Here is a 269,131-nt window from a genome sequence, read left to right as displayed (position 1 = left end):
CTTTCCTAACCTGTAAGAACCACTGGGCCCAAGAAACTGTATCTCTGCTTTCTCATTGATGCATACCAGCATGCAAAGTGTCCGGGTGGTGGTTACTCAAACAGTAAGCAGACTGTGACTTTTATGCCTTTTGAGGACTCTGGACACAGATCTGGGCAATATAGCACTCTATTTTCACGGCTGTGGTCCTGAGGTCTTCAGGAAGCTCCGAGGCACTCTCCCACTCAAAGCCAGCAACAGGGCCCTCGGCTACGTCCTGCTCAACTCCCCCACCTTACAGTTCATCAGCCTTCCCGACACAGCCACCCTCGTGCTCCAGCAAACCGCATTTGGAGTGGTTTCTATCGTGGCTGTTTGCACTGTTACGGCCCAAACCATCACTGTGGCCTTGGTCTTCAGGGTCACTGCACCAGGGAAGAGAGGGCGGCTCCCTGAGCCCCAGCTCCCTGTGGGCTCCGGCTGGGAACCTCGCCCCGTTCCCTGACACAGACACAGCCCGAGCCTGGGTATGTCCTCCTCCTGTGCAGCAAGGGCTCCGTCATTGTCCTCTACTGTGTCCTGGAATGCCTCGGCTCTGGGCCCGGGGCTCCATCACTGCCCTCTACTGTGTCCTGTGATGCCTCAGCTCCCGCGCCCCGGGGCAGTTTCATGGTGGCTTTCCTGACGCCTCCAGCAAGTTCCTGACATCCAGCACGCTGGCGTTCTGTGGCATCCAGGCCACCCTCCTGCCTGCCTCCCATAGCACCAAGGGCAAGGTCACGGAGGCCAGAGAGATGGTCTCCATCCGGGGCTTCAAGGCTGCATCTGTGCCCCCAGGTGCTACATTATCCCCCTGAGGCCTGGCCAGAACACCCCAAGAGGGGTGTGGCATAAAGACATCTTCTATGGGCAAATAAACATTAACAGTTAACAGTAAGTCACCCATTTGGCAAATATTTAATGTTTTTTAATGTTTCTTCTCATTTTTGAGAGAGAGAACGAGAGAGAGAGGGAGACGCAGAATCTGAAGCAGGCTCCAGGCTCCAGGCTCCAAACTGTCAGCACAGAGCCCAACGCAAGGCTCCCAACCCACGAACCCTGAGACCATGACCTGAACCAAAGTCAGACGCTTAACTGACTGAGCCCCCCAGGGCCCCTGCACTTGTTCAGTACAAAAGTCAAACTCACGGGTCACCTGGGTGGCTCAGTCGGTTGAGCGTCCGACTTCGGCTCAGGTCGTGATCTCGCGGTCTGTGAGTTCGAGCCCCGCATCGGGCTCTGTGCTGACAGCTGGGAGCCTGGAGCCTGCTTCGGATTCTGTGTCTCCCTCTCTCTCTGCCCCTCCCACGCTCACGCTTGGTCTCTCTCTCTCTCTCTCTCTCTGTCAAAAATAAACATTTAAAAAATTTAAAAAAAGTCAAACTCACTGCTGACAATGTCATTGAAAAGGTGAGCTCTGGATGCTCTGCATCATTTGAAGGCACCAGCCTCTTGGACGCACGCAGGGTCCACCACTCGCAGTGCGTGCCGCTTCTTGAGCCACTGCTCTGGCCCAGGCCCCAGGTTTGCCTCAACTTCATTTTCTGTTTTCCCCAATTACAAAAGCCTTCCCTATACTAAGATTTTGATCATGTCTCCTTTTTAAAAGCATGCACTTCTCACGGTTAGTCTCCATCTATTTTACGTCTATTTCACTTTGGTGAATGGTGGGGAGTCGCCATTCCCGGACTGAGTAGGAGCTGGTTCCGAAGCCCCAGGTGAGTGACCACAGGGGAAGAGTCAGGACAAAGGAGCTGCAGCTTTGTGAGCCCTCCAGGAACGCAGGATGTGGACAGACTCAGAGCCCCAGGAACCCCAGGTATGTCGGTTAAAGGTGGGGACTTCCGAGATGGGAAGATTTAAGGGCAGGGTCCCAGTCAGTTGGAGGGGATCACCAAGCAGAAAGGGGGATAAGGAGCCCAGTGCCAGGCCCATGCCCCACGTGTGACCTTTCAGGCTCCACCATAGGAGGCCTGGGGTACAGCTCTGCAGATTCCGGCCCCTCTGACTATACCTTAGCCATAAGTGAATTTCTTCCCAGCAGTTTCCATTTGAGGACCTCTATTGGGGGAGCAGGATGGGGGAGGGGTGCTTTCAGTAGAGGCCTCCCTATTGTGAGGGGAGAGCCATGAAGACACCTTTCTCCACTGACTCGGCACTTGGGGTTTCCCCAATCCTAGCCCTCCGCCTGGGCCCAGACACCTGCAGGAGCCTCGTGCTGCTGCACCCGACCCCTGACCCAAGCACCGTGCCATGGGGAAAGTGCACCAGGCAGCTGGTGCATTCTCCAGCTTCCCCTTGCTGATAGGACCAGAGGAAGCCAGTAAAGGCCTGGCTGTTACTTTCATTTGTCTTCTTGACTAAATGGATTCATAGACAATTCTTTCAGTTTCTGGACCCAATTTCAACATCCAGGAAGTGCCCCTCCTCAAAAAAAAAAAAAAAAAAAACCACCACAAAGCGATTCTTGGACACCACTGGGGTATCCAAGAACTCAATTCTGACACTGTCTACCTCAAGACAGCATCAGATTCTACAGGTTAAGGACTCTGTCCCACCCCCCACTTCAGATGCCAGTCACAAGCCCCAGGCTGTTACCTGTGCTTCTAACCCACTGACTAGACCGGAAGGTCCCAATGACCTCCTCCTTAGGGTCTCTATTTGCTGGAGTGGCTCACAGAAATCAGGGAACACTTAGGTTTGCCAGTTTATTAAAGGGTGTGATAATTATAAATCGACAGCCAGATGAAGAGCTACACAGGGTGAGGCCAGGGAAAGAGGGTACCACTCTCCCCGCATCTCCAAAGGGCAACATTGCCACCAGCCACTTTGACTCCTGAGCTCAGCTGAGCCCCAAGCAAGGCAGTGTCTCCCCCTCTGCTGTACGAACAGTGCTCAGAATGGCCATAAGGGATAGAGACTATCATCAGTTGTCGAGCAAACACTCTATTTTGCTCAAAGTCCACATATACATTACACTTTACAAAAACAGCATCTAGCTGGGTCTCTTGGTCCCCCTCTAATCCAACAAAAGGGAGAAAAGAGGACAAAGTCCCTCTTTTAAACGCTGGGGCTGCCCTGTGCACCCCCAGACCCCTGGTCCAGTGCACAGCAGGCAGGGTTAGTGGAACGCCCACCAGTGGCCAGCACAGGGCACCTGGAGCCCTCACCACCAGGCTAGCGGAGGTCCCCGCCAGGACCATGAACACGCAGATGCACAGAAGGAGCCCGCCTCAAGAGGAGGAGACCGGGTACCCATAGTGGTTGCGGTCAGCTTCACCCAGGGTCAGCGTCAGTGACAGGCTGGGCTTCCGTCCCAGCTCCTCCTCCTCCAGGCAGCGCCGTGGGGGCCGGGACTTAAAGAAGTCCGAGACGTAGCGAACCTAGGAGACAAGACAAGGGCTGATGGGGGCAGGGGAACGGGAAGGTCGTGGGGGGTGAGGGATGGGCTCTGAGGGGGAAGAGTGGAGTGGGGAGGGCAAGAGGATCCCCCCACCCAGGGTGGGTCTCCTGACCCAGGAGCTCACCGTGAGGCCGGCCACCAGTGCCCCCTGCAGGAGGCCAACAAGGACATCACTCCAGTGGTGCTTGTGGTCAGACACGCGGGTGTAGCCGACGTAGAGAGCAAAGGCCAGCAGGAAAAACTGCACTGTGGGCCGCAGAAGCCGCGCCCACTTCCAGCAAAGCCGCGCCTGCACGTAGAGCTGGGGGCCGGAGGGCAGCCATCAGCCCAGGAGCCCGCTGGGCTCACCCCACACCCAGGGCACAGACGGGAGTGGAGGCCAGGAACACAAAGCCAGCAGGCCGGGAGCCTCCAGTTTCTAAGAACAAACCAGTCACCTCGACCCATCACTACCTCCCCTTCCCCCTTTTGCAGAAGGAGAAACTGAGGCCCAGTCCCACAAGCCAATCCTGGGAAACAGACTCACCGCCAAGAACATCATGCAGTACATCCCAAAGGAGGAGTGTCCAGAATAGAAAGACAGTCTAAGAAAGGAGAGCACAGGTGTCAGGAGGGGCTGCACAGGGAACAGAGCCCAGGGCCCAGGCTCAGAGACTGGGAAGCTCACTACTGACATCTCTGCCTTCGAAGTCCCCGGGCCCCTGGCCCCCAGCCCCCTGTGTATCCCACAGTCTGGGACCCAGCATAGGGAGGGTTTTATGGGGAGACGTGGCCCCTTTTCATTTCCCTGACCACACAAAACAAAGTCTCCAACTGGGGCTCACAGTCTTTAACAAGGATACCGTAGGCCACAAACTCAGAACCAGGGCAGACAAACAGATAACACCACAGTTTGGGGATCATTTCCCATCTGTGGTTCTTGATGCAGGAATTAAGCTCAAGGTTTAGCAAAAAGGACACCAGTGGACAAGAGAATGGCAGATTAAGGAACTCCAAAGGTCCAGCCCTCCATAAACATAATGAAAACACTCGTACGAACGGAATCACACTGGCAGTGGCCACCACCAGGACTAGCAAAACAGACCTCTTTGCACGGATTTGTGATCATCTGGACCCATCTGGTGGATCTGCAGAGCTACGCCACTCTCCTGTGGCCGACGCAGCTACCTGGGGAATTGCTCTGAAGCCTTTACAGCAAATGTCGGTCACTGCTGCCCAGGGCAATGCGTGGCAGCCGAGGCACAGGGACCCACCAGGACGCTCAGGAAAGGAGCCCTTGGCTCTCACCTCTGGCTGACCTTCAGGTGCTGCGCAAACAGGAAGCCTGCCTGAGCTCGGAAGGCAGGCCCCGACACAGCACACACAGCCCATCGGCAAACTCAGAGAGAGGTCTTTCTCCCAGTGCCAGATGTTTAAGGAAATCTCTATCCAAGTACTAGCTGATCGTGCAGCTAACAGAAAGAACTTCATGGCCACACATGACAAAGAATACAGAACTTACAAAATTAGTTCAAAAGGTCGCTAACCAACCGACCGACAACTGCAACAAACAGCAACGATAATCGCTGGGTGGGAGAGCACAAGATATTTCCAGAGTTGCTACAACATTAAAGATGCCCAGTTCTCAACCAAATAGTCACAAAGCATACAGGGGGAAAAGTGTGGCCGATACACAGGGTGAAAAGAAATCTGTTAATAGAAGCTGTCCCCAGGATGCCCAGGTGCTAGACTTACTGGACAAAGACTTTTCTCTGGCCATTTAAAATCTGTTCAAAGAGGGAAACAATGTCTCACTAAACAGAGAATATCAACAAAGAGACAGAAGTTATCCAAAGGAACCAAACAGAAATTCTGGAGCTGAAAACAGTAAGTAGTATGTGAAATGAAAAATCACTAGCAGGTCTGAATGGGCAGAAAGAACCGTGAGCATGGACACAGGTCAACTGAGACAATTCAACTGGAGGGGCACAGAGTAAGAAGGGAGAAAAAGAGGTAGGCACCAGGGATGCCCACACACACGGGGGAGCCCAAAGAGGGGAGGAGAGACAGACAGGGGCAGAAAGAGTATTTGAAGACATAATGGCTGAACACTGCCCAAGCCGGATCAAAGACACGAATCTACACATCTAAGAAGCTTGAGAACTCGAACGGGAGAAGCTCAGAGACACAGCGTAATCAAACTGCCAAGGACAGTCAGCAAGAACCATGCACACAGCAAGAGAAGAGACCGCTGTGGTACGAGGGTCCTCAGTACGATTAGCAGCCAGTTTCTTGTCAGAAGCCATGGAAGCCAGAGGCAGTGGGGTGATACTTTCAAAATAACCAAGAATTCTAGGTCTGGCAAAATCACCCCCTAAAAATGAAGGAGAAATTCGGACATTCCCAGATAAACACAAACCGAGAGAATTCATTACTCAAACACCCACCCTATAAGAAATTCCAAAAGGGAGTCTTTCCAGGAGAAATGAAGGGTGCTAGACAGTTAGCTCAGGCTCTCACAAAGATCTGAGATACACGAGTCAAGGTAGTTACACAATACAACCATCAGTATTCATGTACTTGAGCTCGTAATTCCTGATTTTTTTCTAACAATTTTATGGGATGCCTGCGTGGCTCACTTGGTTAAGCATCTGACTTTGGTTCAGGTCATGATCTTGCAGTGTGTGAGTTCAAGCCCAGTGCTGGGCTCCATGCTGACAGCTGAGAGCCTGGAACCTGCTTCAGAGTCTGTGTCTCCCTCAGTCTCTACCCCTCCCGCCACTTGTGTGCTCTCTCTCTCTTTCTCTCAAAAATAAATAGGGGCGCCTGGGTGGCGCAGTCGGTTAAGCGTCTGACTTCAGCCAGGTCACGATCTCGCAGTCCGTGAGTTCGAGCCCCGCATCGGGCTCTGGGCTGATGGCTCAGAGCCTGGAGCCTGTTTCCGATTCTGTGTCTCCCTCTCTCTCTGCCCCTCCCCCGTTCATGCTCTGTCTCTCTCTCTCCCAAAAATAAATAAATGCTGAAAAAAAATTTAAATAAATAAATAAATAAATAAATAAATAAATAAATAAATAAATAAATTGGGGCGCCTGGGTGGCTCAGTCGGTTAAGCGTCTGACTTCGGCTCAGGTCATGATATCACGGTTCATGGATTCGAGCCCCACATCGGGCTCTGTGCTGACAGCTCAGAGCCTGGAGCCTGTTTCAGATTCTGTGTCTCCCTCTCTCTCTGGCCCTCTCTTGTTCATGCTCTGTCTCTCTCTGTCTCAAAAAAATCAGTAAACGTTAAAAAAAAATTTTTTTTGAATAAACAAATAAAAATTTAAAAAAATAATTTTTTAACTGCACATACAGATGGGTGTTAGCTAGATTTATTGTGGTGATCATTTCAAGGTAAATACAAATGTTGAACGATGTTGCGCACCTAAAACAAACATCGCATCATATTATGTCAATTATGCCTCATTTTTCAAAAACCTGAGTAAAACAGTAATTACAAATCTGAGTTGATGAACACACAATGTATAAAATATAATTTGTGAAAATAATCTCATAAGGGGGGCAGAGCTATGTAGCCACAAACTTTCTGCACAATCAGTAACTAACGTAAAAGAAGGCAGTAATGAAGAAATTCTAAAGCCAGGAAAAAAGAATATGTAGAAAACAAATAACAAAACACCAGAAGCTCTTTCTTATGGGGGATTACATTAAATATAAATGTATTAACCTCTCCTATTAAAAGGCGGAGGTTGCAAAACAAACTTACAAAGTGACGTAACTTTGCATATGCCGTATACCTTCAGACGCACAAACAGGCTGAAAGTACGAAAGTGGGAAAAGCATTCCATTCAGACAGCAACCAAAAGACAGCCAGAGTGGCCACGCTGCTATGGGACAAAACAGACGATGAAAAGAAAAGAAAAAAACCGTTCGCAGAGACAAAGGACGTTACACAGTGATCAAGGCACATGTGTCAAGAACACATCACAATCACAAAGAAAACGCACAGAACAAGAACCCCGAAAGAAGTGAGGCAGAAACGCACACACCTCACATGTGAGCACAGACACTGGAGAGGCCAGACAAAAGGCTGCACGGTGTGTGACCCCACATGCGTGAAGCGTCAGAAGAGGCACACCCACCCACAGGAAGGGGGTTCGTGGGTGCCAGGGGCTCAGGGAGGAGGCAGTGCCGGGGGCCTCATAACTAATAGACACAGAGCTTCTTTCTTGGGATGATAAACATATTCTGGAATACGAGAGTGGGGATGGCGGCACGACACTGTGAATGTACTAAGAATCAATGAATTGTATGTATTAAAATAGTTAAATTCGTGATTTTTAGGGATGTGAATTTTATTTCAAAATTTTAAACAGGAAAATAGATGCCAATTAATTGAGAAGTTTATCAGAGAATGTGAGAGCACAGAGCAGAAGCCGGACAGTGGGGCCTGAGGTTTGGGGGGCTGTTCTGCTCGGGACCCCGCATCCCGGCCCCACCTCACATCCCCACACCTCCCCAACCCAGGCCCACGCGCCCCACCCGGCCTCACCCCACCTTACCCTCCAGGAAGCTCACCCTTCCACATCCAGCGCCTGGGGGTCCTGCTCTAGCCCCGACTCCTCCCCCAGGGGTGGGAACAGCCGTGGCTTAGGGTCCCCAGCATCGCCCCGAGTGAAGGCGGCCGGTCCAGCACCCACCTGGACTCGGTGACGTTGGCGGGGCTTCCCCTGCACACCTTCTCCACCTGCACGTACACGGAGCAGTTGACGCGGCTCCAGTCAGGGTCACACACCGCCAGGAAGTTGGGCCGCAGACGGCCGATCATGTACTTGGCCAGGTCGGTGAGCGACTGACTCACCGCAGCCCCAAACAGGAACGTCCCCAACACCTTGTAGACGGCCGCCACGTAGTTGTTGAAGTCGGAGCGGGAATAGAGGCGGTCTGTGTATACCAAGTAGGCCTCCCCGGCAGAGACCTGCACAGGGAGCCGCTGAGGGCACTCATGGCTGGGCTGGGGAGGCAACTGTGAGGGCCTCCACCAAGCCCTGGCTCGCTGGGCCTCGGACTCCCCACAGAAAGGGCTTCGGGGTGCCTGGCCTCCCTGAGTCTGCTGGGATTCTGGGAACTCCAAAGGGGGGGCCCCCTTCCCCACATACCATTCAGGGCAAAACTTGGCCCCACCCCCAGCACCCAACCTACCACCCTCCAACCTCTCCTGCCTTACGAGGATGATGGTGGCTGTGATGGTGACCCCAGCCATGAGCCCGTGGGTGATGGTGTCTGGACGGTAGGGGTACCGGATGGAGTCATCTCCACAGTAGAACCCTCGCTTATATGGTGCGTTCACAAGCGTCAGGATGGCAAAAGGCAGAGAGGCTGGGGGCAGGGGAGAGAGGCCAGTGGCCACACGGTTCTCCCCATGCTGTGTGGTCCCACCAGCCAAGCCCGGGGGCCACAAATGCCAGCCTTTGTCGGGCACTTGGCCACCTGCCTCGGCCTTCCCTCCCTGGTTTCCTCACCTCCGTGTCAACCTGACGGCGAGAAGGAGCTTTCCCCATGGCGAATGGGAGTCTGCTCCCTCATTAAAACCCCCTCATGGTTCCCCATCATCCTCAGATAAACACCAAAATCCTCCCCGGGCCCATTGTACAGCCCCCACCCCACCTCCCCCCTCACTCACTCCCATCCAGCCTCCTTTCTCCTCCCTGAGCAAACTCCATAAGCATGCAACCGAGCTCCGTCCCCGAGCTACCTTCCCATGCAACCAAGCTACCTTCCCTGAGCTCTGTCCACCCTTCCTGACTGCCCACACTGGCGCCCCTTTCACAGAACAGAATTTCTGTTCTCCACGTCTCTGGGCCTGTATGCACTTCTGCAACATAGTGTGATACTTGATTGTCAGCCCCACCCAAAGGGCTTGACGGACACCTGAGGGGGGCCCACCATGTTCAAGGCTGTCCCCGGAGCCTGCCCGGGGCTTGGCCTAGGCAGGTGTTTTAATAAGCATCTTTTAAAAGAAGAGAGGCCCTCCCTGCCCTTCACTGTAAGGCAGGCCAGAGAGACCAGGAACGCACCACAGAAAGGGCCAGAGCTGAGACACCTGCGTTCCTGCCTTTAACCCTGAACGGGCCAAGGGCCTCGACGCCTCAATCCAAAGACATATTCAGGAGCCACAAGTTCTGGCAGAATAATGAAAGGCACTGCTGTAGTACTGGGGTCCCAGGACCCCGCTGAGCCAAGGGTGACAAACGAAGGCAGGGTGCCCTTTGCCCCCCAGCAGGGCAGGTGACAAGTGTAAAAGGGTGTGACTCTTCTTTGGCATGAATACCGCGGGAGGCAGGGCCAACTCCTCCTCCTAAGACACCGAATTTAGTGCTGAGTCAAGGGAAACACAGAGGTCTGCCCATGGAGCCGAGTGTTAGGGATAAAGAATCATGGGTCAACGTGACTGGAATCGGGGAGGCCACACAGAAAAGAAGGTGGATCAAGGGAGCTGAGGAAGTTCAGGGCAGATCTGGGGAAGAGCTCCAGGCAGAGGGAAAGGCCGTCCCAGAGAACAGCAAAGGACCCTGCCTGGACGGCTGGAACACTGGGACTGGAGGGTGTTGTAAGAACGGGAATCTTGCTGTGAGTGAGGTGGGAGACACCAGAGAGCTTGGAGCAAAGGAGCAGAGCATGCGTTCAACGGGTTCCCTCAGGCTGCTGTGAGGTAGGGCAAGGGTAGAGGCAGAGAAGCCAGGCAGGAGACCCCCAAAGTTGGGGGGGAGCGGGGAGGCGGGGCCTAGAATATGCTGAGCCACCAAGTCAAGCCCTATCCTTGCAACCCAACCACGGCAGGGGCTGGCGCAAGGGGCCTCGGCCGCAAGGTTAGCCTCCGCCTCCTGTCCCCCAGCCCCAGCCCCAGCCCCTTCCACTGGAGGCTCATCACCCTCAGCTGGAACCAGAGCTGTGGATTCAGGAAGCAGAGCTCAAAGCACTGAACTGGGGGGGGGGCTTTCCCTGCCTGGGAAACTCTGGTTCACACCCTCATGGCAGACACTTCCAGAACCTCCCTGCCTTTACATCATCCCCGCCCCCCATTTTTTCATCAGGGTCCTTGTCACCCAATGAAACCCAACTTCTTATATCGTGAAGCTTCAAGAATGGTAGCGGGGTCTGCCTGGGCCTCGAGCGCCTGGCACAAAGAAGCAACATTGCCTGCAGCAGGTGCCTGAACCTCTCTGGGCTGAAACAGCACCTCCCTTAGACTGTTCCGTGGAAAAGACTTAATTATTTGCATGTCACTTAGCTCCTGGGATACAAAAGTGCCACACGGATGTTTAAATGTAAATAACAGGTGCTCAATAAATGATGGCTAGGGCTAGCTGATGGCTAGTCCCCCCTGTGGACCTCTTCCCGTTACCACCTGGCCCACTCCAAAGAGCTTAGGGTTAGGGTGAGGGTTGGGGCTGGCGCGCGATCCTTCAGGGCATTACCCCTCCGCCCTTCAGCGACCTCCGTCCCGGCGGAGGTGCAGGAACCCCACAAGGAGGGGGTGGGGGTGCGACTTAGGCCCGAGGGGGCCCCTCCACGCGCCGGGGGGTAGAATTCCGGGGCCATTGTCCGCACCGCCCCGGAGCAAACACTCAGCCTTTGTTCCCGGGACCCTGGGGGAGGGGCGGGGAGGGGGGCGGCCTCGGGCCACCCCCTCCCCCAGCCTGGACCGCAAACCCGCCCGACAGGTTTGGTCTGCGCCGCCGGAGGCGACGGGTCCACCCGTAGCCCAGGGCCCAGCCTTTCTCTCCACCTGTGCACCCCCACCCCACCCCGCCTGGGAAGGGGGTTCGAATCCCACCGAGCGGCTGAGTGTGCCCATGGGGAACGCCGATCCTGGGAGTGGGGGTGGAGGTCCTCCCGGCGGTGCCCCGCCCCCGGCCGCGCCCCTGGCCGCCCAGAACCTGGACCGCCGCCCGCGTGAGTCACCGCCCCGGCCGGGGGACGCAAACCCTCCGCGACCCGGGACGGCCGAGGGGGTGGGGGGGGCACGCAGGCCGATGTGGGCGCGGAGGTCACCCCAGAGCTCCCCCGCCTGCGGCCCCCACCCCACCCCACCCCCGCTACAAACCAGCCCTCGGGGCGCCTGGGCGCGCACCGCCGGGGAAGGGGTCCGCCCCGCCACGCGCGGGGCCCCGCGGCTCTTACCGACCAGCACGCACAGCACGTCGAGCAGCACGAAGACCCACCTCCGCTCCATGCCGCCCCCGCCCCGGGCCGCGCCCGCGCCCCCCGACGCCGGTCCCAGCGCGTCCCGTCGCGCCCCGACCTGGCAGCGGGGTCACATGGGCGCCGAGCTGGGCCCAGCAGGGGCGGGGCGGGGCGGGGCGTGCAGGGGAGGGCAGCGGAGGGCAGGGGAGCGGCGGGAGGGCGGGGCGGGGCGGGGCGGGGCGGGGGCAGAGTCCGGCCGCGGCGGGCAGGGAGGGGCCGGCTGGAGAGTTCCTGCGCGTGGGGGCGGGAGACCCCAGCCCGGGTCTGGAGGGCGGGGAGGGGTCGTCCGCGCCCTGGCCGGGAGGCTGAGGGACCGAGGCCCAGAGTCACCCTCAGACTGGGCCGGCTGAGTCGGGGAAGGGCCGGGTGGCGAGAAGGAAGGAAGGAACCAGCGAACCAGCGAGGGAGGGAGGGAGCGGGCGAGGGGCCAGGCCCCTCTCTGAGCATCGGTTTCACTGGGGGGGCGGCGCTCGCGCTGCGCACATCTTAGTACGTCTGAGTCAGGAAGTGCCTAAAAAGTATGAAAACCGATGGGGTGTCATGGCTTAATCGCGGGTTTTTTTTTCTCTCCTCCTAATGCTGGAAGAAGCCCTGGCATTCCGGTGATGCGTGGCGTTTCAGGTCAGGCCCCTCAGCACCCACCGTGGAGGCTGTTGGCGCTGTCCCCACTTTACAGAGGAGGAAACGGAGGTGGCAGGAGGTAGACGTAGGAACTCGCTCACAAGCTGGTTAGGTTCTGTGCCCCGCGCCCCCACTAGGTCCCAGGAAGCCCTGAGCTGGGAGGCGCCCAGGAGTCAAGAGCATCTAAGCTAGGGAAACTGAGGTCCAAGGGGCCATCACTAGATCCTTTGGGCTGAAACCATCTGAGAAGCCTTGGTGAGAGCCCTGCTTTGACATGGCAGGAAACATGACACAAACACGAGGTTCTGTCACTCAGGGTCACACAGTGTAAAGGGGGAGGTGGGGGAGAGTCGAACCCAGGGGGCCTGGCCCCAGGGTTTGCTCCCTTGACTTCTCAAACACATTCACCCTCCAAGCCCCTCCAACAACCCTAAAACAGGATGTTTCCCAACTCTTTAAAAATTTTTTTTACATTTATTCATTTTTGAGAGACAGAGCATTAGCGAGGGAGTCTCAACCCTTTTTAGAGATGAAGGGAGCCAGACCCAAAGAAAGACAGGGAGCCCCTGATCCAAAGGCGGCTGGGGCTTAAACTCAGAGTCCCACTGACCCTGCTCCCTGGGAGGGTGACCAGGCACAGGCACTTACAGGGTGCGGGGGACCCAGGAGGGAGCCGGGGACCTTGGGGAAGAGGGGCAGTGTGCAGCAGACCTGGAGCTCCTTTGCTATTAGGGTTGGGGGCGGGTGTCTGAGCGCCAGCTCCTCTGCGCCCTGGGACAACTTCCCTCTTCTGAGGGGCCGGCAGAGACACTCCCCCACACACTCACTCAAAATAACTCAGCCCACTCCCAGGACCTGGCAAAGGCTAGCATGGAAACTTCTGGACCCGGATTTTCCGTCTGTGGTGTGCCGGAAAGATAGTGTGATAGGCATGTCCCCAGTATGGCTTCCCCTCTTTCCAACCGCATTCGTTGTTGGGGGCGGGAGTGATGGGCACATCCTAAAAAAAAAAAAATCCAGCTTCCTCCCTCGCCCCTAGACTTCTTCCGGTGGTGGGGGGGTGGGGAGATCATATTTACTTGCCCAGAGGGATTTTCCAGTGTCTGGGCCGGGGTGGGGCTGTCCCAAGGGTCCTGTTTCAGGCTCGGCTGGATCCAGCGCTCCTCGAGCAGGTGCGGGCCCCCCCCCCCCCCCCCGCAGGTAGGCTCTGGCCCTGCTCACTGGCTTTTCCTGCCGCCACTTGGGGGGGGGGCGCCCCGGGGTAACGCAGGTCCTGGGCTCCAGCTCCTGTCTTTCATTTGTTCACTCATTCAGGCAATGCCTAATGAATCACGGTTTTTGTGCAAATTACCTGACTTACATGCGATCAGCATCTGCGATGCCCAGCAAAATGTTCCATAAATGCTAGCTAGCCTCCTCATTGCTGTATTTAACTCACTTTAACCTCAGGGTGACTGCCCAGACATGTTCAGTTAAGGTAGACGAAGGGCAATGCTATACCAGAGTCCAGGAAATGCGGGGTTCTTACTGAGCCCCTACTACTCGCTGGGGGGAGCGTGCCAATGGGAGCGTGGTCCTGGGGGTGACCTGGGCCGGGGCTGCGAGTGGGACCCAAGCAGTCTCTAGGGGAGGCTCCTGCGGGCAGAGGCCAGGGGTAGGAAGAAGTATGGCCTGTTCTCTGATGAGCCATCAGCCCTCCCCGCTGACCTCAATCCCACCCTGTCCTTAAAACACCTGGATAGGGTCAGGATTAAAATCTAATGTGGGCAGTAAGGATTAGGATTAAGGTTAGGAATGGGGTCTGCTAGCTGGGTTCCTTCACACTTCAAGGAGGCTTTGCACTTGGAATCCGTCTTACTTCCTTCTCGGAGACAATCCGAGGCTAGTGAGGCCTGCTCTGGGGACAGAACCTGGGCTGGGAGCCAGCCCTGGAAGGCTTCTCCCCACCTGCAGGTGCCAGGGACTTGCCTATGTCCCCTAGAGACCACACCAACCCCTTGGTCCCTTATGGTCTACCAAGGAGTGGCGGTCAGTTCTCATCAACCTCGTGGGCTCCAGGTGATGGAAGTTGAGGGCGCGATGCCCGGGGGGTGGGCAGAAAGGTGCCGCCCACACAGTGGGTGCCACCTGAGTGCCGCCATCGCTCCCAGGTCTTACTACACTTCTCTCAGAGGCTCAGGCCGTACTGGGAGTTCTTCCAGAACTGGGGCTTACCCCCTGCTAAGGGTCCCAGAGCCGTACACCTGGGGAGCTGGGACAGGCCGGTCCGCGAGCATGTCTGCCCACCTAAGCCCTGAGGTGGCACTGAAGTACTTCACCAGGAACACCTGACTCACTAGGAACCACCCCGGAGGGTTAATCAAACAGCAGTGGGGAGGCTGCTTCAAGTCCTGGGGAGTCCCCTTCAAGTTAGAATCCAGCAGCGGTGAATTCTGAATCCCAGGTTAAGCTGCCACCTCAGGCAGACCACCCTGACTGCACAGTCACACCCCCCCACCCCCCCACCCCCGCCCAGACACACACGCACCTCCGTGTCCAGCAGCCCCTTGAGCTCTGGCACTATCTGTGTCTGTGTACCATCCTCTCCTCCCCAGCCCTGAGCACCAGGGGCAGGGGCCGGCACACAGCAGGCCCCCAATCAATGCTTACCCAATAACGAATGACTGAGGGCCCACAGCCTGGGGTTATCAGGGTGACTCCCACTCCAGGGCCCTTCAGCCTGAGCACCCCTCCGGACTGAGCTGCCGCTCCTGCCCCCACGTGCTCCCTGCTGCTGTCACCCCTCCACCCAGACCGACCGCCAGACCCTGCCTGGGAGGCCACTTCTGCCTCCGCGGGTGAGCAGCTGACACAGGCCTGGCCGATAACTAGTTCAGTTACAGGACACTAGAGGACATACTATTCAAGGGCTTCTGCTGGCGCTACTGGGGGAGGGAGCACAGACACAAGGCCCGGTTCCCTGCAGTTTCTGGTGCCACCGCAGGCACCAGGGAGGAAAGCGCACCTAAGGGTGAGCGTACAGGAAGCAGAACACCGCACCGGCAATGCCCGGCCTGAGCGCTGCCCACACCGCTGGACTGTCCCAAGAGCACAACTTCCAGCGCTGAGAGGTGCTACCGTCTCAAAGCTGAGCAAGGCAGGAGGAGGACAGCTGCCACCACAAACAGGGCATGCTGAGCAGTGCCACGGTCACAGGGAAGACTGGCAGGGGCCTCTGTGTGTCCAGATCAACACTAGGAATAGGACTCATTTACAAACAACAGGCAGGGCTGGAGAAAGGGGGACCCCCAACCCAGAGGAAAGTGCATCCAGAAACGACCCAGAGGCTGAAACAGCAAAGATCCCAGGTGACTATCATAAAAAAGTTAAAGTTTCAACAGGAGAAGGTAGAAAATGGGGAATTTCAGTAGAGAAATGGAAAAACCCAAGTACACATACCGGAACCAAAACATACGAGGTGTGAGCGAGACAACGCTGGGGGACGGGCCACACGCAGTGTGCGTAGCAGCTGGGGGTCCGCAGGAGGGAAGGAGACACGTGCGAAGGCCTGCGGGGCAGGGAGCACCCAGCGGTCTCGTGTGTGGCCAGACACTCGGGGGCAGCAGAGATGTCAGGAGAGACAATGGCCAAGACGTCCCCAAACTTAGGAAAGGCACTAACCAGCGTGCCCAAACAGCTCCGCATAAAAGCCACACCTCCGTGCACCCCAATCAGACTGGGGGCGCCACATACGAAACAAAAATCACCGTCAGAGGAAAGAGACAGGCTCTACCTGGGGAAACACTGGAGTTTTTCATCTGAAGCAACAGAAACCAGGGGTAAATGGACCATATTTAAAATGCTGAAAGAAAATAAATCAACCCAGAATCCTGTATCCAGCAAAAATAAAACACAGCTAGGAAGTACTTCAAACACGGAGAAATCAGGGCCTGGTCAGGCCAGCAAAGCTGCCACCCACAGACACTGAGCGCAGCGCCTCACAGTGACAGACAAGGAGCCCGCCCGGAAACCCAGAGTCCAGTGAGGAGTGAGCACAGGGACAGACACCCACCTTCAAAGGCCATGCAGAACAACGAGCTCCCACGACACCCGTCTCCAAAGCCTGGAATGCAGACACCAAGGGCTGGGGATTTCTCACAAAACTGGACACGCTCTTGCCATTTGATTTACCCAAACGAGTTGAAAACGTGTGCTTGAAAACAAACGTGCACACGGATTTTGCAGCAGCTGCCTCCAGAAGTGCCCAAACTGGATGCGACCAAGACACCTTCAGCAGGAGGGGGTGCCAGCCGTGGTCCACGCAGAGGCTGGAATACTACTCAGCACTAACAGAAACGAGCCATCAAACCACAGACGTGGAGGCGCCTTCAATGCACAGAGGGAAGGAAGCCGGGAAGGCCACACTGCACACACACACCAAGGGACACCCTCATCAAGCTGCTCAGAACCAGCAAGAAAGTCCAGTTTTAGGTTTCAGTACAATCACACACTTATCTGTGAAGCCTTCACTAATCTCCCCAGAAAAGCCAAACATTTTAGGATCCACTGCACCAGGATTAGAGAGCCGTGTCAGAATGCTGCAATTACAGGTGTATCTGCAAGTCTCTTCCCTCGTGTAGACATAAGCACCCTGAGATAAGAAACATCTTACTCATTTCTTTACCCAAAATATAATTTAGCGCTGACCATACAGGAATGACCAAAAGAACAAACAGGTGAGTGACATTAATAAGACACCCCAGGGCCTGGGCGGCTCAGTTGGTTGGGTGTCCGACTCCGGCTCAGGTCACGATCTCACGGTTCGTGGGTTTGGGCTCTGTGCTGGGCTCTGTGCTGACAGCTCGGAGCCTGGAGCCTGCTTCAGATTCTGTGTCTCCCTCTCTCTCTCTCTCTCTGCCCCTCCCTGGCTCTGTCTCTCTCTCAAAAATAAACAAACATTAAAAAAATATATATATTTTTTTTCAACGTTTATTTATTTTTGGGACAGAGAGAGACAGAGCATGAACGGGGGAGGGGCAGAGAGAGGGAGACACAGAATTGGAAACAGGCTCCAGGCTCTGAGCCATCAGCCCAGAGCCCGACGCGGGGCTCGAACTCACGGACCACAAGATCGTGACCTGGCTGAAGTCGGACGCTTAACCGACTGCGCCACCCAGGCGCCCCATGAAAAAAAAAAATATTTTTTTTTAAAGATACTTCTAACCTCTAATTCTCCAGAAACAAGAAACAAAGAAACAAAAGGCATGTTATTGAATACGAGGAAGCAAAAAAAAAAAAAAAAAAAGATAAAAATCTTAAAAGCTGGATAAAAAAACTAAGATAAGCAGATTTCTTGTTGTAAACAGAGCCAACCAGAAGACAGCAGAGCAACTTCTCTAAAGCACTCAGGAAAATGTAACTATGAAAACGCCTCAATCAAAATCATTCTCAAGTCCCTCTAGTGCCCTGGCCCCTGTGCCCTGGCTTCCAACACTGGACAACCAACCCTGCAGGAATAAACCCCAGATGCTGAGACCCTGACTCCCCCGACCCTCCCAACATACCTGGTACCTGATTCGTCCTCTCTTGGACTCCACCCCCGTCCCAGCCAGGCTGCCCCCCTCCCCGCTGTCTCCCGCCCCCCCTCCCAGTAAGGCGCCCCACCTGACTCTGCCTCCAGCCCCCTCCCCTCTGCAGTCACCACAGGCAACTACGAACAGTGGTCTTAAGCCCCTGCTTACTCCCCCAGGGACTCCAGACCCAGAATGAAGCCAGCCATCCCTGACCTGCCCAGCCTCTCCCACTACCCTCCAGCTCTCACCCTGGGCCTCTTCCCCGGGGACCTGGGGCTTTTCTGTGGCCTTGGCCCTCATGGTGGACCGGCCCCCCACAGCCTGACTGCTGCCAGCACAGGGCCCACCAAACGACCCACGGTCCCCAGCACCTCCTCCCAACAGCACAAGGCACCCGTGGGCTTCAAATCAAGTTTAATAAATAAAACAGCAAGGGATTCAAGGCAGTTATCACTTCACAGTGTGGTCCTTGGTGGGGTGAGGGAAGGTCGAGGCCAACTCTGCAGACGGGCTCGAGCCAAAACCCTCTCCTGGTGACACCCGGGGGTTGGGGAGCACTGCCCTGGCCCCATGGAGGACCCCACTCCAATTTGTAAACAGAAACATAAATAAAATGAGGAAAGCTGGGAAAGAGAAGGACCGGGCCCCCAAACCATCTTGCTGGGGAGCTTCAACAGAAATATGACCCACAGGGTCAGGGGAACGGACTGGAGCCAGCCCCCTCGGTGCCTTGGTACCAAGGGGGCGGGGGGGCGGGGGGTCACCTGTCCCCTCAACCCCACCCCCAGGCTACTCCTGGCTGGAGAGAGGGGGTAGGCAGGTGTGGGGTAAAGTGCGGCTTTTCCTGACGAGGAGAGCAGGGTGGAGGTCGAGGGTGGGCGGGGCCGACATCGAGGTATATGGCTCTGTGCCCCAAGGGGTTTGGCACCGAGTAGCAGCTGCCCACGACCCCCCGAGCTGGGGCAGCCTGAGGCCCTGCCAGGTGCAGGGAGACAGAGCCAAGCGGAGGGCTGAGGGCGCCCCGGGCGGAGGCTGCTGGTGGGGCAGCATCCCGCCCCATCTCCCACCTCCCCGATGGGGCAGGGACACCTTCCTCTGCTGGCTAGACGGGGCCGGGCCCTCTGCATCCAGCTGCCTGGCGGGTCCTGCGGTGGGGGCAGCGGCCTGGACAGCACGAACAGTGGTGCTGGGCACTGAGAGCGCCAGTCTGTGTGTGAGGAGGGCAGGGCAGCGTCCCAGCCACCGCTCACCCCCGTCCTTGACGCGTTCTGAAGCAGAGGCGGCGTGACCCGGGACCCACAAGGAGGGGAGGGGTCGGGAAGACTGGCAGAGGCAGGCCCCGCGGTGGCCCCGCGTCCTGTCCGGGCCACACGTGCCGCCCGCGGCCAGAGCTCAACACGTCATCACGTTACAGCTGCAGGGGAGAGACCGAGAGAGGGTGAGGGTCAGTCCAGTCCCACTGAAGGCACGGCCTCGGCGCCGTGGGCTGAAACCGTGGCTCCCGACCTTGCCGCCCCCAGCAGACCGTGTTTTCACTCGTGCTGGCTGACAGGCTCCCCAAGGCAGCACTGTCCTTGGCGCCTGGGGAGGGCTGGTGGCCGGGGCAGGGGTGGGAGGAGCCTGGCACTGGCCCCGTTTGTACCTTTTTGGGTTTTGAACCATATGAGTGTATTACCTAGTCAAAAAAATAAATAAGCCAAATTAAAAGTAGAGAATAAAAGTAAAGAAACCAACAGAGCCTGCTCCACATGGCCATGCCATCCTCGGGCCCTCGGGGGCACATCCCTCCCCTCTCCAAAGCTCAGCCTAAGGCTGGGGGACACTCCAGCTGGGCATGGGGACCCGGGGCAGGGGCCGCACTCACTGTGACAGGGGCTCCGAGTGCAGCCCGGGGGCTGGGCACGCTGGGTGGGCGGCCAGGAAGGGATTCACGTCCCCAATGCCGATGAGTCCAAACTCAGTGACCGACAAGGCCACCTGTGCTGGGGCCACAGCCTCCTCAGACTCTCCATTCATATCCACGTGGCTAGAGATGAGGGGCAGCTCCTCGGGGAGGGCCCCCGGCAGGGCCAAGTCCACAGCCAATCTCGGGCTGGTGCTGGGCTCCGGAGTGGCTGTGGCCGGGGGGTAGAAGGCTGGTTCGGCCAGGGCTGGGGGCCGCCTGGGCAGGGGCACAGCTGGGGGCGTGTCCAGCTGCTGAAACGGACAAGGCCCTGGCTCCGAGGACGGGAGGCTGTCGGAGCTCTCCCCAGGCTCACCGAGACTGCCGGCCGCGCTGTCTACACTCAGCGGCTCTGCGGGGGAGAACACAGCTGAGGCCGGGCCCCCGGTGGCACCCCACACCAGCCCTCCTGGGACCCAGAGCCATCCTGGCTCACGTGCACTCAGTTAAAATCACACTTATGCCTCCTACAACCTGTGCAGGGCTCCTGCCCAATCTTTGCAGGGCCCAGCAAAGCCTGAGGACCCCTCTGCAAAAAGGCGTTTTCACGCAAAGACAGAAAATACATACAGACACAGAGGAAACCGGTCGTACTGAAACTGTGTGCCTGGGCTAACAGCCCTGCCCTGGGAGGTACTGACCCCCATTTTTTAAACCAGATCAGAGCGAAACAGGTTCAAAGGAAAACGCCTGGATGCCAAGTACAGCTAAACATTGAATTTGAGAACCCTTTGTGCACAGGTTCATGACGAGCAGTCCCGGGGGCTAGGCAGATGTGGTCCCCCTTTCAGACAAACCATGGAACGTGCCAGATTCAGGAACGAGGGACAATCTAAAGCCCACGGGACCACAGGCTCCCAGAACCAAGGTCCCCACCGTTATCTCTGTGGCCTCTGTCAGAAACTCAGTCCTGAGCCAGACCCGGTCTTGCTCTCGTGTGGCCCTAAGCCCAGGATGCCAGAGAGGCTTGGACACCCATCTGACCTCCCACATGGCACCTGGGGCCTGCAGAGGGGCCCCCACTTCAGGCCGTGGGGCACAAAGTTCCCCTCCACGTAACAAGTCCCCACGGCCACTCGTGCGTGTGGCTGCCCACGTATGGTAACGTACTGGGGTAGATGGGCACTGGCTGGCTCCCCGAGCCCAGCCCTGAGAGCTCCTGGGGCCCGTGTCAGGGCACCAGTGAGGAGGGGGCTCCCCCAAGAGCAGGGACCCACCCCGTATTCTCACCTGTGTGCATCCGTGCCAGGGGGTCCTGCTCAGAGCCCAGGCTGTCGGCAGCAGGGGGCAGAGGCGGTGAGGGGTGGGGGCGGCCATCAGGGTCACTGCTGTCCAGGTCCTGGTCTACATCCCTGTGGGGGGGGCATACGGTGAGGGGCTGTGGGAGACACAGCCTCAGGTGGGAGGTGTCCGCCTGGGATGCCCACCCCCGGCACGCACGTGGCTCCAGACGGGCCGTATTTCCTCCGGCCCAGCCTCGTCTGCTGGGAGAAGTAGTCGTAGCGCTCGGACTTCTTCCACAGGTAGTAGTACTCCACACATTCGCCCACGGACCGCGTGCGTACCTGCGAGCGAGCCCAGCGGTCACCGTGGCCCCCAGACCCCACTGTCCTCACCTGCCAGCCCCTTCTGCCTCCAGAACAGCAGGGACAGGTCCTGGCCCCTGCCGCTCCTGGACAAAGCAAGACTCTGCCTGCAGCCCCCATCGCCTGCTTCCAACCCGCCCCCGGGGGGCATCCCCTCTCCCGAAGCAGGACGGCGCCCCATCCCACCACCTAACTGGTGTGGAGCCAGAACCCCATTACTCACCCCAGATCCACACATCCAGTGCCCACCTCCCTCGCTCCAGACCACTAGCTCCCAAAGGCAGCGGCATCCACCTTGTCGCCCAGCAGAGAGGGGGAGCAAAGGTGCTGGTACAGACACAGGGACGGAAGCCTGCTTTTCCCACCAAGTGCAAAGGGTCACGAACAGCAGGGGAGAGCTGCCCACGAGGGCAAACCAGACACCACTAAGGCACACGCCACAGGTTCGTGAACCCAGCTCAACACCACAACAGGGAAAAGCGAAAATAACTTTGTGTGTATGGTGTCCCGGGAAGGGAAGCACACAAATACGTCTGGCGGGGAGCTGGACCCTCCACTTACAAAACCTCTTGTGGGGAAGAAAAGTCACAGGAATGAAATGCACAACCCAGGGAACACGGTCAGCGAAGCGTAACAAAGTTACAGAGCAACAGAAAGCAACTATGTTACTGGGGTGAGCGCTGACTGACGCACAGAACTGTCCAACCCAAAACCAATACGATATCATGTGCCAACTATACTTGCGTTAGAAACAAATGTTTAAAAACCCTCTCTTGACAACACAGGGCATCTTCCCACTTTGGAGGACCAGCCCACGGCAAGCCCAGGGCTGTGCCTGCAGAGGGCAATGGCACCAGAGTCCACACCACTGTTGGCCAAGATGAGGGACCAGACACTGGTGCCCAGAACGAGTCTGGAAACCAGCAGGGACAGGGGCACACGTAGATGGTCTCATCTTCTCAGTGAGACCCCTTCGCACACCCATCTTGCCAGGGGATGAAGTCCTGTGCAATCTCCCTGGGGCCAGCTCCAGCAAAAACCGGAAGTGCCCGGAGAAGGCGGCCACAGCCGTAACCAGGGTGGGCAGGCACGTGGCTGACGGCACGCAAAGGAAACAACGGCACCGTGCCGACAGTGCCGTGCTTACGAAAGCGGCCTGGGCTGTGGTGAAAACGCAGTGAGCAGAGAGCTGCATCAGGCCACAGGGCACAGATGTGACAAGAGAATCAAGCACTGCCTGTCACAGCGCTGGGCATGGTCAGCTGAGCACCATCAGCCCCCTGACCCTCCACAGGCCCCTGGCCCCCAGCAGGCACCTCATTCACTCCAACCTCCCGGGAGAAGACGCCGAGGCCTGAATGCGAGCCTGGCCTCAGCCAGGCCCTTCTCTACTACATACGTCCCCATGAGCAGCGGGAAGGAGCCACACTAGTAGCCCTAGACAGAGGACAGCGGACTGGATGACGGGTGAGGTGGGGGAGCCACGGTGAGACGGAGCCACAGGCATGTGCCCAGGTAGATGTCCCCCAGGCTGCACACCAGAGGGGCCAAGGCTCTGCCAAGAGGTCAATCTGGGAGTCATGACGCATGAAGCCACGGGCAGATGGCATCACCAAGAGATATGCAGGGACCAGCAGAGACCCAGGCCTGGGGGGGGGGGGGGGGGGAGGCAGGGGAACCTGGCACTCGGCTGTGCCCCCGGTCATGAGTGTTTGCCGTGGGTGGGTCCTCTGAGGAAAGCAGAGACCCTCAGACCGCAAGGCAAGCGGTGGAGGGTGGAGTCCAGGCTGGGGGTGGGCACCACACCAACCAACAGGCTCTACTTCAAGGAACAGCAGGGCAGTACCGAGGAATCGCGAGCAGACAAGACTGCTAGAGTCCACCTCGAGGCAATGTCTCTCCCCAAACTGGAGCCTTCTCTTGGGGACCAGAAGGTGGCCCAGCAAACGTCAGCAAAGGAACCAGAGCAAGACATCAAGGGACATGTGGCAAGCCAGAGGCAGGCGACAGGGCTTCAGCCACGGCTCAGAGGGGCCCGCCCTGGGCCTGGTGAGTCTCAAGCTCGCTAGGGGGTGAAGGTGACGTGCCTGGGCTCCCAAGCCGCTCGCAGCCCCAAGGCGTAGCTGGTGGAGCCCCGGCGGGAGCAGGGCAGGCCACACCCTCACCTTGTTGGCCTGGATCAGGTGGAAGTTCTTCCCGTGCACTCGGAAGCCATGCTCAAAGTTCCTGCACTCCTCCTCGCTCCAAGCACAGAACCCATCTGCAAGCAGGAGGGAGGGCACAACGGCATCAGCAGTGCCCAGGACGTGACAACAGAGCGAGCGGGAAGACCTGGCGCTGCACGCTCACCTCGGATCACCTTCACGTTGAATCGCAGCCTCCGCAGAGCCTCCTCTGCGTTGAAATTGCATTTCACCAGCTCATAAAGTGCCTGGGGGGAAGCCACGCTCACTCTTCCAACCTGCCCGCTTCATCCCACCCAACCCACCCCGGAGTAACAGCCAGGGACGTTCACACCACCACAGGGCGGGGACGACATCAGGGGGCATTCAGACCACCACGGGGGCGGGGATACCGGGAGCACTCACACCCCCACCAGGGTGGGGAATGTCAGGGACGTTCACACCACCACCTGGGTGGGGGGGACGACATCAGGGGGCATTCAGACCACCATGGGGGTGGGGATACCGGGAGCGTTCACACCGCCACCGGGGTGGGGAATGTCAGGGACGTTCACACCGCCACCGGGGTAGGGATATCGGGGTGTTTATACCATCATTTCCCCCTTGACAAGTTGTTTTTCATTTCAATTTGCCACCATCACACGACCACACTGGCGCACCTCCCAAACCCCCTCCCGCCCTTGCGTGGGCCCTGCCCTCTGACTCAGGGTGCTACAGCGCCACCGCCCTCTGCGCCCCTGTGGCAGCCCCACCTGCTCGCTGTCTTTCACCGTTTCTCCCTCCGGGAGCTGAGACCCAGCCATCTCGTGCCACCTGCGCTTCACTGCCCGGTACAGGAACTCCTCCACCTCCCTCTCAGGGAGGACGTTGGGGTCCCAAAGCAGCTGGTCGTCATTCTCATAGACTGTGGAGAAGGAGAGCCAGGGTCACATCACAGGCACGCGGCCTGCACCCACCTCCGGAGCTCACGCGCCCCTCTTCCAGCGGCCCCGTCAGAAGCACCTGTCAGGGCAGGCCATCTCAGCTCCTTCCAGGGGACTCCCCTGGTTCTTCCACAACGAAGACCGTACACACAGATATCAAAAGATACTATTTCATGACCAACTAGCGTTTACTCCAGAACGCGAGGTTGGTTTAATGTTTGAAAATCTATCAATATAAAGCATTACATGAACAGGATGGAAAAAAAAACAACCATCTCAAGAGACTCAGAAAAAATACTTGACACGAGTCCAACTTGTTCATGGTAAAAACTGTCAGCTACTAACAGGAGGGAACTTTCTCCTCTACAAATAAAATTATGTTTGTTTATTTATTTATTTTTTGAGAGAGCATGAGTGCAAGTGAGGAAGGGCAGAGAGGGAGGAGGGAGAGAATCCCAAGCAGGCTCCAGGCTCTACACTGTCAGCACAGAGCGCAACACAGGGCTCGAACTCATGAACCATGAGATCACGACCTGAGCTGAAACCAAGAGCTGGACATGTAACCGACTGAGCCCCACAGGCGCCTTATCCAATACAGAGCACCTACAGAAGCTTAGAGCCAACAGCATACTAAAGGGGTTACTGAACACTTCCCCCAACTTTGGGAACAAGAGAAAAACGTCCTCTATCACCTCTAGATCCTAGAGGAAAAACCAGTACGACAAAGCAAGGAAAAAAAATAAAAATACAAAGATCGCGAAGAAAGAAAGCCATCGCAAGTTATGCCACTGAATACCTAAGAAAACACAAAAGAACCTACAAAACATTAAAGTTGGTAAATGAGCTTAGCAAAGTCACTCCGTACAAGATCAACTAAAACAAACTGCACTTCTACTAACAGAAATCAAGTACAGATGAAACTTCTGAAAACCTCTCGTAAAGCAGCACAAATAGGAGCACAAAGTATGCACAGGACTGCTGCAAAACCACGGCTGGCCCCGCTGGGGTTCGAGAGGGAACCACACGTGTGGACGGCAAGTGTCAATACCACAAAGATCAATTCTGCACAAATTCATTTCAGGGTCCAGGGCACCTCTGATCACAATCCTGGCAGGCATCTTGAGGCAGCTGACAAGCTGTGCACAACTTGTGTGGACAACAAGGCTCCAGAGGGTGGAGGCCTGGCGTCGTCTCCCACTTCCTCTGAGCGGCAACAGTAAGACAGCGTGCTGATGGCCAGGGTCCCGCTAGAGAGACCGGCAGGGCAGCAGCGGACCATTCCAGAAGCAGTGCTGGAGCAGCGGCACACCACATGGGTTAAAGCAGTCCTGACCCACACCTCCAACCACACCCTGGACATGAAGCCAAACCTCGGCTTTCTGTGCAGCAGGGAAACAAAGCAGAACGTCTTGCACAGAAACTTCTCACCGGCACACACACTGTGGGCAGAGTGAAAGCTTGGCCGCTGCCTCCCGGGAGGGACCGTGGCGGCACACGCGGCAGATGACAGACTCGTACCCGGAGCGCAGGAGGGACTGCCACAAATGAGAGAGAGAGAGGCACACCGGTTCGAAAGAGGGGAAAAGCCTTGAGCAGGTGCCTCACAACAGACGCAACGGCCAGTAAACGTGTTTGCCCTCAGAGAAACGCCAATTACAGCCACAAAGAGACGCCCCTCCACACCCGCTAGGAGGGCTCCAGTCAACATCACATTGTCACGTGTGCACAGGGACGCGGAACGTCGCCGGAGGGGCCCCTGACAAGGGTCTCCTGACCAAAACATGAGCCGACAGTGCAGCTCCCAGCCATCTGTCCGGGAAGAGAGAGACACACACGTACACGTTTCGCGGCCACACGTGCCAGCCGTAGCTATCGACCAACAATAGAAGAGATGGGCCACGCGGTCCGTCCACACAAGGAAACAGGGCACAGCGCAATCGAGGTTCTTCTCGGGTGCAGCACAAAGGGAGATGCCAGCTCCCAGCCCCTCGGGGTCAAGGGCCGGCTTGCAGAAGAGGAAAAGGCCCAAAGCCCAGACGCTACTGAGGCTGCGGTTCCAGACTGGGGTCCACCCGTCCTCAAGACCCTCCAAGGGTGTACCTGAGGAGTGCGCACTGGTGCCTCTTTCTGGCGGACAGTCTCGGGTTCTCTCACAGACTGACCTCCACCTGACCTCCCTGTGACCCAGCCGACCTGAGCTTTCCCGGCCCCTCCTTTACCCAAACTGCTTATGGTGCAGCAACCACGTGCCACCAAGCCCACATCCCAGCCACCAGCCAGAGCCCCTGACATCTCCCCTGCCTGCCCCGTCTCTCCACCAATCTCAGCTGCTGAATCAACCTGGGAAAGACCCCTGGCCATGAGTGCCAGCCCCAGGCTCACAGGGGCTTTGGGGCCCGGAAAACAAGACTCAGGCCAATAGCCAGGTGACTTCACGTCCCATTTTCTTCACCTACAGCTGGAGGTGTCAACGCCTATCTGGAAACACAACAAGCCTCATCCCATGTTCTAGGGGGATCGGGGACAGACAGACATCAGGTCCGGGACGGCGAGCATCCTGAGCCTCACCCCATGTTCTAGGGGGAACAGTGCAAGGCACAGAGACCCTAGTCTCTGGAGGACACTTGGGACAAGGTCCAGACACATGAAGGGCCAAGCGGGGAAAGGTGTGCATGCCCAGAGAGACGAGGACAGTGACCTGGGCAGGGAGGAAAGGGGCAGAAGGGGTGAGCCGAGGGCAGCAGAGGGGTACCAGCTGCACAGGGTGGCAGGACCACACAGCACTAAGCTGGAAGGACAGTGAGCAGGATGGGGCGTCAACTGACCCACCCCTTCCTGCCCTGGCCTTGGCCCCAAGTGTCCTATAAGCTCAGGGTGGTGCAGGGGGCACCTGGCCTGAGCCTGGCCCCTCAGATCCCCCCACCAAGAAGGCATGCAGCAGGTTCGATCCTGACTGGACTGGGGCTCTCCTCTCTTCTCCTCCTTGTAGCCCACACTCACCAGGCCCCACTTACTTTTCTCACCATGGCGGTCCAAGTGCAGGCTGCTGAGGTCAGCTTGGAACTGAGGCCCAACCATGATCTCCTGCAAAGGCAAAGGCCCAGGACACTCAGGGATGATGGGAGGCCAGGCCACAAGGTGATGACATGGGCCCCTGGGTGGCTGCCTAGAGCCCAGGGCTCATCTGTGCAATCTGCCCACAGATACCAAGTCCTGTGATCTTGAGCACAAGAGGCAGAGGTGGATGTGTGTGCGTGTGAGTGACTCTGTCTACATCCACTTATCCATCTGTCTGCTATAGCTGTCATGTGGCCGGGGCGGGAGGCTCAAAGACCCAAGGGTTCTGAGGTCCAGTCTGAAGGCCCCAGAAGGACCTCCAGGACAGGACCTTGGGCCACATCACAGGGACAGGACTCCAGGGACAGGTCCTCAGGCCACATGATGGGGACAAGAGCAGCAGGTGTGAGTCTCAGTCCCCAACAGCACGGTCAGGCCGCAGCCCAGCTCCCCTCTCAGAAACCACGTGCTCAGCCTTGCCCCCAAGGGGCACAGATCCAGGTTCAAGGCACCGCTGGGTCAGAGCCACTCACCTTCTTACACTTGTTGGCAGGAAGAGGGTCCTCCTCTGTGTCGGACGAGGTGGAGGAGCCAGGCTCTTTGTCTCCGTCAGCCAGGAAGCAGGCTTTGGGGAAAGGGGAACAGCTGAGTCGCGCCCACAGCAGTCTGAGTGGCCTAACTGGCTAGTGGGCCCTGGAGGGCCACTGCCTGCACTTCCCCCTGACTCTCCATCCACCTGACCCCACACTTTGCCCTTCCAGAAAAGGAGCCTGACCCTGGACAGGCGATGGGTGTGAGATGGGCACAGGGCACAGGACAGGGGACTCAGGAGGTACCTCACACTGCCAGGCCTCACAGGCAGGCAGAGTCGAGGGGACGGGCTGTCAGCTACAAGAACCCACACATTCCCTCCTCATGTAAACCAAAGCCATTCGTGTCAGCTCACAGGCCAAGGCAAGGAGACAGGAGCCCCTGAGGAGCTCAGACTGAGATCGGGACACATCCAGGTGCAACAGACATCCGTGCACAAGTCCTCGATCCCCAGCATCCCGGGGCCCCTTCCCCTGCATCACCAGAGCTGTGTGTGGCCCGCCCCCAAGGACAGTGCAGGAGCGGCCGGGACACCTACGTCCACTCCGGTTAGGAAACAGATCGGAGGCCGCATGGGAGGTCACGGACGGGGTAAGGTCATCAGCCGAGGACTGTGTCTCTTCCTCTTCTTCCCCTGAAAGCAAATCCTTCGCTATTTGTTCCTTTTAACAAGAAAGCAAAGAACGTTTTTGTGGTTTGTTTCAACAACCTCGAGACGACGCTTAATAACAAGTGACCGCGCTAACTCAGCGACTACCAGCAGCAGCCTCACGCTGGAAACGCCCCGAGAGCGCCCGTGGGTGGTTCCTTCCGCTCTGAAGATGAAGGGACCAGGCACGAGGACAGGCCGGCAAGGGGACCACTCCTTACACCCAGGGTCAGCAGAGCCCCTCCCTCCTGACACCTGCCCCAGAGGGCCCGGCCCAAGGGCATTTCTCCACACCAGTCTCCACTCGGCCCCTTCTCTAGCCCCTGCCCGTGGCCACCCAAGCCATGGGTGGGAAGCCACAGCCACTGAATCAGCTCTGACTCTGGGGAGTGGGGCGGGGGAACAGACAGGGCTCTTGAAGCAGTAGGCCTGGCCTGACGCCGCGACAGCACATCTGTGAGCGCCAGGGCCTTCTCGCCTGTCCTCCCTGAACCCTGCTCCCAGTCCACTCACCTTGTCCAGGGTCATGTCAGGGAGATTGGCTGTGGTGTCACTGCCCTCGCTCTCCCGCTCCGAGATGGGGTCTGACGCTTCATAGCCATAGAGGGCAAGCAGTTCATCAAGGGGCATGTCGCTGCTCTGCAGGGGCCAGGGCTGAGTCAGGAGGCTGCTCGGGGTTCCGAGCCACGTTGGCCACCACAAGCAGAACCACCTCGTCACACTCACAGCAGCTAACTCCAGCCAGACCCCAGGCCCAGTCCTTCAACCAAAGACTCCCTTACGACCCCCAATAGATGCAGGGACAAGACACCTGTTCCCAGAGAAGTCAGCTATTTGCCCAAGGTCACCAGCCTTGAAGGGTGGGGCCAGGATTGGCCTCTCCATCCTCACGGCACTGCCCAGGCTTAACTCCAGCAATGCAAGGATGGCTCGATACCTGTAAATCTACCCTCACAACTTATGATGTCAATAAATCAGACGGGGAAAAACAAGACCATCTTAATAAACGTGAAAGAAACATCTGGGAAAATCCAACATCTGCTTCTGATTGAAAAAACCAAAACAACAACTACAACGACAACGAAAACTCAAGATGCTAAGTAGAGAGATGTCTGCCTCATCAATGTAACAGAGGTGCCGTGAGCCCTCAAGGGGTTGGTAACGAGCCACCAGAGCAACCCCATCCCATCTGAACAAGAAGGGAGGCTCAAGCCCACCGTAAGACACTACACGCCAATGCAACAGGACAAGAAACAGGAATGAGACATTTGATGACTGGGAAGAAAGAGACAAAACTACCACTGCCTTCCTCTCTAGTGCTGGTCGCTGTTCCTCACACCCACCTGTCTGCTCCTGAAGCCAGTGTTGTCCAGCCACACTGCACCCTGACCCTGCGGGTCACAGCCAGCCTCCAGCTCCCTGGACCTCCCTCTCATTCTCTCAAGATGCCTGCCTCCCCTGTACCCCAGTTCCTGCCCTGCCCTCACCCCGGGGGGCTCCAAGTCCACGTGGAAGAACACCCAACTTGTGCCCAGCCCCCTCCCAACTGACCCCGAGGTCCCCCTTCCACCCTCACGGGACCCCACTGACAGGGACATTCGTTACCTCCACCACAGTTTCCAACCGTGCATTTGTTGGGGGATTAACACAGTGGCCCAAAGACCCCCTGGGCTCCCGGGACCCTTTCTGGGGGGTCCCAGAGGCACGGCAACTTTCACGGTAATAGGACGTGACTTCCGGCTCTCGCTGTGCTGGCGCTGGTGCCAAGGGAGCGAGCCAACGGTGGGGCACAGCACCCTCCGGTTGAGGCAGGAGCACAGGGTGTGCGAGCGGTTAGCGTGCGCACCTCCCACCACCCACTCAGCTGTAAACGTGCCATTCTCGCTCCAGAATATCCTGTACAAAATCACTGATTTCATCAACTCTCCCTCTGAGCAGCCGTGGTTCAATTTGCCGCGTGAGGAGACAGGAAGCACGCGGAGTGGCCGCCACACCCTGCAGTGAGGGTTTGTGCAGAAGCACCAGGGTCACAGCCGTGCCGGACGCACACCGTCCTGAGCTTGCCGCTGCAGCATACCGGACGGCATGGCTGGCAGGTGACAGTGGTCTGGCCCGGCGCAGACGCCTTCGGACACGGGCCAAGTTGGCCGTTACGTCCAAACAAACAACTATGTGCTACAAGGGTGAAACTCTGGTCCCTGACGAAAAAATTAGAATTTTGGGAACTCTGGATCTGACAACGTGTGCCTGACAAATTCACGATCCTGTTAGGTAAGGTCATACAGAACGGCAGTATTTCCACAATTACCTTGGATGTTATATTCTTTCCTAATCAGTTTTTAAAAATTACGTCTGAAGAAAACCTAGATAAGGTATTCAACTAATAAATGGCTGACTTTAGTTTTTGGTTAGATTTGAGAAGTTTTAAATTCACGTTAAACTTTTGTTTTTTTCTTTGATGTTTATTTCTTTATTTTTGAGAGAGACAGAGCATGAAAAGGAGAGGGACACACACAGAAAGAGAGAGAGAGAGAGAGAGAGAGAGAGAGAGAGAGAATCCCAAGCAGGCTCTAGCTGTGAGTGCAGAGCCCCAATGTGGGGCTCAAGCCCAGGAATCTTGAGATCATGACCTGAGCCAAAGTCAACAGTCAGATGTTTAACCGACTGAGCCCCCCAGGTACCCATGTTTTCTTTTTTGTTTTGTTTTTAACTTTTTTATGTTTGTTTATTTTTCAGAAAGAGACAGACAGAGTGTGAGCAGAGGAGGGACAGAGACAGAGGGAGACACAGAATCCGAAGCAGGCTCCAGGCTCCGAGCTGTCAGCCCAGAGCCCGACGTGGGGCTCGAACTCATGAGCCGTGAGATCATGACCTGAGCCGAAGTCGGACGCTCAACCGACTGAGCCACCCAGGCAACCTCCGTGTTTTCTTTTCTGAAGAGAAGACTTGCCTTTGGTCTTAAGACCAAATTGGCACCGAGCGATACATAGCACCAAACTGCATAAAGTGCCCGCGATTATTACGTTAAAAAAAAAAAATTCCCAATACTTGAAAGATGTTTGATGAGATCAGTGTAGATACTGAACAAACCAAATGTTCGTGTCTCGCCAAGATGCACATGCCAGAGCCCCAACTCTCAATGTGACTGCACGTGGAGATGAGCCTTTACACAAGGAATTACAGGGAAATGAGTCGTGAGGATGGGGCCCCGACCCAAGAGGGTCAGGTCCTCAAGAGAACGGGCCCCAGACAGCCCGCCCTCGCTCCGACACGAGCACAAGGACACAGCGAGAAGGCAATGAATCGGAAGTCAGGATGAGGGCCCTCGGCAGAAACCACCATGCCTGAGCCTGGCTGCGGCCTTCTGGCCTCCACGATTATGACAGAAATAAATCTCTTGTGCGGAAGCCCCCCCGGTGTCTCGGATCCTGTGGTGCACAGGCTGCAAACACCTCACGATGAGGAGGATAAAGAGCCACCGCAAGGTCACCACCAACAGGTCCTGACACAACCAAGCACGGAATGTCACAGGGCATGTGGCAGAAGCCCCTCTGCAATCCCCTTTACAGAACCACCACTGACTGACTCTGGGGGCAGCGTCCAGGAATGTCCACCACGATCTGGGAAGGCGCTCTCCTCTTCCAAGAACAGACGTGTATGAAGCTAGGTTTACACTCCGACCAAGAGGACAGATCACTGCTCATCAACATCTGCCTTCAAGACAGTAGCTGGGCTCTCGGATCCGCTTCTGCATTTACAGAAACACAAAGCGGTTCCACTCTTCTCCCCAACTTGCTTTAGTTGGGGAAAAGCTGTTTTTTCATTTTCACAAAAATACGCTATTTCTATTAACAATGGATTTACTGCATAACCCGCACAAAACCCCTTGAGATCCTCCAACGTTTGAAGGCCATAGAGGGGGTTCTGAGGCCAAAAAGTCTGACGACAGTGGGTTTTGTGCCTAGAACCCTAAAGCCCCAGAGGCACGACCGGGTCTGGCCCGGCCCCCACCATCTCAGCTCCTAGCACAGTGCCTGGCGCTTTGCAAACAGATGTGCACACAGCACTTGTCCCTGTGAAATCTGAGCTTCAAGACTAATTCAGCAAATGAAGAAACCGTGACCTTGCCCGGGGGCTCCCCCTACACAGGGGCACAGGGGACGAGCTCAGCCAAGCACCTGGGAGATGAAGTCCTTCTCCAACTCTCCCTCCGGCTTCCCTGGGTCTCCTGCAGCCTGGTCGCACTCCTGCCGAATGCCGTAGTTCTGTGACAGGATCTCAACAAGGTTGAACTGATGGTCTGCAGAGCCCATGGACACCACTGTGGAGGAGACACCCGCCTGCGTGAGCTCCCCACCCCTCACCCCACGCACACCAGCCATCGTGCAAGGCTGAGGACGGCTGGGGTAGGACGCAACAGTGGCCCGCTGTCACCTGGGACAAAGCCCACAGCCTGCAGGTATGTGCACGTGTGGGTACATGCATACACATGCAGAAGGCTGTGTGTGTGTGTGTGTGTGTGTGTGTGCGTGCACGTGCGTGCACGTTCAGACGCGTGTGCACACCAGTGGCCAGCATGGTCAGTCTACCACGTGGGAACTCCCAACAGAACGACCCCTGAGGGAAGAAGACACCTGGCTAACTGGACACACGGATTCTGGACATTTGGGGGGGATGTGTTCTCCTGGGCGCTTGCTTGGTCCCCCAACCACAGACACTGGTGAGGGTGTGGGCAAGAGCCCACACACTGGGAAGAAATGGGCACCAGGCGAGCGAGGGCAGGAAGAGCGGAAGGCCTGGCGGGGCCCTCAACTCCGGAAACGCACAGGTGACTGCGCACCCACGAGGGCCTGCGGGGCCAGCACGGTGCGGGCAGGACGCCCGCAGGACACACGCAGCAGGCCCGTCCAAGGCCAGTCCTTTCTGCTGCCTCGGCAGAGCAACACCAGTGCCACCCGCACAGGCCAACGTGTGGTGCACGTCACCGGATTTCTGGTTTTCCCAGAAGAAGCAGGATGTGATCATTGCTCTCTCTCTCCCCATTCTGGTCTTCAGTAAGTCAAATTTAAAGAAAACAAACACAAAAGGAAATGGCTAGAGCTCAATCCCCCCAGGCAAGGGAGCGACGAAGACTGAGGCTGGACGGGAAGGGGGCCAACAGCCAGCCTGGGAGGGGTGCACAGCACCCAGGAGCTCACCCACAGCAAAGCCCCCAGTTTTCCTGCGGCCAGCGGCTCCAGCCCGAGGCCTTGGCTAAGGTGCCTGCCAGGCCAGCGGGACATGCCAGGAGTAAGGCACTCTGGCCCTCTCCTGGGCAGCCCTGCCCGCACCAGAAAATGGGGAGAGCCCTGGCCACTCTGCCTACATACCTGTCCCTGGACCCTGGGAGCCAGCACACTGTGTCTGGCTCTGCCAGGCTGGGTGGGACTCTGTCTGTCACAACCACAAAGGCCCTGGTGGCCCTGGGCAGGAGGAAGGAAGGGGCAAGGAATGTACCTGCTGTTGTCTGCAAGCTGGGCTCCCCGGGGCACAGGCTGTGAGTGAGGCAGGAGGCCACGCGAGGGCTCTGCCTCTCCAGCGAGGAGGCCTGCGGAGAAAGAGAAGCAAGGTTAGCCCGGTGGGCCCAGGACCCGCTGGGGCACATCTCTGCATCCCGCCTGGGAGCAGGTTCAGGTCAGAGCCCAACTCCCTAGGCAGCCTCAGAAGTGGCCTCATATGGGAGGAATCTCAGCTGGCTTCTGTGCAGAAACTGACAGAGTCCAAAAATCACATGAGGAGGGGCAGACAGCGAGGGAGACACAGAATCTGAAGCAGGCTCCAGGCTCTGAACTGACAGCACAGAGCCCAACGCAGGGCTCGAACCCACGAACCATGAGATCATGACCTGAGCCAGAGTCGGACACTGAACCGACTGAGCCACCCAGGTGCCCCAAGACATAAAACTATGAAACTATAGAAGTCTTAGAGAAAAACACAGGAATACATCTTTTGTTACCCTGGACACAGGCCGTGGCTTCTTAGATAAGGCACCAAGAGTTAAACTACATGAACCAGATTTCATCTAAAGAAAAACTTTTCTGTTTGAAAGGCCATCACTGAAGAAGGCAATCCACAGAGCAGGGAGAGGCCTTCGAACCGTGCAGCTGAGAAAGGACCTGTGTCGAGAACACACAAGGAACTCTTGCAACTTGTTAATGAAAAGATAACCCAATTTAAAAATGTGCAAAGCATCTGCACAGACATTTCTTCAAAGAGATACACAGACGGCCAATGAGCACATGAAGAAATGCTCATCAGAAGAAAGCAAATCAGGGGCGCCTGGGTGGCGCAGTCGGTTAAGCGTCCGACTTCAGCCAGGTCACGATCTCGCGGTCCGTGAGTTCGAGCCCCGCGTCGGGCTCTGGGCTGATGGCTCGGAGCCTGGAGCCTGTTTCCGATTCTGTGTCTCCCTCTCTCTGTGCCCCTCCCCCGTTCATGCTCTGTCTCTCTCTGTCCCAAAAATAAATAAATGTTGAAAAAAAATTTTTTTAAATAAAAAAAAAAAAGAAGAAAGCAAATCAAAGGCAGAAATGCAAAACGGAGCCAGCACTTTGGGGAGCAGCTGGCGTAGGAGTTCCACTGCTTGCTAGACACCTAGGGGTCAGAGTGTGTCACCCCAACGTGTGCCACTCTGGCGTGAGGGCCACTCTGGGACGAAGACACTGAGCAAGAACAGACACAGGACGACCTCTGTAAGTCACTGTGCGGGTGCCTCCCCTCCCGAACCAGGAAGGGAGCAGGTCAGCACTGAAGATGACCGGGCACCCAGCTCACTGAACACACACACCTCACTAACTAGCCTGACCTTCTAGTAGCTCCCTGCACATCCGCCTTCCACGACTTGTTGCCTGGACAGACTCAAAGTCCTCCTGTGTCGTAACAGTCCATACAAGTTTATCGTTCTTTTGTGCAGACGCTCTCAGAAGTCCAAGCCCTAGCCACCCCCTTGGGTTACTCATCTGGCTTCTCCGGCACATGTGCTGCTGGGTTAATAAACTGTGTATGTTCCTCCTTTGTTCATCTGTCTCTTGACAGTCTAAGTCCCCACCTGAAAACCTAAGAGGGGAAGGGAAAGGGTTAAGCCCTGCTTCCCCTAAGACACCCAAGGGAGAAGAAACCACACATCTACACTAACACTTGCACATGAGCATTCGTGGCGAAACCATTCACGAGAGCCAAAGATGGAAAGAACACGAATGTCCATCCGCTGATGAACAGACAAACCAAAGCTGAAAAATGGAACGTCCCTTGGCCCCGAGCAGGAGCAAGGCGCCCACACCCGCCACCCCGCGGACGGACCCTGAACACACAACGCTCAGGGAGGGAACCAGACACAAGAGGCCACACAAGGTGTGAGCCCACGTGTGTGAACGTCCAGAATAGGCCCATCCACGGACAGGAAAGGGGCTCGTGGGGGCCGGGGGTGAGGAAAGATCAGGGGTGATGGCTGATAGAGACAGGGTTTGCTTCAGGGGAGATGGAATGTTCTAGAGTTGACTGCCGATGGTCATACAACTCTGAATGTACTTAAAACCACTGAATTGTACACGTTAAAATGAGCGAACTGTATACGAATTATACCTCCTTAAAGCCATCTGTACGTGCACACACACACACACACACACACACACACACGACTGGAGTATTTAATAAAACTTTTAGAGCTTAGAACAGCAGTTTAGTAAGAATTTCCTCAGAGTCCTCAAGAAAACCTCAAGAGGTTGTGTAACCCTCCTCCTAAGAGAAACAAAGGGACTGAAGCTCAGAGAGATCGAGCCACATACCCTAGCTCACACAGCACATAAGGACAGCGACTACAAACTCCGACCGAGGCCCTTCAAAAACCTGGCAGCATAAATGAAGGAACAGCACAGCCAGGAGAGAGAGCTGGTAGGCAAAGCCAAGCCACAGGCACCGGAGCACAGCAGGCAGGGGCTCACAAGGACCGTGGTGCAGAAATGAGGGGCACAGGGCTGGTGGGCATGGGGCCCCAGCTTCTCCAGGAGGAAGTGTAGCATGGTACACGGCCTCTGCCGGGAGCACTGGGAGGTTCTGGGCTGGAGCAGGGAGTAGGGAGTTAGGGAGCCCGGTCGGGGCAGCAGAGGCAGCACAGACAGAGGGGAAAGGAGCCAGTGGGGTGGAGCTGAGACACGGCAGCGGGGGCTGGAAGCAGGCAGGGGACACAGAGCACCGTGGCCTGCGTGGCCTGCCACAGATGGCTTCACCTTCAGCCTGCACCCTAAGTGTCCTCTGAAATCACACGGACCCTCTCTAGGACCCTCCGCAGTGATGAGTTTCCAGCCTCCCTGGGCTCCCTCCCCCAGTGCAACTAGGCTGGCTTTCTGTCTCTTGCTACCAAGAGCTCTGATGGGCAGGCCGAGAGAGGCCAGCGTGTGGACGGCTCCTTTTCCAGACAGAACGCTGCTCCCAGTCCAGACCTGAGGTGCAGGGTCTGAGAAGGATGTGGCCCTTATGTGACTTGCCCTCTGACAGAGGAGCTCAGGCAAAGGAGCAAAGACAAGTGTCTGGAAGGCTCCTTCCCACCCACCCCCCCCCCCAAGGAGGGGGCAGGACTCTGAGCACCCTGCTCCCCACAGGGGACTCAGTGGCCTCAGATCCCCAAGTTCATTTCCAGAGGACTCCAAGTTCCTCAAAACTCACCAAGAAACACTGACTTTGTGGATTCTCTTCCCTCCCCCCGTCCCAACATCTGACCTCTCAGTGCAAGCCCTGGGGTTCCCAGGGGTTCTACTTCCTCTGTTCAGAACACTCTGGATGTCTCCATCAGAGTCAAAGCCCTCCACTCTGCCAAAATGGAAGAAGAAACAGGATGGGGAGTGGGTGGAGGACATTCTGGGTAAAAAACAAGGAAAGGAGGGAGGAAGAAAAGGAACTCTAAAGACTTGATCACAGAGGAGTGGGCGACCCCAGCCTCGGGAAGGACAGGCACGGTCACCAGTCCTGACTCAGGGGACCCTGACTGCTCAGATGTGGAGGCCAGGGCAGCTCTTCTCCCGGGACAGCGTATGACTCCTCCCACAACTTCCAAGCAGAACCCACAATGATGCCGTGGCAGATTCCACTCTGCAAAATAGCTGCACCCACACATCCCGTCCCGCAAGCTCTTCTGGGACACTGACACGCCACCCCCTCCAGAAGTGGGATTCTGTGCCCCTTCCCTGGGGATCTGGATGGGCCTGGGACTTCAGGCAGGGTGGGGGACGGGGGCACACTCCATGTGACTTCCAAGGCTAGGTCTTAAAATGCAAGTCAGGTTCCATCTGGTACCTTCTGGTAAAGCCATTCAGCTGCCATGCTGTGAGGAAGCCCAAGCTACACAAAGGTCGTGTGTCCGTGTCCCAGACAACAGCCAACACCAACCACACGTGAGCAAGGAAGCTTGCCTCCATGGGGGTCGGCTCCAGCCCCGGCCACCAACCATTGCAACCGCCAAGAGCAACCCTGAGTGAAAACCGCCTGGCTGAGCCCAGCCAGCCCTCAGCACCACAAAAGACAGCAATGAAACAACTGTAATTTTAAATTGAATTTCAGGGGTGCCTGGGTGGCTCAGGTGGTTAAGCGTCTGGCTTCGGCTCAGGTCACGATCTCGTGGTCTGTGGGCTCGAGCCCTGCGTCGGGCTCTGTGCTGACAGCTCGGAGCCTGGAGCTGATTCGGATTCTGTGTCTCCCTCTGTCTCTCTGCTCCTCACCCACTCACACTCTGTCTCTCTCTCTCTCAAAAATAAATAAAAGATTAAAACAATTTTTTTTCAATAAACAAATAAACAACTGACTTTCAAAGTGATTCCTTACACGGTGACAGCTACCCAGAACACCTTCCACCCACAGCCAGTTGCACTGCCTGGTTCCCCACTGACTGCTGGGGCGCCACCCTCCCCCAGCTGACCAACGCTTACTGAACACGTGCTCTGGGCCAGGTGCACCACAGTCCATCAACAAACAAGTTCTGCCCGTCTCCTCCCACACACGTCACCAATCTAGCTGGGGACACGGACAGCAAACGAGTGGGAGTGGACATCCACAGGACTGAGGGGACATGATGGGGTTCTGGGACAACACCAGGGCAGCGGAGTCTCCCCAAGGGCATTACGCCGCAGGAGGGAATGGAAGGAGTGGGGGCGGGGGGAGGTGGTCTGTGAGGGTCACATCACTGGGGTGAGATCACAGGGAGGAGATGCACTTTACCCTAAGGACAAAGGAAAGGCGTGGAGGGTTTTAAGCACGAGACAAAGTGTACTTGGGTCTTTCCAAGACCAATATCCAGGAGGAAGACAGTGTGAAATGCTCCCATCTTTTCTCCTGATGCTGACAACCACTCCAGCAACTACACCAATCAGGCGGCTAATACCGATCAAGCACGTACCAGTAGCTTACAAACTGCCATCTGTACCGGTTAGACACAGCCGATTGCCAGCAGCTTCCCCGTGCCAGCCACGGAGCTGAGATCTTGGGAGAGCTCTCGACTGGAGGGTCTCATTTCAGAGATGAGGAAACCAAGGCTCTGAAACATTCAGTCACCTGCCCAAGGTCACACAGAACTAAGAGGTTCCAGCGCTGCAACAGGTCCCCTGGGCAGAGACTGGCTGTGGCTCACCGCTTCTGACATCTGCACACTTCTTGGCCCTTTACTGACCAGGCTCTCTCTGACCAGACTCTAAGGCCCTTCATTTAGGACAGGCACCATCAGGTTTGTGCTCACGGCCAGACGCTCGGGCCTTGCACCGAGCCAGGCACGTGGGGGATCTCACACAAAGACCTTCTCCTAGGAAACCAACTCAAATCCACTCAAATGCACCACTGCACACTGTCAACATGTGGGACGGGGACACCCTGGGCAGCGGGCTGCTGTGAGGGTCTAGGGCCTTCGCACCAGGCAAGGCAGAGTCAACAGCCAAACCCAACAGCTCCCAGGGGAGGCCAGCTGGGGAGTCTGCCCCGTCCATCCACAGCACACCTGCCAGGCCGAGAGTGCTGACCCAATGCGGGGCTGACCCAGCCCCTGAGCCGGGAGCACACACAGACCCAAAGACACTACCGCCACACCCCGCTAGGCCACTGAGACACCTAGCTTTTCTGCCTTTGACTCCCAAGACCAGCTTCCCTAAATGCAAAGCAAGGAGAACTAAGAAACCTTCGGGTCCAGCCACCCCACACAACTGGCTGGTGAGGCCCCGCCTTGCACCCAGACACCCACACCACCTCTAGCGCAAACCAGGGCCTGTTGCTGCCCCTCAGAAGGTCACTGGTGGGAGAGAATGGCCATGTCCGCCCTGCACAGCATCTACCCACGTCGTGCCAGGACAGAGAACTCACCTTGGCCCCACAGCCATGCCGAGTATCCCACGACCCTGCTGCGCCTCACTGGGTGGACCCCTTCTCCTCTCTGGGTCTCGGGGAGGGGGGGGCGGGGCTACCCATTTGATGAGGGTTGCGTGCTGAGTCTGACAACCGGCTGCATCCCCAGACTAAAACGTCGCGCGCTGAGAGTCACATTACTGAGCCCTGGCAGCTGCAGTCTCCTTTAATCCTCAGTAGGGCCCCAAGAGCAGAGCAGTGCACCCAGTCTTATCCAACATTCCAAAGTTTAAAAAAGACCCAAAAGGGAAAGTTTCCCGTCCCTGGTTTGACAGGACTTGAAACTACTTGCTGACTGTGTTTTCCCAAACGATCCCAGGCGTTATCAGATCAGCCCTCACAGCTCCACACCCCACAAACCCTCAAATCGGAAAACCTCTGCATCGGAAAACACATCTGGCCCCAAGGACTTCGGGGAAGGGTTCGTGGGCCTGCTTCACGGCCCGAGACAGGAGGCTCCGAGAAGTAACTTGAAGCAGCCGGGCCAGGCTGGTCTGCCCGCCGGGGAGGCGGGGGGGAGGGGGGGGGGAGCCCCGACGCCCTAGGCCCTCCCAGCGCACCCCGGTGCCGGCGCTACGCAGGGCGGGCCCTATGTCGGAGTTCGAGTCCCGTTCGGGACCCGGTGGGAGCGAATGCGCGGTGTCCAGCACGGAGCGGGGGGGAGGGGCTCACGAGCGGGCTGCGGTGCCCGGTCTCACCCGGGGTTCCGACGGGAGAGCGCGGCGCGCCACGACCGCGCGCCCGGAGAGCGCACTCCGCAAAGTTGGCCAACGCCGGGAGGGCAGGGCTGCGCGCCGCCGGGAGCCCCCGGGGGTCCAGGGCCTAGGAACGAGGAACCGGGGAGGGGGGTGGGGAGCGGGGTGGGGGTCGAGTGCCGGGGAATCCCGGCCGGAGAGCAGGGCGCGTGCCCCCACCCCGCGTCTGCCCTCTCCCCGCAGGCCCGCCCCTCCCCTCCCAACTCCGCGCCCCCGCCCCCTGCCCGCACATGCGCACTGCACCCCGCGATGTGGCAGCCGACCGGGGCGGGCGGGGGGGGGGGGGGGGGGAACAGAGCCGGGGGCGGCCGCCGACGGAGCTCCGCGCCCCTCGGGCCCCGACGGGCGCGGCGCCCCGAGCCCAGCCTCCGCGCCCCGGGGCAGGGGCCTCCGCGCCCGGGGCCCCCGCACGGCCGGGCCCAGGGGCGGGGGGTGCGGGCGCGCGGGGGCGGGGGGCCGGCTCCCCCGGCCCGCTCACTCACCTCCGCCATGGCCGTGTGTGCGCGGGAGGCGGCGGCCGCGCCGGGATCCCCGGATGCGGGGCCGCGCGCTCATTGGCTGCGGCGCCCGGGAAGGCGGGGGCACCGGGCGGGGCCGGGGCGGGGCCGGGGGCGGGGCGCGGGCGGGGCGCGGGCGGGCGCGTAGTAGGTGCGCGGAGCTGGCTATGCGGGGAGCGCGGAGCGGGCGCGCGGACGGGGATGCGCGGGGCCGTCGCCGGACCCCGGCCTGGGCCGCGCCTGGGCGGCGGGCTGTGGTGGAGGGAGGCTGATCCCTGAGAGCCACACCTACGCAGGGAGCCCTGTCCCATTTCCTCCTTCCGATCCCAGGGCCGAGTGCTGTCCGCGCCCCGAGTTAGGGATGGGGAAACGGGCCGCCCGTGCGCCGGTGTTGGACCCAGGATGGAAGGCTGGGCAGCGTGGTTCTGGAGCTTTCTGCACTTTTGGCCCGGGGATGACCCACCTCGTGTGCCGCAGAGTCGACTGGGGCTTGCGAAAATGTGCCTGAAGACGAGCTTTGAGAAGGCGGCTCCCTGTGCCGGGAGCCGGTCCTGGCGGGGTGGGCGAGAGGGGAGAATCCCAACGCAGGGCCATTTGGCTCCGAAGTCGTAGTTGTTGTGTTTAGTTTATTGATTAAATGTCTGTGGACCTAATGCACTTCCCGAACCTTTGCTAGGCACGGGGGCAGAGTTTGAACGTGACAGCCCCAACATTTTAAATTTCGGACTGACGAGGGCTCTGAGCACGAGGGCAGAAGGTGTACCAAGAGTGTTGTAATCAAAAGCAAGAGAGGACGGAGGCAGGCCAGTGGCAAGGCCCTCAGCCTGCAGAGACGTCAGCTGCTGACTAGGATGGAGGGGTGGGGACAGAGGTGGACAGCTTGGAAAAGTAGACCCCACAAGACCCCCTGATGCAGTGAAGGTGGCGAGAATGTGACGATGGCTCCCAGATTTCTGGCTGGCGCAAATGAGCGGGTGGTGGTTCCAAGACTGAGGAGGTGGGGAATTCAAAAGCCTAGTTCTTTCCCAGCCGTCGGCCAGTGGGGTACTGAGAAGTCGAGATCCACCAGGCATGATGCTTGGTAAAAAGCATTATCGGGGCGCCTGGGTGGCGCAGTCGGTTAAGCGTCCGACTTCAGCCAGGTCACGATCTCGTGGTCCGAGAGTTCGAGCCCGGCGTCAGGCTCTGGGCTGATGGCTCAGAGCCTGGAGCCTGTTTCCGATTTTGTGTCTCCCTCTCTCTCTGCCCCTCCCCCGTTCATGCTCTGTCTCTCTGTCCCAAAAATAAATAAACGTTGAAAAAAAATTAAAAAAAAAAAAGATTTGTTAAAAAAAAAAGCATTATCCCCAGCCCTCTGAGAGTCTACCAGCCAGGAGACAGAAGAACCACTTTTGAAAGGTCTACCCTGGGGCACCTCGGTTAGTTGGGCATCTGACTTTAGCTCAGGTCGTGACCTCACCATTGGTGAGTTTGAGCCCCGCATCGGGCTTTCTACTGTCAGCACAGAGCCCTCTTCGGATCATCTGTCCGCACCCCCCCCCCACCCCACTCTCTCTTGCTCTCTCAAAAATAAATAAAAACGTTAAAAAAAAAAAAAGTCTACCCTGCCCTTCACAGTTATATGAGTCAGTGGGCTCCCTACTCCTTGTGTTAGATATGCCTCATTCAGATTGGAGGTTCAGGCACTTGTGTCTGAGAGTCCTCACTGATACCTAGAGCAGTTGATCATTCATTCATTCATCCATTTATTCATTCAGTTAATCAATGAACTAAGCGCATGGCCCCTACAGCCCTCAACTAGGTGCTGGGCTTGCAGGGATCCAGTGAGGCAGGGAGACGGCCAATAGATACAACGAGAGGGGGGTGTCTGTGTTTATAACATGTGCAGAAACCAAGGCAAAGGGTTTGAGTCAGGCTGAGAAACCAGAGAAGACTTCTTAGAAACGGCTTGGACAAGAATCATCAGAGAGATGCGAAGGGGCAGCAGGGGATCCAGATGAAGGGAAGAAAGTTTTTAAGGTCTGAAAGCCTCTCTCCACATGCTGATTATTACAGTTACAGTGTAGAAATGAGGCAACATTGGCCGGCTGATAAAAAATTAGCATGGTAGTGAAGGGCAGACGAACACCATGTACCTTCCAATGTGATGCCCTTAGAAGGACACTACATCACTTAATCTGGCCAGGAATGCGTATCCTGCATATATTTGAGAAAACTGTAGACAAACCCTGAATAAGGAACATGCTGCTAAACAAACAGAGAAGGACTGTATTCTTCAGAAATGTTACTGCCATAAAAGACCACTTTTTCCGACAGGACAACTAAATGCAATATCTGATCCTACTGGATCTGCCAGTGCAGACGGAAAGACTATAAGGACCATTATTGGAAACATAACTGGAACATGAGTGACAAAACTGGAATTCAGACGTGGATTAGATAAACGTGTTACATCAATGTTAAGTTCGGGGAAATTGATAACAGTCCTGTGGTTCTGTAAGAGAACCACAGTTCTCTTACAGTTTATTCTCAAAAAATTTACACGGAAATATTTAGAGGTTAACATAGACTGAATGTCCGTGTCCCCCCAGAATTCATATGTTGAAACTGAATCCCCGATATGATGGTATTTGATGGTGGAGACTTTGGGACGTCATGAGGATGGAACCTATGTGAATGGGATGAGTGCCTTATTTTTCTTAAAATTTTTATGTTTACTTATCTATTTTTCAGAGAGAGACAGAGGGGAGGGGAGGGTCAGAGAAAGAAAGAGAGAGAGCCTCCCAAGCAGGCTCCGTGCTATTGGCACAGAGCCCAATGTGGGGCTCGAACTCACAAACCTCGGGATCGTGACCTGAGCCGAAACCAGGAGTTGGATGGACACTCAACCAACTGAGCCACCCAAGTGCCCTGGGATCAGTGCCCTTATGGCAGAGACCCCAGGGAGCACCCTTGCCCCTTCTGTCCCCATGAGCACATGGTGCAAAGACAGCCTCTGAACCAGGAAGCAGGTCCTCACCAGTGACCAAATCTCCTGGCACTTTGATCTTGGACTTTCCAGCCTCTAGAACTATGGAAAATACTTTTCTGCTGTTTATAAGGCACCCGGTCTATGACGTTTCTGTTAGAACAGCCCAAAGGGACTAGACAGGAGTAAGGAGCCATGACACCAGCAACTTAGGTGGTTCGGAACAAATGATAAAGCAAACGGAGCAAAATGCTAATAGCGGAACCTGGGAGAGGGTATGTGAAGATATCTTCCTACGCTTCTTCTTGCAATCGTTCTGTATACCTGAATGGTTTTCAAATAAAAAGTAAAAGTAATAAAGCTAAGAAAATAAAAAGCAGTGTCTTTAGCCGAGTCTTAAAGGAGGAAGAAGAGGCTGGGAAGGTGTCCTCCCAGTAGGGACCATGAAGACAAAGGCCTGGAGAGCTGATGATTGGGCACCTGCAAGGGCGCAGGCCCTCCTGGTGCAGACGGGGAGTGCACAGCACCCTTGGTCTGACGGTTGCTGACAAAGCACTCGGGCCCCTCGGGGACTGGGGTCTGGGCCGGGCTGCCCCAGCAACTCAGCCTCGGAGACAGGGAGAGAGGGAGGAGGGTGTGGCTGCAGGTGGGGGACGTTGAGTCCAGCCCAGGGTGGCGCTGGGGGCTGTAGCTCACCACACTAATCTTTTTCTTACAAGTTTCCCTGCAGAAAAAGAAGCCTAACAAGGTCCTGGGTGAGGTGTTTCCAGAACATACATCGAGCTGAGCAGTTCTGGGCAGACTGTACTGGATGCTGTGTGCACCATGCAAACCCCCCAAACATACAGAAGCAGCATTTCTCTCAGCTGCTAGGGGTGCCAGTGGCTGGTGGCTCGAAGCTGAGTGTCTCCCAGGTCCCCCCTCCTTCACAGAGGCTGCCCACACCAGGACTTCTCCATGCAAACGCATAAAGGCCAGCACCTGTGGCTACCGGGGGACAACTGTGTAGCTCCAGAGGCCCCCGTAGGGTCAGCTGAGACCATCTTCTCAGCCCCCTGTCCCTCTGTCCAGCCCTGCTTCCTTCACTGCCTGGCACGCTCCAACCACAAGGGCGGTCCCCAGGAACCCCCCTGTCCGTGATCCCTGTCTCAAAGTCTGTTTCCCGAGGGCATAACCTCCGAGTCCTATTCTGAACGATTTAAAGAACAAACAAAAGGAGTTATACAATTTAAAAGCGTAACGTAAAACTGAGGAAGAACTAAGACCAAATGTCCAGTCAGGAGATGTAATAGGCCAAACTCAGAAGGACTCTCAGAACAGGTGACAGGGCAAATCCCAGCCACGTGCTCTACATGCTGTCTAGTAAGGACAAGCTGCATGGAGACAAAGCTAGTCACACTCTTCCACCAGTTTACCATGTTCTAGAAAATTCCAAACCGTGGGGACAGAGAACAGATGAGTGGTTGCCAGGGCCCCGGGGTTGGAGGGACCGGATGACAGCAGAGCAGCGTGAGGGAAGTCCAAAGGGGGACAAAACCCGTCTCTGTCAATAGTGGTGGCAGTTATACAGCTGCCTGTGTCAGTGCTCGTCAAACTGTATCCACAACAGTCCGTACATCTCGATAAAGCTGACCACAAAACACAGTTGTGACATGCAACATATATGATTCTTCATTCATGCCTTAAATCACAAGATAAGAATTTAAACAGCGCTATCCACAATAGCCAAAGTATGGAAGGAGCCCAAATGTCCATCGACGGATGAATGGTATATATGTACAATGGAGTATTACTCGGCCATCAAAAAGAACGAAATCTTGCCATTTGCAACTACGTGGATGGAACTGGGGGTATTATGCTAAGTGAAATTAGTCAGAGAAAGACAAGTATCCTATGACTTCACCCATAGGTGGAATTTTAAAAACTTAACAGATGAACATAGGGGAAGGGAAAGAAAAATAATATAAAAACGGGGAGGGGGGCAAAATACAAGAGACTTTTTTTTAATGTTTATTTTTGAGAGAGACAGAGACAGAGTGGAAGTGGGGTGGGGCAGAGAGACACACACACAGAATCTGAAGCAGGCTCCAGGCTCTGAGCTGTCTGCACAGAGCCTGACGTGGGGCTCGAACTCAAGAACCGTGAGATCATGACCTGAGCCGAAGTCAGACGCTTAACCAACTGAGCCACTCAGGCGCCCCAAGAGACTCTTAAAGATAGAGAACAAACTGAGGGCTGCTGGGGGGGTTGCGGGTGGGGGGATGCACTAAATGGGCGAGGGGCATTAAGGAGGACACTTGTTGGGATGAGCACTCAGTGTTATACGTAGGGGATGAATCACTGGGTTCTACTCCTGAAGTCACTACTGCACAACATACTAAGTAACTTGGATGTACATTAAAAAATAAATAAATAGGGGCGCCTGGGTGGCTCAGTCGGTTAAGCGTCCGACTTCAGCTCAGGTCACGATCTCAAGGTCCGTGAGTTTGAGCCCCGCGTCGGGCTCTGGGCTGATGGCTCAGAGCCTGGAGCCTGTTTCCGATTCTGTGTCTCCCTCTCTCTCTGCCCCTCCCCCGTTCATGCTCTGTCTCTGTCTCAAAAATAAATAAACGTTAAAAAAAAATTAAAAAATAAATAAATAAATAAATAAATAAATAAATAGATTGTAACCCTAGAAAAATACCTGGCTACTCATGTTACAAAGGGCTAATTTCCATAATTCTGTATCTAAAGACTTTCTACAAATCAATGAAGACCAGCAATTCTCATTTTAAAAAAGATAATAATTTAAACTTCAGCTGGTTAAATTTTATTTTATAAAGATAAGTCAGTGTGGGGGCGCCTGGGTGGCGCAGTCGGTTAAGCGTCCGACTTCAGCCAGGTCACCATCTCGCGGTCCGTGAGTTCGAGCCCCGCGTCAGGCTCTGGGCTGATGGCTCGGAGCCTGTTTCCGAAACTGTGTCTCCCTCTCTCTCTGCCCCTCCCCCGTTCATGCTCTGTTTCTCTCTGTCCCAAAAATAAATAAAAAACGTTGAAAAAAAAAATTAAAAAAAAAAAAAAAAAAAAAAAGATAAGTCAGTGTGAAGTTTGTTTTTTCTCAACTTGTATAAGAACATTAAAACACGAGATGGTCTTTGACCAGAGATCATACACGTCATTTCGGACCCTGAGTTGGTTCAAAGCTTCTGTTTCGTCTTGTTTTGAAGGTCCCTGAGGTTGAAAATGCCGGTTCGCCTTCCCTTTCTTGGTGGAAGTGTGCCTGAACTGCCTGCGGGGCCGCCAGCTGCGCAGCAACCAAGGACGGTCCTCGCCCTCCGCCTCCTGTTAGGAGTCTTTAGGGTCACTAATCTGGACTAGCTTCCTCTCGCTGCTGTAACAGATTACTGCAAAATCAGCCCATAGAATCCACACGCACGTGTCATTCGGGGGACAGAAATGAAGGGGCCAGCAGGGGCTTGCTCCAACCCGAAGCCCTAAGGGGAGAATGCGTTTCCTTCCACAGCTGCGTTCCTCCATCGAAGCCGGGGCTTGACATCATCTTGCTCTGGTGGCAGAAAAAGTACCTTCTTTTTCTGAGGCCAAATCTCCCTTTGCCTAAGGATGTGTGACTATATTGCACAGGATAATCTCTTTACCTCTGAATCTTTAATCTCATCCACAAACTCCCTTTTGCCAAACAAAATAAGATTCACAGGTTTCGGGACATCTTTGGGCCATTCTTCAGGGAACCACTCTGGCAGATTCAGGATGGGACCTCACGACATCACAGGGGTTTGAGTCTTGCTTGTTCACGCGTGCTCTTCCTCCCAAACACGTCCTCGGAAGGTCTTCAGTGGTCCCAACTGTGCCCCCCAGAGCAGCATAGAAAGTCAGCGGGTCCACCCATTAGAGCAGGGGCGCCTGGCTGGCTGGGTCCAAGGATTTCAGGTTTGTGAGTTCAAGCCCCATGCGGGGTGTAGAGATTACTAAAATTAAATTAAATTAAAGTTAAAATGTGTACATATTTAAGCAACAATTGCCACAGGCTCTGAGCTAGGGTCCCAGCCTCCTGGAATGTCAGTTATTTGCTGGTTTATGTCATCGTATCATTCAAGAGGGTGAGGGTAGATTTTTGCTGTTAACTTTTTACTTCTGAGCACCTGTCTCGAGCACCTGTAAGTATTCACTAAATATCCTTTGTTAGTGAATGAATTAATGTCTTTAAGTGACTTAGAGCCTGTTAGCAATTTTGTATTCTCAGACTCATGGCTCAGGACCCGACACTTGGCAGGCGCTAGGAGAACCCTTGTGGAGGGCTGGCCTAAGGGGGTCATCACAGCACACTGTCAGGACCCAGCAAATAGCCCAGAAGTAGCCTGACCAGAACCAGCAAAATATGAGCCTTTGTTTAGAGTTTCAACATTTATTTATTTTTGGGACATAGAGAGACAGAGCATGAACGGAGGAGGGGCAGAGAGAGAGGGAGACACAGAATCGGAAACAGGCTCCAGGCTCCGAGCCGTCAGCCCAGAGCCCGACGCGGGGCTCGAACTCACGGACCGCGAGATCGTGACCTGGCTGAAGTCGGACGCTTAACCGACTGCGCCACCCAGGCGCCCCTAGAGTTTCAGAAAGAGAAAAGATATCTCTCCGGCTGTGGTCAGCTGAATAACAGCTCTCAAAGATGCCAATGTCATTGTCCCGGGACCTGGGATTTGTCACCTCAAAGGGGGACCTTGTCAAGACCCCTGAGGCAAAAGTGACCCTGGGTTCCCAGGGGGCCCAGCGTCCTCACGAGGTCCTCACAAGAGGGAGGCAGAGAGCCGGGCAGACCCCATGCTGCTGGCCGTGAGGATGAGGAGGGGCCGCGGGCCCAGGATGCGGCGTCTCTGGCAGCCGGAAAAGGGGGACACGGGGCTCCCTGGGGCCCCGGGGGAACTGGCCCTGCCCACGCTTGGGTGTTAGGACTTCTGAGGCCAGAGCCGTCAGAACCAGTGTGTGTGGTGAGTTGTTAGAGCAGCGCCCCCACCCTGGAGGCTCGGATAGGGGCTGTGAGTCTTTCCCAACTTCTGAGAGCCTCAGTGTCCACTTCTGTAAAATGTGCACAAGTACAGCCCCCCTTCACTGGGTCACTGGAAAGATCAGTAAGTCATGCAATAGGCATCAGCTGGTTTTATTATAGGGTCACTGAGTTTGAGGTGAATGGGGACACCCAGGAGACTCAGAGGGAACGAGGGAGGGCAGTGGGCACCTGAGAAGCGCAGAGGGCAGGACAGCGCGATCTGGAAGATAACAGGGCCGTACAAATCCCAGGCTGAATGTAAGCATGAACATTATCATTTTCCTCCTTGTCCTCGATTTGGCCACCAGCCTGCCCTCCCGCCTTCGGGCCAAAACACTCAGAGCCGACGACACACAAGGTTAGGGTGCAGTTGGGTGTTTACTGGGAATGGGATCTCAGAGGCCAGGCCTGGGTCGCTCACACTCTTTTGGTGATGCTCTTGGGGGTGGCCAGCTCGTACAAGCGGGGGGATGCCTGAGCCACCAGAGACGCAGGGGAAATGTGGTAGGGGTCATAGCCCTCGTTGAGGTCTTTGCGCACTTTGGGCTTGGCCAGGGAGATGATCCGGGGACTGGCCACTGCCTTCTTGGTGACGTCCAGCACCTCCCAGCGTGGATCTCGGTCAGGAACACACTGGTCCGACTGGGCCTTGGGCACTGGAGAGGGCAGGAGAGAGGGACCGAGTCAGGCACTGAGACTTCAGACATGTGGAGGTCAGAGCTCCCAAGTTCAAAACGGATACACACGACATGGCCCATCCGCCTGCTGGACCACCACTCAGCCAGAGCGGAGCGAGGCGCCCACCCCCGCCGCCCTGCGGACAGACCCTGGACACACGACACTCAGGGAGGGAACCAGACACGAGAGGCCACACGGGGTGTGAGTCCACATGTGTGAAACATCCAGAACAGGCTCATCCACTGACGGGAAGGGGGCTCGTGGGGGCCGGGGGCTGGGGAGGGGGTGTAACCTCTCATAGGGACGGGGTTTCTCTTTAGGGAGATGAAAATTCTAAAATTGATTGTGGTAATTGATGCACAACCCTGTGAATGTACTAAAAACTTTTCAAATGTATGCTTTATTTTATTTTTTACTGAGGTATGTTGAACTGTACGCTTCAAAAGGGTGAATTGAAAAGAGAAAAAATATTTCAAGTGGCCACAGGTCCCAGACAGGGGCACACAGAGGGACCGGCCAAAGGAGGGAGGCTAGCGGCCGAGGGTGAGGGGGGTGCCTGGCCGGCCCCTTCACCTCCTCCCCTCCCTGCTCTGATGCCTCAGCCTCTGAAGCAGACGGGTGTGAGAGGCATCTCCTCTCCCTGGCTGGTGCTGCACGCCTGGTGGGGGGATGGAGGGCAGCTCCCCAGGACAGGGCCCCCTGGGGACTCGGCACCAGCCTCCTGGCTGAGACTGCCCTGATCCTCTGGGCTCCTGCCGGGCCCTATCAAGAAACACAGCTTTCTGCACTGGGTAACGTGGCTCCCACCAGCCACGTGTGAGTACAGAATGCCTGATTTGGGCTGCAGCTTTATTTGATTCAATTTTTTTTTTTAATTTTTTTTTTCAACGTTTATTTATTTTTGGGACAGAGAGAGACAGAGCATGAACGGGGGAGGGGCAGAGAGAGAGGGAGACACAGAATCGGAAACAGGCTCCAGGCTCTGAGCTGTCAGCCCAGCGCCTGACGCGGGGCTCGAACTCACCGACCGCGAGATCGTGACCTGGCTGAAGTCGGACGCTCAACCGACTGCGCCACCCAGGCGCCCCTTTATTTGATTCAATTTTAATGAAATCAATCAACTAATTTAGATCAACCGATAGGTTGATTTCAATTTCATCGAAGTAGCCACACACGGCCAGCAGCTGCGGTTGAGGACTCACGGCTCTCACGCGCAGAGGCCTGTGGCTCAGCCAGGCCCCTCCTTCTCACCCCCGGCGGCCCCCGCGGAAACCCCTCCTGCTGGTCTGCCCCTCCTCACCTTCTCCCCACCACCCCTTCCTGCAGCACGTGGGCTGTCTGGGGACTAGAAGAGAAGTGGTCACCGGTGGTCACTGTCTTAGCCTTCGGTCTGTGCGAGCTTCAGGACCCTGGGGTTGCCTCCTTTCCACACCCGCTTGGCCCAGAGCCTCCGTGCGAATGGAAACGGGCCGTCCGCCCTCTCGGCGGAGCAACCCCAACTCAGTGGGGTCCCTCCCACCAGGCAGGCACAAGTCCACGGGGGGGCCTGGCGGGGCAAGGTCACCAGGGTTGGACACAGATGTGCCGGGCAGGTGACCCAAGAAGCAGCCTGTCCAAAGGGAAGGGGCCGAGCAGAAGGGCCTCAGCGCCCCTCAGGGCTAAGAGGACCGTGCCCAGACCCAGGCTTCTTTGAACTCCTCTGAGAATCTAGGAGCACGACCACCATCGTGACATCTAGACTTTCCGACTCTGCCCGGGACAACTTAACAGTGGTGACAGAGTGTGTTTCCATACAATACACAATGGACACACGGAGAAGCAAAGCAGCCATGGACTGTGCCCACACCTGTCTAGCTTCACGTGCACTGTCTCTCCCCTTCAAGTGCTGGTCACAGCCATCAGTGGACGCGAGTCTGCAGTGTGAAAAACACAGCCTTATACCCTCCTTGCAAACACACAACACACACATGTATGTTTATATCCCAGATGCGGGTGTGTGACAGGGACAGAAAGACAATGTGGCCTAACACAGTGGTATGTGTTCTCACGTGTACGTTCACTTAACTGGTCTTTTCATGAATATTAAGAGAATGGATAAATGGATGGGCAAACAAAAGAACCCATAAGCACAGTTAAAAGAAGAGAGACCAGGAAAAGGTTATGTTGCCATGTGCTCAACAAAGGGTTGGTGATTATCTTATATAAAGAGCTGCTCTAAATCAATAACAAAAAAAAGGGAACTAGAAAACCAGGAAAATGATAGAACAGAGTGAACCAAAGTGGCCAATCGGGCTCTCTGGTGACTAAGTGCCTCTGACACTGTTGGCCTGGCACCTAACAGATGCAGAAATATACTGGAAGGTCTGTTAGAAGGTGACGGGTGCTGAACAAGTGGTCCCCAGAGGTGGGCTGGCTTGTGGACTGAGACAGGGCAGTGAGGGCCCTCACCAAGGGGGCAGAGAGGAGCCAAGCCCTGTGGGAGGCAGAGGGGCATCTGGGGAGCGCCTCCCAGGCTGTAGGAAGGGCCACTGCGGAGGCGCAAGCAGAATGGAGTCAGGTGGAGGAAGCCAGGGCACAGATCGCAAGGTCCCGTGGGCCACACCGAGAGAGGCAGGTCCCCTGAGTGGGTCATGAGCAGAGAAGGACAGAATCTGAAACAGGCAGGGGTGGCGCCCAGGATCAGGGCAGTCCTGGTCTGGTCCAGGGACACACGGTGGGCCCACAAGGGTTGTGGGGGTGGAGGCAGCTAGGGGCCTCCATAGCTCAGAAGGCAGAGCCCACAGGAGTCCTCCTTGCCTTGGACATGGACGGTGTCATAGAAACGCCGGGCAGGGAGAACATCTGGAAGGGTGCACGCAGGCAAGCACATACATGTGGCCACACAACTTTGCGGATCTGTGTGTGCACACCCAGAAACACACCAAACTGGATTATCTTTGGTGTGGGGTCCAGTTCTCTACCGCTCCTGTGTGGTTGGGGGGCCAGGTACCTCATGTGTTTTAGAGGAAAGGGGAAGAATCAGGTAGGTGCCTCCTTAAAGCTTCCCTTGGACCTCAGCCTGGCTCTTGGGTTGGCGTCTGGCCTTGCACCCCACCTTGCTCTCCTACACCCACTTGCCCTTGCCAGGAGACCCAGTCAGGCCACAAGCCCTCTCAGTTCTGTTCCTGGGGAGTAGTCCCCTCTGCCAGCCCCCAGGGGAGCCTGTATGGGCCACACTGTGAATGGTCTACAGGTGTCTGGACAACTGGTGTGCAGTCTGGGAAGAAGATGAAGCAAAGGGGGAAGGGCAAATCTAGAAGAAGCAGGCCTGTAGCCCAGGTCTACTGACTGACCCCCCCCCACCCCCACCCCATGGCCTGTGGCCAGTGGGGAAGGACACAAGAGCCTGACAAGGAGGCAAGCCCCAGCGGAACTACTTACTGGCCAAGTGAAGGAGGCGATTGTAGTCCGACACGTGCGGCTTGGGTTTTGGCATGGGGTCCCACTCTTCCAACAGGGTGGCTGGGGCCCTGGGCTTTGCCAGCTGTAGGATCCTTGTGCTGGGGATTGCCATCTGGGCTGCCTTGGATACTTGGGACACCTGGAAACAATTACAAGGGAAGAGTAAAACAGCCCATGATTCCTCATAGGCCCCTGGATCAGAAAGACCCCTTTAGTGTTCTAAAAAAAAAAAAAAAGAAAGAAAGAAAGAAAAAAAAAAGATTGGGAAGTTCAGCAAAGGATGAGTAGCTATCATATATAAAGAGTTCCTCTAAATCAATAACCCAAAAATCACTATGGGTTTTTATGATTTATATGACTGGACTAATCATGTAGGAGAGTAAACCTAAATGGTGAATAATCATCTCCTTGACCAGGGAAATATAAATTAAAACCACAAAATATTACTTTATGCAAGCAGACTCAGAAAAAATTAAAAAGTCTAAAAAACTATCATGCCCTGGCAAGAATATGGGAGGAGAGAAATCCTCATGCATGGCTGGTAGGACAGTAAATTAGTACAAACACTTTGGAGAGCGTTTGTCCTTCTCAGGTTGAACATGTGCACTGTTGAGGACCACCGTATAGAGAAGCCCTACACCGAAGCACAAGGGAATGAGTGGAATTCACCGTAGCTTAAATATCATGGCAAACAGTTGGAAGCAGCCAGGTTGTCTACCAGTAGGGGACTGGGTAAATCGATTATTCTATACTCGTATGGTAGGGTGCAATCCAGCATGTTAGTGTTTCTATATGAATCACACGCAGTGTTCTAGAAAACAAATATTGAGAGGAAAGCAAGACAGTTAAGATGCTGTGTATGTATATGGCTACGATTATAGTTTATGGGTCTATAATAATAAAGTTTAAAATTATGGATATGAGGCAGAGCTGGAAAGAGTGGGGATGATGGAGGGGGAAACCCTGGCAGACATTTCACTGAGAAACTTGACCCACTTCCTCCATAGACAACTTCTTAGTGTTTTCCAGAGAATCCAGACACAATCACAATTGTCGGCTTGGCTACTGTGCATCAGCCTACACAAACGCAGTGCCTAGACTGAGCTCTGTCATCTCAAGGCTAATCGTTGTCTGCCCCCACCCCCAAAAAAGTGCATACAAGACACGCTCTTCCCAGGCTGCGCTCTCTTTAGTACGTGTCCTGCTCCGCACCCCCCCCTTTCCTTACCACTAGCCCACCAGCTGGCTCCTGCACATGTGCAAACAGTCTGCCCGCCAATGAATCGAAGGGTGGGAAAAATAACATTCTGAATGTGTCTGGCTGTGACAAAAGGGGAAGATGAGCTGGCCACTCCTGCCACCTCTGGAGAGGGAGGAGGAAGCAAGGGTAGTTGTTGGGATGTTTTACTCCTTCTAGAGGAGGCGTAGGTCTGAAATAAACCTGTCGACATGTTGGAGTAGGTCCAGGAATGCTTGTGATCGGTGGCGCTGTGTTTTAATGTCTCGTGTCATACGAAAGCTCTCTGCACAGTACAGTTTTAGCAGGAACCTGCTTGGAAGCAGGGTTGGCTGAAATGACCTCCAGGGGTCAGTCCGAAATTTGAGTCCCTTTCCTCTTAAAATTTGTCTTCCTTGAAAATCACAGATGCTACTCCTATCAAAGACATCTTGGTGTTTACAATGTTATGTCCCATTCAACCCTCTATTGCCTCCCTCCTCCCCACTCCCTGCCTCTCCCTGCCTCCTTTCTTCCCCCACAACTGACATAGCCCAGGCCTGACTGCTGAGGTAGACACGGGCCCAATGGCAGTCCTGCCTGGAGAGGTGGGCAGGCAGGTAAATTTTCACCTACCCATGCCTTCAGCGAACACTGATTACCACTCTGTGCCCCGCACAGGGTAAGACAGGCTCAGGAATGCTGCCACAATAAGCAAGAAAGGTGCAGTCTCTGTCCTCAGGCTGCTCACAGTCTGGTGGAAGGATCAAGGGTCCATCCAGAGACTATGCTAGGGGCTGGGAAGCAGGCTGAAGGTGGGGTTCCCACCAGACTGGTCGGAAACGGGAGGGTTGGAGGAGGAGAGTTCATTGAGTTCATTGAGTACACAGGGGCCACACGTAGACGGCAGAGGTGTTCCAAGTAGCGGGACCCGAGTGGGTACAGGCCCAGAGGGTTGTTGAGGGACCCTGCAATGGAGCCCGGCAAGGCAGGAGCATGAGGGAGGGAGGTCAGGGAGCACCAAGCCTTGTTGAGCCTTCACTCCTCGGCCCGGGGATGTGGACTCTCCCAGGGACCGGACCGTGCCAGGGTCAGGTGCACAGAAGGGAGGAGGTGTCAGGGCAGGAGCCCAGAAAACAGCAGATGCGTCCCTGGGTAAGAGGTGGGTGGGACCGGTCGAGAGGACAGTGCCCTCCTTCGGATCCTGGTTCAACCAAATTGACCATAAAAGGCCTTTTTGGGCACCACTGAAAAAGTGAACACAGACTGAGTATTCTGATATTAAAGTATTACTGTTAAACTTTTTAGTGTCATCATTGTTATTATGGTTGTCAGTTAGAAGTACATCCTGGAGTGCTTACAATGGTATGACGTCTGGATTTACTTTTAAATATTTTTGAAGGGCGGGGGCCCGTCCAGAAAATAACCACGTGAAAAAATCCATCAACACGTTCTTTGACGCACGTTAAAACCACAGTGAGATACCAGCTCCAAGGCAGCTTTATTGGTGCCAGCCCCAACCGGGAGACAGCTCAGACCTCTTCAGTGGGCGAGGGAATAAAGTTGTGGCCATCCGTGGGACGAAACAGGACTCGGCAACTAAGAAGGCATGAACCGCTAGCAGGCGCGAGGATCTCGGAGACGTTAGCTGAGCCGCGAGGGCGGCCACGAGTCTGCGGCTCATTCCCGCCCCGGGGAGAAGGGGAGGCGGGGGAACGGGGGTCACGTGTCCGGCCTGAGCGGGCAGCAGACCAGTGTTTGGTTCGGAACGGACTGAACGGTTCCAGGCCCTCTGAGATGCCCGCGTGTGAGCCGAAGGCCTGGGCCCCACCTTGAGCCCACGTGGGCAGGGAAGGTGTCCCCGCGCAGGCTTCAAGCGAAACGAAGCTCTGTCCTGAGCAGACACCTGTGAATCCTGCGTGTTCACCTGCGCGGTGACACGCAGGCCGCTCTGGAGTCTGTGTGTCCCTTCTGCCGCGGACCTCCGGCCCCCGGCCCCCGGCCCCCGGTTGAGGGGGAGGCTCCAGAGGATAGCAAGGCACCTACCTCAGACATGTTTATGCTCCAAATGTTATTCCGGACCCTCGGGGTGGCCAGTTCCCTCAGGCGACTCGAAGCTTGGTATGCCAGAGTAGGGCGAGGAACGGGCCAGACGGAGGTGCTCCTAAGGGACATCCACATTTGAGACAGCAGCCCGACCAGGGGCATGTCCGTGTGCTTCTGTCACCTCTTCTCAGCCCATCTCTGACTTGGGGAATAAGGGACAGCCCCCGGGGGCCGCGGAGGGTTTTGAAAACACCTCCAGGAGGGGATTCCTTAAACAATCCCCAAAAGAAGGCCCCTAAGTGTTCTCAAGGGTGGAGCTACCCTCTCCCGAGGTCGTCCCAGCTCTGTGTGCAGTGGCCGCCTCCCCATTCAGCACTCCCATGTCCCCGTCTGTGGTGACAGCATCTCCCGGGGCCTCTTGCGCACACACCTGTCATCGGGGCTGGGGTCAGGATAGAAGGGATAGAAGGGCGTGTCCTGTTCTTGCCACAGGAAGCTGGGGAAAGTGCACTTATACTGAGCTTGAGGGGCTCGCATCTCCTTAACTCAGACGTCAGCTCTGCCTGTGTCCCCGAAATAAAGCCATGTTTCATCTTTTCTCATCTCTGAGGTTGGAATGCAGCTGATAAATGCTGTCAGCCAAACGTCAGAAGCTCCACGGGTGCCCCTGCCCGCATGTGCTCTGCATAGTTGTTGGCACAGAAATGGCCTCCGCGAGTTACATGCATCCCTCCACGTGCAGGTATCAAGTCTAATCGCACTTTACATTATCTTCAGATTACACGGTGAGTCAGCATTAAAGTGAAAAGTTACTGTCACAAAGACAGGCATAAAGATAGTGTGTGGGGGACGCCTGGGTGGCTCAGTCGGTTAAGCGTCCAGCTTCGGCTCAGGTCATGATCTCATGGTTCATGAGTTTGAGCCCCGCGTCGGGTTCTGTGCCGACAGCTCAGAGCCTGGAGCCTGCTTCAGATTCTGTGTCTTCCTCTCCCTGCTCCTCCCCCACTCACTCTCTCTCTCTCTCTCTCTCTCTCTCTCTCTCAAAAATAAATAAATGTTAAAAAAAATACAGTGTGTGGAACTTGTCAACATCTGAGTCAAAAAGTGATTCAAAACATTCAGACTCATTTCAGCTAATTTATTTCCATTATTATTTTCCCTTTTGTATGCATAAAAGTAGGTAATTAAAAATCTGTATCTAAATAACTCTAAAGATCACTTTTAACAAAATTAAAGTTCTGAGTGATAAGAAGGAATTGTGTTAAAAGTTGTACATAAAATAATGTCTTAGGATTCCTAGCTTTGGGGGGCCAAAAAAGTCCATAATGGTGACAAGTAACATTTATTGAGCACTTGCTAGGTCTGACACAGTACTAAGTACCTTTTGTGGATGCTCCCCACCTCCACCCATCCCACAGGTGCATAGCCGTGCCTCAGGGGTCGAGAACCTGCCCATGGGCCTCCAGCTGGGGATAGCCCAGCCCCGTTTGGAGTCAGGTCATCTACTCCTACGGCCTGGACTCTCCCCATACTACAGCTTGTCGAGGAAAAGGGAGGTTTTCTGCCCCACTCTGCCTTCCTTCCCTTACCTGTTGTTGTTGAAATACTCCGAGTAGAAGCTTTTAGGTCGAGCTAGCTCCTCCACTCGGCGCGTCACCACTATGCAAAATAGGAGAAACGGCCCCAACTTGAAAACCTGCCCACCCTCAGGGGTTTCCTTCTTGCCGAATCCAGCGTTTCACTGGCTACGGCAAACGGCACAATGTACAGCACTGAGCGCCTAGAGAGCTGAGCACCAGTTACCTTGCAGAGGAGTGACTTTTGCTGCCCCCATCCTGGGGACAATGGTCTCAGGGGCCTGAAGCCCCTTACTCAGGACACACAGGATGGGAGCCACGGGGCTGGCATGGGAGCTCAGACCCATCATCAGTTCCTCAACAGAACTCAGTGTGGCTCCAACAACCCACTGGCTGGGAAAGTGGATTTTGGTCTGCAGTTAGTACAAGCGTAGGGTTTACAGGGGCTTCGTGTTCACTGCGAGAAAGATTCTAAACCCCCAAGAGAGAACTTGCCTTATTACTTCTCTCCAGGAAGAGATTTCTTGAAATATTTTATTTGAAGGAATCCATTTCTCTCAAAAACTATAGAGACCATTGCAGAAGGGAAGGCAAAGAGTCTTTTAATAAATTTAGTATTAATCCCCATTTTGGCTGTAGTGCAAATTTGGATTCCCCCTAGAGAGTCTGCCCCACACCCCCTCACCCCAGGACCAGCCTCCTGAGGCTCTGGCTCCTCAGGGGACTGAGGCCAGAGATGACACACCTGGGGGAAGGGGGATGGCCGATGAGGGAGGAGCAGCAGGGAGTTCTGTCCTGAGGTTAGGGCTAGGGAAGCCCCAAGATCTCCTCAGTTGGAACGAGGCATGGGTTGGAGTGGAATGGGGGTGACCCAGGAGACCAGGGGCAGCACGTGAGACAGGGTGGCCAAGCACCAGAGCTGGGACAAGGGCTACCTCTGGCCAACCCCTGAGCTAGGTGACCCCTGATGGAGAAGTGGGGGTGGTGGGTGGGCTCAGCCTACCTGGCACCGTGACAGTGAGGGTGGTGTCTTCAAGAAACCTCTCTGTCCAGTACACAGAAGGCCTGGAATACACCGAGGCGTGGCTCAGAGCGAAGGAAGCCAGGGCACAGGACACAGACAATGGGGCACAGGCAGGGTGGTTGGAGGAGGAAGGAAGTTGGAGGAGGACAAGTTGAGAGGCTGTGGAAAGGGGCAGGTCAGAGAGGCTCGTGGGAAATGTGGTTTATTTTGAGCAGGGCTGGTGTTCAGAGAAAGAGGAGGTGGGAAAAGAAAAAGGCGCAGCTAAGGGCGGAGCCCGGGGGCCCTATCACAGCAGCAGACCCACTCCTCAGCTGGGTGGGCTGGCGTCCAGAGCACCAGGGTGGTTGGGAACGGCCCTTGGGGTGAGGAAGCCCCCCATCGGAGGGCCCTTTCCCCCAGTTCTTGCCCCTGGAGAGGAGGGCAGATCCCCCCCGTGGCAGGAGATGGAGAGGCTCCCTGAGACTCACCAGTAGACACAGAACTGCAAGTTCCTCTTGCACGGGGACACCCAGGCATAGCCCTTACAGCAGCACCCCATCCTGCGATGAGACGGCCCAAGCCCCTGCCTTTGCTCTGCGGCTCCATTCGCCCAAAGGCCTCACTGTCCTCAGGCAGTTCCCAGAGGCCACCCCAGTCCCGCCTCTGGAACCCTGACTTCTCACCTCCCTCTGCACCTGCCCCCAGGTCATCATGTGAGTGGCAGAGAGCAGTCGGACGGGCAGTCCAGGGGGTGAACACGGGGGCGGTGGCGGGGGGGGGGGACTGCCAGGAGCTGCCCTCCTCCTCATGGACCCCCACCCCTGCCTCCAGTGAGGCTTCCCACAGGCCTCACCTGTCTCTTAGGACTTGCCAGTTGGTTTTGGGCTTTGCCAGCTCAAAGACCCGCTTCCTCCTCCTCCTCCTCATCCCTCTGGCTGAGGCAGCATTGGGGAGCCTCTGGGTGATGGACAGCCGGCTTGGGGAGAGGGGCGTGGTGAGCGGGTCGGGGGCTGTGCCCAGTGAGGCTCCTGGCCCGTCTGGGGGCGGGTCTGGCATCGCAGACACCTGGGTGAAGTCCTAGCTCCCCCAGCCAGGTGTGCAACCCCGGCCAGGTCACCGCCTCTGTGAAACTGCAGGAGACCTGCTCCCGGCTCCCTAAATCTCGTGAGCATGCATTAAGTGCCTACTGTGTGCCAGACCCCTGGAAACCCAGGGAGCGAGAGGAATAGGATGTTGGGGGCTCAGACGCCCGCCTGTCCCCTCGCTGGGTGCTGCCCCTGGCCTGAAGCCCCACCAAGGCCCCTCCCACCGGCCTGCGCCTTTTTTCCCCACGGCAGGTGTCCCCGGCCACCGCCCGCCACACCACAGGTCTGGGTGTGTGTTTATCACACAAGCTCCATGGGGGGCGTGGGGGCTGTGCAGGGTTCCAGGGGGGCCACGGGGAGCGCACATGGAGTCCACCAGTGCTGGCCCACGGGCGCTCCCGCTGGAACCGGCTGAGGCTGGCCAGGGCCGGTGGAGGGCGGGCGGGAGGCCCACAGCGCAGAGCCCCCCACGTGCGAGGGAGCACCCGCTTCTTTCCAGGACACACAACTTGCCAGAAACCAGCCCCCGCAGGTTCGCAGGCCACCAGTTACCACTGGACCCGAGCTGGTGGGGACTTGGAATGGTTTCAGCTTCTGAGCTGCGCCGGGAGACCCTCCCACTTGCTTTCCTCTCTGACGGAGTCTCCACCCCTGACTCCTCAACTCGGGGAAGGTCTCCAACCCCAGCCCACCCTCCGCCTGGACAGGGCTGTGTTCGCTGGCTCCTGCCTCAGAGGCCAGTGAGCGGCTGTCCCCCAGTCCTCCCGCCCACAGCGGGGGCACCTGGGGCCTCGCTGGGGCTGCTGCCCTCCCCCCGCTGCCCCTGCCCCTGCCACAAGCCCCACTCCGTGGTGCCCACCTCATCTCAGGTATGCCCTCCGCGTCTTTCTCCAGAACCCTCTCCAGCGGCTCGAGGGCCTCCTCGGGGGCCCGGGGGCCAGGCGGTTCTCCCCCAGTCACCTCCTCTGGGAGGGTCTCCGCTTCTCGGTCTTCAAAACTCAGCTCCTCGTCATCCAGGCACGTGGTGTCCTTGGTCCCTGGACTCCTGAACACTGTGCCCTGCACACCGAGGGCATCATCGTCCTGTCCCCAGTCGGGCCCGCCTTCGGCCTCCGAGCCGTGGTGGCTGTGGGACAGACTTCGCCGGCGGTCCCCCATGTACTGGGTCCTCCCCAGTCCTGCAGCCTTGCTCCCCAACACCCAAGTGTGTCTGTGGTCGCGGTCACCGGGCAACAGGAGAATGGCCCGCCCGCATTCGCATTCTCGGGGTCCACATTCCATTCCCAACAGGTCTGCCCCTCCCCATGGGGGCTCTCCCACCAGGTCCTGCCAGGGGGCTCCTTAGCCCCTCTCTCTGTCTTTTCCTGGCTGAACCAGGAGTAGGACCTGACCCCATCCCACATTTCTTCTTAGTAAGAGGCCCCAGTTGTGCTCAGTTCAAGGGGCCAATGCTGGTGGCTGTACCTTCCCAGGACTGGCTTAGGAATGAGACCCGAGGGGGAATCTGCAGGGGGCTTCGAGGAATGGTTTCCTCTCTCTTGAAAGGACACATAGGGGGTGCCTGGGTGCCTCAGTCGGTTGAGCGGCTGGCTTTATTTAGCTTAGGTCATGATCTTGCAGTTTGTGGGTTCGAGCCCTGGGTCGGGCTCTGTGCAGACAGCTTGGAGCCTGGAGTCAGCTTCGGATCCTGTGTCTCCCTCTCTCTCTGCCCCTCCCCCGCTCATGTGCGTGCGCGCGCGCGCTCTCTCTCTCTCTCTCTCTCAAAAATAAATAAACATTTAAAAAATTGTTTAAGTAATAAAATTTATTTCCCTTCTTTTTTGGGGGGAGGCATATGACACAGAGAAAAGACAGAGGTACGAGGGCGTGGCGGGGGGGCTTTCCTGTGGTGGATGGAGTGTGGTGAGGCTGATCCTGACGGTGCAAGCACACAGGCCTGTGGGCCCAGGACGGGAGACACGTGCGGTCCCACGTGGAGGGTAGCCCCTAGGCGCTTACGCCAGGAATGCTATGCCCTTGCACGAGACCTCCCACGCTGCCGTCTGCCCCCCCATCCGCCCGAAGTTCTGCAATCCCAGGTCGATGTGCGGAGTGGACAGAGCAAGTTCCTGTTCTATATCTCCGGCTCCAAAACTCCATTTAATATGTTGTCCTCCGATAGAGGACGTGTCACATGTTAAACTGATAAGAACAGATGCTACAATTGATCTTAGCCAAAAGGCTGAGAGGCGATAAAAATCCTTGTTAAATCCACTTTTCTTCTAGAGACAGCTCATTAAACCCGCTTCGCGTGAATTCAAGTCCATATTGGGAAGGCCAGGCATCCCTTCGAGCTCACGGGGGGACCAGGGTCTCCAGAGCCAGGTGCACACACGAGGTCAAGGAGAGGGCGCTGAAGAGGCCAGAGCTCCACCGGCCCTGAGGGAAGGGCTGGACAGTCCACTTCTGCTGCCCAAATATGCGGAAAAGCAAGAAAGTTCACAGCCAAAGGGCTGAAGGCAGGGTGGTAATCTCTGGATATGCGGATGTTTCGAATGGAGAACAGGCCGCAGCCTGCCAGGGAGGGTCCGTTGCCTGCCCCTTGTGGCGGTAGGCCTGGGGTCCCCACTTCCCATGGCTGTCAGCCGAGGGCAGTCCCGGCTCCCAAGGGGCACCGCAGCGCTGGCCCAGGGCCCTCCTTCCATTTCTAGCCAGCAGCGAGGCCTGCCCCTCTCCTGCCCCTCACGTGTCTGGAGTCAGCCGAGAAAGGGCCTCAGTTCCTAAGGACCCACGTGATCACATGAGGCCCCTCCTGGGTAACCCAGTGCAGGGTCTGCAGCCTTAACCACATCGTACAGTCCCTTTGGCTACACAGGACACTGTGTTCCCGGCACCTTTGAGGCTACTATGCTTCCTACCACACCCAGCTCACTCCACACACAAAAATCCACTCGAAATGATTTCAGGGTTCAAAAGGCAATCGGTAAGAAAAAGCATAAACCAAGTGTAAAGTAGGAAGCAGACAGGTGGAGACATTTCACAGGAGACACGAAGACATGACACGCGGTGTCACAAATAGGGAAATGAAGGGAAAACTGGTGAGGTCACAGTTCACATCCATCCAGCCGGCAAAACCGCAGACTGGCGGTAAGACGTCGGAGAGAACGACCTCTTTTACACACAGGGACGCGGCCCAACTGTGCAGAACAATTTGGCATGAAGTCATAAAGGTGCATCTGGCGACACCCAGCTGGACACTGGCAGAGCTGACCGCGGGGGCCCGGCAGCACCACTACTCACAATGGGGAGAAGCGGAGGGCAGCCCAGGAGCCGGCTCACAGGGGAAGCGGAGGAGGGCCCGGCAGCGTGAGCACTAGCAGCACCCGGAGAGCGCGGACGTGGCTCAGGAGAAGCAGGCGGAACGGAAGGAGCGGCCTGCAGGCACCCGTGTGCCCACAAGGAGACCTGAGGGCGGTGCTGGTCGTGGGGGGCAGGTGGCTGAGTCCTTCCCTCCCTGTTCTGGGGTTCTGAGTCGAGCTCACGGGTGCTCGTTATGTGAGGCAGGAGCGAACGCCCCAGCGGGCAGCCGAACAAGAAGTGAGACGTAAGACAGGGTCACACCGGACTAGCAGCGATGGCATCTCAGGAGGGACACAGGACCCTTACTTACTCGGATTCCGAACACAGGCCAGGGCGGGGGGGGGGGGGGGGACGAGGAGGGAGGAAAGAAACGAAGGAGCGGTGGCATGACCGGTACTGTTCCCTAAACTCCCTCCACCTGGTTTTAAGTGACTTCAAACTAAGCCTGCAGAGAGAAGACACAGCTACTCACCCCGCCGTGCCTGCGGGGCGCAATGCAGGCCAGAGCCCGGGACCCTGCTTGGACCCCGTGGTGGCGGGAGGGAAGTGGGGGATGGCGTGGGGAGGGGGGGCGGCGCAGGTGCGCGGCGGCCCTTCGCAGGGAGACGCGGCAGAGACGCGGCGTGGCCACCAGAGGTCGCCCCTCTCAAGGGCATGTCGGGCTCCCGGGGAGCCGGGCTGATCGGGCGCCCTCACCGCCTCGAGGCCCCGCCCCACTCCTCATCTCTTATTCCCCGCCCCCACTTTCCTCCGGGAAGAAACGTGCTCAGGGAGACAAAGTCACCGCCCAAGTCTGCGCTGGACTCGCACACGCGGCGACTGCCTCCGGTGGTGCCCCCAGCTAGGACCACACTTGCAAAATGCAGTGGTGATGGGGGATGCCCTAAGACTACAGATGAAGCGGGTAGCTTCCTCGGGCTAAAGTAGTCTCCCTGAAGACCAGCCACAACTATGCTCTTCCCTCACACAGCAACCTTCTGTGGCTCCCACCTTCCACAGAATATTTCCTAAAGCAGGGACACAGACTGGTATCTTCAAGGTGCCTGTAAGTGAGATAAAGGCCCAGAGTTCAGTACCATCAAATATGGTGGTGATAAATCACTCCCCTTTTTGCTGAATTACAATGCTTCTGGGTACCTCTAGAGGAAAATCTCAGCTTGCAGCTAACCAAAGTTTGACTTGCTCAGTTTTATTAACCCTTTTTAACCAAAAGAGAGCAGGCCCAATTCTGGGGGCAGGGAGGGAGACCCAAAAAAGCTGGAATTTAAGAACCTTCTTTTGTTTGTACTGCTGTTTGTTTACACACCTTGTTTCTGGTTTCGTTCTGTGATTGTTTCAAAACAACTGCCTAGAAAAGTTGCAAGCATGTACTGAGAACCGCCATGGACTTTCCACCCGGATTCACCAACTGTTAACATGTCGACACACTGCTTTATCATTCCCTGAAGATTTGAAGACAGTTGCAAGCATCACACCCCTTCACCCCCCCCCCCCAAGACTTGAAGACTCGGCACGTATTTCTAAGAACGAGGATGTTCTCTTGCATAACCACAGCAGGTTATCAAAATCCGGGTGAACATAGCATTGATACAACCCCTTAGTTCATCAAGAATTCTTCCCCAAATTTCAGAGACAGTCCCCATAATGTCCTTTCCCACTGTTTCTTTCCCTCCAGAGTCAGTCCAAGCGAGGCATCACACCTATGAGCCTCTTCGGTACCCTGTCCTCTGACAACCCTTCACTCTCTTTCATGACCTAAACAGTTTTGAAGGTTTGGGCCAGTTATGTCACACTGTCTGGGTTTCTCTAATATGTTCTCATGATCGGTGAAGGGATGTGCATTTTGGCAAGAATCCCTCAGCGGGTGCTGTCCGAAGGCGAGCGGAGCCAACAACACATCCCATCGCTGCGGACGCGAACCTCCCTCCTTTGACTCAGGTGGTCTGTCCAGGTTTCTCCACAATACAGTGCCATGTTCTCCCCCTTGAAGTTAATAAGCATCTTTTGAGAAATACTTGAAGACTATTCAAATACTGTTTCCTCTCATCAAACTTTCAGCCACGACTTTTACAGCTTCTTTTTATGGAAAGTTGTGCTGGTTTCCCATTTACAGACACGGTACACTCTTTTTCGTACAAATTTACTCAGGAAATGGGTCAATGTGGTGACCTAAAGAAATACATCAGGCTACAAGAGTACGCGTGGGTCGACCAAAATCATGACAGCGACTCGAGTGATAGGGACGCAAAAGCTGTGTGTTGTCCTCCAGGCGACACTCCAGGCCCCTCCCCCCAAATCCCTCCTGCTCAGTGGGAACATGTGTCCCCAGACTATGGGCTTCCCAGTGGCAGCTCCCAACACAGGCTTTGGGGATGTAGGGATGGCCGGAGCACAAGCTGTATAGGGCGGAGTGACGTGTTTCTATTGGGGCCCCCCTCCCCCACAAAACCCGGCACCTGGGGGGCATCTAGAGTCTCCTGCGGCTGCTCTAACAAATTGCCCCGAAGGCAGTGGTTTCAAACAACACACATTTATTCTCTTACAATTCTGGGGTCAGAAGTCAACTCGGTCTCACTGCGCTAAAGTCAGGGTGTGGGAAGGGCTGGTTCCCTCGGAAGGCTCCGGGGGAGCATCTGTTCCCACAGATCCGAGAAGCCACACAGGGGACGGGGTGACAATTTAAAGAGGAGCCACATCAAGGAGCCACTACTGCCACCACTGTTAGGGGCTGCAGCAGAAGCCACATGATGGAAGCTGGGACCTCGGTGGGCCTGTCCAGAGAGCCGGAGCCACAGCGGGGACACCACCTAAAGCCAGAAGAAAGGCAGAGGGACACACACCCGGCTTCTCCCTCTAGGGTTCCCCCAGATCTCCCACTGGTGGAAGAGACAGGGCAGGGTTCTCTGAGGTGTCGAGTTTTTTCTACAGCGCGGAGCAGGCGGGGGGCGGGCCGAGTGCAGAGGGGCCAGTGACCTGCTCTCCAGGTCGCTTGCTCTGCTCTGTTCAAGGAAGCCGCAGTGACACTGAAATCCTAAATCCTTTGGTGTGTGGTAGGATCGTATTTTGTTACAGTAACTGGGGGCGCCTGGGTGGCTCAGTCCGTTGAGCGTCTCTGACTCTTGGTCCCAGCTCAGGTCTTGATCTCAGGGTCGTGAGTTCAGGCCTCGTGCTGGGCAGCACGTTGGGCATGGAGCCTGCTTAAAATCCTATCATTATTATTAAACTAGTCATGTTTCCCAAAACTTTGTGATGGAGGGAAATCATTTATACAGAGGCCCCGAGGCCTCACCCGCCCTCTGCTCGTGCCCTTTGGCAGGTGACTCTGAAGTTCTTCCTCTGATGGCTGACTTTGGCAAACAGAAGGTGGAAGACGTGGGTGGCTGTGCCTGTTCCTACCCTCACCGTCTCCGCTTGCCATTGAAAACGTGCCTGGGCGAGCCTGCTGGAGGATGAGGACATGCGGGACACAGCGGGGTCAGCGCGGCCAGCCGACCCCAACACGCTAAGCGCCCACTGCTGACCGCCACCCCCGAGGTGTCACCACTGACCTCACGCTGGTTTCCTAGCAAAAGCCGAGGGATGTGATGCCTTCCTCCCTCCGGGCGGTCGGACCATGAAGTGTCCATCACATCATGGAAGGATGTTCCGGGGGGACTAATACGGCCTCCTGACGCCTCCCACGACCCCCACCTCTGAACCCTCTGAACCCTGCCTACCACCAGCCCGGCCAAAGCTTCCTTACCCCACCCTCACCTAAGACTAAATTAAGACCTCCCCAAATGGGAGGGGTAAGTGATCGGGCAGTGAGTCCGCACTGGGGGTCCTGGGGAAGGTAGCCCATGAGCCCTACCCACCTACCCCCCACCGAGGTGGTGCCTGCAGGATCGGAGATTGGGGTCGGCTGGGATTTGCTGGTCTGAAGGGCCCTGGAGGAGGCGGCCTAGGGCCTCCCAGCCTGCTGCACGTTTTACAAAACAGGGTTTCCCCAGCATTCCTGGCCCTGGCCCCACCTACCTGGTGCCAGGAGCGCCCCAGATGTGACCCCAGACAGGGCCCCGTGGCCCCTGGGGCAGGACAGCCCCCATGTCAGGACTGACACGTGGGTGAGGCCTGCTGCAGGGAGTCTGACCAGCAGGGTGAAGTTCATGCTGTCTGCTCTCATCCGAAATAGAAAAGCATCCTTCACTCATGTTTAAGAAGCTTTGACCCTGAGGAAGACGCTTGTCGTGGCTTTGACATCTCTGACCCCAGTGAGGACAGCCTGTCTGTCGTCACAGATGAAACATAGCTTCATGGCTGCGACAAAGACCCAGCAGGTCTAGGCTTATTGAAATGGAGGGATCTTTTCTCTCTCACAAGTCGGGGTCTGTGCATTGCGGCTCAAGAAAGAGGGGGAGGGGAGGCTGTGCCCCCTGCCCTGGGTCCTGCACTTTACTTTCGGGGCTGGATAGCATCTGTCCTAATACAGAGCTTGGCGGATTTCACAGCAGACCCCCAGACCCTCCACCCCCTCTCCCTCGTCCACGGCAATAACCACCGTCCTGCCTTCTGTCCTCATACATGACTTTTCTTTATCAATGGGATCCTTCGGTATTCGTGTTCATTTGCGTCTGGCCTGTGAGGCTCAGAATGGTGCCCGTGAGACGCCCTGTGTTCACACAGCTGGGCAGGGTCCCACCGAGTGAACACACCTGGGTCGTTTGCCCGATCCACAGATGGTAGGACCTGGGGCGGGGGAGGGGGGGGGGTCCAGGCCCAGAAAAGACGCTGCCACTCTTGTTCATATCCCATTGGCTGGAACTTAGTCACATGGCTACACTTGGTTGCAAGGGAGTCTGGGAAAGGTAGTCTCTCTCTCTCTCTCTCTCTCTCTCTCTCTCGCACATGCACGTACACACACACACACACACACACACACACAGCTAGAGATTCTATTTCAAGGGCATTTAAGGGGTGGCTGCGGTTCTCCTCTGCGGATGCCTTCAGCAGCCAACAACAGAAGATCCTGCCTCAAATGGGCTTAAGCAGTGAGGCAACATATTATCTCCCCCCCAAAACGGCTCCCGACACTTCCCAGCAAGCCTCCCTACTCAGAATCTCCTGGACTTCTCTCCGCTTTGCTGCTCTGTGATCCTCTGGGTTCTGCTACTTTTTGCATTGTTTTCTTCCTCAGTGGGCACTAGTATGGCTGCAGCTGCTCCGGACATCTCATCATGAGGCTGCCATAGCCAAAGGCACATGGTCAGCAAGGAAACCTTCTGCGGTCAGCTGAACAACAGCCCCAAAGATGCGCTCCAAATCCCCAGCACCTGTGAACACATTATGCTGTGGACAAGGGGGATCACGGTTGCAGATGGAATTAGGGCTGTGATCGGCTGACCTTGAGGTGGGGAGATCATCCCGGATTATCTTCGTGGGCTCAATGTAATCGCAAGGGTCTTGATAAGTGAAAGCAGGAGGTGAAAGAGAGAGAGCTCCAGAGCTGGCAGCATGAGGAATCAGCCCACATTGCTGAAGGGGTATAAGCAGAGGACGGCGGCGGCTTCCAGAAGCCGCCCCCCTCCAAGACCTCTCCCCCATCTCATTGGCCAGGAGGGGGTTACACGCCCACGCATAAACCAATCCCCAGCAACGAAGTGGACCACCAGTGAAGATTTGTGCCAGCACCACATAGAACGGGCTTCCCCGAGTCACACCATGGGGAGGGGCACCCAAACGTTAGGCTCTGTCCGCAAGGAAGGAGACTGACAGGTGACTGGCGACCAGCTGTGGGACCAGGAGCGTGAAAGGCTGGAATGAGAGGAGGCAGCACGGTGTGCAGGCAGCAGCAACGCAGACTTGCAAGGCAGGGGCAGCTCTGAGGCAGGTGCCCTACGCGGGGTGGTCACCACAGAAGACACGACACGCGCTGCATTGCCCAGCAATGTCTTGGCTAATATCTAAACCCTGTGCCTCAGGAATTTGGGTTCTGCTTGTACCGGCTTGAATTGTGTCTCCCCGGAAAGACACGTTCAAGTCCCAAAACCCCCTCCACACCAGCGATCTGAGAAGACCAGGAGGAACTTCACTCTGTGTGGTCCCCAAGGCTCCATTAACCCTGGACCCAGGGCAAGGGCCATCTCCAAGAGTAGTAGGGGATGCTCTCCTGCCCCCTCTGGGCCCTCCTCCCCCAGGCTGCCCCCCAGGAGGCACAGCCCAGGCTCCTCTGAGCTGTTGCCTACTGACCCGGCTGCCACAATCTGTTGCCATGGCAACCTGCTCATTACCAAGTCCCCCCAGTGGGACATCATTGGAGCAGCTGGTGACATTTGAATACGGACAGTGTGTTAGATATGAGTACTGTATTGATGTGAAAGTTCCCGATTGTGATAACCGTGGTGGGTTATAAAAGAGAATCCTGGTTTTTAGAAAATATACGGTGATGTGTTATGGGTGAAGGGGCATTACACTTCCAGTCTTAAATGGTTCAGAAAAGTGCATTTAAATATAAGTATATGCATACAGATAATAGATAGGTATAGACACAGAACCCAACAAAGCAGACAGGACTAAATGCAACCAATTGCTGAGTCTGTGCAGAGTCTATGAGAGTTTCTGGTATTAACCTTGAAAGTTTCTGCAAATTTGAAATTAGAGCAAAATTAAAAGTTGAGAAAAACAATACCCAAAGTGCAGAGCGCTGGACCCCATCAAGACTTGGCTGTACAGGCCCAGAGTCTGAATTAACCAGCAGCTGAGGACAAGAAAGCTGTTGTGGGTTGGACTGTGTGGCCCCCAAACATGTTCACGTCCCAACTCCCAGAACCTGTGAATGAGACCTTATTCGAAAACGGAGTTGGGAAATGAACTTGAAACAAGACAAGGTCATACTGAAGTAGAGTGGCCCTAAGTCCAGTGACTGGTGTCCTTATAAGAAGAGGGAGGGGCGCCTGGGTGGCGCAGTCGGTTAAGCGTCCGACTTCAGCCAGGTCACGATCTCCTGGTCCGTGAGTTCGAGCCCCGCGTCAGGCTCTGGGCTGATGGCTCAGAGCCTGGAGCCTGTTTCCGATTCTGTGTCTCCCTCTCTCTCTGCCCCTCCCCCGTTCATGCTCTGTCTATCTCTGTCCCAAAAATAAATAAACGTTGGAAAAAAAAAAAAAAGAAGAGGGAATAAGGACACAGACAGAGGAGGAGGCCAAGGAGGACAGAGGCGGAGACGGGAGGAACGTGTATGCAAGCCAAGGACCCCGAAGGCTGCAGGTACGCGTGTGCAAGGGCGGGCATGCGATGGGACACGCGGACCAGGCCGGCACCCACACACCTGCTGTGTGTGCCCCCGAAATCCTGGGTCTATTTACCTATCAGCCTGCCCTTAGTATTGTGCGATTAAGTAACTGGAGGCGGCCGACCACGCAGTAAAAAGGTCCTTCCCAGTCAGCTGGAGAGAGTCTGCGTGTGAGGGGAACGGGGGTCTGCTGCTGCCTCTGAAGGTGGGAGGAGGCCTGGCCCTGCAGCCCCGCTGGCTGACTCCTCAGAAAAACACAGCATCTTGGAGTCTTGATGGCCATTCCGTGGCTCATTCGCTCCGCAAACATTTGTGGGGCACCTACTGTGAGCCAAGCACTGGTCTAGGCCTCGAAATTCAGCAAGGAGGCAGTCCTGGCCGACCCAGAGTGCTAAAAGAAAATGAAGAGCAGGGGGAAAGGGAGTGGGAGGGGCATTTTGGATGGACGGCCAGGGAGGGCCTTTCCTCTGTGAGAGTCCTGTGGAGATCCGGAGAAAGAGCACACCAGGCAGGCAGAGGGCACAGCACGTGCAAAAGTCCTGGGACCGGACCATACCTGCCTTGTTGGGGGTGCAACCGGGAGGCAGGCCCGTGTTGGCTGGAACAGAATGAGTGGGGGGGGGGCGGGCAGGTAGTGCAGGGGCAGGGGAGGGAGCAGGTCGTGGGAGGGGGGAGGCAGGGCCACCGGACGCCCAGGGAAAGGTGCTTTCTCATTGACTCTGACACTTCAGCTTGTGGGGCTGGTTGCTAATTGCTAACCTGAAGACTCACAGCTGCAAACAGAAGAATTCTATCCCCAAGGCTACACTTTATTGCCCTGGAAGGCGTTAACTAGTTTTGCTTCACCTTGAACTCGGAATTTGTAAAATTTGAGTCTCCTTTGAAGCAGCTTTGCACTCAGATAAATCTATGACGTACGTTAGGTGGTCACTGCATATTTGGATGAGGTTTATGTTGTGAACGTTTTGCAAGTTTGACTTTGCCACTGCCCCACCCCCAGAGCTAACAGCTAGTTTAGCACTTTATTTTACACATGGGGAAACTGAGGGCAGGGCAGAGGGTTTTGCCCAGGGTCCTCTGGGCAGTTCAGGGAGCCAGGCTGCCATCCACGATGTGAGTGGCCTCCCTGACTTCAAGGAACAAAGAAGGGGCTCTGTGGCTTGGTTGGGGGAGCTAAAGTAAGGATGGGGATCAAAGGGTTAGCCTTATCCAGGGGCTCAGGGATCGAGTCCTCCCTCCGGGGAGGTAAAGGTAAGCGCCAGTCGGGGGCTGGCAGGGAGTGGGGGGGGTGGGGGAGGGGAAATGAGTGGTCACCATGGCAACCTGAGCTCCCAGGGAGGGCGAGGGGCTGGCGTGGCGGTGCGGGAGGAAGCCCAGCTGGAAAGACTAGATGACACCAACTCCAAATCCAGGCAACCCCAGAACCCCCTCACGCTTGGTGACTCTCTGGAAGGGAATCACAGAACTCACTGAACACGCGGGCAAAGCCTATGCGGGGCGAACAGGGCCAAGGGAGAAGCGTGGGGGGCGGGGCGTGGTTCAGCAGGAACAGCCAGGCTGGCCTCCTGCCACATCCCCGCCAGACCCAGCAGGTGGCCCCCTGTGGCTGAACTCCACCTCCAGGTCCACGGATTTGGGGACCCAAGGCCCCACTTTAAACCACAGGCATGGGCTGTGTCCCGGAGCCCTCCGGGCAAGCTCAAGTTGCCCGCCAGGCAGCGGCCCTAGCAGCGCCCGCTTTGGGTGCACACCTGTGCCGGATCAGACCTTCCCCCAGCCACCAACAGCATGGGGTGGGACGCAGAGTGCGAGGAGGAGGCTGAACCACAGAGAAGGGACTGACTTGTCCCGATTCAAACTCAGGCCAGAGGCCCAGGCAGGGCCTGGAAGGCAGGGGGTGGCGTCTCCCTGAGAAGGAGGCTGTGAGGGTGTGGGAAGGCAGCCTGGCTGAGGCTGAAGGCTTGGGGTCTGCACCCAGCGCTGGCGGAATCGCCTTCCTCCACCTGCCAGCGGGGCCTACCGCCCTGTGCCTCAGTTTCCCCCTGTGTGAGTCGGGTCAGCAGAGTCTAAGGGTTCGGCAGTCCAATCTGTCACCCACTGCGGGCTTAACGACGGGCCCTGCGCGTCTGCATGTCCACGCAACCCTGGAGGGCGGAACATCTCCAACATACAGGTGGGGCGCGGCCCCAGCAGGCCCTCCCCGGAGGCTGGCTTGACAGGGTTCGGCAAACGCAGTCCGCTCCTCCCCGAGGTTCCCGTTTACTGAAGTCGTTTTTCTCCGTGGTAGCCGCTCCGCCGCCGCCGCCGCCGCCGCCGCCGCCGCCGCCGAGAAGCGGGGGAGCGGGGAGAGGCGGGGAACAGCTGAATTGAATCCCACACCGGAGAGGGGGTGCCGGCAGCTGGAGGGAAGAGCAGGGGCGGGGGAGCGAGGTCCGGCCCGGCGGCCAAGGGGGAGCCCGACCACAGTGCGTCTGGCGGTAGCCTACAATTATCACCCTAATGTGATTATATTAATTATCATCGCAAAACTGTGCCTGCTTCTGCAGAACGCGCCTGTGCGTCGAGCTCTGCCCACAAAGGCGCCCGGGCCTCATCGCAGCCCAACACCGGAGACCCAGACACGCCCCGGGACTCGCTGGAGGCCGCGCCATGGAAAAATCCGGGGCTTGAATTCCAGCGTGGAGCGCTGCCCTTAAGCTCCTCCCTGACTAGGGTTCGGATCTCCAGGCCCAGAAAAGTACAGCACGCGCAGAGAACAGGTTCACAGACAGTGGGGGCCTGGGCACAGGGTGGGTCTCCAAGGCCAGGATATGGGGCCATGAGGAGCCATGGAAGGTTTGGGAGCAGGGGTAGCAGGTGAAGGCAGAGGGCAGACTGGGGTGGGATGCAGACCCATGGTGGGCCCCATCCCCAGGCCCCTTCCCTCCACCTTTGGAAGGTCCCTGCTGCCCCAGTGCCCTTCCCTGTCTCAGATTCTGCCCCTTCTGCAAAGCCCTCCTTGGTTAGTGCCACCTTCCCCAACGCCGTGGGATGTGCAGCTCCCAGGCCTTCCGGGGCTGCCTGCCTAGGTCAGGGCCGTTTCTACTTCACCAGACTGAAGACTTGGCCTATCAGTGTTCTTTGACTACAAATGGAAAAACAACAAACAAACAAACAAACAAATATTATCAAGCTGGCTTACACAGAAGGAACTTTACTGGCCCTCTGAACTGCAATGGTGTGCAGTCATGGACTTCAGGCACAGTCAGATCCAGGTGCCCACAAGGTCACCAGGCATCTGACTCCTCATCTCTGGGCTCTGTTGTCAATGGTACCGGCTCGGGTCAGACAGGGGCACCATTTTGTGATTTGCCCACTGCTAGTGGTGGCCCTGGATGTCCATGGCTCTCCTGGGTGTAGGGGCACTCAGTGTAGCAGCCAGGCTGGAGGGACAAAAGACTCATGCCTCCCCCCCCCCCCACCCTGCGGGTTGCACCGGGGGCTGAGCGCTGGGCGCAAACAACAGGCCATCCCTATCAACTTGCTATCACAGGCGGTGCGTGACACATCCAGGGTTATGAAGGGGGATCTGACCTCACCGGGGGGCCGGCCACCCTGAGAAGGAGAAGGCGGCTTGATACCTAAACGCAGAGTGAGAGCACATGGCGAGGGTGTTCCCAGCGAGGAGCCAGCATGGGGACAGGAGGCAGGGGCCTTATTGAGCTGCTGGTCCCATCTGGGCACGTCCTCTTGAGTGTCGTGAGGCATGGGGCAGCCACAGCACACGCACACTACATGGTGACACGTGCACACGGTGCGTGCACAGAGAAGCACACACACAGCCCGTGCAGGTGCGAGGGCAGCAGGTGCACACGTTCGAACACACGCGCGCTCCTGCACTTACCCCTGCACTGTGTCCTGTGCACGCAGCAGGCATGTGGCCACACAAACACGCCCACAGAGTGAACATGTGCACAGACGCCCATGCGCACACGCACAGCACACACCTGCGCACGCACACACACACACACAGCACACAGGCTGCCGGCAACGAGCGGCTAGTGGGGAAGAGGCAAGAAGGCGCCCGGTTGCCCTGGCAACGCATCCTGGGACCAACCGTGCCGGACCAGGCCTCATTAGCGCGGCTCATCTGGCGGGCTGTCAGCAGGTGGAAGGCTGCTCAGGACCCCAGCTCCCCACAAAGGCTCCTGGTGGTTTCGTGGTGGGCCTGACAGTCCAGGCCCCGTGAGGGTGAGAGGAGAGAAAGGAGCCAGGCCTGGGTTCAGACCAGGAGACAGGGCCCTGAACGGGGACACAGGGCACTCACAGTCTGCTCAAGAATCCCAGAGGAAACCAGCTCTGGTGTTGGGGCTGGGGGGGGGGGGTCCTAGCGGACCCCAGCTCTGAGCCAGCAGTCGGGGGGGGGGGGGGGGATCCAATCCAGCCCTTGGCCACGCCCCAGTCCTACTGCACATGGGTTCAAGGCCAGCTCCTTCCCGGGCTCCCTGCGCTCTCGTTTCTCTGCCAGAGGAAGAGACCAGCAGACAACTGCAGGCACCCAGGGCGCGGAGCTGCACACAGTAGGGCCACACCCGGATCCTCGCCTCTGGTCTGCGACATGCAGCTTCCCGGCTGGGATGTGGTGGCCTTGTTCCCAGCATACCCCGGGAGCTCAGCTAACACCCCCTTCAGGCAGAAAGACGGAACACTCAGATGTGTTTGCTGTCCCCACAGCCCACGGGGTCTGGTGGGGCCGCTCAGTCCCACCAGTTCTACAAGGACACTGGCTGTGCCAAGTGGGGGTGGGCAGGCCCCACACAGGCTTTGTGGAGGAAGGGGTGGCAGGGAAGCACCCCCAGGGCTCAGCCGTGCCCCCTCGACTGCCGGCAGTGACTCTGTCCCAGAACTGGTGTTGAGGAGGAAGCACACCCTTGTTGAGCAGGTCACTGGAAATGCAGCTGACCTGCTTCCATTCTCTGGACCGGTCCCCCCGTCCCCACATCAGACGGAGCGAGTCTGGAGTAAACGGAGCCCACGTCAGCCGAGCTCCCACACTCCCCGAGACTGACCTGCTCTCCTCCTCGTGATGCCCCACCTCCGACCCCCGGCATTCTGTGACAGGAGCTCCCACACATCCCCCAGGTCATGGATGCCACCTCCCATCACGCCTTGACGGGACAAGGGTTCTCCACGTCTCATGCCAACTCAGCTCCTTGGTGAGAGCCAAGCTGGGGTGAAGGGCGGGTGCCCCTTCACTGCCGGCTTCCCTGTTCCCCAGCTACCCTGCAGGAGCACAGACGTGGGGGTCAAGCTGTGGCTTTCCAATTATTCATCAGTCGCCGGTCAGGCACCTCTTGGGAGCCCAGCATGGTTTTGGACCTGAAGACACCACTCACCGAGATGAACCTGTCCCGACGACCCTGGAGTCGGAGACAGACAGGACCCCATGCAGCATGTGAGCCGAGGTTGGATGTAGGACATACTGAGAAAAGCCCCCCTTCCCAGCCAAGAGGACCGGGAAGGCTTCCTGGAGGAGGCACCATCTCAGCTGAAGCCTGAAAGTGGAGAAGTTGGGGGCTGGGAGGCATTCGAGGCTGAGGGCACAGCATCGATGTGAATGGCCTACAGCCCGGGCTGTTCCTGCCGCCCTGGCCCGGGGCATCTCCAAGTGGCATGACAAGGGTGGGGGTGGCCTCCTGGCTGAAATGCTGGCTTTCTATTCCTGTCTGACCTCAAGGCCTAGGGCTTGAGAGTGAGGGCTGCGTCAGCGGGGGCATTCCTGCCTTGGCAGCTCATGGCATCTGAGGGGGGGTCCTTATCGGTGATGACACCTCAGTCCAGTTTGCTCCATAGCCTGGAAGTGGCAGGCCCGAGCATCCTTCTGGTGGCCACAGTGGGTTCCCGTCCTGGCTCTTATTAGCTGGGCTGCCACAGGCAGCTTACTGAAGGTCCCCAGCCTGGCCTGTGAGGTGGGATGTCATGTGTGCAGATGGGGGACGAAAACAGGACCCTGCTCACTGACCTGCTGTGACTGCGAGAGGGCCTGGGGGTCCCCAGGGCCATTGCTCTGCGGCAGGCTGGCATTCCCGCCTCCCCCACAAGCAGGAGACAGTCCCAGAGGATCCAAAGGGCTGAGAAAACTCCACCGACCCTCCCTGGAACTCAAGGCAAAATTCCTCTCGTTACTAAACAAGCAGATCTCCACCCCCGCACTCCCGAAACACCTTTATTGCACTAAAAACAGCATTTATAAACAAACACACTTGGGGGAGGGTGTCTTGAAGATTTACCCACAGTCGACACGGAACACAAAGATATCGAATAGTGCAGGGGTATATAAAACACCCCCCCCAGACGGAAAGCAGGGATGAGAGGTCGGGGTCAGAGGGAAGGGAGAGAGTGGAAGCCCCAAGCATCTGACTCAATGCAGGGTCCTCTGTCTGCCTGTTCCAGCCCACAAGCCTGGTGCTGGGTGGTCCCCAGGTTCCAGAGTAAAGGGGAGCCCCTCTGACACTAGCAGCAGGGAGCATGAAGGAGCAGGCCTAGGACAGAGGTAGGGGCAAGGGGGGCACAGCAAGGGACCTCAGCTCCAAGGGCCCCAAATTCTCCCCAAAGTGCAAAGGGGACCAAGTGCTTTCCCAGGCTATGGGGGAAGGGTCCTCCGCCCCTTCCCCAGTGGGATTTGGGAACCTACTTAGGAGAGACAGTGTTTGGATGGGGAGGGGTGCCCCCACCCTGGTCTGCCCTGGTCCAGGGGTGCCCACCAGGTGGGCTAGGAGAGGCCCCTGCTTCAAACCGTAGTGTTTCTGTCCTGTTAGGCCAGAAACTGTCTGCAAACATCATTCAAGGAGCCACGTACCGACACAACACTTAAATCCATGCAGCGGCCTAGCGGCATGAAGGGGCACAAGCAGGGTACTCCTGGTCTGCCAGCTTCATCCCTCCGTCCCACCCACACTAACCACAATCATTTACCACGTGGAGTAAAATCCAGCCATCAGTCCCTGGTGTCCAGCTGCCAAGGGTGCTGCACAGGAGGCTGGCAGGGTGGCAGCTCCCAGCCCCAGAGGGGCAGGGAGGAGGGGGCCGGGGGGCCGGGAGGCTGCTCTCTGGGTCTGCTCTGAGCAGCCTCTCCTGGGGAAGCAGGCTCCGGATGTCCCAGCAGGGTCTCAGGTGAGGTGAGTCGGGCCAGGGAAGGCGCTGGAGGAAGACAGCACACGGGAGAGCTGTCTGCTTTCCACCAGCCCTCCTGGGGCTTCCTCTGCGTCCGGGCCCCCTTCTCTGCCTGTCTTTTGCCAGGTCGTGGCTCTCAGACCACACGTGGCACCCTGCTCCCCGGCGGGCTCTGGCTCTGGGGCCCTGTGGGTGCTGTTGGCAGATCCCAGGCCTGCTACTGCTCTCTGGCGGGAGAGGGGGTGTCTCATGGGCCGGGCCAGGAGAACTCCCATACGACCAAGGGAAAGATGGGCCTCAGCCTCAGGACTGGTCACCTCTAGGCCTGTGATCCACACCAGCTGCCTCCAGGAACAGGTTCCGGCCCCCCACACCCCACCCTGAGAACCCCTTTCCAGAACTCTTGAAGGGGTAAGGCCGCGCAGAACTTGGGGCACGGGGGGGTCGGGAGGGGGGACGCTCAGCCCTGCCAAGTGTCCCTTTCTCTTTGCTGGCAGCCCCCTCTCTTCCTCTTCCCAAAAAAAAAAAAAAAATGAATCCGTGAAAAATAGTATCCTGGCCACCCCCGGCATCGACTGCAGCCCCAGTCTGAGCTTGAACACGCCACACCCCAGCCCCCGCCCCCCACCGGCCTGGCCACGCGGCCTCCCGCCCATGGGGACCCGGGTGGGGTCTCCCCCCCCCCACCCCCCCGCACCCTACCCTCCGCAGGGAGGCAGGGAGGGGCCTTTACAGGAAAGGCAGCAGGGAGGCCAGGGGCAGCTCCTTCTCCCCGAGCAGCGTGTCCCGCTTGAGGCTGCCACCCTTGTTGACCACCTTGATCCGGAGGGCCAGCTTCCGGACACTGGCCGGCCCCAGGCCGTCGAAAAAGAAGTCCTCGTTGAAGACGGGGTGGCGGCTGTTCTTGATGATGGTGCTGCGCTGCTTCTGCAGCTTGCCGGGGACCAGGCACAGGCCCACACAGCAGTTGATGCTCCGGGCGTCACACAGGCGGTCATAGAGGCCCTCGGCAGCCAGCAGGCGCACCCGCAGGCGGGCCTGGGCCGCCTCATACTCTGCCAGCAGCCTGACGCTGCCCCGAGGGCCCATCCGGACGGCGTGCTCCGCCCGGGGCGCCTGGCCAGTCTCAGGGCCCGGCTCCGGGGTGGCCCTGCGGGTCAAACGGCGCCGAGCCCCCGGGCTGGCGTCTGGTGCACTGTCCTCAGCAGACAGAGAGCCGTGGCGGCCCGCCGAGTGCTTGAGCTGGCTCACTTTGGCCTGGCTGTCCTGCGCAAAGCCTTTCAGCAGTGACACAGAGCGAGAGAGCAGAGGGGACCCGAATGGGGAGGACTCGGCCGAGGACCCAGTATCACTCTCCCCACCGCTGAAGTAGCGACTGGGGCTCATGAGGGCCCCACCAGCCTCCCTGGGCACCCCATCTCCCCCATTGGCCTTGGGGGCCCCCCGACGGCGCCCGGCACCTGGGGACCCCACCTGAGCCAGGGCTCCATGCTCGCTGTGGAACAGGGACTCCTTGCGCCGCGTGTGGGGGCTCTCTGCCAGTGTGGCAAAGCCATAGGACGTCTGGGCTTTGGGCACAGAGGGCAGGGACATGGCGCCCTGGGCCTGGGGGTCTGCGTTGGTGGCAGCCTCCTCCGCTGGCCAGTCCTCCGCACTCTCAATCTGGATCACGTGCCGGGTGGCTGCCTTCAGCAGGCTCTTGCTCTCAGCCGGCAGCTTGGCAGACAGCCGGGGACTCCGGGGGGCTCGGCGGGGTGTCCCCGAGGCCAGGTTCTGATCGGAGGTGGCGGGGCCCAGCTCTGCCTGCGCCTCGGGATCTGTGGGGCCAGCGGGCAGCTTGGGGGGTATGAAGAAGTCAGGGATCTTGTCGGGTGTGAGCACATTGCTGTACAGGGGTCCCTTGGATCCCCTGTCCCCTGCCTCACTCCCAGGGCTGGCGTTTTCTCCGGACCCCCGGAGACGCTCCAGGAACCACACGTTGGTTTTCTTCATGGGGGCAGGCAGAGGGGAGGCCAGGAAGAGCTCTGCAGAGTCTGAGAGGACAAGCGGGGTCAGGAGCTGCATCCCAGGCCCTGGGAGAAGGGAACAGGGGCTCCCGACGCCTGTGTAGGGGAGCCACAGGGGCAGGTCCCGGCCAAGGGGGGTTGCGCAGGATCACTCAGAGCGCATCACCTCTCCCCCGTCCTCCCTCCCCAGGGAGATCCAGCTTAACTTCCCAGAACCAAGGCGAAGCGAGGGAGGTGGGGGCGACGTTCGACTCTTGGGAAGCTCCCAGGGGACAGCGACCCCTCTCCCGCCCCCACCCCGTCTTGAGGATCTCAAAGCGCTTGCTAAAGGGTCTGTGCTCAGTCCAAAGGGAAGGCACCCCTGGTATGCGCGGATCCCCAGGATGTCCCCGCTCCGCACCCCCCCCCCCGTCCCCCCTCCCACCCCCCGCCAAGCTCCCACCCACCTGTGGCTTTGCCCAGGACTGAGGGTCCAGGCACCAGGGTCTGGGCAGGGAGAGGAGGTCAGTCGGAGGACTGAAGGCGCAGCGAGCTGACCCCTCCCGCGTGTCTCCCCGCCCCCCCCCTCCCCGCCAGACTCAGCTTGGGGTGGGGGCGGGGGTCCTAGCAGACCCCCGCGGACCGTGGCGGGGTCCCCACACTCACCTGCCCCGGGGTGGTGACCCGAGGCTGGAGGCTGTCCCGCGGGCACGCCGGAGTCGCAGCGCGAAGGGGTCGGGGCCCGCGGGGGGACGCGGTCGCAGCTCCAGCTCGGGCGGCGGCGGCAGCGCAGCAGGGACTCATTCACCGGCGGCGGCGGCGGGAAACCGCCCAGCCCGGCCGCCGCGCCGCCGTATTCCTCCTAGTACAGCCGCACGCGCAGCCCCCGCCCCGCCCCCAGGCCCTAGGGGGCCCCCGCCCCGCCCCCAGGCCCAGGCCCCAGGGGCCTGGTGGGGGTCGATGGGAGGCAAGCAGGTGGTTGCGCCTCGTCGAAGGCCAGTCGTAGCTCTTGTGCCTGCGGATCCGCGCTGTAGGGCCCCCGGAGGCCCCAAGCCCCTGCCTCAGCTCACCTGGGCGGGACACAGACCCGCACCTGCCGTGGGCCGGGGCTCCAGAGACAGGCCCTTCCCGTCTTGGGGCGCCTGGGGGGGCGCAGTCGGTTGAGCCTCCGACTTCCGCTCGGGTCATGATCTCACGGTTGGTGGGTTCGAGCCCCGCGTCGGGCTCTGGGCTGACCGCTCGGAACCTGGAGCCTGCTTCGGATTCTGTGTCTCCCTCTCGCTCTCTGCCCCTCCCCCACTCGTCTCTCTCAAAAATGAATAAACATTAAAAAAAAAAAAAAAGTGCGGCTGAAGGTGTCCCCGCCGGCCCCCAAGGATTCACCAGAACCGGGTGGGTCTGTGCAGGGGAAGTGAGGGTTTCCTTCTGGAAATAAGGACATGGCCGTTGAGACGCGCTCCTCCCCAGTAAACGGGCAGGCGTCCGCACGTTGCAGCCGTGCAAGAAGCGGCCTTCATTTCGAGAACAAATGTTTATTGAGCAGCTGGTGGACGCCGGGCGGGCAGCAGTCTGGGTGCTGAGGACGCGACTGTGATGCATGGACACAATGTCCAGCTTTCCGATGCGTCCCAGTGCGAGGGATGCCAGAAGACAGACACCGATGAAGTGTTACGGGTTCGGTGGTTCCTGTGACACACGCATAACAGGAAACCGTGACCCAGGGGAAGAGGGGACAGCACCGACTTGCTGTTCACAGACGGAGAGACAGAGGAGGGGTGAGACCAGGACAGGGCCCCAGGCCTGGCAGCACCTGAGCACACAAGGTCTGCTGGATCCCAGCCCCTCCCGACTTGTGATCTGCTCCCCTCAACCTCTGCTTCCTCATTCCTGGCCCTCCCTCCCAGCCTCGATGCCCCCTTCTGAAACCTAAGGCCTACCCGTCTTGGGTGAGGAGACAGCACGATAATGTATGGCCAGGACTGATCCAAAGCCTGGGCTTTATTAAATTACGATTGTCCCAGAGCCTCCTGTGTTCCAAGAGTGTCCCCAAGCCCCATCGTGGCCCCAGCTTCGGCTGGGGCTGGTCTGGAGTGACCACTGGTTCAACAGCAGAAGGGGGTGCAGGGGGGCAGGTGGGAGCCGGACAGAACTCCTGCCCCTCCAATGCCTCCACCTGACCTTAGAGTGAGGTGGGCTTTGGAGTTCCATTGTCCAGATGAGAAAAGCAAGGCTCAGCAGGGCCCATGACTCCCCCCCAAAGGTCTGTCTCAGATTTGCTCTCTCTCAGCAAATATTAAGGCCCCTCTTTGTGCTGTGGGCAACACTGGCACGACCACAGAGTCTGACAGGGGAGGCAGATGCCAATGAATGCATCATTTCACCACTGCCTCCAGGAAGCCTGCCCTGCCTGCCAGCCTGGGCTGGGCCAGCATCACGGCCCGGCAGAGCCCACCGAACCGCAGCTTGAGCTACCATGAAGAATGCCCTGGAGCGCATACGTGTTTGACATCCGTTGCCCCTGCCAGCCTGGAACTGCAGGGAGGAAGGGGTGTGGCAGCCTTGTCCCTGCCTTGTCCCCAAGACACCGGGGTCTTTAATAACTACCTGGCAGACAGATGGATGAACTAGCACCACAGTAAGAGGGATGACTCCTGGAAGTGCACTCTTTCTGGAAGCAGGCAGGAGGGAGGACCTCAGAGGCCATGGGCCGCCTTTCTCCATTGCACAGACAGGGACAGTGGTGCCCACTAAGGCGGAGTGACCGTCTCGGGTCTTCTGACGACGAGCCACGCTGCGTGCCGGGGGCTTCACTCCGCCCTCACCCCTACCCAGCTGGGGCAGGTCTACTCCCACTTGGGTTGAGGGAGGAGGCAACGAGTTTATTCTGTGCCGGTTCCTGTGCTAAGCAACTGGGGATGCTCATCTGGGGTTCGAATCCTGAGGCCGACACTTCCTGAAGTGTCCAGACCTCTCTGCCTCTATCGCCTCGGCTGTCCACCAGCATAACAGCTGTCCCTGCACCACAGCCACAGAGCAAGGACAGACAGGTGCTGACAGGCAAAGTGCTCACAACAGGGCCTAGAGCACTGATGTGAGCGCCAGCCTTCACTTCTTGGACGTTGCTCCTGGTGAAAAAAGGGGCTCAGCTGTGGGAGGCCTGGCCGGGCCTCGAAGGGAACCCCAGACCCTGAACCCCACCACTGCTAGCTCAGCCGAAGCCACACCCCTGTGCCTCCACCCCATCACCTTTGGGGGCTGGGGAAACTGAGCCCCAGACAGAAAAGGTACCTGGGGACGGGTCCCAAACACCTGCCTTGGGAGGGGCGGGGGCCAGGAGGCTGGCCCTTCCTGCTGGTTAGTGAGGCCTGCGGTCCGTACAGAAGAACCTCTCCCAGCCAACAAAACCTACCTCCTCTGCAGAGCCCTGTGGCTGACCGGCGTGGCAGAGCCCCCCCGGACTCCCCCACACCCCAAGTTGCAGCCTTCCTGGGATCAGAAATGGAGAGGTGCAGGCTTCCAGTCCAAGCTGGGGAGGGGGACCAGGCGATATTGGCCAGCACCCCCACCCCTGACCTGAGTCATGCCACTGCATGATGGATGGCCTTGGTCTTCCACTCCCACCCCCCAGGGAGCTGGCCTCATGGGAAGGAGGAGGGACAGGGTGCTTCCCAGGAGCTAGCCTGAGTCATAGGCCGCCCCCCCACAGCCACCACAGACAGGTCTTGGGAGAAGCACAGGGAGGGGCCTCAAAGAAGGAAGCTCCAGTCCAGAGGGCCACCTTGTACCCACACAGCTGTGGCAACAGCTGCTCCTCTGAGCTCTGTCTCCTCCCCCGGAAAAGGAAGCTCCCAGGAGAGACCCCGAGCCAACAAGGCAGAGGTTAACTCTCTGTGGGGGAGGGCCACCACGCCCCGTTTCCAGGTAAGGAAACTGAGGCACACGGGGCAGCCCAATTCCACAGGGTACGCAGTTCGGGGAAGGGGAGCAACCAGTCTGAGTTGACACGGTGGCTGCCTCCCACCCCAAGGCTCCCTGAGGGTGAGGCTGGCGCAAGGGGCATCTGCTGAAGGTAGAATGGCGCAAGCGACGCGTGGGGGACCCAGCTGAAGCTAGGCTCACAGCTCCCGTCACTGTGTGTGCACCCCAGACCTGGCTCTTCCAGCGCAGAGAGCAGGACGAGGAGGTGACGGGGTGCGAACCCCAGCTCTGCTACCCCCCGGCGGTGAGGCCTCGAACAAGCTGTGTCCTCCGCTCGACCTGTAGTCACACACAGGTCATCCTTCTGGCCCCTAAATGTGCTGGGAGCCACACACACACCACAGGGCCTTTGCACGTGCCATTCCTCCTGCCTAGAACTCTGTCCTCGTCATCTGGGGCTCTCATCCTCCAGATCGCAGCCCCTGTGTCACTCCCACAGATCACTAAGTTCAGGACTCTTTCCTTTTCACTGTTGTCATTACACGCTCAGCAGTGATTTGCTGATTAATGTCACTTGGCTGTTAACTCCACAAGGACAGACCACAAGGACCAGTCCCGGTCCTGCTGCATCCTTGTTACTCCACCAGAGGTCCAGGCAGGTAAGAGGAGAATGCAGGCTTACTAAAGGGTATCAGGATCGGGGGGAGGGGTGGATGGACCAGCGAATGGAATGCCCAATAGATGGCTGGATGGATGGGTGGACGTGGGTTGGGTGCACACACCGGTGGCTCTCTGCCTCCGTGTCTCTAAAGTAAGAGGCACGGCGTCTGTCTCCTCGGGCTCTGTTTTTTGACGGCTTTCCCCCCTGGTTACAGACAGAGCAGGGTGTGGGCTGCTCCCCTCACCCTCACCAGGCTCCCCCAGGGCAGGGGGTGTGGCCTGCTGACTGCAGAGAAATCTCATCGGATCTCTCAGTCTCCCCAGAGATCCAGACCCTGGGCAGGGGTGTGGCCCTGGCAGGGAGGCCTCTCCAGGAGGGCCAGAGGAGGGGTTCCGGGAGAGATGGCGGTCTCTGGGAAGGAGAGCCCAGAAATCATGTGAGGCAAGGTCTGCAGAGCAACAGCCGTGTGCAGGGGCTCTGTCGGTGACAGGGGTGGTCTGAGAGAAGTCAGGCCACATTCGGGGGGGAGTCAGGAGCAGTTTGGAGGGAAAAGAACTTTTTGCCAGACATGCAGGGGCATCTTGAAAGAGGTTTGCAGCATTCAGGAAATACAGATGTTTCCAAGGGGAAGACGGGGGTGTTGGGGAAGCTTTATCTCGGGGTAAAAACAGGTGTGAGGGAGATGCCGGGGGTTCTCGGACAGCAGACCACTGCCCCACGGGCCCAGCGCCCTCTTCCCCATCCCCCCCCTCCAGTCCCCACATCCTCCAGCCCCGAAAGGCCACACCGTGGGCCTTGGCTCTGCCCCTGGGACACTGGCCTCAGCCTTCCAGCCAGAGGGCCTCTCAATGTGCAGGTGGGTTCGTTTCCTCATGGTCGTGTTACCAGCAGATCCCAAATGTCCATGCAGGTTGGCAGCCGGGAGGGCAGAGTCCCACAACCACCCACCGCCCCCCACCCCCGAGCCAGTTGTGCTGGCCTTGCCTGGATGCCCCCCATCCCAGCTGGGCCCCAAGGCTACCCGCCCCTTCAACATCAGCAGGTGCCCCGGCCTGAGGACCCAAAGCATCTCAATTCTTCCCCATAAAAGACAACTGTGCACTGATTTTTCAGGTGGAAAGACTGAACCAGTCAAGGACAGGAATCCCTCTTTCCAGGGAGAGAAGCTGAAGTCCATCTGGGAAAAGAGGTGGGCCTCCTTAACCCATCGGGGGCCCTGGCCAGGGCTTGGAGATGGAGGACTGCTTGTCTTTAATGTATTTTCTTTAGAGGTGAGAAAAGGTTCTGTCTTTGGTATGGACACCCTCACTCCAGGCAGAGGGTGGAGGCAGGCAGGGCGTCAGCAGGATAAAGGGGTCGTGGGCCCCCATTTCTTGGCCTTGTTGACCCCGCCCAGGGACGGCTGGAGAGAGGCCTATGCGGGGGAAGGAGAGACAGTGGCGGTTCCAGCCTGACCAGGGTCCGGAGGGAGAGGCTGAGGAGCCCGTAAGGCCACAACAGGGGCATCTGCAGAGCAGGACAGGAGCTGGGAGCTGAGAACCATCACCTGGGGAAGAAAGAGAAGGAGAGGTCAAGGGTCAGCTGAGACGGCAACCAGAGACCCAGGTTCCGGCATCCGGGACCCTGAACCTCAGTGACAGGGCCCAGTGAGGGCCTCCAGGCTGAGGGACCGGGGTGAAGCTCCCCACGTTCTTACAGTGTGACCTAGGGTAGTGCTCTAACCTCCCTGTGCTATTTCTTCTGCAAAACGACAATGCTAACGACAGTGCCAGTTCAGAACCACGGGGGAAGTCTGTGGAGTTTCGGGAGGTGGGAGCATAGCTATTATTACTGCCATCAGCATTGTTTCTCGGGTCACAAACACCTTGGGGAAGAGAAGCAAACGTGCAAACACACAGCCCCCGACCTGCTGATCCTTTCAGGTGTCCCATGGGCCCACCCCCAGCCCCAGAAGCCCTTCCCTAGACTGGAAACCCCTTCTGTGCCTGCAGCCTGAGGCCTGGGTGGGGGAGGAGGCGGGAAGGGGACCGCTGTCTTGGGGACAGGAGAGCAGCCCAACCTGGCCAGAAGCTCCTCTCTGCTGAGCCCTTGGGGAAATTCGACAACCCTCTTCCTTTGCAGCCCCTCCCTCCCCAGCTGAGCCCCCAGCTCCTGGCTTCCAAATCCCAGGTCCTGTCTCTCCCTCCTCCCCAAGACAGTTCATGCCACCACCACCCCCTGCACCCGCAGCTCACGCGCATGTCCTGCCTAAACCACCCCCCACCTCCCCCAGAGGCCCCAGTCTCTCACCAAAAGGTCCTGGAACCACCCAGACCCAGACCTGCCTGTCCCTCCCCAACACCAAAAGCAAAAGCCCAAGGGTGCACCTTTTCATCTCGCGCACCTCTCCTGAAACACCCATCAGACCCAGGCTACGCTAGCCCCTCCTCCAGAATAGCGCCCCCCCCCCCCCCCCCCCCCCCCCGTTAAACACGGAGTTACCGTAGCAACTCAGCAATTCCACTCCTGGGTATATGCCCAAGAGCCATGAACATAGTCCACGCAAAAACCTGGACGTATGTGTTCTGAGTGGTCTTCCCCATGATAGCCAAAAAGTGGAAACACCCAAATGTCCACTGACAGTGAGTGGATAAACACGTGCCCACCGCGCACGCGCACGTCCCTCGGCTGCAAGCCGAAGCGAGACATCCACACCTGCTGCCCGTGGGCGCACCCCGAACACACGACGCTCAGGGAGGGAACCAGACACCAGAGCCCACACGGACTGTGAGTCCACATGTGTGAAACGTCCAGAACAGGCTCATCCACGGATGGGAAGGGAGCTCGTGGGGGCCGGGGACTGGGGGAGGGGTGATGGTGACAGGGTACCTTTTGGGGTGGTAGAATGTTCTGGAATTAGGTAGAGGATGGTTGCACATCTCTAAACATGCTAAAAAACAAAACAAAACAAAACACTGAGTGGCACACTTTAAATGGGTGAACTGTGTGCTTTGTGAATTTTCTTAGTTTCTAAAATGAGAGAAAAGCTGGCGAACGGGAGAAGCTGGGATCCGTGGGGCCCACTGCGCACCTGGCTCAGGGCTCGCGTTTGACCACGCCGCGCAGATGCAGCTCGCTTTCGGCCGCCACGATGGGTTGCCCATTCTGCAGGTGGTAGTCGATCAGATGGCTGATGCTCTCAAAGAGCACATCCTTCGTCCGCACCTGTGGGGCCAGAGGCGTCAGCGTCAGCAGCACTGGGAGCTGGAGAGGCCTGCTGACTGGGAATCTGCAACCTCAGGAGCCCGCCCCGTGGGTCTGATGCACGCTCCAGTCTGAGAGCTGCTGCGTCAGAAGCTTCCAGGACTTCAACCACAGAATCAGACTCAAGATTCCAGAGTAAGGTATGCACACGGGCCCCAAAACCACCAGGGTTCTGTGGTCCCCAACAGACCCCTTTTTGGTGGTCCCCAAAAAGTCATGTCCGTGTCCCAAACCCTGGAAGCCGTGGACAGGAACTTGTTTGGAGAAAGTGTCTTTGCAGATGTGTCTTTGATGCAGTTCAAAGACACAGCTGATGGTTAAAAACCACGCAGGCTTCAAAGACGTCAAAACAGATGAACGTAGGGAAAGGGGGTGGGGGGGGGTAGAGGGAAGCAAACCACAAGAGACTCAATGATAGAGAACAAACTGAGGGCTGAGAGAGGGAGGTGGGTGGGGGTGGGCTAGACGGGTGATGGGCACTAAGGAGGGCATTTATTGTGATGAGCACTGGATGTTGCATGTGTTATGAATCACTGAATTACACTCCTGAAGCCAATTTTACTATACATGTGAACTAACTAGAATTTCAGTAAATACTTGATGTCAAAAAATAAAACTTGAATTTGAAAAAGGAACTAAGCTTAGTCTCTTCAAAAAAAATGAGAGAGAGGTGGCTGGGGGCTCAGTCGGTTAAGCATCTGACTTTGGCTCAGGTCATGTTCTCGTGGTCCATGGGTTCGAGCCCCACATTGGAGTCTACACTGACAGTTTGGAGCCTGGAACCTGCTTGGGATTCTCTGTCTCCCTCTCTCTGTGCTCCCCCCCCCTCAATTGTTCCCTCTCCCCTGCTTCTCAAAAATAAATAAACTTTGGGGCGCCTGGGTGACTCAGTCGGTTAAGCGACCGGCTTCGGCTCAGCTCATGATCTCGCAGTTTGTGAGTTTGAGCCCCGGGTCGGGCTCTGTGCTGACAGCTCAGAGCCTGGAGCCTGCTTCAGATTCTGTGTCTCCCTCTCTCACTGCCCCTCCCTGGCTTGCAGTCTCTCTCTCTCTCAAAAATAAATAAACATTAAGAAATTTTTAATAAATAGATGAAAGGAAAGTGTGCATCATGAAGAAATTTACTAACTTGTAGATCCTAGAACTCCTTGCAAATTGACATGTTTATGAGGCTTGAAATACATTATTTAAAAAAAAAACCACTCAGGGGCGCCTGGGTGGCGCAGTCGGTTAAGCGTCCGACTTCAGCCAGGTCACGATCTCGCGGTCCGTGAGTTCGAGCCCGCGTCAGGCTCTGGGCTGATGGCTCAGAGCCTGGAGCCTGTTTCCGATTCTGTGTCTCCCTCTCTCTCTGCCCCTTCCCCGTTCATGCTCTGTCTCTCTCTGTCCCAAAAAAAATAAATAAACGTTGAAAAAAAAATTTTTTTTAAATAAAAAAAAACACTCAAAGACATCATTCTTTGTAAGACACACAGTGATGACATGAGACAAAGATAATATAAAAACGGGGTGGGGGGACAAAACAAGAGACCCATAAATATGGAGAACAAACTGAGAGTTACAGGAGGGGGGATGGGAGGGGGGATGAGCTAAATGGGTAAGGGGCACCAAGGAATCTACTCCTGAAATCATTGTCATACTAAATGCTAACTAACTTGGATGTAAATTTAAAAAAAATAAAAAATAAAATAAATATATCAAAAAAAAAAAAAAGACGCATAGTGATGACAGACTGTAGGGGCAAAAGCGCATCTTATAATTGATCAAATACAGCACTTTGTAACCCCTGAAAGGCCTCGAGGCTATTAAAGGTTTTGTAACCCCTAAAACGCCGTATAGACTGGGAACTCCCTTGTAAACCCTGAAATTCTTCTTAAACGGGAAAATACTTTGTAATTCTAAGTTACCTGGTAAACGGAAACAGAATCTGCTTTGTAACCCTCAAACTACTTTGTTAAACCTAAAGATGCTAAGGCCGTCCATCGGGCCATGCTCCCTGCCCCGGCCCCGCCCCCTGAGGCCCCCTGAGGCCCCCTGAGGCCCCCTGAGGCCCCCTGAGGCCCCCTGAGGCCCCCTGAGGCCCCGGCCCCGCCCCCTGAGGCCCCGGCCCCGCCCCCCTGAGGCCCCGCCCCTCAGGCCCCGCCTCCGGCCCCCGCGCGCCACCTTACCACGCCCTCAGGGTCCACAAGTAGCAGGTGCTTGGGCTGCCCCGCATGCATGCCTGTGAGGACGTACTGCCCGGGATTGGTGACGCTGTCGCGCACCAGGAAGTCCCCGTCGGCTCGAAGCAGCTTCTCTGCGGCCCTTCGGCTCATCTGGCCGTGGTACCAGGGCTCCTGCCGCAGCTGCTCCTCCGTGGGGGCGATGGGGGCCCGGCGGGTGGGGGGGCTGGGCCACTGATCCTCCAGGGGAACGGGCGCTACCGCCGCCCCCGCCCCCGCAGAGCACTCGTGCAGCTTCAGAGCGTCCTCGAAGGGTCCTGGAGGCGAAGATGAAGTGCAGGAGGCGGGGTTGGCAGCTGCCTCCTGCTGGAAAGCGGAGGGGGGTGGCCTGGGCTGGGAGGAAAAAGCTCCAGGTGGTTACCCCCCCACCCAGGACCTGAGCAACATTGAGCACCTAGGGTGCCCCAGACCTTGCCCTAAGGTCACAGTATGTCACTGGCCGTGCGCTGAGTGGGTGTGTGTGTGCTCTGTGTGGTGCCAACCTGGTCACCAGTCACCTTCCTGCCCCTCTAATGGGTTCTATTAGTTATGCAGTATATTTTCACGGATTTGGTTAAATCTATGCAAATGAGGTCAGCGTTTCTTCCTCTCCAATGTTTATGCCTGTTTCACTAATTGCCTGGTGACATCGCCAGCCCCTCTAATACGACACTGCATCTCGGTGGCAGGCGGCAGGCATCCCTTTCTCTTACAGACAAGCTTCTCACAGAAAAGCTTCCTATGATCTGCAGGGGTTTTCTGAGGCTTCCAGCAAGCACCAGTGTGACACTGGACAAGCCACTCGCCCTCTCTGAGCCTGTCTCCTCACTGTAAAGTTGGATGTGGAGCTGTGGAGCAGTATAGATCAGACACCCTGGAAGGCAGAATCCCAGCGCTGACCCCCGCACTCCCACATGCCTTCCACTTTCTCGCCCTTGGGAATCCCTCCTCCCTGACTCCTTCCATGGTCTGGGGGCAGCCAACCCAGCCTCCAGCCACCAGGACGTGTGACCACACAAATCAGAGACAGACCCAGAATTTTCAATGGAAGCCTGGCCAGAGCTGCTGGGCCGCCTGATCACCCCGGGGGGACCACCGGCCTCAGAAGCCCCCACACTGGAGCAGCTCCTTTCCCAGGTGAGGACTGCTGTGGGGAGGCAGCGGGGGCCACGCCTTTGGTCTGGCAACTGCTACACAGTGGGCACTATCAGCCCATGTCCTATTGCGATAAGAAATCCAGTTAGGGGGCCTGGGTGACGGCATGGAACCTGCTTAGGATTCTCTGCCTCCCCCTCTCTCTGCCCCCCGCTCACATGCACACTCTCCAGTTGTCAGATGGTAGGGAAGGGGGCTTGGCAGACTTTGTGAAGGAAGAAATTTCCAGCCGGCTTCCTGGGGCTCTCCCACTAGGGAGGCGTCCCGAGGAAGGGAGATGACCATGCCTGTGGATGACCACGACACTGGCGTGGTTGCAGATAATGACGCTGTTTGGATCGCAAACTTCCCCCGTTAGACTGACCACCCCCTCAGGCTGGGGCATCACAGAGGGAAGAAAGGAATCAAGTGTTCACTCCATCAGTATGTGGTTCGGCCTCCCTCATTAGACTGGGGTCCCCTCGAGGTTGCCTCCCCCACCAGGCTGGGATTCCCAGTGGAAGGGGCTTGGGCCTACTGCCTTGAGCCACAGAGTCACCTGAGGAGGGAGCTAAAAACCCCTTGTCAGACTGGGAGACCCAGAGGTAAGGAGCTACCCCCGCCCCCAAGAGACTAAGGAGTATCATGGAGAACAGGGGCCTGAGCCTCCCCCACCATACTAGCCACTCTTGAACTAGGCATGAACTAGGCCCCTCCCCTCAGACTAGGGACCCCTATAGAGAGGAGGCTGGCTTACTCCCAACAGACTGAAGAGCCCCGGGGAGGGGGGTGGGGGGAGGCCACCAGAGCCTCCCCTATCACACTAGGGAGTCCTGTAGGAAACACTTCCCACCCCACCCTCACCACTTTGCAAAGTCCCAACTGGAGAGGGCTGGGCCTCCCCCATCAGACTACAGGTTGCTAGGGGCATGGCCTCCCCCCTCAGGCTGGCCTGCCCCTACATACGCATGTCGAACAGGTCCTTCTTGGGGCTGTCCTCCGGCTGCAGGGGCTCTGGGGCATCCAGACCCTGTGTGTTGACGTACAGGTGGTCCTCATAGTCTCTGGGGCCCCGTGCATCAGCCTGCACGTAGCCATCCCCTGGTGGGCCTGGGGAGGGTAGGAGGAGTGGAGGGGGCAGCTGGGGGAGCAGCGGACCCCACCTGGGAGCCCCGCCCAAGCCCGCCTCCCTGCCGGATGGAAACTTCACACCCTCTTGCAGAGCCATCTGGAGTGAAAACCCATAAATGTCCAACCAGGGGCTGTGGGGCACTAGAGGGCCACTCTCGGGGAGGGGCCACTGCGACTAGGCAGGACGATGGCAGAAACCCCCATGTTTCTGTTAAATGTCCCCATCTAAAAATTACTAACAACGAGCTGTCCCCCCTGTAATTATGCTATCCACATGACACATAGGTCATGTGTTTCTGTTTCTGTCCTATTGTAGGATTTCCTTTCTTTTCAAGCTTAATTGTAAGTGTGTAACGCATTTGCATGGTTCAAAAGCCACAACCACAGTAAAAATTGTCCTTGGAGGGATTTCTCACTTGGGTCCACTCAGTGCCCCATTCAGATTCTGCTGGATCCTGACCACTTTGCCTCTGCCCTGTTCCCCTGCCCTCACCCCTCCCAGGGTGTTGGGTTTTTGCTGGTCTGACAGGTTCCCAGGTAAATGGCGTCTGGGGGACCTTACTTTTCCCATTTCTCTTATTTTGAGCAAGGCTGAGCTTTTCCCAGGTTCAAAGGGCATTTGTGCGTATTTTTCTCAGAACTGTCTCTTCATTTCCAGACGTCACCACTTTTAATCCTTGGCAGAGAAATAATGATTTTGGCACACTGCGTGGCCAAATCCAGCCCAAGGGCCCTACTGTTTGCAATCCCCATGGTACGCCAACTGCATCCTTAACCTCATGGGCATTGGGCTCACAGGCCAGCTCCACCTGCCCTCTGTGGACAGGGGAAAGTTCGCCACCCTCTCCGTGCCTAACTCTCTTCCTCTGTAAACTAGGGAGAATAGGAGTCTCCTTCATAAGCGGGGCGAGGACCAAAACCGTAGAACAGCGTCTGGCAAACAGATATGATTCAATATGAGTGCTGACCATGTGCCAGGCCTGGATGGCTGATGGGGGCAGAGGGGTTTCAGTGCAGGCTTCCCGGTCTGCCTGGAGGAGGCATGGATTCTCCCAGCCTTTCATGGCCAGGGCCAGGGAAGAGGGAAGAAACTCAGGTTGTAGAATCCGGACAGAGAGAATCCCCAGACACAGGAGCTGGGGCATCGATGTATTGGAAGGAGTTCTTGGCTAGAGAATTAAGAAAGGTATAAAAAGAAGCCTTAACAGTGTGTGCAAAGGCTCAGGGCTGGGAAGTGCCTATGAGCCCTGGAAGTCATGGGTGAGCAGCCCATGTCCCAGACAAACAGCACACAAGGGCCACGTTATAGCTTGGCACCTGGTTCTTTAACCACTGGGTGCTGGCAGTCGACGAGGGTTCTGATGCTTGGCAGCGAAGTGCCCAGATTATCTGGGAAGATCTAAAAAAAAAAAAAAGCCCAGCACAGATGTTAGGCTGTGAGGGGACAGGCGACTACAGCAGGCTGGTGGGCGAACCGACGGGCACCCTCGCTTCGGAGAGCAGCTTAGCGGCCTCCAGTAACGTGACTAACAGGCTCTGACGTCAGCAGCCTCACGGCTCGGCACCCACAGGAGAAACACGGGGCTGCACACCGTGTGTGTGGGGGGGACCCTCGGTGCCCACCAGTAGGGGCTACGTAGGCACGCAAGCTCCAGGAGGCTGACACTGCAGAACCTCAAAGCGACCAAGACGCCCACAGCACGCCTGGAGAGTCACCATGTCTGCGGGTGCCTGTTCTTACCGAGCCCGAAAGGAGACACAGAGGAGCCGGGGGGCTGAGCGCCCCGACGGGGAGCGGAGGGCCAAGGGGGCGCCAGCCTTACGTCACTTCTCATTCTGTGTAACAGGGCAAAGTGCTCGTGGGCCGAACACCCAGTCGATTCGTGAAAGCCAAAGCCCGAAGTGCCGGGTGGTGGGGACACGCGTGATTTTCATCACGAGAGAACAAGGAGCCGCCCTCGGGGGACCGGACCGTGTGGAGACCAGAACCAGCGGAATGGCGAACATCCGTGGCCCTTCGTCACACCGCAGACGCCTCAGCAAGCACCTGGAGTCTACCCAAGTGTCCGTGAGTCGAGTGCAGGCGAGATAAAAGAGACCCTCTGCGCGGGGGGGTCGCGGGCAGCGCGAACAAGAACGGGCACGGGGCGCGTGCTGACGCGGAAGGGACTTCGGGGTGGATTGCTACGTGGGAAAAGCTAGGCGGGAGCGAAGACATAGTGCATGGATTGGGATGCGCTTGAACGTCCGCGGAAAATACTGGAAAAATAACGGAGACTGCTACTGACAGTGGTGGCCTGACTGGGGAGGTGGATAGGCAGACGGGGCCAGGGGGACACCATGACTTCTCACTGAAGGCCTTTCTGTGCTCTGGCATTTTGAACCACGTGAATGCTGTGTCCCTCCCAAAACGCAATGAACCTAGTCTGTACAGAAGAAAGACAAACCAACTAAGAGCGTGGGGGGCGCACAACATCTCGCGGGTGAAAGTGAAGTGGGGCAGAGGAGAGGCACTGGGGGGGGGGGGGGCCTCCCTGAGCCTCCAGGGCATCTACTGTTACCTGAGGGGCCCAGGTCCCACGGCAGACTGCGGGTGTCCCTTCGAGCAGGCGATACGCCCTGAAAAAGAGAGTGAGGGGTCCTTCTGCCACGTGCAAGCCCCTTCCCAGCCCAGCACCCCGCCCTCCCGGAGGGCTGGACCTTCCCAGCCCAACACCCCACCATCCAACACCCTGCCCTCCTGCACGGCTGGAGACCTAAGTCAGATGCTGAGAGGGAAGCTCCGCACCCTGCCAACCCTGCCCCCAGGCCCTGGCTGCTGCATGCTGTTCCCTTCACCTAGACGCCCCTCCCTGCACTGCTCTCCCGGGCAACTGCTATTCACCCGTCAGGGCCCAGCCCAAACACTGCTTCCTTGTGGAAGTCCTCCGACCACAAAGTCAGTCTCCCGGTTGCACATTCTCATCACCTCCCCTGGAAACCCGTCTCGTCTCGGGGCCCTGATTAAACTGCCAATAGAATTCTCTGATCAGTGTCTGAGGGTGGGAGTCACATCTGGAGTAGGGCCAGACCCGTCTGTGCAAGCTGGGGCAGGAAGGAGGGCAAGGAGGGGCAGGGAAGCATGAGATACCCTCCCCCAGGGTCAAGGAGAAGGGGAGCAGAAGGAGAAGCCAGGGTCAGGCCCAAGGAGCCAGTGCCTAGAGATGACCTCCCACCAGCCCTCCCCCACGAGGGCCACAGAGGCTGACCTGGCCGAGGGCGCCGACGGCACAGGGCTGAGTTAGGGCGAGCCTGGAGTCCACCAGCCCACCGAGGGGCGGCTCCTTCCCTGGGATGCTGTTGTAGTAATTGTGTTCCGTTTCCTCCTCGTCCCCCCAGGCCGACTCCTCGGGCCTGGTCAGCCTGGGGACACACAGCAAGAAGGAGCACAGGCAGGGACCTCAGGTCTCAGGGGCAGAGAGAGAGGGAGCTCCTGCCAGGACGCCAAAGCTGCGTGGCTGGAGCTTTGCTCGGTGGGCCGGGCTGAGCCCCTTCCTGCTCTGGGCCAGTGCGCTTTCCTCCTCTGTAAGGTGGGACCTCACACTCTTTCCAGTGCCTTCTAGAAACTGCAGCTGGTCTCCACTCCCTTGCGCCCACCTCTGCCCACCCCACCCCCACCAGGCAGCACACACAGGGTGCCGGTCTGGCACACAGAGCCGGTGCCGCGGGGCCAGGATGGGAGTGCCCTCGGCACCATCTGGCCCTGCAAGGGCCCCTGTAGAAATCGATCAGGCGACTGCGGTTCCTGACAGCCAGACGGGGGAGGCTGTTATCAGTGTTTATCAGGCACGAGGGTGCAGGCAGCAGAGGAGGGCCCCGAGAGCGGACACGACGGACACGTGAGCCCGTGTGGCGCAGGCATGCGGGTGAGGGGCTGAACGGAGGAGAAGCGCACGGCAGCATGTACTCCTGCGGACGCTCCCTATTCCTTAACGTGAGCACGTTTGTATGTCTAACACGTTCACCCGTCCGTCATTTAGTCTGGCAAGTTTCCACCCAGGGAGCTACTAAGTAGCTAAAAGCAGGGCTCAGCAAGTCTGGCCCCCGCCTGCATGCGCGCAGCACCTGCATGCGCGCAGCCTAGGAGCTAAGAATGCTTTCTACTCTTTTAAACCACAAAACTTTTAAGCGATTAGGAGAACATCCAAAGAACAATATTTGGTGACACGTGAAAATTACACGAAATTCCGAATTTAGCGCCTATAAATACAGTTTTGCTGGCAGGCAGCCCATTGATCTTTTCACGTATGGTCCCCAGCCGCTCTTGCTACAATGGCCGAGGCAGGCGTTCTGGCCCAGGAAGCTGAACACACTGACTGGCCCTTTTGCAGAAGCGTTGGCCACACCCGTCCAGGCTGGTGATGACCACAGCCGCTGACTGGCTCCCCTAATCCTCGCCTCAGCCCAGGCGCGGGCTGTTTTCACCCGGGTTTTATAGAGGAGGGTGTGGCGACCGGGCAGTGGAGCCGCGTGCCCACTGGGAGCAGAGAGGGAAGGAGGGACAAGGCGAAGGCCCACACCCGGGGTGGAGATGGTGAGCGCAGGGACTGCGCATCTGGCCTTGGTCAGGTGGCACGATGTCTCTGGGAAGATGTGGAGGACGTGGCCTGGTACCTTTCCGGGGGCAGGACCACCCTGGGGGGGCTGTGCAGGTACTGTTTGAAGCGCAGCTCGAAGGCTTGGCCCACGGTGCTGATGATGCTCTGGGCGAGGCCCTCACAGCACTCCAGGATGTGGCAGGCTGCAGAGGGTCACGGTCACGTAGCATCAGCGTAGCCTCGGCCCACTGGCACAGCAGCCCACAGGGCCCCCGCCCGCCCCCACTGGGACCTCACCTCTCTGGTTGATGGGATCCTTGGCTACGTAGGCCACATAATCAGTCATGTCCTGGGGGAGAGAGAGGACAAGTGGGAGGGCTGGACCTGCCAGGGCCACCCCGGCCTGGTAAGGGGGCAGGGGTGGATGGGCATGGGGCCGTAGGGCACAGACAGGACCAGAAGTCTACCCCCCCAGTCCCTGGCCTTACCGTGTCACCTCCCGACGCAAAGGAGATAGACTGCATGTGGTGGTTGGCAATGACCTGGCGGGAGAGAGACACAGTCATGGGGGGCCACAGTCCTGGGGCCGGGGAAGGGGGCAGGCTCACCAGGCCAGGGCCACAGAGAAGCGACCAGGAAAGGGCTGGAGTCAGAATGGGTACCAGGGTGACCAGGAGAGCAGCTGGATGGGGAACGCCCACCACCCTCACACATGCATACTTCTGACACCCAGACACAGACGCACGGACATGCCCGCAGACGTGCACAGACACACGGACAGCCCACAGATGTGCACAGACGCACAGAAATGCCTGCAGCTGTGCACAGACACGGACACGCCCGTAGACGTGCACAGACACACGGACACGCCCTCCTACACACAGATGCTCACACATGCAGTCACACACACTCAAGCCCATCTTTGCGCCCTCACGCCTGGTGCTCTGGCCCGCGTGTCCACCCAGACACACACCGCGGACGGCGCACTAATCTGGCACAGCCAATGCAGCCATGGAGGCTTGAAGGAGACACAGGAGGGAAGAGCCGGAGGCTCTGTTCTGGCACCAGCGCCCGGGCATCATCATCTGTGTGCTCATTTGCGTGCTCATTTGCACGCTCATTTGCATTTGCTTGCTCATTTGCATGCTTGTTTTTGGTGCACACTTGCAGGCCTGTTTCCGTGTTCATTCGCGTGCTCATTTGCATCCATTTGCCACCTCCCATTGCTGTCCTCGGTGCTCATGTTCCTTCAGGGCCCAGGGAGCAGTGGCCGCCTCACCAGGTGCTCCACAGATGCCCTGCTTGGGCTCCCTCCGCGGTGCCCCCACATCACTGCTCTTCCCAGGCTCACAGTGCTGTCTGGACAAGTCCTAACTCCCCACCACGAACCTCACTGACCTCTCCAGCTCTGTCTCCCCACAGGGTGACCTATGCCTGGGACATCTCTCCTCACCTCCTCCCTTGGAGCCAGCATCACCGCCTCCAGGAAGCCCTTCGTGACACCCCTGCTAGGTTACAGTGCCCTGTGCACACCTACAGCACCCCTTGCCTGGCCTCACAATGCTTTTTAGAATTTGTAATTATTCCCTTATCTGTGCAATATTATTTTGCTGAATTGTTTCCACTAGAAGATTCCTGGCCAGGGCTCTCACCCTCAGCACTGCTGACAATGGGGTGGGGTCCATCTCGGCGGGGGTGTCCTGGGCACTGTGGGGGTCCAGCAGCCTCCCTGCACCCCACCCCTGCACTCGTGCCAACTGTGAGTGCCATGAGGGCAGCTCGGCTCCTGGCTCAGGCGGGGCCTCAGCACATCTCCAGGTGAACACGTTCACACACAGCCCCACACCTGCCATCTCTCCAGCTTTGCCCACGGGACCCTGGACCTGCCCTGCACGGGGGGCTGCTGGGGGCTGAGGACACGGGTGGCGGCACTCACCTGGCGCGTGGCAGGCACGGACAGGTTGAGGCCGTCGGTGGAGATGCTCACAGCGATGCTCATGCCAGCGAAGCGCAGGTTGGTCTTGCCCAGGATGGAGGCTAGCGCCTTGTTCGGGGCCTGGGGACAGGGCAGAGGGCAGTGCTGGGCCTGCAGAGTGGGGAGCCCAGGCACTGGGAAAGGTGGGGCAGCAGAGGGGCTCCAGCTGGGGCAAGATCCAGGAAGGCCACGGCGCCCCCACCCCCGCTCCAACCACACCCACCAGGACCACAAGCCCGTCACCCACCTTCTTCTTCCAGGAGCCCCGGATGCCAGGCACTGCCTCATGGAGCCGGTTGATGGCTTCCCTGTGTGAGGGGTTGTAGGAGGAGGCTTAGTGAACTCAGAGGGGGGCTTGGGGAGGGGGTAGGAGCTCAGGGAGTGTGGGGGGCAGAAGCCATGGGCAGAGAAAGTACTTGGATCCTGAGCTGGGAAGGGGCTCACAGGAGGGAGGGAAGCGGGTACCTGGAGAGAGGAGGGAGGAACAGAGCCATGGACCGGGGGCTCTCAGCCCCCAACCCGTTTGTACCTGGCAGATACCCATGCACATACCGACCTCAGCTCTTGCCCTCTGGGGCTTCCTTCTCAGTGATTAACACATCCCTGGGCCATGGCCCAACTCCAAACCACAGGGGTGAGATTCAGGGGAGCCAACGACATAGGGCCTCAGCCTGGACCCCAAGTGTCATGCGGCCACAGGCCAGCCAAGATCCCCAGCTGTGGCATGAGAGCGTGACCTCTGCTCTGGGCTCGCCAGACTAAGAGACAGACCTCTGTGAAACCGCTAGCCCCGGGGAGGACTGGGACTTCACGGGCCCTGAAGGTCAGAGGGACCGTGCTGGGCCCCAAGTGGCCGGGGCCCTCACACCTGGCAGGCGCGAAGGCGAAAAGGCGCGGCGGGAAAGGTCTTGCTGCTCAAACAGCGAGATGTGGAGACACCACACAGCCCGACACCCCACCTTCCATCCCAGGAGACATGAAAACACACGTGCACACAAAACCTGTGCACGCGTGTTCACAGCAGCACGAGTCACAACAATCACCAAAAGGTCGAAGCCACCCAAGTGTCCATTGACAGGTTGACAGACAATGCGTCCACCGTGCAGGCAAAGGTCCACAGAGGAACGTGTCCATCGCGCACGCGCACATCACGCAGGTGTGTCCACCGCGCATGCGCACATCCACAGACAAACGTGACCACCGCGCACGCACGTGTCACTCAGGTACATCCACCGCGCACGCGCACGTCCACAGATGAACGTGTCCACCCCGCACGCGGACACCCCTCCACCGCGCACGCGCACATCACTCAGCCGGGAGCAGGCGTGAGAGGCACCCGCACCCGCCGCCCCGCGGGCAGACCCTGGACACACGACGCCCAGGGAAGGAACCAGACACGAGAGGCCACAGGGGGTGTGAGTCCGCGTCTGGGAAACGTCCAGAACAGGCACACCTCTGTGAAGAAACCAAAACACATCGCGTTGTGGACTTTAAGTGCGTGAATTGTTTGATGTGTGAATTACAACTCAGTAGAGTGTTTTTATGTCTACAGTGAATGGCCTGTTTTCACATGCAGAAAGACATCGATCCTGGGACGCCTGGGTGGCCGGGCTCAGGTCATGATCTCACAGGGGTCCATGCGTTCGAGCCCCGCGTGGGGCTCCGTGCTGACAGCTGGCAGCCCTGCCCCTCCCCCACTCATGCTCTGTCTCTCTCTCTCTCTCTCTCTCTCTCTCTCAAAATAAATAAATAAATAAATAAATAAAACATTAAAAAACAAAATGGACGTGGATCCCTAAGCCTCTTCATGACTCATTCCTGGCAGCTCAGAGCATCACGAGATCGATGTGCTTTGCACCAAAAAAAGCAGGGACAACGGAGGTGCCACCCAGAACCAGCTCCTAGCCCCTTCCAGGCCTGACCTGAGTCCTAGCCGGACACCAGCCAGCACCCGCGGGTCCAGCACGCCTGTGGAATTCGCACACGGCAAGGCGCCAGGTGTCATATCTATTAGAATCCGGGGTCTGGGGAGCAGAGACAACTGGACGGCAGGACAGAGCTGGAACTCAGCTTATGCCCCGCCACAAGGCCATTCTCAGTCCCGCCACACTGTTCTCCAAGCTGTGAGGCAGGAGGGAATGTCACTGCGCAGACTGTCTGAGCGGCTACTGCCACCTCTCCAAAGCCTCACGTCAGCCCTCCCTCCGCTGCCCCGAGGCCCTGGCCCCACAGCAGCCGGTCTCAAAGGCTCACCTGGTCACCTGGGTGCGAGTGTTAAAATCCAGAGAGCGCATGGAGCGGAGGACTTCGATGCAGCCCATGTACTAAGAGAAGAGAGAAGAAGCAATTAGCAGGCAGGCCCTAAGCACGAGCCCAGCACAGCCTGGGTCAGGTGACAAGTGAATCCAAGCCCTCCCTGCAGCGAGCTCTTCACCCTCATCCCCAGCCCCGTCCTCAGCAATGTCCAGCTTTGCTGCCTCAGGGCCTTTGCACCTGCTGTGCCCCTGCTGCTCCCTTTCCCCATCTTCGTGTGCACTGGTTCCTTCCCCATCTCCAGGCTCAGTGTCACCTCCTCAGAGAGAACCCCCTTCCCTGATGCTAAGCAAGTTGTTCCACGGAAGCTGGTTGACCCCCAGGCTCAGTCTCGCTTTGGCTTAACCATCAGCTGCTTGTTCTCCCTTCCTGTTGCATTAGAGTGTGAGCCCAGGAAGACCAGGATGGTGATGCTCCTGTCACTACTGTAGCCCCAGAACCCAGCACAGGGCCTGCAAGCAGACTGGGAGGAAACCATCTGGCCTGTGAAACCCAGCGCATTGACCATCTGGCCCTTTACAGGGAAAGTTTGCTAACTCCTGCCTAGGCCACCATGTCCACTGAAAGGTAGTTCAGAACCTCCAAGAGACAATGCAGAGGGACAGAGGAGTTAGAAACAGTCAGCAGAGCTCCCAGGGAGGGGGAGCGGGGACCAGACTAGGGCCACAAGCCTCTTTCCAGCTAGTGCCTGTGTGCTGGGGGGCATCTGGCACAGCATCTCGAGGGCCACATGGCAGCAGCACCTGTCCTGTGATTCCCTGTCTGTGCAACGTCCAGACAAGTAAATCCACAGACACAGAGAGGGTTGGCAGGTGCCAGCAGTTAGGGGAGGGGAGGGGATGATGGCTAATGAGGACAGGTTTCTTCTAGGGTGACGGAATGTCCTGGAACCAGATAATGGTGATGGTTGCACCACCTTGCGAATGTACTAAATACTATTACGCTTTGTACGCTTTAAAATGGTTAATGGTCGGGGTGCCTGGGTGGCTCAGTCAGTTAAGCGTCCGACTTCAGCTCAGGCCATGATCTCGCGGTTTGTGAGTTCGAGCCCCATGACGGGCTCTGTGCTGAAGGCTCAGAGTCCGGAGCCTGCTTCAGATTCTGTGTCTTCCTCTCTCTCTGCCCCTCCCCCACTTGTACTCTCCCTCTCAGAAATAAACATTAAAAATTGTTTAAATAAAATAAAATGTTAATTTTGTCAACTTTACCTCAATTTTTTAAAAATCATAGATGCCCATACATTTTGACCTTGAAACTCCATTTTTAGGACTTTAGCCCACACATACATCAGCCCAGGGACTGCCACTGTGTTCACAAGTCACTGTGTGGGGTGGCCCATGCTCTGCCCGCTCCACGGGGCTCCGAGCACAGGACTACAGGGAGACAGGTGGACAGGTGCTTGGTGCCCCCATGGATCCGCGCTTACCCACTCCCTTTGCCCTTGGGCCCCCCCTGGTGCTGGCACCAGGGGCTGGCTCCCTACACCTGGCCCTCTTCTGTGTCTCCTGCCTCAGTCTCCCCTCAGGGAGAGCTTTTGCACACGCACCCCCTTGCTGCTGGACCTGTAGAACTGAACAAATCAGCAAGAAATTAGAGACACCCTAAAACAACACATTTGGGCTTGTGCGATCCAATACATGACTGCAGGCCAACTGGAATTCCCACTAAACAATGAATATTTCTTAGTGTAAGTATGCCCCAAATAGTGCAGGGGACATACTTACGCCAAAAATTATTGGTATTCGTTGGAACTTTAAATTTAACTGGGGGCCCTGTATGCTTGCTAAATCTAAACAAATCGTTCTTGAAATGGAAGAGTATGCATTTGTAAAAAGAGACAAGAATTGTTTACTTACAAGAAATTATCTCCAAGGTATATTATTTTTTTTTAATTTTTTTTTCCAACGTTTATTTATTTTTAGGACAGAGAGAGACAGAGCATGAACAGGGGAGGGGCAGAGAGAGAGGGAGACACAGAATCGGAAACAGGCTCCAGGCTCTGAGCCATCAGCCCAAGGCCTGACGCGGGGCTCGAACTCCCGGACCGCGAGATCGTGACCTGGCTGAAGTCGGACGCTTAACCGACTGCGCCACCCAGGCGCCCCTCTCCAAGGTATATTATTAAACAGCAGGAACAAGGTGCAGAATAGAGGTCATGGTGAGCCACGATTCCCTCGGACAAGGGGTCAAGGGGGAAGATGTGCACACATGTGAGTATACACAGTGCGAGTAGATGAGTAATTCTAGCAGATTCTAGCATGGTAAAGTGGTTGTTTCCAGGGGAGAAACGCATGCTGTTGGCAGACTGAAACTATGCTCACAAGACGTCCCTCACCCCATTCCCTCCTCCCCTCCCCGTCCCTACCCACCCCCATCCCTCCCTCTGTCCCTCCCCCTATCCAGGCCCTTGTATGTCAGGAAAGATGACACAGGTCACGAATGGCATGTCAGGAAAGGTGACGCAGCCAAGGCCTAAAACGCCCTTGTGCCCTGGAGCTTGTCCCCTCACTAGTCCCAGGTCCCTGAGACCCTGCTAGGCCAGCCTGCTCTGTGAGAACAGACACGTCCCCATCCCTATCATCCCAGCTGACACTGGCCAGCTGCCATGGGAATGAAGAGATCGGCTCAAGCTGACCCACAAAACCACAAAAAAATAACGTTTGTTGTCCTGCACTAGACTGTGGGATGATTTGCTACACAGCGACTGCTACCTGAGGTAGTGACCAGAAGACAAGGGGCAAGGCAAGCAAAGACCCAGGCAAAGGGAATGGCCACTACAAGGCCCACGCGTGAGAACAAGTTTGAAGAGGCTGCAGGCTCACTCCAGTGTAGCTAGAGCAGAGCACAAAGAGCTAAGAAGGATAGCAGGATCTGGGCAAGAAGGCTGCAGAGCCCTGGGGCTATGCTGAAGGTCTGGGTTTCATGCTGGGCAAGCTGGGGAGGCATGGGAGAGTTTTAAGTAGGGAAGTGAACAGATCTGTTTCACCTTCTCTTGGGTGGATGGATGGATGGATGGATGGATGGTGGATGGATGCATGAAAGGGTGACGGATGGACAGATGGATGGATGAGTGAACAAATGGATAATGGATGGGTGGAAGGGAAGATGGCCGGCTGGCTGGCTGGCTGGCTGGCTGGCTGATGGATGGATGGATGAACAGGTAGACCGATGGACGGATGGACAGATGGACAGATGGATGGGCACGGCCTATATGCCAGGCATGTGTTACACACAGGGGACCTCAAAGGGAATTTGCTGTGGTTGCTGCTCCGAGGAGTGGATCTGCACACTGAGAGGACAGCTTTGGTGGGTTTCGGTGTTCTAGGCCCAGGTTCTGATTCCCATACCACCTAATTCCCTAGACTCACCTAATTCATGCCAGCCCTCCCTAGCTGTGAGGCTGAAGTCCTCCAGTGTGCCCCCGGCCCTTCCTTAGATGAAGGGAAGGGGGAGCTCACACAAGAGGGGATACAAAGGGGCCACCCTGGGACAGATCCCTACAGGGCCAGGCGGGCGAGGCCAGCAGAGAGGTGAGCCCCCCCACACTGATGGATCACAACCCACTTATCACACAAGCATGCTGCACACATTACTTCTCTTAATGACAGCACTCACGTCCCCGTGCTGGAATGACCCCTGTTAGGTGGAATGGCCACTCTCAGGAAACAGAGGCCCAATGAGGCTCAGTAAAAGTCATAAGCTGGTAGGTGCAGATGCGGGGTTTGAACCCATGCCCTTAGGCTCTGGAGTCTCCCCACTGCACAACAGGAAGGAGTGGGGACTGGGCTAAACTGCATATTCCATAGCCAGAGGGCCCAGTGCTGCCAGACACCTGAGTCTTCTTTAAAGAGACAAGAAATCCAAGACTTTGGAGCCAGAGCAGGCGCCAGGCTCTGAGCTGTGAGCACAGAGCCCGACGCGGGGCTCAAACTCACGGACCGGGAGATCGTGAGCTGAGCTGACGTCAGACACTTAACCGACTGAACCCCCAGGTGCCCCTTCCCACTGCCTTCTCTTTAAAAGTAAAAATTCAGGGGTGCCTGGGGGGCTAAGCCTCTGACTTCGGCCCAGGTCATGATCTTACAGGTCGTGAGTTCGAGGTCAGGGTCAGGCCCGTGCTCACAGCTCAGAGCCTGGAGCCTGCTTCAGATTCTGTGTCTCCCTCTCTCTCTGCCCCTGCCCCACTCGTCCTGTGTCCCCTTCTCTCAAAAAATAAATACACATTAAAACAAACATAAAGACAAGGCCGTGGGAGAAGATCCGAGGTCAAATTCAGCCTTGGGTCTGCCAGCGAGTGTGACCTCTGTTCTAGAAGCCCAAACTCACCGAACGTCAGCCGTGGTGTGTTGGAGGCTGGCCCCCTGAAGGTGGACACACGTGCTCACCCCCGGAGCCTGTGGATGGGATGGGCCCCAAATCCAAGACAAGTGTCCCAGTAAGACACAGGCAGAGGGAGGTGTGTGAGGCTGGAGGTGGAGTGTGGAGAATTTGAGAGGCCGGCACCTCCAGAATCCGGGAGAGCCGGGACAGGTGCTTCCCTCCGGGCCTCAGAAGCAACCAGCCTGCCCGGCTGGGTCTCAGACCCCGAGCCCCGGGACCAGGAGAGAACACTCTTGTGTTTTAAGCTGCCTCGTTTGTGCTAATGTGTTGCAGCCGCCCCAGGACACTAACACGGAAGGTCAGGACACCCCTGAATGGCCCTGCGTCCCACCTGCTCCTGTGCACGTGCAAAACCAGGGCAGCCCAGAGCCCACCCCAGGACGCCACAGGGAAGGGGTGATTTACCAGTGGGGGAACTGAGGCCCAGAAGGGGACGGGGCCAAGCTCCCACCGCCCTCATCTACCTCCTCAAGTCGTGCCACACGGCACATACTATTGTTCGCTTAACATTTCATTTTAAATAAATTCCAATTATAAACATAACTGGGTTTTTCAAGGAAATGGCAGGAAATGACTCAAATTTTCATCAATGGATGAACAAATCGATACGACGCGTCCCCCGAGCACACAAACGTCCCTCGGCCACGAGCAGGAGTGAGGCGCCCGCCCCCGCCGCCCCGCGGACGGACCCGAACACGCGACGCTCAGGGAGGGAACCCGACAGGAGAGGCCACACGGGGTGTGAGTCCGCGTGTGTGAAACGTCCAGAACAGGCTCATCCACGGACGGGAGGGGGGCTCGTGGGGGCCGGGGGAGGGGAAGGGGAGTGAGGGTGAATGCTAATGGGGACAGGGCTTCCTTTCAGGGTGAGGAATGTCCTAGGATTAGATCATGGTGAGGGTTTCACAACTGTATAAATGTACTAAAAATCTGAACTGTACAATTTAAGCTGGCACATTTTATGGTACTGAATTATATCTTTTTTTTTTTTTTTTTAGCTTATATGAGGAAGAGAGGAGACCGCCTTCTGCACCATCAGACTCCGGTTTGATGCGCAACAGTGTTTTCCTAACGGCCACTGAAGTAAACATCATTACCGGAACGGGAAGCGTCCATCCAGGCAAGAGCTGTCGATTTCTGCTACGACAAATCAGTGGGAGCGTGCTGGGAACCAGGCTGTCTGCACAGCCTCTCAACCCCCCTCCCCAGAAAGGTTCTAGAACAGACAAAACCAAACTATGGTGGTGGGGGTGGGAGGCTGCAGGCCCCTGGGGGGACGCGCGGGCACATCTGATTTGGTGTTGCTGCACTACAGGTGCCCAAGCAGACACGATGAGCTTGACACGCCCTCACACGCTTTATGCTTGTCACCCTTAAGTTTTAAAGGTCGGATTAAAAAAACAAAAAAAAAAACAAACACACACACTACATCCCCGCAGACACTTGCTAATTACAAAGGAAATAAATTCACCAGCGTGACGGTGTGTCCGTGTCCTGGGGCCACCGTAACAAAGCACCACAATCCGGACAGCTTAGGACAACAGGAATTTATTTTCTCTCAGTTCTGGAGGCCAAACACCCAAACCCAAAGCGGGGGCGGGGCCACACTGCAGCCGAGGGCTCCAGGGGAGCTGACGCTTTGCGTCCTCCAGCTTCTGACGGGGGTGGCCGGATGTCCTCGGCTGCCAGGCACACTCCAGTCTCTGCCCCTGTCGTCACATGTGTGTCTGTGTCCAACTTCTCTCCTTTTAGGACACCGGTCGTGTAGATTTACGGCATCCTGTCATCTAAACTAGATTACGTCGGCAAAGACCCTATTTCCAAAGAAAGTCACATTCTAAGGCTCTGGCAGACACGAATTTGGGGGAACGCCATTCGTACCAGTACACCAAGCGATCCAAGTTTCCAGAACCGGTATCGGGACTGGCACCCGTCCCTGCCTCCTGCTTTGCTCAGTGGGGAAGACACAGCTCTGTGCTGCTCGCCCAGAACGCACAACCTGAGCCCAATCGTGAGCAAACACCAGTCAGACACAGACCCAGGGACGGCCTGCAAGATGACCAGTGTGAGCTCTTCAGAAAGCGGGGGCGCCCTGCTCCTAACACGGGAAGTCTCCCATTGATGCCAACCGCCCTAGGTCCCCAGGGACTTCAGAATGGCCTGCAGGCTCTCGTGTATGTGGGAAACCCTGTGTGACCACCGTGCCTCCAATCTTAACTCGTCTCAATCATAACCCAAGCCATGGGAGGCAACTTCTGTTCACTTCCTGTGGTAGAAAACACATAAGATTTGCCACCTTAACCATTTCTTTTTCTTTAAAGATTTTATTTTTAAGTAATCTCCACACCCAATGTGGGGCTCGATCTCACAGCCCCAAGATCAAGAGTCGCATGCTCCACCAAGCCAGCCCGGCGCCCCTCACCGTAACCGTCTCTAAGCGCACAGCTCAACAGCATCGAGCGCACTCACACTGTCGCGCAGCCGCCCCCGCCACCCGTCTCCAGAACTTTCCGTCTCCCCAGACTGAGACCCTGTCCCGTGAAGCACTGACTCCCAGCCCCCTGCCGCACCCCTGGCTCCCAGCGTCTACTCTCCGTCTCTCCTCTAGGGACCCCCTGGGGAGGTCTCCTGGGGAGGCCGTAACAGGGCACCACAGACTGGGCGGCCTGAAACAACAGAAGCACATGCCCTCAGAGTCTGGAGACCAGAGGCCTGACATCCAAGTGGTGCAGAGTGCTTCCCTCCGGGGGCTCCAGGGAGGGTCCTTGCTGCTGTCCAGCTCCTGGTGTAGCCAGGTCACTCCAATCTCCGCCTCCCTCGTGTGGCCTCCTTCTCCGGCCCTCACGCGGCTCACAAGGACACCGGTCACCGATTCAGGGCCCACCCTCCTCCAGCATGGCCTCATCCTCGGGTCATACATCTGCAAAGACCCTACTTCCAAACAAGACCGTGTTCTGAGGTTCCAGGTTGACCTGAACACGGGGACACCATTCACCCCAACACAAGAGAAGAGCCTGAATCCATGATGAGGTCACCAAGCTGCTGAGGTAAGCGCAGCGCCGTCCACCCAGGGTCTCTTCTCACATACGACCATCGACATCTTTTACCTCCAAGTCCTGAGTCAGGGTGTGGTGACACAGCTGAAGGCATCGCAGCTGCCAGGACCCTCACCAGGACAGCGCTCCTGGTAGGTTCCTGGACGTCGCCGTGCCTCGGCTTCCTGACGTATAAAATGGGTGGGAACCCTCAGAGTTGTGAGGGTAATCCCCCCCGATCTACACACAGCACTGAACACGGTGCACCTGGAACTCAGATGCCACGTTCCCATCTCTGCTCTCCGGGGCTGGGCCTTCTCATCTCAAACAGGGATCCTTCTAGGCTTTTGTGACGGTTCTGTGACGTCAGGGACGTGAGCCGACTGAAATACTAGCTTCTTCTTGCCGCTACAATAAAAGACTACAAATTTAACATAAACTTATCCCCTTATAGTTCTGGAGTCAGGAGTCGGACCCGGGCCTCCTGGCCAACACCCAGGCGTGGGCAGGGCCGGTTCCCCCGGGGCCCCAGGGAGCCCCATGTCCCCCTTTTCCGGCTGCCAGAGGCGCCACATCCTGGGCCCGCCGCCCCTCCTCATCCTCACGGCCAGCAGCGCGGGGTCCGCCCGGCTCTCTGCCTCCCTCTCGTGAGGACGCCGGGCCCCCAGGGCACCCCAGGTCACCCTGCCTCAGGGGCCCGGACAAGGTCCCCTCTGCTGTGTGAGGGGACACATCTGTAGGTCCCAGGACGGGATGTCTCTGGGGTTGTCAATCTGTCAACTGCCCTAGTATCTGACAGACGGGTGAGTTCAGGCTCTGTGGGAGGGACCTTAGTTCCAGGTCTGGTACTGGATTTTCACTCGGCATCTGTGGACACGCTCTGCCGCGCTGTGCCTCAGTTTCCCAACTTACAAAATGGGAACCATACATCCTCTTCTGCAGTCCCAGGGTCCTAGTGTGAAAGAGTCCTGCTCAGACCAGCCAATCCCGGTGTGACCTGAGGGATGCCTGCCCCCTGCCTTAACCTCATGCCGCTCTGTAAACCAAAAGGCGCTACTTGGCTCTGTGACGTAGGCGCGGAGAGAGGCTCCCAGGCAAACACAGCGGGGGGCCGAGGCTGTTTCGGACCCCACGGGGCCCTCCCACGGGCCAGGGTCAGGGCCCTTCATCTGTCAGTCGGAGACCCCTCTGGGCTGCATCTCCAACACAGACCCTGTCCCCACCTCTCTCTACCCTCACGTTGCCCGGGTCCAGGTCTTCTCCCCTCACCCCCTCCTGGGTCTCTCTGCTGCCCTTCCAGCCCCCACTCCCACCCCGTTTCCATAGCGCCACCAGAAAGACCCTTTCAAACCCCCAACTCCACCCTGCGACCCCTGCTTAAAACCATCTACAGCCAAATTTGCCAGCAAATCTCTTATCTCTCCTTCTCTAAGCTCCATGTAGGTCTCCTGCTGTTACCCAAACACGCCAAACTCATTCCCTGCCACTGGGCCTTTGCACTTGCTTTGCCCCTGCCTGGAACTCTCTTTCCCAAGTCATTTCGTGTCTGGGGCCTCACAGCTTCAGGTCTCAGTTTAAATGTCATCTGCCGAGAGATGCCTTCTCCTTAATGCCCCTGCTGAGGTGACCACCCAGTCTCTCACTCTGGTACTTTCGTTCCTGCATCGTAATTTAGCACCTGCCTGCACCTTCCATTTATGTGTTCTCTTGGTTAGTTACTGTCAGTGTCTCCCTCTAGAATGTAAGCCCTGTAAGGGCAGGCACCAGATCTTCCCCATTTCCGACCAGATTGTCAGTGCCTGGCAGGGTGGGCATGCATTAAATACCTGCTGCATTGACAAAAATGTCATGATCATTGGAAGAACCCAACACCCCGCACCCCACAACGCAAGCATCTGAACTCTGAACATCCTACACGCCTGCCGTCACAGCCAGTGGGCAGACACAGCTCCCCTGTCAAGTCCGCAGCACTACCCACGAGACACTCTTGCTACAAAGCCACTTCTGAATCCAGTCAAGCCTGTGGACCCACTGCCAGGACTCAGGGAGGGAAAGGGCAAAGAACCCAGTTAAAAGACGCCGTGAGAAAAGAGACCCAGAATGTGGGGCGGTCCACAGCCTCAACAACTCCACGTTGGGCCTGAGGCTCTACACATCTAACAGGCCCCCTGGGATGTGATGTCGCACACCTGGACCCCACGTGGAGGGAGTGTCTGGGACATCCAGAACGTCCACCCTATCAGAGGCACAGTCCTCTGCTGGGGCCGGCCCTATCAAAGTACCACAAACTGGGCCGCTTACAACAACAGAAACATACATGCTCCCAGTTCTGGAGGCCCAGAAGTCTGAAAACAAGGTGGAGGCAGGGCCGCACTCCGTCTGCAGGCTCCAGGGGAGGGTCCTTCCTGCCTCCTCCAGCTCCCGGTGGTGGTGAGCGGCAACCCTTGGTGCCCCCAGGACTGTGGCTGCATCACCCCAGCCTCTGCCTCCGTCCTCCGTGGCTTCTCCCTGTGCGTCTGTGTCCTTATGCCCTCTTCTCATAAACACACCAACCATTGCATTAGGGCCACCCTCCAGGATGACCTCATCTTAACGTGATTGCTTCTACAAAGACCCTATTCCTAAATAAGGCTGCATTCGCGGGTCCCCACGGACATGAATTTAGCGGGAGACACTACTCAGCCCAGTCCTGGGAGAGGTGCTGGACACGGTTGTATAACCAAATGCAATCACATTAACTTCCAGGCTCCTGGTCCCCAAAGGCCAACTGACGGGGTGTGAATGACTACCAGTTTGATGACACTTCGGGATCTCTGGTGATTTCCCAGACGTAACAATGAGCTGTGCGTGTGCAGGAGGACGGCTATCTAGGGAGACGCGTGCGGGACATCTCACAGCAAGCGTCACACTCGGCCGCTTACTTCCTTCTGCTTCAAGGAAAACTACACGCCAGGATAGGTATTTTGAGTGGACAGGCGAAAATGTTGACCGTCGTAGGTGCAGGTACACAGGGGCTGTTCCGTGCGTTTGCAAGGTTCCCAGTAAAGCACCAGGATAAAAGAGGGCCCCTCTCTTTACACCGCAGCGCGAGTCCCCTAGTCCCACTGCGGTCTGGCTGGGCGCGGCCGGGTCCGGATACCCCTTCCCCGGGCCCCCCACCTGGGCCAAGGTCTCTGCAGGTTCCGATTCCGCCGTCCGAGAAGGAGCTTTGAACGGGCGCCGGCGGTAGAACGCGACCACCCGCGACCGCGCTCCGCAGACCCCCCCCCCCCCCCCCCCCGGCGCCAAAGGGAGCGCGTTCACCCTGCGCATGCGTGTCTCCCACCCACCTGCCTCCCTCGCCCCGCCCCTCCCCACGTGACGCCGTGGGAACACCGAGCCCGGAGCCTCCCGGTTGGGGGCGGCCGGCGCAGAGCCGGCTGGAGGTGGGGGTCCGGGGTGGCAGGGAGAGGAGGGACGAGGGGGCAGAGGGGTCCGAGGGTCCAAGAGTGGGAAGTGGGGGAGGGGCGCCCCCAGCTGGGGTCCGGGGGAGGTGTGGTCCGCGGGATCCCGGCCGGCACACTCACCCGCACGATGTAGGAGACCCCGGGCCCCAGGACCCTGGCGTCTGGGTGCAGCCAGCCGTGCGCCGGCTTGTGGATGAAGCTGCCTTTGCGGATCCACTCGTCGGCGCTGGCGTCCGCGGGCCCGGCCGCCCCCCGCGCGCCCCGCGGGCCCCTGCCGCCGGCGGCCCGGCAGCGGCTGAGCGCCGGCAGCGGACAGGGCGCGGCGCAGCGCGGCTCGCAGGCGCCCAGGACCGCGGCCGCCAGCGCAGGGACGCTGGCCGGGCCGGCCGGCTCGGACTGGGAGTCGGCGGCCCCCGCTCCCCCGGCCGCCCGAGCTGCCGCGGGGCCCCGGCCCAGGAAGCCCGCGGGGGCAGCGAACTTCCACTGCGGCATGCGCGGCAGCAGCGCGCAGAAGGTGGTGGGCGCCTCGGGCTCCGGGGGCGCGGGGGGCGCGGGGGGCGTGCGCCCGCCCGGACCCTGCGTCATGGCCGCGGTCGCCCGACCGAGCCCGACCGGGCGCTGCGCCTGGCGCGGAGGAGGCCCTCCCCTCCGTCCCGCTCCCTCCCGCTCCCTCCCGCTCCCTCCCGCTCCCTCCCCGCCCCCGGCCCGGTGATGTCATCCGCCCGGCCCAGCGCGCAGCCGCGGGGGGCTGCGCCCCTGGGACCCGGGCCCTGGGCGTCCCGGCGCCTGCGGGGAGGCTGGGGAAACTGAGGCCCACAGAGGGCACGGACCCTGCCTGGGATCCGCCAGCCAGCGAGGGAGCGATGTTTCCAACCCAAGACCCGGACAGCGACCCCAGCGTGGCCCCTCCACCCGTTGTCCAAATTCCTAGAAGGACCGAGGTGGGAGAGACTTGGAAATCACTTGTCTTCTCCCGGTTTTGACCGATGGGAAAACTGAGGCCTGCGGAGGGGTGGGGACGCGGTCAGAGGAGAAAGCCCCAAACCCTAACCCCAACCGCTGTTCCAGCTGCAAAGTACTTGAAAATCACGCCCTGCCCTGTGTCCTGATGGGGAAGCTGAGACCCAGAGAGGGGCACGCAGCGGCCGCTCGTACTCGGAAGTGTGAATTGGGCTGGCTGGGTCTGGGAGGGGGGACTCAGGACGAAGCCGAGGCCCCCCTTCTGCCGCTTCCCCGTGGGCTTCACTTTCCAAGGCTGTAAGCCGGGGACGCGGTGCTGGAGGGTCACGGGCTCCTCCTCCATTTCTGGGGAGCTCTGTCCCGCAGCGACCCAGCTGAACTCGTGGGCCTCAGCCTCGCAGGCGGGCCCGCCCTTCGGTCCCCAACCTCTCTGTCCCCCACCCAGACCTGAAAGGGTGATTCTTTCTGTACTGGGGATCAGGGATGCCACGGTCACCCCAGGCCTCCTGGCCTCTCTTGACAGACCTTCCTTCCCCTCCCCCGGCTGGGGTGGGGCTGACTGCCGGGAAACAATGGGAGGGGGCCGGGGCGCGCGCGCAGGTGGAGGAGGGGTGAGGCTGTCTGGAGCCCGATCGATAAATCAGAGAAATGAGATCACAGGCTGGCGGTCGCCGCGGAGCTCGTGGAGGAGGAGGCGAAGCGGAGGAGGGACGCGCAGCCGATTGGCCGGCGTTGGGGTGGGGGTCGGGGATGCTGCCCCAAGCCTGTGTGTCTCACACTGGGAAGCTCTTGTGCAGGGTCGGGATGAGCCCCCATAGAGCGGGCGTGGCCTCTGGGTCTGCTGGTGGACCCGGGGGGGGGGGGGGGGGGGGGGGGGGGGGGGAGGGACGTTTGTCTGGGTCTGGAGCCCCCGTCTGGACGTGTTTGTGTCTATTATTGTCTGCATACATGTGGGACTGTGTGGGAGTGTATATTGAGTGCAAGTTTGAACATGCGTGTGAGGAAGGCACCTGGGTTCCCCTGAGAGGGGTGTGTGTGTGTGTGTGTGTGTGTGTGTGTGTGTGTGTGTGTGTGTGTTAGGGGTCCTGGTGTGTGTCCACCTAGTCAGTTAAAGGGGTGTGTGTTCAAGATTGGCATCCCTGGGGGCGCCTGGGTGGCGCAGTCGGTTAAGCGTCCGACTTCAGCCAGGTCACGATCTCGTGGTCCGTGAGTTCGAGCCCCGCATCAGGCTCTGGGCTGATGGCTCAGAGCCTGGAGCCTGTTTCACACTCTGTGTCTCCCTCTCTCTCTGCCCCTCCCCCGTTCATGCTCTGTCTCTCTCTGTCCCAAAAATAAATAAACGTTGAAAAAAAAAAAAATTTAAAAAGATTGGCATCCCTGGACTGGGAGAAAGGGACAGAGCAGAGGTCATGCATGATGCTTGTCAGGACCCTTCTGTGTCAAGCCTGAGGTGCAGCCCCGGGGCCCCCTCCTTGGGGAGACATGGTGGCAGTCTGTCCCTCCCAGGCTCCTGGGTTAGGGTCTTCCTGGGTCAAGGATTTATAAGGCCTGGGCTTTCACACAGGAGGCTCAGTCACATGACACCACCCTTGTGTGTCCTTCCTGTCACTAGCAAAGAATGGCAGGAACAGAGCCCAATGGCCAGGATTCGGATCCTGGCATTAGGGGGACACGAGGGCTCATAGTGTGTCCTCAGGCAAGTGTCCCATCTCTCCAAAGCCCCATTTTCTCTCAGTGAACATCAACTGCCGCCTGATTGCTGATTGATCTTCATCAATATCTGAAACACGGTAGGCACCTACTGATACTAGAATATATTAAACTCCTATACATCTTTCAAAACCCAGCTTCAATGTCCTCTTTTCCAAGAAGCCTCCCTGACTTCCCCCATTCAAATCCCGGGTCTGCCTCTGGCCTTACCCAGCCCTGGATCCCTCCTGTGGTTCCATCCAGGCCCCAGGGGCTTTAGAATTGGGGGTCTGGATCTCAAGGGCACAGTTAAGTCTCTTTGCTTTGACATGGACAGTGGGTTAAATGAGCTCACATGTGTGATTCTGACAGCTCTGCTGCCACAGAGATTTATTGGCAAGCAGCTAGAGAGAGAGGGATCAGGCTGCTTCCAGCCTGATTTGGGGGCTGGGACCAGGGGCAGGCAGCTGGCTGTGCATCCACGAGAAGCAGAGAAGAGCCCAAGTTTAGCAGAAACATGAACTGTGCCAGGGACCCAGCCCTAGCAGGGTGGACACTGAGCTCCAGGACACAGAAAGCTCCACCAGCCGCTGGGCAGGGCTGCAGTTGTCCCTTTCTCTGCGTGGCCTGACTTAACCTGCTGTGACCGGGAGGAAGAAACTGGGGCACTGGAAGGAAGCTCGCCCTGCTCGGAGCCACGGGGTCACAGTCCCCAGGGACCAAAGGAAGCAGGGGACCTAGAAGGACCTCAGAGTTCAAAAAAAGGAAGGCAAGATGTGTCTTCTCCACAGCCAGGCCCAGGAGGGGCCTGTCCACACCCCGTGTGACAACACAGGTAAACTGGGTTGGTCCCGGGGCAGCTGGGAATGCTAATCCCAAAGGTGTCAGGGCATGGTGTCCACAACCATGGTGGGAGCGCGTTTGGAGTGGCGGATGCCCATGGTGAACGCTGGCGCCCGGGCTTTGGTCATGGTGACCTGCTCAGGGCTGTGGGTGCCAGGGCCAGGAGTCTCCTCTGGGGGCCGGGGGGCACGGGGCCGGCCCAGCATGGTGAAGGCGGGCTGGCGCTGACGGTAGGTGTTGGGGTCGGGGCTCTCGTACTGGCCCGGGCCTGGGATCTCAGCAGGGTCCTGAGGGGGACGGGCGGGGGGCGTGCGGCCCACCACTGTGTAGCTGGGGCTGCTGGGCTTAATGAATATCTGGGAACCCCAGAGGGAGGGCAGGGTATAGGTGTTAGGAGCAGGAGTGGAGGTGTCCTGGAGCTGTGGGCGCAGGCGGGAGCCAAGGGTGAAAGCTGGAGGTGTCCGCTGGTGCACAGGGGCCACCTTCTCTGGGCTGTAGGCCCCTGGGCCTGGTGTCACCTCCAGACCTGTGAGAATGGGGCAGGAGGGTTGATAGGAGTCCTCACCTGCTCAAAGACCTTGCATGGCCTCCCACTGCCCCTACACATCCTGGAGCTCACAGCACTTGTCAGGCAGCCCCAAGGTGTCTCTGCTGCTTCCCAGACCTCCCCCCCCCCCCCCCACACACACACACTACCTGTTGTCTTTCAAGCCTCCAGGCCTTTGCCCATGCTCAACCTTCTGCCCCGCATACCTTCCGTTTTCCCATTCCCACCCCCCAGGGGCTGCTCCTCACCCTTCCAGACAGCCCCTCAGCCCCCTCCTTCCTGCAGCCTTCCCCACTCCCTCCTCCTAGGCAGGCCCTCACAGCCCTTCCAAGGGCCCTCCAGGGTCTTCCCCTCCAGACGTGGGCACAGTGAGGTGGGATGGTCTCCATGTAGGCCTAACTCCATCACCAGACTGGGGTCTCATAAAAAGCAAGGGCATGTCAAATCTACTTCAACTCCTCAGCTTAATACATGTTTGGATGAGTGAGTAGAAGGATGGGAGGTGAGTGATTGAATGGGAGTGAATGAGTAGATGAATGGATCCATGGATATATAGGTAGAGGGATTAAGAGCTGACTTGTGGGTGGGTAGATGGATGGATGATTGGGTGGATGATAAATGAGTTGATGGATTGTGAATGGAAAGATCATGGTGGATGGATCAGTAGATGGATGGATGGAAGGATGGACAGATGGGTGGATGGATGGTTGGATGGAAGGAAGGGTGAGTGGCTGGTGGGTGGATGGATGGATGGATGGATGGACTCATGGTTGGATGGATGGATGGACAGACGGACGGAAGGATGGATGGATGGATGAATGGATGGAAGGAAAGGTGGCTGTCTGGTGGGTGGGTGGATGGATGGATGGACGGACGGATGGAAGGATGGTTGGATGGATGGGTGGATGGACGGATGGATGGAAGGAAGGGTGGGTGGCTGGTGGGTGGATGGATGGAAGGATGGAAGGAAGGGTGGGTGGGTGGATGGACAGATGGAAGGATGGTTGGATGGATGGATGGACAGACAGATGGATGGAAGGAAGGGTGGCTGTCTGGTGGGTGAATGGATGGATGGAAGGATGGTTGGATGGATGGAAGGAAGGGTGGGTGGATGGATGTATGGAAGGAAGGGTAGGTGGGTGGGTGGATGGATGGATGGATGGAAGGATGGTTGGATGGATGGACAGATGGACGGATGGATGGAAGGAAGGGTGGGTGGCTGGTGGGTGAATGGATGGATGGACAGACGGAAGGATAATTGGATGGATCAATGCATGGATGGATGGAAAGGTGGCTGGGTGGGTGGATGGATGGATGGATGGATGGATGGATGGATGGGTGGGTGGATGGATGAATGGATGGAAGGAAAGGTGGCTGTCTGGTGGGTGGGTGGATAGATGGATGGACGGATGGATGGAAGGATGGTTGGATGGATGGATGAATGGATGGGTGGATGGACGGATGGATGGAAGGAAGGGTGGGTGGCTGGTGGGTGGATGGATGGAAGGATGGTTGGATGGAAGGAAGGGTGGGTGGATGGATGTATGGAAGGAAGGGTAGGTGGGTGGGTGGGTGGATGGATGGATGGATGGATGGATGGATGAATGGATGGACGGATGGACGGATGGACGGATGGATGGAAGGAAGGGTGAGTGGCTGGTGGGTGAATGGATGGATAGACAGACGGAAGGATAATTGGATGGATGGATGGATGGATGGATGGATGGATGGATGGATGGATAGACAGGTGGCTGGGTGGGTGGATGGATGGATGGGTGGGTGGGTGGATGGACGGACAGTTGGATGGATGGATGGATCAGTGGATCAACAGATGGACTGGATGATGAGCAGTGGGTTCATGGATAGGTTGGTGAGTAGATAGATGAGTGAATGGATGGATAGATGAACTGATTGATCAGTGAGTAGATGAGCAAATGGGTGATAGGTCAAAAGAGGAAAGGGTGGATGGGAGACTGGAATCAGGTTATTAAATTCGGCACTTAAGGTGGAAGTGAGTTTTTTGGAGTCTGTGGAGGGAATTGCCACATTTGCCACAGTCCCCACTGTGCCCTGTCATCCCCTGATGTCACGGATGAGCCCCAGATGCCCTCTTGGCACCATATGTACACAGGGTCACTGTCACCCTGGCCCACTTCCTCATTCAGGTTCTCTCAGGGCCCCCAGCCCCTCCTCGGAGTCCCTTGATTTGTCATTCCAAAGACACTGAAGTTCTAAGAACCTGATAATGGGAGGAGAAGGAGAGGACAGAGGTGGGAGCCTGAACGGGTGGGGTCCTTGTGGGGAAGCATTGATCAGATACTCACCCCGAGACTTGCCCCGGCCCTGCATGGAGTAAGCAGGGGTGCAGCTTCGGCCAAACCGGGTGACTTTTGGGTCCAAGAAGTAGACTGGCCCAGGGCTGACGTCCTGTGGAGACGCTGGGGAGAGGAGCCCCCGGTCCTAATGGCACCTCTGATGGCCCCACCGACCCCGCTCAGTGCCCCTGGTCGGCCCCACCCCCAGCCCCATCTTGGAGAGCAGGGACCTTATACCACTGACCTGGGGGCCCTGGGTACCTGCTTTGACTTTGTCTGACGAGCACATTAGTGCCCTTGTGATCACAGCTGTGCCCCCCTCGACCTCTCTTCTGCCGCAGACTAGGAAACCAGCTCGTGGGTGGGTCAGGACTGTGCCACGGTAAGAGTGACTAGGCTCTGAGGAGGGCCCTTTGCATGCTTGGGCTTGTCATGGGGCATGCCTAAGGGGGCCTTGAGTCAGACCTCGGGGGTCTCAGCAGGGCCTCCGTGAGCTTCGCCTGTGGGCAGGCCATCTCCCTGTCTCTGCCTCTGTTTCCCCACTGGCGGGGTGAGTGAGGAGATTGAAAGCTGAGAGGGTCCATGGAGGGCAGCCTGGCACAGGGCACTTCCCTGCCGGGGTCAGTCACTGGGGCCAGTGCTGTCACTGCCGCTTGCAAGCCATTCGGGCATAAATGCACGCGCATCGGTGTGTGGCGTGTGGGACACACACTCACTGGCTAGCGGCTCTGGGTGCATGCGGCACACACACGCAGGGAGCACCTTTGCTGACAAAGGAAGGGCGTCCCTCCTCATCAAGGCCTCTGCCTGGGCTGTCCTTCCTGGGCCTCTTGTCTCCTGGGGCTCCATGGAACTCCTCCTCCTGCAAGCCCAGACCGTAGGCCTCCTCCTCCAAGAAGTCTTCCCTGGGCATTAGCAAAGTCTGCACTGGCCACCACTCACCCTCAACTCCCCACTCTGTCCCTCTGCCCCAGAGTGTGTCCTGTGACAAGGACAGAACCTGGGAACCCAGGTCGCCCTGGGCCACAGGCGACGTTCGTAACCCTTCCTGGTGATCGATGTGATGCCCATTCCCTCCTTTGCCTTCCTGGGGACCCCCTGGAGTTGCCTGAGTTGGGTTTCAGTTTGGTTTGGGGTTTTTGCTGACTCTGAAGATGCCAGCCGCCCCCTCCCCACGTGCCTTCGTCCAGGTGAATCAAAGTCCTCATTCAGGGCCCTCCCCACCCAGGTGCACTTGGGACCTCAGAGCAGCTCTAGAAAATGGGGTGATGGAATTTGCGGGCATTCATATGAAGGGCACAGTCTTGCTAGAACGTGACGGTGACACTGCTGATAGGCGTGGACGGCGTGCTGGGGCCAGGGCCGCCCGCATTAACAGCATCGATGCCCGTGACGTTCACTCACATCCTGACGCCGTCATTCCAGCCGGGAGAAGGGTGCACCACGCGGAGGCGAGGACCCCGCTGACGGGGCCAGCCCCCCCCCCCCCCGCCCGCTGCCTGCCCAACAGCAGGAACTGTCACCCTGTCCTCTCCACAGCTGCCTGTGAGGGGCCTCGTCTTGCCGACAGAGAAACCCCTCCGCACCCACTTCTACTGAGCACTGTGCAGATCCGCAGACCGTGGGAGCTACTCGGAACGGATGTTTGTTTAACCCCGAGGACAGCTCTGTGAGGAGCGTGGCACCACTCCTCACAGAGAAGGAGACGAGGGCACAGAGCGGTCAGGACGCTGGTCCAAAGTCCAGGGGTCTGCAGCGGCCCGAAGACACACTCGGGCCCTAAGCACCACGCCCTGCCGTCTTCTGCCTACGAGGACGCAGCTTCTCCAGGCTCCCCCAGCAAGCTGCCCGCCGCCCTCGGGGGGCCTGAGGGGACACAGGGGGCTTGGGAGGCCCCCGCCCCCACCCGCACCCCCTGCTGGCCTTACCTGGGCTGGGCCTCCGGAAGAGTGAGTAGGCGGGACTGACCACCCTGGTGCAGTCGTGGTTGACGTAGCCCACGGTGGACGGCAGGACGTACAGGCCCGGTCCGCAGCCTGCGACCAAAGCCCTCGGGTGAGGGCCCGGGGCCGGACACCCTGAGACTTGCGGGAGAACCCGGGGCCGGCCCCTGAGCCCCCGCCTGGGCTCCCGGCCACCCTCCGTGGCACGTGGAGGTGGGGGAGCTGCCCCCACTGGAGGGGGAAAAGTGAGGGAGGGGCATTGTGAGTCACATCTGACTCAAAGGTAGGAGGGGCTGCAGGCCCAGACAGAGATACGCTGTCATGTGGGGAAACTGAGGCCCAGACACGGGGATACACTCTCACATGGGGGAAACTGAGGCCCAGACACGGAGATACACTGTCACGTGGGGAAACTGAGGCCCAGACACGGGGATACATTGTCACGTGGGGAAACTGAGGCCCAGACACAGAGATACACTCTCACGTTGGGGAAACTGAGGCCAAGACACGAGGATACACTCTCACGTTGGGGAAACTGAGGCCCAGACACAGGGATACACTCTCACATCGGGGAAACTGAGGCCCAGACACGGAGATACACTGTCACATGGGGAAACTGAGGCCCAGACACGGGGATACACTGTCACGTGGGGAAACTGAGGCCCAGACACAGGGATACACTCTCACATCGGGGAAACTGAGGCCCAGACACGGAGATACACTGTCACGTGGGGAAACTGAGGCCCAGACACGGGGATACGCTGTCACGTGGGGAAACTGAGGCCCAGACACAGACATACACTGCCACGTAGGGGAAACTGAGGCCCAGACACGGAGATACACTGTCACGTTGAGGAAACTGAGGCCCAGACACGGAGATACACTGTCACGTGGGGAAACTGAGGCCCAGACACGGGGATACGCTGTCACGTGGGGAAACTGAGGCCCAGACACAGAGATACACTGTCACGTAGGGGAAACTGAGGCCCAGACACAGGGATACACTCTCACATTGGGGAAACTGAGGCCCAGACACGGAGATACACTGTCACGTGGGGAAACTGAGGCCCAGACACAGAGATACACTGTCACGTGGGGAAACTGAGGCCCAGACACGGGGATACACTCTCACATTGGGGAAACAGGCCCAGACACGGGGATGCACTGTCACGTGGGGAAACTGAGGCCCAGACACAGAGAGACACTGTCACGTTGGGGAAACTGAGGCCCAGACACGGAGATACACTGTCATGTTGGGGAAACTGAGGCCCAGACAGAGATACACTGTCACGTTGGGGAAACTGAGGCCCAGACACAGAGATACACTGTCACGTTGGGGAAACTGAGGCCCAGACACGGAGATACACTGTCACGTGGGGAAACTGAGGCCCAGACACGGGGATACACTGTCACGTGGGGAAACTGAGGCCCAGACACGGAGATACACTGTCACGTGGGGAAACTGAGGCCCAGACACGGGGATACACTGTCACGTTGGGGAAACTGAGGCCCAGACACGGAGAGACACTGTCACGTGGAGAAACTGAGGCCCAGACACGGAGATACACTGTCACGTGGGGAAACTGAGGCCCAGACACGGAGAGACACTGTCACGTTGAGGAAACTGAGGCCCAGACACGGAGAGACACTGTCACGTTGGGGAAACTGAGGCCCAGACACGGAGAGACACTGTCACGTTGGGGAAACTGAGGCCCAGACACAGGGATACACTGTCACGTTGGGGAAACTGAGGCCCAGACACGGAGAGACACTGTCACGTGGGGAAACTGAGGCCCAGACACGGAGAGACACTGTCACGTTGGGGAAACTGAGGCCCAGACACGGAGATACACTGTCACGTTGGGGAAACTGAGGCCCAGACACGGAGATACACTGTCATGTTGGGGAAACTGAGGCCCAGACAGAGATACACTGTCACGTTGGGGAAACTGAGGCCCAGACACAGAGATACACTGTCACGTTGGGGAAACTGAGGCCCAGACACGGAGATACACTGTCACGTGGGGAAACTGAGGCCCAGACACGGGGATACACTGTCACGTGGGGAAACTGAGGCCCAGACACGGAGATACACTGTCACGTGGGGAAACTGAGGCCCAGACACGGGGATACACTGTCACGTTGGGGAAACTGAGGCCCAGACACGGAGAGACACTGTCACGTGGAGAAACTGAGGCCCAGACACGGAGATACACTGTCACGTGGGGAAACTGAGGCCCAGACACGGAGAGACACTGTCACGTTGAGGAAACTGAGGCCCAGACACGGAGAGACACTGTCACGTTGGGGAAACTGAGGCCCAGACACGGAGAGACACTGTCACGTTGGGGAAACTGAGGCCCAGACACAGGGATACACTGTCACGTTGGGGAAACTGAGGCCCAGACACGGAGAGACACTGTCACGTGGGGAAACTGAGGCCCAGACACGGAGAGACACTGTCACGTTGGGGAAACTGAGGCCCAGACACGGAGATACACTGTCACGTTGGGGAAACTGAGGCCCAGACACAGAGATACACTGTCATGTTGGGGAAACTGAGGCCCAGACAGAGATACACTGTCACGTTGGGGAAACTGAGGCCCAGACACAGAGATACACTGTCATGTTGGGGAAACTGAGGCCCAGACAGAGGTACACTGTCACGTTGGGGAAACTGAGGCCCCGACAGAGACACCCCACCACAACTGCAGTGCTTGGTGTCCTCAGCAAGAATGTCAGGGCCACGGAGCTTAACTCCTGCTGTCTTGCTACACACAGATAAATGAGGCAGGGGCCTCGACCCTCACTGAGAATGCACAGCATCAGAAGCAGGATGCCCGTGGCCCCTGCGGAGTGTCCAGGCCTCAAGCCTCCACACCCGCCCGTTCTCTCCTTGCTGCTCTAGGTTGTTGAAGGCACTTATCACTAATATGCCATAAATTCTGCTTATTGGTTTTGCCTTGTGTGTGTCTCCCCCACAGACCTTTGCTGCTCTGTCACTGCTGTAGCATCAGCACCTGCAAGGGTGCCTGGCCCATAAAATGCTCAGTCCTTGCTGGGTGGAAGACTGCACAAGAACCGACAGAAATGCTATGTTCACACCCATTCTGCTGGGAGGAAAACTGAGGTTTGGGGAGGAGCAGGGAGTCATCAGAGCCTCCCCCCTCCAGGTGGCTCCCAGAATATTCTAGAAGCCCCAGCACAGCTGGGGAGAATAGAGGACCAGATCCCACCACCATGGCCTCCCTCCCCCACAGTTGGTGCGTACCGTTCTCCGAGGTGGCCGTCCCACAGGACTTCCTCAAGCCGGTCTGAACACTCTGGCATTCAGTGGTCAGCCGTGGAGCAGGGTTGCAGCTAAGGGTCCCCATGGTGAGCAGGGGAGGTGGCTGCACGAGGCACAGGGGCCGGGCAGGTCCTGCGCCTGGTGTTTTCTCCTCAGCTGCAGCGGCTCCGGGCCGCAGGTCAGGTACTGTCCTCAGTCCTTGCAGCCTGTGCTGGTGTCGGCAGAGCCCCAACCTCACCACGCCCCCCTGGGGACGGCACAGACAGTCCCTTGTCCCGCAGCACAGAGTCTTGGGGCCCCGGCCCTAGCAGGCTGGTCGGCGGACGTTGGCCTGGAAGTGAGGCCAGGATCAAGTGTCGGCCCGGTGGCTGGATGGTCCAGGGAAGAATCCGGTGTCAGCAGAGCAAGTCCCCGGAGAGCCGCCAAGCTGGGCAGCCGGGGCCAGAGAAGGCTCCAGGGAGCCAGAGCCACAAACACAACACCTACAGCCATGTAGCAGAAGGGACTGGTGAGGTCATGGGCAGTGCGGCCCCATTTCTACAGCTGGGGAAACTGAGACGCAGCCCAAGGTCGTACAGTGAGTTTACCACTCTGGGGGTTGCAACTTTAGGCCGAGAAGCCTGCCTGCATTCTTCCTTCCTTCTTGCCTTCATCCAATAAGCACCTATTGAGCACCTACTGCATACAGGTTCTGTTTGGGTTGGTGGGGATACAACAGGAATACACAGACAAGAAGGTAGTGTTCTCAGGAGAGGACAAAGGAAACAGACAATAACCTAATAAATAAGCACATAGTATATAAGAAGGCGTCAAATGTGCTAGAAAACAGGGCCGCCTGGGCGCTCAGTCGGTTGAGTGTCAGACTTCGACTCAGGTCATGATCTCGCGGTTTGTGGATTCGAGCCCCGTGTCGGGATCTGCGCTGACAGCTCAGAGCCTGGAGCCTGCCTCAGACTCTGTGTCTCCCTCTCTCTCTGCCCCTCCCCCACCCCCGCATATGTGTGCACCCACACGTGCTCTCTCTCAAAATAAATAAACTATTTTAAAAAATGGAAGAGAGACATTACTACAGACCCCACACATTAAAGGGATAGCATGGTCTGTGTGAGGCCACCAGAAAATTCCCATGTGCTCAGGCACTTCATGTGCCTCGTGTTGTTTAATTATCTCAGCATCTCGCTGACGGAAATGCAGCTGCTAAAACCTCACCTGTGGTTACAGGTGGGGAAACTGAGGCTCAGAGCTCAGGTCCCTGAGTAACATCAGCAGAGCCAGGAGTTGAATCCAGGGCTCTCTGGCTCAGATTTTAGCTCGAGGGTCCAGGTCTTCTCCCAGACTGCAACCCCAGCTCAGCCTTCTGGGAGTGCTGGGGGTCCACTGCCAGCCCTCCCTGGCACTCGAGGCCCCACGGGGCCCAGTCTTGCCCCCTCTGCCCTCGCCCCCTCTCCTCTGGCCACAGTAGCAACCTCCCAGCCCTTAAAGCCACTCAAGCCAGTTCCCACCTCAGGGTGCTTACTGGGCTCCCTTCACCTGGGGAGACTCGGCCAACAAATCAGCCCATAGCCAGCCCCATCCTCAGTAACCTGTGGGCCCCCAAAGTACACAAGCCATTGCTTCCTTCCAGAAGCAGCACAAACTCCAGAGCTGTGACCAGAACTGGGCACTGAGGATGGAGATGGGAGATAGACACCCCCACCTCCTCCTCTCCCTCCTGGCAGAGTCTCTGATTGACCCAAGCTGGCCAGAAGTGCAGGATACGGCCGCTGGGGTCAGCCTCAAGGACCCTAGGCCAGGCAGAGAAAGACCAGCGTGCCGGCCGGAGGACAGTCCTTCATCCAGGTTCTAGCTGGGACTCAGCTGCCTTAGTTTCCCCACCGTGACATAGGAAGGAGCCAAGAGCGAGTGTGGGGTGGGGAACAGACTGGAATGATTGCCTGAGCCTGAAAGGGAGGTTTTGGGGGCCTCAAGGTCCAGCAACATCACCAGACTGAGCTTAGGCACCCCAGCCGGCCTCGACCCGTGACCACCCGACTCCTCCAGCTCTCACTTTCAGCTCAGAACCCGCACAACTGCCAGGTAACAGCATGTGAATGAGAAGCTAATTAATTCTAAGCCCATGCACATGAGCCACGTTTTTAATCCAACGTATTCACTGGCAGAAAAGAGCAGATCAGCAAAGTGAAACGAGGAAGCCCGGACTGGGATGGGGCACAGGGCTCTGCCCTGGCAATACGGCGCCGCGTGGGGGCCGCGACTGAGGCCGTGGGCCTCAGTGCCTCGGAGGAGGCTGCAGGGTCTGAGCGCATAAGGGTTAACCCGACCTTTACCCATCCGTGTGCCCACCGCGTGCAGGCGCTGTTCAGGTGCTGGGAAAAGACGTGTGCACAAAACACACAAACTCCCTTCCTCACCCTTTTGTTGAAAGAAGCAAACAAGTGAGTTACACTGCTTTCGAAGGCAAAGCAGTGCCGTGGAGCAAAACCAAGGCTGGGGCGCCCCGGGGGGACTCCGCCGGTTAGGCGGCCCACTTGGGCTCAGGTCGTGATCTCACGGTCCGTGAGTTTGAGCCCCGCATCCAGCTCTGTGCTGACAGCTCAGAGCCTGGAGCTGCTTCGGATCCTGTGTCTCCCTCTCTCTCTGCCCCTCCCCCACTCAAGCTCTGTCTTTGTCTCTCTCCAAAATAAACAAACATGGAAAGAAAGAGAAAGAAAGAAAGAAAGAAAGAAAGAAAGAAAGAAAGAAAGAAAGAAAGAAAAAGAAAACCAAGGGTAAGGGGAGGTTGGAAGTGTGGAGAGTTTCCAGTCTGACATGAAGTGGTCACTGAGAAGGTGACATTCACGCAGAGACTTGAAGGAGGTTGGGGGTGGAGGGGGCGGTCTGGGGAGAAGACACAGCAGGCAGAAGCCCAGCGGGTACAAAGGGTCTGAGCCTCGAGTGCACCGGGCGTCCGGCAGGAGCAGCGAGGAGGCCCGTGTTAGGTGGAACAGAACGAGCGATGGGGAGAGAGGGAGCGGACGTGCAAGGTCCCGGGGGAGGCACCGCGGAGCCCCGGAGGGCCGCGGGCAGAGCTGGCACCTCCTCGAGCCGGTGCTCACCGGCGCCCTCTGGCGGCCGCGGGGAAACAGACCGTGAGCGGGGCTCAGGGGAGGGGGCTGGTCCCGGAAGGCTGTGGGGAGGTGGGGGGCTTGGTGGGCGGTGGTGGAGGAGGAGGTAAGAAGCAGGTGGGTCCTGGATCTATTTTAAAACTACAAGCAACAGGGTTTGTGGCACATTTGAGGTAGGGGTGAGGGGACCGGAGGTGTTGGGGACGCTCCCTGTTACTAGGAGGGAACACGCAGGGGAGGGGCAGGTTAGGAGAAGGTCTAGAGCTCAGTTTGGGAACTGTGAGGTGTGGACTCTCCGGTGGACAGCCAGCTATGCGGGTCCAGGCTGTTGGCTCTCTGGGCCACATAATAAATCCCCCCCTCCCAACACAGTGGCTCAAAAACACCCACATTTCTTACATCACAGCTTCTGAAGACAGTCCATAGACAGAGTTGGGTCCTCTGCTCAGGCTGCAGTGCTGCTGTTGGCCAGGGCTGAGGGCTCATCCGGAGGCTCCCCCGGGGAGGGGCCCACGTCCCAGCTCCCCGGGGTTGCTGCAGGATCTGTGGCTGTGGGACTGGGGGGCCCACCTCCAGCTGGCTTCTGGCCAGGTGGCCTCCAAGCATGGCTGCTTAGTTTCTCAAAGCCCCAAAGGAAAAAGTCTGCGCAACATGCAGGATGGAGCTTATGTTGTTTATAACAGTAACGGGAGCAGGTGTCCCACCCAGGGCCCGGGTTCTTCTTCCCTCTCTCAGCCCATCTCTTCCTGAATCCATTGGATCCCTCTTCAATCACGTATCACTGCCCCCAAATCCCCTCGCGTCCCTTCTTCCCCTGCTACCCGTCTTCTGCACAAGAACAAAATGATCTTTTGAAGTCAAAAAGTCACCCCGTACCTGTGTCCTGCTCACAAAACATTCCCCAGGCTCCCACTGTGCCATCAACAAATCCAAACTTCTAACCTTGCCTTTGTTTGGCTGTGAGGGCACAGGCTGCATTTATTGGGCACCTACTACATACCAGCCTCTGTGCAGGTGCAACAACACAGCCCACAAGAAACAGAATGCAAACCACATGTGCAATTTTGAATTTTCTAGCAGCCATGTCAGAAAAAGAAACAAGATCATTTTAATGATACATTTTATTTAACTCAGCATAACCAAAATGTCATTCCAGCATACAAAAGTTGTGCTTGAGACATTTTACATTCTTCTTTCCTGCTAAGGCTTCAGAACCTAGTGTGTCTTGTGCCCACAGCACATCTCAGCTTGGGGTCCAGATGCTCAGCCACGGTCCAGATGCTCGGTGACCACACGTGGCCACTGTGTGGTCAGCACAGATTCAGAGTGCTTTAGAACCAAACCCTTAGTCCTGTGGCAGTCGGTCCCCCAGGGGACACTGCAGAATGTCTAGGGGCACCTTCTGTTGCAAAGACTGGGTGGGAAGGGTGCTCCTGACACTTGAGGGTGTGGGAGCCAGGGATGCTGCAGGGGAGACTGATGCAGAGGGCTGCAACCAGCATCTGTCCCCAGAGATCAGGCCTGCCCACACAGCCAGCACGGACATCCCTGGACAGGATGCTTCCTGCCCTCCAGAAGCCCCACCGTGCCCCCTTGCACTCCTGTCCTCCCCTCTACCCTGTAACCACCATGGTGACTTCAAAAGCAGGGCTATATTGTCCCCCCCTTTTTTTGCTTTACATAAATGGTAGTGCACTGCGTTCCCGTGAGCCCTCTTTCCCTGGACCTAGTGTGTACGATTCATCCTCTTGCTGGGTTCGACTGTAGACCATTCACTCTCATTGCTGGGTGTAATATCCCGTTGCATGAAGACGGCACACTTTATCTGATGAGCTTCTAGGAGGTTTCCCCTTGAGGCTACTGCAGATAATGCCGTTCCCAACATTCCAGGCGGAGGGCACAGCCTGTGCCAAGGCCCTGGGGAATCGCTGGGCCTTTGTGTTGAAGAGCGAGGAAGCTCTTGTGGCTGGACCAGCATAGCAAGGAGGAGAGGAGGAGAGGGAGGGAAGGGAGGAGGACGGGGTGAGGGGGCAGGTGGTGGACATGGGCTTTTACCCTGAGGGAGGTGGGAGCCCTGAAGGGCCCTGGGCAGAGGAGGGGTGAGGTCAGGTGTAAGAGAAAAGAAGCCAAGGCTTCTTTGGACCTGAATCTCCTCAAGAACGGATCTGACCTTAACCCAGACGAGGGGGTCTTATTTCTTTAGTTGTTTATCGCCAGTCAGCCCCCACACTCCTCTACGCAACACGCTAGCACACGCACGCATAGGCGCGCGCACAGGAAGAGGCGGTAGGAGTCCAGAGCAGGTGCAGAGCAAACACCTTTGACTTGTGGGTGAAGGGGGCTATCACTGACATCACCACTGCTGTGGGTCTCAGTCCCCACCATTCCCTTCTGGAATCATCTGGAGGCTGAAAGTGGGGCTGCACCGCCAGGAGGCTGGGTCAGTGACTGGCCTGCTGTTCTCCGTCCCTGGCACACGGGTGGCAGCAGGCCAGGTGTTCATGGGCCGCCCCATCCAGCGTTAGCTGCGGCTCTGGCTCCCCAGTTGCCCTGATCTGTCACTCCCCCAGGGCACTCGCAACTGTCCTCTGTCCTGAGGTCAGCCCCCTGACTCAGACTCACGTGCCTCTGCGGCTGCCTGCCCCTTTGTTCCGAGCGGACTCTAACAAAGAAGACTTGTTCTCCCAAGACAAGAACGCAGTGAACCAGGGGAGCCAGGCTCCCCTCCGCTCTCCCTCCAGGCAAGTGGCAGCTCTCCACGTGGGACAGAGCTCTCGTGTTCTGCTGGGTGCCCGGCTGCGTGTCTGCCAAGTCTCCATTTTACAGGTGCAAACACTGAGGTTCAGAGGAAGGAAGGGCTGTATTGGGAGGACTGGAGGGCTGGATGGGGGTCCCGGCAGGCTTCCTGGAGCCTACAGACTCCTGCCCGGCCAAGTGCTTTCTCTCCTCTCTGGCTCCATCCATCCCTCTGCTGCGGCCCTCTGCCTTCTCTGCTTTTCTAGAACACACCAGGCAGCCCCAGCCTCAGAGCCTCTGCACTCACTGTACCTTCCACCCGGTACACCCTTTCCCCCATACATGCTTGCGAAGTCTCTGCTCAGACCCCTCCTTGCAAACATCTTCCTCTGACCGCCCAGCTTACCACTCTACCGACCCCTCTTCCGCCTTACTCGTTTTTTCTCACAGAATTTATCACTGGCTAACACAGTGTACCCTTCTTCCCATTGTCCAGTGTTGGCCTGGAGTTGTGAGAGACGACTGTGCAGCTTGCAGGAGTTTCGTGAGCTGGCTGATGCCATGTGGGTAGTCATGATGGTGGTTTGATCAGCCACCACGGGATAGCGACACCACAGGAATGAGCATGCGCCACAGAGTTAGGCTTTTTACCCTGTGTCTCCTGCCCCCTCCCCCTTCCATTAGAATGAACGCTCCTTGGGGCAGGGGTCTGCCCACCTTGATTTCTGCTGTCACCCTGGCACCTAGAACAATGCTTGGCATCTAGGAAGCATTCAATAAATACTGGTTGAATTGAGTGACCCTCATCCCTAGCAACTGCTCTCAGACTTTTTGACATCAGGCCCCCCGTGACAAACCACCCTTCCGCCTGACTCTGGTCTCTGGCACCATTTCGCCAGACTCCGGAAACATCCTCCAACCTTTAGATGACACGCTCGAGCTCCCCAGCACCTTGGCCCCAGGGCGGTCAATGAGCCCCCGGCCTCCAGCAACAGGGCTCCTTCTCGCAGAGGGATCCCAGCGCCCCTAGCCGCGATCCCGGCCCCGCGGGGAAGAGAGCAGGAACCCCGCGGCCTCGGACTCCGGTCCCAGAGACGCCCCTCTGTGCACTCATGCCGCGCGTATCTATCGAGCGCCTGCTGCCTCCCGGGTTCCGCACGCAGATCCCGGGTTCAGGACCTCTCGCTGCCTCCCCGACACTGGCCCCGCGGCCGCGCGACCGAGACGTCGGGCCGGTGCCCACCCCAGAGGGTTGGGGGCGGGGGGCGGGGGACGAGCACCGCAGTTCCTCGCGCGACCTCGCAAGCAGCCAGGTGCCCACAGCACGCGCCCCTGCCCCCGCGGGTCCGCGGTTCGGGGCCCTGCAGGCGCTGTGCGCGGTGCTTTGTGGGAAACACCGACCGGGGTCCGCGGCATGCCGGGAGTTGTAGTGCGGCAGCGCGGGGCGAGCGCAGGGCCCGCCGGGACTTGTGGGCGGGACCGGGGCCGGAAGGCAGGATGCGAACGTGCTGCGGGGCCGGGGCGCCGCTGCCGACGACAAGATTCGCGATGTCCCGCTGGCTAAGAAGATCGTCACCGAGGTCGGCGGCGCCGAAAGTGCCCGAGCCCCTGCCCACCCCTGGCCCTCGGCGCCGGCCCGATCCGGAACCCTACCCCAACCCTAACCATACTGGGCACCCATAGCCCGTGTGGACGGGCCGGGACGCCAGTCTCAGCCTTGGACGCTGAACCCCCTCCCTTCCCAGAAGCCCCAACGCCAGCTCGGTCCACCCAGGCCCCCGTCGCAGACACCCGGGCACCGTCCTGCAACCTCAGCTCCCACCTTCCTCGCAGAACCACCTCCATGCTCTGCACTTGGCCCCGCCTCATCACTCAGACATAACTGCTAGACTCCCGTCCGTGCCATCCGTGGCCTAACTCATGTCGCAGGTGCAGACGCCTGAAAGAAGCTTCCTGGGCAAGAGACCTTCTCTGAAGGGCTCTGGTGTGAGCGCCGACCGTGACCCCCGGCCTCAATCCCTACCCCTCCACTATCGTCACCCATCCAGCATTTCCCAACCTCTGAAGTTCCCAGCACTGCTGGCATTGGGGCTCGATTGTTCTCTGGGCCCCGTGGGGGGGTTGAGCAGTAGCAGCCCCCATCGCCATGCCAGGAGCACTCCCCCCACCCCCACCCCTGACAACCACCTGCCTCTGCTACATATCACTCAGGATCACCAGGGTAAGAACCACTGTCCTAGTGTGATAAAACACCAGGGGTTCCCAGGTCTTAGCCTGCAGGTAGGTGGAGGAGAGGGGAGCTACCCACCTAACCAAAGGACATTTCCATTCTGTGCCCAAGACAGGCCACAAACCCAGCCTGAGGACAGAGCCCCCTGCCCACTAGAACACACAGCTCACTTAAATGCTCCAGCAACCGGGGCGCCTGGGTGGCGCAGTCGGTTAAGCGTCCGACTTCAGCCAGGTCACGATCTCGCGGTCCGTGAGTTCGAGCCCCGCGTCGGGCTCTGGGCTGATGGCTCAGAGCCTGGAGCCTGCTTCCGATTCTGTGTCTCCCTCTCTCTCTGCCCCTCCCCCGTTCATGCTCTGTCTATCTCTGTCCCAAAAATAAATAAACATTGAAAAAAAAAATTTTTTTTTAAAAATGCTCCAGCAACCATGTTGAAAAAAATACAGTGAAAAAGGGACATAAATAGCATCTGGCTGGCTCAGTCAGGGGAGCATGCGACTCTTCTTGTTCTAGGGTTATGGGTTTGAGTCCCACATTGATGGAAAGATTACTTAAAAAAAAGTCTTAGGGCGCCTGGGCAGCTTAGTTGGTTAAGCCTCCAACTCTGATTTCAGATCAGGTCATGATCTCTTGAGGCCAAGTGTGGCGGGCTCCGCTGGGCATAGATCCTGCTTAAGAGTCTCTCTCTCCCTCTGCCTCTGCCCCTCCCCAGCTCATGCTCTATAAATCAATAAATCAATACATAACTTTCTAAAAAGTAGCATAGGGGCACCTGGGTGGCTCAGTTGGTTAAGCGTCCGACTTCCTTAAGCTCAGGTCATGATCTCACATGATCTCTCATGATCTCAGGTCATGAGTTTGAGCCCCGCATTAGGCTCTCTGCTGTCAGCATGGAGCCTGCCTCTGATGCTCTGTCCCTCTCTTTCTGCCCCTCCTCTGCTCACTCTCTCTCTTTCAAAAATGAATAAGCCTTTTTTAATTTAAGTTTATTTCCCTTGAGAAAGAGGGAGAGCACACTCGAGCAGGGGAAAGGCAGAGAGAGAGAGGGCAAGAAAGAATCCCAAGCAGCCTCCTCGATGTCAGTGCAGGGCTCCAGCCCACGAACCAGGAGATCATGACCCGAGCCGAAAGCAAGAGTCAGACACTTAACTGACCGAGCCGCCCAGTGCCCCCAAAATAAATAAATTTTTTTTAAACTTTAAGGGGCACCTGGGTGGTTCAGTCAGTTAAGTGTCAGCTTTCGGGTCAGGTTATGATCTCACGGTTCATGAGTTCGAGCCTCGAATCAGGCCCTCTGCTGTCGGCGTGGAGCCTGCTTCGGATCCTCTGTCTCCCTCTCTCTCTGCACCTTCTCCACTCGCATTCTCCCTCTCTCTCTCTCTCAAAAATAAACATTTTGTTGACAAAGCAGGAAAGAACATCCAATGGAAAAAAGACAGTCTCTTTAACAAATGGTGCTGGGAGAACTGGACAGCAACATGCAGAAGGTTGAAACTAGACCACTTTCTCACACCATTCACAAAAATAAACTCAAAATGGATAATGGACCTGAATGTGAGACAGGAAACCATCAAAACCTTAGAGGAGAAAGCAGGAAAAGACCTCTCTGACCTCAGCCGTAGCAATCTCTTACTCGACACATCCCCAAAGGCAAGGGAATTAAAAGCAAAAGTGAATTACTGGGACCTTATGAAGATAAAAAGCTTCTGCACAGCAAAGGAAACAACCAACAAAACTAAAAGGCAACCAACGGAATGGGAAAAGATATTTGCAAATGACATATCGGACAAAGGGCTAGTATCCAAAATCTATAAAGAGCTCACCAAACTCCACACCCGAAAAGCAAATAACCCAGTGAAGGAATGGGCAGAAAACATGAATAGACACTTCTCTAGAGAAGACATCCGGATGGCCAACAGGCACATGAAAAGATGTTCAGCATCGCTCCTTATCAGGGAAATACAAATCAAAACCACCCTCAGGTATCACCTCACGCCAGTCAGAGTGGCCAAAATGAACAAATCAGGAGACTATAGATGCTGGAGAGGATGTGGAGAAACGGGAACCCTCTTGCACTGTTGGTGGGAATGCAAATTGGTGCAGCCGCTCTGGAAAGCAGTGTGGAGGTTCCTCAGAAAATTAAAAATAGACCTACCCTATGACCCAGCAATAGCACTGCTGGGAATTTATCCAAGGGACACAGGAGTACTGATGCATAGGGGCACTTGTACCCCAATGTTCATAGCAGCACTCTCAACAATAGCCGAATTATGGAAAGAGCCTAAATGTCCATCAACTGATGAATGGATAAAGAAATTGTGGTTTATATACACAATGGAATACTACGTGGCAATGAGAAAAAATGAAATATGGCCTTTTGTAGCAACGTGGATGGAACTGGAGAGTGTGATGCTAAGTGAAATAAGCCATACAGAGAAAGACAGATACCATATGGTTTCACTCTTATGTGGATCCTGAGAAACTTAACAGGAACCCATGGGGGAGGGGAAGGAAAAAAAAAAAAAAAAGAGGTTAGAGTGGGAGAGAGCCAAAGCATAAGAGACTGTTAAAAACTGAGAACAAACTGATGGGGGGTGGGAGGGAGGGGAGGGTGGGTGATGGGTATGGAGGAGGGCACCTTTTGGGATGAGCACTGGGTGTTGTATAGAAACCAATTTGACAATAAATTTCATATATAAATAAAAATGAATAAATAAATAAATAAATAAATAAATAAAATAAACATTTTGATAAATAAAAAATTAAAAGGTAGCATAAATAAAATGAGTTTTATAGAACATAAGATAAAATGTATTTTATATATAGTATATTCAAAGTACAGTTGTTTCAATATGTAATCAATATTTTTAAAAAAATTTTAACATTTATTTTTGAGACAGAGAGAGACAGAGCATGAACAGGGGAGGGTCAGAGAGAGGGAGACACAGAATCCGAAACAGGCTCCAGGCTCTGAGCCGACTGCACAGAGCCCGATGCAGGGCTCGAACCCACGGACCGTGAGATCATGATCTGAGCTGAAGTCAGACGCTTAACCAACTGAGCCAGCCAGGCGTCCCTCAACATATAATAAATATTAGGATGTGTGACATTCTTCATACTAAATCCTCAAAGTTTACTCTGTATTTTCCACTTACGTGCATTTTACATTTAATTTTCATTGGATGTTTTTCATCTATAAGATTTAACAAAATTGCAGATGAAAAACAGATTCACAAAGCCAAGTTGTTCCAAACATACTTAAAAGTTTTCTAGTACTTGAGTCAAGTATCTGCTTGTAAGTTGAAACTTTAATTCAGAATTATATTTCAGGTGGTCAGTAGGGACAAGTCACCGGCAGTGCCGCCCTGGCCTCCGTTCACGGTGTGGCCCAAAGCTGTCACTTCGCCAGCCCGGCCTCCGGTGGTTGCTGGGCCAGGCTGATGTAGCACGTGGCTGGTGTAGCACGGACCCGGTGACCCATGGGCAAATCCTTCTGAACGATGCGAATTTACCACCACATCTGCGTGGATGGATATGGGCACGGATGGGGATGGGGAAAGGATGGCCCACCGCCTCACCGCCTCACAGAAAAGCCAAAGAGTCACCAGCACTGCATCTTTCTGGGGCACAGCAGTGACTGCCTCGTCAGGTACAGCTGGTCCCCAGTCCGTGACTGCTGTGGTCGGCACGGTCAGCCCGAGGGGAGAATGGTGAGGGCACTCAGTCGGGGCAGGACAAATGAGCGGGTGTCCACATGACGGACATGTGCACGGGTAGATGCACAGACGACGGGCAGATGGATGGACAGACGGTCAAGGAGTGGAGAGATAGATGGATGGACAGCGGTGGATGACACACGGACAGATGGGCAGATCTCTGGTTAGACTGACAGGACTGGCCCCAGAACTCCACCCTGGTCTGCCCGTACCTCCTAGGGTCACTTTGGGCCTGTTCTGCCCCCTGCCCTGGGGGGCATCTGGGAGGGGCGCTGACTCACCTGCAGTTCTGGCCCCAGGCGTCGTGCAGAACATGACTGCCGGCATCCGTGGCCTGTGCAAGAGGCTGGCCCCCCCCCCCCCCAACTACAGCTTTGTCTTCCATCTGTCCCGCATGGAGCTGAGCAAAATGGCGGCCCGGGGCCCCAGACAAAGTCAGGACCAGCATGGCAAACCCTTTGGACAAACCCTTGACCCTCCTGCGTCCCACATGTCTACCTGCCTGCCTCCAGGGACACCCACATTGACCTCTGATGCTCACTGTCTTCTCACTGGCGCATCACCCTGGGCCACCCTTCCCCTTCACCTCCTCTGTTCTCCTCGAGCTCCTGGTCACCCTTTTGACCTCCCCCCGCCCCCAGCACAATCATCTGCCCTGCAGCCCAGTGCCCACAACAAGCTTGGTGGTGGGTCCCCAAGGTGTCCCACGGCCCTTCGGGTGGGGCCCCCATCAGCAAGAAGCCGCTGCTAGAGGACAGCATAGCCTGACTTAGCAACAGGGCCTGAGGTCAGGGGTTACAGTTCTGGGAGCCCTGGCCCCACCAACTCCTGCTCAGGTCCCCCAGCCTCGGGGTGATGGAGCCAGCACCCCAAAATCAGCTGTCACCAAGATGTGCCTTCCGGCTCCTCAGGGCCTAAGGATCCTCAGGGCACCCCCAACCTTGCCTATTCAACTCCCTCAGCGCTACCCCAGCCTGAGGTCCCCCTGGTGGGGGGACCCACCACAGTCCCCAGGGACACCGGGCCCAGCTGCGAGGCCTTTGCAGACTACCCCAACCCCACCCCGCACTGGGTGCCTCCGTTCAGTCTGAATCAGATATCACAGCCCAAAGCCTCTGCCCCCTTGATGCTCATGACAACTTACATCTCGGGTCCTCAGACAGGCCCCAAGGGGTCAGGGAGGGTGTAGACCCCCGGGTCTAACAGCCCTGCCTGTGACAGCCACCTGGCCACCACCAGTTTGGGACTGAGCTTCACAGAAAGAGACTCATGCAGTGTTGTCCTTCATGAGCATTCAGTGTTCATTATTTACTTGGGGCTCTGGCCCCCAACCTTGGTGCCCTGGGGATCGTCCCTCCTGCCATGCTCCCTTGGTTAGCTCAGCCAGGCAACTTCAGGGCAATTTTGCCAGCCCTCCAGAGCCTTCTGTGTGGGTCTTTATTGAAGAATCATTCACAGCCTCCATAGCCTTCTCCACCATCGCTGAGACCCACAGAAGCAGAGAGTGACCACAGGAGGAGGGGGCATGTCCTAGGTCTGGGGTCCTCCAGCACCAGAGCTACATGAAGGACCCCAGAAGACCCTGCCCTCATGGCTCCAGCCCACCTCAAAGAAAGAGCTGTGAGCCCCCAACTGACCAGTAGCACCGATGAGTGGAGCTGGCCCAGCCCCGGTGGGAAGGGTGTCCCTGAAGAGGATGGGCATCTCTGGGGGGCTGGGCAAGTGGTCTCCCCTGGATACCTTCTGAGGAAGCCAGCACCCCCCCCCCCCCAGAGAACTACTGCTGTCATAGGAAGGTAGAGTCCAGGATGACAAGTCTTGGGTGGGGGGAGGCTGGGACCCTCCATGGGAAGGAGGTTTCCTGCCAAGGCCACTGAGGACTTCATCCTGGGCGGGGACAATGCCGGGAAGGAGGGGGGGATCTGCAGGCAGGCACTGCAGGAAGCTCAGGTTGGGGGGGCGGGGGATGTAGGGGAGGACCTCAGTCCCCACCCAGGCGGCTCCATGGGCTCAGTCTCCTAACAATGAGACCAGATATCGCAGACGCAGGCGCGAAATGCCGTTCAGTCCCCTCCAGTGCTGGTCCTGGGCTCCCAGAGTTCCCCCCCACCTCTCCCCAGGGTCCACCTCAACCCTCTCTCCAGGCCCTGTCCCGTCCCTCTTCCCCCCTCTTCCTCCCCTCTCTCCCCTCCTCCCACCCCAGGTTCCAGCTCCTCCTCACCTCTGCCCAGAACCCTCTTAATCTGATCAGCCCATACCAGCGGTGATTAGAGCTGTGAGTGTCCTTGAGCGTGAGGGTCTGTCATCCACACAGGTAGAGCGTTTGGGGCTTGGAATGAGCACCGTGGAGCACTGGTGATGGGTGGGGAGGCATAGCCCAGAGAGCTGGGTCACACCCTACAAGAGGCCTCAGCAGGGACGGAAGCAGGAAGCAGGGTCAGGGGCTGGGAAGAGGCCCATTCACCGGGCCCACTGCCCCCTGCCCGGGTTAAGAGCCCAGCTTCCCGAGAAAGGCCCGCACCTCCGGCCTGGGGAGGGCCGCACCTTGGAGTCCACCTTCCTGTGCCGCTTTCCCGGCACAAGGCTCGAGGGGGATGGGACCAAGGAAGACAGGTCTCAGCTCACACAGACGCCTCAGTTTCCCCCCTGTGCTACCAGCCCCCGCTCTTGTGCCTCGGTTGCTGCCTCTGGCAATTGAGACACTGAGAGGACACAGGCGCAGGGCTAGTGGCCCATCGACACCTCACTGCCGGGGAAACTGAAGCTGCTTGGGAAAGACTCTGAGGAGGCAACCTTTGGGCAGAGATGGCACAGGGTGAGGGCACAGCCACGCCAAGGCCCTGAGGCTGCCCGACCCTGCAAGGCTCCCGGCAAGTGAGGATTCTTCCCTTTATGCCACAGGCAGCCTTGCGGTGTGAGTCACTGTGCGCAGAGAGGTGTCACTCTGGGTGCTGGTGATGCGTGGCCACAAAGGACAAAGAAACGAGGCCGGGCTGAGAGGCAAGAGGAAACCGTGGACGGATTTCTCAGGACTCACTGATGACAGCTGTGAGTGGGGAGCCTGGCCTCCCTGTGGATCTCAGTACCTGTGTGGAACACAGCAGGGAGGTCCCAGACTCCCAAGGGCCAGAGCTGTCTTACCTGAGGGCAGACAAGCTCAGAGGCGGCGGTGGTACCTGTCTCAGCTCCATCACCCCCAGGAGACCCTCCCGTCTCCGAGAACGTAACCCCTAGGAGACCCCCACCACCCCAAAATCCTCACCCTGAAGGACCCCTCTTTCAGGAGGCCCCACCCCCAGAAACCGCCCCCCAGGAGCCCACCCCAGAGACTCTCGCCAGGAGGCCACCTCCCACCCACCCATCTCTGCACTTCCCGGAGGTAAGGAGGCTACTCTCCACCCCCGCCCCCGCTCAGCCTCCCCCGGCCTGGTTCTGATTTCCATTCAGTTGACCTCAACTGCCACCCCTCTCTGGCCTCCAGCCTCCAGTCTTCCGGTCTCTCAAACTGGAGTGCGTTCATACCTTCCCGCTCCCGCTCCGTCTGCTCTGACTTCGGCCGCGAGGTCCCCCCGCCCCCCACCTCTGGCCCCGGGCCTCTGCCTCGCAGCGCCGCGTCGCCTCCAGGGTCGGGGGTCAGGACGGGAAACCCCCTCGGAAACCCCCAGGGACTCGCTGGAGGAGGGGGCGGCGGGAAGGAGCCGGGTCACCACTATTTAAGCCAGTCCTGTTGGGCGGGAGAAAGAGCAGGACCGGCATGGACCAGAGCCTCTGCCTCCTGCTCCCCTTCTTCCTGGGGCTCCTCCATCGAGGCCTCGGTCAGCAAGGGAAGGGGCCCCGTTAGGGGAACGAGTTTGGGGCGAGGGGGAGGGGTGCTGGCACAGGGAGGACTCGAGCAGGGCGGCGGGGAGGCCGCTGAGGACCCTAAGGCGGGGACAAGGGGGTCCGCCGCTGGGGTGGGGGTGGGGCACAGGGCTGAGAGCGCCGTCTGCCCGCAGGTGGGCCCCTGGAGGTGGAGCCCCCAGGCCCGGTGGTGGCGGTGTCCTTGGGCGGGTCGCGGCAGCTCACCTGCCGGCTGGACTGCGCCGACCACCGGGCGCCCTCGGTGCAGTGGCGCGGCCTGGACACCAGCCTGGGCGCCGTGCGGTCGGACGGAGGCCGCAGCGTCCTCACCGTGCACAACGCCTCCCTGTCGGCGGCGGGCCCGCGCGTGTGCGTGGGCTCCTGCGGGGACCTGACCTTCCAGCGGACCGTGCAGCTCCTGGTGTTCGGTGAGCTCCCAACCCCCCCTGCCGCCCTCTCACTTTCCGCGGCCCAGCAGCCCTGCCCTGCCTCGGTCCGATACCGCGTTTTCCTGGGCGCCCTCCCAGATTGCCCACCCCGATCAAAGACTGCCCCAGCTCGGCCTGAGTCACTCAGCAACCCATTCCCCGCCCTCCTCACCGCCCCCACCCCCCCCACCCCCCGCCCAGTGCCCCTCCTGACTCCCGCCCCTTCTGCTCTGCTCTGTTCTCCCCCCCCACCTGACTCCCACCCCTTCTGTGCTGCGCTCCTCACCCCCCACCCCGCCCCTCCTGACTCCCGCCCCTTCTGCTCTGCTCTCCTCTTCAGCATCTTGCACTCTGGACACACGAGCTGTGGCCGCTGGGCCTTCCCCTCACCCTATGCACCAGCAGCCCCCACTCACCCCTTGGCCCTGCCCTCAAGTCTCCTCCTCAGGGCCCAGTGCTGACCTACGGGCTAAGCCCACCTGGCCCCAACCCTCTGTCCATTCTGCAGCGTTCCCAGCCCAGCTGACTGTCTCCCCAGTAGCCCTGGTGGCCAAGCAGGACCGAGAGGTAGCCTGCACAGCGCACAATGTCACGCCCTTCAGTCCCGAGGCCCTCTCCTTGTCCCTGCTCCTGGGGGACCGAGAACTGGAGGGGGTGCAGGCCCTGGGCCGGGATGTGGAGGAGGAGCCCCAGCAAGGTGAGGACCTGCTGTTCCGAGTGACAGAGCGCTGGCTGTTGCCCCCCCTGGGGACCCCCACCCCACCCACCCTCCACTGCCAGGCAACCATGAAGCTGCCTGGCTTGGAGCTGAGCCACCACCAGCCCATCCCAGGTGAGTCTTCGGGGTTCTGGACAGCCTGCACTCGGTGTCCCCGGGAAGTAGGTGAAGTCACCCAGCTCCTATGTGCCTTGATGAGTGCTGCCCAGGGGCTCTTCTGGAATCCTGGCTCCACCCCTCACCTGCTATGTCCCGGTGTGGACCGGTCACAATTCCCACAGCAGGTGGGGCTATCAAATGCCACCAGAGTGACGTTCCCTACTCATCTATTCAGTCATTCAACAGATTTATTGAGCACCTACCCTGTGTCGGACCCCCTGAGATCCTGTCCTACTTTGCCCACAGTCCTCCAGGGCTCCTACCTCCCTCAGGGTAAAAAAAAAAAAACAAAAAAAACAAAAACAAAAACAATCCTCCTTCATCCACGGGGCCTTGAATGACCTGCTGTCACCTCCTCCCTCTTCCTCCATCACCCTGCTCCAGCCACATGAGCCTCCCAGCTGCTCCTCCAACAGGCCAGATTCAGTCCTGCCTCAGGACCTTTACACATGCTCCAGCCTCCACTGGGAATGCTCTTCCCCCAGCTGTGCCCATTGCTCCATCACTCACTTTCCTCGGGTTGCCTGCCCAGTGAGGCTTTTCCTGACCTGTCTGAAGGGTCAAAGCACCGTTACCGTCCCTTACACATGTATGTGTACACACACGAGCCATGTGACTTCTCTTATTGTATATTCTTTGACACTTTTTATCAATATCTGTCATCCTGGATTTTCTCTTCATTTTTTTCCCATTGTCTGTCTCCCCTACTGTTGGCTTCGCTGAGATAGGAATATGTTTTATTCACGGCTACGTCCCCAGTGGCTAAAACAGTGCCCAACACATAGTAAGTATTCAACAGATACATTCCGAATGGGCGGACGGGTAGACGGAAGGACAGATGAAATCACGGTGCCTGGCACGTGGTAGGTACGCAGTAAATACTTGCTGAATGAATGAACAAATGAAAACATTTAACTTGGGGCTAAGAACACAGCAGGTGCTCAGTTCGTATCAGACATTATTAATTTAACAACGTGTCTAATGTGGGAGGGGCCCTGCCCCCATCATGAAGCCCCTGGCAGGCTCTCATTAAAAAAGCACAAATCCCTTCTCCAGCAGGGCACCCTGAAACTCATGTTACTGCACTTGGGGTCATCGGGGTGGGGGTAGATCAAGGGAGCTCCCCGGGGGGGGGGCGGGGATCGATTGGAAGGGGCGGGGTGCAGGGAAGGGGTGGTGGGAGAGCACACAGAGAGGCCACTGGATCTGAAAGGTACTTTCTGGTAAGATGTACAAACCCCTCCTGGGGCTCAGCCTCCCATCTCCAGCACAAGGGATGAGCAGAGAGCCCCGGCACCCTTCACTTTGTCAGGGAGCACCTCCCCTCTGTCCACCTACTAGCCCTGTAATTTATAAAAGCCAGTACTCACCAAGCCCACACCCTGATTGCTCTCCATGGCACCCCTAGGATGGGTGGCTCTCACCCCCTTTACCACTGAGGAAATTGAGGTGCAGAGGTTCAGATGCTTACTCAGAGTGGGGAGAGGACCGAGACAGGCCCTGGCCCCACTCCTACCCACTGGGATACCCTTCGATTTGCCCAAGTGGCCCAGGATGGGGCCACAGGGTCAAACCCTGTGGTCTAAATGGAGAGGCAGGCGGGAGAAGGGGCCTGGGGCAGGAGAAAAAACAACCCCCCTGTTTTCCAGTCCTGCACAGGCTGACCTCCCAGGAGCCCCCTGTAACGACCTCCCCCAAGGCCACCCCAGAGCTGAGCTCCACCCACAGCCCCAGGAATCCTGGGCCCCCGCCTGGGAACAGCTCCACCAGGCCCTGTCGCCCTGAGATCCACCAGTCACCAGTACCAGGGGGTCTGGAGCTACTGTGTGAGGCAGCCTGTGGCCCCGGTATGTCAGCGAGCTGGACCCAGGCCCCCGGGGGTCTTGAAGCCTACGAGAGGCAGGAGGCTGGGGCCCTGGCTCGGCTGAGCGTGCCGTGGGCCAGGTGCAACCCTGAAGGCTGGTTTCAGTGTCGCCTGGACCCAGGGGGACAGATGGCCAGCCTCTACCTGGTCCCTGAAATCTGTGAGTTCTGCGGGCTAGGGAGGGGGCTGGGGGAGCCTCAGAGGGAGGGAAGCCTTGCATCAAGACCTTAGACAAGGAATGGTCCCGCCAGGCTTCAATTGCCCAAACTGTCCAGTGGGCTTCCCAAATGTAAGATCACGCTTACCTGGCAGGGCGAGGACTGTAAATCTAAGGGACTGTGTAGATTTCACAGCACTTTGTAAACTCTAAACTTTATAGCCTACAACAGCCTATAGGATAGAATACAGCCACTTAGGTCATTTCAAATTTTCTAGTAGCCACATTCAGAACTATAAATGAGACATCTGACATTCTTTTCTCCTTTTTTCAAACTAAGTCCTCAAGACGTGGTGTGGATTTTACGCTGACCTCACTTCCCATTCAGACATGCCATATTTCAAACACAGGCATGGGGGGCGGTCACCTCACTGGACAGCCCGTTTCTAACTACAAGGTCCTATGTGCCTTTCAAAAGATTCACTCCAAAACCTTTGGATAGTCTAGCAGCTTTTGGACATTTCAAAAGACATTCTAAACCGTGGAGTCCTTTGTAAAGTTTCAGGGAACCCAGTAAATGTGGAGGCCCCTAGCAGATTCTACTAAGCTTCTCCCCCAAACCCGCCAAGAGGTGTTCAGAGCTCCCAACACTTCCTTCTCTAGGTCCCCCAACAACATCCGCAGCCCTGTGGCCGGGCAGCTTGGTGCTGGGGCTGCTCTTCCTGGCGTTCCTCACCCATCGCCTGTGGAGACGCTGCAGGCCTGCTGGCTGACCACCAAACCCCAGCAGACCCTCTGGGCCCCTGCCCCACGCAGACTGGATTGAGGAGGACTGGCCTGAAATGGCCTTCCTTGCCTTCCACTCAGTTGCAAACAGAGGACATCTGCAGGGTTCTGGATCTACACGCTTGAGAGCCGACCATGACCTGCTAACTCTGATGGCCAGCATCTGAGTTTCCCCTCAGTGGGACCCCTGGGGCTCCACCTCCCAATGGGCCAGGGCTAGGGAATAAAGGGCGTGTGGTCTGACCTCAGTGGTGTCTGTGGTGTCTCGGGGATGCCAGAATCTCCTACCCAGCCCCAGCGACCCTCTGCACTGGGGGGCTCCCCTGAGAGGTGGGGATGGACAGGCACCCCACCCCCACTTGGCCAGGGCTGGGGGAAAGGGCGCAGCAGGGAGCGTGGCGTGGATTCTGCCCGGGTGGGAGAACACAACTGTTTGTGGCTTCTCCTGGATGTGGGAACACTGAAACTTGAGAATAACTGGGATTCCTCAAAACAAGTGGGGACAGGTATTGGGGGGGGGGGAGGGCGGGGGGGATTGGGAGGAGTGTGAGCAAAGACACAGAAGGGGCTCGTTAAAGGAAATTTTATCTCTCTTGGGGTGGCTTGGGGGCTAAGTCAGTCGGGTGGGGTTGGGGAGAGCTGGAAATCAGATGAGCAGGTGAAAGGCTGTAGATGCTGAGGATTCCACCTGCGGGCACTGGGGAGCCACCGGAGAGTTCAGAGCTTCAGAGGCTGTGGTGTGAGAGAGCCCTCTGGTGGTGAGGCAAGGTGACAGCATGGGACGGGGAAATGGGGGCCTTGGTTGGTCCACTCATTCAGGGAGCTGTGGGAGCTCAGAGCAGATCCCCCAATTCATCCTGGTGGGTGGTTGGCGGGGGAGAGGAGACCTCGCCCCACCGGGTGAGCCTGAAACTCAGACGGAGATTGGACTAGGCTGAAGGCCAGGCTGAGCACAGACTCAGCGGAAAATCAGAAAACAGGGCAGGGGCGGCGCTCCGTCCTGGAGTTGGAACCATCGCCCGCACGCTCCGCCCGGCATCGCTGATAACCAAGGAAACCGGTTGCTAGGGGACCATGCTAATGAAGGACTCGCCCACTACCAAGATGGCAAACAATCCGGCTTCAGGCCAGAAACCATGTCCTTTCCTAGAGAGCCATTTTGGAGTCTGGTAAAATTCAGGTTCCTGACCGAAGCCTGGAAAACTGTCCAACCCACGTGAAGAGGAACCCGGAGGGAAAGTGCCAATTAAAACCCGAGGGGGCGGGAAGTGGACTGCTCCAGTTATTTGCCAGAGTCTTCCAGCGGGATCCGGGCGGGCTCTGCCCTTAACCAAGATGGCCGTCCCGAGGCGCCAGCGCTCTGTGGAATACGGCGGCGCTTCCGGTCCCGCTGCCCTCAGCGAAGATGGCGGCAGTGGAGAAGCGGCGGCCGGCCGTGGCTCCGGCGGCCAGTTTCCCCGACAGCGGCCGGCCGGCGGTGTCCCGGGCAGCGGCAGCGACCGAGAGTGAGGAGGACTTCCTGCGGCAGGTCGGCGTGACGGAGATGCTGCGCGCGGCTCTGCTGAAGGTGCTGGAGGCGCGGCCCGAGGAGCCGATCGCCTTCCTGGCGCACTACTTCGAGAACATGGGCCTGCGCTCGCCTGCAAACGGCGGCGCCGGGGAGCCCCCGGGCCAGCTCCTGTTGCAGCAGCAGCGCCTGGGCCGCGCGCTGTGGCACCTTCGCCTGGCTCACCACTCCCAGAGGTGCGGGGCGGGGCCGGGGCGGCGCCGCTGCGGACCTGCAGCCCCAGCTCGCTGCCCGCGGGCGTGCTGGGCACTGTGGTGCGCAAGCCTCCCGGCGGGGGGGTGGGAGTGGGGGGTCTGGCGCCTGTGGTTCTGGCCGTCTTCGTGTGTTGTGATGCCTTTCTGCAGGTGCTGAGTTCCCTCTTGAAGCCCACGCCACTTTTAAAAATCACAAAGTTCAGAGAGGACTTCACCCAAAGTCACGGAGCGAGACCTCCGAGCCAGGTCCTAACAAGCTAGGTTTTTTCCTAGATGTGTTGTTACTAGCGTCGTTGCATCCCCATCCGTTAGGCCAGAAAATGGATATTTACAGGGCTGGGCGGTAGAGTCACCCAAGACCCCTACCTTAGGAGGTAGCTCCCGTGGGGCAGGAGTGGTGTCCAGAAAGAGGCCTGCTTTGGGCACAGGGAAAGGTGCTGCAGGCACGAAGCCGGCGGGTGCACTGGCCTGGAGGCTGTAGAGCTGCAGTGTGGGACCCACAGGCTGCTTAGCCTTCTGGTGGCTGAGGCCTGGTGGGGTGGAGGACATGGCCACCATACCGGAGCACGGCCCCGCCCCCAACCGTTCTGAGCCCAAGGAAGGTGGTTGAGGACCATGGATTGAATGAATGGTCCACATCGGGGGGGGGGGGGGGGGGGGTTGAGGAGAAGCTTTCTGACATGCACCGTCCACCAGACCAGGTCATGACTGGGTGTGGATGGCTAGGTCTTGGTTGAGACCCCTGGAGAGAGGCCCCTAGAAGCAGAGCCTGAGGCAAGCATCTGTGGGTAGGTAATTTTATAAGGGAGTGCTTCCAGAAGAACCAAGGAAGGGAGCGGAAGCCAAGCAAGGGAGTGTTCCAGCCTGATCACCAGGGGGTCCCCGCACGTTTCAAGCACGTGCCCACCTTTGGGCGGCCTCCCAAGAGAGTCACGGGTACAGGCCATAGGACAGCACAGAGAAGCTGGGGAGAGGTCTCAGGTGTGGGAAGGGGTGTGGAGGGTGGGCATCTGGGAAGAGCATGCATGTGTCTGAAGGTCTGCAGGGGCTGGGGTGGGAAGGGAGTCCCAGGTAGCCCCTGGGGCCATCCACTGAGATGGGAGGCCATTGGTTTGGGGAAAGCGTGCAGCGTTGCTCCAGGCTCTGGGAGAACCTTGCAGCTGGAGAGTAGACAGGTAGGTCTGCAACTGGGACAGGAGGTCATCAGCTGGGAGGGGTGTGAGGGCTTCAGGAGAACCAGGAAGAGCTCAGGACCCAACCCTGAGGAGCCCAGCCTCAGAGAGCCCGCAGAAAAGCATGATCGGGCCAACCAGACATGAAGGCGGGGACCGGCAGACAGTGGCACCTGGGGCATCTTGTAGGGAGTAACAGGGCCAGCATGTTCGGTGACGCAGGTCAAGCACTGCATGAAGCACTCACCTACAGGCAGTCACAAACGAGGATGTTTATATAAATGGCTTTTTGCAGAGCTTTTTCCTAGTTCACACGGAGGCACGTTGTGGACTGGGGCAGTCCTGGGTCCGTCCAGTGGCCCGCAGACGAGGGCGCAAAGCGTCTGTTGGATTTAAGGCCCGGAGGGCCCTATTCCTTTCCCGTGGCTGCTGTGACAAATTACCACAAACTTGGTGGCTTAAGACAACAGGTATCTGGGGCACCTGGCTGGCTCAGTAGGTAGAGCACACGACTCTTGATCTCAGAGTTGTAAGTTCGAGCCCCACGTTGGGTGTAAGAGATCACTTAAAAATAAAATCTTAAAAAAAGAGAAATACACACAGAAACTTATTCTCTCACAGTTCTGGAGGCTGAGAGTCTGAGATCAAGGTGTCAGTGTCCCAGGGCCGAGCTCCCTCTGGAGGCTCCAGGGGAGAGGGTCCTTCCTGCCTCCCCAGCTCAGGGGTCTCCAGACGGCCCTCCTCCCTCCAGGGTAAGCCTCCCTCCTTCTGTGTCTCTCTGTCCTCTTGTTTCTCATCTGAGGACATTTGATGTAGGGCCACCTCATCTCATCTCCGCATCCTGAACTAGTTCCCTCAGCAAAGACTGTATTTCCAAATAAGGCCAGTCACAGGTTCTGGATGGACGTGCAGTTTGGGGGGGACTCTGTTTCCTGCAGTGCGGGGGCATGGGAGCCGTTGGCTGGAGGCAGTTTGGAACGGCAGGGCCACCGAGGGTGCAGTGAACGAGGGCATGTCTGCCGCTGGCATCGGGGCTCACCTGGGCCCCCCAGAGATGGAGCCAGTGGCTAACTCAGAAGACAGTGCAGTCAGGAGCCCTGAACCTTGCCTGACGGGCCAAAGGCAGAAGCCAGGCCAGGCAAGTCCCCGGGCGGAAACCAGGGGCGCCCGCTGAAGCCGTGCAGCTTCGCCCTGATGCGGAGGGGCTGACTGGGCCAGGTTGGGGCTGTCATCGGCATGAAAGGTTTGGGAAGAAGTCATCCAAACTCCCCTTGTCCTACGTCTTGCAAAATCAGAAGCGCTGGCCCCCCGGGATTGGTGACGGTGGCAGTGGTGTGCAGTCGGCCACCCCCCTGCCAGCCCCAAGTCCCCAAGAGCACAAAACAAGCTTTATGAGACCTGCTGAGGGCCGTGTGGCCACTGAGGGGCAGAGCCGGAGCCCGAGCTGGGTGTTGTGGCCCCCGGGGCCTCTGAGCCACTGTACCGCCACAGAAAGAGCGCCACCTCGCGCCCCCATGACCCGGGAAAACGCTCAGAAGGCACCACCAAGCTCGGTTCCTTAGCTCACTCTGAGTGGGGCCATCCTAGGCCCTGCCGGGGGCCGAGTAGCACCTCTGGCCTCCACCCACCCGGTGGTAACAACCAGAAGTGTCCCCAGATCTCACCCCCATTGAGAACCTCTGGTCTAAAGCGAAACGTTTCCACGTCTCATTCTGGAGATACATGCACGTACACGTATCTTTAAAACAAACGCTCGCGCTCTTTAGCGTGACGTGGCCGGAGCCAGGTGGCCCCGCATGCGGTGTGGGTGAGGGGCTGACTTGAGGCCAGTGCCCTGGAGGCCGGGTGTGTCCTTCCTCAGCACCCTGCCTGGGACTGTGATTACCTCTTTGCGTGTCTCCCTGCCCCGCGAGGCGGACGGCATCTGGACAGCCCACTGGACCGCGGCCCTGGACGCGGCTCAGAGCGCAGGAGGCCCTCCCACGTGTGGGGCGCTGTTTTCAGTCCTTGGCATGAATTCCATCCCTCTATCCTGCAACACAGGCATTAGGACCCTCATGGTCCGGACCCCCAGGGTGGGGGCTCAGGAGCTCAGTGAACAGGGGACCCAACCGGCTCCTGGGGTTTCTCGCGCCAGGCTGTCTCCATCTCTAGGGAGGAGCGAATTCGCTCAAGAGATGAGTCTTGGGCCACGTCGGTGTCGTCGAGACAAGCCGTGTCACGCGGCAGTAACAAACAGCCCTGACACCACGGACTGCTTCTCACACCACGAGGCCGTGGCCGCGAGGGGCTGTGCTCACGGACTCTTGCTTGGTTTCCCCAAGTACGGCAGCGGGGAGCGGACCGTGGGGACACCACAGTCACTCCCAAAGCTGGCTCGAGAGAGGACTGCACGTGGCTCCGCTCACCTGTCGGTGGTGGAGCCACGTCCTGTGGCTCCTCTCACTTGAGGGGCGTGGCGGGCCTTCAGAGCGCCCGCATGTCAGATGGGGTGGCTGCCACGTGGGGAGGGCGCACGGTGGCTCTGGAGACGCCGCCACTGGCCTGGGCGCCAGGGTGCCGGCGTGTGAGCCTTCAGGGGACCCTGACGGCAGCCTCACGAGCGACCCTGAGCCACTGCCGAGTCCCCGACCCGCAGAAACAGGCCATGAACGCTTGCTGCCACTGCAGGCCGCTGGGCTCAGGGCAGTTTGTTACGCAGCGACACGTAGCTGCTGGGGCGCCAGTGACGGCCGAGTCTGTTCACAGCGGACCTCCCCCACGTTCTTTCCTCCTCCCGGTGGAAGGAGTTAATGTTTCGGGCTCCTGCAGGGGCCCCTGTGGGGCTCGGTCGGGTAAGTGGCCAACTCTTGGTTTCGGCTCATTTCAGCTCAGGTCGTGATCTCACGTTTCGTGAGCTGGAGCCCCACGTCGGGTTGTGCGCTCACATCGCGGAGCCTGCTTCCAATTCTGTGTCCCTCTTTCTGCGCCTCCCCTACTTTCGTGCTCCCTCTCTCTCTCTCAAAAATAAGCAAATGTTTAAAAACAAAACCCAAGTCCTGCACAGGGCTGGTTTGAGGCATCGGCTCACGTGGGTGGCAGTCGTGGTAAAGGAGTGAGCACTAACGCCACCCCAGCGCTCCCCGGGGCAGTCTCACCGACCGCTGGCTCCAGCAATGGCGAGGGGCCAATGAGTGAGGAGAGAAAGGGGTTCGTAGCCCGACCGACGGAGAAGCGAGTCCCAGCTGGCAGAGAGACCCCCCAGGCTACACTTCTGTAGCCTCTGGGCCTCGGTTTCCTCCTCTGTCGTGGGGCTCCGATCCACAGAGCTCGCTGGGTCAGCACATCCGCCCACAAGCCCCACACCGGGCAGCAGCCATGACCGCAGTGGCGGTCACGTGTTGACCAGCATGTACTGAGCACCGGCCGTGCGCCAGCCCGGCCTCCACTAAGCACCCGCTGCTTACGGGCCAGCATTTGCTGGGGTCCATTGCTCGCTGGCCCATAGAAAGGTGAGACGACGTGCCCAGGTCACACGGGAGGTGAGTGGAGCCTCCGCGTACCTTCCCTCACCTGGAGCGGAACGGACAGAGGAGGAGTGTAAGCCTCACGGTCGCCCGGCCCCCTCCTCTCTGGGATCCTTGGCCTGACCGTGAGCCTGCACCGAGCCTCAATACCTATTGGTCACGGTGGAAATGCTAACGGGCCACCAGCCACGGTAGCGCTGGGCCACCGGCCAGGCCCTAGGCTGCCAGTCCAGTGAGGGAGTGAGACACGGGGCGAACCAGCCACCCAGGCTCACCCTGCAACCCGCACGTAACCGCCGTGCTCCCCAATCAGCTCGTGAAGCCCCCTGTACGGCCAGGCCGTGCAGTGGAACCTGAGCCATGCCCACCTTCGCCGACAGCTCACAGCAGGGTCAGCCCCCTCCTGTGCTGGCGCTTTTGTGCCCCAGTCGCTGTTGTAGCCATTCAGCTCTGCCTTTGCAGCGACCACAAGCAACATGTCAATGGATGCACGAGGCCTTGTGCCAATAAAGCTTTATTTACAAAATAGACGGGGGGGGGGGGCTGGGGCAGACTTGACCCCCTGGTGTAGTTTGCCTACTTTTGGCCCATGGGACTGTGACAGAATGAAATAAGCTAATCCGTATTAAACGCTGGGCTCAGCTTTTGGCCAAGAGTGACCACCCCGTAAGCGTAAATGTGATTGTCGGGCGGTCCCTGTGGGGCAGTGCCCGTTGGTTGACTTAACAGACATTTCTAGAGCACCTGCCATACGCCAAGCAGTGCTCTAGGCACTAGGGTTCCTGGGCCGACATTCCGAAAGGACATCTTACACTAAGTCGGATGGTGGTAACTGCCATGGAGAAAAATAGAGGAGGCAGGGGAGGTCCCCACAGGAAAGGTGACATCTCAGTAAAAACTCAGGAGCTGGAGGGCCTGTGGGGGAAGGGCACTCCAGGCAAAGCACATAGTCCGTGCAAAGGCCCTGGGGCTCCCCCAGGCCTGGTTTGTTGGAGGAAAATAGATGGGGACAGGGGAGGGGTCCCAGGGCTGTGCCGGACTCTGCTCAGCTGGCCCAACACGCCTATCCTCCTGCAGGACGGCCTTCAACAACAACGTCGGCGTGGCCTACGAGTGCCTGAGTGCCAGTGGGCGCAAGAAGAAGCCGGGGCTGGACGGGCGCACCTACAGCGAGCTGCTCAAGCGCATCTGCCGGGACGGGGAAGCCCCCGAGGAGGTCGTCGCACCGCTGCTGCACAAGATCCAGTGCCGGGACCATGAGGCCGTGCCGCTGGACGTCTTCCGCGCCGGGATGCTCACCTGCTTCGTGCTACTGGAGTTCGTGGCGCGGGCCGGCGCCCTCTACCAGCTGCTGGAGGACCCCACGCTGGCTGTGGCCGACCGCCGCGTGGGCCAGGCCGTGCTGGACACCCTGGAGGGGGCCCTGCAGGCCAGCGATGGAGCTGCTGTGCCTGCCTGCTTCCTGGAGGCTGGCTCGCGCCTGGGCCCCGACAGCCTGGCGCTGGCCATGGACCGCGCCCTGGTGGCTCGGCGGCCCAGCTCCCCCATGACCCGGGAGGAGTTCCTGGAGAAGGCTGCCGCCCTCTTCATAGCCAAGGTCAAGCCGGTGGGCTGAGCGCCCACACGCCTTCCCTGCCTCCTCCCCCTGGGCGGCTGGAGGCACCACAAGGTGGTAGCCACCCCCCCCCCCCCCCACCGCTCCCTGGCGGAGTGCAGGTCTCAGGCCGGAACTGGAGTGTCCCTGCATGCAGCGGGGAGTGCGGGGAGCCCTCCCCACGCCCGCCTTCCAAGCTGGAATCATGCCCCAGCCCCTTCGGAGGGGAGGCCGAGGGTCCCAGGGAGCGGGCACCCCGTCCCCCCACCCCCACAAAGGCCCCTCTCCTCGGCAGTAATAAAGTCCGTGCTCGAGGCCGACCCGGTGTGTGTGCCCCCCTCCCTCCCCTCCATGTCCGCTGAAATGCTTCTCCGCTCCTGCCTCCGCTGCTCAGCGAGGCGCCCTGGACTCACAACCCTGAGACCCGGGAGGCCCTGCTGTCCACAAGTGCCCCACCCAGCCAGTTCCTGGCCACGGGTTCCCCAGCTGTCGAAGGAAGAGTCCGGCTGGGCAGGTAATCGTGACGGTGATGATGGAAACGGCCGACACGTGTGAGCCCTGCAAGGTCTTCTGTGCCTCCAAGGAAGGCAAATCACTACCCCGATTTTGGCAGATGGGGAAGTCGAGGCCCAGAGGAGTGAAGGGTCACCCTACCGGCAAGGGGCGTACTCCAGAACCCACACCCTCCACCACCTCTGCCACCTGCCGTCGGTCCACCCAGAACCCACACACACCTGCAAAGTCCGTCCTGTCACTGTTCACCAAGGACCCGCTGGGCACCCCTCTCCCCTCCAAGGGGATTGTTGCTTGCAAGAGGAACCCCTCTGGGAGCAGGAGGAAGGAGTCACATTCCCAGCCCAGAATGGTGGCCGGCCAGTGACCTCGCTCTCGTGGCCTCAGCCTCCAACTCTGGTAAATGGGACCCAGGACTCGGCCCCTTTTCTGATTGAAGGAGACCCCGTGGGAACAGAGCTTAAACCATTTTTCAGGCTACTGATGGCAAGGACCACCTTGTCTCCCCATCCCTCCCCCCTGCACAGGCCAGGTGATCAGCGAACTGTGAGTTGTGGCCACTCACTAGGTGTTTTGCAAAACCGACCACAGCAACATTTCTGTTCCCACACGCTTCCAGAACATCCCCACCCCTCCCTCGAAAGGCAGATCGAGAGGTGAAATCCGCATTCCCTTTCACTGAATTCGGGTGGCTTTTGTAACACTACAGGATCTCCACGGCTAGGTTACAAAAGGTGGCAGGTCCCATGCCCCACGCCCCGGGCTCACCGGTTCACTCAGCAGCCGCGAGTGTGGGACAGCAGGCGACTGGCAGCACCGACTGCGCCGATTCACGAGCGAGACAGATCACCATGTTTGCCGTGAAGCTTTAGGGTCATTTATCATGCAGCAATGGGCAACTGGAAGGTTAAGGAAAAGCAAGCCGCTGAATAAGTGTTGGCTGGAACGCTTCTACTCTGTCCTGCGCCCACACACAGGGATTGCTCCAGAAATTTGCAACCCAGCCGCCACGGGGCCGGGCAGCAGCAGGGACAAATCGTGGGTGAGGCCCCTGCCCACACTCAGCTCGTAGACAGGTGGGCCATCTGCATCAGGTGCATACCTGTCCCGGAGCCCAGGCAGGTGGGGGCCTCAACGCTCAGCTCTGCGGTCACTCTTTCATGACCTCAGAAGCTGAGGTGGGCACTGTGTACTGGGTCACCCCGCCCTGCTGCCCCCGCCCTGCTGCCCCGGCTCACCGCTGCCCCTCTGCAGGGGAGCCACGCTGCCCAGGAAGCTCCACTCCTTCTGGGGCAGGCATTGCTAGTGAGTGATGGCCAGAGGGTATAAAAGCCAGCCCCTTTGCCTCAGGTGGAGCTAATTTGGGGGCAGCTCATGTTCCGGAGCCCCCCAGAATAGAGGGAGGCCAAGTCCAGCCAGGACAATTGCCCTGCCCCATCCAGCCTCGCCCGCTGCCTCCCTGGGTCACCATCATGCGTGGTCTTAGGTCCGGAAGTCCCCCTTCGTTACGACCCCGGCTTGATCTCTGCCAGCCGCCAGAGTCCAGGGAAGCTGACACGACGTTCGCACCTGGCCTCAACCTCCTAGCAGTGTGGACCATGGGACACTACAAACCTCCCCCTTCTGGAAACACCCCCTTGCCCACTCTCTAAATGCTCCTGCCCCGCCCCGTAGCGGCCTCCTCCTCTTATCTCAGCTTTGGGGGTCGGGGGACGTGGCCCCCCAGCTCTGTCCAGGGCCTCTCCTCACACATCCTCCTCACTTAGAATCTCACCGGCCTGAGGCATCTATTGCCGCCCGGACGCCAGGGTTCTCAAAGTCATGGCTTGGACCCCTTGCCTTGCTCTGCTCCAGCCTTCGAGAACCAGCCACATACCTAGGACTTCTGGAGACATCCCAAGGACACCCTAGGCCTGCTGTATCTGGGACTGAGCCTCTAGCTGACCCCCCAACCCTGGGGCTCCCCTGGAGTTTGTGGCCTCTGTGGAAGCCCCCTGTCCACCCGGGTCTGGGGGAGTGGCTGGATGCCTCTCCCCCTCAGCTGGCCCTTTTCTGGAACAGCAGGTGACTCCTGGATGGCCAATGAGATGCAGCCCTGGGATTGTGACACACTTGAGCTGGGAGGGCCTGGCCTGAGTTCTGGAGCCGTTACACCACCACAAGTCCTGTGAGCAAAGTCAGCACTCAAGAAAGCTGACGCAGGGGGCGCCTGGGTGGCGCAGTCGGTTAAGCGTCCAACTTCAGCCAGGTCACGATCTCGCGGTCCGTGAGTTCGAGCCCCGCGTCGGGCTCTGGGCTGATGGCTCAGAGCCTGGAGCCTGTTTCCGATTCTGTGTCTCCCTCTCTCTCTGTCCCTCCCCCATTCATGCTCTGTCTCTCTCTGTCCCAAAAATAAAATAAAAAAAACGTTGAAGAAAAAAAAAAAAAGAAAGCTGACCCAGGAGACTCCCCAGCTCCCTGTCTTGCCTCTGTCCCCTCACTCTGTCTCAGGCACACCAGTCTCTGGCTGGAGCAACTTGTCCCCACCTCGGGGCCTTTGTATGTGCTAGCCCGTCTCTGTAACACCGTTACTCCAGACCCACATGGCTCACTTCCTCCCTTCGTTCTGGTCTCTGCTCAGATGCCACCTCCTGAGGGACACCTCCCCTGACCACTCTCCAAACCAACCCTCCAACCACTCCTGTTGCTAATGCCTCACCATACTGTATTTTTCTTCTTGGCAATTATTGCTACCAAAAATCGCTATTTATTTACCGATTTGTTTATGGCCTCTCTCCCTACCTCTCCAAAGGTGGGTGGCTTTGCTAGTCCTGTTCTCTGTAGCCCCAGGGCCTAGATCTGTGCATGGAAGTCATGAATCAATCAACTTTCCAGCGGAAGAATCTGAAGCTTACAGAGCCAAGTGTATTCAATTCCCACGACTGTTGTTACAAATCACTGAATTCAGTGGCTTAAAGTTACACACACTGGTTCTCTGACAGCCCTGGGCTCACAGGTCCTAACTCCCAGGTGTAGGCAGGGCTGGCTCCCCCGGGGGCCCCAGGGGGCCCCATCTCCTTGGTTTTCCGGCTTCCAGAGGTGCCGTCCTTGGCCCATGGCCCCTCCTCATCCTCAGAGCCAGAAGCACAGGGTCTGCCCATCTGTCTGACTTTGGTCCTTTGGGAATGGGGTAGATTACACAGGGTCCAACCACCGTGATTACCCAAAATAATCTCCCATCTCAAGATTCTTCTTCTTTTTAATGTAAGCTTTATGCCCAACGGACTCCAACTCATGACCCTGAGATCGAGTTGCATGCTCCAGCCAGGTGCTCTCTTCCCATCTCAAGATTCTTAATCTCATCTGCAAAGTCCCTTTTGTCCTGTGAGGTGGTATAGTCACAGGCTCTGGGATTAGGATGTGGACGGCTATGGGAGGTGAGGGGGGCATTATTCTCTCCCACAGTAAGTGACCGGCCCCATGGCACAACCAGGAAAAGGCAGGGCTGACCTCGAAGCCAGTTCTATTGCATCCAGAGCACACTGGCCTTGAAGCCTCTGTCTTAGGACTCCATTTCCCTCTACCCTTGAGGGGCCACATTCTCTCCTGTCCGTCCTTTTATTCCACTCCTGCAGTCCCTGCCTCCTGAGATCACGTCTTCCTTCTCAACCGGCATGATTGCAGCAAAATGCCATTGTATACCTCTCCATAACATCTTCAACGCCCATGCTAAGAGTTTTCCAAATATTCTCTCATGTAACTCCTTTTACAGATAGAGAAACTGAGACCTGGCTTAGCATCCCAGGGCCATTTCCAAGGTCAGAGCAGAACTTAGGTTTGAATGCAGGGTGCTCCTGTGGCACGTGGTGGGAGGCCCACATCAAACTGGCTTCATAAGAACGAAAGTAATTTATCAGCTTGCACCTCTGGAGCATTCAGAGGCCAGCATGGCTGCACCCAGGAGCACACACAGGGTCATCAGGATCCTCGAGTGCCACCTTTGTTCGTAGGGCTTGTGGTGATAAGACGGTCCCCTAACCTCAGGCCAGGTCCCCACTCAGTCACCCCAGCCCAGTGTTCTCAGAAAAAGTCCCAGAGCTGCATCTCATTAGATGGTTAGCCACATGCTGTTCCTGAACCAACCAGTGCAGCCAGGGGCTTGGAACGCTCTGATTGGGTGACCCGTCCCTGCAGCCAGGGTTTGGGGGGGGGGGGGAGTCAGTCCAATTTGAACCTTACAGACTAAGAATGAGAAGCCCCTAAGGGAAAATCAAGGTGCTGTGGACACCCCAGATGACCAGCACTCCAGGATATTTCAGAGCCCAAGGAGCAGGCTTTCCTGGGGGATGAGGCCCCATGTGGCACCTGCTGGAGCAGCCATAAACTTGGTACCTCCCTTGACCTCTCCAAGGCCACCCCGCCCACCCAACACTTTGTGGGGCTGTGGGGATTACATAGGGAGATCCTGGGAAGCCTCTCTGGAAGAATCACGATTAGCTCTCACGACCGTTTATCTATAAGCTACCACACGCCAACGCCGACACTGCTGCTATAGGCAGAGAATGAGCGTCAGAGTGCACTTGGCACAGGGTACACAGTCCTTTTACAGCTGAGGGGCCCACTCCACGCGCCTCCAAGGAGGGCAGAGGTTCTGAGACTCGAAGCCCAGAGCCCCCTTTATGGATGAGACAGTCAAAGCCCCAGGCTTGGGTCAGCCATCTGAAGCTCAGCTCTGCCCGGGGTTCCTTCTCAGAGCACCCTGACTCTCTCCCCTGTGGAGACGTTGCTCACCTTGCCCCAGACAGGTTTACACCTGCCTGTCCTCAGCTGGGACACCTGGAGGAGGGCCGAGCCCAAGGTGTTGCAGCTATTGGCTGCCCCTGACACCTGCCAACAAGGCTACAGGCACATCCCAGGGCGGGACCACAGCAGGGGCCACTGGCCCAACGCCCACTCTCATGGGGAGCGGTCACCCTGAGGTTGTGCAGGATGTTGGCCTGGGCACCACGTCTGACTCTCATGCCCAAGTGTCCCAGCAAGGGCTGTGTGTCTAGGCCTCGGACCAGCCAGATCTGAGCTCAGCCACAGTCGGAAGGACACGCTGGGGTGGAAGGTCAGTCTACGATTCGGGCACAAGCAGGGCTCAGCCGAGGGTGGGACTCAGGCGGGGGCTTCGGCCAGGATGGGTGCTGAATCAACACTGCCGAATGAAACCGGAAAGCGGAGGTGCACTGATCTCCCCAGCTTCCCTGGGGAGCAGTGTCTTGCCCATCTCTGGATTCCAGTTCGTCGGACCGAACTGAGCAGGGAGGTCACTCCTCACCTCTGCCTCGAGAAACTGAGGCACCGCCCAACGAGGACCGGGTCTGCGGACCCCAGACACTGCCTCACCCCACCCTCCCGCCTACCCACTGCCGGCCGGGCCGCCCTTTCCGCTCGCTCAGAACCGCCGGAGAAGGGAATCCGCCTCCGTCCTCCCTTCCCGGGCCAAAGGACCCCACCCCCGGCCCCACCCCGTGCTGGGACGTCATAAAAAAGACCCCAAAAGCTCAGCGGCCCGTGCCGGGACGACGCAGCCCAACCCTGCCCGCCTCCCCGCGCACAGGCGTCCTGGGTGCTAGTCCGAGAGGGGGGCGGCGGCGGCCTCCCGGGGGTCGAAGGCTCCAAGGCGCCTGCGCGCTTGCCCCCCCCCCCTCCCCGCGGTTGCGCCTGCGCACTCGGCGGGCCGGGGGGCGGGGACTCCACTTCCCGGCGTGCCCCGCGGGCGGGCGCGCAGGTGCGGTCCGGGCCCGGCCGCCGCGCGCAGGCGCAGTCGGGGGGAGGGGGGGCCGGCGGCGGCGCGCAGGCGCAGCGTGGGGCGGGGCGCGCGGGTCAGGCCGAGGCGAGCGCCGGGCGGGCGGCGGTGCCAGAGCGAGTGGAGCGCTCAGGGGCCCCGAGCGGCGGCGGCGGCGGCGGCGGCGGTGGCGTAGAAGAGGAAGGCGGCGGCGGCGGCCCCAGCCCCGGCGCCTCCCCGGCCGGCGCGCGGCCCGGCCCGTCCCGCGCCTCCGCGGCGGCCCCACGGCCCAGCGCGCCCCCGACCCCGGGCCCCGCCGCCGCCGCCGCCGCCGCCGCCATGGCCCGGCCGCTGGTGCCCAGCTCGCAGAAGGCTCTGCTGCTCGAGCTCAAGGGGCTGCAGGAGGAGCCGGTGGAGGGCTTCCGGGTGACCCTGGTGGACGAGGGCGACCTGTACAACTGGGAGGTGGCCATCTTCGGGCCCCCCAACACCTACTACGAGGGCGGCTACTTCAAGGTGAGCCCGCGGCTCGCAGTCCCGGTTCCCACCCGGCCTCTGTGCCCGCGGCGGTCCGCGTCTCCCTCGGTCTAGCTGGTGGTTCTCTCGGCCACCCCTTCCGTCCCTGGAAGCAGCTCCAGGCCCCCGCCTTCCCGGCCGGTCTGCCGGATCCCCGGAGAGAGGGCTCGGGGCGCTCCCTGTTTGTTTGGGTGTGGGGCTCGTGCTTACCTCAGCCTCTGGCGGACCCGGGCCCTCAGCTGCCTTCCCCGCCCCCTGCCCGGAGGAGACAAAGAGCCTCCCCAGACCTAGCAAGCTCTATTGTTGGGGAGCACGGGGTTGGGGAAGGGAGGGAGGGAGGCCAGACTGGGGGGGCTGCTCCGCCACTTGTTTGGGTTCCAACAAAGGCTCAGATGGGGCCTTGCCAGCTGGGGCCTGCTTGGAAAGCAGCCACTCTTCCCGATAGCAGCCGGCCAGGCCCACTTGGCTTCCTCTGGAGCTTTATGTAAGTTGTTCTCTAGGGAACGTTGAGGCAAGACTGTGGCATCACTGCCACTCTCCACTTTGTCCCTGGGAGCCACACCTCAGAGAGCAACCCCACGGACCCGGGACCCGGGACCCTGGCCTCCAAACCTGGGGCCCCTCTCTTGCCGCAACTTGCTTTTCTCAGGTTTCGCTGAGCAGGTGTCCTTTTGGGGCTCAAATCTCACGCCTGGGTCGTTTTCTCTGTCCCCTGTGATAGTTTCATCCCGGGCAGTTCTTTTCTGGGAGCAGGGAGGGGGTGCTGGCTCTGGCACTGGCTGTGTTTCGTGCTAGTGTGACAGAAGATCTGAGCCAGAACCCAGGCAGCTTTCTTGATCTCACCATTTGAGCCCCCACGTGGCCTTGGAAGGACCCTTGTCAGATTGTAGGGCTTTGCTCTTTGAGCCAGAGGGATGGGGCAAGGGGTCTGCCTGCATGAGAGGTGGGGAAAGGGCCCTCAGCCTGGGAACACCCTCCCCCAGCCCTGCCAGGTTGGAGGGGGGGGGGGGCGGGCAGAAACCACAGCTAGGCCAGGCTGTGGGGGAGGGGCGGGTGATACTCCCAGGACACATGTCTGCGTTTGCACTTTTGGCTCCTGTTTTAGCTGAGCCTGCTCAGTGGCTGTGAGGGAGCAGCCTGGTCTGCTGGGGGTGAGTCCTGAGTTGAGATTCCCCTGGTGTTGGGGTGGGATGGGGGGAGGACTGTGGATCGCTCCCGCCTGAGTTGTGCATCAGCAATCCGGCCTCTTGCATGCGGGGACTGGATTTGGGGTTGATCACCTAATGGTCCAACTAGATCCCTCCCCCAGCCTCCTTTGTGTGCTTCAGGCTGGAGGGATGGGAGCTCCATTCAGAGCCGGAGGTGGAGTCCCACCCTGAGGCAACAGCGAGACTAAGAGACTAAGTGAGCTCACAGATCTGGAAGGAAAGGATGTGGGCTTCTGACTCTTGCTCACTAACTGGTTGCAGGGGATCCTCCACACTAGGGTTGGGGGATTGTCTCGTTTTTCTGGAGAAGAATGGACTGGGGGTGGGGCCCTGCCAGATTCGAACACATCTGCCATAGGTTGTGTTGTGTTGTGTCCTCAGAGAAGCCGGCGGGGGACCCGGGGTGGTTTTGGCACCCACCCTGATCCTCCTGTCGAGGCGTGACTGGGTGGGGAGACCCTCTGCAGCAGGTGTGGAACAGCCAGACTGGGAAGTGCCTGGCGGCGCCTTCCTTGTCCTTCATGGGCCATGGTGAGCATTTGGGCAACGCAGTGTACTCAAGGGGGTGCCAGAGAGACACGGTTCAACAACCTCCTCTCAGCTTGCTTGCTGTGTATTCTTGGGCAAGGTACTTTCCTTTTCTGAGCCTCAGTTTACTCAGTAGTGAAAAGCATCTCTGGGGACGCTTGAGACAAGATGAGGTGGGACTTGCTGGGTGTTTGAGAACAGCTGTCCTCGGGGCCATCGCTTAGAAACCTGTAGGGCAGGTTCTGAGCTCCAGGTTTGCTCTGCAGTCACCAGTAAGTTACCTGCCTCCCAGGCCTCAGCACAGTCACCCAGGAACAGAGGGGCTTCTAAGTGCCCCCGTGCCCCTGCCCAGGAGGGTGACTCTCCAGAGATGGGCCTGGGAAGCTCCAGCAGAGGAGCCCAGCTTTGGCTCCCAGCACACTGGCTCGCCCGGGAGAGCCTGGAGCACCACCAGGACCCTAGGCCAGACATCCCCATGTCTGGGACTGGGGCTCAAGCCGCAAACGAAGCTCCTTCACCTGCTGAGGCCTTGGCAGGCAGCCCTCCCCAGTCTGCCCCAGGACCTTCCTGTCTGCCTTCCTGGCCCCCCAGGATGGATGCTTGTGGGCAGAGAGCCCATCCGTCCAGCGCTGACTCATCTCCTCCCACAGAGCCCAGCCCACAGAGGTGTCGGGAATGATTGCCGAGTGAACACACATCTATTTTTAACCTTCCGCACAGCCTGGAAACTGAGGCCTGGGAGTCGCCGCCATGCTGGGGGTGCACAGCTCCCTGGGGCCTGGCTCCTGGCCCCTCCCACGGGCCTGGGCCAAGAATGGCCTTGGAGTTGCCCTTCAGCAGCAGGAGGGGGGCCAGGGTCAGCTCAGGCCACCCCAAAGAGTCCTGGGGGGGGGGGTCTGTGAGGGGTGACCAGCAGGGTCCAGGCGGTCCTCCTGCAACAGGGGGGTCTGTCCTGGCCAATGTCCTTGTTTGTGTGTTCGTGGGCACAGTCCCTGAGCAGTGGCCAGCACTGGCTGAGCTTTTCTGCTCTCTGCCCCTCCCCAGGCACGCCTCAAGTTCCCTATCGACTACCCCTACTCCCCGCCAGCCTTCCGGTTCCTGACCAAGATGTGGCATCCCAACATCTACGAGGTGAGCCCACCGGGCAGGCCCCTCCCGGCTCCCCTGTAGTGAGGAGGACACTGCGCTGCCTGGTGGCAGTGCTGTGGGCGCTGACCCCTCTCTCCTGTCCTCACACAGACGGGGGATGTGTGCATCTCCATTCTCCACCCCCCAGTCGATGACCCCCAGAGTGGGGAGCTGCCCTCAGAGCGCTGGAACCCTACGCAGAACGTCAGGTGAGGCTGGGCCAGACCCTGCGGGAGGGACTGGTCAGCACGTGGACCCCTGGCCCCCACAGCATTCCTGACCTTGCTCCTTCGGGGCCTCTTCAGGGCCATGACTCGCCAGAGTACCGTGGCATCTGTCCAAACTGGCCTCCCACCAGGATACTGGGGGCCCCAAAGACCCCAGGACCAGTTCTGCTAGCCTCTCCTCTCATTTCTTGGTGCCCCCTGCCCCATTCACCATGAGGAACAGCCTCTGGGAGTCTCGGGTCTGTGTCTTCCCTCCCATGGCCCCTCTGCCTGCCCCTGGGATCTCCCCTCCGTCTCAGGGCTGAGCTGCTCATCCTGAGTGGGCTAGCCTCCCTGCCTCGCAGCCTGCACGTCTTTAGTCCAGCCCGAACTATTGTAGAAGTTGGTGACACAGAGGGACCTGTTTGCCCGCAGGATGCCTCGGGGATAGGGACATGTGGGACAAAGGTGGTTCTGGCTTCAGCTGCTCCCACGTCATGTTGTCCTGGGAGCTGGGCAAGCAGGTGGATGGACTGGGGGGGGGGGGTCGTACCCTGCTGTTCTTGGGGCCTGAGACAAAAAGGGACAACGAGAAGTCCAGTCAGATGTCATCTGCAGGGTTGGGGGGCTGTGAGGGTCCCCAGGCAGGTGCTGGCTTCAGAGTGTCCGGAAGCTCCCCAGTGACGCTTGGGCCTGGGCGTAGCCTGAGAGCCCAGCTCCTAGGTGGGTGGCGTGGGCCAAAAACGCCCTGCACCTGTTGACTCCCTACTTCCCTAGGACCATCCTGCTGAGCGTCATCTCCCTCCTCAACGAACCTAACACCTTCTCGCCGGCGAACGTGGATGCCTCTGTGATGTACAGGAAGTGGAAAGAGAGCAAAGGCAAGGACCGGGAGTACACAGACATCATCAGGTGAGGAGGGCTTCTGTGCAGGCCCACACACCTCCAGCTTGCTCATGGCCAGCAGTCCCAGTAGGGACTTGGAACCCTGGGAGGAGCCAGCCAGCCTGAAGCCTACACCTTGGTTCTTCTGCTGGTCTCCTTGCCCTCAACCTTGCCCCCCCCCCTTTTTTTTTTTTTAAGAAAATGGGTGTTCTCTTTCTCTGTCGCACGGTGAAGTGCCCCAGTGTGTGTCGCAGATGTGTAGCTTAATGCCTGTGAGATGTGTAACACGGTGTGTGCATTCAGAGCACCTGTGGTGCACGTGTGTCGCGCACAGACCTGGTGGCACATACATACAGAAGCCCCTGAGTGGTGACCGCCAGGCTTTAACAAGGGTTCACTGCGGTTTCTTTGCTTTGTAACTAAAATAGCAGAGACTCTCCCGGTCTTCCGTCTGCCCCCACCTCTCTCTCCTCCCTCCTGGGGAGCCTCTCCCAAGCATTGCGGGGCCTCCTGTCTGCATTTTGGCCCCTGACGCCTATCTACAAACGCTCCGGGACCACGGTCCTTTGGGTACCTGCTCCTGACATCAACTCTGTTTTCCTACTTTCTTTTGGGGGGGAACATATGTTTTGTGTACTACTGAGGCCTGGTTTATGTCACGTTGTATCTTTTCTGCTCAGTGGTTTCTTGCTGTGAACATCATTTACATTTGTAATTTTGAAGCTTGGAATCATTTCCTAAAGGCAGAAAATGATCATGATACTAGCGCATTTAGAAAATTGCTATCTTTTCTAGAAAATAAGTTTTGTCTGGTTAGGAAAGCGATGCATCACTTGGGGATTGGCCAGGACTAATCCTCCACCTGGCAGGTGGTCATTTCCAGTGCTCTCCCCTCCGAATAAACAGGTGAGCACCCTTGGAAAGGGACCTTTGCACAGGATGGACACTCAGCGGGCAGGTGCGGGACCAGGGTGGGAACCTGGTCTAAGGCCCTGGGTGTACACGCTGTCTGCTTAGGGCCTAGAGGTGCTTGTGCTTGACCCCCTTTTCTCTCTCCCTGGATTTGTGTGAGCTGCTCTGTGTCTGTTGTCCATTGTTACTTTTTAATGCGGGTTTACTGACTCGTTTCATGACAGACTTAAGCGTTTGTTAGGTTTTTCCTAGATACCCTTTCAGTTTGTCATTTTTTAAGTTTTATTTAGGTAATCTCTACTCCCAATGTGGGGCTCGAACTCATGACCCCAAGATCAAACATGCTTTTCCGACCCTGCCAGTCAGGCACCTCCCCTCCCCCGTCATTTACTTTTTAATTAAAAAAAAAATGGGTAAGTCATGTGCACACCTACATTAGGACCCAGCCACTTGAGGTCTGAGTATTTACCCAAGAGAAACGGGGGGCGCGTGTCCACACCGGTACGCACACGAATGTTCAGAACAGTCTCGATTTGCCAAAGCTGTCAACGGCCCAGGCGTACAGCCGCAGGCAAGGAGGGAGCAGGCCGGGGCCTGTCCACGTAGCCTCAGAAAGCACGTTGGTGTCTGTCAGAGAGGCAGAATGTAAAAGACACAGCAGAACCTCCAGGGGTGAGGGGTATGTTTGCGACCTCGCTTGTGGGGCAGCGTCTCAGGACATATGTGGGTCAAAACTCACCGCCATGCACTTTAAGTTGCCACAGTTCACACAGACGAAGCCTCAGAAACAACTGTGTGCTGAGAAGGCAACGTGTTCGTGATAGAGAAACACACACATCCCGAGAGAAACGAAAAGGAAGCCCCGTAACACTAACACCTGACAGTTTCTGTGCAGCCTTCCAGACACCCACGTCCACCACCACCCTGCCCTGGCAGCCGCCGATCTGCGTGCTAGAAACGTGGAGAACCGCGCCGTGCACGTGCACGGGCCTCACACGCTGTTCCGCATCGTGTGCCAGAGCTCTTTGCCGCCTCGTGCTTCACGCTGGACAGACGCAGGCGTCCGGGGTCCACAGCCCGTAGCTGCAGGCCGTTTCTGTTGATTCTGGTTCTCTTTCCTCTGAGTAAAGTTGTGCCGGTTTTCTTCCGTAGACCTGGCCCGTTTTTTGCCGCTTCCGTGGTGTTTTACGTGAGCAGAACTTTCTGAACGATTTCTGCGGTGTTGCACATGTGACCTGAGTGCATCAGAGCCCCCCCAAGCCACACACGCGGCCCCAGGGTGACCCGTGCGCATGTAGGGCAGCCCCTTCCCCCGTTTGTCCCCTGTTGTCGTCCCAGGAGAGCTGTCCCCCGATGCCGGGCGGGGTCACAGCCTTGGGTCTGTGGAAGTGAGGAGGCGCTGAGCGGGGTGTCTGCCACGAGTGATGCCGGGTGCTCTGCAGGCCTCCCGGTGCTGCTGCGCGGGACCCTCGTGGGGTCTCGGGGCGAGGACGCTCGGCTCAGCTCCGTGGCGGGGGGTCCTGCCCACATGGCCTGTTCTTCGCCCCAGTTTTTCCCAACACCTCCCACGTGGTGCCAAAATTAAAACCAGACCGTTTTTATCCCTGAAGACTCCCCGTGGGCTGGCTCACATGCGCCCACGTGAGCAAGGCTGTGACGGGAGCTTCTGCCCGCCTGTCCCCCCACCCCTGCCAAGTGTGTTCCCCGCACAACGGGGGCAGAGCCGGCTGACTTGGAGGCCCCCCCCCTCCAAGTGGGGCGATGCTGCAGGGTGTCCGTCTGGGGTGTCATCTGTGCTGGGACGTGGGCTCTCGGTGTCCACCTGCCACAGCTCATGGGGGCGCCACGCCAAGTCCCCAGGAGAGCTGTCTGCTCTGTCCTGGGCGTGACCCATGGCGCCTGTCACCTCCTGGGCCCGCGTTCCCTCGTCCCCATTTCCCGCTGGCGTTGGCCCTCTTCATCTGCTCCGCCCCTGTCCGGCCGGCACGGGCAGCTGGAGATCTGGTCCAGCCCCGGTCCCGTCGCCCCTGGTGGCTGATGTCTGCCGGCTTGAACCGCAGTAGTGGCTTCACCCTCCCACGGGGTGCCGCCGGTCTCCATGATTCCTCTCTGGTGGCTCAAGGGGCCCTCCCCTGTGGCGTCTGTGCTCCTGCCTGCAGGGCCCTGAGGAGACAGAGCGGTGACCTGTGGGCCCGTGTCTCCCGCAGGAAGCAGGTCCTGGGGACCAAGGTGGACGCGGAGCGGGACGGCGTGAAGGTGCCCACCACGCTGGCTGAGTACTGTGTGAAGACCAAGGCGCCAGTGCCCGACGAGGGCTCAGACCTCTTCTACGACGACTACTACGAGGACGGCGAGCCCGAGGCTGAGGCCGACAGCTGCTTCGGGGACGACGAGGACGACTCCGGCAACGAGGAGTCCTGACAGGGCGACCCCAAGAATAAACGTACAGATTTTACCTCAGCAGCCCCGGACTGTGTGGCGAGACTGCCCCATGGGAGGGGTGCTGCCCGGCCCCCTGGGTGGTCTCCTCCCGGGCGTCGCCCTCCCTTCCCGCGCGTGTGTCCCGGGTCCCTTGCAGCCCGCCAGGTGGGGCGGGCCTGGGCGGCGGTGGCCTGAGGGACGCGGACCCGCCCGTGTGCGTGTTCAGCTCCTGCTGGCCGAGCCAGAGACTTGGGCCTGCGGCTCGCGCTGACAGATTCACTTGTGGTCACCTCTTCTCTCTGCTTTGGTTTGTTTGGAATCTAAATAAAACGACTTTATGAGAAGCTACAGAACCAACTGTCCTTGGCCTTCCCGAAGGACCGCAGAGAGCGGTGGGCCACCAGGTGCCCCTTCTGGGCCGGGTCACGGCCCCAGATTCTCGGGGCCAGCTGGTCTGCTGGCGGGGCCGGCCATCGGGCCCCAGGCGGCCCCTCTGTGGCCGCAGCACCCCCAAGGAGTCCTGTGTGCTGGTGTCACCCAGGCCCGGTGGCTTCATTTCAGTGTAACTGTAAAGTCCAGAGTGGCCTGGGTTCAGGGTCAGATGGCATCAGGACTGAGGTCCCCCCTTGGGTCAGACGAGCACGCGCCCAGCCTGACCAGTCACTGCGCCTGGGGCCCAGACGACCCCACACAGGTGGGGGACGGGCCAGAGGGGCAGGTACATCCAGGGTACACACAGATCCCCACGGCGGCCTGCACACGCCTCTCCCGGTTCGCCCTCGCGGTCTGGTGGTGTTTTAACCTGAATGATGTTTCTCCATTAAAACGTGGAAGGTTTCACCCTTCATCTCTGGCTTTTCTTAAACCCGGAGGGAAGTGCAGGGCGGGGAGGGGCCCCTCTGGACTCAAGTGGTGTTCTCGGCGGGACTGTGGCGGCCACACCTGTTCCCGCTCCTCCTGCACCTAGTTTGGGCCTCTGAGCTCTGTGGTGTATCCCCAGCGACCCAGCCTCCGGAGTGGGAGCCTGGGCGTGTGACCCTCGCCCCTGTGCTGAGCAGGTGCAGGCAGGGCCAGGCCAGTGGCTCGTGTTTATAACCTCCACAGGGCGCCGAGGCCAGGCTGGGCACTCCCTTCACCTCAGCCTAGAGGCGTTTCCGGGGAGCGGTGTGGGGGGCTGGCAGCCTGCACGAGAAGACCTTGGTGGAGGTCTGGAAGCAGACGGCACGGTGGGGTGGCCCGTCCCTGCCCCACCCTGTCCGGGTGTCCTCACAGCGCGGCGGCACGGGCTCCGGCGGGAGGACCCCGGGAGCAAGGCCGCTTCAACACTCGGGGGTCACACGCACCACTTCTGCCCAGGGCTGGACACGGGCGTGCACTCACCCAGACCCGAGGGGAGGGGCGCGGACCCCACGTCTCCATGGGAATCGTGTTCCCTTCATGCCGTCCCCCACACAACTGCCAAGGAAGCTTCTGCACAGAGATCTGACTGATACCTGAGGCCTTGGGGTTCACATCCCATAACCTATCTGCAAAACAGAGATCATAATTAGGGTTGCCTGGGGGCGCCTGGTGGCTCAGTTAGATGTCCCGACTTCAGCCCTGGCCACGATCTCACGGTTCATGAATTTGAACCCCACATTGGGCTCTGTGCTGACAGCTCAGAGCGTGCTGAGAATTCTCTCTCACTCTCTCTGCCGCTCTCTCACTGTCTCTCTTTCTGAAAAATAAACCTTAAAATAATTAGGGTTGCCCAGTTAAATATAAATTTCAGATAAATCATTCTTACTGTATATATGTGTATATATGATATGGTGGGTATATATCCTGTGCAGTGTTTGGGACATGTTTAGAAGGTATTTGTTGTTTATCTGAAATTCCAAGAACTCTCTATTTTTAGTTAATTCGATTTGACCGTCCAGATACTAATGGAGCCTACTTCCTGGGGGTGGTTACGGCTAAACTAGACAGGACATGTGAACACACGCTATAAATGCTGATTTTTCTTGAACTCATCCCTGGCCTGACACACCCGACTGGGTGAGGACAGGATGCCACCAGATGGGCGGTAATGGTTTCCAGAGTCTCTGCACCTGGGTGAATTCATCTGCCTGTTGTGATCAGTTGTTTTGGCCACCTCTCCTTTATAATGACCCCTTCGGTAGCAGGACAAAATGCCCAACTCAAACTGACTTAAACAGAAAGGAATTTAATTGGCTTCTGTGAGTGACAAGGCCAGGGATTTCAGGCATAGCCTGATCAAGGCACTGGTTCTGTGCAGTCTCTCCCCAGACCTGTGGTCACCAGAATAACAGCTCCAGAGATGTCCGTGCCCTGATCCCGTAACCTGAGAGCCAGAGAGCTCTCTGAGAGCCAGAGCAGGCAGGGGTGCAGGTTTCCCCTGGAGCCTTCACGGGAGCCAGCACTGCCCACACCCGGACGTTAGCCCCGTGAGGCCCGTTTCCTACTTCTGGCCCCATAGCTGTTAAAGAATAAGCTTGTGTGGCTTCAGGCCCTGAATGTGTGGTAATCCGTTAATCCGATAGAGCTGCAAGAAGAAACCGTCACTTGCCAGGCTCAGCTTCCACTGAGTGGCCCTCGTTCTCAGGTGTGCTCCTGTCACCTTGGGCCCACCCAGGCTGACAGGCTAATCACGGCAAGTCCAGAGGGTGAGAGCTGCTTTGGAGAATCCCCACGGAAGAGGTTCCAGACCACGGTCTTCATTGAGCTGACTTCCTGGGCACCACGGGAGCCCGTAGCCCCTCTGCTGGCCTTGGGGGCCTGTGTGCAGGTGAGTGGGAGCCAGAGCAAGATGGGGACGGCCCCTGACTGTCAACTTGAACCTCTCAGGAAACGGGGACTTGGGGCCACTGCTAGGCTAGTAACATCAGGTGTCTGGGGCCTCAGAGCTGAGGTAGCAACGTCACAGGACGGGGTGGGGCCCCTGCCCCTAACCTGGCTCTCTCCCCAGGGGCAACACCCTTGAGATTCACATCACCACAGGGTCTGCCCCCGACTCCTTGCCCATACTGGTCTCGCTGCAGAAAGCTAGAGCCCGCCTGTGCAGAGCTGGGGGGCAGTCCTCATGCGCTCAGGACTGTGCCTCCCACCTAGCCACAGGGGCAGAGCTGACCCACGGGGGTGGCAAAGTCCACACCAGAGGAACCCGGGGCCTGCATGCCATGGTGAAGCCCCCAGATAAACCCACCCTGGAGCCAGCACCAAAGACCCCAGACTACACTGGTTCGGGTAACCAAAAGGCCCCTGTTGCCTCCTGTAATGCAGAGTCTGGGAGGACACAAGCGTCAGGCACAGCTGGATCCCAGTGCTCACAAGAGGTCCTCACGAACCTGCCGCCTCTCAGCCGTGGGATCATGAAGGCTTTCTCTCCTGGCGGCAAGGACGGCTGCCCCTCGGGTCCCATGGAAAGCGCTGGTTTCTAGTGCCGCTGGACCCAGCCTAGGTTTCATGCTGGCCTCTGGACAAATCACTGGTTGAGGCAGAGCCCACGCACGGGGCAAGGCCGGAGCCCCCGCCGAGGGGAACCCAGCCAGGGGCTTGGCGTTTTTGGACACACGCCTTCTGGAGTTCGGGGCAGCGGTGGGAACGGGGGAAGACTGGCCAGACAGGAGCCAGGAGGGGGCTGCAGGCTGTGGGGCGTCCCTAGGACACAACAGCAGCCTTATGCGCAGCATCAGGGCCACGGCCCAGCACCCAGAGTACAACTGGCCTCCAGTATGGAGAATACCTTCAAGATGTTCAAGGTGCTGGGGGCAGGTTGGAGGGGTAACAGCTTGCATCCCAGGACCCCCTCCCCCAGCTTTCCCATCCTCCACTGCTCTCCTCCCCCCATCCCCACTCACCTACCCCTTCCTGTCACCTGTAGCAGGACCAGAGGCTCCTGGCCTTGGCCCAGTGCCCACGGGAGCCCAGTGCAACATGGCAGGCTGGGCGCTGACCCTCCGGGGTGGGCCCCCACCAGGGCGCTTCGGGGCCGGGCCTGCAAATGCTGAACATCCAGAGTGTGTAATTCAGTGGGTGTTCGTACATTCACCGGGTTGTGTGACCAGCATCTCTGGAACATTCCATCTCCCCGGAAAGCAACTCTGTCCCCACACAGTCACGCCCCACCGCCCAGCCCCTCCCCCACGAACCCCCTTCCGTCCGTGGATGAGCCTGTTCTGGACGTTTCGCACACATGGACTCACACCCCCGTGTGGCGCCTCGCGTCTGGTTCCCTCCCTGAGCGTCGTGTGTTCAGGGTCTGTCCGCGGGGCGGCGGGGGTGGGCGCCTGGCTCCTGCTCGCAGCCGAGGGGCATGAACCTTTCGCAGTGGACGTCCACCTTTTGTGTGTGTCCGTCCACCTGCCGATGGACACTGGGGCTGTTTCATTGGCTGCTGTGAACTGCCTTGAAGCACTTGTCTGCCCACACGCGCCCATTAGGACCGAGGTCCCCACTGGTTTTGCAGGAAGCTATGGTTTTTATTGTTCTTCAACAGACATCCTCAGGTGAGACTGCATTTAGAGGTGTGCTCCCAGGCACCAAGCAGCTTCCTCTTCCTTCGCGCCGAGGCCTCGAGCCTCGTCAGGGGTCTGGCATGGCTCCATCTGGCTGCAGATTAGGGGAGGCCCGCCTGCTGCTGTCCCGGGAGAAGGCTTATCTCCCCGCCTGGCTGTTCCTTCCTGGCCCAGCAGGGCTCCTCCCCCCGCCCCCCTCCCCCTCAACTGACCCCCAGGTGAACGGAAGGCCACCAACAGGAATAAGCAAGTGCCCCACCCTGCCTGCCTGGGGACTCAGCACCCGCCCAAGGTGGTCTCTGATGCTTTGATGACAGTGTGATCTGGGGCATCAAAGCCACACAGCAGGAACTCAGAACAATGGGACTCTATCTTCCCACATTCTGGGGCCAAAAGTCAGAGATCGAGGTGGGCTGGGCTCCCCGCCTCCACAGGCTCCAGCGGGGAGGGTCCTTCCTGCCTCCTCCAGCTCCTGGAGGCCCCGGGTCTCACTTGCTTGTGGCTGTGTCAATCCCGAGTCTGCCCCCATGATCACATGGCCCCTGCTCTGGGTCTGTGCCAGAATAACCCTTTCGTCCGGATGTCAGCCATAGGATAGAGCCTGCCCTGTCCGCTGCTGGCCCTCTTCTCAGGCCCCTCTCCCCTGGGCGGCTCTGATGTCTCCCTAGAACACAACAGAGGACGGACCGCCCTGGCTCAAACCCCTCCCAGGGCTCCCTAACACCAGAATAAAACCTGCCCTGTCCTCCTTCAGTCACTGCCTGGAGGGGGTGGATTTCAAAGCTCCCCCTTTCAGAAAAATGCACATAAAAAACTAAGCTGAAACATTTTAGCAGTGGACAGATGGGTAACAGAATGAAAGTCTGATGTCATCTCCTCATCTATGAGTTTAAGGGTTGTTTTTTGTTTTGTTTTGTTTTGTTTTGTTTTTTACGCTTATGTAAGTGACCTCTAAGCCCAAAGTGGGGCTTGAACTCACAACCCTAAGGTGAAGAGCTGCAAACACCTCTGACTGAGCTGGCTGGGCGCCCCTGAGAGGTTTTGGGAGAAAAAGCAGAAGGCAAATGAACCAGAGCAGACGCCGTGTCCTGTGATGGGGCAGGGGTGGCATGCTGGGGCTGAGGTCCTGAAGACACGCTGCCCAGGACAGTCTGGTGGTCACTGGGGTGCAGGGAGGGAGCCAGCGGCACCACACGGCAGGACTCCGAGGCAGGACACGGGCCAGTGAGGCCTGAGGGGTCGGCAGGGGCAAGGTTTGCGGGTCTCCAGAGATGCTGCATCAGAGGACGGGCTCCTTGCCTGCTTCGCACCCCCAGCCCGGCTGCTGCACAGAGCAAAGCTGCAGAAACAGGCCAGAGAGCTGGGCTGCTTCCTTGCCTTTCTGTCTGAGGAAGATGTCCAGATCCGGAATCTGGGACCGTCCCAGTGAGGGTGCAGGCCTAGAGGCCAGGGGTGGGGGCGCGGAGTGAGGAGGGTACCCTGTGTCCCTCCTCTCACACACAGGTGGGTTGGACACGAGGTCACAGAAGGGACCAGTGCAAATGAGGGAAATGACAGCGGGTGATGAAGCTGGGCTGCTTTTGAGGAGATCAGATATAGAACAGATACATTTTAGCATAAGTCTATCCCAGATACTGCATGGGATAGACTAACACTTTTAAAATCACTCTTTTTTTTTTTTTTAATCTGAAATTCAAATGTACCTGGGTGTCCTGCCTTTCTATTTGCTAAATCTGACAATGGAGTGGCCCTAGAAGGCTTCTCCTGCCCCAGGTGGGGCCAGGACTGAGCAGCAAAGGGATCCATCTGACCAGTGGGAGGAGACAGGGAAGACTTTCCAGAGAGGGAACCAGAAAACTGGGCCTTGGAGAGGACACAGCTTGGTTTTATAAACAAAAGCAAAGACTGCCTGGTGGCCCTAATATTTCCCACGAGATCTGTCCTCAGCCCAGCCCAGGGAGGGCAGGAAAGGGGGCCGTGGAATTCTATCCAGGCCAGAGGGACTTTGAAGCCAGCTGGCTGCTTTCCGCCTCATTCCGCACGTAGCCCTTGAGCCCCGACACTGCCTCCTCCCCACTCCCTACCGGCTGTTCTCAGACTTGCAGCTCACCTCCCGCGGCTGCTGCCTCTCTGAACAGCACAGCCTTCAAGAAGCGGCTCCAATCTAGAGCAGCCCTCCCTTTACCCACAAGGGGCAGAAAAGTTTCCCTGCTTCCCTTTCAGGTGCTTTGGCTGCTCCAATGATTAATGGATGTAAAACAGATGAGCAGGAGAGAAACAAGCAGAAGTTTAGTAACACATGTACTGAATGGGAGACAGTCGCGAAAACCGAGTAACACTCAGAAGTACGGAAGCCATCACCTTCAGAGAAAGCCAAAGATGACGCTGGGGGTGGGGAGCGTGTTATGGGAGGTGACCCGGAGCCGCACAGTAGACGGGGGCAAGGCTGCAGCACATTCAACTCCTCGCCTCCCCTCCTTACAGGTTTCTGAAGGGACACACCCTTACACAGGGACTTTGCCTTGTGAATGTAAATGTTTCTTGCAAAAGGGTAACTGCTGCTGGACTTTTCAGAGCATCTCAGGTATCTGCGGCTCTTAAATATCCAGTTGAAAACAATCAGGATGCACAGGAGGGACGCGGTGCCTCACCTGGCTGTGACCGGCACTCCCTGATGGCTCACGATGGCCGGCGTCTCCTCATGGGCTCGTTGTCCATTTGTAGGTCTTCTTTGGAGAAGCGTTGCATTCAGACCCTTCATCCATTTTTTTTTGATACTGATTTTTGAGAGAGAGAGAGAGACAGACAGAGTGTAAGCAGGGGAGGGGCAGAGAGAGGGGGGACAGAGGGTCTGAAGCAGACTCAGTGCTGATAGCATCAAGCCCAACGCAGGGCTCAAACCCATGAACCACGAGATCGTGACCTGAGCCTAAGTCAGATGCTCAACCACCTGAGCCACCCAGGCTCAGCACACCTGAGCACACCCCTATTTGTACTTGTTTTAAATTGAATTGTAAGTGTTCTTTATATTGGATGTGAGTCTCTTATCAGATCTATGATTTCCCAGTGTTTTCTCCCATACTGTGGGTTGATCTTTCACTTCCTTCTTGGTGTTCTTTGAAACACAAAGTTTTTAATTTTGATGAAATCCTATTTATCTATTTTCTTATTGTTGCTCAGGCGTTTCGTGTCACAAGTAAGAAACTACTGCCTAACCCAAGATCATGAACGATAGAGTACCTGTTTTGTTTTGTTTTGTTTTTTGAAATTATTTTGTCATTTAACAAGGTATTTGCTGTGGGGGCGCCCGGCTGGCTCAGTCAGAAGAGCATAGGGTCATGAGCTCAAGCCCCGTGTTAGGCGTGGAGATTACTTAAAAATAAAATCTTAAAAAAATAGGGGCACCTGGGTGGCTCAGTCTCAGTTAAGCCCCCGACTCTTGGTTTTGGCTCAGGTCATGATTTGTGAGTTCAAGCCCCACACCGGGCTCTGCACTGACAGCTCAGAGCCTGCTTGGGATTCTCTCTCTCCCTCTCTCTGCCCCTCCTCTGCTAGTGCTCTCTCTCTCTCGCTCTCTCACTCTCAAAATAAGTAAATGAATTTAAAAAGTTTTTAATAAATAATCTTAAAAAATTAAAAAAGTATTTGTTGTAAAGCATGGGGAACCTCAGGATGGGTTTTCCAGACAAAATACAGGACAGCCAGTTAGTGTGAATTTCAGATAAACAGCGAATGTTCTTGCACAGCCACGTCCATATGTTGCACGGGATACTTACATTTAGAAATTACTGGCTCTCCACCTGAAATCCACACTTAACTGCCATCCAGGTATTTTTATTTGCTAAATCTGGCAGCCCACCCCAGCCCAAGGCACACATCCCACCTGTTCACAGGGATCCCCACCGCCTCCCTTAACGCTTTGTTTCTTTTCCGTATTGTGGTAAGATGCACATAACATAAAGCGAGTATTTTAACCTCTACAGAGCACGCACTTATCTGTTCTGTCATCACACCGCGAGAGGCTGAGGAAACAGAGGCGGGGCCCAGCCCAGACCTCGCAGGCCCCGCCCCCGTTTCCTAGCAACGCAACCACGCCCCTAGCCCGTGGGGCGTGGCCGCCAGGGTCACGTGGCACCGCTGCAGGCGCCCGCTCGGGCCGACGCGTGCGTATGTGCGTCCGCGCGCATGCGCAGGGGGCGGCTGGCGTGCCGTGAGCGCCCCCGCCCCGCCCCGCCCCGCGACGTTTCCCTGCGCGCGCGCGCCCGGCCCCTCCCGGTTCTTATAGTGCCGCGGGCGGCGGTTGGTGGCGGGGACGGCACGGACGGGGGCGACATGGCGGTGCGGCAGCTCGTGGTCCTGGCGCTGGCGCTGCTGAGCGCCGAGGGCGGCTCGGGAGCAGGTGAGGGTCCTGCCCGGCGCGGGTGGAGGCTCAGCCGCGGCAGCGGGGGCCCGCCAGGCGGCCCTGCAGGTGGAGTCCCTAAACCCCGGCGGCCGGGGAACGCGAGGGGTCCGAGGGCTGGCCTGACCCCTAGGTGAGGGGACCTGGGATGGGGTCTGGAGGCGGAGCCCCGCCCTTCCGCCGTCCCCGCGTCCAGCGGCGGAGGCCCGGGCCGGAGTCCAGGAGCGGCCCCCTCTCAACCGGCGGGGTCCCCGCCCGCGGCGTGCCAGTGCCACCGCGGGGTGCATTGGCGCGGCCCCGGGATCCCGCGAGCCCTGGCAAGCCTGTGCGGCCTGGAGCGGTGGCCGCCTCCACAGGCCCTCACGTGGACGCTGGAACCAAGGACTGAGGAATGCCCGCCCCTGAAGCCGGTGGGCTGTCTGGCACAGGAAGGGATTGTCATTCTTCCCAGGATTTAGGTCCCATGTCTCGCTCTGGGTAGGCACCTGCCCCCTGGTGTTTGCCCAAACCCTGAAACCTCCGGCAGGAAGCCAGCACGCTCTGCTTCCTTTGGTTTTGTCTGATTCCAGGCCACAGAGTGAGGTGGCAGCTGGTCCACCCTCCTCCTTTAACAGGAGTGGAAACTGAGGCCCAGGGCTGGAGGGGACGTGTTCCAAGGTCACCGTGAGGTCGCTTTGGCAGCCCAGTTCTGGGCAGGATGTGTTGAGAGGGTGTTTTTAACGGAGTCCCAAACAGCACTTATTTCTGGGAGGTCTGCACCGTGTAGAGAACGCTCAGGGGAAAATGGATCAAAGCGAATTTTTCAGGGGAAAGCGGGACAGCCTCTCTTTTGCCTGATAGAAATTTTCTTCCTTGATCGAGACTTCCCGTTTTGTTCTGGGTTAAAGATTTATAGTGATGGGCATGTAGGGAACAAAGTGCAGAGAAGGGTCTGGGGAGGCAGGAGTGCAGGGTCACAGTGTCTGCTGGGGGTGGGGGGCAGGAGGAGCTGCCTCTTGTGGGAGCTTTACCCACTTACTCCTGACCCACTTCAGGAGCTCAATTGGCCTCTTTCCTCTTCCTTATGATCAGAATGGTTGTTCATTGAACGCCTCTGGGCAAGGGCCTTGGCGCCTGGCGTGGCCATGGCTCACTGCCCGCCAGCGGGTCCCTGGCCGCTGGAGCCCTTCAGGAATAGCTCTCCCTGGCGGGAGGTGGCCACGGACGGCCCCGGGGACGGCGGCGGGGGGGGGCGGGCGGTAAGGAAGTCTCTGCGTTTGCTCCTCCCGTCAGGGGGAAGCCCTGGGTTAGCGCCTTTTCACCTGTTTCCTGGGACCAGGCACCGGAGCTGTAGCTGGAAGCCCTGCGTCTCGCGTAGGGTGTGTGTGCTGGGGAGTCTGTCTAGGTGTGTCTGTGCCGTGTCTGAATCCACCTGGGACCTTTTTACTTTGTCACCTTTCCCGGGGACCCTCACAAATACCATGCGTCCCTTTTCTGCTGGGACGTGTGAATTAGTGACCGTGTTCACCCCTCGTGGCTGGATCAGCTAGCTCCCCAGAAACTTGTTTCAGGAGCTCTGCCAGGGGGACCCCTGCTCTCCCTGGGACTGTCCAGGGCCCCGCTGTCCTGGTGCACCAGGTTGGGAGGGCACACATGGGCACCAGGTTGCTAGCTGGGTCCTGCGGGCTGGTGATTTGGCCCGAGCCTCAGGTGAAGGGAGCAGGAGCGGCCTCCTGGCCAGATGGAGGGGAGGGGAGGGGAGGGTGGAGAGGCCCAGAACCCACGCCTGGCATCCCAGAAATGTTCTCTTGCTCCTCCTACCTGAGTAGAGCTGCTGAGTTGGGTGGGGAGGAGGGTGGGTGCCAGGAGCCTCAGTCTCATCCCGAGCTCGTGGGCTGTTTCCCATAAGGCCTGCCTGGCCCTGTGCCCTGCCCAGCAGCCTGAGGTCAGGGAGGAGGGGTGGCTGTTTTTAGATGAAGGTGACTTTACTTGAGAACGTGGGTCACAGTCACATGGCCAAAATGGGGGGGGGGGTCAAATGTTCTCCCTTGTTCCTCCTTCCTGTCCCTGTGGCCCTTAGGGTCCCTGTGAATTCCGCGGGTGCCCTCCCCCCTCAATCTGCTGGGCCAGGTGGGGCGTGTCTCAGTTCCCTGCTGTGTGCTACCCTCAGGTCAGGGCAGGGGTGTCAGCCTGTGGTTCCTCAGACAAGGGAGGAGGGAGGCAGGGTGGGGGAAGCTGTGCCCCGGCCCTCACTGCTCCCGCTGGTGGAAGTGGCCCTCAGGCCTGTGGCCTTTGGGAGACTTCTTTCTCTCCCAGGGAGGCAGGGCGCGGCTGGGTAAGATCGGACTGACCTTTCTAGCAGCCTCTGGGTGAGGGGACAAGGGCACAGACGAGTCTAGGAGGAGAGCATTCTCTGGCTTCACTTCCTGCCCTGACTCACCCTCCCGGCTCTGCACTGGCTGTTGGGTTTTGCAATCTTGGGAAATCTTGACTCCTGAGAAATGTGGGTTGCCGGGAGGTGATCCTTCTGAAGAGACAGCACAGCCACAGAGGGCTCAGGGCAGCCACAGAGCCCCAGCTTCACCCTTCTGCCTGCTTGGGATTGTGCCTGTTTTGAGTCCTGTGAATGGGCTTTGGGCCACCCCAGGGGCAGGCATGAAGGTCCACCTTGCCCCAGAGCAGTAGCCCGCGCCCTCCGATACGGAATTGAAGCCGTGAGTGTGTGCACACACGTGTCCCTGTGCGTGCTTTGGGTGTGTGTCTGCACACACGTGTATACGTCTGTACTCACGTGTAGTGTGTATGTGTCTGAACCCATGTGTCCACGCGTGCATACACGTGCTGTGTGTGTGTGCACGCCCGTGACCACCCCCGTGTGTGTGCACGCGTGCGTGTGTGTGTGGTGCTGTGTGCGTGTGCTGCATGTGTGTGCACGCGCCAAGGGTGGGTACTGCCTAGGGCAGCAGAGAGGAGCCTCCCTGTAGCTCCTGTCTGGCTGCTGCTGAGCTGTCTGCCCCTTCCCCTGCCCGTCTAGAGTCCTGGGACCTTGTGTCCTGCCCTCCACTGGCCTCAGGTCCTGCCTCTTCCACACAAAGAGGCCACCGCTCCCCAGACTGGAAGTGCCTGCCTGTGGCCAGTCTGTAGCAGGACAGGGGACGGGAGGATTCAGCGATCTCTCTCCAGTAAAGCTCGCCTGCTGCCCTTTGGGTCAGGTTAAATTTTCTTAATGACCGACCCGGTCTCTGGACGGGAGAGCCTGCTTCTTGTCGCTGCTTACTTCACACTGTGGCTTTTTAAATACAGTCTCACATTCCGGTTTTTCACCCAGTTTTGTGCTGTAGGCGTCTCCCTGCAGACTGGATGGAAAAGAAGCTTATTGCCAATAGCCCCGGGATGGATCTCTGTGCCCACATCATCTGGGCGTGGTCTTCTAGAAGGGACGCCTCTGGGGCATATGTCACCGGGGAGGCGAGCTGGGGACAATGTGTAATTCCAGGATGATGGCACCAGAGCGTCCCTGTGACACCTGCTCTGAGCCCCGGGATGGGGCTCTGACGTGCACAAGGATGGGTCTGCTGCTTCACCGATGCCCAGCGTCTGGTGTGGAGGGAAGTGGGGGGGGGGGCCCTCCTGGTTCATTCTCATAGCTCCATGCCCCTCACCTTCGACGCTGGGTCCCCTTGAGCGCCTGACAGTCTCTCTCCCTGAACTCTGGTCCCTGGAGGGCAGCCCTCCCTGGCTCAAGCCTCCTTGCCTCAGCAGGCTTCTTACCGTCTGGTTCTAAGTGATTTTTTTTTTTTTTTAATGTTTTTATTATTTATTTTTAAGACAGAGTGTGAGTGGGGGAGGGGCAGAGAGAGGAAGACACAGAATCGGAAGCAGGCTCCAGGCTCTGAGCTGTCAGCACAGAGCCCGACGCGGGGCTGGAACTCACGGACTGTGAGATCATGAGCCGAGCTGAAGTCGGACGCCTAACCGACTGAGCCACCCAGGCGCCCCTGGTTCTAAGTGATTTTCAATTCCTAAAGAGAACGTCTCAAGCCAGTGGGGAGGTTTGCCTAGTTGGAAATTGAACAGAAGGGCCAGGCCCTGGGAGTCCACCAGCAGTGCCTTGGTTGTCCCTACAGAGAGGCTTAGTGGCAAGTGGGGGTGCGCTCTTGACCTTCCTGAAGAAGGTGCCGTCCAGGACGGGGCAGCTGGAGCCAGCAGGCCCTGCCCCGGTGGGAGGTACCCACCTCGGATGGCCCTGCCTTGATGGGAGGAGGGGTGGGGGGTTCTGCAGGGGCCTCCAGGGAATGGCGGCTGGGACTGCTAGATTCACTTGTTTATTTATTTGTTTGTTTATTTTTGAGAGAGTATGTGAGCAGGGGAGGGGCAGAGGGAGAAGAACTTTTTTTTTTTTTTTTTTATGTTTATTTTGAGAGAGAGAAAATCCCAAGCAGGCTCTGCTCTGTCAGCACAGAGCCCGACATGGGGCTCGAACTCCTCTGTGCAAGTATGACCTCAGGCAAAATCAGAAGTCAGACGCTTACCTGACTGAATCACCCAGGTACCCCCAGTAGATTTATCTTTTTCTTTTCTTTCAATTTTTTTTTTCTTACTGTTTACTTATTCTGAGAGTGAGAGCATGAGCAGGGGAGGGGCAGAAAAAGGGAAAGAGAGAATCCCAAGTAGGCTCTGTGTTGTCAGCGCAGACTCCTGTGTGGTGTTTCATTTCTCCAACTGTGAGACCTGAGCTGAAATCAAAAGTCAAAGGCTTAACTGACTGAGCCACCCAGGCGCCCTTAGATTTATCTTTTTTTTTTTTTTTTTAAATTTTTTTTTTTTCAACGTTTATTTATTTTTGGGACAGAGAGAGACAGAGCATGAACGGGGGAGGGGCAGAGAGAGAGGGAGACACAGAATCGGAAACAGGCTCCAGGCTCTGAGCCATCAGCCCAGAGCCTGACGCGGGGCTCGAACTCACGGACCGCGAGATCGTGACCTGGCTGAAGTCGGACGCCCAACCGACTGCGCCACCCAGGCGCCCCTATCTTTTTTTTTTTTTTAACATTTTTTTTTTTTTTTAATATTTACTCATTATTGAGAGACAGACACAGGATGTGAGCAGGGCAGGGGTAGAGAGAGAGGGAGACACAGAATCTGAAGCAAGTTCCAGGCTCCAGGCTGTCAGCACAGAGCCCGACGCGGGGTTCGAACTCCTGAACCGTGAGATCGTGACCTGAGTCAAAGTCAGTCGCCCAACCGATGGAGCCACCCAGGTACCCCAGATTTATCTTTTAAAAGAGGAATTTTGGAGGTGCCTGGGGGGGCTCAGTCAGGTAAGAGTCCGATTCTTGGTTTCAGCTCAGGTCATGATCTCGCGGTGTATGAGTTCAAGCCCCGCATCAGGCTCCGTGCTGACAGTGTGGAGCCTGCTTGGGATATATTCTCTCTCTCTCTCTCTCTCTCTCTCTCTCTCTCTCTCTCTGCCCCTCCGCCCCTCCCCCACTCACTCTGTCTCTCTCTCAAAAATAAATAAATAAAACTTAAAAAAAAATTAGAAAATAAAAAAAAGAGTCCAACTTCAGCTCAGGTCATGATCTCACAGCTCGAACATGAGTTCGAGCCCCGCGTCGGGCTCTGCGCTGACAGCTCGGAGCCTGGATCCTGCTTCTCATTCTGTGTCTCCCTCTCTCTCTGCCCCTCCCCCACTCACAGTCTGTCTGTCTTTCTCAAAAATAAATAAACATTAAAAAAAACTTTTTTACTACAAAAGGAATTTCAGGTCTGTGCTGGGCTGGACCCAGCAGTCCATGTCTTGGCCAGGTTCTGGGGCCCAGGGTGGTTATTGGCTTTTGTTTCCAACACCTGAGGCCCAGCTGGTTAGAATGTTTCCCGACAGAACCTTCATCAAGCCCTCTTCTCTGCAGCAGTAGCTCTGCAGACCCCAGGCTCCTTTAACTCCACAGAAGGTGTCCTTCCAGAAGGAGCCAGGTGTGATTCAGGACTCCTCTCCTCTGGGCCGGGTCAGGACAGTGTGGATGGCCTGGGGTGTCCGGGCCATTGCACGCTTGCCACAGGGACAGGTGGGCAGGTGGTTCAGGGTCCTGGGTTTGGGTCCTTTCTTTCCCTTACCTTTTGCCAATGTTCTCTCCTGTGGCCACCTAGGGAGTGGGATCTGGACATCTGTAGATGATGCTGGCTCCAAAACACGCCTTACCTGTGCCTTGAACCACAGCACCACTGAGATCGTCGGCCACCGCTGGGTGAAGGCGGGCAAGGTGCTGAAGGAAGACGCGCTGCCCGACCTGAAGACAGAGTATGAGTGAGTGGGGCCTGCCTCAGGGCCCGCAAACACACCGGGCCCCATCTCAGCCTGCAGGCGTCACCCCCAGGCCCCTTCCTGCCCCTGCTCCCACACCGTGTTGCTGCTCACGGCCTCTCTGGTCAATCAGAACTGGGGTTGTAGTCGGCGGGCCTGCTTTGGACAGACGTTAGACACAAGCTCTGCTCAGATCCCTCAGTGTGAGAAGCCCAGGCTTTTGGGGTCTGAGATGGCCAAGGCCTGGCATCCAGCGAGGGTCCCCTGGCTGCTGAATGTAAGGCTGGACTCCAAGACCCTTCCCTTCTTTCTCCGGGGTGCCGGCTGAGGAGGGCAGGCAGACCTGGGGTCTCCCAGCCCGGAATCCCCAAGCACCTGGCTCCCTGAGGTCTTGGGGCCTCTGTGCCACCCTGCTCTGAAGCCTGCTCTTAGTCGATGCCTGAGCCAGCTCCAGAACCAGAGTCTGGTTTCAGGGGTGACTGGGCACAGGGGCTCATCGATGCAGGCACCGGGTCAGTCAGTTGGGGGGACCGGTTCCATCTGCCACCCATGCCTCCTCGTCTCTCTCTGATGGGAAGTGGGCAGCCTGTGCCCTCGTGCCCTGCAGGGACTCCCAAGTGTGGCCTTGCTCTGGCCCCCGGTGGGAGTCCCCTGCTGCTCGCAGAGGTTTGAACTTCACCGAGGACAGGATGGCATTGCTGCGCGTCTGTTTGCAGGGTGGACCTGGATGACCGCTCTGGTGAGTACTGGTGCGTCTTCCTCCCAGAGCAAGCAGGCAAGACCAGCATCGAGGTGAAGGGTGAGCTCTGGGGGCCCTCGGGGGCATCTGGGGCGGGGGCCAGAAGGACCCCCAGAGAGGTACAGCTCCTCCTCCAGGGTCATGGGCTCAGGCTCCTGCCTTGCTCGGTTACCCCTGTAGGGCTCCCCAACATCAAGGCCGTGAAGAAGTCCGAGCACGCCACCGAGAGGGAGTCGGTCGTGCTAGGCTGCAAGTCTGACTCCTTCCCCCCGGTCAGCGACTGGGTGTGGTACAAGATGGAAAGCTCTGGTGACCAGGTGAGGCCCACGCCTGCCGGGGGAAGAGCTGGCCTCCGCCCCGGCCCCGGCCCCTACAAAGTCCGCCCACCCCCAGGTCATCAGCAACAGCTCCCAGAACAAATTCTTCGTGGTGTCCTCGGAGACGAAGACGGAGCTGCACATCTTGAGCCTGGACCTGGAGACGGACCCCGGCAGGTACGCCTGCAACGGCACCAACTCGGAGGGCACCAGCCAGGCTGTTGTCACGCTGCGCGTGCGAAACCGCTTTGCCGCCCTCTGGCCGTTCCTGGGCATCGTGGCCGAGGTGCTGGTGCTGGTCACTGTGATCTTCATCTATGAGAAGCGACGGAAGCCGGACGAGGTCCTGGACGGTGAGCCCAAAGGCCCTTTGCTCGCCGTGCAGGGGGGGTGGGGGGTGGGGGCAGGCCACTGTCCGGGAGTGCGGGACAGAGGAGGGCGCTGTGGGGTCAAACGGGTCCCCGGCTGGAGGTCTGCTCGCCTGTTGCCTGGTCTGCCCCGCTGTCCTCCCTCACTCGGCTGCAGGTGGGTGACCTCCGAGGGGAGTGGCTGTCCTCTTGGCTGCTCTGCCCCCGCCCATGGCGGCTGCTGAGGGCCCAAGGGTTGTAGGCACCGAGCATGCTCTTGACTTTGCACGTGACAGAGCTCAGGAAACCTGAGCTTGGCCCCTGCCTGGCTCCTGCGGGCTGAGTTCGTGGGGAGCGGGCAGGGCTCCCAGGCACCCCCTTGGGCCATGACCCCAGACAGCTCATTTTGAGGATGCGTGTGCCGGCAGCCGGGCCGGTTGCCTGCACTTATCAGTCAGGGAAACTGAGGGCAGGGCCCAGCAGGACCGGTGCCAGCCCACGAGGGGCTTTGTCCCGGGACACTTACTGATGGCCTGTCCTCTCTCTGCATGTGGCCGCGCGTCTGCACAGATGAGGACACCGGCTCCGCTCCTCTGTAAGTCGTGGCCTTGCTGGGCTAGCAGGCAGGCAGCGTTCCCCGGGCAGAGCCTGGAGGGGCTGCTGGCCTGGATAGCCTGCACCCTGCACGTGGTGGGTGGGAGCAGGGACAGCGTCGTGTCTTCCCGAGCGTCCGTCAGCCCTCTGTCCCTCCCCAGGAAGAGCAGCGGGCACATCAACGACAAAGGCAAGAACGTTCGCCAGAGGAACGCCAACTGAGGTGAGGAGGGGCGGGGGGGAGGGGAGGGAGGACTACCCCTCCCCACCCGCCCCTCCTCACCCCCCCAGCTTCGGGCCGCTGTCTGAGCGTCTGTCCTGCCCCCACACAGGCCTCCAGCCTCTGTCCGGAGCAGCTCAGTGTCTGCTGTTCGCAGAGTCCACGTTCTTTCCTCTTAAAGGAGACCCGCCCCACGAAAGCAGACCACAGTGTGGGTCAGCTCACATTTCTTTCCTTTTTAAAACTAAACTAGGGTTTTCTACATGTAGAATTCCATTCTTTAGGAGTTTTGGTTTTCCTTTTTAAATATTTTGTGAGCGCCTTGAGGAAGCCATGAGCTTCCTGTGAGATTACTGGTGCCCTCTGCCCATCCCCTCGCTGCCCACTTGTCCCCTCGCTGTCCTCCCCCCCCCCCCCACACACACGCAGACACCTGTCCCTCCCGTCCCCCCAGCCCAACCCCTCGGCATCCCACCCCATCTTGGGGGTCATGAAGGGCAGACTGGCCTTCTTGTGGGGCTCTACCTCCTGAGGCTGCTGGGCCTCGTTGGGGCCCTTTGCAGAAAGTCACGGGTTGTGCGGTGGGAGCATATCGTGCCTGCCTGTCTGTCTGAGGTCTGTGCTGCCGGGTCGCCTCCAGTCTGTGTTGTGTGTGGGGACAGCTCGAGGCAGGCGGGGCCCCCGACATCCCCGCCTGGCTGTGGAGGAGTGGTGTGGTGGCCATCCCGCCAGAGCTGCGTCCTGACCTGCCCGCCACCTGCCTGCTCACCAATAAAGGCTGACCCGTGTCCGTCTTTCCAGGCTCCTGTGTGCGCCGGCCCAGGGTCTCAGCAGGAGAACCAGGGCAGGGGGGGGGGGGGGCAGAGGGGCCGGGCCTGTGGCAGGTCTGGGAATGGGGGGGGCTCACCAGCTGGTTCCCTCCACACAGCAGCCCTTCCCTCTGAGTTTGTTTCTTGCCGTCAAAGAGGACCGGACAGGGGCACCTGGGAATCCTTCCCGTGGGCCCCCCAGGACAGAACAGACAACCCCCACCCACAGCTGCCTGGCACCCACCTGCCCTGGGCAGGAAGCTCCCTGTGGTTTGAGTGGGAGGTGAGGGGGTGGGGGGTGGGGCAGGCCCTCCTGATGGATCCCGGCAGGTGTCCGTAGTGGAGCCAGCCCCTTGCGACTTTGTCCAGCTGAAGGGGGGCCACTGAGGCCTAGAAAGCCCCGAAGGGCAGTGCTGTGGTAGGGAGGTGGCCCTTCTGAGCCGGCCCCCAGGAGAAAGGGAGTCCCTGTTTGCACAGCCCAGCCTGACAACTGCAACAAACATGGGTGGGGCTGAGGGTCTGGGGAACACTCCATGGGAGCAGATCACAGGAGGTAGGGCCTCATGAGCTTCGTCCTCGCCAAACCTGGGGGCTCTGGCCCGTGCCATCTAGGCCTCCTGCTTGGTACAGAGGAGGAGTGACCCCGCAGCCACTCCTAGGGAGTGTGGTCATCCCATACCTCCCCTCTGGGGTCAGGAGGAACCAGAGGCCAAGGAGCCCTGAGCCAGCTATTCCCAAGTCTCCGTAGCAGCCAGAAATTGGGGCTTGCATGTGAAATTCTTAATTTTCAATGTGGGCAAAAACTCCAGCGTAATGACGCCCGCGAGGTCAAGCCTGGCCCGCGAACTGCCAGTTTGAGACTCCAGGCTCTGAAATGGAGCTGACCGGGGTGCCCCCACCCCCGCTGAGCTCTGGCGGCCACACTGTCAGCTGCAAGTATTCCCTGGGCTCCTGTGGGCAGAACGGGTGTCCGTGATACAGCCCCCTCCCACCCCCAGGTCACCGGGAAGAGCTGAACCCGCTGGGCTGGGGGAGCTGCGGACCCGGCCTTCCCCCTGGCCGTCACCAGAGGGCGCTACGCACTTGCCATGGAGCAGGCTCTAGGGGCCAGCGGAGCCCCTCCTCTACAGAGGGGAGGGCTCTTGGGGCTGCACCAGCCTGGCCCTGGACACAGCTGGCCCAACCTCCCTGCACCCTGGGGTTCCTTGGGGGCACCCACCACTCACACTTTGTGGAGATCACGAAGCAACACTGGCTGGGCACCCGTGTCGTGGCTGGGCTGTGGCGGGGGAGGAGGTGATGACGAGCTGGCCCCTCGCTGGGGAAGCTGCCGGGGCTCAGGTGCAGCCTCCCTCGTCGCCCGAAGTCAGAAGGCACACGTGCGCACTGGGTTGCTGGGGCTCTGTGTCCCCTGGGAGGCCAGGGCCCTGTCCGTCTGCTTCCTGCTGCGCTCTGCACTGGGTCCAGACGGGACGTACGGGAGCTTCTGGCCGGCAGAGCCTGGAGCGTGGGGGGTGCTGTGGCGAGGCGAGCGAGGCTCGGCCTCCTTAGCAGCCCTCTCTGGTCCTCCTAGCCCAAAAGACCCTCCCCTCACAGATGCCCCTCACGTGGACGCGTAATTAGCCAAATTGGGACCACTCACAAGCAGCTTTGTAAGCTTTCTTTGTAAGTATTTAAGTATTCATCCCTCCATCTGTAAGCATTTAATGAGCACGGCGGTGTGCGCTCTGTGCCGCTGGGGGGCGTTCTTGTTAACAGCCTGCTGGAGCCTGCCTCAGTTTCCCCAGAGTGGGGTGAAGAAGTGACAGCAGCCAAGTCTCAAGAGTCCATGGGTTCATATTTGGCAAGTGCTAGGAGGCCCAGGAACCGGTGTCTCGGGGTCCCAATCTGGGAGGGCAGAAGGGCAGAGGGCTGGGGTGTCCATTAGACGAAACGGCACGTTGCCGGTGCTCTTTGGAAGTACCCCACGGGCATCTCTGGGCCCACAGAGGGGGCTGTGCATCCTCTCCTTGGGACACCCCACCCAGAGCACCCCAAGGTGCGGGCACCCCAAGGTCTCACACCGGTTGGCAGCAAGGGAGGGATTGGGGGTCTTGCCCAGCAGCAGAAGACAGAGCTGGAACGAAGTAGGACAGAGGTGCTGGGGGTCATCAGGTTTGGCTGTCCCGCCCCATCCACCGGGGAGAGTGATCTCTGTGAGGAAAGGAAAACCCTGCTGAATCCTAGGTTAGCAGAACTGAGGACATCCTCACTGCAGACACCATGAAGCTGAGGTCACTTGCCACTCTGGGCGGGACCCCCAGAGCACAATGGTGTTTGCGTGTGTGGCTCTAAGACCTGGGGCACGTCACCCTCTCTTTCCTAAGCCAACCGTCCTGCCACCCATGTCTGATCAGACATCTCAGTATTCTTTGAGTCCGGCAGCCCCTGAGGCTTAAACTCCGGGACAGTCACTGGTCTGGGGCCTGCCAAAGCCCTGGCCTCGTTTTGTCTTCTTGTTCTTAATTATATTTTTCACTCAGAGGGAGGGTGCCCAGACTGTCTGGGCTTCAGGGCCTCCAGCCTGGACTTGCCCCAGCTAGAGAGGGAGCAGGCTTCTGAGTGGAGGTCCGAAGGTGCCCCCAGAGCCCGTGCCGGAGGTAGCACCGAAGGAGGGACGGTGCCAGGGGCTCAGCGCAGCAGAGGCACTGTCTGTAGAGTCCAGGAATGGTGAGGAAGGATGGGGGGCTAACTGGATGGTGCAGAGGGATTGGGGTTTCCTTCTAAAGGCACTGGGGAGTCCAGAGCAGATTTAGGCAACAGACCTGCCTCACCCACTGCTGTCTCAGCGTCCTCATCATCTTCACCCACCCCCTGGGTCCTTGATATCCTTTCTTCTCCCACAAGCCAGGCACCATCCTGCCTCAGGGCTTTTTTGCACAGGCCTTGCCACCTTTCAGACACTCTTCCCGCAGATGTCCACATGATACCAGCCCTCTCTTCCTTCTGGTTTTCCCTCAGGGAAGCCTCTGGACATCGCCGCCCCCCCCCCCCCCCCCGCCCCCGGCACCTTTTTCCTCCCTTTCCTGGCCTGAGTTGTGTGGCACTGGCCACCTTCTAATTATCTATGAAACGTAATGTTTACTGTGTTGACTGTCCCCTCTGCTTAACTACTGTTGGCCTGTGAGAATCAGTTCTGAATTCCAGCCCCTGATCAAGTGCTTAATGAAGATTTGTTGAATCAACGAATTGAATGAATGCAAAGAACACTCTGTCCTGGGCAGGTGGTGACAGGGTTGGGAGACGCACGCTGGTAGCCATCTGGCCCAGGGTGGAGTCTGTGGGAGGAAGGGGAGTTGTTGGGACCTGTGGACAGGGCCCCCAAGGCTCAGGAGGGGCCGGGACACCCCCCCCCCCCCCCGAGGCGACTCCCAGGTCCAGGCCTGCCTCTCCCACCCCCAGGCCTGGTGGGTCCTCAGGCTGGGCCACAGTCCGCCTCCCTCCCGCTCTCAGCCACAAGCCCTGGGGCTCTGGCGGCCTGCCCAGACTGACATGCTCCCAGGGTGAGCATAAAAGATCCCCCTTCAACTGGAGCACACATCTGCCCGGGGCGGGCCGCAGCCTGGCACTGCCAACCCTACTGCCCATCTTCTCGCCACCACCTCAGGACAGAGAGCAGCCCTGCCCGCCCACCCGCCTGGCCGTAGGTCTGGCCACAGGCAAGGTGGCAGTGACCCCAGGGAGGCCAGGCCTGCCTCATGGAAGCACCGGGGTCCCCGGGGCTCGAGGCAGCCTGGTGGGGGCTCAAGATGGCCCGGCTCAGTCCCTCTCTCAAATCACCAGTGAGCACCCACCATGTTCAGGGACAGTTACATCTCTGCTCTCATGGACCCAACATCCCAGCAGGTGGATGTGCCCACGGAACAGTGCTATGAAGGCTGGAGGCTCCCGGAGGCCAGGACGTGCCTTCTCCTTTCTGTCTCCCTCCATCACCTGCCTCTCAGGACGCCTCTCCCCCACTCTGGTTGAGCCCAGCTAGGGACGAGGGCCTAGGGGCTAGGGACCAGGGGCTAGGGCCTGTGCTCCCATGTCACTTAACACCAAGTAAGTCCCCAACCAGGCTCCTGGTCGCGGCACAGAGCCTCAGGTGTCCCCCCAGAGGTGGGGGCTGGGCCTAAGAGGCAGAGAAATGGGGCAGTCGGGTGGGACTCCCATGTGGGCATCAGTGGGAAGTGGGCAGGGACTCTGAGTTCCCCTCTATGATCCTGGGACCCACCAGCCTTACAGGAGATCCCAGCCCTCCATTGGATTTTAGGGGGTAGGTGCCAACACCAATGGGTGGCTCTTCCTGTTGGCCACAGTTTTCTTCACACGCAGGAGGCGAGAAAGACCTGGAGACTGGCCGCATGGACCCCATTTTGCCCTTCCGCACACAACACACTCCCACGGGTCTTTCCAGGGCCCTCGAATTACAAAGCCAAGGCCCTTCTGGCCTTTAAAAACATCCTTCTTATTACGGAAATTCTCACTTACAGAAAGGAAGGAGGCTGGCACGGGGGCGGTCTCGCTTCCCTGCGCCTGGCTGTGGCCTCCAGGCGGGTGAACCCTGCGCGCGGGGAAGATCCCTTGCGAAGGTGGAGCGCGGCGGAGGCTCTGGTCCCCGGGGCTGGGCTCAGTGACCTTGGACGTGTCCTTCCGCCTCGCGGGCCTCAGTTTCCCTTTCTGGAACGAGGCCTGAGCAGGTCTCCAAGGCCTCAGGCCGCGTGCCCTTGGGCGGTCACCGACCACGCGGCCTCAGTTTCCCTGGCGCGGGGGTCTGGGCGCCGCGCGCCGGGAGGGGGCGCGGGCAGAGGCGGGGCCCCCAACCCGCCCCTGCCCCTGCCCCTCCCCGGGGCCCCGCCCCCGCGGCCCCGCCCCAGCCCAGGCCCCGCCTCCCCCCCTCCCTCGGGCTCGGGCCGGCGGCGGCGGCGGCGGCTCCGCTCCGCACTGCCCGGCGCCGCCTCGCCATGGACGCGCGCGGGGGCGGCGGGCGGCCCGGGGAGAGCCCGGGCGCGACCCCCGCGTCGGGGCCGCCGCCGCCGCCGCCGCCCGCGCCCCCCCAGCAGCAACCGCCGCCGCCGCCGCCGCCCGCGCCCCCCCCGGGCCCCGGGCCTGCGCCCCCCCAGCAGCCGGGCCGGGCCGAGGCGGCGCCCCCGGAGGCGACGGACGAGAGCGGCCCGCGGGCCCGGCTCCGCAGCCGCGACAGCTCGTGCGGCCGCCCGGGCACCCCGGGCGCGGCGAGCACCGCCAAGGGCAGCCCGAACGGCGAGTGCGGGCGCGGCGAGCCGCAGTGCAGCCCCGCGGCACCCGAGGGCCCGGCGCGGGGGTCCAAGGTGTCGTTCTCGTGCCGCGGGGCGGGCGCGGGGCCGGGGCCGGCGGATGAGGCGGGCAGCGAGGAGGCGGGCCCCGCGGGGGAGCCGCGCGGCAGCCAGGCCAGCTTCATGCAGCGGCAGTTCGGCGCGCTCCTGCAGCCCGGCGTCAACAAGTTCTCGCTGCGGATGTTCGGCAGCCAGAAGGCCGTGGAGCGCGAGCAGGAGCGCGTCAAGTCGGCGGGGGCCTGGATCATCCACCCGTACAGCGACTTCAGGTGTGGCCCCGGCGGGCGCCGAGGGGGGCGCCGTCCTTGGAGCACCTCGGGGAGGGCGGGGCTGCGCGCCCCGTGGGTGACCTCGGGGCCCCTCGGTGACCTCGGGCGCGTCCGAGACCCGCCCCGTGATGGCCTGGGCGCGCGAGGCTCCGCCCTGGGGCAGGGGTGGGGGTGGGGGGGCTCTGGGAAGCGCGCGCAGGCTCCCGCGGTGACCCCTGAGCGCCCCCTCCCACGCGCCCTGACATCCCCATCCCTGCGGGATGGGCGCGCGTCATGAGCCGCAGGACCAGGGTCTGAGCGCGGAGGGGCGGAGAGGACGAATAGAGGGGAACGTGGGCGCAGGGGAGGCGGCAGAGCGGAAGGAAGGAGGAAGGAAGGGCGCCCGGGAAGGACGTGCCTGGGAGAGGCCGGCGGAGAAGGGGTTAAGCGAACGTGGCTCGCTCCCAAGGTCTCCACCTGCGCCCCGCAGCTCAGGGAGGCGCGTTCCGGTCCGCGGGCCTGGGTATTGCGCGAGGAGAGGGCGCTGAGCGTGCTGGGGTCCCCAGGCTGTGTTCTCTGCGCCGCAGCAGCCGGAGCCACTGGGTGGCGTGCCCATGTGTCAGTGGGTGTGTAGACGTTGTCTGTGTTCAGGCGATTGATAGGTGCAAAGGCTCAGAGCAAGGCCCAGCGCAGGGTCACGGCTGAGTATGTTTGTGGTTCTCGTTCCTGGGTGCGCGCCTTGTGGCCTGCAAGCGTGAAGCGTGCATATCACTGCAGGCTATGTGTGTGATGGGGAGCATGTGACTGCAGGGGGCGTGGGCCGAGCGATCTAGGGGGCAGGCGGGTCCCTAGGGGTGTGTGTGTGTGTGTGTGTGTGTGTGTGTGTGTGTGTGTGTGTGTGTGTGTGTGTGTGTGTGAAGTTAAGTGGCCGTCAGGGAGGTGTGACTTGGCACGCAGAGGGTCTCCACGGGGCCGAATCCCAGGGCGGGCACGGCTTCAGCACCACGGACAGCGGCCCACGGCGCTCTCGGAACCGCGGGTTTCATCAAGCTCTGGGTCCTGCCCGGAGCCTGAGCCCCTCGCCCGCACCCGGGAACTCGTTCCGCGCTTGCTCCCGGATGTCCGGAGCTGGGAAAGGGGGCTGTGGGATTCTCCCCTGTTCTGACCCTTCCGCAGCTCCAGTGCTTGACAGCTGAGGAAACTGAGGCCCCAGGGGCACACAAGTCAGGGACAGAGACTGGGATTCTACCTGCCTACTCTTCAGACCTTCCCTGGGGGGTGAAGACACCCTTGACCAATGGCTTGAGTTCTGGGAGAGGCCACGGGTGGGGGGACCTGGGGTGTCCGAATGAGGTGCATCTGGATGGTCCTGACCTGCACAGGGGCTCCCCATTCCGTGCAGGTGGTCCAGGCTGGGAGAACTTGGGTCAGTGTTTCTGCTCACGTTCCAGCGACCTGGCCAGCTGGCTGGGAAGGGACATCAGGGACATGGGGGGGGGGGCGGCAGGGGAAGGTGCCTGCAGAAAGTAGCCATTGCCCTGGGTCTTCTCCAGCACGTCTGCCTGCAGCCAACCTCCCCCCCCCCCCCCAACCACCTGCCCACTGCCAGCAGTGGGGGACCCTGGGCTTCCTCTTGGCTGCAGACAGCCTGAGGGGAGGGGATGCCAGGGGGAGGAGCTGGGCTTCCCGGTGCTTGTGCCACTTGGAGCATGGTCACCTGTGAGGATCTGGGCAGGCCACGTGGTCTGGGCTGGGCAGATAAGCTGTAAAATAGGGTTGAGCAAGCAGGGGGATGGGGACTAGGGGAGACACTGTCAAATTGAAAACAGGATATTTCCAATCTGGGATGCCGTGGGGCCTCTACAGCCCCCCATGTCTTCGTGGAGGGCTGATTCAGTATGGACACAGGCCCCAAGCTTCCTGAGGCTCCCTGGGCGGCCCAGGTGCCATGGCAGCGCCTTACTAATACTGATTCAGTCATGTCAGCTGTAAAGTGGGAAGGGCACAGAGAAGTTAAGTCACCTGCCCAAAGCTACACGATGAATCGGGGCAAATTGGGGGTTCGCACCTGGGCAGGCTGGTAGCCCAGCCTCTGGCCGCGTCCCGTCCAGACCGGGAAGACACGGGAAGGGAAAGGCTTGCTGGAGACTGTTCGAGATATCGGGGTACCCGAAGGCGGGCTGCAGATCATTGCTATGCTTCTATGCGTGTGTGAGCTTTTGTGAAACTGCTCACGGAGCAAAAGGCGGAGGAGCCTTTCTGGGTCCGCTTTTCCACACTTGCCCCCTTGAAATCTGACCCGACGGTGCCTGCGTCCACACACTGTGCAGGCTCTAAAGCGGAAAGAGATTCTGAGGTGCAGGCTCCCACGCCAGCCCCCACGCCTGCCCAAGACCAGGGTGTCTCCACCTCCCTGAGCTCTCGCTGTTGCTTGCCTGTGAAGCCCTTCCCGTGCCCATCGGCCCGGCCCCCACCTGGCACGGAGAACGGGACGACGGGTGTCCGCCGAACTGGAGCCGCCCTGGCACCGCCTCGTGCGCAAGCGGGCATACAACTTCCAGGGCGTGGGGTGCTTGTGGAGGCCTCGAGGAGGGGGAGCTCTTGACACGTGGGAGTGGACAGAGGAAGGTGTCCGGGAGGAGAGAGCGTCCGGGGGAAAGGCCAGAAGGCAGCCGTCTGCAGAGGGCCCCGTGCTGCCTGCGGCTGGGCTCGCGTCCTCTCTGGGCCTCCCGCCTTGGTTTCCCCAAACGTGAGAGGCGGTGGTGTGGGCAAACGGGGGTGTGTGACTTTCTATGCCATTCCGGCCCCTCCCCCTGCTTCCCTGGAACGACCAGCCTTGGCACACGCCGTCCCCTTCCCGACCCCTGCCCGCACCCCAGCTCTGACCCGCTGCTGCCTTGTCTCACGGACGCGCTGCCGGCACACCCCGACGCGGCCGTTTCCACTTCACGTTGCTGGCCTGCCTGCCCCTCAGCGCCTGCCGTGGGCCGGAGGGCCCGTGAGGTCCCTGTCACGTCTGGGGTCTCAGGTGTTTGCGAGCTCGCTGAGCTCACACAGGCGCTCCGTGGTGCCCGTCCCTGGGCTGCGATGGGCCAGCCCAACCCCTTCTGAGGCTGTTTCTCCGCGCGGAAACCGGGCGTGTGGGAGGCACCAGGGCCAGGACGGAGAAGCCCCGGGACCTGTTCCAGAGGGGCTCACAGGGGGCAGGGGTGGGGGGAGAGGGGGAGCAGGCGGAGAAACAGGTCCAAGGGACAGAGGGAACAGTTTGGGCTTGGGAGGCTTGGTGTTCCTTCTGGGCACCCTGAGGTCCGTGCCCGAATGGGAACAGGTGTCAGAACAAGAGTGCGAGGCAGGGGGGCAGCCACGGGGCCGGTGTGGAGGGCTACAGTCACAGCCGGCACCTCACGGAGTCCCCTCCCCTCCAAAAACACAAGAAAATAAGTACAGTTAATTCCTGTTCCTTTCACCTGGACCAGCACTGATTCTAGAGGGCAACAGACCCCACGTGTGTGAAGCTCATGGGGGAACAGTGGGTGGGCAGGGGGACCCCAGCAAGGGTGGCCCCTGTGGGGCCCGGCTGGGACCTGCAGACACGACCATCACTCATTCTGGGTTGTTCTCCCCCACCGCCTCCTCATGTGGTTGTCACTCTGGTAACAGGCAGCCCCGGGGCCCGGGGGCCCGGGCAGGTCGGAAAGTTTGGGCGAGTGGCTTTCAACTTGCTCCTGTCTGTAAGTGCCTCTGAGGTCTGATCTGAGTCTCTGCCGCTGCTGCTGACTTTCCTGCACTGATCCCCAGTTGTCTACTGCGGGGGGGCCCCGTGTGAGGGGAAGAGATGAGTCCTTTCCTGCCCCTCAGAGGCATTTAGACAAAGCCGGGACCAGTGGACGCTGACCTGTGTCTGTGTCACGTCCTCTGGGGTCCCCGGAGGACTGGGCCGGTGGAGGGGCTGGTCTGAAGAACCGGATGGGACCGGAGGCCCCTGTCTCCTACCCCAGATGGCCTGGCGGATCCGAGGGAGATCAGTGTGGGAGCACTGTCTGCAAATCCCCGCATTAACTCACGGGAATAAATCCTGCGTTATCCGGGGAGGGGGGGGGCGGGGGCAGGGGTGAGACAAGGGTTTCCCTGGCTCCAGACCCAGCACGGAGGCACGTGGGATGGGGACAGGGGACAAATCCACTTCCCCAGGTGAGGGTTGAGGCCCAGGGCCCACCTGGTGGAAGGAAGGAAGCTCCACGATCCATATGAAGGGTGAGAGGCCATCTGTGGCCGAGGTCCCCCTCCTCTCTCCAGGGGACTCCTGCCAGAATTTGGAATTTCTGGTCCCTGCTTTAAAAACCTCGTGTCTCCAACCCCCTTGCTCCAACATCATGGGGACTGGGCCTCCTCAGACCAGACCCTGCTTCACTTTTCCCCGTCAAGAAGCCGGCCCCAAATCCAGCCACTACAGGCCATTCCATCTCCCTCCTGCCCCCTTCCTAACCTCCCCACTGCCAGCATGGGCCTCTCAAGGTACATTTGTCCGTCTTTCCCTCTCACTTACGGCCTCCCAAGGGCCTGCAGAACCCAGCTCCTGCCCTCAGCCATTTCCTTTCGTGCCTACTCCAGCACCAGGCCACCTGGCCAGCCTTAAGAGGGGGAAACCCCAGTGCAGCCACAGGACCTTTGCACTTGCTGCCTCCTCTGCGTGGGGCGCAGGGTCCCCTGAACTCTGTCAAGCAGCTACTTCTCCATTGTCTGCCCAAGTGCCATGCCCTCTGAGAAGCCCTCCCCACCCACTCTGAAGCATCCCACTCACTTATCTGTTGGTGTGGAATGTCTGTCTCCCCCACCCAGCCTGGGGCTCTGAGGGAGAGCTGGGTCTGTGTGGTCGCCAACCGTCCTCCCAGCCTGGCACACACCCTGCCCCCACAGCCTGCCCAGGCCCGGGCTCACCCAGGAATCCGCTGATCTTTCCGGGAGGTGTCTTCCTTTCCTAATCCCTGACACTCGACTCGGATTTGAAACTCCATAAGGGAGGGCTCCTGCCCGCCCTGGCCCTAATCCCTTCAGATTTGCCTGATTTGTAATTCCTGGACTGCTTCCTGCCAGGTTCTTAGTGCTGGGATCCTGCGGTGGGGTGGGGGGTGGTGGGCTGCCTTGGTTCAACAGCCCTTATCTGGCCTGGAAGTCTCTGTACCTGGGTTCTGTCCCTCAGCACTCGCCGTTCAGGGTGGGGGCCCCAGCTGAAGTCCCGTGCCCCTGTGGGTGCACGCGGGTACATCTGGGACAGGGCTCCAGGACCGTCTCCCAGCGGCAGGGCACTGGAGCCGAGACGTCCTGGGCCTAGGGGTCATGGCTGTCGAGCCCCGAGCTCCCTGGGAGACCCTGCATCGTCCCAGTGTCCCCGGGGCTGAGCCTGTGTCACTCAGCCAACAAGGCCGCTGCCCTCCCGGGGCTGTGCCGGAGACAGAACCGAGGGATCCGGGTGCTCCCACAGAAGCAGGGGCCCCTCTGGGGCCTCATTGTTATTTGCCGGGGAAGGTTTTTTTCTTTTAATGTTTATTTATTTATTTTGAGAGAGAGACAGAGAGACCGTGCGAGCAGGGAGGTGCAGAGAGAGAACAAATCCCAAGCAGGCTCCAAGCTGTCAGCCCCATGTGGGGCTCCATCTGACAAACCGTGAGATCATGACCTGAGCCAAAATCAAGAGTCGGACGCTTAGGGGCGTTTGGGTGGCTCAGTCGGTTAAGCGTCTGACTTTGGCTCAGGTCATGATCTCAGGGTTCGTGGGTTCGGGCCCCACGTCGGGCTCTGTGCTGACAGCTCAGTCTGGAGCCTGCTTCGGATTCTGTGACTCCCTCTCTCTCTCTCTTCCCTTCCCCCTGCTTATGCTCTGTCTCTCTCAAAAAATAAATAAACATTAACAAAAAAAACCAAAACAAACAAACAAACAAACAAAAAAAAATATATATATATATATATGTATGTATATATAGTGGGATGCTTAACCGACTGAGCCATGTTAGGGAAGATTTTAAAATATGGGATTTAATTACGGTCATTGAAGGCCCTGGGTAGCTGAAAGCTGACCGTGAGCCAGACCTCTGCTGGCTGCCTGGGGAGGCCCTTGTAGTCCCTGGGCCCCAGTCCTGCTGGGTGGCCCACTGAGGGAGGGCTGCCAGGATTGGGCAGATGAGGCACTGAGGCTCAGAGGAGAATGGTTAGTCCCAGGCTGTGCGGCCCAGGAGGGAGGTCAGGGGAGGGGAAGGGGAGGGGCTTAGGGGGAGGACCGGGGTTCCTCTGTCCCCTGACCAGATCCTCTGCCCCAGTCCTTAGGTTCCCCTTGGTGGGTGTGTACAGCGCCCTCTTCCTCCTCCTGTCCCCTTCCAGGGGACCAGGGGGCTGGTGAGGACAAGGGTCAGGGCCTCGGGCCCCTTTTGGGGCGCCCTGGTTGGAGCAGGTGGGGCACCCTAGTGATGAACCTGGGGATTGGGTCACTCTGCCCCACTCTGAAGCAGAGCCCCTGTCCAGCGCTCTGTCCTCTGTGGTCTGACTCCTCATTAGCCCAGGGGACACCATCCAACCTGGGAAGACAGCCCGGATAGAGTGACAGGACCAGAGATCGCTCCCCAGGGACCAGGGGCAGCGGACAGGGCTCCAGGCCTGCAGGAGGAAGGTTAGCCCTAGCCCTAAACAGGCGGGCAGTAGACAGAGGACAGGTCCTGAGGGCACCAGGCCTGGATCTCGGTTCTTTGCCCCCACTCCCTGGCGGGGCCACCTCTCTGGTCTGTCAGTGGGGAAGTTTGATGCTTGCTCCTACCCTCATCCCAGGAACAAAGGGAGAGAACGTCTGTGAAGAGTCACCTGTGAAGCCACCTCGAACTCTGGCCATTTAGATTGTTTCTAGACTCCCCCTGGGGGTTTCTAACCACCCCCCATCCATGGTTTCTAGGTCCTCTGGCCTTCTCAGTTACTCTTTCCCTCTTGCTCTGTCCCAGGCGTGTGCCGGAAGTGGGGGAGGGGGCAGGGCAGGCCTCAGTTCAGAGAGGGTGAGGGGTGGGACTACAGTGGAAGCTCTGGGAGGGAGGGTGGGGGGCAGGGGCGGCAGGCAGGTGGGGCCCCTCATCCCGCGCCCCACACCTTGCCTAGATTCAGGCAAAGGAAGGTCCTGAATTTTTAGCAGCCATTCGATTTTGCCCTTAATACCCACCCCCAGGGCATTCAGTCCTTTTAGCTCTCAAGGTCTTCAGGTCTTTGTCCCCATCCCCAGGCCCTCCCATCGCAGCCCAGCCGGGGCCTCACGACCACCACCGAGAGGAGGCTCCTGGAGGGCCCTCACAGGCTGCCGCTCCCCGGCCCCTTTCTCCCCGATGGAGAGAAGAGTGGGGGTCCCAGGGGCTGTGGGACGGGCGCACGGCCGCACCCACCAACAGCCCAGAGAACTGGGTGTCAGCCCGGGTCTGGCCGCTGCCACCGAGGTGTTGGACGCTGGGTGCCTTCCAGCCTTTGGCTCTCGAAGACTGAGCTACTGTGAACATCTTGGTACAAATTGCTTTTTAATTTTTCTCTCTTCCTCTTGGACAGTTTCCTTGGGATCACTTCCCCGAAGTGGAGGGCCTGGGCCAGCCGGCACACACGGGCTAACTGCTGCTCCCCACAGCGCTGCCCAGAAAGGAGCTCCCAAAACACAGAGCTCACTGTGGCCAAGCCAGTCTGCAGCCTTCGGCTTTGCTTCAAGTTTTGTTTTTGGTTTTTTTTTTTTGAGTTTACTTATTTTGAGAGAACGAGCACATGTATTTCAGCCAGGCGGGGGCAGAGAGAGAGGAGAGAGAATCTTAAGCAGGCTCCTCGCTGAGCATGGGGCCCAAAGCGGGGCCCGGTCCCGGGACCCCAGGACCATAACCTGAGCCGAAATCAAGAGCTAGATGCTCAACCGACTGAGCCACCCGGGCACCCCTGGGTCTTACGGCTTTTTTTTATTTCTTTGTGCTAATTTGGGAGAACGCTGCGGCCCATGGGCCCCTCCTCTGCCCCTCCAGCTGGCCAGCCAGCAGGATCCAGGGAGCCGCAGCCTTTAGGGGCCTCTGGGGCCTGTCCCGCCCACAGGTGACAGAGCTTTCTCTAAGTGGATGTGGGGACCCCCACTGTGACGGGGAGGGCACTGGGCCCACGGCAGAGCCCTGCACAAACCTGTCTGGGAGAGTGACGACCTGGAGAGAGCTCACGGGGCTGACGCGATCCAGGGGTGGGCGTCTCTCTCTGCGGTGCTCAGTAAGAGCAATTTCAAATAAGCGACTTTGTTCAAAATTCGAGACTCTCCTTTACCTGGATCTAGACAGGATGTGTGGACCCAGACCCCAGATCTGGGGCACCCGCTCATCACGGAGACCCCCAACCCATAGCCTCAGAGTTCTCTTTTTCTTTTATGTGACATAAAATTTGGCATTTAGTCATTTAAAAGTATACAATTGAACGGCATTAAGTACATTCACAATGTTGTGCAGCCGTCACCACCATCCATATCCAGAACTTTCTCATCTTCCCTAAAAATCCCCAACCCCCCGAGCCCCCCTTCTGTCCGTGGATGAGCCTGTTCTGGACGTTTCACACACGCGGACTCACAGCCCACGCGGTCTGTTGTGTCGGGTTCCCTCCCTGAGCGTCGCATGTTCAGAGTCTGTCCGCGGGGGGGGGGGGGGGGGGGGGGGCTCCTCGCTCCTGCTCGCGGATGTGCGCGTGCGCGGGGAACACGGTGGTCTGTGGACGTGCGCGTGCGCGGTGGACACGCTCATCCGTGGATGTGTGCCTGCGTGGTGGATGCACCTGAGGGGCGTGCGCGTGAGCGGTGGCCACGTTGTGTGAATCTGCTCCCCCACCGAAGTTTCCACCTTTGGCTTTTGTGAATCCTGTTCCTGCGAACACGCGTGCGCAGTTCTCCTTAGGTGCCTGTTTTCAGTTCGTGGGGTTCACACCTAGGAGTGGAATTGATGGGTAAGACCATGATTCTATTTTTTTTTTTAAGCTTATTTATTTATTTTGAGAGACAGAGCGAGAGCAGGGGCGGGGAACAGAGAGAGAGTCCCAGGCAGGCTCCTCGATGTTAGTGCAGAGCCAGACTAGAGGCTCGGTCTCATGAGCCGTAAGATCATGACCTGAGCCAAAAGCAAGAGTCAGACACTCAACCGACTGAGCCACCCAGGCGCCCCGCTACTGTCTGGACTTTTGAGGACCTAACAGGACAGTCTTTCCTTGGAGTAGTTTTGATTTGCATTTTCTCGATCGCTGCTGTGCTGGGCATCTGTCCACGTGGCCCTTCTGAACCTGTATGTCCTCATGCTCTGTTCAGAACACCAAGCCCAGCCACCGGCAGATGTCCCTTGAGTGGACAGGCCTTTCCCTGAACGTGCTTCCCAGGTGGAGTGTGGAATCGGCCTCAGGGACTTGGGAGTGGAATCTGCCAGTCAGCACTCCCAGCCACCCACCTCCAGCCTGGGGGGGGCTAGGCCTCTTTCCCCCTGCCTCCCGCCCCCTGGGGTGCTGCCTGAGATGGAAGTTGGGCCAGGAGCCCCTTCTGGTGCCTCACTGGAAGCCCTGCTACTCAGGACAGTGTGCGCCCTGCATGCCCCGCCCCCATCCCGCACCCCAGACCCTGTTGTCCCCCGCTGTGCTCGCCCCCCTTGCGCGCCCACCGCCCCTCCCTCCAAAGCCCCCTACTCCCTGCCACCCCGGCTCCTTGCTTCTCTCCCCTTTCTTTCTCATACGGCATAGTTCTTTGGACACTGACCCTGTGTCTTGCACATTGAACTTTTTTGGTCATGGGAAAGTTTTAACCAATTTGGGGGGCACCTTTTGGGCTCTGCCAGGTCTCCTGCTTTTTTTTGTTGTTGTTGTTTAATTAAAAAAATATTTATTTTTGAGAGAGAGAGACAGCACGCAAGCAAGGGAGGGGCAGAGAGAGAGAGGGAGACACAGAATCCCAAGCAGGCTCCAGGCTCTGAGCTGTCAGCACACAAACTGATGGGGGGCCTGAACTCACGAACTGGGAGATGGTGACCTAAGCCCAAGTAGGAAGCTTCACCAACTGAGCCACTCACGCGCCCCTCTCCAGCTTCTTTAAGGAGGGAAGGTCGTGGGCCGGCTAGAGGAACCCAGGCTGTGGGGGCCCAGCGGGCAGTGGGGGTCATCAGGGGGTGGGAGGGCTTCCTGGAGTTGGGGTCCACACTGTGATTCGAGGCCCGAGTCTTAGCTTGGAGGAGGCGAGATCCGGGCTGGCCCTCGAAGGCGTGTGTGTGCTTGCGCGCGCCGCGGTGGGGACAGCGTGCCCCGCAGCTGCGTGCCGCGTGGGCCAAGGCCTGGCGGCGTGACGGCCCACGCTTCGCCCCCAGGTTCTACTGGGACTTCACCATGTTGCTCTTCATGGTGGGAAACCTCATCATCATACCTGTGGGCATCACCTTCTTCAAGGATGAGACCACCGCCCCGTGGATCGTGTTCAACGTGGTCTCGGACACGTTCTTCCTCATGGACCTGGTGCTGAACTTCCGCACGGGCATCGTGATCGAGGACAACACGGAGATCATCCTGGACCCCGAGAAGATCAAGAAGAAGTACCTGCGCACGTGGTTCGTGGTGGACTTCGTGTCTTCCATCCCCGTGGACTACATCTTCCTCATCGTGGAGAAGGGCATCGACTCCGAGGTCTACAAGACGGCGCGCGCGCTGCGCATCGTGCGCTTCACCAAGATCCTCAGCCTCCTGCGGCTGCTGCGTCTGTCGCGCCTCATCCGCTACATCCACCAGTGGGAGGAGGTGAGCGCCGGGCCCGCGGGCAGGTGCTGCGGGCAGGTGCGGGCAGGGGAGGCTCCGGGAGGGGCTGCGAGGGGCAGGGTCATGGGGGCTGAAGGCGGGGCCCTCCACGCATTCGCGCCCCCCCCCACTTCATTCTGCCCTGTAAAGGGGGGATCCCACCCCCCCGCCCCCACTGGCGGCAGCGAAAACAGGCCCAGAGGAGCGAGGTCACGCCCCCTCTGCCCCGAGAGAGCCGCTTCTGGACTGTCCTCCAGCCCGCTGCCGGCAATATCGCCCCCGGTTTCTGGGGCCGCGGCAAGGCTCCGAGGGGGGGGGGCAGCGGGTGGGGACGGGGTGGGAGGGGACCTGGGCCACGCGCTCTCGTCAACCCGGAGGGCAACGGGCTGGGGGGTGGGGTTAGAGCTTGCGGTGAGGCGGGGACGCCCGTCGCAGGTCTCAGGGGCTGGGGGTCCGGGCCCGGGGGCGTCTTCCTCCCACTGCCCTGGTGGGTGAGAGGCGGCGGGCGGGGGACCCTCACGCCGCGCCCCGCCCGCAGATCTTCCACATGACCTATGACCTGGCGAGCGCGGTGATGCGCATCTGCAACCTCATCAGCATGATGCTGCTGCTGTGTCACTGGGACGGCTGCCTGCAGTTCCTGGTGCCCATGCTGCAGGACTTCCCGCGGAACTGCTGGGTCTCCATCAACGGCATGGTGGTGAGCGTCCGGCCCACCGTGGCGCGCAGTCCCCGGACCCCGCCCACCCCAGTGCCCCGCCTCAGGGTGCACGCAGTGTCCGGAACACCCCCTCCCCAGTGACCGCCTGGGTGCTCTGGTGACTTTGAGACCTTCAGACCCCAACCGCTGAGAGGCGGCTTGTTGACCAGAGTGCCTAGGACAGCTTCTGGCACCACAGATAACGTCACCAACGTTTCCTCTGTGTCCACTGTTTACTTACATACACTATGTCGAAGAGGGCTTGTGGTACCCTAACCCTGAAGTAGGAAAGCAGTATCTTGGGCCGGAGGAGATAAGAACCCACCGAGGGAGGGCGCAAGCACCCGTGGGGATTCCTGGCTGAGACGCTGACCATTAACAAGGGCGAGTCTCGGGGCCGGACGTGGGCCTAGATGGCAGGATGGGCGGGTGGGGCCCCTGAGGTCAAGGGACTCCCTGGGGTGGCGACCGCAGGCCCACCTGCCCCTCGTGGCTTTGCAGAACCACTCGTGGAGCGAGCTCTACTCCTTTGCGCTCTTCAAGGCCATGAGCCACATGCTGTGCATCGGGTACGGGCGGCAGGCCCCCGAGAGCATGACCGACATCTGGCTGACCATGCTGAGCATGATCGTGGGCGCCACGTGCTACGCCATGTTCATCGGCCACGCCACCGCCCTCATCCAGTCGCTGGACTCCTCTCGGCGCCAGTACCAGGAGAAGGTCTGAGGGCAGGCAGAGTCTGGAGGTCTGGGGGGCCCACCCTGCTGTCCCCCAGCTCCCTGTGTCGTGCCTAGGACAGGGGCCGGCAGGGAATGTGGGGGCTGAGGACCCTAGAGGGGTCCGTGGCTGCGATTAGGGGGAATTAGAAGGTCCCCAAGACAGTGAGGAAGCTCGGGGCCCTTTAGGAGGAGGGCAGTCCGGAGCCTGGGTGGGAGACATGGTGGGAAGGGTTGAGGGGGACACAAGCTGAGGATAGGGTGGGAGCTGCGGTGGGGGGGGGGGAGGTCCCAACGGAGCAAGGCCAGTCCATGGCGCATCAGGGAGCCCCTGGGGGCTGTTTAGGAGGCGGAGCTCTTCCCAGGGCCAGCGTGGGCGAGGCCAGAGCAGGGAAGCACAGAGAGGAGTCCAGGAATCCTGGGGTCGCTTGAGGACGTGCTGGGTGACTGAACCCACTGAGGAGGCTCCTGGGGGAGCAAAAGCATGTCTGGCCCCTCGGACCTGGCCTCTGGGCGGGGGCAGCCCCCCTCTGGGGGGGTGGCGCCAGGGCCCCCGGAGGGGGGCAGGAGGGGCCAAAGGGAGTGGGCAGAGGCCCCGTGTGCTGGCCCTTTCTCGAGTTCTGCCTCGAGCTCCACCCTGCCTCAGTGTCCCCCTTCAATGCCGAGGTGTGCTCGGCTCTCCGGGACGCAGCCCCGTCCGTCCTGCACTGCCGCCTAGTGGCCGGTCCTGGCTGGGCAGCTGCGAGCGCCCCCCCCCCCCCCCCCCCAGCCCCACAGCAGCGCCGGCTGGGTCGGCCGGGTCAGCTGGGCCTGGTGCCAGGCGCCCCGGCTGTCCGGAAGCCACGGGTCTCACACCCAAACATGAGCTGGTGCTGCCACCCGCCTGGCATCACGGGTTCCGCTGAGCTCAGGGCAGCTGTGTCCGGGTGGGGCCGGGGCGGAAACGGGGCTGGGGGCACCCTGGGAGCACCATCCTGGGGACAGCAGGGCCTGGCACCCGTCTAGTGCCCACAGCCCCGCCCTGCTCAGGAGGGGCTGAGCCGGTGGTTTCTGGAAAGCTCTCTGGGGAGGGGGGGCAGGGCCACTGACCGATTCGGGAGCCTCTGGGACGGGCTCCGGCATCCTGGGGGACCTGGGGAGCCTGGCCCAGCCCACTGTGAGGGCCTAGAGCCAAGCTGACCCCCCACTTCTCGGGGGGGGGTTCCCAGATAAAATCCAGGACACAAAGAGTAACTTACCTTCGCATAAGCATGTGCCAAATATTGCACGGGCACCGTTAAGTATTTTTGCTGTTTATTTGAAATTCAGATTTAACTGGGCACCTCGTGTTGCCGTTGTTGAAGCCGGCAGGCGTGTCTGGGCTGCAGCAGGGGCCCCCGGAGGTGGCAGCCGCTGACCCGGGTCCCCCCTCCCCCCACTCACACAGTACAAGCAGGTGGAGCAGTACATGTCCTTCCACAAGCTGCCCGCCGACTTCCGCCAGAAGATCCACGACTACTACGAGCACCGCTACCAGGGCAAGATGTTCGACGAGGACAGCATCCTGGGAGAGCTCAACGGGCCTCTGCGGGAGGTGAGGCGGGGCCACGGGGCTGTCCCTGCTGCCAGGCCCTCCTTCCTGGGGTTGAGCGGCGGCGGGGGGGGGGGGGGGGGGCTGGCCCCGGCCCCCGGCTGCAGCTAGACGTGTCCTCAGGCTCTGACCCTCAGCAGGTGCCCCTCTGTGAGTCTCCACGTGCTGCACCCCCACGATGCCCCTCGGCGCCCCAGACCCCGCTTCTGCAGAAGTCCTGGGTCCCCCACAGCCACTGCCTGATTCCCCTTACCCCGTCTGGGGTCCGAGCTGGACAGAGGGGAGGCGGCCTGGAGCTGGCGAGCCCAGGGTGGTGGTCGGGCTTCGCTAAGCACAGGAGCCCTGCCGAGCACCAGCTTTGGGCGCGCATGTGACCTCTGGCGAAGTTCCTGGGGCAGCTGTAATCAGTTCCCACCAGCTGGGCGGCTTCACACCCCAGAGATGTGTTCTTTCACATTCTGGAGCCTAGAAATCCGAGATCCAGGTGTGGCGGGGCCACGCCCCCTCCAGGGGCTCCGGGAGGGGGGTCCTTCCTGCCTCTCCCAGCTCCTGGTGGGAGTCCTCCGTGTCCCTCGGCTTGTGGACACCTCTCCCCGATCTCTGCCTCTGCCGTTACATGGCCTCCTTCCCTGTGTCCCCCCCCCTCTCTTTTTTTAATGTTTATTTTTGAGAGAGAGTGTGAGCAGGGGCGGGGCAGAGAGGGGGACAGAGGATCTGAAGCGGGCTCTGTGCTGACAGCAAGAGAGCCCATGTGGGGCTCGAACCCACAAACCATGAGATCAAGAGTCGCATGCTCTACCCACTGAGCCAGCCAGACGCCCCACAACGCAGTAGCTCTTAGTGTATTTAGAATTGTGCGGTATTACCCCCGTCTAACCCACAGCACCCTTGAACCCCAGGACACCGCTGGCGGCTAGTCGTCACTCCCCATGCCACCCCCCAGCTTCTGGCAAGCCGTGTTTGATCACTGTTTGCTCACACGGTTCCAAAGTCACATTTACAGAAACACGTACGTCCAGACAATCTCTGGCTCCCGTCCTGACTTCCTCCTGCCACATCTCCCATTTCCTTCTTCGGTGCAAAACCAAGGCGTGGCCACCGCTCTCAGCTGCCTTCACTGGACCCTTCCGGCTGTGGGGGCCTCCAGGCACCGAGGCCCCAGGGTCCGCCCTCCTCTTGCCCCTGAGTTTCTGGCATGCACCTCTGGAGTTTTGCTCATGTATTTGGGACGGGGCTGAGGGGTGAGGGGAGGGTCCAGTCCCTCTGGGCAGCCAGCAGCGCTGTGAGGCACCCAGCCCCCAATGCACACGTGAGAGGGGCGTCTGGGCTCTTTATGTGATGAAAGGCCGTTTTGTGTTTCTCCTTCTGTGAACCGGCCATAGGTTGCGTTTGTATTTCTACAGACTTTTTTATCCTTTTGTCATCTTACAAATCCTTTATGTGTGGAGGACTTCATGTGATGCAAACCTGCACCCCAGTGGCTTTTAACTTTGCTTATTGAGTGTGTGTGTGTCTGTGTGTGTGTTTTGCCATGCGGGATTTTCATGCTCTATGAGTGCTTGCTGTACACGGCAGGTGTTAAATGTGTGCCTGCTGCACAGAGTGGGTGTGCAGTGGTCAGTGTCTATCTTCTGTACACAGCAGGAGCTCTGTGTGCTTCCTCCACACACTAGGTACTCAGTACCTAATTGCTGCACAGAGTAGGTGTTGAATACCTACTCTCTGTATACAGTAGGTGCACAGTACATACGTGCCGACATCGTAGGCCCCAATACCTGGCTCCTGTCAACAGCAGGTGCACGGTACATGCTTGCTGTGCCACTCAGCTGTGGGGGTTCACCCACACTTCCTTATAGCACTTCTGTAGTTCCGCTTGTTGGGCTCATCCTGGACTATCCCGTGGGGACGGGATGCGGGTTCACCTTCTGCTCTCGGGCTGAGACATCTGGTTTGGCCTCGGAAGTTGTGGGGCAACCCTCAACTCGCTGCGTCGTGCTTGGGCACGTTTCTGGCCTCCCGGTGTCTCCCGCCGGCCCGCCTGCTCTGTGTGCCAAGCCCACCCGGAGTCTGGAGGCTGCACAGCGTGTTTCAGTGTGCTGGGGGGTCAGTCGCCCCTTCTGCTCTTCGGCACGAGCAGGCTTCCCTGCGATTTTTGCTCATTTGTTCTGAACGGCCTTGCGTAGCTTCAGTAATTAACAAGCAAACCTGATGGTGTTTTCTTTGGGAGCACGTTACGTGTGTGGATAAATAGGGAGAACGGCCGTCTTTCGTCCCCGTGACGGTGACGAGCTCTGCCTAATGACCGTGTGTTCAGCCTCCCCCCGTGCCTTTCCGGGGGCTCTCCAAGCTGCCCTCATACAGGTCCGGACATTTCTTGACCTCGTGCCGTGCTTTTACTTTGCTCTCTGTGCTGGTGTCAACGGGGTCTTCCCATGTTCCCATGTGTTGTGTCTTCTTCCGAGTGGTTTTTGTTTGTATACGTAAAAGCTATTGAGTTTCCTTTTAAGGTTAAGCTTCCCTTTTTATTGAAATGTATCTTACAGAAAAAGTGCCCACGTCGTGAGGGCACACTGGACGGATGAGAGCGACACCCTCGTGTACCCACTGCTTGGATTGAATGTGGAACATTTCCACCCCTCTCAGAGGTTCCTTGCCGGGGGTGACCATCACCCTGGTCTCTGCCACCACTGATTCATTTTACGGTTCTTGGGTTTTTATGTTGATTTTTCTAATCGCTTGCTATTTTGACTCTTAATGTTGTAGTCGTACATGGAGTCTTTTGGATCTTCCAGGTCCGTCATATTAAAAGAGTAAAGAGATTTAGTGTCACTGTTTCTTTCCCAGTTCTCATGTCTCCGATTGCCTTTTTCTTGTCTAATTGCACTGGCCAGCATTGCTAATACAGCGTTAAATGGCAGGGTATCACTGCACATTTTTTTCTTGCTCTTGCCCCTGGCGGCAAAACCCTTCGATGTCTGCCCTGTAAGTAAGACGCCGGCTTTCAGCCCGAGTATTTGAAACTCCTTTCATGGGGCGCCTGGGTGGCGCAGTCGGTTAAGCGTCCAACTTCAACTCAGGTCACGATCTCGCGGTCCGTGAGTTCAAGGCCCGTGTCGGGCTCTGGGCTGATGGCTCAGAGCCTGGAGCCTGCTTCGGATTCTGTGTCTCCCTCTCTCTCTCTGCCCCTCCCCCATTCATGCTCTGTCTCTCTCTGTCTCAGAAATAAATAAACGTTAACAAAAAAAAATTAAAACTCCTTTCATAGATGAAGAAACTGCGGGTCTGCAGGAGAGGCAGCCCCTAAGGGAGGGCGAGACGGAAACAAAAACCTGCGCCCTGTGTCACCCCCTGCTTCCTGCCCCTACAGGAGATCGTCAACTTCAACTGCCGGAAGCTGGTGGCCTCAATGCCACTGTTTGCCAACGCCGACCCCAACTTTGTCACGGCCATGCTGACCAAACTCAAATTCGAGGTCTTCCAGCCCGGTGACTACATCATCCGAGAAGGCACCATCGGCAAGAAGATGTACTTCATCCAGCACGGTGTGGTCAGCGTGCTCACCAAGGGCAACAAGGAGATGAAGCTCTCTGATGGCTCCTATTTTGGGGGTGAGCCGGGGACCAGGGGCTGGTGAGAGCTGGACCCCCTTCCTGGGTTAGGCGGGGAGCCTGGGCAGGCGGAGAGCCTGCAGGGGTGATGCCGTGGGCGTCAGGAAGGACCTGCGGAAGGGCCCTACTGGCAGAGGGGAGGAGGCGGGACTGAGCCCAGCGGCTGTGCGACCCCGTGGGGCGGGGCTGGATGGGGGCCGGCGGGTGTGGCCCGGAAGCTGAGGTCGGCTCCCTCCGCCGCGCGCGCGCGCAGAGATCTGCCTGCTGACGCGGGGCCGGCGCACGGCCAGCGTGCGCGCCGACACCTACTGCCGCCTCTACTCGCTGAGCGTGGACCACTTCAACGAGGTGCTGGAGGAGTACCCCATGATGCGGCGGGCCTTCGAGACTGTCGCCATCGACCGCCTGGACCGCATCGGTGAGGGGGCTGCTCGGGGCGGGGCGGCGGGGCATCCGGCGAGATAAGGTGGTGTGTCCCAGCTGACCGCAAGTCCCCTCGTAGTCCCCAGACCAGACTCCCTGACCTGCTTTGTCCCTTGGCCAAACGTAGTCCTGGTTCCCCAGGAAAGAGCAAGTGCAGAGTGTTTCCAGTTGTGCACAACTTCTCACTTAGCAGAGATTTGTGTGGCACCTGCAGCGTGCCAGGAGGTGCGGACGCTGGACCAAGAGGCTGGCTCGGAGGCCACCCTCGGGCTTACGTCACAGAGGAGGGGGTGGGGGTGGCAGGGCTTCTGCGCGATGCTGAGTAGAGGCCAGGCTGAGTAGCTGTTGCCAGGTAGAAAGGGACAAAGTACATTCTAGGAGTGAACGCAGCATGTGCAAAGAAAGGCCTGGGGGGGAGGGGGGGAGGAGGCCTGGAGCCCAGGGAGCTGGAGAAGCTGGGAGGTCGGGGAGGCAGGCAGGGACCACGTACACGGGACCTACTGGGCTGCGGATGGGAGTTTGGACTGGGAGCAGTAGGGAGCCATGGATGATTCCGGGCAGGGGAGGGTAGCACACAGGAGAGAGATGGCGGCCTGGCCTCGGGTGTAGGGAGAGTCAGAGGGTAACCTCGGCAACGGTCGGGAGGTGGGGCCCTCAGCACTTGCTGCTGACTAGACACGCGAGTCAGAGAGGTCGTGGCCCCTGGTGCTATTTTTGGAAGTGAAGACAAGTGGGAAAGGACTGGGTGGAATGCAGCGGTGTTAGAGGAAAGACTTCCCAGCATACAGAAAGCATTCAATTCATGTTTGCATACAACAGGCACTCAACAGTGTGCTCTATACATAGGTGCTCAGCATATCTGTGAGTGGCAGGTGCTTAGAGGTGTTTGCGATACACAGTAGGCTCTCGACATACGCTTGCTCCACACGGTGCGCACTTAGCACCCGGGCTGCGTACAGGCGAGTGTTCTAGGTGTGTTGCTGTATACTGCAGGTACTCAATACACGGATCACTGTACGTAGGAGGTACATTGCATGCTCGCTACGGTGTCTCATACCTGCTTTGTGTACACAGCAGGCACTTTAAGTGCTTGCTGTACACTGTGGGTGTGCAATACGTGTCTCCTGTATGCAAGAAGTGCCCCGGGCATGCTGGAGGTATACAGTAGGTGTCTCATGCCTGCTTTGCCTATGCAGTAGGTGCTCTAATGTGCTTGCTACGCACAAGTACTTAATACTGTATACAGAAGGTACTCCATACCTGCCTGTTACATACAGCAGCAGGTCATGCGTGCTTATTGTACACAGTAGGTGCTCAGTTTTGCCGGCTACACTACACACAGAAGACACTTGGTATCTATTTGCTGTAGGCAGGAGGGGCTCCGTGCACGCTTGCTGTGTGGAGTGCTTACTTGTACGCCACGGTTTCTTGACGAGTGTGCCAGCTGTATGTCGTAGGTGTCGGACACCTGCCCGCTGTTCTGCGCTGCACGCTCTCCGTGCGCTTGCTCTATACAGCAGGTGCTCCATACATGCCTGTCGTGCACAGCGGGCGCTCAGATTCTGGCCTAAGATGTGCAAAAGGTGCTCGGTGCGTGTCAGCTACAGCAGGTAGGTAGGTACTAGCGGGGGCGTGGTGCACACTGGCTGTGCCGAGTAGGCGCTGACAGCCTGACGCAGTGCACGCAGCGGTGTGCGCCCTAGATGGACAGAACAGGTGCCCAGTACCCGCGGACCCACTGCGGGAGGCGCGCCGCGGATGCACACGCCCCAGGGCTGCAGCCCCCTGACGCCCCTGCCCCGCCCCCAGGCAAGAAGAACTCCATCCTGCTGCACAAGGTCCAACACGATCTCAACTCGGGCGTGTTCAACAACCAGGAGAACGCCATCATCCAAGAGATCGTCAAATACGACCGCGAGATGGTGCAGCAGGCAGAGCTGGGCCAGCGCGTGGGCCTCTTCCCGCCGCCGCCGCCGCCGCCGCAGGTCACCTCGGCCATCGCCACGCTGCAGCAGGCCGTGGCCATGAGCTTCTGCCCCCAGGTGGCGCGCCCGCTCGTGGGGCCGCTGGCCCTTGGCTCGCCACGCCTCGTGCGCCGCCCGCCCCCGGGGCCCGGGCCCACGCCCTCCGCCGCCGCCGCCGCCGCCTCGCCGGGACCCGCGCCCGCCGCCAGTCCCCCGGGCGCGCCCGCCAGCCCCCGGGCGCCTCGGACCTCGCCCTACGGCGGCGCGCCCGGCTCCCCCGCCGCACCCCGCGCCGGGCCCGCGCTGCCCGCGCGCCGCCTGAGCCGCGCCTCGCGCCCGCTGTCGGCCTCGCAGCCGTCGCTGCCCCACGGCGCGCCCGGCCCGGGCCCCGCGGCCTCCGCGCGTCCGGCCAGCAGCTCCACGCCGCGCTTGGGGCCGGCGCCCGCCACCCGAGCCGCCGCGCCCAGCCCGGACCGCAGGGACTCGGCCTCGCCCGGCGCCGCCGGCGGCCTCGACCCCCTGGACTCTGCGCGCTCGCGCCTCTCGTCCAACTTGTGACCTTCGCCGTGCCGCCCCGCGGGCCCAGGCGGGCCGGGGGCGGGGCCGTCATCCACACCAAAGCCATGCCATCGCGCGCTGCCCCGGCCGTCGTCGGCCGCCCGCCCCAGAAGCCATAGAGGAGTCCTAGGTAGTTGTAGTCGGACGGGCGGGCCGGGGCGGCGCGGCAGCCCCCTCCGAGCCCCCGCCGTGCCCTTCATCGCCCTGCGCCCACCCACATCGTCCTTGCCCCCGGCGGCGGCCTCGCCTGAGTGCGTGCGAGGGGGCCCCCCCTTCACCTCGGTGCCTCAGTTCCCCCAACTGTGAAGCGGGGACGGGGACGGCCCGTGGCCGAAAGGAGATGGCTGTGGAGTCCTGCCCGCCCCCACCCTCGTAGGTGGCCCGTCCGATGAGGATTCTGTTTTTTAAGTGCAATACTTGGCCCGCCGGCTTCCCGCTGCCCCCATCGCGCTCACGCAATAACCGGCCCGGCCCCCCCCACCCCACCCTCTCCCCGACCCCGTCCGCGCGCGCGGCCCGCGGTGACCTCCCCCCCGGAGCGGGCACACCCCGCCCCCTCCGGCGCCCAGGGGCGGGCAGTCCTGGCTGCGCCCGGGCGCGGGGGTCGGAGGTGAGGCCGGGCCGCCGCCGTGATGAATGTACCGACGGGCCGAGGCAGCAGCGCCCCCACCGCGCTCCACGCCCCTAACCCCCACACCCCCATTCCGCGCAATAAACGACAGCATTGGCGTCCAGCCTGCCGGCCTCTGACTGCTTGGTGCCGGGGCCCAGCTGCTCGGGTGCCCCGAGACCGGCGGGAGACGCTCGACCCCATGGGTGGCAACAGCTTTATTTACACTATGGTACAGGGCGGGCGGCTGTGCGACGTCAGCTGAAGAAGTAAGTGGAGTGCTTCACCTGCTTCAGGTCGAAGGCCCCTGTGGAGAAGAGGGCCCAGCCGAGACCTTGCGGCGGGGCCCCGGGCGACACCTCCCGCGCCCCCCGCCCTCAGGGAACGCTCAGGGTGTCTGGCCCTACCTGTCTTAGGCACCGACTTCAGCGTGTCCTGGAGCTTGCCAGTCCGCATGCTCTTCAAGTGCTGTGGGGACCTGAGGCGGAGGGCAGGGTGGGCGTGAGGCCCAGTGGGGCAGGGAGGGGTGGTCCCGGCCGCACTGGGGGAGGGGGCGCTAAACCTGGAGCCAGAGCAGAATCGCTTCATCAGGAACCTGGACAGGTTGTGCAGGATGGGCTGGCTGTGCAGGCGGACAAACTGCTCCCGGCATACCTGGGGGCAGGTTGGGGGGGGGGTCGTCGGGAAGGAGAACGGGGCCTGAGGGGCTGGGGCAGGGGAGAGCGGAGCTTCCCAGGTCCCGCCCCAACCCGGGAACTGATGGCTGGACTGAGGGTGCCGGCGCCTGGTGCTACGGGGCAAGGGCGTGGGGTCAAGGGGACCCGCTGCCCTCTGAGGGGGGCCGGGTGTGGGCGCAGGGCGGGCAGCACCTGGTTCATGACCTCCACGTCAGCTGCGTGGGTCCAGAAGCAGTCGTGCACGGAGACAAAGGTCAGGCCTTTCCTGCGGTGGCAGTCGGGGTCTCCCGTGAGGGGGGCTGCCCCTCCAGGGCCACTCCCCCCTCTGCTCCTTCCCATCCTCACCTCAAGCCCCCTCCCCCGGTGGGACCCGGCTCCCCACCGGTCAGCTCACCTGTTCATGGTCCCGCCTCACACCCTCTTCACACCTCCTGACCCCCCGTGTCCCAGCCACTGACTGTTTGCCAGTCTTGTTAATACTGGGAAATGGTTCTACTCTTAAGAAAACTCTGTCCCATGTCACTGCCCCCCCCCCCCGCCGTCCCCAGTTGCCGCAGCCAATACTGTCCCCCCACCCATCACTACAGGGCTCCGTCCCAGGGGTCCTGTGCCACCCGCAGGAGCCAGGCACAAATGGCAACCTGTCTCTGAACGCTGGCTCCTTTCTAACCCGACTATCCACACACCTGCCCTATGGCCATGCTTGGGTGCCTCTGCAGAGCTCAGAACAGAAACCCAGACGCTTCCCCCTACAAGGCCCACGAATCCGTCAGAACAGCGTGCTGCCGGCACTCCCTTGGATGGAACCACAGGCACTTCTCACTCGGAGCAGTGACACCTTCCCCACCGGCCCAGCCAGCTGCTTCCCCCTCACACACACCTCGCCGCCTCGGGGCCTTTACATATGCTTACGTGTAGTCCTTTTCTGGGCACTGGGTCCCACGACCCATGTGACTAGGGTCCTCGCCTCCTGTAGGCCTCGGTCCTGGTCCCCTGACCCTGTCTGACCCGGCCTCACCACCTGCCTTCCCCACTCTGTGGGTCCCCACCGTGTCCCCAACACCCAGAAGAGGGTGTGCACACAGATCGCTAACAGACACAGTCTGAGCACGCCCGGCCCACGAGGCACGCTGCAGACGTGGGGCCCACCTGTAGCAGTGCAGGGCTGTGAGCATCATGTGTGAAGAGTCCAGAGAGTGGATGAAGTTGGGGGGGAAGCCATTCTTCTGCTTCAGTGTGTTGGGCCTCCTGGGGAAGGGGAGGACTCAGCCGCCTCTAGCCTGGTCTGACCCGGGGGCAGCCCCCAGCCCAGCACCCCCACCGGCACTCACTGGCTGGTATCCCCACTGTGGCTGAAGGTGAGGCTCTGGATCCCGCCGCTGATCTGCAGGAGCGGGGTGGGGAGGGTCAGGAGTCCCACCCGGACAGGGACGAGGAGCGGAGCGGGGGTGGTGGGGGCGGGGCCGCACCTACCATGACCTTGGAGTCCCGGTGGTAGGGCTGGATGATGGGGATGCCCAGGGGCGTGACCCACTCCACAGCCGAGCCCGCGTGGGCAATGAGCCGGGCACTCTCAGTCAGCCAGTGCTGTGGACACAGGGCACGGGCTCAGGGCAGGGCCCCCCTCGTCAGGGACAGCCCGGTGGGCCCGGGGAGGGGGCGAGGACACACCTGGATGGCCCGCGTGCCCGAGAACATCTCCTGGAGACTGTTGAACACCTGGCGCACCAGGTAGTGAGACGCCTCCCACACGAACTCCTGGAGGGGGTGCGGGGCAGCGGTCGGCGGGGGCACAGGGTGGGCGATCACCCACCCACCTCCCCCCAGGAAGACGACCTCACGGCACCCTCTGGGAACCCAGAAGCCCGGCCCCATCTTTCTTTCGGAGAGAGACGCGGGAGCCCCTGAGGCTGGGGGGTCGGGGGGGGGGGCAAGCCCCACCCCCAGGACTGCTTGCTGTCCAGCAGCTGGCCGTTCAGGGCAGGGGGTGGGCCGGGGCCGGGGGAAACCTCGACACTGCCGCAGGGCCAAGCGCCCGCCAGGCTGCGCACCTGGGGGAAGTCGCTGAGCTCCCGCAGGCGCCTCTCGATCTGCAGGCGGCCCCCGTAGCGGGTGACCCCGTACACCACAGTCATCACCGTCTGCTTCACCACCTTGCGGCTGATGAACCCCTCGAGCACCTGGGCGACCCGCACGCCCCGCTTGGCGTCCTGACTGCGGAACACCTCCACCTGCGCAGGCGTTCGGGGTCAGTGGGCGGGTGCGTAGACCTTCTGCCTCCCGCCCTGCCCGGCAGCCCCTTCTCTTCCCAAGGACCCCACGGTTCCCTCTTCTGACACCTCCCTGGGGAAGCCCACCCTGACTGCCTGCTCCCGTCACAGGTGACTGGGGCCACGCGACCTGCAAATCCAGGTGTCCCCAGGACGGAGACCCCACGCGGGCCCTGGGCACGAGCAGGCGGGGACCGCGGTGCCCACCTGCGCGGCCACTCCACTGTACACGTCCTGCGGCACGTCCGAGGGCAGCAGGTTGACGGAGGCGGCCCCGATGCTGTCGCGGCCGAGAGCGGCATAGTGCTGCAGCCCGTTACAGGAGCCGTCCTGGGGCCGACAGGGGCGGGGGGGCGGGGCAACCCTGGGGATCGAGCCAGCGCTCCGGGGCGCCCCAGTGTGCCGCCCGTACCACCGCCGTAGGAGGTCGCCCCGCAGGGCCAGCCACTCCCACGGGGGCCGGCCTCCACGAGGGGGACACCAGCCAAACACAGCGGGATGTGCACTAGACGCCCACACTTCTACGGAACCTCGCACACCTCCAGCCGCGCCCCCCTGAGCCAGGCACACCCTGAGACAGGGTCCCCGCCAGCTCACCTGGTGGACCGGGAAGTGAGAAATATAGGCAGCGGGGTCGGGAGCGCGCACGGCCCGAGCGATCTCCATGCAGCAGGCCAGGGCCTGCCAGGGCTCCTCCACCTCCATCCACCACTTGCGGCCCTGAGGGAGGGCAGCATGAGGCCAGGACAGAGCCCCCCGGAACAGCGGGGGGGGGGGGTGGGGGGGTGCCGGGTGTGACGGGAGCGATGGGCAGGGAGGGACACCCGAGAATGGCCCCGAGCGAGCAGGAGCGGGACGGGGAAAGGTCTGGAAGGAGAGCTAACCCTGGAGGGAAGGGCCACAGAGCCGCGGAGGAACCGGGGCCAAGGGAAACCCCGAAGGAAGGCCGCCGCCAGGAGCGTGCCAAGGGAGGGGCGGGGGTAGCGGGTGCAGGGAACAGGTGGGGGAGGTGGGGGGAGGGGAAGACCCCGCCCCTACCGTCATGGGCCGGTCGGCAGAGTCCAGAATGTCCTCCATCACCTCGTCGGCGAAAACCAGGCGCGCCTGCAGCGGCTCCCGCTTCTTGAGCCCGGTCAGGTTGACCAGGTGGATCTTGAGCCAGTCGAGGCCGCGGGGGCCGAGCGGGCGGCCCTGGGCGAACTCCAGCAGGGCGCGCGCCAGGTCGCTGCCCAGGTGGTTGAAGTGGGGGGGGCAGGGGTAGGTGCGGCCGCGGAAGTCCATGTTGTGGGGCAGCCAGAAGACGCAGTGACGCAGGTGCTGCGCCAGCGAGAGGCGGTACAGCGCGTCGGACCGCAGGCTGTGCATCTCCCGGGCCACTTTGAGGCAGCGGGCCAGCTCCCGCCGCAGCTCGGCCTTCTGGGCAGGCGAGGCGTCCGGCGGCAGGCGGCCCTCGGGCGGCCGGGGCGCCTCGGAGGGCGGGGCCGGCACACCCAGGCGGGGGCAGCCCTTGGCGGCGAAGAGCTCCAGCACCAGGTCCAGCACGCGGCCGTTGACGCGCCAGGCGCAGTTGCCCAGCTGGGTGAGGGCGTCCAGGGCGCCGTGCAGCTCGGCGGGCGGGCAGCTGTCCAGCAGGCGCTGGTGCTGCGTGGTGCCCTCCACGGAGCGCACGAGCTTAGTGGGACTCAGCAGGAAGGCGCCCGTGTGCGGTGACGTCCAGGGCAGTGGTGGGCACAGCATGGGCACCTCGGCCGCCTCAAAGGTCAGCGTGTGCTCCGCTGCGGTCGCCAGCAGCTGCGTGAAGGCCGGGTGTGGCTTCAGGATCCCGATCTGGGGGCGAGGCGGGCAAAGACCGGCAGAGGCTCGATCGCCCCGAAGGACGCACGGCGGGCAGAGGGCCCCCTCCAGCCCCGGGCGTAGGACCCCGGCAGGATTTCCACAGGACCCGGCCACGGCCCCGGGGTCCCCGCGGCACCCGGAGCCCCCCCCGCCTCGCGCAGGGCCCACCTGGCGGAAGCTGCGGAAGGAGTACACGTGGTAGAGCACCGGGATGAGCGAGCAGGAGCCCTGGGGGGCGGCCAGGCTGCCGGGCATTCGCACCACCTCCACCAGCATCTCCGCCAGACGCTTGCCCAGCTGCACCAGCACAGGCAAGGGCCAGGGCTGCTCATGGGGGGCCTCGGGCGCCCCCAGTGTCTCCCAGTACTGCCGCGGCAGGCAGGGCACCGCCACCTGGGGGTGGGGGAGTGGGTCAGGGGCTGGGGGTCTGAGCCCAGCCCTGCGCCCCCCCCACCGCCCCGGGCCTCACCTGGGTGTCCGAGCCCCCCTCCACGGGCCTCACCTGGGTGTCCAAGCCCCCCCCACGGGCCTCACCTGGGTGTCCGAGCCCCCCCCACGGGCCTCACCTGGGTGTCCGAGCCCCCCCCCACCGACGGGCCTCACCTGGGTGTCCGAGCCCCCCCCCCACCGACGGGCCTCACCTGGGTGTCTGAGGCCCCCCGCCCCCCCCCCGGGCCTCACCTGGGTGTCCGAGGCCCCCCCCAACGGGCCTCACCTGGGTGTCCGAGCCCCCCCCACCGACGGGCCTCACCTGGGTGTCTGAGGCCCCCCGCCCCCCCCGGGCCTCACCTGGGTGTCTGAGCCCCCCCCGACGGGCCTCACCTGGGTGTCCGAGGCCCCCCCAACGGGCCTCACCTGGGTGTCCGAGCACCCCTCCACGGGCCTCACCTGGGTGTCCGAGCCCCCCCCTCCACGGGCCTCACCTGGGTGTCCGAGCCCCCCCACGGGCCTCACCTGGGTGTCCGAGCCCCCCCCCACCGACGGGCCTCACCTGGGTGTCTGAGGCCCCCCGCCCCCCCCGGGCCTCACCTGGGTGTCTGAGCCCCCCCGACGGGCCTCACCTGGGTGTCCGAGGCCCCCCACCCCCCCAAGGGCCTCACCTGGGTGTCCGAGGCCAGCAGGTGCAGGTACTGGTAGTAGCGTTGCTGCAGCGCCTGCACCTGGCTGAGCTGCTTCTTCTGCACCGCGTGCCGATTGAAGACGCGCAGGCCCAGCTGCTGCGCCAGGGAGAGGAGGGACTCTCCCTGCGGCGGCAGCACCTGCAGGGTCTGGGGGCGGCACCGTGAGGTGAGCAGAGCCCGGCCAGCGCCGCCACCTCCCCCCCCCCCACAAGCCCGCCGACGCCCCACCTGCAGCAGCAGCCTGGCGAGCTCCCGCTCGGTGAGCAGACACAGGTACGGGAAGAGCGTGGGGCGGCCGGAGCGGGCGGCGCGGGCCTCACTGGCCTTCACGTCCCGCAGCCCCGCGCACAGCGCCTCCACCCACGCGGTGCGCAGCTGCTTCAGGGTCCTCCGCTGCGGGGGCGGGGCGGACACAGGAGTCACCGCCCCGGGTGGGGGGGGGGGGAGGAGTGGGGAGACCCCGGAGGAGGGGTCCTCCCGAGCCACGTGGCCCAACTCGCACTCTCCTCGCGGCGGTGGGCGACCCACGGGCTGCCCCGGCCCCACGCCCGCCCGACCCCAGGGGGCTGCGATTCAGCCGAGCTTCTCACCGCGTGCAGGACCTCCTTGGTGAGCAGCTGGGCCTTCTCCACCGACTCCACAGTGACGGTGGTGGCCATCTCCACACGCAGCTGCTGCTGGAAGAGGGTCTGCAGCTTCCACAGAGGCAGGTGCAGCTTGGGGTATGACACGGGGCCCTCCTGCAGGGTGGGGACAGTATGACACGGGGCCCTCCTGTGGGGGGGGGGCAGTATGACACGGGGCCATCCTGTGTGTGGGGGGGGGGGCAAGCAGGAGGTCAGGCCCCCACAGGCTGGACTCTCCTACACACAAGGCCCACGAGAGCAGCTGTCCGGCCTGCACGTCCAGGACCCCCACCCGCAGAGCCACATCTGCTTCTCCGAGTCCCCGGAAAATCATCCCTCCGAGAGGATGGAAGGAAGCAAGGTGCCAAAGAGCACGTGACAGCCACCCAGCATGTGCCCGGCCTCACTGGGTGGGGGTGGGAACTACCTGGGGAGACACAGCTCAGGTCTCTGGGCAGTGAGCTCGTGTTTAAACTGGAAACTGTGCAAATGCGTGACCCATCCAAAAAGAGAAATTGAAAACCGCAAAACCCAGCACGCTGAGAATCACACACAGGCCCACACAAGGCAGGTCTTCTAATGACCGCACAGTGGACAGAGCCCCGGCCACACTGCCCACCTGCTGCTTGAGGCCGGCCAAAGCTCGGGCTGTCTACACCCAGCTCTGGTATGACGCCTGTGCTCTGCCCGCCACTGAGCCTCTGGGTGGGAACCCAACGGCGAGGCTGTGGCACCTTCCAGCTTTAATCTTTAGGGTCAGGGCCCCGGTGGGCACTGGGACTTGCCAAGTCTGGTTCGTCTGGCCTCTGAAGAGCAGGGAGGGCATCCCTGGGACGCGGGTGGCTCCGAGAGAAATTAAAGGAGGGGCCGAGGAGACTCCACAAGGACAGGGTGGTCCCGGCTCATCCTCAACAGGACACGCCCCCCCCCCCCCCCCCCCCCCCGCCCCGTGGGTGTCAGGGCCCTCTCACCTTGGCGTAGATCTCCCTGAGCAGGGGTGAGGTGTTGACCTGGGGCTCGGGCTGGGGCTGCAGAGGAGGGCTGAAGGTGGGCTGGGCCTTGTGCACTGCCTGCAGGAGCGCGGCCTGCTCCTCCTGGCACAGTGGCACGCTGGAGAAGAGGTCCTGCAGCCGCAGCCCATCCTGGGCCATCTGGTCCAGACACCTGTGGGGGCGCATGGTGCCTAAGGGATGGGCAGCCCCCAACACCCTGCAGGTCTCAGCGCCAGGTGGCCATGGGGGCCTTCTGGGCGGCCCGGGACCCAGCAAGGGCCCGATGCCCACCCACCTTTGGACGGTCCTGGCGTCCTGGTCCAGCCGTCCCATGCACTGGAGCGCAGCTGCGTAGGACAAGAGGTCTGGGGTGAGGCCGGCATCTTTCACCATGAAGAACACGTAAACCAGCTCTTTGAAGGAGCCCTGGGGAGACCAAGTTGGGGTGAGGGTCCTGGGGTGGCCAGCCCGTCCCTTGAGACCTTGCTCTCCAGCCAGCAAATTAGGAAAAGGCTTGCCGGCCAAGTGCAGCGCAGGCGCTCGGTGACACCACGGCGGGACCAGGTGGGGGCTGGGTTCCCGATGGGAGAGGTGCTGATACCGTGGACGTGAACGTGCACTATTCCAGCCGCTACAAGAGGCTCTTCAGTGTTCTGTGCGTCCGTGTGCTGTCTTCCACCCGCCTGCTCCGGGGTTAGCCCACCTCTTCCCCGTTTCCGCAAGTGCTAGTCCTGTCCCTGGTTTGAGTGCGGCCTCTCTCACACAGGCGCCGTGGCTGTCAACCTCCCTCCGACACCCCCCGGCTGGAGGCACGCCGCGTTCAGGCCTCCGTTCATTTCCAAGTACAGGAAACCTTGTTTGCGAGCATAAGTCGTTCCAGAAACATGTTTCTAATCCAAAGTACTTGTATGTCAAAGCGATTTCCCCATGAGAAATAATGGCAACGCACAATCCAAACATATTCATGCAAAAAATGATTACGGTACTGTAAGATAATAGAAAATAATATAATTCACGGTATAAAGAAATACACATTAACCTGCATTTACCTTTGAGCACCTCCGTGGCTGGAGCGAGGGAGACGATAGGAGGGTGACTGTGCAGGACAACTGTCACTATCACTAAGGGAATCGCTGCTATCTATCGGCTCAATGCAATCTTCTTCTTTTCCTGAGGCTTTAACAGGGAACCTCCCCGGTGACGCTTGCTTTGCCTCCTCTTGAGGGTTTCGCAAAAACGGGACATCGCGTTGTCGTTAAACAGACCCGTTGCTCACATTGCTACAGCCTTATTCGGGCGGTGCTTTGCTACACAATTTTGCAGGTTCCCACACTTCACACATCTCCCTAATCTCGTTTGAAGTGAGGGATTCCTCCGCCTTTTCCTCCTCCTCTGCAGGCAAGGTACAGACGTAGACTTCTTGTAAAATCTTGCAATTTCAGCCCCTCGCATACCTCGTTCATAGTCTCCAATGATTTCCTTCGACTTCCACCAGAATCATCTCCTTCTTACCGCCTTTCTCTTCAACCTTTTTCTGCGTGGGGGTCACTGTATACGCTGCCACTGATGCTGACTACAGCACATGATTAATAAACTTTTGTCACGTGCCATACTTAACGTAACTGGCAGTGAGGCAGCAGAGGACAAGGTCCCTATCTGCAGGCGGCCAGACCTAGAATGAAGCAAAGCGTTCCCGAGCTCGCTCTTGGATGGAAAAGCAAAGGGCTGTCCGCAGGTGCGTTGAGGGGACAAAAATACACGAGCGCCAACGTTCTGAAAACTCACTGAGTTCTGCCAACGAGACTGAGCATCCCAGCGTGGGCGATGATCACCCACCCCCGCAGAGAACCACTGGCTCAGCTGCGACCACATGACACTCGGCGTCACGTTCTAGGTGAACTGCAAGACCTCGCTCGCTCACCAAGTGAGAATGTATCAGGAACGTCTGCCTGTCTCGCGGAACAGCTTCCTCGCGGTCCAGGTTCTGCTGTACGTGCCACGTTCTCTTGCAGCTGCTTCCCGGACCACTGGAGGTCTGTGCCGCTGCAGACCCGCTGGAGAAAACAAGGCTCCTAGCACCCCCCAGCCCCGCCCCCAGCTCCTGCTGCCTTCATCCAAGGCGTGCCGCCACACCAGGGACCACGGTGCCGGCAACCGGGTTTTCAGGCGCTTGTCTCAAGGACCTCGCCCAGGCCGCCCTACTGGCCGTCAGCGGCCACACGTAGCCACCACGTTTAAACCTTCAGCTCTGCAAATGCTCGGGGGTCACACGCAGCCGGAGCAGGTGAACGCGCCAACGGGGAAGGGACCCCCGCCGGACAGCGCTGGTCTACAGGAAGCGTGTCTAAACCCCACGTGCCGTCTCACCTTTACGCTTTACAGAGACACACGCGCGCACGCGGACACGGTGGCCGAGGCTCTAAATCAGGCCCCTCTGCCTTACACGTGGGGACACCGAAGCTCAGAGAGAAGTGGGAGGTGTGGGCCACACGGTGAGCAAGCGGCAGCCACAGGACTCAGGCTGGGCTCTGGGTAACAGCCAAGCCCCATCCCGCATGCGCAGGCCGCCCAGAAACCATGACTTCCGGAGCCCAGGATGCCTGTGCAGTCCACGCACGATGCAGGACGCGCCTGGGACGGGGTTAGCAATGCCCCCAAACCCCCACCTACTCGGGACCTCATAACACGGGCCCCTGAGGGATCTTTGCTAACGGAATGAGTTCAGATGAAGCCTCGTGAGGAGTGTGAGGACAGGGCAGATGCGGGACACCTGGAGACGCCTGGGGACGCAGCCACAGGCCCAGGACCACAGGGGCTCCGGGAGCTGGAAGAGGCAGGAAGGCAGTGGCCCCTCCCGCTTTGACCTGGGACTGGAAAAAAATAACTGTCACTTTAAGCCACCCAGGTTTTGGTCATCGCCGCAAATGCAGGAAGCTGGCGCCCGTGCCAATGGCAGAAATGTCCCGCCGTAACAGGGCCCTGTGACCTTGGGGGGAAGAAAATGACCTTCTTGCCTTCACTAACTCCCTGAAGCTAGTGCGTCCCAGTGACGAAGACGAACGTGACTGCCGCCTGTGGGGACCGGGCATCTCCACGCCACGGGCCGACGCAGACGTAAAGCGATGGTGGCCCCTGGGCCTGCTGTCCTGTCCTCGAGTGAGGCCCGGCGGTCTCGGCCACAAGCCCACGCTCACAGCCGGCGCCTCGGTCCCCACGCGACGGTCTCTGCCTCGGGCCTGAGCACAGGGAGGGGGCTCGGAGCTGCGCCCCTGCGAGGCCACGTGAAGAACACTCTTGAACAAGCAGCCCGGGCCGCCGCCGCGGGGAAATTAATAACACTTGGAGAGACACGGGGCATGGCCAGAGCGGACCCCGCAGGGAACCCCACGGCCACGAACGAACGCCCGCATCGAGACGCGCTGAGCTAACCCCCCACCCGAGGAAGCCCCACCTAAAGCAGCGAAGTCGCTGTCCCGAGAAGGACCTGGAAACTCCCCCGGAGGCCAAAGCACCCCTCACACCAGTCAGGCACAGAGGCCCCGGTCGAGGCGTCCAGAAGGAAAGGGACTAAAACGTTCAGCAGGACTCCCTCCTTCTCTTTTGGCTGTTTTGGGAAATCTCCGTTGAGGGCCACGTGGGACTTATGGTTGACAAGCCACGAGAAATCATCAGGACGGTAACAAGCACAGGACTCGGCCTCTGGGGCTCAGAGCCCCGGGTTCGGACCAGGCGCTCCCGGGTGGGGCCCGGCGGACCCCGCAGACACCCCTCCCCCGGGGCCGCCGCTCACCTTGCGAGCCCAGCCGAGCATGACGGTGTTGTACGCGGCCAGCGTGAGCACCCGCCGCTGCCGCCACTTGCTGTGGCAGGTGACCAGCACGTGGTGGGCGAGGGGCAGGTGGCCCGAGAGCAGGCAGCACTCCAGGAAGGCCAGGAGCCTCTGCTGCTGGGCCTCCAGCCGCGCGGGGGCGCCCCCCGCCTCGTGGGCCCGCTCCGCCTCGCAGCTCAGCCTCCGCGGCGCCTCCCGCAGCAGCCGCGCCAGCTGCTCCTCCCAGGGGCTCCGGGGGGTCTCCTGCTCCCAGCGCAGCAGGCGCTCGGCCAGCGGGGCGCTCAGCAGCTGGGGCACCATCCGCAGCCTGTGCTCACAGGCCAGCTGCTGGGCCTGCACCTGCAGCTTCGCCTGCAGCCGCTGCTTGCGCCTCTGCATCGCCCACTTCTCCTGGTCCAGCTTCTGCGCCCAGTGGCCGCCGAGCCCCGGGGCGGTGCCCTCGCCTCCCTTCTGGGCCTTCCTGCGTGGCTGGAAGCCGCCCGCTTCTGGGAGTCGGGCCGGGCGGGGCCTCCTCACGGTCACCTCCGACACATGCGCGGCCTGCAGCTGCCGCACCCGGGCCTCGAGCACTGTGGGGGCGAAGGGCGAGGATGTCAGGAGGACCCCCGTGCGAGCAACAACCTCTTCAGACCTGCGGTTTTGGGGGGTGGCTGGCTTCGCCAACTCTCGGGGCCTTGGTTCTTTTTTTTTTTTTAAACGATTATTTATTTTTGAGAGAGACAGAGCGTGAACGCGGGAGGGGCAGAGAGAGAGGGAGACACAGAATCGGAAGCAGGCTCCAGGCTCCGAGCTGTCAGCAGGGAGCCCGATGTGGACTCGAACCCGTGAACCACAAGATGATGACCTTAGCCCAAGTTGGATGCTTAACCGACTGAGCCCCCCCAGGCACCCCTCGAGGTCTCAGTACTATGTATGTCCCCCAATTTTCAGGCGCATACACCCTACCGACTCATTCAGCACCTCTGCGACAGCCTGACTCAACTTCCCAAAACCTGCCCCTCCGTGTCATCGTCACTGGCTGTCACTGTCACTGGCGGCGTGGTCCTCGCAGGCCCTCAGCCAAAAAACCCTTAAGATCGTCCGAGCCTCCACACCCAGCCTGTCAGCACACCCTCAGAGGTGTGGCGCTGCCTCAGAATCCATCCAGGTGCCCCAGGGGCCCTGCCCTCGCCTCCCCCCACTCCCCCCAGGCTGCGGCCACAATGGCCTCAGGGCCTCTGCACACTCTACTCCTGATCGCTATGATCGGTATGACCGGAGTTTCCTGCAGAGTCAGGTGCCATGGCTAGCCCTGCGTCACAACGGCTTCACAGATCACGGGAGTCCCCGACGGATCAACACGTAACCTTCTTCAGTGTCCCTCTGTTTAAGATGCCTTATTTCACATACGTTGTTAATTCACTAACGTGGAGCCCACAGCCAACGGCACCGCAACTGTAAGCAAACACCTATTTCTGGGTGGCTGGCTGGCTCAGTCGGTTAAGCGTCTGATGCTTGATGTCAGCTCAGCTCATGAGCTCACAGTGTGTGAGTTCGAGCCCTGTGCTGGGTTCTACACTGTTGGTGTGGAGCCTAGCTGGGATTCTGTGTCTCCCTCTCTCTCTCAAATCAATTAAGTAAACATTAAAAAAATAAAAACGAAAATGTGTATTTTCTCCAAAAGGCACATCACAGCCTTCTCGAACTTAGGCCGGTAGAAAACACCTTGGCACTATGCTTGGGGACCACTTTAAACAGCAAAATCAGCAACAGACAGTCCCCAAAATGCAGAAACGTGGCACTACACATACCTTGAGAAGGACACTTGTTTACAATATGTGCTAAAACAAGAGGCCAGTGTGTCACCTGCTTCAACCCCAGCTGGGGACGGGGACATCGGGCAGCTCCAGTATTTGCTGCTCTGCACGTGTCCACAAGGGACTGGGATTTGGGGGTTACGGATGGAGTTTAGTTCTTAGGTAACTGTGCAAATACTACTGAGGACCAGCGGCACCCACGCAGTCCAGCCTCGGTCCAACAAAGACTTGCTGGAGTAAACTGAAGAGGCAGGGCGGCCTTGGCCCTTGTAGGAGCCAACATGTGGGGCGTGCATGTGGGGCACCCGTGTCTGTCGAGGAGGTGAGGCCGACATGACGTGGCTGTGCGCACAGCTTTTCTCCCCGCGGTGGCAACAGTGCCTTTGGATGACAAGGCAGGCAAAGGCCACATGGACCTGTGACTTGGGGGGGGGGGGGTTTATTAGCTTATCCTATGCTAGAGGACAGAGTTGGCGGGTTTTGAGGCTGGAGAGTGATGTAATGTGATTCAGACTTCCAGAACCTTCCTCCATTGAACATAGGATACTCGGGCTTTAAGACAATTAGGTAGTGAGTAAGAAACGAAAGAAGGTTGCTGTTGAGGACGACGGTACTCTACTTCTCTATGTTCAGAATTTCCTGAAACAAACTTTTCCTTTTTAGACACACTGGAGACGCGGGGCAGGGGGGAAGCAGGAAGCAGTGGCCATGGTCTGGGGGGCTCCAGTGAGGGAACACACATGCCCCCACCTCCCTGTGGCGGTGCCGGGACTGGGCCGGCCGTCCCACGCCGTGAAGATGGCAGGACCCCGACTGGACCCCTCGGGCGCCCAAGCCCAGACAGCCGAGCCAGGGCACGTGTGTCAGTTCAGGATTCGAATCCTGACTCTGCAGGAGCAGTTCGTGCAGCCTTGGGCCAGCCTCTCCAGCTACCACGTTGGGCCTCACCAGGAGAGTAGGGGCGCCTGCGGGGTCCGGGGAAGGGGAAACAACAGCCCTCTGTGTACAGCACAAGCTTCCTGTCACCATCCGCATGAGGACACTGAGGGCAGGGGAACCATTCAGTTACCCTGCTTTGCAGAATGCAGCCCTTCTCGTGGTGTCACTGTGAGGAAACGGGGAGGTAACCCCCCAGCAGAGTGCCCGTGGCTGGGAGGGGCGGGGGGACAGAGAGGAGGGGCTTCAGGCTCCAAGCCTTCAAGCCTTGGGGGTCTGGGCTCACCCTCCAGCAGCTCCGCGTGGCCCCAGTCCTTCCGGCGGTCTTGCTCACAAGGGCTGGCGGACAAGCTCCTTCTGCGGCCCCAGACACCACTGAGGGCCCCTGTGGGCGAAAGAGAGAGGCTGAGGGAGGCAGAAGGAGGCCCGCGGCCTGGGGAGCTGGGAGGGCCTCGTGTGGACAGAAATCGCAGGATCCTGGGGCAAAAGAGCTCTAAATTCATTGCAAACCGTCAGTGGTCACGGGCCTCACGTTGGAAAGAACCCAAGAGGTAAAAGGTGAAGGGGACCTTACAGAAAAGAAATTTGGGCGTGGGATCAACATAAAGGGTTCCTCCAACTAAAGGTGCTGTGAGAGTTCAAAGGTCAAGGGCCCTAAGTCGCAAAGAAGGGGTCAGGGGACTCCAAAAGAAACCAAGAGTCAAGCGTCAAAGTGCTGTGCCGATCCCCATCGGGGGAGTGGCCTAAGGGCGAGTGAAAGCGGGGTCCAGCCAATGGGTTCCACAGAACCACACTGGGCAAGGAGCAAAGGTGGGGGGTTAGCTGGATCCCGGGGACCTAAAAGCCGAAGGTCACGGCCGTGGGGAGAGGAGGCAGTGGCAGCGGCCATGGCGTCACCCTCGGGTCTCCCCCGCGTTACCTTCCTCGGCCAGGGGGCCGGGGGGGCCCGCAGGCCACAGGGCCCTCCGGAGACCGGACGCGCCGCGGCCCCAGCGAAACGCCGACATTCCGCACGCCGCCCGCCGCGCCGCCCGCGCTGTTCGCACCGCCCACACCGCGCCTGCGCCGCCTGCGCCTGCCGGGAGTTGTAGTTCCACAGCCTACGGCGGCTGTGAAGGGACCTCGAGGCGAGAGGAGGCAGCCGGAACCACGATTCCCAGGGAGCAGCGGGGCCCGGGAGTCTCCGACGCATGCGCCGATAAAGCCCTCTAATTGGCTCTTCCTCCTGCCAGGGAGGGGCGGGACAGAGCCGTTGCTTGGGTAACCCGGGGTGACTCTAAGCCGTCTTCGGGAGGACCGGGAAGCCGGATTGTTGTTGTTGTTGTTGTTCTTCTTCTTCTTCTTTCTTTTTTTTCCTAAAGGAATGGTCGCCAAATAGTTAAGACAGCGTTCTGCATTTTAGAGATTCCTGTCTGCGATCTTCATTGCTCCAACTTCGACTTTGGAGCGGCAACTATGACTAGCCCCAGTTTATTGCGGAGGAAGTTGAGGCTGGGAGAGGTCGAGCAAGTTGCCCCAACATTAGGGAGACCGCAGTGAAGGCAGAGGTCTGTCTGACTCCCAGCCCCAGACCAGGGGCAGCTGGGACGTCGTTTCCAGGACGTCTCCCTCGTCCACTCCCTCCAGTCCCAAGGACAGGAGCAGAGCAGGGCGTGAAAAGCAGACCAACCTACTAATCTGATTTGATGAAAAATGGAATGAGCCCGGAGCCTGAAAGTTCCCAGTCCTGATCTTCAGGGTGGTCTCACTCGGGAGTAGTCAGAGCCAGAGCTTCAGAATCAGACCAGGAAGGCACTTGGGAAACTGAGGCGGGGGGGAGAGGAGCATCAGCTGGCATGGAAGGATGAAACTAAGAATATCTGGGGTAACTGTGTTCCAGGCAGAGTTCACCGCAAGTGCAAAGGCCCTGAGGCAGAGTCAGGTGTGGATACCTGGAGAAACTTGAGCAGAGAGGGGGTTAGGAAGAAGAAGCTAAGACAAAGCTGGAGGAGTTCTCAAGGGTCCAGGCCAGTGGGCCTTAGGGGCTTCAGCTCAAGCTGCCACCTGCCCTTGGGCTCTCAGACTTGGTTGTCCCATTAGCCCAGAGTGGAAGCTGGACCTGTGCTCTAGAAGGGCCAGCCTCCTCGGCCTGGCGGCCTCTTGAAAGCACATTCCAGACGCAGCTGCCCACGCGGGCCTGTGCAGTATGATTCCACCGGCTGGGAATGTTTTCAGCAGACAGCAGCGTCCTCTCAAACCTGCCCCAGCCCACTCCAAGATGCCCCAGGGGCCTCGACCTCAGATCTGACTCACTCCTGGGATGGCCTTCCTGGCCCTGAGGGGCTGAATCAGTATGACCTGGTCTCCCCAAGACCTAGATACACCCCCCTCGGACCCCCTCAGTCTGGCAGAGCCAGGAACCTGTGCTGGAAGCCTAGACTTTGGAATCGGTGTGCCTTTTTTGATGCCTTGGTCGTCTCTTATATGCAACGGGGCATCAGATGCCCTAAAGCATATTCCCCTGGAACCAGGGTCCTGGAACTTAGCAGTGAGAAAGTTCTTTCTGCTCCCACTCAGGCACAGGAGGTCTTGCTGAGTGCTGCCTACATCTGACTCCTACCTCAGCTCTCTGGCTGTGATCCTATCGGTCTGAGAATTTGTCACATGGTCGTCTCCTCAGTGTTTCTTTTTATGGCTTATCGTCATCATGTCTGTGTGTGGTTCTGGTTTTCCACTCCTGATGGTGACATCAAGTTTCCTTGTAAAACTTAAGTAAGAAAAATATGAATAACACACAGGACAGGTGGAGGCAGATGTAATTAAACGGGGAACACAGCGTCAGAGGTTGGAATTTGGGCAACACCGTGTTTCAGAAGCTGTTTGCTTATGTCGGGTTCTGACCCAAAATGTTTGGTCAGATTCGTGCCATGAGACATTCAGATGAGCCTGGGTTGTGTCCATGTTGAGAAAGGTGGAGAAAGGCCAGGATCTCTAGATGGGAGGAGATGGTATCAGCCCCCTAGGGCTGCGTGTACCTTCAACAACAGAAAGTTATTCTCTCACATTTCTGCAGACCAGACGGGCAACGTCAGTATCTGTGAGCTGAAATAAAGGTGTGGCAGGGCTGTGCTCCCACTGGAGGCTCCAGGGGAGGGTCCTTCCCACCTCCTCCAGCTTCTGGGGGCTCCACGTGTCCCTTGGCCTGTGGCTGAGCCCCTGCAGTCTCTGCCTCCGTGGTCACGTGGCCTCCTCTGTGTCTATGTCAAATCTCCCTCTTCTGCTTCTCTTATAAGGACACTTGTGGCTGTATTTACGGCCCACTGGGATGATTTCCTCATCTGAAAATCTTAATTGTATCTGCCAAGACTCTTTTTCCAAATGAGGTAAAATTCACAGGTTCCTGGGATGAGAATATGGATATATCTTGGGGGACCGTTAATCAGCGGATCAGAGACTATCCTGAGTTTGTGATCAGGAAAAAAAAAAAAAAAAACTATTGAAGGACATTGTGGGGACAACAGGGGCCATCTGAGCATGGATGGTGGATTAAATTGCAGTTTGGTTATGACAGAGGACCTTGCCTTCGGGAGATACATCCACATGTTTAGAGGTGAACTGGTACCATCCCTGTGGCTTATTCTCGAATACCCACTTACGTAAAAAGATTACGCGCGTGTGTGTGTGGAGGCATAATGTCAACAGTGCACAGGTCAAGAATATAGCTCAGTTTCCACCAACCGGACACATGGGTATTCCGAAACATGCCCCGCCCCTGAAGCCCCCTCACGGTCCCATAGCTGCCCCAAGAGTGACACCCACATCCTGATGCCTCACACCGTGGCTGCTTCGGCCCCGTTGCAGACTGTGACATAAATGGACCTCCTTGTGTCAGGCTACTTCTACACAACATTATGTCTGAAATTCATCCACACTGTGCTGTTCCTGGGGCATAGAATTCCTGGGGGCGCCTGGGTGGCTCAGTCGGTTAAGCGTCCGGCTTCGGCTTGGGTCATGAGCTCACGGTTCGTGGGTTCGAGCCCCGCGTCGGGCTCTCTGCTGACCGCTTGCTCAGAGCCTGAAGCCTGCTTCGGGTTCTGTGTCTCCTTCTCCCTCTGCCCCTCCCCCACTCACGCTTCATCTCACTCTGTTTCTCAAAAATAAATAAGTGTCAAAAAATTTTTAAAAATTCCCTTGTGCATATATGCCACAGGGTGCGTGCCCTCCTGCTGATGGAGAGCAAAAAGAATACATAGAATTGGAGAATACAGGAACAGGGTGCTCACTGCACTGTCCTTACAACTTTTCTGTAGGTTTGAAGTCTCTCAAAAAACCGCAGTGAGACATCACTCTGCCCCCACGAAGGTGCCGGTAGTCAAAACAACGGACAATCACCAGCGTCGGGAGGGTGTGTAGAAATCAGAACCCTCAGGCACGGCTGCTGGGGCATAAGACGGGGCAGCCGTTGTGGACAACGGTCTAGAAGTTCCTCAAAACACTGAACACAGAATTATTATATGACCCAGCAATCGCACTGCACACACACACGGAAGAAGCGAAAGCAAGGCCACACCCACGTCCACGGCAACATAATTCACAGCAGCCGAAAGGTAGAAACAGCCCATGGGGCACCTGGTGGTTCAGTCCATTAAGCACCAGACTTCGGCTCAGGTCATGATCTCACGGTTCATGAGTTCGAGCCCCGAGTCAGGCTCCGTGCTGACAGCTCAGAGGCTGCAGCCTGCTTAGGATTCCACGTCTCCCTCTCTCTCTGCTCCTCCCCCGCTCACACTCTGTCTCTCTCTCTCTCAAAAATAAACACATTAAACACTTTTTTTAGGGGCACCTAGATGGCTCAGTTGGTTAAGCGTCCGACTCCGGCTCAGGTCATGATCTCACAGTTTGTGACTTCGAGCCCCGCGTCGGGATCTGTGCTGACAGCTCAGAGCCTGGAGTCAGCTTTGGATTCTGTGTCTCCCTCTCTCTTTAATGCCCTTTCCCCACTCACACTCTGTCTCTCTCTCTCTCTCTCTCAAAAATAAGTAAACATTAAAAAAAAATTTTTTTTAAAGGTAGAAACAACCAAGTATCCGTCAATAGATGAATGATACATACCGTGTGTCCAACGCGCACGCGCAGATCCCTCGGCCGCGAGCAGGAGCGAGGCGCCCACACCCGCCACCCCGCGGACGGACCCCGAACACACGACACTCAGGGAGGGAACCTGACACGAGAGGCCACACGGGGTGTGAGTCCACGTGTGTGAAACGTCCAGAACAGTCTCATCCAGGGACACGAGGGGGGCTCGTGGGGGCGGGGGCTGGTGGGGGAGGGACTTGAGGTGAATACTAATGGGTCCGTGTTTCTTTCTAGGCTGATGGAATATTCTGGAACTAGATAGAGATTCTAGGTGATGGCTGACAACTGTGTACTGAAAACAGAGTTGTGTACTTACATGAGGGAATTGTGTGATGTGTGAATTATATTTCAATTTTTTTTAACGTTTATTTATTTTTGACAGAGAGAGAGAGAGAAAGAGACAGAGCATGAGTGGGGGAAGGGCAGACAGAGAGGGAGACACAGAATGTGAAGCAGGCTCCAGGCTCTGAGCTGTCAGCACAGAGCTCGACACAGGACTCGAACTCACAGACCGCAGACATCATTGACCTGAGCCCCCCAGGCGCCCCCTGAACTATATATTTCAATGAAGCTGTTATTAACCTGCAACAACGCCTGGGGCAGGACAGCTTCCTGGGCGTGGGTCCCACCCCCGTCACGCAGAGCCCGAAGATTGTCCTCCTGGGGGGCAGGGTGGGGAAACTCCAGGAAGGGAAGACTGAGTGTTGCCTGGTGGGAATCAGGATGTTATTCCAAGTTTGTGTGTTGCACCCTCTGCCCAGCGAGGTCACGGATTCCCTCATTCTGTCCTTCCAGCCTTCCCTTCCCGGCCCATTTTCCAGAGACACCGAGGCTTGGGGACCTGATACAAGCATGCAGGGTCCCTCAGGCACTGGCCTCAGGGCTCTGAGTGTGGGGGACATCCTCTCCCAGATGGGAGGGGGCACACACCACGCATGGCCCTCCTGGGGCCAGGAAGAGAGATCAGGGAATCCCCAGAGCCACAAGGAAGGCATCCCAGCTTCTGGCCAGACCGGTTACCCCTCCAACACGCCATCAGGTCAGGCTTGTCACCGGGTGCTATTTAAAGGTGCCACCTGGGGCTCTGGCTGCAGGACTGGGTCTATGGCAGCAGAGGGACAGGGACTGGAGCCCTGGGATGTGTCCTGTGTGGGGCTTTGGGGAAGCTGCTGACCCACTCAGCCTCGGTTTCCCCATCTGTCAATGACATCTCTTGGCTCTGAGTCTGTGAAGGTTCACTGTGCTATTCTCAGGATCCAGGGCACAGGGTGCCTCCCAGTGGGCCCTGGGTGTGTCTGTGAATGATGAGCAGGTGTGGGTGTAAACGGAGCCACGCCATTCCCACCTCGGACATGCAGCTCTGAACGCTGGGCACAGGGTGCTGGCCTCAGTCATCACCCATGCCCCTGTCAGCCGGCCACAGATGTGCTCATGTGTCCATCCGCCATCAGCCACCTTCCCGCCCCCCGCACCCCATCCACCCCCCTGCTCCAACACCTGTAGCACAGCATTCCCAGGCGTTCACTTGCTCCCCTACCTACATGCCTCCCCATGCCCACGCCTCAGTGAAGACCCTGCCCCTGAGCCTCTCAGGGAGTTCAGTCTGGAGGGCAGACAAATCCCACCTGGGCATGCCCAGTGCAGGGACCTGGCTGGCACGGACACGCAGGCCAGAACTTCCCACCCAGTCTCTGACCCCTGAGCTGCTCCATTTCTCCCGGTATCTCTCAGATCTCTCTATCTCTCTCTGTCTCTGTGTCTCTTAGCCGCCTTTCCTCGTGTGTCTCAGAGTCTCTGTCTCTCCATCTTCGTCTTTGTCTCTCCCGTAGCTGTCTCCCTCTGCGTCTCTACGGGCTCGCCTCTCTCACACCCACGCCCCCGCAGCCCCTGCAGGCTAACCCGGTGACTCAGGAACACGCACTGCTGCCCTCCCCATCCCGCAGGACAAACACGCGCGGAGGCAGGAATGTTTTCCCGAGTGGGCCCCGCCCCGCGTCCTGGTCCCGCCCCAGCCGCCTCGTTGCCCCGCCCCTGCAGCGTTTGCCCCGCCCCCCCCACGACGCCCCATTGGCCAGCCCCAGCCTCTCCATTGGTTGGCTCATTGATCGCGGCCCCGCCCCCGGCCCCGCCCCGCCCCCTGTGGAGCGGCTCCCGCCCCCGAGGCTCCCTATTGGCCCGCATGGGCCGGCCCCTCCGGGCGCCCCGCCCCCGTCCCGGCGATGGCCCGGCCGCGGACGCGCGGGGAGACAGGAGAGGGCGGCGAGCCGGGCGCGGGGACATGCGCGGCCGCCTGTGGCTGAGCCTGGTGTGGCTGCTGCTGGCGCGGGCGTCCGGCGCCGCGGGGACCCCAAACAGCCCGCGGAGACCGCGCAGCTACCCACACCTGGAGGGCGACGTGCGCTGGAGGCGCCTCTTCTCCTCCACCCACTTCTTCCTGCGAGTGGACCCCAGCGGCCGCGTGCAGGGCACCCGCTGGCGTCACGGAGCTGACAGTGAGTCCGGGGAGGGGGTCCAAGGCAGACAGGCCGGCAGTACCAACAAGGGCAACATGATAGTAAGGATGAGCCGGGCCCTCCTGCGCGCGTGGGAGCGTCCCAGAGGCTCCTCTGGCTGTGTGTGTGCTGTTGGCCAAGTCGCTTCCCGTCGGGGACCTCGGTATTCTCAACTGTGAAATGGGCCCAGCCCACACGGTGGGAGGGTGGGACAGTTAAAGTAAAGGTCACCGAGGAAGCTCCTGGCTCTGGGCCTGGCTCCGCAGCACAGAAAGGTCCTTGCAGAATAGTCGAGGCTGGGGTCACTGGGGCCATCTACAGAAGGGCAACTCTGCTCCTGGAAGGGCCCCCGGGGGGCCCAGTTACATCATGAAGTGGAGGCAGAGCTGGGGTCTGGACTCTGGACTTCCCACACTGCAGATCCAAACTCAGGATCTGCCTGAGTTAGGGACCCCTCTATTTCTTCCTAGGCATCCTTTTGGTAGATGAGGAAACTGAGGCACAGAGAGGGAAAATGAACAGCCCTGGGACACACTGCTGGGGTGGGGGCAGGGGTGTCGCTGGGGCTCCTTCATGCCCATAACCTTGTCAAGATGTCCTGCCCAGCACACAGCAGGCACTCAGTGTTTGTGGGACGTATGAGGCAAGAGGGGACATGGGGCCAAAGAGAAGCTAGAGCCTGGGACAGCTGAGGACAGTCAGTGGCCCCCGGTCCTGTCTCAGTCTCCGGAGAGCTCTGAGGCCCAGGTCAGGGAATGGGGTGGGGCGTGGGGGGCGGTGGCTGATCACTGGCCACTGCCTGAATCACCACCATTAGGGCAGATAATCACCCCCTGCCCCTCCAGCTGCTTTCATCGGGCTCCCAGGGCTCTCATTAGGTTCACCGGACAAGGGCGATGACAGGGGGACTGGCTGGGCCAGTTGCTCAGCGGTGGGCACAGGCAGGCAGGGTGGCCTCAAGATGGGTGTGGGGCCTGGATCTGCCAGGTGACTTGGGACAGTCGCTGTTTCTGTCTGAGCTGCACCTTCCCCATCTGGACAGCAGTGGCAGTGACATGGTTGATGGCCCCACAGGGTGGGGGTGGGGGGGGGTCCTTGGAGCTCTTCTCTCCTTCATTAATGCTGTGGTTCCTAATTGGGCACCTATTGTATGCTGCCTTGGGCACGGGGGACGTAGCAGTGACCAGGACAGCCACCTTCATGGGACTCCCACAGCAGAGTAAAGCAGTAAAACAAATGAACAGCTAATGTGGTAATTTCACAGGAGGCCACAAAGGGTGCAAAGAAAATGAAAACAGAGTGACGTCCAGGAGATGACTGGGTGGCAGCTTTATCTGAGAGGTCTGGGGCCTCTCCATGGAGATGGGCTTGGGTTGGCTTTCATATAGGGCGAAGGAGCTGGCATGGTAACACTCAGGACCACACAGGCCCTGCGGGAGCACCCCAAAGATGTGGGGGTGACCGAGGGGGCAGGAAGGACACTTGAGCCAGCGTGAAGGCTCGCCCTGGTCCTGCCAAGTGGGAGGAAGTCAGCAGGGCAAGGACCACTTTCCTTTCTGACAGAGGAAATAGGAGGAACAAAGGCCCCATGCAACAGAGTGAGCTCCCCATCACCTCGGGCATCCAAGTCCAGACTGAAGCCCAGAGGGCAAGGCCTTGACTCCAGATTAGGCCCCAGTACCTGGGGGGGGGGGGGGGGGGGGGAGGAGGTTGAGGCTGTGGGTGGCTGCTCATCCCACAGTTCTACTTCACTGAGCAGCTCAGAGTGGGACAGGGTCACCCAGGGTCACCCATCTGCAAGTCAGGCCCAAAGCTGGCTCTGCCACTTCCCAGGCTCAGTTTCCCTCTCTAGGAAGGAGACACAGCAGGCACCTCCCACCTGGAGTTGATACGTGGGCTTGGTGGGGCACAGAGCTCCAGCAGCATCCATGCTGTGCTCATGGAGTTGAGCACGGTAATCTGTAGACACCCCGTGTCCCGCCTCCAGGCCTTCGCCTGGACCATGCCTCCCCTCTGGAGGCCGGCTGGGGGGTCTACGCCCATCACACCCGTCACTTGTTCTGACATCACGCTTGCCCAGGCCATCCCCTGCCTCCTCTGGCTTGGTTTTCTCACCCTTGACCTAACTCAGTGCCCTCCTGCCCCGCTGACTTCCCCCCGCTTGGCAGGGCTGATCCTGTCTTGAGCCTTCACATTGGCTCGAGTGTCCTTCCTGCCCCTTGGTCACCCCCACATCTTTGGGGTGCACCTGCAGGGCCTGTGTGGTCCCGTGTGTCACCATGCCCATCACAGGGCCAAGCACACAGTAGGTGCTTGGTGAATGTCACCTGAACGAATGAATGAATGAACGAACGAACGAGAGTGCACAGGTGAGTAGATGGCGGACCACGGGCCCTGACTGCCCCCTGCCCCCAGGCATCATTGAGATCCGCTCCATCCGTGTGGGCGTCGTGGCCCTCAAGGCTGTGCACACCGGCTTCTACGTGGCCATGAACCGCGGGGGCCATCTCTACGGGTCGGTGAGTGCACAGTGTATGTGGTGGTTGGGGGTGGGTGGGTGTCCAGTGCGGGGACCAGTGTCTGGGGGACAGGCAGGGTGTCCGGTGGGGGACGGGGCGTCCAGGGCGGGGCGGGGTGTCCGGTGGGCGGGCAGGTATCCGGTGGCCTGCCTCACACACCCGACCCCCCGAAGCGGGTCTACACCGCCCACTGCAGGTTCCAGGAGCGCATCGAGGAGAACGGCTATAACACCTACGCCTCGCTCCGCTGGCGTCACCGCGGTCGGCCCATGTTCCTGGCGCTGGATGGGCAGGGGTCCCCGAGGCGCGGTGGCCGGACACAGCGGCACCACCTGTCCACCCACTTCCTGCCCGTCCTGGTCTCCTGAGGTTCCCAGGGGCCACGAGGAGCAGCTGGACAGAGATCCCACAAGATGCCCGAGCTGCACGGCCAGGGGCTGGGGAAGCCCAGGCCCTGGCAAAGCACGTCTGGTCACTCCTCTGTTCCACAAGCAATAACGGTGTGTCCGCAGTGTGCCGGGCTGGGGACACTGCAGGACCCCCACAGATGCAGCCTGACTCCCAGGGGGCTCCTGTCTGAGTCTGCGGGGAGGTGGACGCTCAGCTGAGCACAGGCTGCAGGTGTCCGTTCACAGGCTGGGAGGGCACGGAGGCCCCACTCACCACCCGGGACGGAGACTGAAGGATGTGGCCGTGTGCTCACCGGAAGGTCTGGGAAGGTCACTCTGGGCCGGACCCGGCCCAGGCAGAGGCTCTGAGGTGGGAACCCACCGGTGTCCGAGGCAGGGAGGAGGTCTGAGGGCCAAGAGAGAGAGGGCAACGTGGATGTGCCTGGGTCACAGGTCCCCATTCTGGTCCTGGGACCTACAGATGTGTCACCCATGTGGCAGAGGGAACCTTTCAAGGCCCCCTTTCGGGGGGGGGGGGCAGTGTCCTCACGAGGTCCTCTCGAGAGGGAGGCAGAGAGACAGGCAGACCCCGAGCTGCTGGCCGTGAGGATGAGGAGGGGCCATGGGTGGGCCAAGGGGGCTTCATGCCAGTGTCCTTCAGGAGCTCAGGGTCCCGGGGAGGCTGTGCCTGCTGCCCACCGGGCACCCCTGAGCCCTCCCCGCCCAGCACCAATGGAAGGAAAGGGGGCGGAGCTCAGAGCCCAGGTCCCAGCCCAGGTCCAAACCCAGCTCTGCAGCCGGCCGAGCGAGATGGGATATTCTGCTGCGGAAAGGGGACAGTCCCTGGGGTGGGGGTGTGTGCAGCCCGGACACTCACTGGGGTCAAGGCCCCTGGTCCCCGCCCGCCCCCCGCGGCCACACAAACACACACGCAGTCAGGCTCCCAGCGGGCAGGGGGCGGGGTGGCGCTGCCGACAGGCCCCGCCTCAGCCCACCTTCTGCAACACTGTGAAGCTGCCGCCCGCCCCAGGTCCCGGGGTCCCGGGATCCCCGGGGTCTGCGGCCACGGAGCCCGCCAAGGCCGGAGAAGCTTGGCCCGCCCCTGGCGCCGACGCGGAAGGAAGACCCCGAACTACCTGCTTCTCTAAGTAGGTGTATTTTTAAATAGCTTTCAAGATACACGTATTTTTTCCTTTAAAAAATGTCTGTCGGAGCAGTTTTGTTCTTGTTTTGCTGGTCATCCTGTGGTCCCGAGCTCCCGGCGCCTGGGTTGGGGGCTGGCGACCCGTCCAGGCGTCGCAGAGACCACGGCCTAGCGGCTCCACCCGCTCTCTCCACAGATCATGCAGGCCGCACGTGAGCTAAACGTCCATTTATTTCAAAGCAGTAATAATTTAAAATTATAAAAACCTTTCCGCCGTCAAATGTGTAGGGGTGAGGTTAGAGACAAACGGGTGGGGGGGGTCGACGCGTGCCCAGGCTCCTGCGTGACACACTCCGCGGGGAGGGCTGAGCCTGCTCCGGCCTGGGGGGAGCGGGGCCTGCGGTCCTCGAGGCTCGGCCGGCGGTGGCGCGGGGGTGGTGCGGGGGCGGAGGCAGGCGGGGGTACCTCCAGGCTCCAGCCCCGCCGCGCCGCCCCCTGTCCCGCCCCGCCCTGCCCCGCCCCGCTGGGCCTGGCAAGGCCCAGGTCCTGTGCCCTCTCTGGAGGCCGGCCGGCGCGCTCACGAGTTGCCTGGCCGGCGCGCTCACGAGTTGCCCGCTGGGTTTTCGTTGCTCGGCGAGCTCGAGGACGACGAGGACGACGAGGACGAGAAGCTCACGCCGCTCAGGCCCGGGGGGTTGGTGGCCGTGTTCTGTCCGGTGAGGCTCTTCCGGCACACGGGGCAGCTGTCGTGCTGTGTGGGGACAGCGGGGGGTGGGGGGGGGTGGGGGGGGTGAGGGGCCGAGCCTGCGGCGGGGGCGGGGGCAGGGGCAGGGGCCAGGGCCAGGGTTCGGCCTGGGGGTGGGCAGGGGCCGGCTCACCTGCTGCAGCCAGGGAACGATGCAGCCGTCGTGGAAGAGGTGACTGCAGGGCAGCTGCCGCACGCGCTCTCCCAGCCCGTAGTCGTCCTTGCACACGGGACACTCCAGCCCGGAGCCTGCAGGGCAGGGAGCCTGTGATGGCGGAGACCGGGGAACCCCCCACCCCAGGTGTCCCCGGGAGGGGGCGAGCCACTTACCTACGTGTTCCTCGGTGACGGGGACGGTGGGGAGGGCCTGGATCTTCTCTTTGTCTGCTGGGGGGGGGCCCGTGTTTTCAAACTGATTGAGGAGCTGAAAGACAAGAGGCCAGAGTGCCAGGAGTTCGACAGGCAGGCGCGGCCCCTCGCCCCGCGGGGCTCTGAAACGCAAGGCCGGGTTACCTGCAAAAGCACCAAGGCTGTGTTTTTCTGGGACCTCGGACCCCCCCCTCCGCCGAGGCTGAGCCCCCTTGCCCCCCACGCCTGTCCACTCTTCTGCTCATCCTGTCGGGGTCACCCTGCAGCCAGGGAGGCCCCTCCCAGCGCCGAGGGTCCCACCCTAAGTCCTCTCACCCGCTAGAACCAAAGGGCTGGGCCTGGCTGTGGCCACGTTCACCACCAGTTCACCAGCGAAAGGCTACGAAGTTGGCAGCGTTCCTACCGCACAAGGGCCACCAAGGTCATGGTGAACACCCCATCCCCAGGGACAGCTCAGGAGAACGTGCAGGTCCACACGGGGCCCCCCGGCCTCAGGATGGGAGTTATGGGGAGCAGGGCATCCACACCAGGGACATCCTGGTCCCCGGAAGATGGTGACACCCTGGTGCCCACCTCGGGGAGGCCACCCTGTACCTGCGTGATGATGGCATCCAGGCCGTTGGCCCCCCAGGCGTAGTCCATCGGGTTTGAGTGCAGGACACCCCTGGGCAGAGAGGTCTGGGGTTCAAGTGGCAGAGGGGCTGGGCAGGGCGCGAGGGGACCCGCCCACCTACTCACCAGGGGCCCAGGCCCAGGCTGGGGATGCTGGCAGGAGTGATGATGCCATTGACCAGCTGCTGGATGATCCTGGAACAGAGCGGGGCCCCGCCTGTGGTCAGCGCCCTCCAAGGCTGGGCACCCCCAGGGGAGGCAGCAGAGGACACACGTGTCCGGCTCTGAACTTCACGGTGTTTTAAAGGTTGTGTTTTCAACCAGCAAGATTTGCAAGCAATCAAACACAAGACAGGCCGAGAAAACTGTCTCCCTTGCAGATTTTCGGGCCAGCTTTCCCAGAGGCCTGGACCGTGCCCGTTAACTCGTGACCACACCTGCTCCCTAGTTTACAACCTGGGGGGTAGGGATCCCCAGCCCTGCTGTTTGCAGACGCTCCGCGACGTCCGGCTGAGGTCACAGCGAAGCCCGTGTCCGAGCTTGGGGGCGAGGGGCTGCTACAGGGCAGCTCACGAACACGAGACACCTGGGGGGTCAGGGCAGCCCAGGCTGTGTCCTGGGCTGGAATGGAACACAGCAGAGAGCGTCGGGGCTCCCTGTGACACAGGCACTTCTGTGCACAGCCTGGTTGCATCTACGAAGATGCTGGAGGACCCTGTGTTCTCTGGGAGTGGGGCCCTCAGAAAAATGTTTCCTTTTCACCCCAAGTCCTCTGAACGAGCCTCAGGTTACAGAGAAACCGTTCCTGGTGCCGACGCCGACACGGAGGGAGCTCGGGGCTTTGTGGTGGAGCAGGGGGGCCCAAAACCCACCCCACTTGCCTGCCGCCCTGGGAGACAAGGACCCAAACGTGAATCGGCCATGTCTGAACAGACGGGAATGAGGGAGTCAGGGGACATACCCCCCTCCAGAAGGATGGAAGGCACTGGGTGGACGAGAGGCCCCCCGGGCCATACTGTAGGGGCCCCCCTCCACAGCTCGTCAGCACGGTGGGCTCTGCCTGGATGCACAGAGGAAGTGCCCCGCCCACAGGTCAGCCCCAGAGCTAGCATCCGCCCCTCTGTAACCACAGAACCTTCTGGAGGGGCAGACGGTCAGGCCACCTAAGTCAGCGTGGGGCAGGCTGCAAGACTCTCGGGAGCGTCCCACCCGCTGGCTGCCCCCAAGCGCCCTCACCCTTCCAGCGTGGGGACGCCTTCGTGCCGGCCGGTGGCCCGTCGTGCAGTGAGGCGGGCGCGAGGCTGCCGGGCGCCATACCGGTGCCGGGAGTGCTGCTCTCTCTCCCGACGGCTCTCAGGGTCCCTGCCCTCGTCGGCCTGCACCCCAGGGGGGAACGTGGGGATCTCGAAGCTGTCGTCAAAGATGCCGAAAGCAAACTGCCCATAGCCCTGTGGCAGTGTGAACAGGTGCTGGTCCGCGTTCTGTGAGGGGGAGGGCAATGTGACCACGGGGCGGGGGGAGGGCAGGGCCCCGAGGACCTTCTGTGGGGAGGAGGGCCATGGGACCGTGGGGGGGGGGGGGGGGCGGCACAGGAGCCCTGAGCAGCCACCTGGGTCCTATCTGACCCAGCCCCTTGCCTGGACCCCAAGTCTCCTCCGTGTGCCACGGGGCCCCGTCCCAGGCTTGGGGCTCTGAGGGTTGAGGATACAGCAGGGGAGCCTTGGCATGTGTGGGAGAAACGAGGAAGGACAGGTCCCAGTGGTCAAGGGTCAGGTGGGAGGACCGGTCCACATGGGGAGGGGAGGGCAATCTGGGGCCCGACTCACCTCAAACGGTGGCCTGCTCTGGTCCGTGGGGGCTGTGGAGGGGGCGGAACCATTCTCTGTACTCCTGGGAGGATGGGGTGTCCTGAGTCAGGAGAGAGGGAGGCCCTCTCCACCTCTCACCCCTGCCCGCCGCGGCCTGTCCAGGCTCTGCCCGCCCACAGCCCCGCCCACCCCAAGGGGCCTGGGCGCTGCCAGCGTGCACCTGGGCTGGGTTACCTGGTCTCTTCGGGAAGCTCCTCAATAAAACCAGACTCGCATCTGGGGCAGGTGTAATCCTGCGGAGGAGAGGGCGGGTGAGTGCGATCTCGGGGGTCCCGGCCCCCGTGCTGTGTCAGCCGTGCCTGTGGGGTCACCGGACACCCCCACCTCAGGCCACACCGAGCGGCTCCAGGCACATCGGTGAAACTGCTCAGGCCCAGAGTCCGATTTGGCACAGACCTGCCGGGTCTCTGAGATGTCTGAGAGGCGGGCGCCCTTCATCCGAGGCCACCACCTCTGTGTGGTGATGACCGCAGCCACCTCGACCTGCCCCTCGTGCAGGCGAGGCCTGAGCCCCCAGGTGAGCTCCTGCCGTGCCAAAGTCCATCAGCCCACGCTCCTCAGGGTGACGAAACTTTCCGAGCTTCAAGGCCTCCACTAAGCCACACCAGCTGTTGAAGGCTCTGAAGAAGCCTGTACCAAACAGGTCAGCTGATGCGGGTCCACCTAGCAGTTCCCGACTTGTGCAGACGTGAGACGTGAGAACATTCCGTGAGAGACTCCCCTTTTGCATATAAAGGCACCTGCCCCGAGCTCCTGAGAAGGTTGCAGGAGGGACTGTGGGGTCACAGGACTATCGAGGCCTCAGTAGCTCAGCTCCCAGGAAGGCGGCCGCTGAGGGCGGGAAGCGCCACCTGAGCAAAGGGACCAGCCCGCGGGTGTCCTGTGGTGGCATCTCTGGAACATTCCAGCAATCCCAGCGCAGGGCCTGTGACCCCAGGCTGCAGTGTGACCCCACCCCCATTGGCCATGCCCCCTCCAAGCCCAGCCACTCCCGCCCCAGCCAGGCCCACCAGTCAGATGGGGGAGGTGTAATGTCCCGAGTGGAGGGCGGGCCCCAGGGGCCGCAAGGCATGGAAACACCAAAACCAAACTTGTGGGTTGGGGGCTCGCACGAGTGTCCAAAAGCCACCCAGACAGGAAGACACAGACGTGAGCGCAAGCTGTGCTTCTACCTAAGGTGACGTTTTGGAAGCACTGTCCCCGCGTGCCGAGTGGCAGACACAGAGGGGATGCAGACTCTGTCAAGGAGGGGGCCGCCAATGGCCCCACGTGAGCCACAGGCACCGGTGGCTCAGCAGGCACAGGCCTCCCTGTGGACACTCACCGGGAGTGCCAGGCACCTCCACCAGGGCAGTGGGTGCCACCACAGCACGCGCCATGTCCCCCCTCCTACCCCGCCACCAAAAGCAAAGGGAGGGTGGGGTCAAAGAACACTGTCTGAGCCGACTGGGGAGGACAGGAAGGAACTGCACCCACCATAGGAGCTGGGATCCAGAATACAGAGCTCTAACGCTTCAACGCCAAAAACACAAACAACCCGGCTAAAAAATGACCAAAGAATTAAAACAGTTCTCCAAAGACACACAAAGGGCGACAAACCAGCAGAGAGCCGCTCGACACCGTCAGGCAACGAGCAAACGCAAACCGAAACCCGTGAGACACCACCTCCCGGCCGGCCGCCGGGACCGCGACACTCAGCCGACTACGGCTAAGCGTCAGCGGAAGTGGAGGAACCAGAACCCCCGGCTGGCGGTGGGGACGAGAAGCGGGACGGTCTCTCTGGAAGACAGGCCCGCGGTCAGTTCCTCGTCAGGTCAACCCCAGGGTCACCACACGACCCCGCGACCCCACTGCTGGGTCCACACCCGAGAGACACGAACACTCACGTCCACGCAACCCCCACCCGCACGCCCACACATGACCACGTCCCCCGCGCACGCGCACAGATGACCGTGTCCACCGCGCAGGCGCCCACCCCCGCTGCCCCGCGGACGAACCCTGAACGCACGACACTCAGGGAGGGAACCCGACACGAGAGGCCCCACGGGGTGTGAGTCCACGTGTGTGAAACGTCCGGAACACGCTCGTCCACGGACGGAAGGGGGTTCGTGGGGGCCGGGGGAGGGGAGGGGGAGTGAGGGTGAATGCTAACGGGGACAGGGCTTCCTTTTAGGGTGAGGGAATGTTCTGGAACGAGATAGCAGTGGTGGGTGCAGGGCCCTGAGCGTGTGGAAAACACTGACATGCACACTGTGAACAGGTGAGTTGTATCTCAACAGAGCCGTCAGAAGGCGCAGCGAGGACAGTGACCCCTGCCCTCCCAAGTGGGGACACTGGGGCGACGGGCAGCTCGGCTCCACAGTGAACGACCAACCCTCGGACCGTTGGCTGCAGTGGAAGACGGCCGCGTGAAGCTCTGTGGACGGGCCAGGGCTCCCACGGCCTGGTGCAGCCCCAAGGGGAGAGAGGGCCACGGACATGGGCCAGTGTGGCTGCAGGTGGCTGCGACGGCCTCGGTTAGGACGCTGGCAATCAAGCCCTTAGCGTGGCCATGTCACAGACGACAGCAGGCGTCTGCTCAGGGCTCCCCTTGGCTCGGGGCCGGCGGCAAGGTCCAGGCTCTCTCTGGGCCCTGGTGGAGCCCACCGCCACCACACCCGCCCTACGGGGGAGACGGAAATCAGAAGTGCGCCCGCCCTCTCCAGCCAGGATGGGGGTGGGGGGGCCTGGGTGAGAAGCTGTCCCTCCCCCTCCTCTCCTCTGAGCACGCCGCCCGCGCCCAGTCTCCATGCTCCCCTGGGCAAGCCTGGAAGAGCCAGGGCAGGACCGGTGAGCCAGGCGGCCTCAGCCTCAGCCTCAGCCTGACCTGCTAGAAACAGGCAACCTCTTCTGCTACCAAGGCCGGGTGCCATTTCTGAGCGTCACCTTGGAGCCCCATCCCACGCGGCGCACAAGAACCTCATCGAACTACCTGCTCTGCACTCTCCTCCCCTGCGGCCGGCTCAGAACAAGCTGGCCCGCCACTCCCGCTTCCCTGCCCCATCCAGGCCACCGCCACCTGCCCTCTCTTCTCAGGGCCTGCACACCATCCCCTCTGCCGGAGCATTCTCCCCCAGATAGCTACCTGGCTTGCCCCCTCTTGGAAGTCGGGTCTCTGCTCAAACGTCACATCCTGGCTGCAAGCCTCGGTCTCCCCACCTGTAAACGGAGGATGGCCTCAACCCTAGGGCTCTGAAATCCAGCAGCCACTGAGGACCAGAGGGCTATGGCTCATCAGCTGGCTGCGGTCAGGGCCCTGCCTCCACACTCTCCATCCCCATGCGAGCCCCACGCTGAGTCCAGATCGGCCTGACCATGGGCCACCTGACACTGGCATTTCAGGAGTGGGCTGCAGCTTCTGCTTGTATGCAGCAGGGAAGGGACCAGATCTGGGGGTGCCCCAGTGCTCTCCTCCTCCACGGGCACACCCCACCGGTTCCTGTTAAATCAGACTAGCCAGTAACGGCCATCTGCATCCAAGCCAGGAGACGCTGGGATGGATGTCTGCCACCCACAGGGCAGAGCCCAGGTCCAGGTGGTGACAGCCCCACTTGCCAGGTGGGGGTCAGCCGGCGCTCAATGGCCCTAACTTGTGAGCGCCTGTCTCTGATGGTTCCTCACCGTGAATCAGTTACCTCTCCCCCTAGGAGGAGGAGAGGGAATGAAGGGGACCACCCCAGCATCATCAGCAACGGCGGTGGCCAGAACACCAACGACAGGACAGACAGACGCGAAATTCACTGAGCGCTCGCTCTCTGTGCTCGGTCTCTATGCCGTGCCTAAGAGGTGCAATTCAGCCGCTCCTCGGTGACGAGGAGGACCCGGGGGCTCAGACCAGGGAGTAGCCTGCCCAGGTCTCCCAGGGTCAGCCAGGGCAGCCCTGCGGGACAGACGCCACCCTTCACTCAGGCACTCCTTCGCACCACGGCCAGGCAAGCATGATTAAATCAGGGAAACTCGGGCGGGAGGTAGAGAGGTGGCTGGCCCCACGGGATCGCCTGCTGTACAGTGACCTCGGCCTCCGTGGGCCCCGGCCCCTCAAGGCCCCTCCAGGAGAGGCAGAACCCAAGTGTAGCACTGCGTCGAAGGAACACGGACCCAGCCCCAGACACAGACGTGATGGGACACCCAGGCCCCTGCTGGTGGTGCTCCCAGCCTGTGCCCCACCAGCCCACGGACCGCGGGAATGCACTGGCTGCTCTACATAGCCCTCCTCAGCTGCCACTGGGCAGACAGGTGCCCGGGGCCCACGGAAGGCCCACCCTGCTGGCACCACACCCCACATTGACCCCACCTGTCCCCCAAGCGCCCGTGAGCATCACGCACACCGCTGGATGCCGGGGTGCAGAGCCACGCCGGGATCCGGCCGTGTGTGAGGCCCACAGGGAGCCAGTGATGCTTACACACAGAGCCCAGAAGATGTTACAAGCTTCCTTGATCTTGCCAGGGTGCTTCTGACACCACTGCTAGGGACCAGGACCCCGTGTGACACGACATGTGTGCCCACTGTGCTGGGAGCCCCACCTCACTTCAGCCTCCCCACAGTGCCACGTGACTCAGAGGCCTGGGGTGCCCTAGGATGTGGCTCCGCCCAGCATCCAGCCACCTTTTGGGGGCTCAGCTCACTTCCTGCCCCGCTGACTTCAGACCCTGAGCAAATGCCAGCCCTCTCTGTGGCACCCGCTGTGTGGAGTTGCAGGGTGGGGTCTGTTCCCCCAGAGGGGCAGCCCACACGTCGGAGCACCCGGATTTCTGCAGCGGTGAACAGACGGCTGGTCACAGGGCAGGACCCAGCACGACACACAGCATCCGGCACGTGGGCACACAGAGCTGTCAGGTGGCCAGAGGGACCCGCTCAAGGCCACAGGGTGCCTGGGGAGGCAGGCCCGGCCCCAGGTGCCCCATGGGAAGGACTCCACTTATTCTGCTAAGCATCAGGGGCCAGGACTCCTCGAGGCCCCTCGAGGGGCAAGGACAGAGGACATGTAGACTGAGGCCTAACGAGAGCGAGGGCAGACACCCACCGCCGCTGGGCGCTGACCACAGGCTGGCTTCCTCCCCCCAGCGCCCTCCGGGTCCAGGTCCTGCCCAGTCACACACTCAGGCCGTCCCTGAGAAGGAAAGCAGTCGCCAGCAACGAGAAGGCGGCCTGAAGAGGGCCATCGGAGGCACCGCCTGCGGCGAGGCGCTCGGGGCCGCGGCACAGGGGTGGACACAACCCCGGACTGCCACCCGCTCAGCCCCCCTGGTGGGAACCTGCACCTCCTGGCGAGCCCCAGGGTGCCAAGCACACCAGGTGGCGGCCCGTGGACGCTGCGTTTCCACAGCCCTGCAGTCGCGCCACACAACCCCGCACGTCCGCCTCATCCCAAGAGCTGCCGTTTCCCGGGCAGGTTCGAGTCTGGGCTTGTGTGCCAGGCTCGGAGGCCCTCAAGCCAGCCGGCCTGTCTGGTTCCTGCTCCCACATGCCCTGCTCCGGCTAGGCTGCCAGCCATTCCCCGTCCTGGGAGCCAGGCACTGGGCTCCCCCCTACACGTGTGCTCCCACCGAGTGGGCACGGGTTATCTCGTCAAGCCCATCTTGCAGGCGAAGAAACGGAGGTCCAGGGAGGTCGAGCACCTCACCCAGAGCCACGCTGGTGATAAGAGGCACAGCTGGGTGTGGCCTCAGCCCGACCCTGCCGAGAAGCACCTGAGAGCGGGCACTATCTCAGTGCCTACAGAGGTACCACGATGGTGACAAAAATCAAAAGTAAGAACTGCACAAAACCCAGCCCCAACGCCCTAGAGCAGGCCAAAGTCAGGGCTACCTCCCGTGAACAGAACGTGCTGCGTGCTGGCTGGGACCTGCCACCGCTACCAGGTTGAGGGCCAACCCTCCCCATCCCGAAACAGCAGGTGCGCCCCTTACTGGTAAACAGTCACCCTGTCCACCGGGCCTCATGGAACCCTTCAAACCCACAAACAGGCACACGAGTACCTTACTGCCATTTGCTAATTTTACGGAATTTGCCAGCATTCCTAACTAAATATTTGCCAATCACTTATTCAACACCGGCTCCCTGACCAGCCTATAAACTCTGAGGGCAGAGGTCAAGGATACCTTGTCACCACCGGATTCTTGTGCTGAGGCAGGTCCTCCCCAGCCCGGTGACAGCTGCAAGAGATCAGGGTGCTCCGGGTCCAAGGCCACATGGCCAGGAAGCGGGCACACCTGGCCAGGCCCCAGGCCCTGTGCTGGCCCCAGGAAGAGAGGCCCAGAACAGCTGGCTATGCAGACCGCCCAGCCCCAGGTCCCCCTCGGCTCCGGGCAGGCTGCTCTGGGGAAAGCCTGGGTCCCAGGGCCTGTCCTGGGCTCATACCAGCCGCAAGGGGCTGCAGGCAACTAACTCAGGCCGGTGAGCTGTCAGGCCACCAGCCGCCTCCTGCCGTGGTCACGGTCGAGAACGGAGCTGGGGCTGCAGAAAGCCAGAAAAGGCAGAAGCAGGACTTCCGGGAGGCTAGAGTGAGGCAAGTGTCGGCTCCCCCAGCGGGTGCTCACAGCTGAGGTTTCGTTTTATTTCTCCCTCCTCCCTTGCTTCTGGAAGCCGCACCTCCCTACCTTTTCTCGCCTTCTGGGCCCAGGCATTGCTCTCTGCTCCCAACCTGACTTGAGCCCACTTCCTTCCTCTGTGGCTGGGATGATGCCCATAGACTCCTTCCCCTGGCCCCCTCCTCCCAGGGGTCCCCACTGCTGGCAAAGGCAGGACTGAGTCTGGCTTTGAGACGAGAACAGCCTCCACCCACCACCCACCACCCAGGCGACTGTGGGGAGCATGCGGGCCAGAGACAAAGTACTAGAAGCACCTAGAAAGTGCTCAATAAATCCTCACCACCTGCAGGGCCTCCACCATCCCACACCTCCCTCTTCCTGCTCCGTGGGAGCTGGCCCAGGGGCAACTGTCAGGATGTCAGGGCCACAGCTGGCCTGCGCTTCCCCTGGCTTCATTTTTCCCACCTGTAAAACAGGAAAGGGTCGAACTAGACCACCGCTTTCCCTGTGGGCCTGGAGCAGGGGAACACGGGCCCCATCCTAGACCTGCTAACTAGGAACCTCCGGGGCGAGGAGCCTGAAACACCGTACGGTGAACAAGCAGTCCCCTGCCGCACCACACGGTTTGGGAAACGCTGGCCTAAAGGAGAAGGCAACACCTGGCCACAGGCGGGCCTAAACCCGCCCCCAACCCCCACTCCGGGGAAGCACAAAAGCGCAGGCTCAGGTCACGAAAGTCTGCCCGGGGCTGTCAGGCCCGGGCCAGGTACACAGCCGTCCTGTCTCGACATCGGGAAAGCAGGCGGGAGCGCTCGGCGAGGCGGCCCGCAGCCAGGCGCCCGCAGCGCCGACCACGCGCTCCGGGAACGGCCCCCGGAGACATCTCCCGGGGTCCGATTCCCCCCACCTCCCTCCTCCGGGGCGGGGCGCCGAGCGCAGGTCACGCGGCCTCTGCGGGCCTCAGTTTCCCCATCGGGGACCGAGCGGCCTCCCCGCCGCGCATCTGGGATCATCGGTCCCGCTGCTTCCCCGGGGGTGGGCCCCGCCTCCGGGCCCTCCGCAGAGACCCGGGCCAACGCCGCCCGGGCCTCAGTTTCCCCGGCGGGGCCAGCTCGCTTCAGGCCAAGGGAGAGAGAGCCCCCGCCCGCCGCCCCGGCCCGCGCCTCACCGGCAGGCGCGGCACGATCTCGACCGAGCAGCAGTGGCAGAAGTACCGTCCGGGCTGCGGCGACGCCTCGGCCATGGCCACTGCCGCCTCCTCCGCGCCGCCCGCCCCCCGCGCGGCGCCCGCCGCCCGCCGCCCGCCGCCGGCCGTTTGCTGCTCCCTTGCCGGCCGACGCGCCCGCGCACGCTCACGCAAGGCACGCAAGGCACGCACGGCGTGGGGTGGAGGAGCGCGCGGGAGCGAGGCGGGCGGCGCGCGCGGCAGGCGCCTGCCCGGGCGACGGTGGTCGCGGAGGGACAAACTCAGTGCGGGCGCCTCTCTCGCAGGGCTCCGAGTAAGGAAGGGGACGGAGCGGGGCCTGGAAGCCCGAAGACGGGGCTGGGAGGGGCGGGGCCGAGTCTCCTTGGCACCCCCGAGCAGGGAGAGGGGGTGTGGCTGGGGGCGAGGCCCGGCTCCGAGGAGGCCGAAGGGAGCGGCCTGCGCGGGGTGGGGTCGAGCCCCTCCTCTTCTCCGAAAGAGGCTAGGCTCCCACTTCCCTCGTCGGGTCTTCTATCCCAAGTGCCGCCTTTCTGTCCCCCCGCCGTCCTCACTGGTTCTGGGCACCGGGCGCACTCTCACCTCCGGGCCTTTGCACTTGCTGTGCCCCCGCCGGGTGCACCCCAGACACCTGCGTGGCTTGCTTTCTCATTTTCTCAAGCCTTTGCCCTTCTCAATGGCACTTATTCCCGCCTGACGAACCATAGAGTCGGCTCCACAGTGGAAAGGGTGTTTATATCTTGTTCCCAGCTGGACTCCTAATAGCGCCTGGTACACAGGTATTCCATGAACACTCGTTGAATAAATGCAGGGAGACCCGCTCCTGGGTCGAAGGAGGACTGCCCTCTGTGCCTCAGTGTGACCCACGGGATAAGACAGTGCAAGGCCTGCAGGGTGTGGCCTTGTTTTTGAGAGCAAAGAGAACCTAACCACTCCCCTCTCCAAAAAATTAATCAGCAAAAACTGCACTATCACCTGGCACAGGCCCGGAACATTTCTGAGGTTAATTCCAGCCCAGTCATGAACTTATTTCCCTCATCTACTCAACAGAACGTTCGTGGGTCACCTGCCACATGCCACACTTTGTGATGGGTGGTACAAGGACACGACACCGAACGCGACGCAACAGGCAATGAAAGTGGCTCGGTGGCTCAGGGAGACAGAGCTGGACGCAGGCACCCCAGCCCCGTGAGGCTGAGCCAGAGGATGGGTCCCTAAGGTCGTACTGGCTCTGCCTGGGGAGACAGACAGGGTTTCCTAGGGGAGGGGGGCATTTGAGCCAGGGCTTTGAGGAATGAATAGGAGTAGGTTGGAGTTGGGCCTCCCGCAAAAGGGGGCACAGGAACCAGACTGTCAAGGCATTAAAAATTGGAGCCTGTGTACAAAGGATCTTGAATGTCAGGGTAGGGACAGGGACTTCTCTGACAGTCAGTCTTGTCCCCCTCAAGGTTCAGGGGGGATTCCAAGCCATTCCTGGTCTGGCCACTAGAGAGTATGCGGGTCCCATCACTGGGAATCCAGGAAACCCCAGATCCAGGGAGGGCAGTTCATTTCAGGCCACTCAAGCCCAGCCCCTAGCTCATTTCACACCACCAACATTCATTCATTCATTCATTCATTCATTCATTCATTCATTCATTCATCCTGTAGAAGTTTATGAGGTATTGAGCAAGAGGCCTTGCAACCATCAGGCCTGTGTTCAAATCCAACCAAGTCATGCTGGCTGTGTGACCCCGGGTAGGTCACTTAACTCCTCTGTGCAAATGGCAGAACCCACCTCCCGGGTTTTGGGATTGGATGAGGCTGGGAGCACACATGGGCACACACGGCACTTCCTTGGTCCTCGCTGGTCCCCTTGGGTGGGCCAAGCTGCATCCCACCTCACGACCCCTGTCTGGTCATGCCCTCTGCTGGGCACGCCCTTCCCACTGTCCCTTCTGTTTCCTTGCTTCTGTTTCCAATCCCCCCCTGAGGGAGCCCCATCCCATACTGCACCCCGCTGCCTGGCACCCTCTTTCCTTCTCCTACGGCTATCCCCAAATCCAGGAGTTATCAATGGCGTCTCCCAATACACGAGGCCAGTACTCAGCATATAGTAGATGCCCCATAGATTCTTAAATAAACGAACAATTAGTGAGTGCCTGCTGCGTGCCAGGCCCAGGCAGGGTTTGTGTACTATAAAACTAAGAGCTAAGTATGTGCTGGGCCTGAAGTTTAATCTTCATGCAAGCACCATGATGTGAGGAAAATGAAGACCCCCATTTTATAGTTGGGGAGACTGAGGGCTCAAACATGGTCATGCGGCAGGGCCAGGACTCAGGCACAGGCCATTGGGTCTCTGTGCCCTCTGCATGGGCTCTTGCCTGCTGGCTACCCTGGGACTGTGGCATTGGAATGCAAGCACTCAGGCCGTGTCTGCAAATGACCCGGTGTCTCTGCAGTTCTGGGGCCCTCAGGTACCCACTTCCGGCCCTGTGGCTACCTTGCTGCTGCTGCTGCTGCTGCTGCTGGGACAGACCTGGGAGGGCACTCTGATTGCCAGGCACAGTGAAACACAACTTGAGGGTTGCCCAGCACTTCCCGAGAAAGGCTCTGAAAGTGGGTTGAGGAGGTGGCGGCACCTGGGCCCTACACATACCCCCCAGGACAGGGCCATGCCTCCCTCCTCAGACTTCCCACAACACGGTTGTGCTTCCCCCTAGACACTGCAAGACAAGGACCAACAGCCCCTCCAAGACTCAGTCTTTCATCTGTAAAGTGGGTCTGCCCCCCACCTCCCGGGGAGGCTGCCTCTGCAAGTGGCGGCTGTGATTATAGTCTCCCAGCTCTCTCTAGTTGCTGGACCTTTCACGTGCCTTCCCCTTTGCCGGGAGCACCCTTTCCTTCCGCCGCGGCCGCCACCACGCTGAGCCAGGGGCCTCAGGGGCAGAGGGGAAGTTGCCCTGACACCGTGCACCCTTGAGTCTCCGCCTTGGGCGGGTGACTTCTGCTCTTGCTAGGTTTCCTCGCCTGTCACCCAGGGACACAGTAGCTTTGTCCTCTGTGTGGGGAGACTTCAGGAGGTGGAGCCTGTACAAGGGCAGGCCCCCCCCCCCCCAATCCTCTCCCAGGTTCACTCTGTTCCTTTTCTTGTGGCTTTGTAGTGTGTTTTGATCTTGATTTGGGGCAAGTGACCATGTTTGAACTTCTTTTCTTTCTCATTTATTTTTCCAGATGAGAGTTAGAACGGTCTTGGTTCGTTCTCAGGAGGGACCAAGCCATGGAGATTCCGATTGGAGCCACATTCAACCACCAGAGAGCTGGTGGCATTAAGTGGCCTGTCCTGGGCCAGGGGGCAGGTGTGCCCTCACGTATTCACCTGCTTAGTTCAAATCAAGCCTCAGGGAGGAGCCTTCGGGGACGTCGGGGTTGGAGAAAGCGAGTTCCCATGTTGCAGGCAAGAGACCGAGGCACCAAGCAGGTAGGGCTACTGGCCCACCAGCCAGTATTCCTACAGGTGTGAATGTGCCACCGTCTGAGTACACAGTTTTTGTCTTTTAAAAATTTTATTTGTGTATTTTGAGTTATGTCTTTTCTCCCCCATTTAAAAATTTTTATTTGAGAGAGAGAGAGAGACAATGAATCCCAAGCAGGCTCCACCCTCAGCCTGACTCTGGGCTCCATCTCATGACCCTGGGATCACCACCTGAGCAGAAATCAACAGTCAGACACTCAACCGACTGAGCCACCCAGGCATCCCTTCCCTTTCTATTCGTGCTTGTTGGCCTGTACTTTTTATTTCTATTTTTCATTTTATTCATACACACCCAGGTGTATCTCCAAAAGCAAGCTACTCGCTTACCTGAACCGAAGGCACATTTACCAAAGACACAAAGTCAGGGCTAATCCGCAGCCTCATCCAAGCTGGCTGCTCATCTCCATGGTTTTGTCTCGTTCCGCATCCTGTGGTTGTCAGTTCTCCCACACGGGACATTTTGGGCCGTGACCTTACACACGGCACAGGCTTGGATCAGGCCAAGCGAGTTCTGGTGCTTTCTCTTCCCGTTCACAGGCCCAACCCCAGAACACTGGACACCTGAGCAAACAGACGACGGGCCAAGGTGGATGACAGGACAAGGACGTGCCCAGGTCGCCCCTGTGCCGGGTGGTGAGGACGTGCCCTGGGGGCGAGAATGCTGCAGAATAGAGGACGCGCCCTGGGGGCGAGGACGCAGAGGCCACCGGCCGGACAGCGGCGAGCGCTGCGACCCCCGGACACATCTGATTTTGGCCGCTGAGACCCGCCTCAGACCCCTGACCCCCAGCACCGCGAGGCGTCGGGTTTGTGCAGCTAGAATCGCGGTCATCTGTTAGAGCAGCAAACGGGAACCGAATCCATCAAGCGCTCACGGGTCACGTGCACACACGCTCGGCAGCGCCGTCTTCCAGTCCCCGCCCTGGCAGGTTGTCTCTCCTACCATTGGCCAGATCTGGGTCACATGGTCACGCCTAAACCAACGGCTAGCAAGAGGAGGGCGGGCCCTACCTTTGGTTACAAATCATACTGCCGGCTCCCTGCCCAAGATCTGGTCACTTTGCGGGGACGGCGGTGCGGTGGGGGCGCTTGGGGGTGGCGTGGAAGCGTTGCAGCGGGGATTGCATGGACTGAGCAGGAAGGGCCTGGAACCCAGGCTGAGAAGCCTGGACTTCGTCCAGGGGCCATGGGGAGCCACGGTGGCGTTTGAGAGGGGAGGGCACATCCGATGAAGGCGTCATGAAGCCCAGCTCTGACCAGAGTTCTCCCGTAGCATCCACCATCCCCGAGTCTTCAGGTGCTGCCTTGGTTATCAACATCACATACCCTATCGGAGAACCCACAAGGCCTTGAAGTTTTCAGGTCCTAGTGCAAGGGCTGTGGACATTGAGTGAGTGTGGAGTCCATCACAAGCCTTCTTCCGGCTTGAGGAAGGTGGGAGCTGGGGGCGGAGGGAGGGGGGGCGGGGGCGACCCTGACCGTTCGGGACCAAGCTAAGACCCATATCCTGGAGGCAAAGGTCTGCACTTCAGGGTGTCTGTGATTCCTAAAGCCCCTGCAGACCCACTGCTCTGGGTCCTAAAGGCTCCACTTGAATAAAATGTAAATGGGCTTATTGAAAGCTGGTTTTGTCCACTACGAGCGACAGAAACTCAGCTTAAATGGACTTCGTCTTATTGGGGTGGAGGAGTTCAGGTGCAGCTGGATCCAGGACTCCAATAGCGGCACAGGGAATTTCTGCTGCCCCCTCTTGGCTCAGCATCCCACTGGATTGGCCTCTCCCTGGCCATTGGTAGGAGCCACCTGCAGCTCTAGGCTCACACCCATCTAGCTCAGGCAGGAAGTTGGTGTCTCTGGATCCCAGAAAAAAATCTCAGAGCTTACTCCTCCTTACTCCTCGGCTTGCTGAATGTCAGATGATTCTAATTGTTTGAGCCTGGGTTGGTGTCCATTCCTGGGGTCATTTGGACTGGAAGCACAGGAGGTGATTTCTCAAAGGAAAATCCAGTGCTGGAACCAGAACGGGATGCCAGCCACAACCTGGGGGCTGGCCCCCAATGTCCGATCCAGAATGGGGAGGGACCTGCCCCACAGTTCAGCACATGGGGCCTGGGATCTTGCTTCTCTGGTACTGTCCCGACACTGTGGGGCTTTGTGACTGCCGGAAAGTCACTTTCCTTCCTCCAGCTTCAAATACCCCCTCTGTGAAACGGATGCCTGTCTCACAGCATTGTGGTGAGTGGCAGAGAAGACGCGTCACACATCTTCCCTGGGCAAACAGTTATCTGCTGGTTAATAAGAACCTGGGCACACATGTCGTGCCCCTACCGTGCACCAGGCACTGTCCCTGGCGTCCTTCCTAGAATCTGCAGGACTGGGATCTGTGCCCATTTTACAGGTGAGGAAATGGGCACAGAGAGAAAATGGCCACACACGTGGCCTAGCCAAGGCGGCACATCCTCCTTCCCCCAGAAGGCCCCTTCTCGTTCCAGGCCCCAGAGTCACCCTCCTGCTCCTGGGGGCGTCTATGCCGCCGCCTGCCTTCATACCTGTGATCACTCTCGTTTGTCTCCAGCCAAAGGGGGCCCTCTCACTGTGGCACCAAACCCAGTCTGTAGCACCCAGACTGTAACCCAGTCTGTTGCACTCGGTGCCCGTTGCTGCTCCAAGGAACTGCCACGAACGTGGTGGCTTGAAACAAGACACATTCTTCTCTTCCAGTTCTGGGGGTCAGAAGTCCACCCCTGAACCAAAATCGAGGTATTGGTAGAGCTGTGTTCCTTCTGGAGTCTCGGGGGGGGGGGAGGGTCTGTTCCTTGATTTTCCAACTTCTAGAGGCTATGCACTGGCTCAAGGCCCCTTCCTCTGCCTTCACAGACAGCAATGGCAGGTCACGTACATCACTGTGACCACAGAGGGAAGTGGTCTCCGCTTTTGACGATCCTCTGATTCCACTGGGCCCACCTGCGAATCCCGGACCGTTTCCCTGATCCAAACCTTTGAGGTGGGTTTTCTCTTACCTGTAGCACAAACATCCTATCACTTCTGTCCCCACACCCCCTTCCTCACCATTGTTCAGTCCAATGCGATTTAAATGTCCTCCTCCTCTGGGAAGTCTGCCTGGGCCTCCCCAGTCTGCACTGGGTATAGCATCCTCCATCACAGTCCTGATCACTTTGGATTGTCATTGCCTGTTTTCTGTGGGGTCTGGAGGAGTGAAGCCTGGGGCCACGGGGAGTCATGGTGGATGTCTGAGCTGGGGGAGGAGCCTTATGGTAGACAGCCAAGGTAGGAAGCAGGCTGCAGGGGATGAGGCTGAGACCAGTTCAGGGTGGACAGGAGGGCATGAAAAGGAGAGACCAAAAAGGGGGGTGGGGAGGGCTCCCCAGAGAGGGCCAGTGTCTTGCTTAAGGTCACCCAGCACATGGCCTCTGGGTCGGAGAGATAGGCCAGGATGGGAGGCAGGAGGCTGCTGGCAACTGGTCTCAGTTTCGAACCCACGCCAGGCCAACAATGACCCTTTGGTTTGCACAAACCCAGGCTGGGGCGGCTGAGGCACAGCAGGGTCAGCCCTCGGCCAAGGCCACAATGTCCAGCTCTTGCACACCCCTGGTGAGGACATAGGGTCCCATCCCCGGCCCATCCCCCACCGGGGGAGAATCCCCTCACATACTCAGAGGCCAAGGACAGGGCAAGAAGCTGGGTGTCCTCCCTCAGTGCCACTGGGCAGGAACGTGGCCCTTGGCCACGGGTGGGGTCACATGGGTCAGGCTGAGCAACTGAGATGGGGCAGAGGTCTAGGTGTGGTGTATGCTGCTGACAGATCTCGTGTATACGGAAGGCGTCTGCTGTGTGGCTGCAGGGATCTTTGGGTTCCATACCTGGGGAAGGAGTGGGGGGAGGTGCGGGAATGGGGGGGTGACGAGGCACCCCCCCACGATACACCATACTGCTCGCAAGCGTTTTTATTTTCCCGAAAGCATTTCCCCTCTTTGAAGTCATATATTAATTTGTCTGTGTACAGATTTCATTTCCGCGGCCCCTGCAAGCCATGGGCTTGGTGATGACAAGACAGGGCATTCCTTGGTCACTCGGGAACCCAGCACCCTGAACAAGCCCTGCCATGAGGAGATCGTCAAGAATTATTTCTTGGAAACTCAGAGAGGGGCTGTACAGGACCCCCGAGCCTTTGGAGGATGCCCTGACAATTTGGGGGGGGGCTCCCAAACAGGAAGAGTGTCCGCCGCACTAAGGCCCCAGTGGTCACTACTTTCCAGGGCCACGCTGATGTCTGAGGTCACTGTCACAAACTGGAAAGTCTGGGATTCCAGGTGGCCAGGGGCTGCAGACACCGCACTGAACCTGGGGAGAGGAGAAAACCCTAGCCAGTGAGTTCTCTTTGATGCGGCCTGGGAGGACCGTTTGTAGGGGTCTGGGGGGCGGGCGCGCCCGGCACACTGTGGCAGTCGTGCGGTAGGATCGCTGCTGTCCATGACGCCGGGAGGGACCGTTGGTGGCTCTGGGTCTCCCGCTGTCGCCCCTGCGCCCCTCCGCCTCTGCTGCCGCCCGCCCCTCGCCCACCCGCACTTGCTCACGCCCAGCTGTGCCCACGGGCTCCAGCGGACAGGTGGGGGCCCCCGGGGTGCGAGTGGGCGTTGCCGGGACTCAGGTCTCCGGAAGTGTGTGGGCGCACCGGGGCGGGGATGAGTCTGGGGGCGCCACGTGAGCGAGCGACCGCAAGCAAGCCACGACGCGGCTGACACGGAACCGTAGGCCGGCTCTCCGTGGGTCCCCGGCGAGCTCAGCCACAGCCCTCCGGCCGAAGACCCCACCTCCCCAAACGCGCGGTGAGCCCCGGAGCTCACACCAGGGGCCAGGCTGGCCCTCTCGCCCCGGCCACGGGGACACCTTCCCGGGCGAGTTCTCGGGCTCCCGGGTCGCACTCCCCCCCCCCCGCCCCCGCGCAGCTGCCCTCGGGGTGGCCAGGCCCAGCCCCTGCACACACCGTGCGCGCCCCGGCCCCGCGCCCCGCCCCGGCCCGGCCCCGCCCGCAGCCAGCGGGACCTTTATAGGGAGCGCCCGGCCGCGGCGCGCTGGGAAGTCGGTGCCGCCGCCCTCCCAGCCGCCCGCCCGCCCGCCCGCGCCTCCGACGCGGGGGCCGCCGCCGTCTCTGCGTCCGCCATGCGTCCCGGGACGCCGGGGCCGCTGTGGCCACTGCCCTGGGGGGCCCTGGCTTGGGCCGTGGGCTTCGTGGGCTCCGTGGGCTCGGGGGACCCCGCGCCCGGTGAGTGGGGCGGCCGGAAGGGGCGGGCGGGGTGGGCCACCCACGTGGGCCTGCCCGGAATGCGGGCCTTGGGGGAGACGTTGGGGGCACGGCGGCCGTGCTAGCCGCTGATCGGGCGGCCTCCTCAGGTTCAGTCCGGGAGGGCTTGGGGCTCCCCTCCCCCAGCCCCAAAGGGCCTGAAGGAGGGTCACCAGGAGGTCAGCAGAGCAGACGTGACTCCCTTTCACAATTGTCAAGAGTGGTCGTCTCGATGACGGCTGACATTTATTGAGCGCTTAGTGTCTACCTCTCGCCTCCTTGAATTCATGTGATAGCCCATTAATGTGTGTACTCTCACGCCCATTTTCCGGATGGGGGAGCTGAGGCGCAGTCACACAGCCCGTCGGTGGCCAAGTCAGGATTCGAACCGGAACCATCTATGTCCTGAAGCCCCAGAGAGGCGGGAGTGGGTTGGGGGGGGGGGGGGTGGCAGGCCCCAGGACCTCCACCGGAAGTGTCAGATCCTCCCCAGCTTTGGCTTAGGCAGACGGGCCATTGGAGTCCCGTACCTGCCAGTTGTTAGGGGATGCCAGGCAAGGAATATCCCCACCGCTGGCCTCAGTTTCTCCTTTTAGAAGACGGGTGCCAGAGTGCTGAGTTCCCAGAGCTGCCCCCTGGAAGGAACCAGCAAGCTCCCGGGGATGGGGGCTGGGGCCATTCCCGCCCCCATTTAAGGGTGAAGGGATTGAGGGCTATCTGCCTTCCGACCCCACCCGGCAGCCCCACCCCAGCCCCGCATGAAGGGGAGAGCTGAGCCCCCTCCCCGAAGGCCGTGTCCCCAGGGAGATGTGAGCTCATGCAAGGAGAATGTTCCCAAGTTGGAGTGAGTAAGAGGCGGGCCAGGCAAGGGGGGGCTGCTGGGCGAGGGGGGCTCTGCGTGCCCTCGGGCCCTGTCTAGACAGAGGGCAGAGGCGGAGAGGGGGCTCCAGGGCCCACTGACCCCGGCATGTCGAGCTCTGAGTGTTTGACTGGTTGGGCAGGACGCCAGGCCTGGGCCTGGGGGCCTGGGGGCCTGGAGCAAGGTCGGGGGTGGGGTAGGAACAGCTTCCCACCAAGAGTGAGGGTTGTGTGTGGGGTGGGGCTCAGAGAGGAGGAGGAATCCCAGAGGGATCGAGAGCAGAGCTGGGATGGGAGCACCTGTGCAGGTCTCTGCCCCTCCTTCCCAAGTTGGGAGCAAAATCATCCCCCGTGTAATCACCGAGCACCAACTGTATGCATCCCCCGTGGGTGGGGAGCTGGGTAGAAGGCCTGGGCGTTGGGAGCGGCATAGGAGGGCACCTCTGGTCCAGTGGTCGCTGTCCCCCTTGTCCACAGGCGGCGTCTGCTGGCTCCAGCAGGGCCGAGAGGCCACCTGCAGTCTGGTGCTGCAGACTGACGTGAGCCAAGCCGAGTGTTGTGCCACCAGCAACATTGACACCGCCTGGTCCAACTTCACTCACCCGGGGAACAAGATCAGCCTTCTGGGCTTCTTGGGCCTTGTCCACTGCCTCCCCTGCAAAGGTGAGCTCCTGGGCATCAGCCACGGGTCAGGGTCACCGCGCAGCAGGTGGGGCAGCTGCGAATGAGCTCCCCGCCTTGGGGGTATGGCTGTTAGGAAGGGTGTTTGTGGGGGGACCCGGGGCTCGGAGAGAGACAGGGGACCTGAGGTTCCAGGCCTCAGCCTCCCTCTGTTGAGGATTCAGGAGGAAGCTTGGAGGACTCCCCAGCTTGGTTTCTAGCCTCTAGGCCCTTGCCCATGCTGAGCCCTCTGCCTGGATGGCCTTTCCCAGCTGCACCCCACCTGGTAGACCCGACTCACACCCAAGTCCTAGGAAGATGGATTTTCCTAACTGGCCACTGGGGTCTGTGACTCCACAGGCAGTGCTCCCAAACACTTGATCTCCCCATCACCCCAGATTCCAGCGATCTGTGGTGGGGCCACAGATGCATGTTTCATAAGCGTGTCCCTTCTGGATCGTGTCCTGAGAAATGCTGCCTCTTTCTTCAGCCTAGGAGCTCTTTGAAGGCAGAATGATTGAGTGAATAAGCCAAGACACATTCTCTGCCCTGGAGGAAGGGGTTGGGGATCCTCCCAGGCCTCTCTGGCCGGGGCTGAACCTGCAAGGGCCCAGAGGTAGTGTGAGGCATGGCTTGAAGGAAGTGGGCATTAGGACCAGGGTGTTGGAGTGTGATTAGGAGTTTGCCAGATGGAGAAAGTATGGGATCAGGCTCTAGTGGGTGGGGTCAGGGCAGGGGAGCAGGGAGGAGGCTGGAGCTGAGGGCCAAGCCCAGAGCCCAGCTGGCCACTGGGATGTGATTAATCCCCGCTCGGCCTGGCTGGGTGGTCTTGGACTCACTGCCATGTGCCCTGGCTGGCTCCCTCCAGAACCTACTCTGGGTTCTGGCAGGGGGAGGACAGACTTCAAAAAGTGCCTGGCCTGGGCATGAGAAGGTCCAGATCACCCCCCCACCACCACATCTCATCTGGCCTTGGGGAAGGGAACTCAGTTCTCCCACTTCCGTTCTGCTTGTGAAGCCACCCAGGGGGAGCGTTTCCAGATGTGTGTGTGGGCAGGCAGCGTGGGAGGTGCCCAGGTGCGGCCCACATGCCCTGCCTCTGCCTGGTTGGGGGCACCAGTGCACCAGCTCATTTTATGCTCATGCTCCCCCTGTAAGGTGGGTACCCCAGTCAGCCTCACTTACACACAGGGAAACTGAGGCTGAACTCAAGAGCTCAAGTCTGCCCTCCAGGTCCACAAGCAACAGAGGTGGGGGGTTCCATCTGGGGCCTGGCCTGGGATTCTCATGCTGAGGGGCCCCTGGCTCTCCTCCACTCACAGCTGTGACACGGCCTCGATTTCCCCCTTCTGTAAAATGCTAATGAAGTGTCATCACCTCCTAGGGGTGGTTGAGAGACCGCAAGGAGCCTGGGAGGGCCTGTGAGAGGAGCAGCGCAGTAATAGGTCTGGGGTGGGGGGGGGGGGGAGCGAAGACCCCAGGGAGAGACTTGCCCTGGCCAGACCTGTTTCCCTCCCTGAGAAATAGGGCTGGCGGGGAGGGGTATCCCCTGGGCTCACTGGGCTCGGGATGTGGGAAGCCCCCTCCCCAGAAAATGAGCCTCAGGCCAGGTGCCAACGCCCCACCCTCCCCGACGGCTCCTCTGGGTTGGTCCTGGCAGGCCCGGGGAACAGACGCGGCCGGTCCTCCCCAGGCCCGCTCCTGGACGGGGTGGGGCCCCCCTCTGATGACGCAGCCGGGCCCCGCGCCGGCCTTCCCATAACCGCGCGTAAATCAGGGAACACGCCAGCCCCGGCGGGTGGCCCAGCTGCGGAGCGACACCGGGACTGGGTACTGGAAGCTCGTTCCTGGACCCCCAGAACCGAGCGGAAACAACCCACTCCCGCCCTTTCCGAGCCCCAACTCCAGACAGAACCCCAAGCCCAGGCGCAGCCTCGACTCCCGGTCCACCAGGACCGTGGCTGATCTGGTCCCCAACGGATCCCGCACCCAGACTCTGAACCAGTCGTCCTCTCCGGGGTTCCCGGACTCCCGCCCGGCCTCCGGCGTCAGAGCAGGGACGGGGGTGCCGTGGGCTCCGAGGACGCCCGGCCTCGGCCACGCACCTCTCCACCACCACCGCCACCACCACCACCACCACCACGCGCGCGTGCCCTGTGTCCGCAGATTCGTGCGAGGGCGTGGAGTGCGGCCCCGGCAAGACGTGCCGCATGCAGGGGGGCCGCCCGCGCTGCGAGTGCGCGCCCGACTGCGCTGGGCTCCCGGCGCGCCTGCAGGTCTGCGGCTCCGACGGCGCCACCTACCGCGACGAGTGCGAGCTGCGCGCCGCGCGCTGCCGCGGCCACCCGGACCTGCGCGTCATGTACCCAGGACGCTGCCGCAGTACGTGAGGGCGGGGTGGGGGCGGGGCCTGCGGGGGGCGGGGCCTGGCGGCGCTCTGAGGGAGGGGCCTAGCGAAGGGACAGCGCCTCCGGATTGGGTCTTCTGCCGGGGTCGGTCGGAATGAGGAAAAGCGGGGTGGGGTTTCGGGAAGGGAGGCTCACATGGGGTGCGAGATTGGGGTGCGTGACTCAGGGAGGGGCTTGCGGGTGCAACCAGAGGGGCGGGGCCTGGGTGTGGAACGAGAGTGGGCGGGGCGCGCGGAAGGGGTGTGGCTTCCGGCGCGGCCGGGGGCGGGGCCTGCGGGTGGAACCTGCGGCGGGCTGGCCCCCGCCCCTGACCGGTCCTGGCTCCCCGCTCGCAGAGTCGTGCGCGCACGTGATGTGCCCGCGCCCGCAGTCGTGCGTGGTGGACCAGACCGGCAGCGCTCACTGCGTGGTGTGTCGCGCGGCGCCCTGTCCCGCGCCCTCCAGCCCCGGCCAGGAGCTCTGCGGCAACAACAACGTCACCTACATGTCCTCGTGTCACCTCCGCCAGGCCACCTGCTTCCTGGGCCGCTCCATCGGCGTGCGCCACCCGGGCAGCTGTGCAGGTGTGGCGCGGAGCGGGGAGCAGCGGTGGGGCCCAACCTCCCGCCCCTCTCCGCGCCCCCACTTTTCTTCTCGTCCCTCCCGCTCTTCAGGCACCCCTGAGCCGTCGGATGCGGAGTCGGAGTCGGAGGAGGAGAACTTCGTGTGAGCCCGTGGGGCCGGCTTGGGCCTGGCGTTCAAGGCCTCCCCGTTTTATTTATTGCCACAGCCGAGTCTAATTTATGTCCCATGGACACTCCCCAGAGCCTGGGCCGGGACCACTTAGGAGGAGCCCTGGAGCCCCCTGACAATACCTTGGAAGGATTGGGGGAAGGGGGCCTGGGAGTGGGGCTGGTAGGTGGGGCTCCCACTCCAGGCAGGAGGACCCCCATGCTTCTGCTCTAGGGGTTAGCTTAAATTATGGTCACCACGGAGAGGGCTGGGGATTGCCTGCCAGCAATTAATGAAGAGGCACCCCCGCCTTCTAGACCGCAGACTGGGAGTAACGAAGGGGTCCGCAGCCCGGATGTGTATAAATGAGCCGCAGAACCTGCCCAGGCCCCAGATAGGCCAAGGAAGCAGCCGCTGTCCACAAGCAGCTCAAGGACTCCAGGCCCTACCTTCTCAGTGCCTCCATTTCCATTTCCCCAGGACGTCCTGTGGTGGCTCCTGAGAAGAGCCCAGTGTGTCTCCTGGGGTGGGAGAGGCCAGAAGAGAGCACTATGTGTCCTGGTGCCCAGTGCGCTTTGGGCGGGACCCAGTGGGGCCCACAAAGAGCCCCTGCTCACCCACCGTGGGGTTTGTGTGCCAAGGCCGACTGCACACCCTGCCTCCTAGAGCTGTATGTCTTAGCGGCACCCCTCGTCCCTGCTGCTCCATCCGAAGGGAAGGTCCAGACCAGGACCCCTCGGTCCCATGAGACTTGCCTTGGCCGAGCCTCTAAGCCCAGTTTCCAGGTGGACCCACCTCCACCACCAGCCGGCCGGGAGTTTTGACACCTGCCAGATGCTGGCTCTGGGCAGGGTCGCTGCCTCCTGTTTGCTCAGTGTCACCTCCCCGTGTCTGCATGTGGCAGAGGCTCAGACCGGACACGGGGGGCCCAACAGGCAGGAGCCCACCTCCCCGCGTTTGCAGTGAGCCGTGCAGGGGCCAGTTGTTTTCATCCTCTCCTGGCCCCTCGGAAGTGCCTTACCTGTGACACCCAGAAAAGTGCCCTTGAGGCCACCTCCGCACCCTGGGGTCCTGCCTCACCAAAGAAATAAAGACTATAAAAAGCCACTTCGGGGTGTCCGAGCCTTGGTTTGCCTCTCTCTGAGCCTCTGTGCAGTCTCCTCTTGCTAGTGCTTCCACCCAGTCGGAAGCCTAGGGTGCTGTGAGGGTGGTGAGTGGGGGGCTCTGGGAGCATCTGGGGGAGATGCCTTCTGTCTCTGGGCCTCAGTGGCCGCCTCTGGGCAGTGGGCGGCAGCCCGGGAGAGGGCTGAGGTAGGTGAGGTGCAGGGTGAGGCCGGGGGGAGAAAGGAAGCCTCCGTAGGGCAGGAGGCAGAAGAGGCAGTCAAGATGGCTTAGGGCACTCCAGAGAAGCCACCGGGTTTAGGCTCCAGAAACAGAGGCCTGGCCTGGAAGGGCTGGGGGTGTGAGGGTCGCCATAACACCGTTAAAAATAATACGACGAGCATAACACCAGCTGGGACTTACCCAGACGTGGCCATATGCCAGCACTTTCTTCAGTGAATAACAGACTTCACGTGGGGCCAGGCCAGCCTGAGACTCTACACAGAGGACCAGGAGACCCCCCATCCCCATTGGTTTCCCCATCTATGCCTGGGTGTGGTTAGCTGGAGGCCGAGGGAGAGATGTGCTAGGCTGGGCCACTGCTTGGGCAAAGGCCAAGGGGCTGTCCTGAATGCAGGCTGTCGGGTGGGGGTCGGTAAATCCAGAAGGGCCGGTGGTGAGGAGGGCGGGGAGGGGCCTGGGTCCCGAAGCCAGAGGACCAGATGAGGCCTCTGAGCAAGCAGCTCACGGTCTCAGGGAGGCTGTGGCCGAGCCAGACCCTTGGCCTCGCTGAGACAGAAACTCGAAGGATCGTGGATGGGCCCTGGAGGTGAATCGTCGTGTCTGGTTATTCAGTTAACATTTTATTTGGTCATTTTGGCCCTTTGCATTTGGAACCGGTGCCCTCTCTACCCCACCCTCCACCCCACGGATACACCAGGCTTCCTGGAGTTTGGGGGCCCACGGATGCCCTGCCCCAGCCATGGAAGTTCCAGGCAGGAGCTATCTGAATCATTTACCACCTCATTTGTGGACCCCGTGCTGTTGGGGTTCAGGCAACTCCTGCAGGAACCCAGCGGTCCCGGGCAGTGGACTGGGCTGGGGCCCGTTTGGGCCTTCGAACCACATCCTGTATCCAGCTTACGAAGGCAGACACCTGCGTGTACACATCAGGGGTCTTGGGGTCGCCGCACCAGAGTCCAGAGAAGGAGACCAGACCATGTGCCCGGTTCCTGCACACCAGGGGTCCCCCAGAGTCCGCCTGGGGGTGGAGGGAAAGGCAAGGTCAGGGGTCCATCTCTGGGCCTCTTTCCCTGGCCTCCCTGCCTCGAAACCCTTCCGAGGCTTCCTAGCGCTCCTCCAGCAAAAACTAAACTTACAGCCTTCGAGGGACTTGAGCATCTAGCCCCCACCCATCTGTCTGCGCTCCTTTCCCTAGGTTCCTGACCCACCAGCCTTCTGGGCTGTTCCTGAAGCAAACCAAGCTTGGTCTGGCCTCTGGGCTTTTCCATATCCCTGAGACCTGTTACTGCCCCCATTGGACACTGCTGGTATAAATATACAAGTCTGCAGTACTTTGTGCAGTACACAACTTGCACAGCTGTACATGGCAGCCCTGTGATGGGTGTCTCTGCCTGGCATGCCTTCCCTCAGATCTCCTCAAGCCTCCTTCCAGTCTCAGCTCAAAAGGTGCTCTCCTCTGAGAAGCCTTCCTGAATACTCACCCTAAAATTCCCGCTTCCTCCCCTCCTCTCCCCTTCCCAGTTGTATCACCCTAACTGTAATCTGAAATCACCTCTGACCCTAGGAAGTAGGTACTATTAGTGTGGCAGTTTTACAGGTAAAGAAAGGTCCAGGAAAGTGAGGTGACTTTTCCAAGGCCACACACCTGGGAAGTGTCACAGTCTGGATTTGGACCCATGCGGTTGGACTCCAGAATCTGTTTTGAATCACTCTCTTGCCAGGAACAAAAAAACCGTCCAGGTTGTTTCTCCCTCGGCACCAGGGCCAGGGTTGCCCAGAGTCCACGCAGGGTCTCCGGAGCAGGAACTCCTTGACGGAGATCTGTTACTGCCCCCTACTGAACGCTGCTTATAAATACACAAATCTGTAGCCCTTTGTGCGATGCGCGATCTGCACAGCTGTACGTGACAGCCCTGTGACCTCGGAAAAGTCTTTGTCCTTCCAGGGTCTCAGTGAGGCTTCATCTGGTCAAAGGTGAGCTTAAGGACTTAGTTCCCAAGCCTCTGCCTTCTCTAACCCTGTCTGTGGGCCTCGGTTTGCCCATATTGCAGGAAGGTAGGGTGGGGACCCAGTGTCTCACCGAGCAGAAGCCACGCCTCCGGCGGTCCCCACTGTGGGTGCAGAGCATGGCAGGGCTCAGCTGGCCCTTCCAGGAGCTGTTGCAGACGTCCAGGCCCAGCACGCGGACTTCGGCCTCCATCAGCCCGGGTGGCAGGTCCTCGAAATCGGATACGGAGCCCCAGCCAGCTACCCGGCAGCGTGCCCCCGCCCTGAGTGGCGTGGCGTCTCTCCGTGGCAGCCTCAGCAGCCCCACCGCAGGACCCAGGATGGCAGAGCCGTTGAGCTGCAGAGAGACCGCTTGAGTTTGGGTTTACCCCCAACCACCCATCAGTGCTCCTGCCTCAGTTTACCCATCATGACGCCTTGGCTCTTTGTGGCCTCATGGCGAGAAGTCAGCAGCCGCTGCCGTGAGGCTCAGGAAAGCCTCTTGCTGCCACGCGGGCCTGCCCATCAGGCCTCACCCGTTCAGACCAGGACGCTGGCCTCCCCAGCTGCCAGCGGTGTCCTTCCAACCAGCATCTCCCCTGCTCGCAAGCTCTCCCATGGCTCCCCATTGTTCCTGGGACAATACGTCCTGGCTCACCATTCAGCCCTCCCCTCTACCCAGAATGAATTTACTGTCATTCCCTGGTCCCCACCACCCCACCCCCACTCCCCCCTCCCGCCCCCCGCCGGAACACCCTCCCTATCCAGCCTTCAGGTCTCAGCTTAGATGCCACCTCCTCCAGGGAGCCTTCCTAGACTCCCAGGATAGGACAGGAGCCTCCTCCGGGTTCCATGTGCCCCTGCCAAGGCCAGGTTCCATGTGCCCAGCTGCCACCGAGTTGGACTGGAAGCTCTAAGGGGACCGGCCCTGGGGTGTCCAGGGCCCAAAACAGCTGGTGGGCGCTCAGTCAGCGTTTATGGGATGAATGACTCGGGCCCCTGGTTTTGGTACTCACTCCCTAACCGTGGCCATATCCTGACCGTACCCCAGCCTCAGTTTCCCCAGCTGCGTAACGGGACGGGTGACCAGAGCTGTGGGCTCCAGGTTTTGGGGTTTCGCAGATGAGCAAAACCCACATGCCAGCTTTGGCCGCGGATACTCGCTGCCCCCTTTGCATTTTGCTGGGAGAACAGCCCCCGCCCCCAACCCTCTCGTTCCCAGGAACCTATTTCTGTTACGCTGAGCATCTCTGTTTTGACCTTTCACCACATTTGGACAGCAGGCCTGAGGTGTTTTCCCTTGAAAACGGAGGCCCTGGGGGCCCCTGGAATTGAATTTGGGGCACCTGAGCGTCCTGCGGGGGGCGACCCCCAGGCAGGCAGGGGTGGGGGGTGGGCGCTCAGAAAGGACGCACCTGTGTGGGCAGGGAGGGAAGGAGCCACTTCCTGCCCGGAAACCCCGCAAAGGGCCTGGGGGGCAGCGACCAGAGTATCTGGTGTCCTAGAGTCTCACGCGCTTCCCCTTTCAGCGTGAACATCGGGGCCTGCCGTGCGCTACAAACGGCCATAAGGAGATAAAAATCCCTGTGCTCCAAGTCTGGAGGAGGAAGCAGTGAACGTTGGTGAAGAAGCAAATGGTTTCAGCTGTGGGGGACACAAGGAAGTTGGGACAGAGGGACGGGATGGGGAGATGGGGGGGGCCGGGGGAGGGCAGGTGACAGGGGCTTCTCGAGGGAGGCCCCAGAGGAGGGGACTTTTGAGGGAAGACTGGGAAGGGTTGAGGGACAAAGCCATGTGGTGTCTGGGGGAACGGCGCCCTGGAGGGGACGCAGCCAGTGCAAAGGCCCGGGCGTAGGGGGCACGGGGGCAACACTGATGGCTCAGTCTGCCCCCAGGGGGCACCGAGGGGGCAATGTGGGAGGCACAGAGGGCAGAGGCGGGACATAATCTGACTCGGGTGCTCACAGGACCTTACAGCTGTTTTTAAAACACGTGGGGGTGGCCAGGGACGGGCCAGACCCGCGTCCGGTGCCCCCCAAGGCTCACCTGCAGTAGACAGATGTCGTTGGCGTGGGTGGTGGGCTGGTAGTCCGGGTGCCTGACGACGGTGGAGATGCCCAGCACCTGTCGTGTGGGCTCCGAGCTGTGCAGGACGTGAGCCCCCAGCACCACCAGGCCCATTCGGGAGTCCCTGCAGGGGGAGGGGCAACTGAGAGCGAGCCTGGGGTCTCGGCGTCCCCGTCTGCAGAACGGGGTGCGGCCCCACAACCATAATTACGTTTATTTCTGTTCCCACCTCAATTACAGCCTTCACCTAGATAGGCGCGCTGTTAATGTTAATACATATTATCACGAGGTACTTAGAACAGGGGCGATACTGCCTACGTTTCTTACGGCCCCCCCCTCAGTTACAACACCACCCCCAATATTTTCCGTGGCAACTCCGCGGTTATTCAACAGGAAACCCGGAGCGGACCCAGGGCTGCAACCCCGGCTGTGGCCACGACGTCGCTCTCACACACTCTTCTCGCCGAGCCCCCCCTTGCCGTCCGGAGCCGGGGGCCTGGGGCCCGAGTGGCAGCGGCGGGGGCGGCCCCCGGGGTGGGCTCACCTGTGGCTGAAGCAATGGGCCGCGGAGACCACCCAGCGGGAGCGGAGCAGGAAGCCTCCGCAGTGGTGCTGGCCCTCGAAGGCCACAGACACCATGTAGGGCCGGGAGTGGGGCTTCACCTCGTGGCCCCCGATGATCCGGGCTCCCCGGGAGCCTGCAGGAGGGGCGGGACAGAGGGGTGATGCGAGCGGCTCCGGCACCTGCCGGGGTGGGGGTCGGGTGGGGGCGAGGCGCCCGGACGAGGTCCTCGAGCGTGCCGGGAGGGAGCCTGGACTCCAGAAAACCCTGGGCCTGGGCCTCCACCCCGGCCCCCAGTCCCAGCTGAGGCCGAGAGGGCCAGCGACCCAGAGGGCTGAGTAGCTGCACGGGGTCGGGGGCTCTTACCTAGGGGCCCCGTAGGCAGCGTGAGGGCCACAGAAACTGCCAGCAGCAGGCGGCCCAGCTCGTTCGCCTGGGGCCCCATGGCTGTCACCGGCTGGTGGCTCCCTCAGAGCTCTGCGGGACACGGCCCGGAAAGGGGGAACCTGGCTGTGGCCTGTGGTGGGAGGTCGGCCAGGCCACACCAGCAACGCCCAGTTCGGTGCTGGCGCCTCTGGGAGGCCTCGGGCCGTTGACGGTCCCAGCCGTCCAGGAGGCCAGGACGCAGGGCGGCGAGGGGACGAGTGCGTGGCTGTAGGAACTGCCCGCCTGGGGCAAAGCCTGGCTCTGCAGGGCCCGGAGGTGACCCCAGAGGCCACTTACCGCCCCGTGCCTCGGTTTATCCAGCATCTGCCCACGGAGCACGTGCAGGGAGCTTCCTGCAGCGGCCAGGACCCGGCCGACAGGCATCGTGCCCCCAGCTGCCTCCTGGGCGTGTGGGGCCACCTCTCCAGCCGGACGGGGTCTGGCCCCATTGCCACCTGCTCCCCCTCTGCAACTCCGGCACCGACCTCAGGGCTGCGAGTTCCCCGGAAAGCCCTGAGATGGTTGCTGCCTTTGTTGCACTTACCGAGTGCCTACTGTATACAGCCTCTGGCAGGAGCTGGAGATAGGAGTGTGGCAGTGACCGAGGCCCCCCCCCCCAGGTGCCCCTCCCACTCTGCCGGCCAGGCCACCTCGCGGAGCCGGGGTGGTGGCCGTCCGGCTGGCCATCACAGGGCAGTAGGTGAGGCCATGTGATGCTGGAGGCCGGCGGGCAGGTTCCGGTGTCGCGGGCTGTGGGCCCACACCGAGGGGGCTGAGGTTTCTGTTTTGGGGGGTGTGGGGACAGGGCGCTAAGGCTGGAGCCCCCAGACCCGCAGCCCATCCCCACCCCTCCCTTAGGCCCCGGCCGCTCACCCAGCCTCCCCATGGTGCGCGGCCGCAGCAGCACGGCTGGGAAGTGTCCTCACCCGGCTCCCGGGACGCCACGAAGAGGTCTCAGTGGGGCACCGTCTTGAGCCCCCTATGGTACCACCTCTCAGGGTCCCTGCGAGTCGGGAGCCTGTGACCGCACCCCCAGATGCTGCCCAGACTCGAACTTGCCTGGCATGTCTGTGTGACCTCCCGGGGCCGCTGGGACCCGTCACCACACACCGGTTCTGACAGCTCTGGGCTCAGAAGTCCTGACACCCAGGCGTGGGCAGGGCTGCTCCCCCCAGGGCCCCAGGGAGCCCCGTCTCCCCCCTTTCCAGCTTCCAGAGCAGCACGGGGTCCGCCCGGCTCTCTGCCTCCCTCTCGTGAGGACCTCGTGAGGACACTGGGCCCCCCGAGCCCCCAGGTCACCCGCGCCTGGTGATATGACAGGTGCCTGGTCCCGGGACCGGGACAGGGACGTCTTTGGGGCCACACTTAGCGCCCCCCGGTCCATGTGTGTCATCACCCCATTTCACAGACAAGGTCCAGAGCCGCGAAAGCAGCGGGGTGAGGGGGAACCAGCTGGCCTGGAGGAGGCCCCCGGCCCGTCTGGGTTTGAGCCCCGTGAGGCCCACTGATCAGGTACTAAGTGAATGTCTCGCTAAGCCACCATGTCCGTGGTGACCCGTCAGACCAGCCGGCGGGAACCAGCACGGCCGGGAGAACCCGCGGGAAGAAACCACAAGGTCAGCGTCACGGTTGTTTCTGCCAGCGTCAGACCCCATGTGGCCACCCAGAGCCCTGCGGTGGCCGTTTCCGTGAGGGGCCACGTGGGGCCCTGTCTGCTCTGGGGCTGCCCCAGACCTCAGTCAGTCCCCCTGGCCACACTGCTCCTGAGGCGCTGCGGCGCGGGGG

General features: G+C 59.5%; 16 protein-coding genes, 6 long non-coding RNA genes and 1 other non-coding gene across 48 annotated transcripts; 10 read left to right on the top strand and 13 right to left on the bottom strand.

Moving 5' to 3' along the window:
• Positions 1-2,712: 2,712 nt before the first annotated feature.
• On the bottom strand, positions 2,713-11,740 carry PLPP2 (phospholipid phosphatase 2). 2 transcript variants are annotated; one of them, XM_086699811.1, is made up of 6 exons: positions 11,585-11,740; positions 8,628-8,779; positions 8,101-8,378; positions 3,948-4,005; positions 3,546-3,722; positions 2,713-3,401 (listed from the first exon to the last, which is right to left on the bottom strand). In XM_086699811.1, the coding sequence occupies exons 1-6, from the start codon at positions 11,634-11,636 to the stop codon at positions 3,252-3,254; spliced, it is 867 nt and encodes a 288-aa protein (XP_086555937.1). In that variant the 5' UTR covers positions 11,637-11,740; the 3' UTR covers positions 2,713-3,251. The 2 variants fall into 2 exon arrangements, with proteins under 2 accessions (XP_086555937.1, XP_086555936.1); XM_086699810.1 differs by having other exon boundaries at positions 11,626-11,740.
• Positions 11,741-18,217: 6,477 nt separating this feature from the next.
• MIER2 (MIER family member 2) lies at positions 18,218-41,499 on the bottom strand. 5 transcript variants are annotated; one of them, XM_086699806.1, is made up of 14 exons: positions 41,404-41,499; positions 34,248-34,338; positions 32,930-33,072; positions 29,265-29,390; positions 28,641-28,764; positions 28,045-28,136; positions 27,469-27,538; positions 24,284-24,435; positions 23,698-23,779; positions 23,514-23,608; positions 21,203-21,327; positions 20,993-21,114; positions 19,685-20,114; positions 18,218-19,495 (listed from the first exon to the last, which is right to left on the bottom strand). In XM_086699806.1, the coding sequence occupies exons 1-14, from the start codon at positions 41,410-41,412 to the stop codon at positions 19,492-19,494; spliced, it is 1,665 nt and encodes a 554-aa protein (XP_086555932.1). In that variant the 5' UTR covers positions 41,413-41,499; the 3' UTR covers positions 18,218-19,491. The 5 variants fall into 5 exon arrangements, with proteins under 5 accessions (XP_086555932.1, XP_086555931.1, XP_086555934.1 ...); XM_086699805.1 differs by having other exon boundaries at positions 18,218-19,234; XM_086699808.1 differs by having other exon boundaries at positions 18,218-19,234; positions 19,685-19,934.
• An 8,023-nt stretch (positions 41,500-49,522) lies between these two features.
• Positions 49,523-61,696, bottom strand: SPMAP2 (sperm microtubule associated protein 2). Of its 5 annotated transcripts, XM_025916515.2 has the most exons (8): positions 61,333-61,696; positions 60,242-60,364; positions 59,877-59,948; positions 59,389-59,450; positions 58,398-58,467; positions 56,809-56,926; positions 53,526-53,685; positions 49,523-50,083 (listed from the first exon to the last, which is right to left on the bottom strand). In XM_025916515.2, exons 1-8 carry the CDS (start codon positions 61,629-61,631, stop codon positions 49,845-49,847), a joined length of 1,143 nt encoding a protein of 380 aa, XP_025772300.2. In that variant the 5' UTR covers positions 61,632-61,696; the 3' UTR covers positions 49,523-49,844. The 5 variants fall into 5 exon arrangements, with proteins under 5 accessions (XP_025772300.2, XP_086555930.1, XP_086555929.1 ...); XM_086699804.1 differs by lacking the exon at positions 56,809-56,926; XM_086699803.1 differs by lacking the exon at positions 59,877-59,948.
• An 820-nt stretch (positions 61,697-62,516) lies between these two features.
• LOC112853098 (U2 spliceosomal RNA) lies at positions 62,517-62,706 on the bottom strand. Its single transcript, XR_003222901.1, has one exon. It is a non-coding gene; the product is annotated as a U2 spliceosomal RNA (small nuclear RNA).
• A 16,212-nt stretch (positions 62,707-78,918) lies between these two features.
• Positions 78,919-81,064, bottom strand: C2CD4C (C2 calcium dependent domain containing 4C). Of its 3 annotated transcripts, none has more exons than XM_086699800.1 (2): positions 80,898-81,064; positions 78,919-80,250 (listed from the first exon to the last, which is right to left on the bottom strand). In XM_086699800.1, exons 1-2 carry the CDS (start codon positions 81,015-81,017, stop codon positions 78,958-78,960), a joined length of 1,413 nt encoding a protein of 470 aa, XP_086555926.1. In that variant the 5' UTR covers positions 81,018-81,064; the 3' UTR covers positions 78,919-78,957. The 3 variants fall into 3 exon arrangements, with proteins under 3 accessions (XP_086555926.1, XP_086555925.1, XP_086555924.1); XM_086699799.1 differs by having other exon boundaries at positions 78,920-80,261; positions 80,880-80,987; XM_086699798.1 differs by having other exon boundaries at positions 78,920-80,300; positions 80,880-80,983.
• A 1,129-nt stretch (positions 81,065-82,193) lies between these two features.
• SHC2 (SHC adaptor protein 2) lies at positions 82,194-112,877 on the bottom strand. Of its 4 annotated transcripts, XR_015248630.1 has the most exons (14): positions 112,347-112,873; positions 101,306-101,376; positions 99,300-99,360; positions 99,014-99,163; positions 97,566-97,619; positions 97,375-97,426; positions 97,154-97,280; positions 95,749-95,902; positions 95,062-95,119; positions 92,336-92,479; positions 90,203-90,513; positions 87,863-87,996; positions 87,661-87,721; positions 82,194-86,338 (listed from the first exon to the last, which is right to left on the bottom strand). XR_015248630.1 is itself a non-coding variant. In XM_086699795.1 (13 exons), the coding sequence occupies exons 1-12, from the start codon at positions 112,809-112,811 to the stop codon at positions 87,868-87,870; spliced, it is 1,776 nt and encodes a 591-aa protein (XP_086555921.1). In that variant the 5' UTR covers positions 112,812-112,872; the 3' UTR covers positions 82,194-86,338; positions 87,863-87,867. The 4 variants fall into 4 exon arrangements, 3 of the variants coding, with proteins under 3 accessions (XP_086555921.1, XP_086555922.1, XP_086555923.1); XM_086699795.1 differs by lacking the exon at positions 87,661-87,721 and having other exon boundaries at positions 112,347-112,872; XM_086699796.1 differs by lacking the exon at positions 87,661-87,721 and having other exon boundaries at positions 99,014-99,133; positions 112,347-112,871.
• Positions 112,878-115,235: 2,358 nt separating this feature from the next.
• CIMAP1D (CIMAP1 family member D) lies at positions 115,236-124,354 on the bottom strand. The gene is made up of 4 exons (XM_025916547.2): positions 123,795-124,354; positions 120,509-120,616; positions 118,590-118,703; positions 115,236-116,244 (listed from the first exon to the last, which is right to left on the bottom strand). Exons 1-4 carry the CDS (start codon positions 123,895-123,897, stop codon positions 115,760-115,762), a joined length of 810 nt encoding a protein of 269 aa, XP_025772332.1. The 5' UTR covers positions 123,898-124,354; the 3' UTR covers positions 115,236-115,759.
• A 5,207-nt stretch (positions 124,355-129,561) lies between these two features.
• On the top strand, positions 129,562-130,458 carry LOC147583965 (uncharacterized). Its single transcript, XR_015248629.1, has 2 exons — positions 129,562-129,742; positions 130,149-130,458. It is a non-coding gene; the product is annotated as an uncharacterized LOC147583965 (long non-coding RNA).
• Positions 130,459-139,132: 8,674 nt separating this feature from the next.
• On the top strand, positions 139,133-143,793 carry MADCAM1 (mucosal vascular addressin cell adhesion molecule 1). 2 transcript variants are annotated; one of them, XM_086699793.1, is made up of 5 exons: positions 139,133-139,413; positions 139,594-139,866; positions 140,375-140,698; positions 142,393-142,767; positions 143,428-143,793. In XM_086699793.1, exons 1-5 carry the CDS (start codon positions 139,353-139,355, stop codon positions 143,535-143,537), a joined length of 1,143 nt encoding a protein of 380 aa, XP_086555919.1. In that variant the 5' UTR covers positions 139,133-139,352; the 3' UTR covers positions 143,538-143,793. The 2 variants fall into 2 exon arrangements, with proteins under 2 accessions (XP_086555919.1, XP_086555920.1); XM_086699794.1 differs by having other exon boundaries at positions 139,138-139,413; positions 140,375-140,563.
• Positions 143,794-144,921: 1,128 nt separating this feature from the next.
• On the top strand, positions 144,922-151,903 carry TPGS1 (tubulin polyglutamylase complex subunit 1). Its single transcript, XM_025916185.2, has 2 exons — positions 144,922-145,293; positions 151,067-151,903. Exons 1-2 carry the CDS (start codon positions 144,956-144,958, stop codon positions 151,602-151,604), a joined length of 876 nt encoding a protein of 291 aa, XP_025771970.1. The 5' UTR covers positions 144,922-144,955; the 3' UTR covers positions 151,605-151,903.
• Positions 151,904-152,775: 872 nt separating this feature from the next.
• LOC147583964 (uncharacterized) lies at positions 152,776-157,718 on the bottom strand. Its single transcript, XR_015248628.1, has 2 exons — positions 157,484-157,718; positions 152,776-152,995 (listed from the first exon to the last, which is right to left on the bottom strand). It is a non-coding gene; the product is annotated as an uncharacterized LOC147583964 (long non-coding RNA).
• A 239-nt stretch (positions 157,719-157,957) lies between these two features.
• On the top strand, positions 157,958-166,497 carry CDC34 (cell division cycle 34, ubiquitin conjugating enzyme). Of its 3 annotated transcripts, none has more exons than XM_086699792.1 (5): positions 157,958-158,364; positions 161,145-161,231; positions 161,340-161,437; positions 162,212-162,346; positions 164,127-164,374. In XM_086699792.1, exons 1-5 carry the CDS (start codon positions 158,188-158,190, stop codon positions 164,332-164,334), a joined length of 705 nt encoding a protein of 234 aa, XP_086555918.1. In that variant the 5' UTR covers positions 157,958-158,187; the 3' UTR covers positions 164,335-164,374. The 3 variants fall into 3 exon arrangements, with proteins under 3 accessions (XP_086555918.1, XP_086555916.1, XP_086555917.1); XM_086699790.1 differs by lacking the exon at positions 164,127-164,374 and adding an exon at positions 165,391-166,497 and having other exon boundaries at positions 157,962-158,364; XM_086699791.1 differs by lacking the exon at positions 164,127-164,374 and adding an exon at positions 165,439-166,497 and having other exon boundaries at positions 157,970-158,364.
• Positions 166,498-167,838: 1,341 nt separating this feature from the next.
• Positions 167,839-169,770, bottom strand: LOC147583962 (uncharacterized). The gene is made up of 2 exons (XR_015248627.1): positions 169,513-169,770; positions 167,839-168,197 (listed from the first exon to the last, which is right to left on the bottom strand). It is a non-coding gene; the product is annotated as an uncharacterized LOC147583962 (long non-coding RNA).
• On the top strand, positions 168,102-171,049 carry LOC147583961 (uncharacterized). The gene is made up of 2 exons (XR_015248626.1): positions 168,102-168,440; positions 168,935-171,049. It is a non-coding gene; the product is annotated as an uncharacterized LOC147583961 (long non-coding RNA).
• Positions 171,050-174,418: 3,369 nt separating this feature from the next.
• BSG (basigin (Ok blood group)) lies at positions 174,419-183,862 on the top strand. Of its 2 annotated transcripts, none has more exons than XM_086699789.1 (8): positions 174,419-174,568; positions 180,698-180,854; positions 181,568-181,650; positions 181,771-181,907; positions 181,984-182,260; positions 182,825-182,849; positions 183,010-183,071; positions 183,181-183,862. In XM_086699789.1, exons 1-7 carry the CDS (start codon positions 174,502-174,504, stop codon positions 183,068-183,070), a joined length of 807 nt encoding a protein of 268 aa, XP_086555915.1. In that variant the 5' UTR covers positions 174,419-174,501; the 3' UTR covers position 183,071; positions 183,181-183,862. The 2 variants fall into 2 exon arrangements, with proteins under 2 accessions (XP_086555915.1, XP_086555914.1); XM_086699788.1 differs by having other exon boundaries at positions 174,463-174,637.
• Positions 183,863-185,522: 1,660 nt separating this feature from the next.
• On the bottom strand, positions 185,523-188,694 carry LOC147583960 (uncharacterized). The gene is made up of 2 exons (XR_015248625.1): positions 188,390-188,694; positions 185,523-186,070 (listed from the first exon to the last, which is right to left on the bottom strand). It is a non-coding gene; the product is annotated as an uncharacterized LOC147583960 (long non-coding RNA).
• Positions 188,695-188,862: 168 nt separating this feature from the next.
• Positions 188,863-210,525, top strand: HCN2 (hyperpolarization activated cyclic nucleotide gated potassium and sodium channel 2). Its single transcript, XM_086699767.1, has 8 exons — positions 188,863-189,482; positions 199,832-200,255; positions 200,791-200,952; positions 201,454-201,672; positions 203,095-203,241; positions 206,606-206,846; positions 207,100-207,264; positions 209,079-210,525. The coding sequence occupies exons 1-8, from the start codon at positions 188,863-188,865 to the stop codon at positions 209,789-209,791; spliced, it is 2,691 nt and encodes an 896-aa protein (XP_086555893.1). The 3' UTR covers positions 209,792-210,525.
• Positions 210,526-210,604: 79 nt separating this feature from the next.
• POLRMT (RNA polymerase mitochondrial) lies at positions 210,605-225,554 on the bottom strand. Of its 2 annotated transcripts, XM_086699765.1 has the most exons (21): positions 225,404-225,554; positions 224,771-224,869; positions 221,714-222,321; positions 218,219-218,349; positions 217,903-218,095; positions 216,896-217,045; positions 216,534-216,698; positions 216,285-216,452; positions 215,353-215,577; positions 214,387-215,175; positions 213,946-214,068; positions 213,556-213,678; positions 213,130-213,309; positions 212,750-212,836; positions 212,552-212,665; positions 212,410-212,462; positions 212,228-212,326; positions 211,271-211,343; positions 210,964-211,055; positions 210,809-210,879; positions 210,605-210,708 (listed from the first exon to the last, which is right to left on the bottom strand). In XM_086699765.1, the coding sequence occupies exons 1-21, from the start codon at positions 225,489-225,491 to the stop codon at positions 210,659-210,661; spliced, it is 3,681 nt and encodes a 1,226-aa protein (XP_086555891.1). In that variant the 5' UTR covers positions 225,492-225,554; the 3' UTR covers positions 210,605-210,658. The 2 variants fall into 2 exon arrangements, with proteins under 2 accessions (XP_086555891.1, XP_086555892.1); XM_086699766.1 differs by lacking the exons at positions 210,605-210,708; positions 210,964-211,055 and having other exon boundaries at positions 210,842-210,963.
• LOC147583959 (uncharacterized) lies at positions 216,923-221,719 on the top strand. The gene is made up of 3 exons (XR_015248620.1): positions 216,923-217,027; positions 217,180-218,368; positions 218,690-221,719. It is a non-coding gene; the product is annotated as an uncharacterized LOC147583959 (long non-coding RNA).
• A 6,275-nt stretch (positions 225,555-231,829) lies between the features above and the next one.
• Positions 231,830-236,571, top strand: FGF22 (fibroblast growth factor 22). The gene is made up of 3 exons (XM_086699787.1): positions 231,830-232,091; positions 234,507-234,610; positions 234,784-236,571. The coding sequence occupies exons 1-3, from the start codon at positions 231,878-231,880 to the stop codon at positions 234,976-234,978; spliced, it is 513 nt and encodes a 170-aa protein (XP_086555913.1). The 5' UTR covers positions 231,830-231,877; the 3' UTR covers positions 234,979-236,571.
• A 173-nt stretch (positions 236,572-236,744) lies between these two features.
• On the bottom strand, positions 236,745-247,669 carry RNF126 (ring finger protein 126). Of its 4 annotated transcripts, none has more exons than XM_086699779.1 (9): positions 247,476-247,669; positions 239,912-239,970; positions 239,696-239,777; positions 239,106-239,317; positions 237,996-238,064; positions 237,852-237,921; positions 237,219-237,312; positions 237,022-237,137; positions 236,745-236,894 (listed from the first exon to the last, which is right to left on the bottom strand). In XM_086699779.1, exons 1-9 carry the CDS (start codon positions 247,548-247,550, stop codon positions 236,745-236,747), a joined length of 927 nt encoding a protein of 308 aa, XP_086555905.1. In that variant the 5' UTR covers positions 247,551-247,669. The 4 variants fall into 4 exon arrangements, with proteins under 4 accessions (XP_086555905.1, XP_086555906.1, XP_086555904.1 ...); XM_086699780.1 differs by having other exon boundaries at positions 239,696-239,759; positions 247,476-247,661; XM_086699778.1 differs by having other exon boundaries at positions 239,106-239,350; positions 239,696-239,759; positions 247,476-247,659.
• Positions 247,670-256,110: 8,441 nt separating this feature from the next.
• FSTL3 (follistatin like 3) lies at positions 256,111-262,068 on the top strand. Of its 4 annotated transcripts, XM_086699784.1 has the most exons (6): positions 256,111-256,306; positions 257,660-257,845; positions 260,009-260,224; positions 260,586-260,813; positions 260,904-260,955; positions 261,279-262,068. In XM_086699784.1, exons 1-6 carry the CDS (start codon positions 256,204-256,206, stop codon positions 261,328-261,330), a joined length of 837 nt encoding a protein of 278 aa, XP_086555910.1. In that variant the 5' UTR covers positions 256,111-256,203; the 3' UTR covers positions 261,331-262,068. The 4 variants fall into 4 exon arrangements, with proteins under 4 accessions (XP_086555910.1, XP_086555908.1, XP_086555909.1 ...); XM_086699782.1 differs by having other exon boundaries at positions 260,586-260,955; XM_086699785.1 differs by having other exon boundaries at positions 256,112-256,306; positions 260,904-262,068.
• Positions 262,069-262,904: 836 nt separating this feature from the next.
• On the bottom strand, positions 262,905-267,871 carry PRSS57 (serine protease 57). Its single transcript, XM_086699786.1, has 5 exons — positions 267,287-267,871; positions 266,903-267,056; positions 266,338-266,482; positions 264,386-264,649; positions 262,905-263,323 (listed from the first exon to the last, which is right to left on the bottom strand). Exons 1-5 carry the CDS (start codon positions 267,363-267,365, stop codon positions 263,114-263,116), a joined length of 852 nt encoding a protein of 283 aa, XP_086555912.1. The 5' UTR covers positions 267,366-267,871; the 3' UTR covers positions 262,905-263,113.
• Between the last annotated feature and the right edge of the window lie 1,260 nt (positions 267,872-269,131).

Source organism: Puma concolor, chromosome A2, assembly GCF_028749965.1.
Source record: "Puma concolor isolate L17-30 chromosome A2, mPumCon1.1.hap2, whole genome shotgun sequence".
Lineage (NCBI taxonomy): Eukaryota > Metazoa > Chordata > Mammalia > Carnivora > Felidae > Puma > Puma concolor.
Note: the sequence above shows the minus strand (reverse complement) of the source record. Positions and strands in the feature narration are given on the sequence as shown.

What these genes read in the sequence shown, in the direction of transcription:
- BSG (XM_086699788.1), top strand. Translation starts at nt 174,502, where the DNA reads ATGGCGGTGCGGCAGCTCGTGGTCCTGGCGCTGGCGCTGCTGAGCGCC. An exon ending in GACCTGAAGACAGAGTATGA is followed by an intron (nt 180,855 to 181,567) that starts GTGAGTGGGGCC and finishes GTCTGTTTGCAG; the next exon opens with GGTGGACCTGGATGACCGCT. An exon ending in GACACCGGCTCCGCTCCTCT is followed by an intron (nt 182,850 to 183,009) that starts GTAAGTCGTGGC and finishes GTCCCTCCCCAG; the next exon opens with GAAGAGCAGCGGGCACATCA.
- CDC34 (XM_086699790.1), top strand. Translation starts at nt 158,188, where the DNA reads ATGGCCCGGCCGCTGGTGCCCAGCTCGCAGAAGGCTCTGCTGCTCGAG. An exon ending in AACCCTACGCAGAACGTCAG is followed by an intron (nt 161,438 to 162,211) that starts GTGAGGCTGGGC and finishes CTACTTCCCTAG; the next exon opens with GACCATCCTGCTGAGCGTCA. An exon ending in GAGTACACAGACATCATCAG is followed by an intron (nt 162,347 to 165,390) that starts GTGAGGAGGGCT and finishes TCCTGCCTGCAG; the next exon opens with GGCCCTGAGGAGACAGAGCG.
- POLRMT (XM_086699765.1), bottom strand. Translation starts at nt 225,491, where the DNA reads ATGTCGGCGTTTCGCTGGGGCCGCGGCGCGTCCGGTCTCCGGAGGGCC. An exon ending in CGGCCCCCTGGCCGAGGAAG is followed by an intron (nt 224,870 to 225,403) that starts GTAACGCGGGGG and finishes TTTCGCCCACAG; the next exon opens with GGGCCCTCAGTGGTGTCTGG. An exon ending in CTCACTTCCCGGTCCACCAG is followed by an intron (nt 213,679 to 213,945) that starts GTGAGCTGGCGG and finishes TGTCGGCCCCAG; the next exon opens with GACGGCTCCTGTAACGGGCT.
- CIMAP1D (XM_025916547.2), bottom strand. Translation starts at nt 123,897, where the DNA reads ATGGGGACCCTTAGCTGCAACCCTGCTCCACGGCTGACCACTGAATGC. An exon ending in CTTCCGGAGGCCCAGCCCAG is followed by an intron (nt 118,704 to 120,508) that starts GTAAGGCCAGCA and finishes TCCTCTCCCCAG; the next exon opens with CGTCTCCACAGGACGTCAGC. An exon ending in GGGCCGGGGCAAGTCTCGGG is followed by an intron (nt 116,245 to 118,589) that starts GTGAGTATCTGA and finishes CCATTCTCACAG; the next exon opens with GTCTGGAGGTGACACCAGGC.
- SHC2 (XM_086699795.1), bottom strand. Translation starts at nt 112,811, where the DNA reads ATGACGCAGGGTCCGGGCGGGCGCACGCCCCCCGCGCCCCCCGCGCCC. An exon ending in CCGTGCCTGCCACGCGCCAG is followed by an intron (nt 97,620 to 99,013) that starts GTGAGTGCCGCC and finishes CTCTCCCGCCAG; the next exon opens with GTCATTGCCAACCACCACAT. An exon ending in TTGTGGACCCTGAGGGCGTG is followed by an intron (nt 87,997 to 90,202) that starts GTAAGGTGGCGC and finishes CTGGCCCCACAG; the next exon opens with GTGCGGACGAAGGATGTGCT.
- RNF126 (XM_086699781.1), bottom strand. Translation starts at nt 247,550, where the DNA reads ATGGCCGAGGCGTCGCCGCAGCCCGGACGGTACTTCTGCCACTGCTGC. An exon ending in GAGCTTCCCGAAGAGACCAG is followed by an intron (nt 239,778 to 239,911) that starts GTAACCCAGCCC and finishes CTCCTGACTCAG; the next exon opens with GACACCCCATCCTCCCAGGA. An exon ending in AGAGCAGGCCACCGTTTGAG is followed by an intron (nt 239,351 to 239,695) that starts GTGAGTCGGGCC and finishes TCCCCCTCACAG; the next exon opens with AACGCGGACCAGCACCTGTT.
- MIER2 (XM_086699805.1), bottom strand. An exon ending in ACCTGATCCAGGCCAACAAG is followed by an intron (nt 21,328 to 23,513) that starts GTGAGGGTGTGG and finishes GCTCGCTCGCAG; the next exon opens with GTACGCACGCGGTCCGTGGG. An exon ending in CCTGGCACGGATGCACACAG is followed by an intron (nt 20,115 to 20,992) that starts GTGAGAATACGG and finishes TCTCCCCCGCAG; the next exon opens with AGCCGCTGAGTGTAGACAGC.
- SPMAP2 (XM_086699801.1), bottom strand. Translation starts at nt 61,631, where the DNA reads ATGGGGGACCGCCGGCGAAGTCTGTCCCACAGCCACCACGGCTCGGAG. An exon ending in TTGCAGTTCTGTGTCTACTG is followed by an intron (nt 59,451 to 59,876) that starts GTGAGTCTCAGG and finishes GGTGTATTCCAG; the next exon opens with GCCTTCTGTGTACTGGACAG. An exon ending in GGAGCATAAACATGTCTGAG is followed by an intron (nt 56,690 to 56,808) that starts GTAGGTGCCTTG and finishes GTCACCGCGCAG; the next exon opens with GTGAACACGCAGGATTCACA.
- PLPP2 (XM_086699811.1), bottom strand. Translation starts at nt 11,636, where the DNA reads ATGGAGCGGAGGTGGGTCTTCGTGCTGCTCGACGTGCTGTGCGTGCTG. An exon ending in CGTGCTGTGCGTGCTGGTCG is followed by an intron (nt 8,780 to 11,584) that starts GTAAGAGCCGCG and finishes CCCTGCCCCCAG; the next exon opens with CCTCTCTGCCTTTTGCCATC. An exon ending in TCACAGCCACCATCATCCTC is followed by an intron (nt 8,379 to 8,627) that starts GTAAGGCAGGAG and finishes CTCCCTGTGCAG; the next exon opens with GTCTCTGCCGGGGAGGCCTA.
- MADCAM1 (XM_086699793.1), top strand. Translation starts at nt 139,353, where the DNA reads ATGGACCAGAGCCTCTGCCTCCTGCTCCCCTTCTTCCTGGGGCTCCTC. An exon ending in CCACCACCAGCCCATCCCAG is followed by an intron (nt 140,699 to 142,392) that starts GTGAGTCTTCGG and finishes CCTGTTTTCCAG; the next exon opens with TCCTGCACAGGCTGACCTCC. An exon ending in CTACCTGGTCCCTGAAATCT is followed by an intron (nt 142,768 to 143,427) that starts GTGAGTTCTGCG and finishes TTCCTTCTCTAG; the next exon opens with GTCCCCCAACAACATCCGCA.
- FSTL3 (XM_086699782.1), top strand. Translation starts at nt 256,204, where the DNA reads ATGCGTCCCGGGACGCCGGGGCCGCTGTGGCCACTGCCCTGGGGGGCC. An exon ending in CCACTGCCTCCCCTGCAAAG is followed by an intron (nt 257,846 to 260,008) that starts GTGAGCTCCTGG and finishes CTGTGTCCGCAG; the next exon opens with ATTCGTGCGAGGGCGTGGAG. An exon ending in TCGGAGGAGGAGAACTTCGT is followed by an intron (nt 260,956 to 261,278) that starts GTGAGCCCGTGG and finishes CCCGCCTTCTAG; the next exon opens with ACCGCAGACTGGGAGTAACG.
- PRSS57 (XM_086699786.1), bottom strand. Translation starts at nt 267,365, where the DNA reads ATGGGGCCCCAGGCGAACGAGCTGGGCCGCCTGCTGCTGGCAGTTTCT. An exon ending in GCCCATTGCTTCAGCCACAG is followed by an intron (nt 266,483 to 266,902) that starts GTGAGCCCACCC and finishes CTCCCCCTGCAG; the next exon opens with GGACTCCCGAATGGGCCTGG. An exon ending in GGAGGCGTGGCTTCTGCTCG is followed by an intron (nt 263,324 to 264,385) that starts GTGAGACACTGG and finishes CTCCACCCCCAG; the next exon opens with GCGGACTCTGGGGGACCCCT.
- HCN2 (XM_086699767.1), top strand. Translation starts at nt 188,863, where the DNA reads ATGGACGCGCGCGGGGGCGGCGGGCGGCCCGGGGAGAGCCCGGGCGCG. An exon ending in TCAACGGGCCTCTGCGGGAG is followed by an intron (nt 203,242 to 206,605) that starts GTGAGGCGGGGC and finishes CTGCCCCTACAG; the next exon opens with GAGATCGTCAACTTCAACTG. An exon ending in TGATGGCTCCTATTTTGGGG is followed by an intron (nt 206,847 to 207,099) that starts GTGAGCCGGGGA and finishes GCGCGCGCGCAG; the next exon opens with AGATCTGCCTGCTGACGCGG.
- TPGS1 (XM_025916185.2), top strand. Translation starts at nt 144,956, where the DNA reads ATGGCGGCAGTGGAGAAGCGGCGGCCGGCCGTGGCTCCGGCGGCCAGT. An exon ending in CTGGCTCACCACTCCCAGAG is followed by an intron (nt 145,294 to 151,066) that starts GTGCGGGGCGGG and finishes ATCCTCCTGCAG; the next exon opens with GACGGCCTTCAACAACAACG.
- C2CD4C (XM_086699800.1), bottom strand. Translation starts at nt 81,017, where the DNA reads ATGAGTCCCTGCTGCGCTGCCGCCGCCGCCCGAGCTGGAGCTGCGACC. An exon ending in GGGACAGCCTCCAGCCTCGG is followed by an intron (nt 80,251 to 80,897) that starts GTCACCACCCCG and finishes GACTCTGCAGAG; the next exon opens with CTCTTCCTGGCCTCCCCTCT.
- FGF22 (XM_086699787.1), top strand. Translation starts at nt 231,878, where the DNA reads ATGCGCGGCCGCCTGTGGCTGAGCCTGGTGTGGCTGCTGCTGGCGCGG. An exon ending in CTGGCGTCACGGAGCTGACA is followed by an intron (nt 232,092 to 234,506) that starts GTGAGTCCGGGG and finishes CCCTGCCCCCAG; the next exon opens with GCATCATTGAGATCCGCTCC. An exon ending in GGGGCCATCTCTACGGGTCG is followed by an intron (nt 234,611 to 234,783) that starts GTGAGTGCACAG and finishes GACCCCCCGAAG; the next exon opens with CGGGTCTACACCGCCCACTG.